The sequence below is a fragment of the Lepus europaeus genome, chromosome 5 (genome assembly GCF_033115175.1).
Source record: "Lepus europaeus isolate LE1 chromosome 5, mLepTim1.pri, whole genome shotgun sequence".
Classification (NCBI taxonomy): domain Eukaryota; kingdom Metazoa; phylum Chordata; class Mammalia; order Lagomorpha; family Leporidae; genus Lepus; species Lepus europaeus.
Window position 1 is genome coordinate 102,137,458 of NC_084831.1, and position 284,851 is coordinate 102,422,308.

At 41.6% G+C, this 284,851-nt stretch overlaps 3 protein-coding genes and 2 pseudogenes across 3 annotated transcripts; all 5 read right to left on the reverse strand.

The window, feature by feature from the left end:
• Nucleotides 1-36,613: 36,613 nt before the first annotated feature.
• LOC133760006 (mitochondrial adenyl nucleotide antiporter SLC25A24) lies at nucleotides 36,614-97,588 on the reverse strand. Its single transcript, XM_062191860.1, has 10 exons — nucleotides 97,387-97,588; nucleotides 84,466-84,592; nucleotides 80,461-80,548; nucleotides 62,471-62,582; nucleotides 60,282-60,440; nucleotides 57,913-58,059; nucleotides 51,398-51,505; nucleotides 44,444-44,611; nucleotides 41,985-42,135; nucleotides 36,614-39,005 (listed from the first exon to the last, which is right to left on the reverse strand). The coding sequence occupies exons 1-10, from the start codon at nucleotides 97,567-97,569 to the stop codon at nucleotides 38,821-38,823; spliced, it is 1,428 nt and encodes a 475-aa protein (XP_062047844.1). The 5' UTR covers nucleotides 97,570-97,588; the 3' UTR covers nucleotides 36,614-38,820.
• LOC133760005 (RNA cytosine C(5)-methyltransferase NSUN2-like) lies at nucleotides 54,040-56,203 on the reverse strand (annotated as a pseudogene).
• Nucleotides 97,589-117,746: 20,158 nt separating the features above from the next.
• On the reverse strand, nucleotides 117,747-187,561 carry LOC133759163 (mitochondrial adenyl nucleotide antiporter SLC25A24-like). The gene is made up of 10 exons (XM_062190115.1): nucleotides 187,379-187,561; nucleotides 172,706-172,832; nucleotides 164,209-164,296; nucleotides 160,023-160,134; nucleotides 146,992-147,150; nucleotides 139,623-139,775; nucleotides 123,776-123,883; nucleotides 122,294-122,461; nucleotides 119,654-119,804; nucleotides 117,747-117,922 (listed from the first exon to the last, which is right to left on the reverse strand). Exons 1-10 carry the CDS (start codon nucleotides 187,559-187,561, stop codon nucleotides 117,747-117,749), a joined length of 1,425 nt encoding a protein of 474 aa, XP_062046099.1.
• On the reverse strand, nucleotides 155,579-156,856 carry LOC133760883 (large ribosomal subunit protein mL65-like; annotated as a pseudogene).
• A 333-nt stretch (nucleotides 187,562-187,894) lies between the features above and the next one.
• Nucleotides 187,895-241,613, reverse strand: LOC133759164 (mitochondrial adenyl nucleotide antiporter SLC25A24-like). The gene is made up of 10 exons (XM_062190116.1): nucleotides 241,434-241,613; nucleotides 238,565-238,691; nucleotides 237,536-237,623; nucleotides 227,930-228,041; nucleotides 226,758-226,913; nucleotides 224,422-224,574; nucleotides 219,786-219,893; nucleotides 216,429-216,596; nucleotides 208,929-209,070; nucleotides 187,895-187,965 (listed from the first exon to the last, which is right to left on the reverse strand). Exons 1-10 carry the CDS (start codon nucleotides 241,611-241,613, stop codon nucleotides 187,895-187,897), a joined length of 1,305 nt encoding a protein of 434 aa, XP_062046100.1.
• Between the last annotated feature and the right edge of the window lie 43,238 nt (nucleotides 241,614-284,851).

Below are 284,851 nucleotides of genomic sequence, written 5' to 3' on the forward strand. Positions count from 1 at the left end.
AACTCATCCTGAAAACCAAACAAAACAACCCAAAAGCACTTGGCAAATACTGACCACCAAAAGAAGAGCCCGCCCCAGTGGAAACCTCGGGAGCCCCACTGAGAACAACTGGTGCAGCTGCGAGAAATGAGAACTCCTCAAAGCCCTCAAGTCCTGCTGCAAAAGCTGCAGTTGTCTTGGCCTTTTCCAATCTCAGAAATGTGCAGTGGTTTCCCAAAAGTGCTTCCTGTTGGCAAACCCATGAGAAGGCAGTTGGCACGGGAGCCCATGAAACAGGGCTGGTCAGGGGAGGGGCAAAGAATAAACAGCTTTATGAGCAAACAGGCAAAGGACCTGCTCAGCCATCCTCTCCTTTCTGCCGTGATCATGGAAGCAGGTGTCGAGGAGTGACCACCAGCAGAGCCTCTGTGCACCTACACCGAATTTGTCTTAAGCTATGGAGATCTTGAAGTCATTTTGTACTACAGGACTGGCCAGGCTTACCTTAACAGGCAAAACAAATGGTACCAGAACCAGATTTCTGTTGTAACAAAAAATTCTCAGTATGTGACATTGTCTTAGCGGTGCTTTGGTCAACAGCAGGGAAACAATAGAGACGAGAAGGAAAATCCAGTTCATACAGTGGAACCCAGTTGGTAGAGCGGTCACTATAGTGACTTGAACTAAAGACCATATACCTAGTGAATTCATAACCCTACGGGAAGGGCTCAGGAAACCGTGTCAGTTATGCTTTGTTATGACTGGCTGCATCCAACATGGAGCCAGAGGGATAACAGGAATTTTAGAGAAGATCGGCCAGGTGCAGAAAGGAGAAAAGCATCAAGAATCCACAAGCTCAGGGACTTAGTGCAGGAGGCAACTGATTTTCAACTCTAAACAATAAAATATAACATGGAGGAAGTTTGGCACAACAAAGCACAATTAAAACTGAGCTCTGGGACGAAACCCCAAAGTTTTTTAGACATCTAAATTCAAAGACTGATATCTTCAAATTGGCTGGGAAGAGAGGGATGAATCAGCTATGTGGTAATCAATAAACCCTTTCATTGGGAAGTGGCTCAGGGAAATGATGCTCTATCTGTGATTTGTTTATAAAAACACACAAATTGTATATGGACATACACACATATGCATATATGGTTTTCAAAAAAGAAAGGTAAACCAAAAGGTTTTAAAAGTAGTTAATTATTGGATGGAGGAGGGGGTGCTACTGGAAGCAAGACTTATCACAATATACCTTATTACATGGTTTGATTTTTGAATCATATCATTGTTTTATGTATTCTTAGACATATAATTAAGTTAAAAAAGCAATTCGTACATGTGGCTATTTGGATAAGACACTGCTTGAGACGCCCAGCTCTCCTATGGGAGTGTCTAGATAAAAGTCCCAGCTCCACTCCAGATTCCAGCTTGCTACTAATGCATGTCCTGGGAGGCAGCAGGTGTTGGCTCAAGTATTGAGTCCCTGCCACCCACAGGAGAGACCCACATTGAGTTCTGAGCTCCTAGCTTTGGCTCAGCCCAACCCTGGCAGTTGTGGGCATTTGGGGAATGAACTAGTAAGTCGGAGATCTCTGTCTGTCTCTTTCTCTTTCTCCTCCTGTCTGTCTTTAAAAATAATTAAACAAAAACTGTATAGAGCAACTCTTAGAAATGGAACATAAACTGGAATGATTAGTTATACAACAGAGAAAAAAACTCAAACTGGTGTTCTGATACAGGATGCTGGTGTTGCATAAGGAAATAATTCAATGGAATTAAGTATCTATTCATCTTTATGAAAAAAAAAAAACCTCTTGTCAAACTAAAAATAGAAAATCTCCAACGTGTTAAAGGGCATTACTGTTCATCACAAAGCATGGGTGTCCACTTACCATTATTCCCATTGAGCATCACACTAGAACTAGAGATTTTAACCTGTACAATAAGATAAGAAAAATATGCAAAAAATACAGGTTTAAAAAGGAGAAATATATTACTATTTGCAAGTTATATGACTGAATATATATAAAGTTTCAAAAGCTATAAATTATTAGGGTTAATAGCAGAATTTAGCAGTTGCTGTTTATAAAATCCATACAAGAATGTCAATTGCATTGCTTTATAGCTTCATAAGATATTATAACTTTTTTTTGAAGATTTTCTTTATTTATTTGAGAGGTAAAGTTACAGACAGTGAGAGGGAGAGACAGAGAGAAAGGTCTTCCTTCCGTTGGTTCACTCTGCAGATGGCTGCAATGGCCAGAGCTGAGCTGATCCGAAGCCAGGAGCCAGGTGCTTCTTCCCAGTCTCCCATGCGGGTGCAGGGGCCCAAGGACTTGGGCCATCTTCTACTGCTATCCCAGGCCATCAGCAGAGAGCTGGATCGGAAGAGGAGAAGCCGGGACTAGAACTGGCGCCCATATGGGATGCTGGCGCCGTAGGCAGAGGATTAACCTACTGTGACACAGTGCCAGCCCCACCACTGTTCCTCTTTCTATCTAGCTCCCTGCTAATGTGGAGCAGAGGATGGCCCAATTGTTTGGACCCCTGCCACGCATGTGGGCCCAGCTGCTTGGACCAGACTCAATCATTGCAGCCATTTGGGAAATAAATCAGCAAGTGGAAGAGATATCTCTTTCTCGTTCCCTCTCCCTCTCCCTATCATTCTGCATTTCAAATAAATAAATCATAAAAATAAATTAAAATTTAAAAGCTTCAGTTACCCAGAGGGACATAACAAAAGATAAAATCTTTTACAGGAAAAAATAAAACTTTATTGCAAGACTTTGTGAAAGACAGAAATAAATGGCAAAACATGCCATTTTCTGGAATAGAAAGATTTAATGTCACAACGAAATCAGTAAAATGGCCTTTAGATTCACATATACTTTTTCTGATTTCCAAAATATTATGCAGCAAAACATACAAAAGGAAAAAGAAGAATAGCTAACACCAATTCCAGAATACCTTTTTTTGGGTGGGGGCTGGGAAGTGAGTCAAATTGGGAGGAGCTTCCCAGAAGGCTTCTGGGATCTAGCAACATTCTGCTTCTTAAGCTGAGATGTGGCTATTGCAGGTATTTGTTTTATTATTTTTCATTAAATTTTACATTTATGTTTAATACACTTTTGACTATACATTTCAAAAATAGAGATCTTCAAAACAAGGATATTCGTAAACTCTTCACTGACCTATGGTTGTCTGGAAAATCCCAGGTGATGTTAGCCCACTGGGCCAGGAAATACTAGCAGGGTAGGCACTAGATCTTCTTCATTCCATTTTCCATTGCCTAGTACAGCACCTATGGTGGAAAAACAGCTCCATAAATATTTCTTAACAAGCGATTAAAGTCTCATTAATTCTCTGTAATGCAGTGCATCCAAGGCAAAGCCAATTATTCTTATCCTTAGAATTATGCTTTTCATGTCCATGTACCTCAAAGCCCTGCTGTGTTCCTATTATTTCCTGCCCGCTGTCTCCTGGATTGCCTTTCTGCTGAACTGCTTGACGCACCTCCTCATGCATGTTTAATGAAGTTGTCAGCAAGACCCTTTTCTTGCCACTCAGCCTGGCTTGTGTTTCACCTAAGGTCTTATTAGCATATCTAATTCCATTTCCAGAAAACACCGTTAATTAAACAGTGGCCCAGCATCACTCTTAGTTTATATTCATACCACCAAGGGAAATCGGGGGCCCAGTTCTCTTGCTGGGGCTAGAGTACATGGCAAGAGCACCCAGGGCCTCCCCGGGGCCCATGAAGAAGAAATTAAGGCAGTAGTCAGGGCACTGGGAAGGTTAGACTCCAACATGAGTGGCAACAGTGAGAGGGGCTCATTCACAAAAGCCCCTAGCTACAAGCTCCTGAGCCTATCCTGAGACTCAAGGCTCAAGGCTCAGGCCACTGGAAAAGCCACATAGCAGATTATTTCTTCCCAGAAGTTATTGCATGTTTTTGAAAAGCCATGGTACCATCCATACTTCCAGGGGCTCCTGCTCGTAAGTGACCAGGAGGTATCTTCTGCTGACCTTGACAGAGCAGCACTGAACAACTGGAGATTGCCATAGGAAATCAAGGGTCTGGGGAAGACAAGGCAAAGCTGGTGCACAGCCAGGGTAGGCCGCTGCCAGGCAGCTCCAGAGCCCAACTGACACCATCAGAGGCTCCTGCTGCCCTCGGCCCCATTTCACCTCCATGGGCCAGCACCACCCTAGCAAGGTGAGTTCCTGCCATGGGCCCTCCTTCCCCAGGGAAAATATGTAAATTTACCTCTAAACGTTGACTATGTGATTCTTGGGTAATTAGATAATATAAGAAATTCAGAATAGGAAAACAAACTACATAGAATTCTAACTCTTGGTTCTCCATTACATCCCAAGGCAAGTTTTGCCAGAATCATAAGGTTGAGGCAACACCTGACTAAAAGCATGCCTTTCCTAACCAGCACCAGCATTTGATGGTCCCAGCGACAAGGAAGTCAGTCCCCTTGCCTAGCAGTCACACGCCTTCTGCACTCAGCCTCAGGACTCTGAAGATGTGCAACACTGAGCATGTCATGCAACTTTTCTCAACCTCACCTTTCTCATTTGTAAAATGGGTACCAAATGGTCCTTCTACAGTCACTGAGGTGGTTAATGATCAGACACATGTAAGAAGTGTTTACAATATGCCTACCCTAAAATATGCCACTTTGGCAAAAGTATTACTTTGAGGTAAAGGCAATTGAGAAGTAGATACAAGAGAAGTCCTTTGTCCTCCTCCCACTTGCTAAAAGCAGGACATAAATTTAGAAAAGTGTCCTTCCCCTACTCCACCACCACACCAGGTTGATGACCAGGGATGGCTTCTGACCCGTATCAGCCGGCAGATGGCATCAGAGGAACCTACCTAACAACACTTAGTCAAGGAGCTGCTCATAAGCAGCTGGAAGAATGATCAGGAACAGTCTTTTTTTTTTTTTTTAAACTTTTATTTAATGAATATAAATTTCCAGTGTACAGCTTATGGATTACAGTGGCTTTCCCCTCCCATAACTTCCCTCCCACCCGCAACCCTCCCCTCTCCCGCTCCCTCTCCCCTTCCATTTGCATCAAGATTCATTTTCAATTCTCTTTATATACAGAAGATCAATTTAGTATAAAGGTTTCAACAGTTTGCACCCACATAGACACACAAAGTGAAACATACTGTTTGAGTACTAGTTATAGCATTAAATCACAATGTACAGCACATTAAGGACAGAGATCCCACATCAGGAGCAAGTGCACAGTGGCTCCTGTTGTTGACCCAACAAATTGACACTCTAGTTTATGGCACCAGTAACCACCCTAGGCTGTGGTCATGAGTTGCCAAGGCTATGGAAGCCTTCCAAGTTTGCCGACTCTGATCATATTTAGACAAGGTCATAAAAGACAGAGTGAGAATAGTAACCAATGATCCTAAGAGTGGCATTAACCAGGTTTGAACAATTATACAGCATTAAGTGGGGAAGAGGACCATCAGTACACACATGTTGGGAGTAGAGCCATTGGTGGTAGAGTAGAGGTTATGATTACAAAGGAATGAGGCCCAAGTACGCTAGACAGGGTCTAGAACGAAGGACAGAGTCATTCTTAGAGGAGCTAGGAAAGGTGCTGTCTAAGCTACAATTAAGTTTTCTGATTGAGAGGCAAATAGAACCTGATAGAAGGGGCTTGATAATAATCTGGTGGGCTTTAGGCCTTGTAAGTTAAGAGGCCCAGACCTATCTATCTCTTCACATGGGGTATATCCTAAGGGAGGTGTGAACCTCCTAGGGGAAGGCACTCTGTTGACTTTCATTACTTGGCTGGCCTGGGAGGAGAGCTGGCCAGGTAAAGGCAGGTGGCAACTCTAACAAGAAATTTACAGTTCTGCCTGCAATGTTGCTGACCCTACTTGACCTCACCCTCAGCTGCAGTGGTCACTTTGGAAGTTGGGCTGAGTGAAGGGCTTTTCAGCTTAGAGCCAATAAGATCTGTGGCTCTGACCTGGGCATCCTTCGACTCCAGGGCAGGTCCATTTCCAGTGATCCAAGTCTTGGCAGAGCTGCCAGGGCTCTTCACAAGCTGACTTCTGCTGAAGCCCAGGCTTACCTCATTGAAAGCCACTGCAGTGGACTGGCCTGTTGGGTCTCCTTGAGGGCAGATCACTGTATAGATCAGCCATTAATAGGCCTGCCACCCATTGCTTCTGATGCCTAGCTTTCTTTTCCTCCTGGTTTGTGTTAAAGCAGACCAGAGGATGCAAGTCAAGGGAGTGCCCGTGTCCCATCTCTAATCTTCGGTGGCCTGAACTACAAGTCTAGAGTCACAGGCATGTTCTGTAGTACTTTTTCTAAGGTAGACAATGCCCATGAGGAAAATTATATTCTCACTTAAAAACTTTCTTTCCCTTTGGTCTGAAAGGGAGGTTTTTTCTACTTACTGTATACTTCGCTGATGGCGAAGTGAATCTAGCTATGAGATTATTATTTAAGTTCTTATTTTGGCTATGCTATTACAGAAAAATGTTAGCCATCTCTTTTATAAGGTCTAAAGATTAAATTGTGCGTCCTACAGATTCCTTCATAATAGATTTAGTTTCCTATCTTGAAGAGAATAGAGAAATGAAAGAACAAGTTGGGCTTAGAATAGAGAAATGAGGGAGCAAGTCCTAGATCGCTTGCTGACAATAGCAATATCACATGAATACTTAGCAAACAGTTTCAACCATTAGATAACAACTTAAGAAAACATTTACCAGAAGGTCCAATGCCTTCTATAAATTTTAAGAATCATGTATTTGAAAATACCTCTTAAATATCTAACATGGTGTAGTTTGTTTAACCAGCAAACTTAAGCACAACCATATAAAATGTTTTTAGTTTCTTTCTACCTACAAGTTTAAAACATATGATACATAGATTCAGGTCACTCAAATTAAAATGTATCTTTGATTGATTTTAGCAGCTTAAATTTATGGACAATCTTATCTATAAGCCATTTAAAATAAGACTCTTAATAAAATTTCCCCATGTGGACATACAATATGTACACACATTTAACATAGCATAATAGACCAATATAGCGTTTTTAATAATAGCTTTTAAAATCTTTAACTCTTTTTGTAGATTGCCAATTGATTTGAATTGCTTTTTTAGTAACCTCAGTTAACCATACTTTCTCTCAGTTGGTACTGTTAATACATTATTGGCTTCATCTGTTTACAGAGCCATCCCAAAGTACTGAATACAATGGAAGTGGCTGGAAAAAGTCCATAGGAACCCATAGGAGGACAGCTACACACAGAACCAACAACGCTTTAGTTTTATGAGCAGCAAATCATATATAACTGTGGATGACAAAAGACTTTAAGTCGCCATGTTTAAAATTATAAACTCATAGACCAAATTTGATCTTGTTACAAGGTGATTATTCAAATCTTTGAAAATAAGCACATATTTACATAACCCATAGATCTTAATAAAAATTCAGCTGTTTTTGAACAATTAGAATTTAACAGACATCAAGAGAACACAATAGATTACTTTAACACATTGCTTTAACAGAGCATTAGAGTTTAATTCTATGTCAAAGATAAATTGAGCTTCCTGTGATCTTTTGCTGTGAGGTTTCCTTCCTTTACCTTCTTTCATATTGGTGACCATGTTTCTGTGTTTCTGTGTGTAACACATCTTTAAGCATCTTTTGCAGGGCAGGATGAGTGGCAACAAATTCTTTCAGTTTCTGTTTGCTATGAAAAGTCTTAATTTCACCTTCATTCACAAATGAGAGCTTTGCAGGATATAGTATTCTGGGCTGGCAGTTGTTCTCTCTTAGTACCTGGGCTATGTCTCGCCATTCCCTTCTAGCTTGTAGGGTTTCTGATGAGAAGTCTGCTGTGAGTCTAATTGGAGATCCTCTAAGAGTAATCTGACGTTTCTCTCTTGCATCTTTTAGGATCTTTTCTTTGTGTTTCACTGTGGTGAGTTTGATTACAACATGTCGTGGTGAGGATCTCTTTTGGTCATGTTTATTAGGGGTTCTATAAGCTTCCTGTACTAAGATGCCTCTGTCCTTCTCCAAACCTGGGAAATTTTCTGCTACTATCTCACTGAAAATGCCTTCTAATCCTTTCTCCCTCTCCATGCCTTCAGGAACTCCTAGAACTCGAATGTTGGGTTTTTTAATAGTATCCTGTAGATTCCCGACAATATTTTTTAGATTTCTGATTTCTTCTTCTTTTCTTTGGTTTGCCTGTTTCCTTTCCTGTTCTCTGTCTTCTAAGTCCGATATTCTCTCTTCTGCTTCGCCCATTCTGTTTTTAAGGCTCTCTAATGTGTTTGTCATTTGATCTATTGAATTCTTCATTTCATTATGAGTTCTCGTCACTATCAGAGTTTCTTGTTCCACTAGTTGTTTCATTTCATTTTGATTCCTCCTTAATATTTAATTTTCACGAGAGAGATTTTCTATCTTGTCCATGAAGGATTTCTGTAGTTCAAGAATTTGTTTTTGAGAAGTTCTTAATGTTCTTAGCAATTTTTTGAGATCCGCTTCTTGCATTTCTTCGATCTCATCATCTTCATAATCTTGAATTGGGGTGTCTTTTTCATTTGGGGGCGTCATAGTGTCTTCCTTGTTCTTGTTAGCTTGGTTTTTGCGTTTGTTGTTTGGCATGTTGGAGATATTTGGTTTCTTCACTGTGGTGTTTTTTCTTGTTACACTATGGCTCCTTATTAAGTGGACTGTCTGCTTTCGGTGGAGCCTTAGAGGCTTGAGATGAGTGTGGACTGAGAGCTGTGTTTGGTTCCTCAGGGCTGAGGGTGTGTCAAAGATGACACTCCCAGGTTAGGCGTGGTTCAAAAGGGAAGTAATTCCGCACAGCTGAACGTAATTGGAGGTAGTAATTAGCAGGCAAATGATATACCCACAGGAGCCAGAGATCGGAAGCTCTTTCCCAAGGACCACACAGGGAATCTCTGCTGCCCTCAGTGTGGGCTCCAATTCTCCTGCAGTCTCCCACTGGGTTGCCAAGTTAGATGCTAATCTCCAGTTATTTCACCCCTCCCCCCAGAGTCAGGTTTTTCTGCTAGGCTCAGGGCTGGTGCAGACCTGAGGTCTCCCTGCTTATGACGTATGTCCAAAATGGCGCCTGCTCTTTGTCTTGCTCGCCTTTGAGAGGTGAGCGGAGAGAGAGAGACTCGTGTCCGTATCGGTCACTTTTTTTTTTCCTCTCTCTCTTCTAGTTAGCCTGGTGAACTTTTCCCCACGGAGTTTCAAGCCTCGTTCCCTCTAGCCTCCTCTTTCCACTTGCCCGCTGGTGTCTCGGGCTATGGAGGTTCGGCTCACCTCGCGTTCCAGCGCTGGTGCGTTGAGTCTGCCGCTGCTGTCCCGAACTTGGGCTCCCACGCTCTCCACGCAGGTCCACTGTGAATCACTAGTTCCGAAAGAGTTTCCTCTGCTGTTTCTTCCCCTACTCTTCCTTGACCCTGCAGTATCTCCACTTATATTAACGTGTGTCTTGACGAACTATCAATGTGCTTCCTTCCTATTCCACCATCTTGCCGCTCTCCAGGAACAATCTTGATCAAGACCATCAAGAACGGTGATCTTCACCTACCCACGAGTTTCCCACACATTTGCCTTTGTGCAATTTCTTTCCAAGAGATTCCAAGTCTTTTTCCTTTGTCTATTGCTTTTCTGAAATTCAATTATTCCTTTGCCAAGATATTATATAAACTCAGGTTCTCATCAACCTTTGGAGTTTCTTATCTCTGGGTTGCTCTCATATGTTAATGTCTGATACACAAGTAAATAAGCTTCTTTTTGTTTTTCTCTTGTTAACTATCTTTTGCTATAGGAGCCCAGCAGAAAACTTAGGAAAGTAGAAGGAAAATTATTTTTCCTCTCCATAGGTTGCGCGGGGTAGGCTGTCCACAAACAGTAGCCACTTGTATGAATGTTATCATCAGTCTCCATCCTCCCTCACACTGCCTCTGGCTCCCCAACACAAACACACCTACCCCCATTTTCCAAGAAGTGCTCCAGGGGACTAAAGCCTTACCTCTGGAATCAGACTGTCCTGTTTCAGCCTTGACTCTGCCTATTAATATGGGCACAGCCTTAAGCAAGCCACTCACCTTCTCTTAACCTGGAATAATAATGGCATCCACTCAGAAGATCCTTATCAAGTCATTTACAGAAAATGGCCAGGGCAGTGCTCAGTACGCACAGTCATAATTATTACTTTCTCAGTTCCTAGTACCTCATCTCCATGATTTTGAAAAAGATGTACCTTTTAAAATTTGCAATTTATATAATTAAATAACATAAATAAAAGAAATAGAGGTGGGCATAGCAGTTAAGACACCACTTGGGACACCCACATGTATGTCAGAGTGCTGGTTAATATCAGAGTGCCTGGTTCAGGTTCTTGCTACTCTGCTTCCAATCCAGTGTCCTGCTAATGCACACTCTGGGAGGCAGCAGGTAATAGCTAAATGACTTGGAACCCTTCCACATTTTGGGAGACCTGGATGAAGTTCTGGGCTCCTAGCTTTGGCTTGGCCCAGGATGGCTGTTGTGAGCATTTGGGGGAATGAACCAGCAGATGGAAGATCTCTCTCCACTTGTCTCCTTGTCTCTCTATCTCTGTCTCTTTGTACCTTCCAAATAAAATGAAAATAAATGAAATTTTAAAATATATCAGACAAAAAGTTACATCTGTACTGAATACAGGAGAAGGAAGGAAGAAGGAAGGAAGGAAGGAAGGAAGGAAGGAAGGGAGGGAGGAAGGAAGAAAGGGAGGAAAGGAGGAAGGAAGAGAGGGAGGGAGGAAGGAAAAGTTAATAGATGTAATCCTAAGTATAGGTTATTAGGAGCCAGCATTGTGGCATAGTAAGTTAAGTCTTCGCCTGTGGTGCCAGCGTCTCATATGGGCACTGGTTTGTGTCCTGGCTGCTCCTCTTGTAATCCATCTCCCTGCTAATGGCCTGGGAAGCAGTGGAGGATGACCCAAGTGCTGGGCCCCCTGCACCCACATGGGGGATCCAGAAGAAGCTCCTGGCTCCTGGCTTTGGATTGGCCCAGCTCCCACCATTGCTGCCATTTGGGGAGTGAACCAGTGAATGGAAGACCTCTCTCACTGTCTCTCTGTCTGTAACTCTGCCTCACAAATAAATAAATCTATTTTTTAAAAAAGAAAAAGAATAGGTTATTAACCAAGATAAATTTCCAATGGGCCTCCAAGTATTGGAAAGACACTTTTGAACTGGGGCACCTCCCTCACTCTGGTGCCTTTCTCCATACTCACAGGCTTTAGGTCACATTTTAATAACTGCTCCTGATTCCTGACACGAGCCTGACACCAGCTTTGAATTCACAGAGGCCAAAAGCAGTGTCTCTGTTCAGATTCTTAAAAGAAAAGAGCAATGTGGAGTTATTAAGCAATTATTTCCTTGATGCCATTCCCTCTGTGATTTTTTTGGCAGTTTTCCCCCCTTCTCTCAATTTGGCAATTTAACATCTCTAATTAAAGATATTTCTGGCTGGCACCGCGGCTCCCTAGGCTAATCCTCCGCCTGCGGCACCGGCACCCCAGGTTCTAGTCCCGGTCGGGGTGCCGGATTCTGTCCCAATTGCCCCTCTTCCAGGCCAGCTCTCTGCTGTGGCCAGGGAGTGCAGTGGAGGATGGCCCAGGTGCTTGGGCCCTGCACTTCATGGGAGACCAGGAGAAGCACCTGGCTCCTGTGTGGTGCGCCGGCCACAGTGGCCATTGGAAGGTGAACCAACGGCAAAGGAAGACCTTTCTCTTTGTATCTCTCTCTCACTGTCCACTCTGCCTGTCAAAAAAAAAAAAAAAAAGATATTTCTGTAATCCAGAATGACTGTGAGTTTAATTTGTAAATCTACCCTGGGGGCATGTAAGGATATTGCTAGGATTCACTATGCCTTGTGGGAAATGGATGTGGAAGGGCGACTTTGATGCGATTTGAGAGCGGGCTGATCAGCAGAGAAACATCGGTGACTCTTTAAAAATATTTATCTATTTATTTAAAATGCAAAGTAATGGGGGGACAGAGATGAGAGTGAGAGAGAGAGATAGAGAAAGAGAGAGAGAGAGAGAGAGTCCAAACACTGGCTTGCTCCCCAAATAGTCACAAAAGCCACATCTGGGCCAGACTGAAGCCAGGAGACAGGAATTCCATTCTGGTGTTCCAAGTGGCGGCAGGGGCCCAAGTACTTAGACTATCATCCAGTGCCTTCCCAGGCACATCAGCAGGAAGCTGGATCAGAAGCAGAGCAGCTAGAACTTCAACTGGCACTCCGATATGAGATGCTGTGGCTTCATTTGCTGTGCCAAAATGCTGGCCACACAACAGTGACTCTTGTAGCACTTTTCCTTCCTAGTAAAATTCTCTAACATTCAGAACAGACTGGGGAAATATCTGTTACTCACACACTACCATGCACACACAGCTTTTTTTTTTTTTTTTGACCAGCGCACCGCACTGATCCGATGGCAGGAGCCAGGTGCTTATCCTGGTCTCCCATGGGGTGCAGGGCCCAAGGACTTGGGCCATCCTCCACTGCACTCCCTGGCCACAGCAGAGAGCTGGCCTGGAAGAGGGGCAACCGGGACAGAATCCGGTGCCCCGACCGGGACTAGAACCCGGTGTGCCGGCGCCGCAAGGCGGAGGATTAGCCTGTTGAGCCACGGCGCCGGCCTACAGCTCTTACCCCACGGTGGTGGATTTGATCACCACAACATAACCAGTATCTGCTCCATACTATCCACCTAGAGTGCAGTTAAAAAGTACCTGCTGAATAAATGAGCAAATGCAGAGAGTCCTATAGAAGGAAGTTCTTTATGTCCCTCTTTCTTGGGGAAATAAATTCCAACATTGGGTTGGGATTTTAGAAGCCAGTATTTCAGAACCACTGAGAAAAATTTAGAAAGCGTCAGACAGTAACTGATATAACTACACTGAAGTCCATGGCTTGAAGAGCAGCAACAATAGACTTTTTACTACTTACCCAATCACAGGCTCAACAGCACCAGCCTTCCTTCCCAGCTGCACAACAGAAAAGTCCCTAATGGTCGAGCTGTTTTGTATAGGCCAGAAAGCAGATCAAATTAAGCCTGTTCTGTGAACAGGTGGCTCAAAAGAGAGTAAAAAGGAGAGCAGACCTAGCTGAGCCATGCATGCTCAACTCCTTCCAAAGCCAGACAAGTTGCCTCCACCCACCTCCATATATGGGGAGTAATGAGCTGATCCATTGGCTAAGAACTAGGCCAGAGTGTCATATAAGTAAAAGTCTTTCCACATGGGAAACATGGGGCCATGACAAAAGCTACTCACATGCCCTTGTGCCAAACTCTGCTCTTAGCCCAATGGGAGAAGACTCATCATTTCCTATTGGAAAGACCTGGGCTTGTTCAGATCAGCAATGAATGAGGGAAAGATGAGCCTCAAAACAGGTGATGATGTTCAGCCTACCCTAAGTGTGACATGGGACGAAAAGAGGGCCCTCCAGACCTGCTCAGCCTGCCCCGGCAGGGAACAGGGAGAGTGAAGGTCTTGGGTTGTGAATGAAGCCAATTGCCCCACAATGCCATCAGAGACAGAAGGGCACCCTGGAGCATGCTTGAGCACAAACGTGCACGTGTGTGCAGGCACACACACACATTCTCTGGAGCAGGGGAGAGACTGGGCACACTGGAATGTCCAATCACAGTGTGAGCTTGTCCAGAAGTAGAACTCATCAAAAAGTCCCTGAGGATGAGAGGAGCAATCATTACAAAGCCTCACCTTCTCATTCTTCCTTCTGACATCAGTCCTCCAACCCAAAGTTCCCAGTGCTCTTGTTCGTCATTTTCTGTGGCTTCCCGGGACTCACCCAAACCTGCCTCCTCTGAATTGACCTCAAAATCACAAAAATAAGTTTCCATTTTCTGCATCATAACTCAGAGTCCCAAAGCTCAGTCTCCTGCAAGGAAGCTTAACTAGATATCAGGAAGAAAACATTTTGTTGAATTAACTTACAAGAATGTTACCCTTTTTCTACCCCAGACATAATTTAACATTTACCAGAGGAGTAGATGGGGCCTTTACCTTAGCCCTCAGGAATAATATGTACTCCCCCTTGAAATGAGTAAGAGAAAGGACCACTTGTGGACCCAGATAACTTCTCTGCAAAACAATTAGACACAGCTTCCTGTGTGCCTGCCTGTCTTAGTCTTTATCTCTGAAGTCCCATTGCACTGCCCTAACCAACCACAGCCATAAACACGCCCCCACCCATGGCATCATCCTGTATTACAACTTGAGGGCAAATACACCTGTCAAACCGAAACTCCTGGATAGGGTGGAATCCTGCCTGAGAACAGGCACTCCAGAAAGTCATCTCTGTTCCATTCTGTTTATTCTTTCTCTTCCTTCTGGTTAATCAGCAACTGGACTCCCCAGTGAGCTCCTTGAGTCCATTCTGCTTCCTTCTGAGCGCAGCACCTGCTTCCTTCCTCTGCTCTCTGAGGTTAAGCCATTGCCTCTAGGCGCACTTGACTCTCGTCCCAGCATCAGTGGACCACACCCACCAAGGGAGAGTGCCACACAGCTGGAGGTAACCCCTGAGTGTCTGTTCCAACACAGTCTAGGCTTCAATAGCTGTCAGACCTTGGATAGAAAGTGCACATTATTTAGAGTTTCTGTTTCCTCACATTTAAAATTAGGGTGATGCCCACTTCTTGTGCATCCAGGTTTAAAAAATGAGAATAGATGAAGTGACCTGGAATGAAACAGAGGGCCAAGAAATCTGAATTCCTTATAGCAGCAAGTATGCTTCCAGGTGTTGCGTCATGATCCTTTCAACATGGGATAAAATGTTCATTAGCCCATTTTACAGATTAGAAAGTGACCCAATCTGTGCCCTCCCTCTGTATCTTTAGCATCTGACCTCACGCATTTCACTACTAGATACTCAATACACATGTGTTGAATAAATGAATAGATGAATTAATTAGCAAGTGCATAAATGTAAAGATCCCTTTAGAAGATTCCACATGGCCCTTCTTGCAAATCAGTTCTGCCTTAAAACAATAAGGTTCTTCTTGCAGACATTGTGGCAATCCTAAGCACTGGCCCCATCAATGGCCCCATTTATTCCTGTCATTATTCCTTCTTCAGATGTTCTTCAGGTTTGTCTCACTGTTATTTTTCTAACTTCTTAAATTGAAAGCTTAGTTTTGTCTTTATCTTTCTAATTTCCTAATAAGTGGGAGAGGAGCTGTTACCTTTTTAGATTCCAATTTTATTGTATTGTGGCTGGTGAATTGAATAGCTTTTAGAATTTACTGAGATTTGGTTTTGTAGCCAGAACAAGGTCAGATTTTTGTGTGCATGTATATTCTCTGCTTGTTCAGTGCAATATCTCCATAGTATCAAGTTACTATGTGTATTTGTCATAGTTACGTATTATCTACCCACCTATCATCTAAAGAAGGAAATGATAAAGACAAAAACCAAATTTAATGGAAAGGAACGCCAGAGTAGAGATATTTAAGAAGGCTGTGAGCAGAGAAACAGAGATCTCTCATTCACTGATCCACTCCTCAAATACCTGCAACAGCCATGGCTGATCCAGGCCAAAACCAAGAGCCTGGAACTCCATCTAGATCTCTTCTGTGGGTACCAGGCACTGAAGTACTGGAGCCATCACCTGCTGCCTTCTAGAATGTACATTCGCAGGAAGCTGGAATCAAGAGCAGAGTCAGAACTCAAAGAAGGAACCCCAATATGGAATGCAGACTTAACAAACATGGGCTTAACTGCTGCACCAAATGCACACCCCAACATTTGTAAGATAAAATTTACCAAAATTAGCCCCAGAAGTGGAAAATGGGATCAATTACAATAGTCAGAAACAAAATAATCAAAACTGTACTTGGAATAAATACACCAATTCTGAATGCTTTCATTCCAACTTAAACCAAACTTCAAGCAACAGATGATCCTATTTTATACAAATTCTTCCAAAACAGGGAAAATGTGAACAAATCTAGCATAACAGTGATAATAAATTTGGACAGGAACAGTTTGAGAAAAATAAATTATAGGCCCACCTCATTTATGAATCTAAATGCAAAAGCCTTCCATAAATATATTAGTAAACTTAATTTCAGTCACATTTTTTCAGTTTTTTAAATTTATATAAGGTAAACAAATTTTATGTACTTCATATATACACAGATACTTCCAACCTTACTATCCCTCCCACCCTCCCTTCTCCTTCCTTTCTTATTCTTCTAACTTTTTTAAAGGATTTATTTATTTTATTCAAAAGGCAGAATGAGAGAGAGAGAGAGAAAGAGAGAAAAGGGAGAGAGAGAGAGAGAGAGAGAGAGAATCATCCATCCACTGGTTCACTCCCCAAATGGCCACAATAGCTGGAGCTGGGCTGATCAGAAGATGGGATACATGAGCTTCTTCCAGGTCTCTCATGTGGGTGCAGGGGCCCACACACTTGGGCCATCTTTCACTTCTTTCCCAGGCACATTAGCAGGGAGCTGGATCGGAAGTTGAGCAGCCAGGACTCGAACCAGTGACTGTATGGGATGCCAGCACTACAGGCTTTATTTGCTATGCCACAGTGCCCATCCTTCTTTTAGTTTTTACAATGACATACTTTCAGTTTATTTTATAACCAAGAGCTTAATAATATTACACCAAAATGAGATATAGTTTATTCCCAAAGTGCCAAGATAATTCAACACTAAAAAATCTTTCAAAGAACTTCAGTACACTGACTAGCTATCAAAATTGTATGGTATTAGCCAGGAATTAACAAATAAATCAACATCACAGAAAAGAAAGTCTTAAAACAGACTCAGGTCTATGTAAGAATTCAACATCTGATGGACACACATCTCAAGTCAATAGGGAATTAATGGAAGCACTCCACACCCACCTCCTGGTTCTTGTTCATAAGCCTCTGTCTAACCAAGGAGGGACACCCTGGGTCAGGGCCAGCTTCATGGACAAGCGACCTGCCCAGTCACTCAGGACCCCAGGCTCCAAGGGGCCCCACCCTTGGTGAATGCTCTGCAGTCCCTGTGGTGAAATACTGAACAAGTTTTTAACTAACGGCTCTACCTTTCCATTTTGCGCTATACCCTACAAATTACACAGCTGGCCCCAGCCTATGCCCAGCCTGCATAAGGACTGGCTGGGCTCATAGGAGCCCCAATCTCCTTGCCAGAGATCTGTTTAGGGTGGGCATTTGTTTTTTTCTAATGAGGCATGAGGAAGAGTGTGATGGAGGCCTCTGGGAAAGATCGTCATCCTGAAAACAAGACACCAGAAAGTGTGTTCCCCTTTATCCTGAGGATGCCAGCACCTCTGGACGTGATTCCTGGGACCAGCCCAGCAAGCTCCCGTCCCAGGGAGAACCAGCCTCAGGAGAAAGCCACTGAGGATGGCAAAATGGAAGATGAAAGGAATCTGATCCCTGATGGTATCGTTGGGCTGAGGGCAGTAACATGCCTGGGGCCTGAGCTTTCCTTCCTGTGAGTTCCTTATGACATGACCTAGTAATTCTTTATTGATTAAGCTCCTCAGCGGGGCCAAGATTAAGGTGCATGAGGCAGAGCTGAGCAAGACAAAGATTCAATCTTGTCTACATTTGAAATTTTTATGTTATTGTTCATCCTGGATTTTTTGCATTAGTTTTCCTTTTTTAAAAGTATTGCATTGAAATATGTGTCTGTGTGGCCAAGTTTTTTGGATCCCTCCCCCTGCTCCATATTTCTTCTAAAAGGAGTCCTTCAGTCACATCACCCTGGTCTTGGCCCTGCAAAATTCAGTTGCAGTTTTTGTTACTTTCAGCCAAAATCTTCCTCAGGATGGGAAAAAAATAAAGAACTGGTGAGTTCAATAAAAGGTTTTAGGAAAATTGATTATCCATATAAGATGAAAGTTAGAATGGGATTCTAACTTTAGAATGGGCCTGAGGAGGAGCCTGTGCGCTAACACATCGCTGCAGGAAGAAGGGAGAGCAAATACAGGAAGGTGAGCTCCACAGCCTGCCGTAGCTTTACACTGTGTTAGCCAGCTTTCTGTTACTATAACAAAATACTTGAGGCAAATAAATTTAGGAAGGCAAATACATCTACTTAGCTCATAGTTTTGGAGTTTCAAGTCCAAGATCAGGTGGCCCCACTGATTTGGCATCTGATGAGGCCAGCACATGGTAATGGCAAAGCAGATGTGGAAGAGGCTACCATGGTGAGCCATGAGCAGAGAGAGACTGGGCCCAATTCAGGCTTCTGTAACTACTCTCTCCTCTCATGAGAGTCCAAAGGGTCACTGGAGAATGATCTAAGTGTACAATCCCAATGCCCTAGCCCCACCTCCGACAGGTTCCACCACCTCCCAATAGCACCTCCCTCATAAACCAAGCCTTTCACACATGGACCTTTGGGGGCCACCCAAACCACACCAACAGAGCTCACTGATCAGTCTCCCAGCACTCTCCAGTCATGCGGCCACATGACACCAGTGTTGTGACAGCACTGGGGGAGGAGACAGCCAGGCTATCTGAGTGCTGGCTTTTCCCTTCCTCTCTCTTCTGTCACTGGCAGAAGTCCACCTGCTAGGCTTTAACGTCCTTGTTCTTCCAGGTCACATCCCCCCTGCCGCTTCAGGCAGCCTGTGGAAAACCAGAGCCCCTACAAGTTCCATCTAGCCAGAGCGTAGGGATGGCCAACTCTTCTTGTCAGTCAGTACTCCATCTGTGACACCAGGTGCTATGAATTCACAAGCATGCGAACAAACCAAGCTATGGCCAGGATCCCTCTGGCCAGGAGCCGAGGCAATGGTGGCGGGTGCAGGGGAGCAGGCAGAACCAGGACGATCGGGGGTGGCGCACACACTGGCTCTGCTACACAGCTTCATCTCCCTTCCATACAAAATAAATTCCAGAGCATTAAAGGCCTAATTTTGTTAAGATTTATTTTATTTCTTTGAGAGAAAAAGAGACAGAAATCTTCCATCCACTGGTTTGCTCTCTCAGGTGACCACAACAGCCAGGGCTGGACCAGGCCAAAGCCAGGAGCCTGGAACTCCATCTGGATCTCTCATGTGGGTGCAGAGGCCCAAGCAACTATACCATCCTTCACTGTTTCCCAGGTACATTAGCAGAGAGCCACATTTGAAGTGGAGCAGCTGCGACTCGAGCCTGCATCATTATAGGATACCAGCATCTCAGGTATCTCAGCAGCTTAACCCACTGTGCCACAACACCAGCCCCAAGACCTAAATTTTTTAGCAATAAATTGTTGAAGTACTAGAATAAAATAAAAGGGATGCCTTTATTACAGTCAGCCCTCCTTATCCTGAGGGTTTGCCTCCATGAGTCCAGTGAGCTGCAGATAAATATTTGGAAAGAAGATTTGCATCTGTCCTGAACAGGTAGAGACTTTTCCCCTTATCATTATTCCCTCGCCAGTACTGTGTACACTATTTACATAGTGCAGAAACTCTCATCCATGCAACAAGCGGAGCAGGACAATGAGATTAGCAATTCCTCCACAGTAGGTTGGAGAGATTGGACTAGGAAGGTCTCAAAGGGAAGGTCAACAGAAGCTCCAGTGAACAGGGCAGCCCATGAAGGCAGGTGCAAAGAAATGAAACAGGGAACCAAGGCTGTACCCTGGAACCCAGCCGTGAAAGCAGGAGTGACAGAGGTAAGATTCCAGAAGCGTCAGAGGCCTAAAACAGAAGGGCTTGCAATGTCACATTCCAGAACTTCAGCCTGGCAGCACCCCATCGAGGTGAAGAGAGTATGCTGGGGAGTGGGCGGGGGGGTGGGGGTGGAGAGGAGCACAGTCAGAGAACAGGGACCCAGAAGAGAGGCCGTTTAGGTGGGAAGACCCAGAGCAATCGAGGATCCACTGGACATAGGGGAAGAAAGAAGAGGAGGTGCGGTCAGGTTCCTGGTGGATGTGACCTCTTTACCTCTGACGGGTAGAGGAGAGAGCCATGCTGTGGATCTGTTCATGAGACCAATGTGCTAGGAAGCCAGCCAATCCCCGAGCTGCCAAGTCTGAGGGGGTGAATGCATGGGTGATAGGGACAGAACCTGTGGGGTGAACCAGGATTAGGAAGAACTTAGAGGTGGGGAGAGGCAATTGCTGGCCTCTGCTCTCCATACAGCCCTGGAAAAGGACTTCCACCTTTTGAGCCAATGACCAATACTTAAATATACCTTAGAATGGCCCAGGCTCCCGACTGCCCACCAGTCGGAGCTCACTGTGGCTTTTACCAGCATTTTTATTTCAGCTTCAGATAGGCCACAAGTGCTACAGAGAGGAAAGATGGAAATGTGTTGTCCTGTATTAGAGACCCTGGCATCTCTGTGCACAATCTCTAATATTTTCAATTAAATCAGGAGGAAATAATTATGCAAGCCATAATTTCACCATCCACAGGGAAATGATTAGTTTATTATCCTTGAGAGGTTTGTACCAGGACATCTAAAAGCTTTAGATAAGGAGCTAATTTAATTTTGGTTCCCCTTCTGCTAAGATTTCATACTCTGGGGTAATATATACAAAATAGGGAAAACATGTGCAGTCTCTAGGTCAAGAATATTAGCATGATTATTAATAACTGGAAATGTGGCTTTCAGATAGTTTTGCTTCCTTCCTAGGTTTCCTGAGTTCTCGCTCATATACTCTGGTTTATTCTTAAAGATAATATAAATAAAGCCAAAGTTCCAAAAAAACCAGAGTACCTAAGTTATACTTGAGGCAAATCATACTATGGGAAGAATCTTATTTTTATTTGTATGCCTTGCCAAACTTACAACACTTCAAATCATAGAATTTTATTGTCCATAGGAGCCATTCCACAGAACTTCACTTGGCTGAGAGGTGAGATGACCAAGGCTCAAAGTGGATCAGTAACTGGGTAACACTCACACAGCTGACTGATAGCAGCACAGGGACCAGAACTGAGGTCTCCCGCTCCTGGACTCAGCATTCACTCACCCAGTATATGCCTGCTTACCGTCATTTAGTCATTCTTTTAAAAATCACATTACAAATTTAAAACTAAAAAGTGTATGTAATTTTTGATTGTATCTTTTATTTATTTATTTTTAATTATTTATTTGGGGGCCGGTGCCGCGGCTCAATAGGCTAATCCTCTGCCTTGCGGTGCCGGCACACCGGGTTCTAGTCCCGGTCGGGGCGCCGGATTCTGTCCCAGTTGTCCCTCTTCCAGGCCAGCTCTCTGCTGTGGCCCGGGAAGGCAGTGGAGGATGGCCCAGGTGCTTGGGCCCTGCACCTGCATGGGAGACCAGGAGAAGCACCTGGCTCCTGCCTTCGGATCAGCACGGTGCGCTGGCTGCAGCACGCCGGCAGCGGCAGCCATTGGAGGGTGAACCAATGGCAAAGGAAGACCTTTCTCTCTGTCTCTCTCATTGTCCACTCTGCCTGTCTAAAAAAAAAATTTATTTGGGGCCTGTGAAGTAGCATAACAGGTTAAGCCACCACCTACAAAACCAGCATCCCATATGGTGCCTGTTCGAGTCCCAGCTGCTCTACTTCCAATCCAGCTCCTGACTAATGCACCTGGGAGAGTGGTAGAAGATGGCCCAAGTCCCTGGGCCCCTGCACCCGCGTGGGAGATCCAGATGAAGTTCTGAAGTTCCTGGTTCCTGGTCCTGGCTTTGAGGCCATTTGGGAAGATCTTTCTCTCTCTCTCTCTCTCTCTCTCTCTAACTTAGTCTTTCAAATAAATAAAATAAATCTTTAAAAAAATATTATTCAAGACACAGAGAGACAGGCAGGCAAGGAGAGTTGCCATTCATTGGTTCATTCTCCAAATGCCTACAAGCTGGAGCCAGAGCAGGAATTCAAACCAGGTCTCCCACATGGGTGGCAGGGACCCAACAGCTTGAGTCATCACCACTGCCTCAGAGTCTGCATTGCCAGGAAGACGGACCCAGGAGCCAGGGCCAGGAACTGAACCCATATGGAGCATGGATGTCTTAACCATTAAGCCAAACACCTACCTCTCTCCCCACCTCTCTCCCCACCTCTCTTATTTATTTACCTACTGCTTTAATCCTCTTTCCTCCACTGTTTTTTCTCAAGTCCATAAATTATCACCTTGTAATAAAAGGCACCCTTTTAGTATATTATTATGTATTATATATTTAGATATATTTTGTATATTTAGATATGTTTCTATTTTATATATTATTTATATATTATATATTAGTATTATATTTATTTTAGAGGAAGAGTTATAAAGGGAGATTGAGAGAGAAAGGGAATATCTCCCGATTCACTCCCCAAATTATCACAACAGCTGAGGTTTGGTCAGGCTGAAGCCAGGAGCCTAGAACTTGACCTAGGTCTCCAACATGGGTGGCAGGGCCCAGGCACTTGGGCCAACCTCCACTGTTTTCCCAGGTATATTAGCAGGGAGCTGGATTGGAAGTGGAGCAGCCAGGACTTGAACCCCTATGGGATTCAGGCAGCAGCTTAACACACTGCACCACACTGAGGGCCCCAAACAGCATTCCCTTCATCATTCCTTCCCCTTAAGCTACCTCTCCTCTTCTTCCCTTCAGTGCCAAACTTTATGGAAGATTCCCCCCCACCCCCTATTTGTTCCTCACCCCACCTGCTGCTGCCACTCCAGTGAACTCTTCTCTTGGAAAGCCACTCCAGGACAAAGCCTGGCAAAGCCCAAGTCCTTTCTGGATGCCTCTGCTTCATGGGTCGGTACTGACCGTGCCTTCCCTCCTGACACCCTTCCAACGCCGGCTCTTACGCGTTTCCTCTCTTCTCAGCCGCCCTGATTGTCACTTGGCTCTCTGGGCAGCAGGATCCTGAGGCACAGGTAAACTAATCTGGCGAGGCGTAGAGGAGCACAGACATCCTCAGAGGTACCCCTGCACCCCACCCCCATCCCCAGAATGCTGCATCCACCACTGGAGTCGCAAATCTTGGCTTTCCTTCCTTCACTTATTCACTCAGCACCAACTGTGTGCTGCAGGATCTGCGAGACGCACTGGGGACACGGATAGGAAGGATAGGGGCATGGCCTCCGCCTTCAGTCTGTCCCCGCCTCCAATCCACTCCCCAAAACCCACCCATGACTTGAAAGGACACAGCTGTTCATGTCCTTCTCACCAGACTCCTCCAAGGGATCTCTTATTGAGCCCAAGTCCTTGGCAAGGCGTCTAAGAGGCACTAATCAACCCTTAGCCAAAGCTCCCGCCGTCCACCCACCGAGTGCTCCAACCACACGCAACGACGTTTGGATTTCCCCCAAAGCTTCTTTTCATGCCTCCCGCCTTTACATCTGCTGTCCTGTCTCTCCAGGACGCCCTTTACTTAACTCCGCGTGGTCCACAGCCTTCAAAAACAGCGAATAGTTCCTCTCCCTTCCGACGCCTTGTCAACACCCCTGCCAGCACTGCCATAACTCATTGAACACTCCCAGAGTTTTCTTCACCTCAGCCTTTCTAGCAGACTGTGAACTCAAAGGGCAAAACAACGAACGGGAACATTTCCAAAAATTCATAGTAAACATGGAATTCAAAGTTTATTTCGGTGCAGAGAAACGTTGACATCCACGCACAGCTTTTTCCTGGCAGGAAGACCCCTCTTACTAATCTGTATGCAAGGAGTCTTCAAAAAGTTCATGGAGAGCATGGATCATGAAAACACTATGCATGGATTTCAAAACTTTTCAGCACCAGAATACATTTGTTTTTTAATTCCACTTTCCCATAAGCTTTCTGAAGTACGCTGACATAGTTAGAAGGCGTGGAAAAGAACATATTGAGTTGATTACTATATTTTCAGCAGTTCTAGGAACACTTGCTTTGTATGCGTCCCCACCAACACGCAGTATTTTCTGGGTTGATTTCATGTTCTTTCCAATTGTCTACATCTCACTGCTTCTCTCTATGCTATTTATGTACTTCAAGTAGAAAAGATAAAACCTGACCTCTTTTCTTATCCCTCCACCTCCTCTTCTTTATTATGCTGAAACCAAAAATATTACACCAAAGACAGCTTCTGGTTCTAGTCCCTCCTGAAGCTAGCAATGAGGCCAGATTCCTTTTCACAGGATTTGATTTATTCCTTCATAATGGAATAAAAATTAACTTGACGGAAACAGTACATATAGCCAGGGGTAATTCAATGACTAATGAATGAGATATTGCAATAACAAAGCAGCTTAATTGGCTACTCTTGATTTGCAGGCACCGGCTCCCGATTACACAAGGTTTCATTTCCTTTCATGCTTCCCAGCCTGGTGATTGTGTAGTGATGACCACAGCACCCTTTTTTAAGAACCAGGCCTTTGGCTCCCCCCATTCCTGCCCTTTGAAGTGAACCACACCCACTCACATTAGACTTCATTGAGATCAAATTAAAAAGTCACCACACAGCAATGTAGGCCACTGCTCTGCCTCCAGGTCGCTCCTGGGCCCTCCTGTCTGCTAGGCCGGCCAGGTCTGTCCCTCAGCTCTCTGGATTCCCCCCCACTCTCCAGGTCAGGGTTTGTCCCGTGGTCCACCTGTTCTCTCAGTCTCATAGACAGGTGCTTCCATTCGGATGTGCTGACCAGCTGAGCTCGGCAGCCCTCCAGCGTGGAACTTCTAGTGCCTTCTTGCTGCTGGCCCAGTGCCCACTGACCAGCAGTGCCCTGCCTGGCGCCACAGAACCAGTGCCAGGAGCACAGCCTCAAAGAGCCGCCACCTGGCGGGGGTGGCCACTGCCTCCTATTCCTGCTGTCATCAGGCGCTTCACCCGCTATACACTCTCCCCTCAGCAGCGGCCCTCAAATCTTCTGTACCCCTGGGCCGCCCTCCCAGTCCCCTTTCCTACTAGGGTCCACATCTCTGAGGACAACCCTAGCCTTCTGCAGGGTGGAGGTGGAGTATGGGTGCTCCCCACCATCCACATGTTCTTGAAGATCTTTCCCCCACATAAGCCCTCTTGTTAGGCCCCTGTTCTGCCAAAAGTCCTGCCGGCTGACGACTATTCCCTGCTGTTGTCAGCGTTTAACCCCCAGTTTCCTGGTCACTCCCTGTCATTCATCAGAGACATTAGGTAGCTGGGTCAGTAGCAGTCGCCATCAGCCCCATTGTTTCTGTAATATTTGCACTCAAAGACTCTGTCTGGCCCAGCACTCTCTCCTTCCAATTTAGCAGCCAATCTCCCACCACTTTTGTTCCTCAAATTCTTGGAGCTCGCCTGTCCACGGAGCCACATATTTTTCCAGGCTTCCATCTCCTCCTTCCCTTTCCTCTACTTTGTAGGTTCAATGCCCTGGCTTCAAAGTCCCTCCCCAGGGTTCTCAGTCCCTTTTCCCCTCAGCACTTTTGGAGAGAGCAAATTTCGTATACACAGTTTTAAGAGCAAGATACTTCCCACCCCATCCTCCCACCCTCCCATCCCCCCACCCCCTCCTTGTTTTCTTATGTTTTAATTGTGATTAATGACATACTTTCAGGTTTCTTTATAATCACACGGCCAGTGACACCCTGGGGAATCAACCTGCTCTCTTGTGCTCACCCTGCAGATGTTCATGCTGCTGGAGAGGATCAAGAGCGGGTGAGCAGGGGTCTCCTTCCTGCCGCTCGGTTCTTTACTTCCTCTCCTTCTCCCAGGGATGTGCAGGGCGTGGAAGGCAAGGACTGAGTCTCAGTCCTCATGCCACCTGGGGTGGCTTCCAACACACCCCCTTCTTCAGGCTTCCCACCGACAGCCCGGCTGCTCCTCCCTGTGGCCCTGACTCTTGCTCCTCGCCCCCTAACGTCTCACTGGAGGACCCAATGTTCTTCGCTCTTCTCCTTAGGTAGACTCGCTCCTTTGGTAGTCGTCTCACACCATGGCTTGAAGGACAGATGCTAAGACCTCAAAAGGCTATAGAAAATAAGATTAAAGCATGTTTGGTTTTGTGCAAAAAAAAAAAAAAAAGAAGCCTGTGCATAGTTTTTTTGTATTATGCATTTTTCATGACCCTGTTTGAGATCGCTGTACGCGTGGACTTTATTGCCTGTGTGTGACCCACACCTGGCCCCTGAAGTCCAAAACTGCCCACCCGACTTTTTCACCTGGTTACTTCGTGAGCATCTGAAAGTCCATGCGTCTAAAACCCAATTCTGTATCTCCCTGCTCTGCCCACGTTGCCATGCAGGCTGCCTTCCCACCTCAGCAGCAGGCAACTGCACGTTCAGTCTTTCTCAGGTCAAAAACTTAGGGTCATCCTGGACCCATAGATGTCATCCCGGACCCCTAGATGTCTTTTAAACAAACCTTTATCTGACTGCTTGATAGCCTGGATCAGCTCTCTCCCTCCTGATCTCCTCTACGTAGCAAGATAACGGAAAATATTATTCTTCATTTATAGTCAATTCATTCATACCATTGATGGCATTATTTGAATGGATGAAGAGTTCGCAGTGATTCTCAGCACATTAGAATCTCTTGGGGGCAAGGTTGGGCATGGGATGGTCTTTTTTATTTTATTTATTTATATTATTTTTTAATTTATTTTTTATTTGAAAGAGTTACAGAGAGACAGAGAGAGAGACATCCAGAGAGAGAGAAAGGTCTTCCATCCGCTGGTTCACTCCCCAAATGGCCACAATGGCTAGCGCTGAGCCAATCCCAAGCCAGGAGCCAGGAGCTTCTTCCAGGTCTCCCACATAGGTGTAAGGATTCAAGGACTTGGGCCATCTTCACTGCTTTCCCAAGCTGTAGCAGAAAGCTGGATCAGAAGTGGAACAGCCAGGACTCAAATTGATGCCCATTTGGGATGCTGGTGCTGCAGGCTGGGGCTTTAATCCACTGCACCACAGCGCCAGCCCTGGGATGGTCTTTAAAAACTATTAGCACCTGGGGTCGGCGCTGTGGTATGGCCTGTTAAGCCGCCGCTTGCAATGCCAGCATCCCATATGAGCACTGGTTGAAGTTCCATCTGCTCCACTTCTGATCTGGCCTGGGAATGCAGTGGAGGATGGCGCAGGTGTTTGGGCCCCTGTACCCGCATAGGAGACCCACAGGAAGCTCCTGGCACCTTCTTTGGACTGGCCCAGTTCTGGCTGTTGCGGCTATTTGGGGAGTAAATCAGCAGATGAAGGGACCTCTCTCTGTGTCTCTCCTCTCAGTCTCTCTGTAATATTCAAAAAATAAGGCCGGCACCGCGGCTCACTAGGCTAATCCTCCGCCTTGCGGCGCTGGCACACCGGGTTCTAGTCCCAGTCGGGGCAATGATCCTGTCCCGGTTGCCCCTCTTCCAGGCCAGCTCTCTGCTGTGGCCAGGGAGTGCAGTGGAGGATGGCCCAAGTCCTTGGGCCCTGCACCCCATGGGAGACCAGGAGAAGCACCTGGCTCCTGCCATCGGATCGGCACGGTGCACCGGCCGCAGCGCGCCAGCCGCGGCGGCCATTGGAGGGTGAACCAATGGCAAAAGGAAGACCTTTCTCTCTGTCTCTCTCTCACTGTCCACTCTGCCTGTCAAAAATAAAAATAAATAAATAAATAAATAAATAAATAAATAGAATACTACTAGCCCCTGTGTCCCACCTCCAATGGGTCTGACTTAATTAGTCTGGGTGTAACTTAAGAGGTTTAAAAGGCAACCCAGCCCCACCCAGATGGTCCAAATGTTTCACAGAAGAAAGGCAGGCAGGAAGCAAGGAGGGGAGGAGGAAGAAAGGTGAACCTTGTGGTGCAGTGGGCTAAGCTACTGCTTGGGAAGCCCACGCCCATATCTGAGAGCCTGGTTCAGGTTGCTCGGGATACAGTTTCTGTTAATGCGCCCTGAAGGGCAGCAGATGATGGCTCAAGTGCGTGGGCTCCTGCTGCCCACACAAGAGACCTGGATGCAGTTCCTGGCTCCTGGCTTTGGCCTAGCCTGGCTGCTGTGGCATCTGTAGAGTGAACCAGGGAATGGAAGAGATCTCTCTCTCTCTCTCTCTCTCTCTCTCTCTCTCTCTGCCTTTCAAGTAGAAAACAAATATTTTTTTATTTAAAAAAAAATTTTTAAAGAACTGCTGAAAGTCATTAATATTCACCAGTGTTTAAATGTCAGGTTTTGGTATGTACTAAAAACAATATCCCGGCCGGTGCTGCGGCTCAATAGGCTAATCCTCCGCCTTGCGGCGCCAGCACACCGGGTTCTTGTCCTGGTCAGGGCACCGGATTCTGTCCCGGTTGCCCCTCTTCCAGGCCAGCCCTCTGCTGTGGCCCGGGAGTGCAGTGGAGGATGGCCCAAGTCCTTGGGCCCTGCACCCCATGGGAGACCAGGAGAAGCACCTGGCTCCTGGCTTCGGATCAGCGCGGTGCGCCGACCGCGGCGGCCATTGGAGGGTGAACCAACGGCAAAGGAAGACCTTTCTCTCTTTCTCTCTCTCTCACTGTCCACTCTGCCTGTCAAAAAAAAAAAAAAAAAAAAAAAACAATATCCCAAATATTAAAACATACAGTAATAACTGAGAATGGGTAGCTATGTAAGTATACTCTTCTTTTTTTTTAATTGAACCTTATCTTTCTGATCTTTTAAAAAAATCTTTAATTTCTCATTTTGATAAAAAAAAATTTATTAGTTTGGTACACTGATCTCTTGGTAAAAAAATCCTCCCATGGCCTGCAAATTGGACAGGAGATCACCAGACCTCAGCTCCGGGTCCTCTCTGAGTTTTGTTTCTAAGCCCAGTAATTTTTTTCTGTGAGTTTTGGAAGAAATGAGCCATAAAGCTCATCTCCATTTTTGGCAGGATTAAAGCAATCCAATGATTTGATAGGATCAGTTCTGCCAACTTGATTTTGTTGCATTTTTCTTCCAAATGTATTCAGACTGTACTGTTTTCACGGGATGACCACATGGCCGTTGTTAATGATAAGTTAACAGAGAAGAAAGAGCTGATGGGGAAATAAACAGTGGTGTCACAAGCACCCTGTGGATGGTGGGTAGGAGAAGGAGCAGAGAGGAGGCCAGGGGCTGGGATGGGGCATGTCTCAGGAAGTCTGGAAAACCACCAAGAGCCGGGGGACCATGGAGGGCAGTCCCCAGCATGCCTGGACATCAGAACCCCACATTTCCCTCCCACATCCTGATTTCTATTTTCCTCTGATCAAAATTTCTATTTCTGCCTGTTCATTGGCACAAAAGGCATTCCAGGTTAAGCCAAAAATACAGGTTGAGCAGCCTGCTTTTCTGATTAAGTTCTTCCTCTCATGCTATTATTCCTTGGATAAAACTGAGCAAGTTTGTGTTCACCTGAAACCCAAATTCTGTTTCTTTAAAACATGTCAACCGAAGCACCATGCAAATCATTGAAAATAACTCTGGAAAAAATAATAAATAAAAACAAAAAAACTCCCTAACAGGAAGGGAATAAACTAGATTCTGTGAGTGTTTTATGACTTTTTTTTTTTCTACTTTACCACTCTTGCACTGCAAGCTTGAATTATGACTGGCCTTCTCAAATGATTTTAAGCAAATGAAAAAACACTCATCATGTTGTGACAACAAATGTCCCAAAATATTTTCTATGGTCACAATTTTCACATCTGAACATTCCCAATGACTCTGAATGTGAACAGTAAGACTTGTTTTTCAATCATTTCTAATTTGACTTGTCAAACATGCAATTTTTCTATTTTCGAATGATGTCTAAAAAAAATCACAACAAGCCCTTCTCTTCAGTGTTTACACATAAAGGACCTTCTGTGTACCTTCTCTCCTGGAATGGCCACAGGCCCACCCCAACTCCTCCAAACAAGGTAATGGTGGTGTGTGCAGGAAACCTAAATCTGGCCTCCCTTGTAGCCTAGTGATTTTCCAGGTCAAAGAAAAGAAGGCACCATCGCTATGCGGCTTCCTGAGCCTCTCCCAAGTAACCCGTGTGTGCCAGGTAGCTGGGAGAAGTCTGCCATCTAGTGGAACATTTAAGCCACTGACAGCAACTTGTAATAGTTTGAGACCTGTAGGTCCTTACTGGCATCATTTCGCAACAAAATGGATGCAACCGGAGACCTTTATGCTTAGTGAAATGAACCAGTTCCCAAAAGACAAATATTGCATGTTCGAATGCTTTCTCTGATATGTGGAAGTTAATATAGAATGCAAAAATCATGTATGAGAATGAAACTGACATCTTATTATGATTTGAGTATTGTTTAGAGCCCTTGTCTATGCTCCTGTGGAATGGTGGTCTTTCTACTTTTTATTTGTTGAACATTATGATTAGTGATACCTTAATCCTGTGATTACAAAGTAAGTTGAAAGCATCTCATTGCAAAAATTAAAGGAAAAGAAAGGAAGGAAGGAAGGAAGAAGGGAGAGGGGATTGAGGAAGGGAGCGGAGGAAGAAAGTATGGTTATCTTCTTAGAATTGTATCTATGAAATATGCAAAATCTGTTCTCCTTATATCAATGAATTTTTAAAGAATGTATGTTATTTCAAAAATTAAAAGAAAAATAAGAAAGGAAGAAGGAGTGAGGGTAAGAGGGACGGAGGGTGGGAAGTACCGTTATGTTCTTAAAACTGTATATATGAAATACAAGTAATCTCTCATCTTTACATAAATAAATCTAAAGAGACCAAGCACTTCAAGACAAGAATCAAACATCACATGGGTCAATTAAAATTTAAAAATAAGTCCTTGTACAAACAGGGTGCTTGTGGTCACGGGCCACAGCTTCCGCTGCAGACACGGTGGACGCATGGGGGAGTATTCCGCAGCAGCCAACAGCAAACACAAGACACACAGTGTTCCTCGCTATAAATGAGAGTTACACAGAGTGGCCTGCACAACGCCCCTTCCTGCAGCAGTGGCAGGTAAAGCGCTAGGGGTCTTATGTAGCCAGTCCCTTCTCATTTCCACAGAGATCAATCAATGTATTTTGGGGCCTCTTTCCTACTTGAAGAAACTTCTGAATGTTCTTGGAAAATAGGACTAAAGGCAAGCTTATTTTGGTGCAAAAATACTTTTAAATCCATGCATAATTTTTTTTATAATATGCATTTCCCACAAACTTTGAAGACCTTTATACAAGACCTTTATACAGCCCTCAGCGCAAGGACTAAAGTCATATTCTAGAAATTTCTGTGTGGAGAACGTTTTCCATCTTTTCAGATCCAGGAAATAACCTCAGTTTATGGTGTTTTTTTGGAAAATGGTTGCAGGAAAAGCTAAAGAATAGGCACCACAGGCCAGACCAGGCCACCCCACCGAGGTGTATTAGTGGTATCTTCTTTTGATTCCATTTGTCACTTCCATCCGATTTGCTTTACAAATTAAAGGATTGTTCAACCCTTGGAACATTCGGATCTGGCTAAAAGGTCCATGAGTCTCACAGGCATGGAAAGCCATACACGGTGGCAAAAAACAATCTAAATGAAAGACCCTGGTAAACAAGACCCCAGCAGAAGGAACAGGCCATCAAGGAGAGAGGCACCTTTCTCTGAAGGGAGGAAGGAACCTCCACTGTGATACAGCCTTGACTAAACAAGTTCAGAGTCGGTGAACTCAAGGGACTTTCATAGCCTAGACAGCTCATAGCAAGAGTCTCGGGTGATTGCTGACGTCATAAATAAGAGTGCCAATTGTTAAATCAACAACGGGAGTCACTGGGTACATGCTCCCCACGTAGGATCTCTGTCCTTAATGTGTTTTACTATGAAACTTAAAAACATTACTAGTCAAACAATACCCTATACCTTGTGCAGTTGTGTGAGTGCAGCCTGTTGAAATCCTTGCTTAGTATACACTAAGTTGATCTTCAGTATATGAAGGTAATTGAAAATGAAACTCGATGAAGGGCAGGATGGGAGAGGGAGTGGGAGAGGGGAGGGCCACGGCCACAACAATACAAAAGTTGCACTTTGTAAATTCACATTTATGAAATAAAAAATAAAAAAAATTTAAAAATCCTTAAAAAAAAAAAAGAATGTTTCTTAGTGCAGATTTTTATGGGCAATCCTCTTAGAGTTCACTGATTATCTTACATAGGCAGATAACTGTGTTTTGTCATATTTGGATATTTTTAGCCATAATTTTCTAAATATTTTGCCTCTCCTTCTCCACTCATAATGGGTATCCCACAATGCATGTGTTAGTACAATTGATGGTGTACTACAAATAGCTTGCCTGTTTATTTTTTCATTTGTTATGTGTTTTACTAAATAACATAAGTAAAACATGTAACATGTTTCACTAGAAAAAAAACAGGCAATCAATTTGTTTTATCTAAAATTTAAAGCCAAAAAGGCCAAAGTTAGGAGTTTAGTTTTTATTCTAAAACTTGGGAACTTCCCCCTAACCTCTTCTTTGGACACACTATAATTCCAGACCTGTATCCACATGTAGACTAATAGGTTTTGTATTTCTTTTAAATATCTGAGTGTGACAAAACTTGTTGTTGATCGGCTTCACTGTTTCATTAATCTCTCTGTGGAAATATTTCTTGTTTAATAAACATGCTACACACACACACACACAAATTAAAGGACTGTCTTCCATGGATGTTGACATGGAATGCGCACGTCTGTGTCTGAAGGCACATTCCCCAGTTCTGCTCCTCCCACTTCCATCTGGTCCTGATCCCCAGAGCTGACCACTGACAGTCATCAGTGGCTTCTTTTGTAGTTTCCTACAGAATCTACCAACGGAATGGCAGAGGCTGCTGTTTGCAGATCTGTCCGAGGTGGGCTGTCTTGGTTTGAGGTTTCCCAGAAGGAGAGCTGGAGGTAAGGATTTAAGGACAGGATGGGGAAGCTGAGAAGGCCGGCAGCAAAGGGCAAATCACCCAACCAGTGACAGCCGTGGGCACCTGGAACCAGGCGCTGGTGTGCAAGTAGAGCAGGTGTATAACAGGGCTCGGACTCACTGGTTTGAGGCTGCTGTCATGTGGGCAGTAAGCAAGCTGCCACCTCCAGAGACACCTCAATGCAAAGAGACACGGATGCTGGCAAGTAGACCCAGGGCCACCGGGGACAGCCACAGTCAAGGCCAGGCGTATGGGCAGGCAAGATAAGCAAGAAGCCTGCATGCCTCCACCTCCTCTTCTCATTCCCCCAACACTACCAGTGTTCATCTTGCCTTTTCTTTTTTTCTTTTTTTTTTTAGAACAAAAAAAAAATACTAAAATGGATAAAGTATTACATTGTACATCAACAGTCAGGACAAGAGCTGATCAAGTCACTGTTTCTCATAGTGTCCACTTCACTTCAACAGGTTTCCCCTTTGGTGCTCAGTTAGTTGTCGCCGATCAAATGATATTTGTCTCTTTGGGACTGGCTTAATTCACTCAGCATGATGTTTTCCAGATTCCTCCATCTTGTTGCAAATGACCGGATTTCATTGTTCTTGACAAACTGGTTAAGCCACTATGGAAATCAGTCTGGAGATTCCTCAGAAACCTGAATATAACCCTACCATACAACCCAGCCATCCCACTCCTTGGAATTTACCCAAAGGAAATTAAATTGGCAAACAAAAAAGCTGTCTGCACCTTAATGTTTATTGCAGCTCAATTCACAATAGCTAAGACCTGGAACCAACCCAAATACCCATCAACAGTAGACTGGATAAAGAAATTATGGGACATGTACTCCATAGACTACTATACAGCAGTCATCTTGCCTTTTCTACACACGCTCACTAACATTTATCTTTCGACTTTTTGATGGCAGTCATAGTAACAAGTATGAGTTGGTAGCTTATAGTTGTTTTTAAAGAAGAGGAAACCAAAGGCCTAAAAAGATTCAGTGGCTTGCCCAGCAAAGCATGGTGCAGCCACTGGGCCAGCGATCAGGCAGGCTGTGTCAAAGGCCCCGTGGGAGGGGCTGGTGTGGACCCCAGGTCACCAGCACAACCTTGAGTGGGGCAGGAGCTTCCAGCTGCATTCAGGTTGATTTAAAGAAAAAGAAGTGATATGTCTTGCACGTTGCTGTTGGTGCACTAAGATTCACGCAGGGACTCCCTTCTGAATGAGGGAGTGACTGAGTGAGGGAGTAACTGACGCACCTCTGCGGGGGACATGGATTTCAGGTGCTGGGACTCAGGCTAAGCCATGCTGAGCTGGTGGCCAAGAATGCATGGTGGAACCTGCATAAAGAGGTGAATTGTGAACTCTTGGAAAACCTGGCTGACCGAGGGGTCAGGGAAGAGCCATGGGCTCCTTCAGAACATTGTGAAAACTGTGAATAGACCAGACCCTCTCTCGGGTGTTATAAAATTCCCGTCTCTTGTTTGTTACCACTGACTTTACAGAAGTGAATCTGCATCAAGACAATATCAACGAACACAAAATAAATCAAGCAAAGCCTCATTTCCAATGCTGTAAAACTTGTATAAATTAAAAGCAAATAAACAAACCGTGGACAGAGACAAAGTGGGCAGAGGAGGCAGTGAGGACCCACAGAGCCCTCTCGGTTTGCTAAGATGAAAGTTCTCTGCAATTCTTAGGAAGATTGCCAGGTGTGAAAGGCTCAAAGCCAACTCTCTTTTGTGAAAAGTCAAGTCCTCCCTGCAGAGGGAGCAGCTCAGGGTGCTGCCTGCACGGGGCCACTGTGCTGCAGCAGCACCGGGGAGGACACCAGTCCACTGTGACAGAAAGGAGTCCCGGAAACTGGCGGCGTCCCAATACTGAAACTCCCACCCCTCGAAGAGAGACCTTGAACCCTGGTTAGGGAACATCTCCAACAAACTCACTATCGTTGAACTAGAAAGTGAAAAAGGGAGAAAAGCACCACAGGCAGGCTCTCTGGGGCTCACTCCGCTCCAGCCAGGCCAGCTTCCTCCTCCTCCATGTTCTGCCACCTGCACCCATGGCACCTGATGCTCTCTGCCCGGATGCTGCTCCCAGACATGGAGAAGGCCCAGTCCCGCACCCTCTTTGAATAGTATCGGCACTTGGCACCATCTGACAAACGACACCTTTGCTTAATGTCATTCCTCAGGAGCTAGGCTCAGACTACAGGCACTGAAATTTTATTTTTAAGATTTTATTTATTTGAAAGATAGTGTTACAGACAGAGAGGGAAAGACAGAGAGAAAGGCCTCCCATCTGCTGGTTCACTCCCCAGATGTCTGCAGCATCCAGAGCTGGGCCAATCCGAAGCCGAGAGCCAGGAGCTTCTTCTGGGTCTCCCACATGGGTCCAGAGGCCCCCACAAATGGGCCATCTTCTGCTTTCCCAGACCATAAGCAGAGTGCAGGATTAGATGAAGAGCAGCTGGACATGAACCTGCACCCATATGTGATGCCAGCGCCACAGACGGAGACTTAGCCTACTACGCCACAGCACCGGCCCCAGGTACTGAGACTTTTGCCCAGAGCTGTGTCCCTAGTTCCTACAATGGTGCTTTAACAAGTACTCCCTGGGGTGGAGTGGCCTTGTGGCCCAGTGGATTAAATGAACACTTGTGCCTGATCCAGCCCCTTACTAATGAGCCTGGGAAAGCAGCATGAGATAGCTTAAGTACTTGGGCCCCTGCCACCCATGTAGGAAATCCAGATGGAGCTCTGGGCTCCTGGCTTCAAGCTGCCATTTGGGGAGTGAACCCCCAGATGAAAACCAAACTCTCTCTCTCTCTCTCTCTCTCTCCATCCTCCCATCCCCCAAGGTGGCACGGGGCTTGAGGCACTTCTGCTGTCATAACAGTGTGGCTGTGGCCAAGCAGGACAACTGGAGGCCACACTGCTTCTGACCCCTCAGCAGCTGGCAGAGCTGGGCAGCCACGGCTGAGTGCTTAGACTCGGCACAGCTTCGGACTCCACGTAAAGATGGACGTTGTTGCATCACTGGGCTCAGAGAGCACAGACCACGCCACTTTCCTCCCTCGCGGGAACCCGGAACAGGAGGGCCAGGAGGGGTTGCTGCACGCTCCCCTCCACCAACACCATTGCTCCTTGGGAGCTCTTCTCAGAAAAAGGAAATCCCCCAAGAACAAGAGTGCTCCAAATTCCTGTCTGGGGACAAGGAGAACGCACCACACTGAAACCTGCGACCTAATGCAGAGCGAGGAGAACACAGCCGTTATTTGCATGAAGCTCATTCTCAAGCAGCAGCCAAGGCAAATGGGCAAGTCCGTGGCATCTTTTTATCAAACAAATGATCCCCGGGAGTGGAGGGGAGTGGCTCATTTTTGCAGTGGGAATGTAGGATTTCTCTATAGTCTCATGATTTGTTTTGGTTTGAAGTCAAATCTTTTCATCTGCGTTGCAACTTTTTAAACTATTTACTGGCAAATGCCAGAATTCCAAGACAACCTGGGAGTCGACAGGGAAACATGCCAAGATGGTGCTGTAGCTTTGGATTTTCCGGGCTCTGTGATCCCCAAGGGCTCACCCCAGCTGGCAAATGTGGAATTCACCTGTCATAAGAAACATCATCTCAGGCCAAAATGCACGATATGAAAAATAACCTCTCCAACTGCTCAGGACAGGTCAAAATACGGGAAAGACACTGTGGAATCTAATATGCAAAGCATTGTTCAAACCAATCACCAGTGATATAAGCTGTATGACAGTTAATTGTTGCTTTATTTCTACATTTTTTTAAAAAAATCAGGAAACAGTCATTTTATAAACAAACTTTCTTTTTTAATGTAAATGGAAATAAAATATGCAGTAACACCAGAAATAAAGTATCTTAAACCCTGGGCTTTTCTCCAAAAGATGAAAGATCTCTTTTTTCAAAAGATACAAGATGCACAGATAAATCACATTCATACCTGAAAAAGTCAGAGAACAATTTAGATTCATAATGAAAGTGAATGTTTTCATATGCTTTACCAGTTTGGAATTACAAAAATGTTAGCAAAATTATTCATTCCCATAATTTTTATGAGTAAAAAATAGAGCAAATCATGTACCTTAATAGTCATTTTATGTCTTACTCAAATGTACAAATAACTCTAAAGATAGTGCCCGTTCTTATTATACATACTATAAAAATACTGAGATATTTACCAGGCATAACTAATATAGATGAAATTATATTTTATGTTTCACAATCACAGTCCATCTTTTCCCTTTGGTTCAGAAAATAAAAGAGGTAGGTTCAAACAAAGTAAATGCCTACTACATCACAAGGTTTTCATTTAAATGTTGGCAGCTTAAAAAAATTATAAGAAATTGAACTCAAATGAGCTTTAGGAACCATATAATACCTTCAACTAATAAATTTTTTCTAGGTTCTAATTGCACAAATCAGAAAAGATACTTGAATACAAAATTGGCTTTGGTAAAATTTAAAAAATGCTATCAATATTATAAACTAAAGTTTCCAAATCATACCACATTCCTCAAACTTGGGGCAAGAGAGAATATGAATGTATATGTTTAAAAATTGGGTCTTTCATTTAAAGTAGGTATCTAATATATAAGATTAACACATACTACTATTAATATATTTTTGCTTCATTAATTATATTAATAGTATTAATTAATACCATTCTTTAGCTTTGTGCTTCAAAATTAAGAATGGCAGGTTCAAAAAAATTCTGCAGTGAGGATAAATTGAGCATGTCATTCACTTTTGATTAATCTACTTCATGTGAGTTGCAGAGAAATTTCACATCACTAAGAGTGGTCCCAGGAAGTCTTCCTGACTAAGGAAAACTTTTCTGATTTGAAAAGTGGGAAACAAAGTATAAGGGTTTGGCTTTTGGTTTTTGTTTATTTGCCACTGTCTTGGTTGATAATGGTGACATGTGACAATCAGTATATAATATAAGGAATCAAATAACAGTGCAAGCAAAATGGAAAGGTGCCTACCGAAATAAATAGTTTATCACTCCTTCTTATAAATTCCACTACCTATGTGCATTCCTGTTCCACTTAAAGGTGAAGATATAAACTCTATTCTTATTGGACTAATTTAAGGCATATTTTAAGTGCAGTGATTTTCTGTTTATGATTTTAAATGGAAATGCTAAGACGTCTATAGATAAATTCAAAATATATCTATCTATATCAAGGTTTCTGATCATTTTGCTTTTAAAAAGACATACAAAGCCGGCGCTGCGGCTCAACAGGCTAATCCTCCGCCTTGCGGTGCCGGCACACTGGGTTCTAGTCCCGGTCGGGGCACCGATCCTGTCCCGGTTGCCCCTCTTCCAGGCCAGCTCTCTGCTGTGGCCAGGGAGTGCAGTGGAGGATGGCCCAAGTCCTTGGGCCCTGCACCCCATGGGAGACCAGGAGAAGCACCTGGCTCCTGCCATCGGATCAGCGCGGTGCGCCAGTCACAGCGCGCCTACCGCGGCGGCCATTGGAGGGTGAACCAATGGCAAAAAGGAAGACCTTTCTCTCTGTCTCTCTCTCTCACTGTCCACTCTGCCTGTCCAAAAAAATAAAATAAAAAAATAAAAAGACATACAAATATAAAAGAACTGGCATATATCTAAATCAATCAAGATAAAGATTAATGATTTATAATTCTACCACAAAAAACAAATTTAGTTCCAGCAAATACATTTTGAGATTGAGGACTAAAGTTAGAGATTTGCAAAAGGAGTAATACTAGAAGATACAGTACAATTTTGTGGCTTTCCAAAACTTATTAAAACTATGACCTTGAATATTTCTGTGTATAGAAAATTGAGCTCAAATGTTTGAAGTGATCGTTGATATGTTCTTCCCTCTGGTGGAAAAAAAAAAAAAAGTAGAGCTTTTTGTTTTGGTTTGGGTTTTTTTTGCCACAGACTTGTTGCAATTTTAGGAGAAACATTCTCTCCAGAGATGGTTGAAGATTTCAATAATTATGCTGCAGCACAAGCCTCAACCTATCACTTCTGGGTTACTCCTAAGGTTTGCTTCATATTTTCATAGACCACGTAGCTGATGCCTACAGCAGGGAGCACCTTCATGAAGTTTGGGGTGATGCCTCTGTAAAGTCCTGGGAGTCCTTCTTTGGAAATTATTCTTCTAAAGAGGCCCACCATGTTCAGCTGTGGGGCTCCTTCCAGCATGGCTAGAAAAGAGAAAATTTACAACAGCCTAATTGAAGCAAGTTTCATTAGAATTACAATAAATAGGACTCAGAATGATATTCTATGTTATATTGAAAGGTTAACATTTATTCTAAGGGTTCTGAGAAAATATCTCTTTATATAATTCTCTTTGTACAGCATCTAATAGTGAGTGCCCTGATGATAATAATGTTGGTAGTAGCAACTATTTATTGAGAAATGACTGCAGGCTAGGTACTGGGTTAATTTCTTCCACATCAATTGTGCAAGGTAACTGTTAAACCCATTTTGTAAATGAGGAATTGGGAGATGTGGAAGGGTGGAGAAGCTTGTCCTGTAACCCCAAGATAGGAAGTGGTAGAGCAAATTTCACACGGTCTACCTCCAACATCCATTCACTCCATCCGCACCACCCGGGCCTCTCTCCTTCCTCCTCTTGAGTCAGGTGCAGAAGAGAGAACAGTAGGCAGAAGATGGGAAACCTTTGGAGAGCTTAGGCAAAGTTTAGAGGACCTGGGCCTTTTAAATAACATTAGCAGGCAAAAAAGGAAGGAGTATAGGTATAAGGAAGGAGTGTAGTATAGTATAACAAAGACAAGGGCAGGACCAGGAGTGTGTGCGCGTTGCAGGATGTGGTTATCACACTGGCAGCTGCAGGTTAGAGGTAGGCAGGTTAGGGATGGGGATGTGGAGACGAAGTGAAAAAGTAAAGGTGGGCCAGAGTATCAAAGGTTTTAAAATTTCCTCAGCGACCTGTTTGGACTTCACTCTGAAAAGACTGAACAATTGCAAAGACATCTGAGCACGTGTAAATGATTAGACCTTGACATTAGAAACGGCAAGTCTAGCCACCATACACAGCTCCAGATTGGAGCTGGCACCGTGGAGGGCTCATTAGGAAGCCTGGGTTTGAATTCTAGCTCCACTGTTCACCAAAAGCATATCTTGTGGAAGTTCCTTAATCTCTCTCTGCCCCAGTTACTTATCTGAAAAGTGGGGATAAGAGTGTCAGTCTCTTAAGATGACTACGATGGCTACAGAGACAACAAACAAGAAACAGGGCCTTTACTCCTCACGAGTTTCTGTGTAGCCACGTGACTGTCTCTCAGCCCCTCCACCGCGCCATGCTTCTTCCTGCCCCGGTGCCTTCACATGAGATTTTTCTCAGGCTAGAAAGCCTCTCCCATCCCACTCCACCTGCTTGTGCTCAGCAGCCCCACCTGCCTTTCCAGTCTCAGCACACACGGCTGCGTTCCTCAGGGCTGGTAGAGGCACAGCAGACTGGGCCACTGTAGGGTCCACGCAGGCATCCCCTATGGGTGCCGGTTCCTGTTCTGGCTGCTCCACTTCCAGTCCAACTCCCTGCTATTGTGCCTGAGAAAGCAGTGGAAGATGGCCTAAGTCCTTAGGCCCCTGTCATCCATGTGGGAGACCTGGAGGAAGTTCTTGGCTCTTGGCTTTGGTCTGGCCCAGCCCAGGCTGTTGTGCTCATCTGGGGAATAAACCAGCTGATGGAAGGCCTCTCTCTTCCTCTCTCTCTTTCAGATAAATAAATAAATAAAAGATTTTTTTAAAAAATGGCTGCATTTGGGGCCAGTGCTGTGGTGCAGTGGGTTAAAGTCCTGGCCTGAAGTGCTGGCATCCCATATGGGCACCAGTATGAGTGAGTCCTGGCTGCTCCACTTCTGATCCAGCTCTCTGCTATGGCCTGGGGAAGCAGTGGAAGATGGCCCAAGTTCTTGGGCCCCTGCACCCACACCCACGTGGGAGACCTGGAGGAAGCTCCTGGCTCCTGGCTTTGGGTCGGCGCAGCTCCAGCCATTGCAGCCATCTGGGGAGTGAACCAGCAGATGGAAGACTTCTTTGTCTCCACCTTTCTCTCTAACTCTGTCTTTCAAATAAACAAATCTTTCTTTAAATGGCTGCATTCTCCAGCTCCCAAGTTAGGTTATAGTCCCTTACTCTGTGCTGCACTAACCAAGGAGAGGTTGGATGGATGTCGTCTCCCCTCTAAAATGGCAGGAACCACATCTGAGTTGCTGGCTGCTCTAACCCCACCACCTGGCAGTGTCTATCTGACAATGGCTCAGGAAGTATGAGTCAACTAATGATGGACAGCTTGCGGGAGGAGTGGTTGGGAGAGGGGTTAGAGACGGAGCTGCAGATACTGAGGGTGTACTATTTAAAGAAACATGGTACATGATACTGTCCAGGCAACAAGAAGGAAAAGCAAGCACAGAATGCATACTTTATGACAGAGTAGGTGGCATACTGGCCGCCAGCAAAGAGTAAGAAGTGAATAACCAGTGATCTGGCAGAAGAACCAGGAGGGGACAGTGTGCTCAAACCCAATGAGAGAGTCACAGTGAGGAGGAATCAGGGTTGAGCAGCTGTAAGGGTCCATGCAGCGCTAATAATAAGCAATTCCATTCACCAGGAATTTAACAAGTGCCAGGTTTTACATATGTTGCTGTTAATTCTTACCACACTGCACAACGCTCATTCCCATTCACAGGTGAGAAAATGAAAACTCGAGAGTTCTGGGGCAGTGTTCTGAACCCAAACTCACCCAAACGCCCAAGCTTCTCCTCTTAAAGCATGCATTCAAAGTACCCAAAGAAATGTCTTATATTGCTTACATGTAAAACATACATCCTGCTTACAGTGCACCTGCACTGTAGCTGTGGCATTACAATTTCATGAGGAGGGAGAGATTAGGAAAAGAATTTCTGTAAAGGTCCCTTAAGGAGGCAATAACAACAACAAAACATGGAGAAATAGAATGGGTAGAGAAATAGAATGGGTGGAGAAATAGAATGAGTGGAGAAATAGAATTGGTAGAGAAATAGAATGGGTAGAGAAATAGAATGGGTGGAGAGATGCCGTCTTAGATGACACTGTGCTGCCTCAGTAGAACATGAAGTTCCAGAGCACATTACTGACACTACCCTTTTACTATATTTCTCTGATCAAAAACTCACCTTGAGCCTGCATGCGTGTTCTCACCAAAGCCAAGGGGTAGCTGGCCAACTGGCCACAGGTGCTGGATAAGGCACCACACCCCAGCAACACCAGGACTCCAGGGTTGGCAGAGTCTTTTGCAAAATTATCTAGCCAGTGGGACTTCAAGAGCTGCCAGAGAAAGAGAAAAAAGAAGAGAATGAATGGCAAAGTGTACGACTGCTTTCACTCGAGGTGAACATTTGCACAGCTATTCTCATCCTTATGAGAGATGGACAGGAGCAGCAGGTGCTGCTGAGAGATACAGGCCACTGGGGGTCAACACAGGTGCCTACAGTGGTTGCTCACTGTCTTCTAAGCAAGCACGAAGGTCAACAGCACACCAATGCCATGGGATCTAAAGCACATTTCTTACACGAGTACTAACAAAATAATATCCTACTACTTCCTGTATCTCCTTTTCCACTTTGCACATTATTTCATTTTGGCCTTAGAAAAACTTGGACACAGATGTATTATCCCTGACTTCATAAATGAAAAAAATGAGTCTCTGTGGAGTTTTCTAACAAGAGTCAGGTGTGCTGACCCATTGGCCAAGCTCTTCCCTATTATCCTAGGACCCTGCAGTTCACTAGAAGGCAGCTGCTGGGAGAAATTACATTATCTATAGCTTAACTTCTTAAACATAAAATATGTTAAGTATAAAAATGCTAATATGTAAAAAAATTATTCCTAGTCCAAATGTTTATATTTTTTAATCCCCTAAGATTGGAGGATCACTTGACAGAAGTCTTGCACGCTATATTCCAAGCACTGAAATAAGCTGCCAACCAAGAATAAAACTGTCAATCAAAAATGAATGAGAAATTCAGACCACCTCAGGAAAACAAAAACCAAGAGAGTTCATCACCACCACAGCTGCCCTACAAGAAACACTAAAGGGAACCCTTCGAGTTGAAAATAAAGGACCACAAACAGCAGCACAAAACCACATGAAAATATAAATACCATGGGGAAGGCAATATATAGAAAACTGAAATCCTACAGCATTGTCATGGAGGTGATAAATAACTTTTGAAATCTAGTATATATTTTAAAAAACAAAATCATAAGAAGTAACTGTGAATGTGTTATGAACAGAAATACAGCAGAGAAAGAAGTAATTTGTATCATCAATAACACAGGAAAGAGGAGGTCAAAGATATAAAGGAGGGGAGTTTTTACATGTGAGTGATGTAATCAGCATTAAACAGGCTTTTATAACTTCAATATGTTTTATATATTTGCAAGAGTAATGACAAAGCTAATGTCTATAGAGTAAACACAAATGAGAAGGCAGTTGAACATGTCACTACAAAAAATTCAACAAGATACAGAAATACAAATATTGCATGACTTCACTTATGAAGCATCTAAAATATACAAATGCATACAAAGTAGCTAGGGGGTTATCAGGGGTTGGGGGAAGTAGGGGTAGGGAGTTACAGCTTAACAGTTAAAAAGGTCCTGTTTTGGAGTGATGAAAATGTTTAAGAAATATTTTGTGCTGAAAGTTATGTAACATTGTGAATGCTATTACTGCATTGAATTGTACATTTAGAAATGATTAAAATGGCAAACTTTATATTTTGCCATAATTTTTAAAATATTGATAATGTCAATATACCAAAACCATTGGACTGTACACTAAGTAGATCAAATGCAAGTGGTAGAGGAGCTGTAGCTCAATAAAGTTTTTTTTTTTTAATTTCAATATAAATAGTAAATTCCTCTAAGAAAGCTCTCCGTACACATCCCAGCAACCCCTCCACCTCAGGATGGGGCCCTGCTAACCTGTGCCCTGGCAGATGCCTTCCACAGCACAACCACCACGCTGGGCCCTAGCTGTGGACTTCTCCATCTCCCACCAGACCTTCAGTTTCTTAAAGGCAGACACTGCATTCTTATTTCAATCCCAAGATTCAGTATCTAACTCAGTGGCTTATACACAGTATGCAATCAATCAATGTTTGTCAGATTCATCAATTATTAAGTGATGGCAATGACAAGGTTGACCCAAGTTTCGTATTGAGCTGTCTACTCAATACAAAGATAGAATTTGAGTTACCCACATGAGTCACTTGCTGGCTTTGCCACTGGCAGATTTTGACAAACCAATGAAAATGTGACATTTTTGCTTATTTTGTCTCCCACCGTAAAGATTCCTAGCACCATCTTCTAAGTTGAACAGCTATACCTGAATTTGAGTCTACTCTCTTCATTAACCAAAATACATCAGAAAGAAACTAACACAAAAGGGACTCCATGCACTTGTCCTCAAGTACTCAAAGCACTTGAAAAGAAAGATCAAAGAATGCATTCTTGAGCCAACTTTGGTCACTTACTGTTTTCTGGTATACATCTGCCTCTTTATAGAGAAATTCTAACAATAAGAGCTATTTAACCCAGATTCAGAACCAAGACGCTGCTGCACACTCACCTCATACACAGCAAGGTCTATGCCTGCATAAGGTATGATGCCTAATAAATTGGGAACATAACCTTTGTAAAAAGCTCCAAAGCCTTCATGTTTCAAAATCTTCTTGGCACAGTCATATATTCCAGAGTATTGTCCAGTTTTGCCTACAGCCAGCCTGGTTTTCAGAACCTGGATATAAAAAAAAAACAGGATAAAATATTATTCTTCATATTCACTCTATTATCATGAAATTCAAAATAAGAAATTTTACAAGGAACAAATACCCACACATATTGTAACCCAAATGGTTATCCAACTGGTTGATAGATTCTCCCTAGCATATTAGCTCTACTGAGGAGGTAAGATAGTAGCCAGGAAGACTTACTTATTGCAAAGAGGATTTGAATGAGGGTAGTGACAGAGGACCAAAACTGACTGTTGGTTGATTTGGTAGCCAGTGATGGAAACACTCCAGTGTTTTGGCTTGGAAATAGGATGGGGGCAGAAGGGGATGGGAAGTAATGCTATTGAGATGAAGGATGTAAGAGGAAGTCAAGTATTGAGTTAGGACACTTTTCTGAGGGGTATATGGAGCAATAGGAGCAATTGCATTGTGATGCTTGCAAAGTTATGTTAACATGCATACCACAAAGCAGTAGAAATTAAAGAGTGTATCTTAGATCTTTTCAGTTATTAAAAATTCTTTGAGAGAGAGACCACGATGGCAGAATAAGGAGGGAGCTACTGCTCTAGTCTAGGGGAATATAGTTTAAAAAATGTGGAGAGAGTACAATCTCAGGGAAGAGCTAGGGAGAAAATGGCAGAGGAAACTCCATGCAAATTAGAGGGACACCATGGACCTACATGGAGGGTGTAGACACACACAACTCAGAACACCAGCAGCCAAGAGGCTCAGCACCAGTTTTGGAGAATGAGGTGAGACCAGACTGCAGCAGCCCAAGCCACTGGAGATAAAGCTGCAGAAAGAGCCTGGCATGGGTCCAGCTTGGAAGCCTATGGGGGGAGAGTATACCTGCCAACATAAGGGGAAAAAAGGGGGGCACTTTTCTTTCTCCCTGACTACCCAGCGCCAGCATCCTATAACTAGTCAAGAGAGGGCAGGTGCCATTTTGGACATATGTAACAGCTGCACCAGCTCATGTCTGTATGCCCAGCAACCAGAAGAGAAGAGACGCCTAACTCTGGCTAGGAGAATTGACAGGAGGCTGGGTGCTCATAACTGTGGACCCCCTGTGTGATGGGACGGTTAAAACACTGTGGCTGCATGGGAAGGTGCACGGTGTGGCTGGGTCTTAGGGTAGTCACTGTGGGCAGCCCCACACACTTGGGGCTCCCTGAATCCCTGGTGAGGGTCACTGCTGTATGATCCATGCTTACACCAAGGACTGCAATGGAGGAGGGGGAGAGGGAGGAGAGGGAGGGAGAGGAGAAGAAATAATTAGAAAACTAAAAAACAGTGTTGGATATTTGTGGAATACTATCAATGGACCCAACAAACGAGGTCTTAGGAGTTCCTGAAGGCATGGAGAGAATGGATTATAAGGCCTTTTTAGTGAAATAATTACAGAAAACTTCCATAATTTGGTAAAAGAAAGGAACATCCAAGTACAGGAAGCACACAGAACTCCTAATAGACATGACCAGAAAAGATCCTTACCATGATACATTGTAGCCAGACTCTCCACAGTAAAACATAAAGAAAAGATTCTAAAATGTGTACTAGAGAAACACCAGATTACTTTCAGAGGCTCTCCAAATAGACTCACAGCTGAATTCTCATCAGAAACCATACAGGCGGCCAGCGCCGTGGCTCACTAGGCTAATCCTCCGCCTTGCGGCGCCGGCACACCGGGTTCTAGTCCTGGTCGGGGCACCGATCCTGTCCCAGTTGCCCCTCTTCCAGGCCAGCTCTCTGCTGTGGCCAGGGAGTGCAGTGGAGGATGGCCCAAGTGCTTGGGCCCTGCACCCCATGGGAGACCAGGAGAAGCACCTAGCTCCTGCCATCGGATCAGCGCGGTGTGCCGGACGCAGCACGCCTACCGCGGCGGCCATTGGAGGGTGAACCAACGGTAAAGGAAGACCTTTCTCTCTGTCTCTCTCTCACTGTCCACTCTGCCTGTCAAAAAGAAAAAAAAAAAAAAAAAAGAAAGAAACCATACAGGCTAGGAGAGAATGGCGATATACATTCCAAATCTTAAGAGAAAAAAAACTATAAACCCAAAAAACCATACCCTGCAAAGCTCTCATTTATGAATGAAGGTGAAATAAAGACCTTCTATAACAGGAATTGAATTTATCACCACTTGTCCAGCCATACAAAAGATGCTTACAGATGTGCTATACACAGAAACACAGAAACATGGTCATCACTATTAAAGGAGGTGAGGGCAGAAAATCTCCTAGTAAAATAACAAAGGAAATCCAAAATAAACAATGGGAATATTTATGGGAAAATGGCAAGGCAAAGTCTTTACTTATCAATAGTCACCTTGCATATAGATGGCTTCAACTCTCCAGTTAAAAGATACAGACTGGTTGAATGGATTAAACACAAAACCCATCTATTTGCTGCCTACAAGAAACACATCTCACCAACAAAGATACACAACAAAGTGAAAGGAAGGAAAAAGATAACCCATGCTGACATAAACCAAAAAAGGTCAGATGTAACAATCCTAATATCAGACAGAAAAAGACTTAAACATAAAAACAGTTAAAAGAGGCCAGCGCCATGGCTTAACAAGCTAATCCTCCGCCTTGCAGTGCCGGCACACTGGGTTCTAGTCCCGGTAGGGGCACCGGATTCTATCCCGGTTGCCCCTCTTCCAGGCCAGCTCTCTGCTATGGCCCGGGAGTGCAGTGGAGGATGGCCCAAGTGCTTGGGCCCTGCACCCACATAGGAGACCAGGAGAAGCACCTGGCTCCTGGCTTCGGATCAGCGAGATGTGCCGGCCGCAGCGGCCATTGGAGGGTGAACCAATGGCAAAAAGGAAGACCTTTCTCTCTGTCTCTCTGTCTCTCTCTCACTATCCACTCTGCCTGTCCCAAAAAAAAAAAAAAAAAAAAACAACTGTTAAAAGAGACAAAGAAGGGCACTATGCAATGATTAAGGGATCAATTCAACAGGAAGATGTGACTATAATAAACATATACGTACTTTTTTTTTTAAAGATTTATTTATTTCTCCCTAGGCTCTAGTCATGGGTCATAGTCAAAGTGGAAGTTCTCTCCTCCCTTCAGAGAAAGGTACCTCCTACCTTGATGGCCCCGTTCTTTCCACTGGGATCACACTCGCTGAGATCCTTCATTTAGGTCTTCTTCTTCTTCTTCGTTTTTTTTTTCCAGAGTGTCTTGGCTTTCCATGCCTAAAATACTCTCATAGGCTCTTCAGCCAGATCCAAATGCCTTAAGGGCTGATTCTGAGGCCAGAGTGCTATTTAGGACATCTGCCATTCTATGAGTCTGCTGTGTCTCCCCCTTCCCATGTTGGATCCTTCTCTCCATTTTTGGTTTTTATTAGTTAGTATTAGAAGACACTAGTCTTATTTGTGTGATCCCTTTGACTCTTAAGTCTATCAGTGTGATCAATTGTGAACTGAAATTGATCACCTGGACTAGTGAGATGGCATTGGTACATGCCACCTTGATGGGATTGTATTGGAATCCCCTGGCACGTTTCTAACTCCACCATTTGGGGCAAGTCCGATTTTGCATGTCCCCAGTTGTACATCTCCTCCCTCTCTTTTTCTCATTCTTATATTTAACCAGGATCACTTTTCAGTTAAGATGACGCCATAAACAAGAGTGTTAAATTGTTAAATCAACATCAAGAGTCACTGTGTACTTATGTCCCATGTGGGATCTGTCCTTAATGGGTTGTCCAATGTGAAGTAATGATATAGCTAGTACTGAAACAGTATTTTTACACTTTGTGTCTACGTGTGGGTGCAAACTGATGAAATGTTTACTTAGTATATACTGAATCGATCTTCTGTATATAAAGATAATTGAAAATGAAAAAAAAACTTGGTGTTAAATTGGAAATTACATAGAAAATTAATCAATTTTTAAAAAAAAAATATCATGTAGGATCTCTGTCCTTAATGTGCTGTACACTGTTATTTAATGCTGTAACTAGTACTCCAACAGTATTTTTTCACTTTGTGTTGCTATGTGAGGGCAAACTGTTGAAATCTTTATATATACTAAACTGATTTTCTGTAAATAAAGAGAATTGAAAATGAATCTTGATGTGAATGGAAGGGGAGAGCGAGCGGGAAAGGGGAGGGTTGCGGGTGGGAGGGAAGTTGTGGGGTGGGGGGAGCCATTGTAATCCATAAGCTGTACTTTGGAAATTTATATTCATTAAATAAAAGATAAAAAAAAAAGATTTATTTATTTCTTTGAAAGAGTTACACAGAGAGAGGAGAGGCAGAGAGAGAGAGAGAGAGAGAGAGAGAGAGAGAGAGAGGGAGGTCTTCCATCCATTGGTTCACTCCCAAGATGGCCGCAACAGCCAGAGCTGTGCTGATCCAAAGCCAGGAGCCAGGAGCTTCTTCCGGGTCTCCCACGCGGGTGCAGGGGCCCAAGCAGTTGGGCCGTCTTCTACTGCTTTCCCAGGCCATAACAGAGAGCTGGATCAGAAGAGGAGCAGCCAGGACTAGAACCAGAGTCCATCCATATGGGATGCTGGCACTTCAGGCCAGGGCATTAACCCGCTGAGCCACAGCGCCAGGCCCTATATACGTACTTAATTACAGGGCACCTGGCTATTTAAAAGCAATGTTAATGTATCTAAAGGGAGATGCAGACTACAATACAATAGTAATGGGGGACTTCACTACCCCACTTTCAGCAAAGGACAGATCAACTAGACAGAAAATCAGCAAGTAAAAAACAGTTAATCGACACTACAGACCAAATGGACTTAATGGATATCTACAGTTTCTCATCCTACAGTTGCAGAATATACATCCTTCTCACCAGTGCATGGAACTTTCTCTAGGATGGACCAAAGGCTAGGCCATAAAGCAGAAAATTCAAAAAAATCAAAATCATACTATGCATAGTCTCAGACCACAATGGAATGAAACTGGAAATCAGTAACTCAAGAATCTCTAGAACATATGCAAACACATGGAGATTGAACAACATGCTCCTGAATGAACAGTAGGTCAGAGAAGAAATCAAAATAGAAATCAACAAACGGTTGAGGAGCAGGTTTTTCTTTTTATAGTATTTGTTGAACTTTTTACTTAGTATAGAGTTAATCTTCTATGTATAAAGTTGATTGAGAATAGGTTTCAGTAAAAAATAAGAATGGGAGTAGGAGACGGAGGAGGAAGAAGGGTGGGAGAGTGGGTGGGAGAGCTGGTATGGTGGGAAGAATCACTATGTTCCTAAAGTTGTATTTATAAAATGCATCAAGTTTGTATACCTTAAATAAAAGGTTTCTGAGGGAAAAAACTTCTTTGATGTATCAATAAAGATATCAAAGTCTACTTTTTTTTGGCTCTAAAGCAGGAATTGGCAAACTTTTCCTTTAAAAGTCAAACAATAAATATTTTAGTTTTTGCAGGCTTAAAAGATGAGGTTTATGTTACATATCCTTTGCTTTTTTATGTTTTGTTTACCTTCCTTTAAAAAATTATTTCCATTTATTTGAAAGGAAGAGATAGAGACAAACAGAGAGAGATATTTCATCTGCTGGTTCACTTCCCAAATGTCCACAGCAGCCAGGGCTGAGCCAGGTCAACCCTGGAGCCTGGAATCCAATCCAGGTCTCCCACATGGTTGGCAGAGACCCTAGCACTTGAGCCATTACTACTACCTCCCAGGGCGCACATTAGCAGGAAGCTGGATCAGAAGCAGAAGTGAAACTGAAAGCCAAGCAGTCCAATATGCCTGTCAAATGCCTGCCCCTACCTACCTTTTTTTTTTTTAAGAATTATTTTATTTATTTGAAAGAGTTACAGAAAGAGGTAGAACCAGAGAGAGAGAGAGGTCTTCCATTCCGTTGGTTCACTCCCCAAATGACTGCAATGGCCACAGCTTAGCTGATCCAAAGCCAGGAGCCAGGAGCTTCTTCCAGGTCTCCCATGTGGGTGCAGGGGCCCAAAGAGTTGGGCCATCTACTGCTGCTTTCCCAGGCCATAGCAGAGAGCTGGATCGGAAGTAGAGCAGCTGGGACTCGAACTGGTGCCCACATGGGATGCCAGCACTGCAGACTGGGGTTTTAACCCACTACGCCACAGCACCAGCTCCACTACTTGCCTTTTAGACACATAATCATTCTTATCTCAAGAGGCTGTGTGCAACAAGGAGGGCCATAGCCGCCAACCCATGCTCCAATGGAAGGAGGTCTAGTTAGGATCACCATCATTCTAACAAAATCCTGAGGATCCCTTATGAAATTCATGGCACAGAAACTCTTCAGAGGGAACAAGAGTCTCAATTCTCATCAACATAGTGGTACTTAGCCTTTCAGATGGCCCCCAATAACCTCTGGATCCTGGTATTCGCTCCCTTGTGTGGTCCCCCCACACTCTGCCAAGGTTGGATTGTGGGACCTTGCTCTCTCATCACTGGCTGTAGGGAGAGCTGGCTCCCATGCTGAGAGGATACTCAGGCAGCCTACAGAAAGGTCCATGTGGTGAGGAACTGATATCACCAGCCAGTAGCCAGTGAGGCCTGTAACACCCACACCTGGGTAAAGCTTGCAAACACACCATGCCCAGATGAGTCATAAGTTGACTGTGGCCCTGGCCAGCACCTTGACTGCAGGCTCTAAAAAGCCCGGAGCCAGAAGCACCAGTGAAGCTGCCCCCAGATTCCTATAGAAACTATGAGAAAGCAAATGCTTATTTCTTGGAACTGCTGATTCTGGTATGAGTTGTTACACAGCCTCAGAGAATGAGCAGACACAAGGCTGGCAGGTGTCACGGGGGTACTCACCTCCATGGGATAAATGAACGTCTGTGCAGTGGCTCCAGCCATCGAACCCGAAATAAATCTCTCAAAGGTTCCTATTTTTTGTCCTTCCTCAGTGAGCAACTTCTTGTACTGCAAGAGTAAAGCATTAAATGCACATTAGTATCTGCTGCAGACTGAGCTGTGCCCCCCAAATTCAGAATGTACTTAGGGGTTTACCCCGACATGATGGTGTCAGGAGGCGGGGGCCTGAGGAAGTGCTCTGGTTTTATGGAGGTCAGAAGGGTGGGGGTCCTCCTGACAGGAGTGCCCCTCTCAGAGGAGACACCCAACAGCTGTCATCTGTCTGTCTCTCTCTCCCCCTTACATTGGCACCGGGAAAACGCCCCGTGTGCACACGTTGAGAGGACAGCCTCCTACAAGCCAGGATGAGGCCTCACTAGGAACCAATGACTGGGCCTTGCTCCCAGGCTTCCCAGCTTCCAGAACTTTGAGAAATAAACGTCTCCTGATTTTTAAGCCACTCAGTCTGTTGTATTTTGTCATGGAAGGCTGAGTTAATTAGGACAATACCAAAAAGCAAATCAGCTCCTAGAGGCTAATTCACTGACAATGCAATGATGTGTCTCAAAATCCACACACTGCATTAATAACGGCAGAAAGGCAAGGCGTGGAGGACAACATGTTCAGTTTACTGCACAGTGGATTCCAAGTTGTATTTCCAAGGATACACACATTCCAAAGACCAGGCACAGCTGCCCCTTTGCTAAGACAGAATAAGGGCATTCTTTCCCAATGCAAAGAAAAATAAAGGGTTAACAAAGCTTTGACAACCTTCAGACACTTCCCCCATAATGTTTTTAAAAATGCACTTATTTTTACTACTGTGAATCAAACCATTAAGCAACAAATATATATCAACCAAATGACTTAGAAAACCAGCTTTTGTAGACCACACATATAATTATCCTAACACATCAACCGCAGCACCTCCCAGACCTACTAGTACTAAAGCAGCCCAACCAAGGGTGGAAATATAACCTACATGTGGCCAAAATATTGGGATGTTGATACCACAAGCTGCAGATTCTGACAAAGCTGGGCTGCAATCCCAGAGCCACATGGCCCTGAGCAAGTGCATGCATATGGCCAAGCATCAGTGTCCTTGACTGTGATCACAGCACAATCTCACGAGGCGGGTGAAAGGAGTATGTGAAATAACGCACCTAACACTGTTAGCACAGGGCTGGGCACAAGGCAAGTAGCATCCAGTAGATGTTACTAATATATATTTTTTTTTAACAGGCAGAGTGGACAGTGAGAGAGACAGACAGACAGACAGACAGGTCTTCCTTTGCCGTTGGTTCACCCTTCAATGGACACCGCGGCCGGTGCATCTCACTGATCCGAAGCCAGGAGCCAGGTGCTTCTCCTGATCTCCCATGGGGTGCAGGGCCCAAGGACTTGGGCCATCCTCCACTGCACTCCCGGGCCATAGCAGAGAGCTGGCCTGGAAGAGGAGCAACCAGGACAGAATCCGGCACCCTGACCGGGACTAGAACCTGGTGTGCCGGCGCCGCTAGGCAGAGGATTAGCCTAGTGAGCCGCGGCGCCAGCCACTAACTTTTTTTTTTTTTAAGCTTGAAAGTCAGAATTACACAGAGAGAGAGAGAGGCAGAGAGAGAGAGAGGTCTTCCATCCGCTGGTTCACTCCAATTGGCCACAACAGCTGGAGCTGCGCTGATCAGGAGCCAGGAGCTTCCTATGGGTCTCCCAGGTGGGTGCAGGGACCCAAGGACATAGGCCATCCTCTACTACTTTCCCAGGCCATAGCAGAGAGCTGGATCAGAAGAGGAGCAGCTGGGTCTAGAACCAGCACCCACATGGGATACTGGCATTTCAGGAGGCGGCTTTACCCACTACGCCATAGTGATGGCCCCACATGTTACTAACATTTTGAAGTTTCTCTGCCCTTTTTGTGTTTCTGTTTTGGGTTTTTCCTCCTAAATTATTTTTTTTCAGTAATAACTCTTTATTTAAACACTCTTAGGATCCCAAACCCCATTTAAAAATAAAAACTGCAAAGCACCCCAAAAACCCCTTCACCCAGCGTCAGCGCTTCCGACACAGCTCCTGCTCTGAGAAGGCACAGTAGTCACTGAGGCCTGCTGGTCCCCCTTCTGCACTGCAGAGCCACAGAGTGTGTGGCTCAGTGCAAGCATGGAAGCTCACATGGGTCCCGAGAACTCACACGGAGCTGAACTATCGACTCACTCTATAAGTAATAACTTAGACTCTGGACCACAAGAGCAGTACGGGGGTAGCAGAAGAGACGGACATCCCTGCACAGGGAAGAGGAGCTGGGAGGTGACAGAAACACTGACATGGAAACAGCAGGCACAGCTTTGCAATAGGAGCCACTTCTAAGATGCTAGAAGACCCCTTTCCTGTGAGCCCGGACGCAGGACGCCTCCTCCTGCTGCACCTGCCAGCCCAGCAGCTTCTGGGTTCACAACCAGGTCCTTTCAGGTTGGAAGTTCTCCCGGAGTTGGGACAGCAGAGGCCAGAGTGGAAGCCAGGTCACATGGGCATCCACCCTGGGTCTCCTCACCAGGGCGGCTCGGGCCCCGCAGGGTCGCAGGCTGCTGGGCCATCAGCCTCTTCCATCCTCTGGTCCTCACCCGCCTCATCCTCCGGCTGCTGGGCGCCGGTTGCACTCTCGTCGTTCTCCCAGCACCTCCAGCCCCATCATCTTGAGATAATGAAGCCGCTCATTCTTGGGCACGAAAGTCAGAATGGAGGTCTCCCCCTGCTATCCGCATAACACAATGGGGCACGCAGGGCCTCTGGCTTCGCAGGGTCAGGCTCGTACTTCAGCACGACGCTTCCCTTGGCTTGATTTTAGGTCTCACTGCTGAGCTTTCTCAAAAATGGATTTTCCTGGGACAACAGTATCTTAACATCTTCCGTGGATACACTAATAATCCTTGAATTAATAAATGGATACAGTGTATATATTCCTTCCTGTGCCAGCCCGAAGGCACAAAGTCTTCAGCACTGTTATTTCGACACCAGACTTTTATCCCTGTGTTAATGACCTTCATGTGCTCACTGTTGTTCAGAAGCACGTTGCGCAGCTCCTTGGAGACCATGTAGAGCTGCCTCTTCTTCCCTTCTGTGGTCCGAGTTAACAAGTTCTTCTTTGGGAATGAAGTATACAGAGCATAAAACTTTTCAACAGGTGGAAATAACGGATCGTCTTCAGGAATTAACACAAAGAGGTTTTCTTTAAACCCAAATAACTTCATTCTTTTGACGGAGGAAGGCCCCACACACCATCCTTCTTATTCCCGCCGACTCATGAGTTCTCAGCTGCCTGGATGGCTTCCGGATCCTCAGCCCCAGAGGCTGACCGACCATCCAGCTCAGGGCTGTCTCCAGGTCTCTCTTCTGCAGGCTCTGCAGGGCTGGACTGTGTGGGGTCTCTGGTCTCTGCAGACCTACTTCGCACCTTTGGCTGACGTTTATTCCATGGCATTGAAGATTTTTTCACTAATACTGCCATGAAGAACCCTCCAGTATTCTGATGATGTGGTAATATTCTAAGGCACTGCTCCAAGTGCATGGCCTGCAAGCTTCTCTGGGCCCTTGGGCGGGAACATGGTGGGGCGGATCTGGGTATGCCTGCTGTGGGGAACGTCATCCCAGTGCGCAAACCACTGTCCATCTCTCGTCATGACCTTCCAATGTGTGAGTCCAGGCATCCACTTCAGTCCTGGCAACTCAGCAGACACATCTGCCAGTTCCAGAGCACTTTCACTTTTTTCCAGCAGCGACGCGAAGATGGCTTCATCCTCGATGGGGTTCAACGAACACGTGGAATACGCCATCCTCCCACCTTCCGCCAGCTGCTCGGCGCCTTGCGTTGCAATCCACAGCTGTAAGCCGTGGAGCTGCAGGCTGTTTAAGGTGGTCCACTTTTTCCAAACGTCAATGTGTTTTCTCATGGTGCCATCTCCGCTGCAGGGGACGTCACAGAGAATACGGTCGTAGAAGAGAATCTCCTTCCTGCTGTCCACGTCCATCTGCAGCCGGGGTATGCTGGACGCATCGTGGTTGACCACCATGATGCAGGGGCTGCTCAGCCTCTTGGTCTGGTGCACGAGCAGATAGCAGCACTTGTTGTCCACATCGTTGGCGATAACAAAGCCCTCTGGAAACGGGGTGTTCACGTCGGCATGGAGCATTTCAATGAGCTGTGTGGTCTTCGAGCCAGGTGCTGCACACATACCTAAGATCGTGTGATGGGGCTGGAAGCTGAGCAGCAGCGGGGGGATCATGCTAACCGCTTCCTGGTGACTGATATTTCCAGATTCCGTTTCGCTAACGAGAAACTGATGAACTCTGTCCAATTGTGGAGACTTTCTCAAGATTTTTCGACTTAAATTTGTATGCCAGGCAAGTTCTTCAGGATACCAGCTCAAGGGCTGCGGAACTTCCACTTTCTGGCCGTCCACCTCCAGCGCCTCCAACTCCTTGAAATACTTGTTCTTCAGGCAGTGCAGGATCTCTTTTCCGTGGCTCTTGTACCCATGATCCTCAGCGTGGCGGGCAGCGGCTCCCTGAGCGCGCCCATGGCTCCCACTAGCCCTCGGGCACGATGCGGAGCTCCTGGTAGTAGAGCTGGAACAGCTTGTTCTCCTTGATGATCTCGGGGTAGCCGCCTTCCCAGCCTGCATCGCAGCACTGCCCGGCGCCCTCGGCGCCATCCGCCCCGGCCTCGGGCCACGACTGCTGCGGGAGCCACCAGCCCCGCGCCCGCTGCCCCATGGCCCACACGGCCGCGCACGTCGCGCGCAGACACCCGCCCGCCACTGCCGCCACCGCCCTAAATTATTTTTTTAATTTTTTGATTAGTATGTATAGGGTACAGAATCAATTGATCAACCCAGACAACTAGGCTTATCTGTTTCCTTGAGTTTTCTTTGTGTTTACAGCCTACCAGCTCCTCTCTTCCAGTTTTGTAAACAGCATATAATGCACTATTGGGAACGACAGTTGCCCCACTGTGCTGTGGAACACTTGGACTTGTTCCTTCTGTCTGTGTTTCGGTACCTGTTATCCAACCTGTCTCCCCTCACCCTTCCCAGCCTCTGGTAATAATTATTTTCATTTTCAAACACACTATTTTTTTTTTAACTTCCACATATGAGAGAGAACATATGGTATTTGTCTTGTCTGGCTTACTTCATATACCATGGTGAATTCAGTCCCATGCATTCCAGTGCAATGTCAGGATTTCATTCTTCCTTCCCATCGAACAATAGTCAAGTGTGTTTATATACCACATTTCCTTTATCCATTCATCCATCAGTGGACACCCAGGTTGATTCCATACCTGGGCTATTGTGAACAGTGCTGCAGTGAACTTGGGAGTGCAGGCATTTCTTTCATATGCTGATTTCATTGCCTCTAAATATATAACCAGAAGTGAGATAACTGGGTCACATAGTCAGTTTTAGTTTTCTAAGGAATTGCCATAATGGCCATACTAATTTGCATTATTGCACTCCCACAAAGAGTACACAAGTGTTCTCTTTTTCTCTACATGCAGCATTTGTGAGTTTTTGTCTTTTCAATAATAGCCATTCTAACTGGAGTGAGATGATACTGCATTGTGGTTTGGATTTGCATCTCCCTGGAAGCTAGTGGTCTTGAGCACTTTTTCATATATTTAGATGCTATCAGCATTGTTATTGTTGTTGTTTTTGTTATCCTATCCTTATACAACTTGGAGAGGAAAGTTCTGCCCAGACACAGGACTATAGGAATCAGCCAGGCAAGCCAGATTCCTTCTTGCAGAAAGGTGAGGTGGGTCTGGAGAGGCAAGGGGCCCCCAACTCGTGACGGAGAAACAGACAGGTTAGCGGGGTGGGGCAGATATGGGCATGGAGAAGAGAAGGTCAGGGAGGCACTGCTTCCCTGAGGATCCCTCCCTTACAGCCGCACACAGCCCCGCAGTGCAGTGCAGTGACCCCCTGCTGGGCAGGCCACCTGCTAGATGGCCCAAGTGCTTGGGCCCTGCACCCTATGGGAGACCAGGATAAATACCTGGCTCCTGCCTTTGGATCAGCTCGGTGTGCCAGCCGCAGCACACCGGCCGTGGCGGCCATTGGAGGGTGAACCAACGGCAAAGGAAGACCTTTCTCTCTGTCTCTCACTGTCCACTCTGTCAAAAATAAAAAAAATAAAATAAATAAAAAACAAAATGAATGCAATAAAATTCCAGCTTTCCTTGAAGAGTTACTTAGAAAGGAACACAAAAGTCTTTCCTTATAAATAATCAAGCCATGAAATGCAGATTCCCAGAATTGTATCACGAGGACTCACTGAGTTTATCTCCTTTGAGAAACTCCTCAGAGAGCACATGTGACAATGCATCACGCATTAAGAATCCCAAATGCACCGTGCACTACTTTTTAGTGAATCAGTCGACTAACTCTTCCTTGTGAACAGATTCCCCAGGGGACATCAATTACCTGCTCATAGGCCCAGAACTTCACCGCTGTCTCAGGAGCAATCTTAAGGACATTTGTCCCATTTCCTCTCCACAGGGAGCGGACACCTCCTTCCTTTATCATCTGTCGAAAGCCGCCAAATATGTTCATTGATTTTGAGCCATGCACCTAAAAACAAGAACAAAATGATATAGAAACACTTGGGACATAGTACTGTCACTGTTCCTAACGTGACCATAAATCAATTTCCAATACTGTTTACGACACCAAGGAAATGTATTTGAAAATGAAATACAGAAGGTTGAGAAACACATAATGATGGGAGAGACTATCACCACCGTTTTAGATGCCTAGCTCTGAATCTAAATCCAGAATAACTACCGTCCTCAGTGTGGAAAAGCAAAGACATGATTAAAACTAAAATTAATATGAACAATGGCATTCATACGAAAATGTGGACTAAAAATTAACTATTAGGCTATGAAATCCCCTTGGAAATGTAAGCAAACATTTTAAGAGAGACTTTAAACAAAAGTATATGGCAGGTGATGTATTTCCGTCCCCACTCTCCCATCCCCCCCACCCGGGTAGTACAGACCTAACTACACAATGAGCCTGAAAATGATTTAGATACTATGTATGTCAGAGTCCAGACACATAGTGCACACAGCCCGAAGCCAGACTCAAACACCGTACCTTCTGTGACTTGTCTAGACAGGATACTAACTGCCCAACCCAGTGAGGACTCAGGAATTACTTAATGTCTGCCACAGAGGTGGTGATCATTCACATCTACTGGCCCTTAGGACTGATAATATATTAAAAACCAATGAAAGAAGACACAAATAATTCAAGAAATCACCCAGCCTTCTGTTTCAGCATGCACAAAATGAATGACTACCATGTAAAAATAAACAAACCAGCAAAACAAGCTGGAAGGCGTTACAGACCGAACCCCCTCACAATCATGCTAAATCCCTTGTGGCCAGCACAGATTGAGCCCCAGCGGGGTCTGCAGTAGTCTGCACACACCACGCCATGGCAATGCCGGGAAGGTTGCAGGGCAGGCAGCAGAAGCCGTGCGCTGGCAGTTCCCCAAACTCAGCCCAGTGCACTTCCCTACTTGGCTGACTCTGATCGGTATCTTTTCCCTGTAATGTACCCTGACCACGAGTATAACAGCTTTCCATGAGTCCAGTGAGTCTTCATGGCGTCTCAAACCTACAGTATTTTTTAAGCAACTGCTACGTTCCAACAGGTGGTTCTGTGTATCTGGCATTTTCACAGACCTGACTCACAAGCACATTGTTTAATTCTCATGAGCATCCTTTTTGGAGATTCTCACTCAGAATGAAGGAGAAGGAAGCCTCCATGGTTCCGTGTGTATGAGAACCACGAGCTTCATCGGCACAGATACTACATTGTTTGGCCAATGTGCTGCAAGGGAAAAGTTACTTCATTCTCTGGGCCTCAGTTTCCCCACTGATAAAATGAAGATACAGTGCCTGCTTTCCTGGGCTCCTGTGAGGACTGAATGGGTTACCGCAATGAGAACCAAATAATTATTTGGTTATTATCCACTTTGGGCAGCTACAGTCAACCTGTAAATCTAGGTCTTTATCTGCTAATCTCAGCTTCAGAATAATTAAAAAATTTAAAAATTGGGATCAGCGTTGTGGCACTGCAGGTTAGGCCGCCACCTACAATGTCAGCATCCCATATGGGCGCTGGTTTGAGCCCCGTATGCTCCGTATGCTCCACTTCCAATCCAGCTCCCTGCTGGATGTGCCTGGGAAAGCAGTGGAAGATGGCCCATGGGCCCCTGCCACCCACGTGGGAGATTCAGATGGAGTTCCAGCTCCTGTCTTCAGCCTGTTCCAGTCCTGGCCATGGCAGCCATTTGGGGAAATGAAGCAGTGGATGGAAGATCCCTCTCTCTGTCTCTCCCTCTCTCTGTGTAACCCTGCTTTTCAAATAAATAAATAAATCTTAAAACAAAATTTTTAATTCAACAAGGGTGTAATTTTTTATTAATCATAAGATCCCAGATTTCAGAAAAATCCCATTTTTGATAACCTAAAAGAGAAATAAAATTGAAATAATTTAAAGAGAACAATACAATAATAACAAGACATTCTTTTATTAAGCATTGAATAGTCACACAATGAAAAGTTTGCTGCACACACACCTCAACAATTTAAGGTCTGGCAGAATACTGCAACACTTCCATGAGTTTAATTTAGAAGTAAGGACAATAAAATAGCCATTTTTTTTCTTTTAAGGTATCAAAGACCATGACTGAGAAATTTTAAAACTTCTTCTGCAAAGCACCCCATTTCTCCCTGCTTCGGAATCCCTGGGACAAGCTCAGACACAGACACGGAGCTCACCTGCATCATGACTTTCAGGCGATCCAGGGGGGCAGTGCTGGTTCGCGACACAGCCCCGGCAATCCCTCCGGCCAGAAGCTGCCTCCACCACTGCCCGGACTTTCTCTCCTCTTCCGTGAATTCATCCGGAATAGTTAAACTATCCCCTATGTCGATTCCCTATTAAAGTGGGGGAAAAAAAAGATGCCGTGCACCTTAAATTAAAAACTGATACCCATAAAAGTTTTTTGTTACAGAGAAGAACACATGTTGCTGTATGGTTGAGATCAACTTTACTCCTTGGGATTTATGCCAACCGCTTCAGCAGGTAGAAGACTCTGAGCCGTCTACTCGATGCTAAACAAAACGTAGTATCGGCTCATGAGAAGAAATTCCACAGCAACTGCACTTTACAAAACTAACAGTAACAACTCCAGCTTCCTTCATAGATGCAGAGTAACTTTCTCCTCTTGGTCAAGGTCAGAATGAGAGGCCAGCATTTCACTAGGCACAGTGAACCCTTTTTTGTTAGCACTTTTCACAATGCCAGAAAGCCACAGTTAACTGGTGAGGACATCTTTAAAGGAATTAGCTTGTCATTTCTTCAAAGATATTAGCTTGTCATTTCTTCAAAGATATTCTCTTTATCTAAAAAGTATATCCACATGATACACACTTTAAATATGTAGATAAAATTAAAAATACTATAAATGTGAATATCCCTAAACTCATTTCCTATGTTGACTCTAAATATTTTCTAATGAATCTGACTTGTCACTTAGAGCATGCAAGAGATTCCACAAAAAATTTAGCTAACAAGAAGATACTGTTGGAGAGGCCGCGCCATGGCTCACGTGGTTAATCTTTCGCCTGCGGCTCCGGCATCCCATATGGGTCCAGCTCTCTGCTGTGGCCTGGGAAGGCAGTGGAGGATGGCCCAAGTGCTTGAGCTTCTGCACCCGCATGGGAGACCAGGAGGAAGCACCTGGCTCCTGGCTTCTGATCGGCGTAGCTCTGACCATAGCGGCCATTTGGGGGATGAACCAACAGAAGGAAGACCTTTCTCTGTCTCTCTCTCTCTCTCACTTTCTAACTCTGTCAAATTAAAAAAAAAAGAGAAAGTACTGTTGGAAAGCATCACTCCACCAATCTATTCTGAACATTACTATGGCTGGAGAGGAACAAAGAGCCTCAATGATAATGGTTTTCTAACATTTTTACCTAAATGATTTTAGCATAAAAAGTTTTATAGGCAAGAGTGTACAGGTAAGGAGTTATGCTCTGGTAGCTCCCCTCTCACCTTTCATTTCGTTATTAATAAAATGGACATGGTAGCCTCAACTGTTATCAACTGCCTCCAAAGATACAATAAAAATCATGTAAATAAAACTTCACATTTTTCCAGGCAACTGGAATACTAATACAAGATAATTTATACTCATGATTGAAAAGGCATTCAAATCAGCGATTATTAATAATCCATGGAAGCTGACGGGCATGGTTACCAGTAGCAATGTGAACCCCTGGTTTCATTTAGTGCACACTAAATTTACAGAAATCCCTGCATGTGTGTAGAAGAGAGGCTCACTAAGAAAATACCACCCCTATGGGGAGTTCCCAGGGCTTTCCCGGGGCAGAGTGCACAGTCACAGTACTTCATTTTCACCAGTGCATTTTGGAAGAGTATTAATGAGACAATCCAACTTGGAAATTCTGTGCAATGCAAACCGGTGTGAAGCGCTGGGCAGCACAATCAAAGAGATTCTGTAAATGATTATTATAAATGCCTCATGCCCGAGATTGCCAGGCAGTCTCACTAAACAAGCCAAGGTTTCAGAAGGGAACTTTGGTCCTAGCATCAACAGCCAAGGAAATAAACCCTCAGCAATCAGGAGACGTGGAGATAATTCAGTCAACACAGGACCAATAAAAGTAAAAGCCAAACGCTAAAATGCCAACAACAGCCAGGCGGCCCATTGATCTGGGAGCTATTTCTTCCAAGTTTTGAGAACAGCTGTGTTTTATGTAGTCTGGGGGTTAAGATACTCTAAATCTACAACCCACAGAATGATCAGAATGCTACAAGGAGCTACTCAGACCTAGGCACCCTGCCCCTCAAGTGTTGGAGGGTTGGGGGGTGAAATCTGTACCCATGGCTTCCAGCTCCAAGTGAGTTCACCTTTCAGGACACAGACATAAAGTGTGCTTACAGTAGAGTGTTTCCAGAAGCGGATGATCTCCTCAATGTCTGTGACAGGATTGAATAAGAAGTAGTCTCTCCATTCATTCCAGTCCACCGTCATTGTCCCATCAGCATCAATGCTGAAAAATTTTAAATACGATTAACGAACAAAACAAAGTTGGTGAATGAAACTATCACTGTTGACCATTGTGTAGAATGGTGGTTACTCTTCCAGCTTAATATCCTTATTAAATATTAAATCCCACTTCTAGGTAAAAGTTGTTGGAAATGGCAGAAGACATTTACTGTCTTGCCAGGTAATTTATCTAGGTAAACATGGATCCAGAGGTTACACAGAGAGAGCTCACCAAAGAGTGCTCTCAACACTGTGGCAAACCCTAATCAATTAGCTATCAAACATAAAAACTGGAAGGTAAAAACTGCGAGGTATGGGGCAGCGCTGTGGTGTAGTGGGCTGAGCCTCCATCTGTGGTGCCAGCTTCACATATGGGTGCCAGTTCTAGTCCTGGTTATTACTCTTCCAATCCAGCTCTCTGCTGGGGCCTGGGAAAGCAGTCGAGGATGGCCCAAGTGCTTGGGCCCCTACACATGTGGAAGACTCAGAAGAAGCTGCTGGCTCCTGGCTTCAGATAAACCCAGTTCCAGCCATTGCAGCCATCTGAGGAGTGAACCAGTGGATGGAAGACCTTTCTCTCTGTCTAATTCTACCTCTCAAATAGACAAAACCGTTAAAACAAATTTAAAAAAAAAAAAAAAACACGAGGTAGTGATGAATGGATTCATGATCCAATTTTTCTTCTACTGGCTAAGAGATTTTTTTAAATGCTCTGTTGTAACACTTGGATATGATTTTTAAATACATTCAAAATATGCTACCAATTTCTTTCTCCAACTTCATCCAAATTAAGAAAATTAGCATAGGTTGCAAAAAGAAAAATATCAAACTCTTGGTGACTAGGCCCTTTGTGTTGAAGAAATCCTGATACAGATGGAGTACCCCTCATCTGAAAATCTGAAACTCAAATTGCTCTAAAATCCAAAACTTTTCAAATGCCAACGTGATGCCTTATGTGGAAAATTCCACAGCTGACTTCACAGGATGGGTCTCAGGCACAGTGCAGGTGCAGAAAAACTGTTGTACAAGGTTACAAGCCAGCTGCATGTACATGTACAAGGTGTATGTGAAACATAAACGTCACGCTTTTCCCAAAATGTCACATTATGTGCAATTGTTCCAAAATCCAAAACACTTTTGGACTCAAGTATTTTGGATAAGGGACATTTTATTTCAATTTTTAAATTAACAAATTGTAGATGTAAGTATTTAATTTTAGGCTTGTTTTATAAGTTTTGTGGCATTAATGCTATTTGTACCTGCTTTATCCCAAGTGCAACTCTGAACTCTGCCAGAATTCTGACTTGCTCACTGCTGTTACCCAGCTCCTAAAGTGGCTGGCACAAAGAAAGTGCTTATTTATTTGTGGAGTTAATGGATTTCTCTGAAAAAAATGTTTTGGTATCTTTTCTAAGTCACATTCTATAATTTGTGTGAAAATTATATATAAAGATGGCAGTGAAATAAAATACAATTCTAAAATATTTCTTATTGCATTTTTCTAGGGCTACTTTTGATTTTAATCTGTATATGTGAAATTAAACTTAGATTGTCACCTGTGCCAGCACACTGGTGTTCATATTCCATTCCTCCCTGAGAGTCCCAGTCACCACTTCTGTTGATAAGTATTCTGGGTTGCAATCATCACAGCTCTGCCTGTATCACTATTCCCCGCTTAAATGAAATTTTTTATCATCTGACCCGACCCCCAACACCCTCCACACAAGCATTCTCCACGAGGCACGGATTTCTGTTGATTCCCTTCAGCAATACAACTATAGTGTCTACAACAGTGCCTGACACAGGGTAAACATTTACTGAATAAATAAACAAATTCTAAATCCTTCAGCTTAAAATCACAAGACACTTACTTAGTCAGGTAGTCACTCTGTGGGTTTAACTACCGTTTCTCTTCAAATGAGGTTGAACTTCTCTTATTTTTCCAATGGGCTATATGTCTTTCTCTTATTTACCCATACTATTGATTCCTTTTTTTTTTTTTTTTTTTTTTTTGATAGGCAGAGTTAGAGAGAGAGAGAGAGAGACAGAGAGAAAGGTCTTCCTTCCCTTGGTTCACACCCCAAATGGCCGCTATGGCCAGCGCGCTGCGCCAATCCAAAGCCAGGAGCCAGGTGCTTCCTCCTGGTCTCCCATGCGGGTGCAGGGCCCAAGGACTTGGGCCATCCTCCACTGCACTCCCGGGCCACAGCAGAGAGCTGGACTGGAAGAGGAGCAACTGGGACAGAACCAGCGCCCCAACCAGGTCTAGAACCCAGGGTGCCAGCGCCGTAGGCGGCGGATTAGCCTAGTAAGCCGTGGTGCAGGGCCCATACTATTAATTCTAATCCCTCGAGTTACGTGTAACTTTGTCCTTGTCTTTCACTTTATTTAAGATGTCCAAGCACAGATTTTCTTAAAAATTTATTTAATTATTTGAAAGTCAGAGTTACAGAGGGAGAAGGAGAGGCAGAGAGAGAGATAAAGGTCTTCCAACTACTGGTTCAGACCCCAGCTGGCTGCAATGGCCGGAGCTGTGCCAATCCAAAGCTAGGAGCCAGGAGCTTCTTCCAGGACTCCCATGTGGGTGCAGGGGCCCAAGGAATTGGATCATCTTCTACTGCTTTCCCAGGCCATGGCAGAGAGCTGGATCAGAAGTGGAGCAGCTGGGACTCAAACTGGTGTCCATATGGGTGAGATGCTGGCACTGCAGGTGGAGGCTTTGGCTGCTACACCACAGTGCCAGCCCCAACATAGATGTTCTTAATTTCAATACAGTTGAATTTGTTAACCTTTTCATTTGTGGTTAACATTTCTTGAGTCTTTTTAAAAATAAGTAAAATTCTTCCCACGCTGAAATAAAAACTTCCCCCTGCCTCAGAGTATTTTAGTTCAGCTTCATAATTAGGTTGATGTCTGGGTACCGTGTGAGCTAGGTATCCAATTCCACTTCTATCTGCATGAGAAACCAGGTGCACCGTATCTCCTCTCCCTGGTTATCTGCAAAGCTACTCCTCCCCTATCACAAATCTAAAATCCCAATGGGTCCATCTCTGGCTCTGTATTATGCGTCACTTGTCTACTTGTCTATTTGTTTAGCAATTCCACAGTCTTAATTACAGTTTTATAACAACTCTTTTTTTTTTTTTTTTGACAGGCAGAGTGGATAGTGAGAGAGAGACAGAAAGAAAGGTCTTCCTTTTGCCGTTGGTTCACCCTCCAATGGCCGCTGCGGCCGGCGCATCACGCTGATCCGAAGCCAGGAGCCAGGCACTTCTTCTGGTCTCCCATGCGGGTGCAGGGCCCAAGCACTTGGGCCATCCTCCACTGCCTTCCCAGGCCATAGCAGAGAGCTGGCCTGGAAGAGGGGCAACTGGGATAGAATCCGACACCCCAACCAGGACTAGAACCCGGTGTGCCGGCGCCGCAAGGCGGAGGATTAGCCTGTTAAGCCACGGTGCCGGCTAGTTTTATAACAACTCTTGGTATCCAACAGGACAGGCTCTCAACTGCTAATGCTTCTTGAAGAATGCCATGGTTATTTTGGGGTCTAACATAGGTATATATTTTGAGACCCAGTTTGACCTAAAAATGAATACATAGGTTTTTTCCAGTAGCAATGAATTTCTACTGTGCATTTGAAGAGAAGGGATATCTCTTCTATACTGAATCTTCTTTACTATCTTTTAATTTAATATTATAAGTTGCTCTGATAAATGTATTGATCATGGCACACTGTTTTTTTACATACACCTGATTCAGTTCACTAATATGTTCCCTAAAGTTTTACACTTAAGTCATAAATTATATTGACCTCTCATTTCCTGCTTTCCTTACTTGTCTATTTTTGGTATTATGTTCTTATTTACCATACACAAAAGATTGGACATCGTACTTCTATTGTGGAAATGTTTGTAGATCTGCCCTTCAACAGTTAGCAAGAACCATCTGGGGCTGAAGTTTCCTTTATAGGAAAAATTTTAATGCCTGATGCAATCTCTTTAATTGTTTGGGTACAGTGGACCATTTCTTCTTTGTTCTGTTTCAATAAGTTACATGTGTTTTTTTAAAAATTCATCTATTGCATATTTTCCATTTTTGATGAAATTATAGTATTTTATCTTGTTAAGATTTCTGATGAATCTATTTGCAATTGAACATAATTTATTCACATCCAATTTATCTTCAGCAATCACTTCAGAAATTGGTTTTTCCAACAACTAGCTTTTGGCTTTGCTTATCTTGTCACTACATATTTGCTGTACAGTTCTATTTTCTTTATTATAAACCTCCTTCCTCTACCTTCTTCAAAATTATTGTGGGGGCTGGCACTGTGGCATAGTGGGTAAAGCTACCACTTGCAGTGCCAGCATCCCATATGGGTGATGGCTCGAGTCCCAGCTGCTCCACTTCCAATCCTGCTCTCTGTTATGGCCTGGGAAAGCAGTAGGAGATGGCCCAAATTCTTGGGCCCCTGCACTCACATGGGAGACCCGGAAGAAGCTCCTGGCTCCTGGCTTTGGATCGGGGCAGCTCTGGCCATTGTGGCCATTTGAGAAATGAACCAGCAGGCGGAAGACCTTTCTTCTCTCTGTCTCTCTCTCTCTCTCTTTTTCTCTCTGCTTCTGCCTCTCTCTAACTCTGCCTTTCAAATAAATAAATAAATCTTTTAAAAAAATATATTCTGGACTCTCTTCCCTAACTTAGCACACTAATTTTCATCTTTAATTATTCTTTAATAAAACCATTGGGACTATAACATTTGCCTAAATATTATCTTAGAAATATACCATTTGTGGGGCCGGCACTGTGACGCGGTGGGTTAAAGCCCTGGCCTGAAGCGCCAGCATTCCATATGGGTGCCAGTTCTAGTCCTGGCTGCTCCTCTTCTGATCCAGCTCTCTGCTATGGCCTGGGATAGCAGTAGAAGATGGCCCAAGTCCTTGGGCCCTTGCACCCACTTCGGAGTCCTGGAAGAAGCTCTTGGCTCCTGGCTTTGGATCGGCATAGCTTCGGCCATTGCAGCCAACTGGGCAGTTAACCAGAGGATGGAAGACCTCTCCCTCTGTCTCTACCTCTCTCTGTAACTCTTTCAAATAAATAAATCTTAAAAAAAAAAAAGAAATATACCACTTGTTTTAAAATTTTCAAGTTTTTAAGTCAAACTACCTGTGAATGTCCATTTATGATTTCCTCTTAGAACCGTAAGTCATTGAGAAGTATCATTTTTGGAAATATTGGCAGTTTGTATAACTCATTTCCATTGTTGACTTCTAATTTAACACATAATGGTCAGAGAAGATAGTCTTTGTGATACCAATTATTTATAATACATTGAGTCTGGTCTTAGGGCCTACTGTGAAATCAATTTTTAAACATGTTCCATCTGTACCTGAGAAAAAAATATATGTACCTTTTCTAATTTTTTGGTATAATATTCTGTTATATGTTCATCAAACTAAGCTTATTTATTTAAATCTTTTTGCCTTCATTAACTTTTCTCTGCTTGACCAACCAAATACAAGAAGAAATGTGTTAATATTTCACTATATCTACATATATATGTATTGATATAGATATATTAATTCATCCCCAGAATTCTATCAGCCAGATCAAAATTTTTCTATATTTATGGTGACAATTATTTTCATTTTCAATTATTTAAAATGTGGTGACATTATTTTCATTAATGCTTTTAGCCTTATATTTTCCTGATATTAATACAGCCACTCCAGCTTTCTTTTGGTTAGTTTTGCTTTCTTTCATCTGACAATCTTGCTCTTCCAATAAAATTTACCTTGATTTTTATTTTATCATGCATTAAAATCCACTGTAGGGGGCAGCACTGTGGCATAGCAAGTAAAGCCATCACCTGGGAAACCCTGTGGGTGCTGGTTTGTGTTCCAGTTGCTCCGCTTCCTATTGAGCTCCCTGCTAACATCCTGGGAAAACCAGAAGATGATCCAAGTGCTTGGGCTCATGTCACTCACATGGGGGACCCAAATGAAGCTTCTGGCTCCTGGCCTTGGCTTGGCCCAGCACTGGCTCTTGGAGCCATCTGGGGAGTGAACCAGCGGATGGAAGATCTCTCTGTTTCTCTCTCTCCTTCTTTCTCCGTAACTCTTCCAAAATAAATCTTTTTTTAAAAAATCTACTGCAATTTAAATGTCATCATGGCTGGCGCTGTGGCTTAACAGGCTAATCCTCCGCCTTGCGGCGCCGGCACACCAGGTTCTAGTCCCAGTTGGGGTGCAGGATTCTATCCCGGTTGCCCCTCTTCCAGGCCAGCTCTCTGCTGTGGCCCAGGAAGGCAGTGGAGGATGGCCCAAGTGCTTGGGCCCTGTACCCAAATGGGAGACCAGGAGAAGCACCTGGCTCCTGGCTTCGGATCAGCATGATGCGCCGGCCACAGCGGCCATTGGAGGGTGAACCAACGACAAAAAGGAAGACCTTTCTCTCTCTCTCTTTCTCTCTCTCTCTCTTTCTCTCACTATCCACTCTGCCTGTCAAAAAAAAAAAAAAAGATTTAAATGGCATCATAAAAAATTTAATATGGCTTTCATCCCTATGGAGAATAATGTTTTCAATTTTTTATATTGTCATAAAAGTTTCAGTATGAAGATAATGTGATTCAGATGTACCCATATCAAACTGAGAAAGTCCTGACTGACCAGAGATGATCCCCTTTTAACTTACTCTTCACCCACTCCCAGACCCCTGGGAAAGAAGATAAAAACTTTATTTAGACTATATTATTTGACAGTAAGGAATGAGAAAAATAGTATTGGGCATTTTTTGGTGGGGTTTGAACTTATTTCTACCATCTCCCCTTCCGCTTCTCCATTCCCCTCTTTCTTTGGTTGTCTGATTTTACACTTTATTTGCTTTTCCACTTCTTACCTCACTACTCTGAAAGTTATACACTCAACTCATACTTTTAGTGGTTTCCCTTGAAATTTCACCATGTACACATAACTAAATCTAAAAGTACTGTTTGACACAACCCTTCTGAGTCAGATAACAATCTTAGACCTAGTATATTGTTGTTCAGTATTATAGGTGTCCATTTCTTAAATCCCACTAACTGACTATGATTACATTCATGGCTGGTTCTAATGGAGCACTCGACCAGCCCAGAGGCCACCAGCAGAGAGACAGCCCATCATGGTCAGGAAAGCACCTCCAGAAACACTGCTCAGGCCATTCTCCAAACCCAATGTGGACACCACCCCTGCCTGTCTGCCCTTTCCTCTACCCAGAATGGCTTTCCACCCAACTTTACACCAGGGTAACCTCTATTTATCCTTCAATATTTTCTGAAGGTCTGCTATTGCAAAGAGAGTACTAAGTATAAAGTAGTGTTCATTTTATTTATTTATTTATTAAAAGTGGGGGCACGGGGGGGGGGGAGATCTTCCATCTACTGTTTCACTCCCACAAGTATCCACAATAGCTGGGGCTGTGCCAGACTGAAGCCAACAATCAAGAACCTAATCTACATGTCCCAAGTTGGTGACAGAGACCCAAGTACTTAAGCCATCACCTGCAACCTCCCAGAGTACACATTAGCCGGAAGTTGTAATCAAAAGTAGAGCTGGAAGTAGAACACAGGCATTCTGATATGGGATGCCCAGAGTCTTAATTGCTGAGCCAAATCAGGTAACGTGTCCTGTACCCTCAAAATTTATGAGGCAGTGTGAAAGACAGATACTACATAATAACAAGCATTAGGTAACATTCATTGAGCATTTTTGTCCTGGGCCTTTCACATCAGCTGGGAAACCTTTTGCTCCTTTTCTAATACCTATATGAGTTTGTAAGATTGAAATTATTTGCTCTTTGGGTACGCAGTCTGCTTCACAAGGAAGCTACCTGGGACTAAGATTCCTGTGTATGAATTTGTTTCATTTATTGTGGTAAGATAATTCTTGAGACACTACTAGTAAGTTGTATTTTTATAGAAACTTGTCAAATTCACTTAATACTTTCAGATTTGTAGATATGGATGCACTCAATCCAACCTTCTAAAGCTAAAGCATCTACAGCAATGTCTCCCTTTTCATTCCTGATATTGTTTATTGTGCCTTTTCTGTATCATTCAAAATCTGCTTCCTTTTTAAAACGTATAGCTGTATCATCAACAGAAGGAGTCACTGTGCACTTCCTCCCCATGTAGGATCTCTGTCCTTAATGTGTTGTACTATGAGAATTAATGGTAAAACAAGTATTCAAACAGCACTTTATACTTTGTGTGTCTGTATGGGTGCAATCTGTTGAAATATTTACTTAATATATACTAAGTTGATCTTCTGCATATAAAGATAATTAAAAATAAATCTTAATGAAGAATGGGATGGGAGAGGGAGTAGGAGATGGGATGGTTTTGGGGTGGGAGAGTGGTTATGGTGGGGAAAACTGCCATAATCCAAAAGTTGTACTTTCAACATTTATATTTATTAAAGTTTTCTAAAAACATGAAAAAATAAAAAAGTATGGCTGTATTGCTTTTCAGCCTTTTGGCTAACAAAAAAAAAATTCATTGAGCATTTTCTAGATATTGTTCCAAGAACTGCAAAGTTAACTGACTTTATCCTTATAATAAGTCTATGTACTTACTACAGTCTGCTTTACAGAAAGGCTACAGACTTTGTCCTAGGCTACAGAGCTAGTAAATAGAGTGGAATGATGTCTATAAACCCATGCATTCTAACTCTAGAAACTATACTTACAACCACTGAGCTACACAAAGCAGTCAGTGGTTACAAACCATAAGTTGCATAGATAAAGAATAACTTGGGCAAAGGTGGGAGAGGAGCTAATTTAGATAGGATGATTCATCTGTCTGAAGTTGTGGAACTCAAAGTTCCTACACGATAAGGGCTCAATCTCTTAGGCAACCAGAAGTGCAAACAGAAGCCCCCAAGTTGGAAAAGACTTCAGTAAATTCAAACAAGTGGAAAAAAAAAATCAGTTGGAGTACAATTAACAGATTTCACACCTGATCAGCTTAACTTCTTCTTTGAAGAGACTGAGAATACCCAGCTGTGAAAAGAGAGGGAGGCAGGAAGAACACAGCACACAGCTGCAGTGGTCACTGATGGGATGGAAGACAATGTGGCTGGGGTAGATACACAAAGCATCAGACCTGGGGTCAACTGAGAATAAAGGCGTTACATTTCTGGCTACTAGTTCACATAGCTTCATTCCTCTAGAAATGTTCGATGGCCTCCAAGGCAGGGCTAAGAAGGGCATCAGCAGCATGTCTCAGGGTTAGGGGGAGAGCAAGGGGGCTGCTGAAAGGAACTGGATCAAGAGGAGACAGAAGGCTGGTGGAAATGCAGAGCAAGCAATCTCTGCACCACAAGCCAAGTGCAAAGGAAATATGTAAAAGCTGGAAGAGGACCAGAAGGGAGCATACAATGGGTGGCTGTTGGGCAAGTTGCCACTTGAGATGGCTGCAGCCCATACCCAAGTGCCGGGGCTTGAGTCCCAGCTTCACTCCTCATTCAAGCTTCCTGCTAATGTACACCCTGGGAGGCAGCAGGTGATGGCTCAAGTGGCCAGGTCCCTGCCGTGCACATAGGAGACCTGGAATGAGTTCCCAGATCCCAGCTTCAGCCTGGATCAGCCCCAGGTATTTTGGGCATTTAAGGAATGAACGAGTGGATGGGAGATCTCTGTCTGTCTGTCTCTGTCTCTCTGCTTTTTAAATAAAAATTAATTAATCAATTAATTAAAAATTATTAAAAAAAGAGAAAGGAACATACAGGCATTTGAGACCCAGAAAGGACAAGACTCAGCTACAGCAGGATCCTGAGAGGGAGTGGGTTGCCAAGGCAGAATGGAGATGAAAGAATTAGGAGCTGGGGCAAGGAGTACAAAGCTAAGGTGAAACATGAGTCACCAGCCAGAACACTAAAGTCTTCAAGGATGGAGGGTGAGGATGCAGGTGCCAAGGTCCTCAATAAACCTGGGGGAAAAAATCTAGAGGTAAGAAAATAAGAAGTGAGATGGAGATAAAAGTCAAAAAGAAGCATGGATTTTCATTCGAGGGCAGAGGATAAATAAGACCTCAGTGGCCCACACATTGTAACCATGGTTCTCGGAGGTTGTATTTCAACTGAGTAACTCCACCCTTCCGTGTGGATGACCTGGCTACACCTGCTTCCATCAGCACCTTTCAGATCTCTGGCACATGGAGGGAGAGTGCAGTGGTGGAAAAGAAACTGGCACGTGGAGCTGCGTGAGTCACACTGATGGCTCAGCTCTTGAGGGAAGGTCCACAGCTTCCACCACTGAAAATCCAGGTCATGGGGCCAGTGCTATGGCCTAGTAGGTTAAGCATCTGGCTTTGGTGCCAACAACCCATATGGACACCGGTTTAAGACCCAGCTGCTCCACTTCTGATCCAGCTCCCTGCTGATGGCCTGGGAAAACAGTAGAAGACAGCCCAAGTCCTTGGGCCCCTGCACCCACATGGGAGACCCAGAAGAAGCTCCTGGCTCCTGGTTTCGTATCGGCCCAGCTCAGGCTCTTGCAGCCATCTGGAGAGTAAACCTGTGGATGGAAAAACTCTGTCTCTATCTGTGGCTCTGCCTCTCAAGTAAACAAATAAATCTTTTTTTAAAAAAAAAAAAAAAAAGGAAAGAAAAAGAAAACCCTGGTTACATTTGGCCTTTTAAACATTTTGCTAGTATTTTCAGCGAAGGAGTATAAACGTTAGTATTAAAAATACCCCAGTGGGGCTGGCACTGTGGTTCAGTAGGTTAAAGCTCTGGCCTGAAGTGCTGGCATCCTATATGGGCACCGGTTCTAGTCCCAGCTGCTCCTCTTCCGATCCAGCTCTCTGCTATGGCCTGGGATGGCAGTAGAGGATGGCCCAAGTCCTTGAGCCCTTATACCCATGTGGGAGACCTGGAAGAAGCTCCTGGCTCCTGACCATTGCAGCCATCTGGGGAGTGAACCAGCGGATGGAAGACCTCTCTCTCTGCCTCTACCTCTCTGTAACTCTGTCTTTCAAATAAATAAAATAAATCTTTAAAAAAAAAAAGCTCAGCATTACCAAAGCATACACCACTCATTAATCATCAGGAAAATACAAACTAAAACCACAGTGAGAGGCCACTTCATACTCTCCCTGTGTTAGTCAGGGTTGCCTAGAGAAACAGAATCAACAGATGATTAAAATCAAAAGCTGTGAGGCCAACGTTGTGGTAAAGCAGGTGAAGCTGCCACTGTGGCACCAGCATCCCCTATCAGGGAGCTGGACTGAGTCCCAGGGGCTGCAGTTCTGACCCAGCTCCCTGCCAATGCTCCTAGTAAATCAGTAGAAGATGGCCCAAGTGTTGGGGTCTCTGCACCCACGTGGGAGACCCAGATGCGGCTCCTGGCTCCTGGCTCTGGCCTGGGCCAGCGCTAGCTGTTGTGCCATTTGGGGAGTGAACCAGCAAGCAGATGGAAAATCAATCTCTCTCTCCCTCTCTCCCTCTCTCCCTCTCTCCCCCTCTCCCTCTCTCCGTCTTTCTCTCTCTTCCTCCCTTCCTCCCTCCCTCAATTCTCTCTGTCACTGTGCTTTTCAAATAATAACATAAATCTTAAAAACAAAAATGAAAAGACACACAGTTAAAGGCAGCACTGTGGATGTGATGTGGAGAAACTGAAACCTTCACACATTGCTCCTGGGATGCTAAACAGTGCAACTGCTTGGGAAACAGCTTGGTAGTTCTTTGAAACGTTAGGCAGATTTAGTACATTGCACTCCAGGCAAATACTTAGGAGAACTGAATACGTGTACTCATACAATACTATGAACGTGACTGCTCAGAGCAGTGTCACAGACAGCCAAGAAAATGAAAACAAGCCAAATGTCCATCTATTAATTAATAAATAACGTATACTATATATACATACAGTGGAATATTAATTGGCCTAAAAAAAGGAGTGAAGTACTTATCTGTGCTACAACACAGATAAACTTTGAAATCATGCTAAGTAAAATAAATAAATACATAACAGACACATAGGAGATGTACAGATACACAAATCCACAGCGACAGAAAGTAGGTCCTGAGTCACTGGGGGCTCGCGGGGATGGGCTACTTTCAGAGGTGAGGAAATACTCTGAGTTAGTGGTGATCGTTGCCTACATCGTTGCCATGAACATACTAAAAACCACTGAACTTTAAGAGTGGACTCTACAGTCTATGAATCAATAAAGCTATCATAAAATAATGACTTATAAAGTTAAGATAGCTACTTTTAAATATCCACCCCTCTGCTTCCTCCTTTGCTATGGACTGACTAGTCTCCCCTCACAAAATTTCTATGTTGAAGCCTTTACCAATGTGACTATATTTGGAGACAGATTCTCTAGGAGGTAATTAAGGTTGAATGAGGTCCTAAGGGAGGGCCCTAATCTGATAGGGCTGCAGCCTTATAAGAGGAAGTGAGAGTGATCCCCTTCCTTTTCTCTCTCTCCTTTCCTCTCCCTGCTCCTGCTCCTGCTCCCTCTCTCACTCCCTTTCCCCCAGACACAGTAACAAGTTGGCATCTGCAAACCACAAAGAGAGCCTTCACCAAAACCCAACCATCCTGGCATTCTGATCTTGGACTTCGCATCTCCAGAACAGTGAGAAAGTTAATTCCTGTCGTTGAAGGCAGCCCGAGCTGACACATTTACCTATTCTGGATCTGGGGCTTAGAATTTACATTACTCCTAAAGCCATCAAATGGAATACAGGAATACTAGTTGTGGCCCAAGAGCCTGAGGAAGAAACCCTACTGTCCTGGCAGAGTGTGATTTTAGAAGCAGAATGCTGTAAGTGCGAGGTCCCAACGTCAAAATTCTATTTTTCTCCTTTTCATATCTCAGTTTTTCATTTCCTCTGCAGACCTTCCTCACCCAGTGCTCACAAAAGTAACTGTGATCAGCTTTGAGACTTCAAGACTTCCTACTGGGCATCTGCTTATAAAAGAAAATGTGAACACACAGAATGGGGGAAAATGCCACTGGTACAGATGTAAAAGGAGATAAATCTGACAACGAAGTCATTTTGCAGAAACATTTTTAGATAATATGGAAACTAAAAACAATCACAAGAATATTACCATAATGCACTCTCCTTTCTTATTTCTGTTATCATTAAAAAAGTGGTCCCAAGAGTTGGACACTACAAAAATAATCATCAGAAATTACTAAAAAGAGCTGCATGCCAACAAACCAGGAAACCTAGAAGAAATGAATAGATTCCCAGACACATACAACCTACCTAAATTGAGCCATGAAGACATAGAAAACCTAAACAGACTCATAACCAAGACAGAAAAGGAATCAGTAATAAAGACCCTCCCAACAAAGAAAAGCCCAGGACCAGATGGTTTCACTGCTGTATTCTACCAGACGTTTAAAGAAGAACTCTACAAAACAATTGAAAGGGATAGAACTCTCCCAAATTCTTTCTATGAAGCCAACATCACCTTAATTCTTAAACCTGAAAAAGATGCAACAGAAAAAGAAAACTATAGACTAATTTCCCTGATGAACATGGACTCTTTCTTTCAAGGCCTCAAAAGGCAGAGGAACAACAGCAGGAGATGTTAAGTCTACAAATTGGCAGTCCTTTTCCCCACCAGGATTCTGAAAGTGACTGGAGAATTCATTCTTTCAGGATAAGAAGTGTCAAGATTCATCATATTATTGACTATTCACATGACTGGATAAGAGACAGGGCTCTCCTTGCTAGCACAGAAATAAATACCAGTATGAACCTGCAGAACCCAGAGAGCCCTCTCTGTACTTCAATATGTAATGACTTAGAACAGCCCTTGTTTCACTATTGAGGAACAGGGTTTTTGTTTTGTTTTGTTTTGTTTTGTTTTGCAAACTGTTGAACTCTTTACTTAGTATAGAGTTGGTCTTCTGTATATAAAGTTAATTGAAAATAGATCTTAGTGGAGAAGGGGTCTGGGGATGGGAGAAGGAGGAAGAGGAGGAGTGATGAGAGCATGGGTGGGAGGGTGGGTATGGTGAGAAGAATCACTATATTCCTAAAGTTGTACTTATGAAATGCATGAGGCTTGTAGTCCTTAAATAAAAGGTTTCTTTGGGAAAAATAAAAAATACTAGCTAATCGAATCCAACAACACATCGGAAAGATCATTCACCAGGACCAAGTGGCATTTATCCCTGGTATGCAGAGATGGTTCAATATTCATAAATCAATCAATGTGATACATTACATTAACAAATTTAAGAACAAAAGCCATATGATTATCTGAATAGATGCAGAGAAAGCATTTTATAAAATACAACACCCTTTCATGAAAACTTTAAGAAAACTGGGTATAGAAGCAACATTCCTCAACACAATCAAGGCAATTTATGACAAACCCATAGTCAATGTCTTATTAAATGGGGGAAAGTTGGAAGCATTCCCACTGAGATCCGGAACCAGACAAGGATGCCCACTTTCACCACTGCTATTCATTTATATTCATGGAAGTTGTATACAGAGCCATTAGGCAAGAAAAAGAAATCAAAAGGATACAAATTGGGAAGGAGGAAATCATACTATCCCTCTTTGCAGATGATATGATTCAATCTAGGGGATCCAAAGAACTCCACTAAGAGACTATTGGAACTCATAAAAGAGTTTGGCAAAGCAGCAGGATATAAAATCAACACACAAAAATCAACAGCCTTTGTATACACAGACAATGCCACAGCTGAGTACAAGCTTCTGAGATCAATCCCATTCATAATAGCTACAAAAAAAAACAATTACCTTGGAATAAATTTAACTAAAGATGTCAAAGATCTCTACACAACAATTATAAAACATTAAAGAAAAAAAATAGAAGATACAAAAAATGGAAAAATATTCCATGTTCATGGGTTGGAAGAATCAATATCATCAAAATGTCCATACTTCCAAAAACAATTTACAGATTCAATGTGACATCAATCAAAATACCAAGGACATTCTTCTAAGATATAGAAAAATGATGCTGAAATTCACATGGAAACACAGGAGACTCTGAATAGCTAACACCATCTTAACAAAAACAAAACTGAGGCATCACAATACCAGATTTTAAGGCATACTACATGGCAGTTATAATCAAAACTGACTAGTACTGGTACAAAAACAGATGTGTAGACCAATGGAACATTATAAAAATGCCAGCAATCAATCTAATCATCTACAACCAACTTGTATTTGATCAAGGAGCTAAAACCAGTCTCTTCAACAAATGGTGCTGGGAAAACTGGATTTCCACATACAGAAGTATGAAGCAAGACCCCTACCTTACAACTTACACAAAAATCCACTCAAAATGCATTAAAGAACTAAATATATGACCAGGTACCATCAAATTATTAGAGAACATTGGGAAAGCCTTGCAAGTTAGCATAGGCAATAATTTCTTTGAAAAGACCCCAGAGGCACAATCAATCAAAGCTAAAATTAACAAATGGGATTACATCAAATTGAGAAGCTTCTGTACTGCAAAAGAAACACTCAGGAAAATGAAGATACAACTGACAAAATGGGAGAAATTATTTGCAAACTATGCAACTGATAAAGGATTAATAATCAGAATATATAAAAAGATCAAGATACTCAACAACAACAAAACAAACAACCCAGTTAAGATGTGGGCAAAGGACTTAAACAGGCATTTCTCAAAAGAGGAAATCCAGGTTGGCGCCACGGCTCGCTGGGCTAATCTTCCACCTTTGGCGCCGACACCCCGGGTTCTAGTCCCAGTTGTTCCTCTTCTGGTCCAGCTCTCTGCTGTGGCCCAGAAGGGCAGTGGAGGATGGCCCAAGTGCTTGGGCCCTGCACCCACATGGGAGACCAGGAGGAGGCACCTGGCTCCTGGCTTTGGATCAGCGCATCATGCCAGCCCTGGCGGCCATTTGGGAGGTGAACCAACGGAAGGAAGACCTTTCTCTCTGTCTCGCTCTCTCTCTCACTGTCTAACTCTGCCTGTCAAAAAAAAAGAAAGAAAGAAAGAAAGAAAGAAGGAAAGAAAGAGAAAGAAAGAGGAAATCCAAGTGGTCAACAGATACATGAAAAAATGCTCAGAATCACTAGCCATCAGGAAAATGCACATCAAAACCACAATGAGGGTTCACCTCACCCTGGGAAGAATGACTTTTACACAGAAGTCAACAAACAACAAATACTGGCAAGGATGTAGGAAAAAGATATCCTAATCCACTGTTGGTGGGAATGTACACTGGTAAAGCCACTATGGAAGACAGTACAGAGATACCTCTGAAAAATGAATATAGACCTACCATATGACCCAGCCATCCCACTCCTGGGAATTTACCCAAGGAAAATGAAATCAGCATATGAAAGAGTTATTTACACGCCCATGTTTATTGCAGCTCAATTCACAATAGCTAAGACATGGAATCAACCCAAACTGAAGTCTAGATAAAGAAATTATGGTATAAATGCACCACAGAATACAACACAGTGGCCAAAAAAATGAAATTCAATCATTTTACAACAAAATGGATGAATCTGGAAACCATTATACTAGTGAAATAAGCCAATCACAAAAGACAAATACCATATGTTCTTCCTGACCCATGTAACTATCAGAACACCTCAAATGCAATCTATAGAAGTGAAAGTGACACTTTGAGAAGCAATGACTTAGACAGCCCTTGTCTTGACTGTTGACGATTAGTTGCTTTTTTTTTCTACTGTTTGCTGAACTCTTTACTTAACATAGAGTTAAACATAAGTGTATAAAGTCAATTGAAAATAGATCTCAGTAAAAAAAAAAAAATAAGAATGGGAACAAGACAGGGAGGAGGAAAAGGAGTGGGAGGGCAGGCACATTGGAAAGAATCACCATGTTCCTAAAGTTGTAATTATGAAATGTATGAAATTTTTAACTGTAAAGCTGTATAGTTTTGCATACATTCCTATGGACTTCTTTCTAAGGGTACAGTTTAAAAACTTGCCATGGGACCCCAAACCCCTTAAGTTGGGTGGTAAAAATACCATCTTAAGTGTTAAGTGATCATATAGATAGGATTAAGTGTCCGGTGATAATAGATAGAATTAAAAAGGAGTGAATGCTCTAACATGGGAAGCAGTCCACACAGCAGACTCAGAATGACAATGGCTTTAAGTAGCACTATGACGAGTCAGCCCTTAAGGCATTCTGGTCAAGAGAGCATTTCAGGCACCGAAAACCAAGACACTGTGGCAAAAAAATGTCCTACAAAAAGGACCTCAGTTGGTGAGACCTCAATGGAAAGAAGTGGTCATCAAAGAAGGCGGTACTTTTTTCTGAAAGGAGGAGAGAACTTCCACTCTGCTTATGGCCTTATCTAAATACTGATGGAGTTTGTGTATTCAAATTACTTCCATAGCCTAGGCAGCTCATGTCAAGAGCCTCAGGTGGTCACTGATCATACATAAGAGTGTTACTTGTTAATTAACAACAGGAGTCACTGTGTACTAACTTCCCATGCAGGACCTCTATCCTCAAAGAGTTGTATTATAATTATGTCTAAGTGCTTGCAAAAGATGTGTCATCCTTGGGTGCTTCTTTAAAGTTAATTAAGTTCCAAAAAAAAAAAAAAAAAAGAGTGAAATTAACTTCAAGATGCAATGACTTTGAACAGTCCTTGTCTCAACTATTAAGGAAGAAAGAGTCCAGTCTGAGCTTACAGTTGCCTTCTGACACTTAAAATATTTGCATGCATAGAAAATGGAAAAAGTGGAGGTGCAGTGTGGATAAGGCATTGTGCAGCATAACGAGGTATTTTAGAACCACACTTGCAAATACTGATCATCAGTAATGCAGACTATTAAGATAAATATCAGAAACAATCATCAGTAAGAAGAGCTTACCTTTGAAGAATCAACTCTGCTTGTTGCTCAGAAATGGTCAGACCTAGTGTCTGGAGAGACTGGACAATTTCTGAAGCTTCAATTTTTCCTGTAAAAAAATGAAAATGGCAAAAATCAAGAGTCAGAATTGACAAGGATCTTACAAATCATAAAGTTTGAATCTCTCATTTAATAGAAAACTTTGAAATGATTAAGGCAAAAATATGCATTTTTATGAGTTATGGATGTGCTTGAATATACATGATGACATCAATATTTAAATAAATGCACTAAGCAAGTATTCACACATTATTTCATTCAGTAGTCATAACAGTGTTGTAGAGAATGATGCTCCTCTGAGGACAATGAGACTGGTAGCTCAAGTGGCCTTACCAAGTAATGAAATGAAGAAATAGCAGGGGTTTGTGAGTTTAGCCTAGCTGTTAAAGACACCTGTGTCCCACATCAGAGAACCTGGGTTTGAGAACTGGCTCTGGCTCAATTCCAACTTCCTGCTAATGCAGACCCTGGGAGTCAGCAGGGATGGCTCCCCGAGTTCCTGCCACCTACATAGGAGACCTGGATTGTGCTCCCAGTCCCCATTGTGCTCATCTGCGGAGTGAACCAGTGGAAGAGAGGTCACTCTCTCGGCCTCTCAAATACTTAAATATATATATATATATATATATATATATATATATATATAAAGTTTAAAACATGTAGAAATGAGATTCAAATGAAGATATTCTAAGATAAATTCAATTACATTAGAATTCATTCATTTAAAAAGTGCCTCTATTTTTGCATTTAATAAATGGCTAGGGGCTGGTGCTGTGACACAGTGGGTTAATGCCCTGGCCTAACACCCTGGCCTGAAGCGCTGGCATCCCATATGGGCACTGGTTCTAGTCCCAGCTGCTCCTCTTCCAATCCAGCTCTCTGCTATGGCCTGGGATTACAATGGAGGATGGCCCAAGTCCTTGGGCCCCTGCACCCACGTGGGAGACCTGGAAGAGGCTCCTGGCTCCTGGCTTCAGATCAGTGCAGCTCTGTCCGCTGTGGCCACTGGGAAGTGAACCAGCAGATGGAAGACCTCTCTGTCTCTGCCTCTCTCTGTAACTGTTTTTCAAATAAATAAAATAAATCTTTAAAAAACAATGGCTATACATTTATAGTACATAAAGTCATATAACCTGATTGAATTAAAGAGAATTAGAAAATGAAGAAATGGAAGCAAGGAGCATGCACTATTCTTTGTAGAATCTGGCAGTAAAAACAGAGAAAGTGGGGCTTGCGCTTAGCAGGTAAAGCTGCCTCCTGCTCTTAAAAAAAAAAAAAAAAAACAGACAGCAAGGACAGAGGAGCAATGAAAGAGAGGAAAACATTGGTTTTAGGGACATTATAACATGTGTTTACAGAAAGAACGAAACAATAAAAAAAGAGAAAATACAAGCAATAATTGTGGCACTATTTTATTTCCTTCAAGTTGGCTCCTTAGGACCTAAGACTAATTCAGATCCATGGAATACAGTGAAACACAACAAGGGGAGGATCTGCTGCCACAGCAGCACCATGGCAAACTCCTCCAGGACAACAGGAAGTCAAAAGTCACCATTAGGGAGATATGAAAGATTTCACCTAGGAGAAGCAGCTTGAAGAATTGGGATTCTGAGAGAACCCTCCTGGGGAGATGAAAAGAACATGAGATTCTGGACATTGCAAGGAGAGTCAGAGGCACCATCTCTGATCAACCAAAGAAATTCCTGAAATACCATTCTGAAGATTCCCCGTGACTGCACTCTTCACAAGATGCAGTCAATTCTTGTTGTCCACTGTATTCCTCTTCTGTATCACCTGAGCACTGAATCAGCAAATACCGAACCACTGTTCCTATGGGAACCATTGCTCCATAGGTTCCCCATGAGCCTCTGACTGTGACGTTTTCATCCATCTTCAAAAGTTTGTCTCTGTATGTTTCTGCCTTAAAATACTTCACTGAATGTACAGTCTTCATTCACGGACATTGAGCTCATGGTGAAATTCAATTCCAGCTTAAGGCATAACATGGCTTTCTTGAGCTTAGGAACACGAAACAATGCTTCAGCCAACACTTGGAAATGTTTTAAAATGTGAAATTACAAAATATACAAAAATGCAAAAAACTTGATACAAAATAGACCACAAAAAGGGCGAGAGCTGGAGCAGGAAGGCAGAGCATCCTCGCCGTGGTCTCCCTCCACTAGGAATGTAGGTATTGAGAAACTGCAACTTTCCACTGCTCTGTGCTCATCCAGCATGACCAGGAAAGCACTGTGAGTAAACACTTTGGAGTAAAATCGTACCAAGTTGCAGAACCCAACAATAATGAGCATCAACAATATATGCTTTGCTTTCAGGAAGTCTGATAAATAAAAATAGGAACCTACATGGAGAAATCAAAATACACACAAGAAAAATTAAAGAGGATGCTGTTTATATTTACTCCAAATGTATCAACATTTCATTTTTAATTGTTTTCACTGATTCGTTTAGAATTTCTGAAAGAGACAACTGATGAGTATATAACTCATGCACCAGGCTGACGTGTGTCGAATTATTAGCGGTTGATCCTGGGATAGCCCCGTATCCAGCTACTGCCAGCTCTGATGGTACACAGTCTTCTCTCAGCTGCACTGGAAAGGGTCCAGGTTGGGAATGAAGATTACAGAGAAGAAGGAAAGGTGATTGGAAGAACTGAATGTTTCCTCACTTGGGGCATATGGTCAAAGGGTTATTAGAGGCAACAAATGTCTAACAAATGTCAGTGCTTCTTGGTTGACAGATTTAGATAATCATCAAAACCATTCAAAGGGTTTAGCTTGTTTGTTTGAAGGAAGTTGCTTTGAATTTAACTGAAGTCAATGTTCAATATAAACCAGGAGCTGGCAAACTTTAAGGCCCATTGACCACTTCACAATACGGACCCATATTTTCCCTCATCCTATTTAATTCGAATAACAAGTTGACCAGTAGACTGACTCTAAACATTTGTAAGTATTAGAGGAATTTGGGGCTGCATTAAAATGTTTGTAAATCCCCCCTTCCTATTAAAGGCTGCCTCTGGTGACAAGGACTCTGTGACTCCACTTTCTCCTACTACCCTTGTTCTTGCTGGGGCTCTACGCTATCAATGTACATAGAGAAGCCATAATCTCAACCAAAGGTACATCCTTAAATGTTTATATGCTAATTTTCCCCTAATTTGCAGGATCAGATGGTGTCTTCTCTAAATTATTTCAAGAAAACTAACAAATGTAAGATAACTGGACAGTCTTTTAAATTTTAGAATATACAATATTCATTCCTATATACAAACAAAAATAAATCTCTATCCAGAGGGTAAGAAAAAACATGTATTTTTAAAGATTTATTTATTTATTTATTTGAAAGGCAGGGTGACAGAGAAGAGGGAGAGAGACAGAGAAAGCAAGAAAAAGCGATCTTCTATCTACTAGTTTACTCCCTATATGGCCACAATGGCCAGGTTTGAACCAGACCAAAGACAGGAGTCAGGATTCTGGTCTCTCACATAGGTGGTGGGGCCCAGGTACTTGGGCCATCTACTGCTGCCTTCCTAGGCACATTAGAAGGGAATTGGAATGGAAGCAGAGCAGCTGGGACTCAAACCAGCACTCTAATATAGGATGCCGGTGTTGCAAGCAATGGCTTGATCCACTGCATCACAATACCAACCCCTATGTTTATGATTTTTAACCCATAGCTTTAAATCAAATCAGTATAATGTTCCATAATTACATTTTTTGACAGGCCACATCCACTTTTTAAAATTCAATGGACAAAGCTTTGTATGAGTTTTCTTCACTGAAAATATGAATTCTACATGAAGATCATGTTATTAAGAAAAATAAGTATTAACACAAGTAATAATTATCATCTGAAAAAAAGAGACTAAATATACATTGTTTTAGACTCCTGGAAGCAAAATATGTCTTCATCACTGGAGATAAATAGACAAGAAAAACGCACCATCATTGTTTTTGTCCAAACTCTTAAATGCCAATTTCATCTTTTTCTCATGGTCTTTAAGGTACTTCATAAATTCTTCAAAATCCAGCTTCCCATCTTTGTTGATATCTCCAGTAGTAAAAATTTTCTACAAAAAAAAGACACTTTAGTGATATTAAGGGCTAAAGTACTAAATTACTTGTATATAAATTTTGAATAAATTGACTATTTCCCTATAAACCTAAAGTACCAATTTTGGCCAGGTGTATGATTATCCATTATAGTTAAGACCTGCCATGAAAAGAACCATATCACTGCAAAAAGATGCCAGATCTTGTCATAAGCTTTCAATTAAAGAATTACACACTGATTTCTATAAAACACGGCATTTTAAGGCTAATGTAATCACACTCTAAATTTCTTGACATGTACTTTATAAACTCCAAGACAAAAGTCAAAACATGACCTAGCATAGGGTTTAAATGTCTAAAATAGTATTTTTCCTTTGATTTCTAAAGTTAAAAATATATTCCTAAAAATGATCCTTACTAAAAGCTGTCATAGTAAACTGTCCATTTCTATTAATAGAAATTGTTGCTTCTGAGAAAGAACAATTTTATGAGATTCACTATTACATATGAGCCCTCTCCCTCCACCACCACCCATCACAACAGTCACCCACCCACAGTTTCTAGCACTCTGATGGTCTCTTCTGGGTAACTAATGTGCTGTTGTGGCACAATGGTAGAATGGCTAAACCTCCAAGCTCTGGACTCAGAGTGAAAGGTCTGAACCTTGTGAGCTACACTAAATCTATATTTCAAGTGAGATTTGTAGTTTTAAATGTAACATTAGAAAAGAGGCTAAAAATCAATGATCAATCACTGATACTTACTTCAATCTGAAGATGTTAGAAACAAAAAGCTGAAGGAAAAACATAAAGAACAAAAGGTAATGAGGAAGAAAACAACACTGAGAGGATAAAGAGTGTCAAAGATGGTCCTTTGAAAACACCAATAAAACTGACAAACTCCTGAACTTGGCAAATAACTAACATCAGAAAATACATGGAAGTCACCACATACTATAGACATTAAAGATCTCATGAATAGCTTTATATCAAAAATATGAAAATCAGATACAATAGAAAAGTGCCTAGAAAAAGAAAACGCATACAAAAATCACATAAAATCATAGAAAATATGAGTATAATAGTCCAATAAATACTAACATAATTTAATTTGTATATTGAAACATTGTCATAAGGAAACTCCAGGCCCCTGTGGTTTTAACCTAATGCCTATCAAACTTTCAAGGAAGAAATAATCCTATTTTCCAGAGTATTGTAAAGGTGGGAAGGATTTCAAACCCCATTTCATGAGGTGGGCGTATCCTTGATTCTAAAATCTAAGAGCAGCATGACAAAAAACAAAGTAAAATGACAGGCAATGTCACTAGTGAAATAGATACAAAATTATGAAATAAAATGATGCTAGTAAAGCAAATGTAACATAAACTAGGTTAACACATTGTGTGTGTGTGTGTAGTGCACACTGATAACAAGATGAATGTATTCCAGTAATATCAGGTTGGGTTAACATTTTTAAAGAAAGAAAAGGAAGGGAAGGAAGGATGAAAGGAAGGGGGGGGGGAGAGAGAGAGAGAGAGAGGAAGGAAGGAAGGAGGGAAGGGAGGGAAGGAAGGGAAGGGAGGGAGGGAGGGAGGGAGGAAGGAAGGAAGGAAGGAAGGAAGGGAGAAAGAGAGAAAGAAATACACATTTAGGTTAAGATGCCCACATCTCATACTTGATGTATCTGGGTTCAGTTCCCAGTTCCAGCTCCTAACCACAGCGTATTGCTAAAGCAGACCCCAGGAAGCTGTGGTGATAGTTCAAGTAACTGCATTCTTGCTACCCAAGATTGCATTTCCCAGCTCCCAGCTTCAGCCCCAGCCCAGCCCTGGCTTTTGCAGGCATGTGGGAAGTGAACCAATGGTTAAGAGTCCCCTTCTTCCCTCTCTCTCTCTCTCTCTCACCTTCCCGTTTTCCCTCCCTCCCTCCCTCCCTCACAAAGAAAGAAAGTAAAATAGGGGCTGCCATTGTGGCCTAACAGGTTAACCCACTGCCTGCAACATCAGCACCCATATGGGATTGAGTCCAGGTTGCTCCACTTCTGATCCAGCTCCCTGCTAATGTGCCAGGGAAAGCAGTAAAAAATGGCCCAAGTGTTTGGGCCCCTGCACCCACATGGGAGACCCAGATGAAGATCCTGGCTTTGGCATGGCCCAGCCCTGGTCATTGTGACCATTTCGGGAGTGAACTAGTGGATGAACAATCTCTATCTCTCCTCTCCCTCTCTCTGTATCTCTGCCTTCAAATATATGAATCTTTTTAAAAAGTAAAATAGAAATTTTGTCACCACATTAACCGAATTAAAAAGTCATATAATCACCTGAATAAGTATTTGATTAATTTAATACCATTTATGATTAAAAACTCATCAAACTTGGAATAGATAGCTGCTTCCCTAGTCTGATTAAGGATATCTAGAAAGAATTCTAGCCTATTCTATGTATGCTAAATCTGAGTAGGATTCTCTTGATTAAAATATACCAAGTGGCAGGCTTTAAGCAAACACATTTGTTATTATGTCACTGAAAAATAATTACTACTAGGGCTGGCGCTGTGGCACAGTAGGTTAATCCTCCACCTGCAGCGCTGGCATCCCATATGGGCACCGGTTCTAGTCCTGGCTGCTCCTCTTTTTATTTATTTATTTATTTTTTTGACAGGCAGAGTTAGACAGTGAGAGAGAGAGACAGAGACAAAGGTCTTCCTTTTCCGTTGGCTCACCCCCCAAATGGCCGCTACAGCTGGCGCGCTGCGCCAATTCGAAGCCAGGAGCCAGGTGCTTCCTCCTGGTTTCCCATGCCGGTGCAGGGCCCAAGTACTTGGGCCTTCCTCCACTGCCTTCCCGGGGCCACAGCAGAGAGATGGCCTGGAAGAGGAGCAACCGGGACAGAATCCAGTGTCCCAACCAGGACTAGAACCCAGGGTGCCGGCACCACAGGCAAAGGATTAGCCTGGTAAGCCACGGTGCTGGCCCTAGCTGCTCCTCTTTCAATCCAGCTCTCTGCTATGGCCTGGGAAAGCAGTAGAAGATGGCCCAAGTGCTTGAGCCGCTGCACCTTCATGGGAGACCTGGAAGAAGCTCCTGGCTCCTGGTTTCAGATCGGCACAGCTCCAGCCATTGTGGCCATTTGGGGAGTGAACCAGTGGATGGAAGACCTTTCTCTCTGTCTCTCCCTCTTACTGCCTATAACTCTGCATCTCAAATAACTAAATAAATAAAATTACTACTATTTAATTCCTTTTAAGCTAAATTGAAAATGATCTTCATCTGGAAATTCTTTCCTGAACACTTAAAGCATATACTGAGGTTTGTATAACCAAAAAGAAAATGTCAGAGGGTTCTGGGGCCCCATTTATGTACAGAATTTTCATCTAAGAAGTTTTTATTTTAGCCAATGGAAATATCAGTGCATAGCTCTCATCTAGGAAATGACAAGTTAAAGGACATCTATAACCCCATCTCTGAACAGCTTGATATTTTTTGTACCCATTTCTCATCTGAATTTTCTTGTAAGCTCCTCTGTGGAAATGAATGAAGACCAACAAAGTGAGAGTCAGCCATCTTCAGTGGTGTTTTGGCAGAGACTCAAAGGCAGGCAGAGCACTTGGAAAGCTCCATTGTGGACAAAGGGAAGGCTCCATGCATGCTGTGATTGGAGGCAGGCTGCTGGCATGGGGAAATTTAACTAGAAGCAGGGCAGATGGGTTAGAGGAACACACTTGGCCTCCTCCGGTGGGTTCTCAATTGTAAGCAGAGACAAAACACAGGGAAGCAGCAGGTGTTTCAGCTTAGCAGTTAAGACAGGAATGCCCCACTTCAGAGTGGGTGGGCTTGATACCCAGCTCCAGTTCCTGATTCCAGCCTCCTGCCAATGGGGACCCTGGGAGACAGCAGTGGTGGCTCAAGTGGTTTGGCACCTGCCACCCTTACGGGAGATCTGGACTTTATTTCTAGCTCCTCAATTCAACCCCTGTCCAACCCTGGCTGTTGTGGGCCCTGGAAGAGTGAAGAAGAGTGAACCAACAGATGAGGGTACTCAACTGCTCACTTTGTGTGTTTGTGTGTGTGTGTGTGTGTGTGTGAGAGAGAGAGAGAGAGAGAGAGAGAGAGAGAGAGAGACAGAAAGACAGAGACAGAGAGACAGAGAGAGAATTAATAAAAATAATTTAAATGTTGTATTAAAGAAAAAGGCCAGCTTTCAGTTTTAATCAAATCCTGGCCATTTAGGGCTGATTGCTGCAGAAGTCATCACTCAGCCTTCTGGGTTGTCGTGAGAGATAGCCATCTACTTCCTGCAAGCCTGCCACAGCAGGCTGGTATCCCAGGCTGATTGTTATGGATAAGGGGCAGCTTTCCTGGGCAGGTTTCTGCAGGCCGCAGGTCAGGGTACTGTTTTTTATTTATTGATCGGCCATTATCTGTTTGTCTGTTCAGCCTCTCACCTTTCACAGCAAAAAGCAAAACAAATCATTCACCAAACCTACTAGCTGTCATAAGGAAAAGCTGCATCTTTTGTACCTTAGCACAACAACATGCAAGTATCATTCCTATATTTTTTAATCAACTGAATTCTCAGTCTATATAATTAATTTCTTACTATGGTAGCTGGAACATGTGGGGAAAGACCGCTCATCAGAACTTCCTAGAAATGTGACTGTCACCTAAGGAAAAGCCACACACTGCTCCTCTGACGTATAACTCTCTGAGGATGCCTCTGCCTTGGGTTTGACATGTGAGCCCTCATCAGTCATCGCTGAGTATACAAAGCCTGTATATGGTTCACACTGTCGCCTACCAAAAACGACATGCAAGAAATGTGTTTCGGGGCCAGCACTGTGGCACAGCAAGTTAAGCCACCGTCTACAGTGTCGGCAGCCCATATGGACGCCGGTCCAAGTCCCAGCTGCTCCACTCCAACTAAATACACCTGGGAAAGCAGCAGAGGATGGCCCAAGTGCTTGGACCCCTGCACCCACATGGGAGACCCAGAAGAAGCTCCTGGCTCCTGGCTTTGGACTGGCCCAGCTCTTGCCATTGTGGCCATTTGGGGAGTGAACCAGTAAGTGGAGGATCTCTCTCTCTCCCTTTCTCTGTATCTGTGTGTGTGTGTGGGTATGTATGTGTGTGTGTCTCCTCTCTCTCTCTCTGTAACTCTGATTTCAAAGAACTAAATAAATCTTTAAGACAAACAAAAAAAGAAATGTTTCAAATGATTGAACTTGTTTATGGAAAAATCCAGAATTCCTTAAGAAAAGCTAGTATATCAGATAAGTAAACAGAAGTCACATTTGGGAATCTAAGTCTGAGAATGGCTTTAACCAACCATGAAGAGCACTTAGCTCTCAAAGGAAAAACACTTCCCTTTTTTAGGAATTAAAAACCCTGTGACCTTACAGAGACTTTGGACTGGACTGGGCCTTAGACTGCATCCAATCCAGGCTTCCGCGGCCACAGAGGAGGAAGCCAGGATGCAGTGGCTGTTATGTGGAATGTGCTCAAAATACAACCGGTCAGTGACCGAGTGGGTGCTTAAAATGAGACTCCCAAGGCTTACACGGCGAACAGGAAAGGATTGATACCCATGCAGGCTACCAACGACAGATGAGCACACCCAAAAAGGTAACCCCAGAAAGAAAACAGTTGTAGCCAACATCTTGAGAGCAATCCAGAGTAGAAAACTATTGTCTCCAGAGAGAAAACTGAGAAAAAAAGCTTGAGAAAGTATTAGCTGTGTTGGGTTCTTCTTAATAAACAATGGCCAAACCCCACCCCCGAAGCCCTCACAGTGGCCCAGGCCAAGCTCGGAGGGCCTCCACATTTGGCTTCACCCCCTCTATTCCCTAGGTTTTTTTCCCGGGGCTCCCAGCCCCCAAGGAGACCCACCTGCTCTTCTTTCAGGGATTGAGTGACCCCTAGATCCTTCAGGCCTTCCTGAAACTCAAGGATGTCCAGGCTCCCATCATTATCATAGTCCAGATACCAAAAGAGATCTCCGTAGAGAGCATCCATCCAGAAGGTCTCCGGAGGCAGGGGTGGTCCACGTTATGGCCCCCGTGAGTCCGTCCGAGGTGCAGGTGGGAGGGACTAAGGCGACCTTTGCCCACCACGGTGCAGTGGATGGAGACCTCAGACAGCAGCCTCCAGGAGACGCAAAGAGAAAGCACCTGTAGCAGTTAACGTGCAGGGAGGAGAGGGCGCATCATAACGGCTCCAGGGCGGAGGCACGCGCGGGTGTGGGCAGGTGCGCCCGTGGGCCAGCGCTGGGGTCACCGTGGGGCTCTGGGGCAAGCCGCCTCTGGTTCCCATCACACTCTGGGACATGGATCAGACGCCCTGGTTCCCACTGCAGGAAAAGCTGAGAGGGGGATGACACACCGTGGCTCCTCAGAAACCTCCGGACAGATGCCATCCATCACAGGGCTGTCTCACAGTAGAAATGAGTTTAAAGAAAAATAGGCTGGGGCATACTGAGACGGACACTGGCGCATCCGATGGTGGAGGTGTGCGGACTTTTTCTTAAAAGCGTATTGGGTGGCGCCTGTCTAGGAATCCTTCCTCTACAGCTGAGGCCCGGAGAACTGCCGGTGCCAGGACTGGAAACCAAAAACATCAGCCCGCGTGGACCTTTCCTGCTGTGACCCCCACACCCTCCTCCTCCCGCTCCAGGTGTTCACTCAGCGGCTACACTCAGCGTTGTTCTAACCTTAGGCTGTTGGCAGCACACTTAGAAGGCTAGTCCCAGAACAGGTACAGTGAAGTTTGCAGGGTCCCACAGAGCAGTCAGGAGGCCCTCAGGAGCTGCGGACCCTGCAGCTTCTAAATACCCATGCTGCAGAAGCAGGGGGCCCGGCTTTCCTAGACCTATTCGTCTATCAGGGGCCCCTCAGGGAAATGTGGAGGTGCATAGAAAAAATGCCCTCTTTTTATAATATTTTCCTAAATGTGGAGTGCTCTCTAAAACGTTAATTATTAAATTTCATGATGAAAATTTCCTTCAGCCACTATGTGCAAGTGCTGGCTGGACGTGCATCAAACAGCACCAGGAACATAAAGAGGCTTACTGTGGCCCTGGCACCCTCCTTCCATAGGTCCCCTCCAGGAGGAAGCTACACCACTGTTGGGCTTAAGATGTAGGCTTTGCAATAAACCTTTTCCCCAGATCTGTTGAGCAGTGGCACACGTCCAAGGCTATCTCGCAGAATGGGCTGTGGCCCAATCAAGAAGGAATTCTCCCACAAAACATTTTCCCCCTGTGCATCACAGAGAAAGCTAGTGGTGCCAGAGACCCAGAAGACAGCCACCCCGGCAGAGAATAAGCATCAGATTAGCAAGCATCTATGGGACCAAGCAGAAAAGAAAGAAGTCAAGGCCAGGTAACAAGGAAACAGACTGACGGCAGTTTACAAAACTGATGGGAGACAGCAAAACCACAGAGCTGACAGTCTCATGGAGCGAAAGGCGAGTATTTTTGTCAAGTGGCTCTTGCTACTTTGCAGATTATCCTGTCCGTTATTTGTAATTTAACAATTGAGGTTTCCAGGCATTAAATAACTTACCCCAAGGACACAAGTTTACCATGGGGTAAAATTTTTTTTCTTAAAATTTCTTTTATTTATTTGAAAGGCAGAGTGACCCTTAGCATGACACCAAGGAGGAAAAGGTATTTTTCCACTGCAAAAGAATTCTTCCATTTCCTTCTTTCTTTTAGGAACTGTATTTCCACACCAGAATTTAGAATATAAATCAGGAGCAAACACACAAGATACAAATGTCATGTATTTTATATTTTAGAACATTTGACATAAATGTAGTTGGAATTGCCATTTTTCTTACACCATGATCTCCCTGCCGTAATACCCTACAATGCACACCTGTTACTTCCATACCATGTTTCCTTAGTGTTGTGCCAGAAATGGAAAAGTTTCTAATGACTGAAAAGAAATTCCATCCCATTCCAACATTTGCTAAGCTGCTATTTTTGTGTGTGACTTTATTCCATCTGTGGTTGTCAATACAAAACCTAGCCAGAGAACCAAGAGATTTCCGAGTCTAAGAGTTACAAGGGCTCTTCAGTCAGGTGACCCAGTCCAACCACTCCCCTGACACTGCCACCTGATCTGTACTGAACACATGGGACACAGGATCCTCAGAGTTCATGATCATATGCTCATATGATCATATGTTCATATGCTGACCTGGGACAGCATATTCTTTTAGGGTTTATGTTTAATGAACTTTCACACCCAGTCATACATGAACTTGTTGAAAAAACTCTATCCAGGAGGCAAGGATGATATTTGCATTTTATCATGTCTTCTTTTGTTACTTATTTTCATTTTATTTGAAAGGCAGAGAGAGAGAGAGAGAGAGAGAGAGAGAGAGAGAATCTTCTATCTACCAGTTCACCAAATGCCTGCAACATCCAGGGCTGGCCAGGCCAGCCTGAAACTCCATTTGGCTCTCTCATATGGGTGGCAGGGTCCCAAATACTTTGAGCCATTATCTGCTGCCTCCCAGGGTACGCATTAGCAGGAAGCAAGACTAGACACAAAAGAGGCAGAACTCAAACCAGGTACTCCAATATGGGATGCAGGCATACTAAGCCCAGCACCAAACACCTGCTCCAATATTTGCATTTTTGAAATAAGAAAAATAAAGGCCAAGTGAAGCTCCAACTTGAAAGCTGCATGGTCATGTCACACCAAGTACAGAACTCCTGGAGCACACCACTTCCTGTCTTGCTCTTGCTCACACTGTCTGAATCCTTTTGGGCTGCTATACCAAAATACCACCGCCCGGCTTACCCAACAGTTCTGGAGGCTGGAGGTCCTAGATGAAGGTGCCTCTGGTGAGGGTACACTCACTGGGTAATAAGCTGTAGACATCTCACTGTGTCTTCACATAGAAGGAGACAAGTAAGTTCTCCTGGGTCCATTTTGTGAGGGCACGAATTCATGAAGGCACAAATTCCCTCATGACCTGATTACCTACCAAAGGCCCCACCTCCTAATACCATGACCTCAGGGGTGAGCATCTCAAAATCTGACCAATCTGGGGAGGAAAAGACCCCCAAATATGCAGCCCCTAACAGTGATCTTGTCAGCTTCGTGGGTCCCAAGCCTTCATCATTCTAAGTCTCCCTGAAGATGGTATGCCTGTGAAAATATGGCAAACAGCTTCATTTTTAAATTGCCTAGAATTCCCCAGCCTACTGACTACATTTGTTAAATCAGCAGCAATGAACTTGGGTCCAGGAACACCCTCATATTCTCCAAAACTAGTCCTCCCTCTCCTCCACAGGTTAATGAGAGGAGCTGCTAAGATAACACCAGGCTAGGGAAGGAAGAGAAAATCTCTGCAAAACCCTGTTGGTTGCAATCGCATACTTTTCATTTTCCTGTCTCATTTCTAAATCCTGATTTCTGAGGCCGGGAGCTATAGTATTCCAATCGCCAAGACAACAGTTTGTCCCACTGATCTCCCGCAGGAAGAGAGGCCAAGAAGCCTGAAGGAGTTGTTTCCCAACCTATGCAAAGGAGAAGGTCTTTAATCTGAGGAGTGATGGGGTAGCCAGGGTGCTGTATGGTTCAATGAGCCTTACAGAAAACCTGCTAGGAAAGCAGAGTTGACTGACAGCCTACCCCTGCCACACCTTTAGACCTTTGACCCACCACAGAACTCATGATAGATTCACACCTGCCCTGGGCTCCTCCAACCAGCGATGAGGCACACCCAGAGTATGTGCCCTAGGCAGCCAACATAGAGATCCCCCCCCCCATAACATCTCCTCAGTTCCTCCCCATTAGCCTACTGGAGATTTTTTTTAAAGATTTATTTATTTATTTGAAAGTCAGAATTATACAGAGAGAGAAGGAGAGAAAAAGAGAGAGAGAGTCAGTCTTCCATCCACTGGTTCATGCCACAAGTGGAAGTGGCTACAATGGCCGGAGCTGCACCAATCTGAAGCTGGAGCCAGGAACTGCCTCCGGGTGTCCCACGTGGGTGCAGGGGCCCAAGGACCTAGGCCATCTTTTACTGCTTTCCCAGGCCCTAGCAGAGAGCTGGATCGGAAGTGGAGCAGCCAGGACTCAAACCGGCGCTCATACGGCATATCGGCACCGCAGGCGTTGCCACAGCACCGGCCCCTAGAGATTTTCTAAGGACAATGCTATGGTCTAGAGTCTTCCTCCACTAGTCTTTCCCTCTTGAACTCTTTTCACAAGGGTTAAACTTGCACTGTGGTCTGAAGCCTGCCTGGGCTTACTGCTGTTCCCTCCACCTTAGGCTCCACAGGCACGGCCCCAAGTGCATTTTCGGCACACGTGATCCCCGCTAATATATCCTGGGAAGCAGCAGATGGTGGTTCAAGTGCTTAGGCCCCTGCCACTCACATGGGAGAGACCCAGGTGGAGTCCTGGGCTCTTGGCTTCAGCCTGGACCAGCCCTAGCCAGTGCAACCATCTGGGAGAGTGAATCACTGAATGGAAGATATCTTTCTCTGTCTTTCCGACCCTTCTCTCTCTTCTCTCCTTCTCCCTCTCCCTCACCCTCTCTCTCTGCCTTTCAAATAAACAAATCTTAAAATTAAGTTTGGTGCTTTTTTCTTTAGCTATTTTTAAATGGCCCTCTACCTTGTTAGGGCATTTCAAACAATGGCTTAAATCTTTGCAGATGAGTAAAACATGGGCCTCATCCTCCAGGGGCTTACTCTTAGCAGAGGAGGAAATATTCAAATTAAAATAACACTGTGTGAAAAATGTAACAGTAGCAACACTTGATAATCTTCTTTGGAGGGCAATCCAGAAAGATGTATCAGAGAGATGATATTTAGTCAAAATAAAAATAACTCCCTTCTCGAATCATAAAAACAACATATACCCCTTTTTTCTCAATTGTAATATAAAAATTGTAAAGAAAAAATAGAGAAATAATCTAACTCCTATCATCCAGAGATAGTCATTATTAACCTTATTATCCTTTTATTAAAGAGTATACCAATCAAAAAGAATGCTAGAAATGGATAATAAGGTCTGGCATGAGCACTAGGAGCAATAATACATACAGTATCAAACACGCTTTAGGTGAGGTGGGCATTTGGCTCAGCTGTTATCACTTAATGTTTGAATGCCTGGCTCAAGTCTGGGCTACTCTGCTTCAGACCCAGCTGCCTGCTAATGAGCACCCTGATGGCAGCAGATGATGGTTCAAGCACTTGGCTCCCTGCCAACCACATGGGCGCTACAAACTGAATTCTGGGATCCTGGCTTCAGCCTGGCCCAGCTCCACCTGTTGCAGACATTTGAGAAGTGAACTAATAAATGGAAAATCTTTCTCTCTGTTTCTCTCTGCCTTTCAAATAAAATCAAAATAATTTTTAAATTAAAATATATTCTATGTATATATACAAAATATATACATACCTATATTAAAGTGATAAATATATGCCAGGCTGCTCTACGTATCTGCATACACAGTTTTACACAATTTATTTTATAATTTGTTTTTAAATAAATTTTGGAAAATTAAAAACTTATTCCTGCTTTTGAGTTCTCTTTCATAATCAATGTTGCATACAGACTTGTCCATTTTATTAGTATTTTCAAAGAACATACAGTTGGAAATGTAAGAGCACACTCTTAAATAATTCACAAGTCAAAGACGGAATCACATTGGAAATTCAAGAATACTAGAAAGTAAACAATACCACAAACACAAACTTGAAGCATGCAACTAAAGACACTAAAGAGATATTGAAGCTTAAGATGAATGAGTCATGAAGTTTAACTCAGAAAACTAGAAAAAGAATAACTAAGCCCAAAAAAGGAACGACAGAAATTTGTGACAAATAGTATCAGCAAAAGCTGGTTTCTTTCAGCATGAACAGGACAGGCCTTCGCCAGACGGAAGAGGAGGGGAAGGATGGACGCCAGGCATGAATTGGAGAACCTAGCCACAGATCAGCAAAAAGCTTTACAAAATCATGACTATTTCAAGACTCTGGGACAAGATGAGCAATTTCAAAAAAAATGTGACTGACAGTCTGACTCAGGAAGAACCAGAGAAGACTGAAGACGCCCACAGGACTAAAGACACTGCAAGGGTAGTTTCCGACAGCACGGCCCACAGCCGCTGGCCCTCGCTGGAACAGAGTCCCTTCCCGCTGCGGACAAGCAATGCCTGCGGCCGCTGGCGCTCCAGCGGGGTCGGCCACGTTCCAAAGGCTCCATCCTTACCCCGCTACGGGGGCTCCTCAGGGGCGCAGTTAGGATGACTCACAGAGGAGGTCGCTCAGCCACGGGTCACGCCTGGGGATCAGCCGTGGCACTTGGGCATTCCCTAACGCACGCCTTCAACCCAGGAATGTCGCCCGTCCTCCTCCACAGGAAGCTGGGGAAGCCGACGGCGGGTTTGCCGACAGGTCTGAAACAGTAACCTCTCGGCGGAGCAACGGAGCAGCGGGGAAGAGATACAAAGTGAGGGCCTTGTTCAAGACCCTGCGTCCCCCCCAAATCCAGAGCTCAGAAGTCAGCCGAAAGGCACAAAAGGCAGGTGGACAAGCCGGGGTGCACTCGGGACCAGTGCTGGGGTCGGGTTTACAAACTTCACAGGGCTCGTGGGCGGAGTGTTCCCAGCACGCTCGCAACTGGAAAAACACCAGCAGCTTCCCGGACCCCAGGTAAGCGCGCGAGCTCCCGGGGCCCCGGGGTCGGCACCGATCTGCGCGCTCGGAAGCCGCAGTTCCGCCTCCCCGGAGCCGCCGCCCTCCTCCGCGCTCGCTGCCCCGGCTGGCGCGGCCCCCAGCGGCACCCACCTCCTCGGCGTCCCGGCCCAGGGGGATGCCTAAGCTCTGGAGCCCCTCTTGCAGCTCGCGAATGTCCACCACGCCGTCCCCGTTGCGGTCCAGCGCCTGGAACAGGGTCTCGTAGCGCGTCGGCGGCTCTGCGCCTTGGCAGGCCGCGGTGGGCAGCACGAAGCCCCGCAGCCAGCGCAGCATGGTCGCGGCGGGTGAGGAGCGGCCCAGCGAGGAAGGCAGCGGCGGCCCGGGGCTGAGGGGCGCGCCCAGGACCCGCGCCAGGCCTGGCTGGGAGGAGCCCGCGGCTGCCTGCCGGGGCGTTCGGGGCGTCGCCAGGGGCGCGGCTTGGGCTCCCGAGGCGCGGCGGCGCCCGGCCGGCTCTGCGCGCGGGGAGTGGCCGCCCGGCTGCGGCTCCGGGAGGGGCTCGCCTGGCCGGGCTGGGCCTGCCTGGAGCCGGAGCCGGCGGGAACTGCGAGCGAGTGCCGCGGGGCGGCTCCCGGGCGGAGCGGCGCGGCCCAGGCCCTGGTGCGCCACGGGGCTGCGTAGGAGGAAGCCCCCAGGAAGGCGCGGGCCCCGGCGTCTCGGTGCTGATGGCTTCGCCGACGAAGCATGGGTGTGCGGTCCGGCTGACTCCGATGAAAGCCCCCCTCCAGCCTGCAGCCTGGCCGGCTGCCCAGCTTTGTCCTGTACAGATCTCTAAACTCGGGTGACTGCGGACACTACGCGCTTGTGGGCCTGTTCGGCACCCCCAGATATGAGGGGGCTTGGGGGGCTGCACACCTGAGGTGGGACTGACACTCGAAGAAGCCAAGGAGTGCCATACGAATGCATCTGTTAGGACAAGGTAAAAATGGAACGGGGGTCTTCAGCGGCGTAGCCAGTTGGATGTGCCCATGCTCACATACTTGGGGTATCTGCCCGCAGCGCTCCCACGGAACCCTCCTGTCCCCAGCCAGAAGCTGCTCCCACGTTGGGGTTGAAGGCAGCAGCGAGTGAGGCAGCACTTATCACAGCACAGGCGGGACCCTGCACTTCCACAGGGCGTACCGGGGTCCCTATCCTTCCCCTGCGGAAACCTGAAGACGCCACGCGGCCTCGAAGGACGACCGCACGGATCGCCGCCACTGTGGCGGTACCTTGTAGGTGAAAGTGATAACCCGCCCAGACGTCCTTCAAAGTGATAATTCTCGGTTTGGCCAGTGAGGTTGTACTCGGGTGGCCTGCACCTTTGCACTCGCACCTCAGAGCCTCCCCCCATCTTCTGAACCACTCAGAAAAGACGCCCTGGCCCCAGCAAAAGCCAGGAAGCCTGATCTACCGCCCTTTTTTTTTTTTTTCCAGTTTAAGCATGTACGAATGTGGAGGTTGTATCTTGAAGACCGTCAGTTTAATAAATCGTCCTGAGACCAGTCTATCTGGTCTGTGTAACTACCAGCTTCCGCTTATGTTCAGAATTATTTCCTTCCTTTGGAACAGCCTTCAAACCTCACTGCACTTCCTATCTGTCCTTTGAAACCTCTTTTACTGTACGTGGATCCCCTGTACTTGAGGCGTGGCTGCTTTGTGCGGTTTTTTCTCTCTTCCTCCTCCTTTCCTCCCCCTTCCTTCTTCTTTTCTCTTCCTCCTTCTCCTCCTTTCTTATTCTCCTTCCCCTCCTCTTCCTACTGCTCCTCCTTCTCCTCTACCTACTTCATAACAATTAGAATTACCTATCAACATTTTTACCCAAAGACCTTTGTCTTCACACAAAAACTTTTACATGGTGTTTGTAGCAGTTTTATTTATACTTCCCAAACCCAGAAACAACCACAAACTTCTTTGGTGGGTGCACTGGAAAACAACCTGGGTTGCAGTCACATGATGAAAAAGTATCCACACAGTAGACATGCAACAGTGCAGGATATGTCATTCTAGAAAGGCAAAACTATAGGGACAGAGTAGTTTGGAGTCATGGGAACTTGACTACAAAGGACTGTAAGGGAGGTTGATGGAGCTGCACTACAGCATCATGAAGGTGGTGTTATACAAGTGCAGCTGTTCAAGGGGACTGCAAAAAGAAATGGACTTTAAAAATAAGCTTACTATGCTGCAAAATAAATGAAATCCACAGGGTTGCCATTGTGGTGTAGTGGATAAAGCTGCTGCCTGCAGTGCTGGCATCCCATATGGGCACCAGTTTGTATCCCGGCTGTTCCACTTCCCATCCAGCTCCCTGCTAATCGCCTGGGAAAAGCAGCAGAAGATGGCCCAAGTCTTTGGGCCCCAGCACCCACATGAGAGACCTGGAAGAAGTTCCTGGCTCCTGGCTTCAGTCTGGCCCAGTCACGGCCATTGTGGCCATCTGGGGAGTGAACCAGTAGATGGAAGATCTCTCTGGTTCTCCCAGTCTTTCTCTGTAACTCTGACTTATAAATAAATCTTAAAAAGAAAATTGAAATTCATGTGTATGAAACAGCTTCAAAAAATTCATGGAAATGCATATGATAAAAAAATGCATGGGTGGATTTCACATTTTTCATGCCGTAATAAATTTCTCCTTCATTTCTATTTTCCATAGGCTTTTTGAAGAATCTGAGTTTGTCAAAAACTTACAGAACTATACACTGACAAGGGTTAATTTGACTCTTAAATATATCAATAAGTCTGGCTGCAAAAGCTGACTCAAACCTGAGTGAAATGGGGTAAGGATTCTTTGCTGAAAAGATCACTGTGGGAGCAGGTGTTTGGCCTGGAGGTCCTGACTCTGATAAAGACTCTCACATCCTACATCAGGGTGCCTGAGTTTGCTACCAACCCCCAGCTGCTGAAGCCACCTTCCTGCTGTGCAGACCCCTCTGGATGCAATGATGGATCAACTAGTTGAGTTGCTGCCACCCATATGGGAGACCTGGATTAAGTGCCTGCTCCTGTCTTTGGCCTCCGCCCTACCCTGGCCATTGCAGGCATTTTTGGGGAATGAGGAGTTGAAGGGAGATCTCTCATTCCCTAATTATTTTTTTTAATTTAAGACCCCTGAAAATCAAATAAAATACTCTATGAAGAGTATTTGTGGGCCACAGACCAGTAGGTTCAACATCACTGGGAGCTAGTCAGAAAGATAGAACTCGGGTCCACCAGAGACCTACTAAATAAGAATTACACTTCAACAAGAGCCTTGTTGGGTGAGTATTTCATGCATTAAAGCTTGAGAAACACTGCTAATGTAAAGCAGCACCACTCAGTGTGGTTTGTACACTGGTGCTGCTCAGCAAGTTGTCTGCAACCAGATAAGTCAGAGAAGATTTAGATTTAGAAATTTATAGCATTTTGATAAAGTCATTTTATGTTTGCTGAGTCTAATCAAGAATACTTGGGGTTTATCTTTCTTTCTTTTTTTTTTTTTTTTTTTTTGAAAGATAGGAGAGAGAGTGTGTGTGAGTTCTCATCTGCTGGTTCATTCATTCCTTTAAATGTGTTCAACAGCCAGGCCCCAGCCAGGATGAAGCCGGGAACTGGGAACTCAATCTATGTCTCCCTTGTGAGTGGTAGCGACTCAACTACTTAAACTATCACCTGCTGCCTCCCAGGATGCATTTGAGCAAAACACTGAAATCAGAAGTGAAGATAAGGGCCTGCGCCGTGGCTTAACAGGCTAATCCTCTGCCTTGTGGCGCCGGCACACTGGGTTCTAGTCCCAGTCCGGGCGCCGGATTCTGTCCTGGTTGCCCCTCTTCCAAGGCCAGCTCTCTGCTATGGCCCGGGAAGGCAGTGGAGGATGGCCCAAGTCCTTGGGCCCTGCACCCGCATGGGAGACCAGGAGAAGCACCTGGCTCCTGGCTTCGGATCAGCACGATGCGCCGGCCGCAGTGGCCATTGGAGGGTGAACCAACGGCAAAAAGGAAGACCTTTCTCTCTGTTTCTCTCTCTCACTATCCACTCTGCCTGTCAAAAAAAAAAAAAAAAATGAAGACAAGATTTGAACCCCGGCACTCTGATATGGGATGCAAGCGTCCCAACCAGCATCATAACCACTAGGTTAAGTGCCTGCACAGGGCTTCCCTTTTTTATCTCAATTTTCTGGTAATTCATTTTTTTCTATATTTTACAAAAATATATCTGTGATGGGTCAAGAAATGACAAAGAGATAAAAGGTGTAATTTACACTAGCAATTTCCCACATAAGAAAACTGTATATAAACATTTAAAAATCTGCAAGAGAAGGAATCCTTCTTATAACAAGTAATTCTCAAAAAATCAGTGATTCCAACAGAGACCAGGAATGGAAACCATGAAAAACTAACACGTCTTTAACATAATTCATATATGCAGTCAGAACAAACATCTAGGATTCAGCCCAGTTCAGTTTTTCCCAACTTCCAACTTTCTCATGTGTTCTTATTTCCCACTTGAATAACCTTCACACTTTATCAGTCTCATAGATTCTGATCCATGACGACTTCTTTCAACAACTACTTTGGATCCCTCCCTCCCTCCCTCCCTTCCTCCTTCCCTCCCTTCCTTCCTTCCTTCCTTCCTCCCTTCCTTCCTTCCTTCCTTCCTTCCTTCCTTCCTTCCTTCCTTCCTTCCTTCTTTCTTTCCTTCCTTCTTTCTTTCCTTCCTTCACCACCAGTTAAAAGACTTTATGCAGGCTTGGCTGAGCAAAACTATCCAGCCTCAGCTATTGTGGGCATTTGGGGAGTGAGTGAATCATCACATGGGAGGTCATTCTCTGTCTCTGTCTTTCTGCCTTTCTAAATAGATGTTTAAAGTGTAGACACACACACACACACACACACAGAGAGAGAGAAAGAGAAACAATGAGAGGCCTCTTGCTGTCAAAAAAGTGAGTTACAAATATGCAAAAGTTTAAGCTAGAATGACCCCTGAGGTATTGTATTGGAATTAGTGATACTGTCATCGGTTCATAGTTTTATGGTTATATTTTTGGGTTGTGGAAATACAAAGTGTGTACCCACATATGTTTCCAAGCTCTGTCCACTGACAGGATTTAGAATCAGTAATACCAGCAGTAAGCACATCCAGATTTTTCTTTCTAAATAACATTCTCAAGGCAGGTGTTTGTCACAACAGTTAAAATGCTGCTTGGGACGCCACATCCCATATTGAAGTGCCTGGGTTTGAGTCCCAGCTCTGCTTCCCAGTCCCAGCTCCAGCTTTCTGCTATTGTGCACCCTGGAGGCTGGAGATGGGGGTTCACATACTTAGGCCCCTGCCACCCATACAGGAGACCCAGAATGAGTTCCAGGCTCCTGGCTTCAGCCTGGCCCAGCACCAGCTGTTGGGGCATTTGGGGAGTGAACCAACAGATGGAAGATCTCTCTCTCTCTCTCACTCTCTGTCTCTCTCTCTTTCTGTTTCTATTTTTGACTTTCATATAAATAAGTACAGTTTTTAAAGTGTTATTTCAATAGTTATATAAAATACCAGCCCCCAAGGGGAACCAGGGCAAGAATAGCAAAGGTTAAAAGATGAGCAGAGCCTATCTTCTTTCACTGGAGAGTAAGTACTCAAAGTATAGAGAGGGTCAAAAGGACACAGAGTCAGCTTGAAGGCATTGACACTGGCCAAATCCAAGAAAATGTGGATATCACAGTATGTGGTGTTAGCATTTTATCTCTCATTAAATGAAACAGGAACCCATCAGTCCACATGAATATACATACAAATGGAATAAGAGAATCTTCTGTGCAGTAGACTGTCAACTAGTAAAATTGACGGAATTAGAATATTACCATTTGATGATCAATATGGCAGCAGTAATTTATTCAAGCAAGAACTATCAACAAAAGCTAACACCAGTGGCTGGCAGTTGGATCACAAACATGACATTTACCACACTTCAAACTGCCTCCCCACAAAATACCACACATTATGAATGAAAAAGGAATAGTTTGCTGTGGAGAAACCTAGCACATATCACCTTCCTCAGATCTCAAAGTACAAGTCATAAGCAATGGGACAAATGCAGATCAGGTGCCACCTGGTGGGATGAGGGAGAACAAAGGGTCATCTCCACGATTGGCCCAACAAAAACCACAGCCTGAATCTAATCGAGAGGATGCGCTACAGAATAATCAGTCAGTAACCTTCAAATATGGAAAAACAGTGAAGGTCAGGGAATGACGAAGGAACTGTTCTGGATTGAAGGAAACTAAACAAATTATGAGTAAGCACAATGTGATCTCAAAGGATGATATTGGGTCAGTTGATGAAATGTGAAGGAATCTCTTGATGAGAGTATTTGGGCATATTTAATAAACTGTGTCTGCAACTTCTTTGTAAATTAATTTTTTAAGTGGACAAAATTTTAACACCTTTAAAAAGCCCTTCCTAATATTCTTAGCTTGACATTACTCAAATTTGCCTGGGATGCATTTTCCCTTGCAGTATCAGCCTGAATAAAACTGGCTCTGTGTGAGCAAAACAAAAACTTTATTGTATATCAGTAGTATCAGTAGTGTGAAATAGTAAAGGAGACCAAGGTGACGCTACACAGAGGAACACCAGCCGTGTTGCCAAGGGTCATGGCCGGGAATGGAGTCACAGCAGGTCACTGGACTCCCTGCCTCTCTCCACTCCTCCGACATTGCTTGTATCAGGGAAGGGAAGCTGGGCTTAGGAAGCTGACATGCAGGCTGTGAAGGTGAGTGGGAACCATGGTTGATCCATACCCACAGAGGACGCCAAGGAAAAGGGAGACTGCGTTCTGGGGGCAAGGCATGCAATCAGCTCTAACCTGAGAGCACCGTTGGGTAAGGTTAAGTTGCCACCAGTTTCAAAAACATCTCTGCACGCTACCTCTCTTCTACTTGCTTTGATGCCAAATTTATAGAAGAAAGGGTGAATTAAAGATACACCAAATTACCCTAATACCCACTTTTCTTCCTATTTGTGTAGAAAAACTGTCAAACAGGCACTGATGGATGAGGTACAGTGTATCCAATACACTCTGAGTGTAATTGGTGGAGTTTCTTACATACTTACAGAGTATTTCAAAAAGTTCCTGGGAGGGGCCTGCACTGTGGCATAGTGGGCTAACCCTCTTCCTGCAGTGTTGGCATACCATATGGAGGCCGATACTAGCACCAGCTGCTCCTCTTCTGATCCAGCTCTCTGTTGGGGCCTGGGAAAGCAGAAGATGGCCCAACATTTGGGCCTCTGCACCCACATGGGAGGCCTAGAGGAAGCTCCTGGCTCCTAGCTTTGGATCAGCCCAGCTCTAGCCCTTGTGGCCATTTGGGGAGTTAATCAGTGGATGGAAGACCTTTCTCTCTGTCTCTCTCTCTGTCTCTGCCTGTAACTCTACCTTTCAAATAAATAAATATTTTTAAAAATTTGTGGGAAAATGGAATTAAAAGACAGGCTTATTTTGGTTCAAAATATTTTTGAAATATATGGATAATCCTTTCATAGTATACATTTTTGTGAACTTCTTATAGACCCCTAGTATTCATGGATTTCAAAATTTTTTGCACCAACCTAAATTTATTTTATTTTCCAGGAACTTTTGGAAGCACCCTCCTAGTCTCTGAAAATGTTCCTAACCATTTCAAATTCTCTCCACTTTGATTTCAAGATATATGCTGTGAGAAGATTTGGTTGGTGATATTTGTTAGGTGATACTATCATGGGCACAACTTCACTTATATGAAAATGGCATCTTCAACTCTGCAAAGGGACCTTGTACTTAAACCTGGATTTTTGATTCTTACTCAGAGACATCATCAGTTTTCTTTGACATCCAGGTCTTGTAAATGTTTACCTACTTCCCAGCAGAAAAGCAGATTCAAAGAAGAGGTGGCTGAAAGGCAGCTGGGGCACGGTCAGGAATACCTGAGCCAGGTATGGTGACAGAAGTGACCGCTGGGTGGAGGAGAAACTGAGATCTGAGCTAGAATTTAATCACATCACAGGCAACAATAACTGTCAAAGCAAACTAGCAAAGAGAAAGTGTGTCTCTTCAAAAAGGTTAATTATTATCAGTGTTCTTCGTTTGAGAAGTCAAATTGATAACACACTGATCATTAATTTATGTAGGATAATTCAAAGAGAAGAGAAATAGTTACTTTGGTCCTTTTATATAAACTACTCCTATTCATATTACAAATATAAAGTAGAACTAGAAGAGATCCAAATGTTGAAGAGTTAGGTACCATATAATCTTCTTCATCGTCATCATCATCATCAAAGTCTAAGAAGAAAAGGACTATAATTAAGATGAAATAGAGGAGCTAATCACAAGAGATTGGGCAAGAATCTCTTGTGCACCATGTGAATTGGCATATCCTCCCGTACACTGTATTCACTCCACTCTGACATGTGTATCCGGTGCCTGCCATGTGTCGTGTACAACTCTCCCTCCACAGCAGACAACAGTGACGGCAGCCACCAAGCCTCCATCCTCATGGAGAATATGGTCTAGTCCAGGGAGACAGAAAGTAACTGAGTCATACCTGAATTGTTCTACAGCTAAATCTGAGTCACGTAAATAACAGTGAAACCAAGAATCTATAAAACTATTTTTTTTTTTTGACAGGCAGAGTGGACAGTGAGAGAGAGACAGAGAGAGAGGTCTTCCTTTTGCCGTTGGTTCACCCTCCAATTTTTTTAAAAAAAAAAAGTACTCCCCTAACATTCATTTTAACAGTTGCGCTGTGCAGAGAGAAATCTCAAACAGTATTTCTTAAAGTATCACTTGGTTTTTTAAAGTATCACTTGCTTTTAGGACTTTTTTGTTTGCTTGTTTCACACATTTTTGCTACATATTTTCAGAAACTGAGTGTCCTTTAAGGGTAACTTTGTAATATCTTCAAACAAATCATCACTTACATTCTTGTGATCATGTGGATGTATTTGGATATTTGTCACAAGTTTAAAACTGAGAGAAATTGACTTGGTACTTCTGAAGGAAAGGCAGCCTTTAAGAGAAAATGACCGCAATGAATTGTTGCTAATAGCTCAATAGAGGGCGCCATAACTAAAAGATGCAGAATTGTAAAAGTTGAGAGGGCAGCGCCAGCAAGAAGGGATAAGAGGAAAGAAAGTAAATACACCTTAATTTTTTTTACATCGTTAATATGGTTACATATCCTTAAAATATAAAAGATGTGGCCGGCGCCACGGCTCACTAGGCTAATCCTCCGCCTTGCGGCGCCGGCACACCAGGTTCTAGTCCCGGTCGGGGCACCGATCCTGTCCCGGTTGCCCCTCTTCCAGGCCAGCTCTCTGCTGTGGCCAGGGAGTGCAGTGGAGGATGGCCCAAGTGCTTGGGCCCTGCACCCCATGGGAGACCAGGAGAAGCACCTGGCTCCTGCCATCGGATCAGCGTGGTACGCCGGCTACAGCGCGCTACCGCGGCGGCTATTGGAGGGTGAACCAACGGCAAAAGGAAGACCTTTCTCTCTGTCTCTCTCTCACTGTCCACTCTGCCTGTCCAAAGAATATATATATATATATAAAAGATGTGCTTTAAAACCTGGATGTAACACTTTTTTTCTGTTTTGAAAAAATTTTCTGTCCATATTCATTCTCTGTGTAGACCAGTATAACTGAAATAAATCAATAGGAGAAAGATAATATATTTATCATTTAAATTATTTTATGTACGTAAAAAACTATCACATTAATATCCTCCCATCAATAATATCAAAGGTTCATACTGAGTCAGAACTTTTTATAATTCCTGTGAATGATTTCTCAGTGACTCAGTCATCATGTTAAGCCCTGAAGTAACTTTATGCTTTAAAAAAGGGAAGGCAGGGGGGACAAGGGCAAGGCCAGCACTGGCACTGTGGCACAGTGGGCTAAGCGTCTGCCTGCAATGCCAGCATCCCATATGGGCACCAGTTCAAGTCCCAACTGCTCCTCTTCTAATCCAGCTCTCTGCTATGACCTGGGAAAGCAGTAGAAGATGGCCCAAGTGCTTGGACTCCTGCATCCACTTGGGAGACCTGGAAGAAGCTCCTAGCTTCTGGCTTCTGGCTTCTGGCTTCTGGTTTCTGGCTTCGGATCAGGCCAACTCTGGCCATTGTGGCCATCTGGGAAGTGAACCAGTAGATGGAAGACCTGTCTCTCTCTCTCTGTAACTCTATCTCTCAAGTAAATAAAATCTTAGAAAGGGGGGGAGAAGCTGATATGAGATGGTTTATTTTGTTTTTTTTTTTAAGTTGTGGTAAAGTATATAGCATTTACTATCCACACATTTTTCAGTGTACAATTCAATAGCATTAAGTAATTTCACATTATTATGCCGTCAATCTCCAGAGTGCCTCATCTTGCAAAACTGAAACTGTGAACCCATTACACACTAACTCCACCTTCTTCCCCTTCTCAACCCTGGTAATGAACCACTGTTCTACCTCTTCCCCTATAAATTTGATGACTGCAAGTACCTCATATAAATGAATCATACCACGTTTATGCTTTTATGATTGGCTTATTTCACTTGATCTACATTTTCAACCATATTGTAAAATGTGTCAGAATTTCATTCCTTTTTAAGGATGAGTAACATTTTACAGAATGAATACTCACATGCCAGCTTTTTTATGCACTCATCCATAGATGGACACCTGGACTATTCCCACCTTCTATCAACAGTAAATAATGCAGATGTAAATATGGGTGAACAAATAATTCCCTGAGACTCTGCTTTGAATTTTTTTTTTTTTGGATATATACCTGGAAGTAGAATTGCTGGATCATATGGTAATTCTATTTTTAATGTTTCGAGGAACTACCATGTTGTTTTCTGTAGCAGGTGCACCATTTTACATTTCCACTGAGGGTGCGCAAGGTTGCAACAGTTGCAAAGCTGCAACTTCTCCAGGTCCTCACTAACACTTGATAGTCTGTCTCCTTGACAGGAGATATTTTGGTGGCTGTGAAGTGGCAGCTCATTAAGGTTTTACTTTGCATTTTCTTAATGATTAATGATGTTAGGCCTCTTTCATGTGCTTATTGGACATTTGTATATCTATTCAAGTCATTTGCCCATTCTTAATCATTGTTTGTTATTGCTACATATTCTGGATGTTAACTCCTTCTCAGATATTTGATCTGCCAGGGTTTTCACCCTTGCCACAGATTGCCTTTCACTCTGTTGTGTCCTTTAGGGCACAGAAGCATTTTTTAAATGTAATACAATGTATCTATTTTTTTCTTTTGTTTCCTAAAGTTAGTTTTGTAACACTTGAAACTTTCTGTTGTCAAAAAGTACCATATCTGAAAGTTGCTGCATACTGGTTCTTCTTCACTGTTCTTGTTAGTCACCCCTTCTAATGTCTAAACAGTTTCAAATGTCTTCATTATACCTGTATGTGTATGGCAAATTTGTAGTTGCTCTTAATTTTTATATTATACTTTATGTTTTCAAATAGACTTCATAAGTAACCTTAATGGGATATAAAGAGCTAGTGTTTAAGAACCCAAGTGCCAGAAATGAGTTAACTTATGCAAACAGGGAAGGACTGCAGCTGGGACTTAGGTAACACAGAACCCTGAACTCCGAAAGTCCCCAAAAGCTGTATCTCTGGCTCTGATCCCATGTGGGCTCCTCCTTCCAGATTCTTACATATGCAGATCCATTTCTTCTCAAAACAGCTCTCTGATTTACTTTTCAGAATCTCAGGCACTGGAGAAAGCCAAGCCTATCTTGATACACTCTATCAAATCCTTTTAAGGAACTATTTGACTTAGGTTATGTGCTCACCGCTGGAGCAACGGATGGACGGTGTATGTTAGCCTGGGGTTAGGCCACAGCATTGCAGTTTCCACTGGAACCCAAAATAAGAAGTGGAGGAAAGGACATTTTCCAAAAGAGGAAATAGAGCTGTACGGATAGGTTTTCCTTATTAAATATAATTGACTTAGGTTTCAATGTATCAGATATATTTAATCCAATTAATCAAATGCTCAAAGTCAGTTCCACATGAAAAAATTCAGAAAAGAAGAAAGCATCTCTGAAATTATTTAAAATGGTGAAATGAAATCCAATTAAAAACTAAACTCTTAAGCAACTTTGGAGGATCAGAGATTTTATTATAAAGTACAAGAATAAGAGACTATTAAAGAGAAATTTGGATTAAGATACCAACGCAACGGATAACTATTCCAAAATATGATGCAAGACCATAATGCAGAATTTTCAAAAGATGTGACAGAAAGTTAATTTTGTGATTCTTGAAACCATCACCCACCCAACCCCTCCACCCCCCCACCCCCCGCAGGTTGGAAGGGATCAGATTAGATGAGAACTTTGAGAGACAGCAGCTGCTGTACTGAGTGCCCCCTTCACTCACCACACCTCAGTCCCAGGACAAGGGATGCCGGCCCCCACCTCCAGCCTAGGGTGAGAAACCTTGATGAGACCACCTGAAAAAACTGAAGTGAAGCCTCCTGGGTTTTGAGGACACGTCGTTCAGGGAAGCGACTGCATGGGGCAAGTTACTCTCCCAAAATAACAAAGACTACAAAGTCCTTCTCCCATAGCAGGTGTGTTCCAGGTAACAGAGAGCAGTGTGGGGTTGTCTTAGATCTTTTCAAAAAGGGCTGAATTCTCTCATGAGTAGTTTTTGGTAGATTCCTCGTAATTTTCTACATGGATTACGATAGTCCTTTGAATACAATCGCATGGACTCTAAGAGAGAACGTCTTACCAGGTTTTTGGAGGTGTTCCTGGACAGTGACTTACCTGTTTGTTCCAGCCTCTTCAGTCTCCCTGAACTCTGATCTGTGTTTCCTGAGCTCAGTGAGAGAGCCATACTCAGCTAGGGTCCCCCTTCACCACAATTTTCTTTCATTCTATGAGTTGTCATTTCATTTTCGTGGTAGTGTCTTTGAAGCACAACATTTTGAAAATTTTTAATAATATCCAATTTACTTTCTTTTGCTACTTTTGCTTTTATGTCACATTTAAGAAATCTGTTCCTAATCCAACTTCTCAAATATCTATGACTGGGGCCAGTGCTGTGGCACAGTGGGTTAAAGCCCCAGCATGCAGTGCCAGCATCTCATATGGGCACCGCAGTTGCTCCTCTCCCTATCCAGCTCTCTGCTATGGCCTAGGAAAGCAGTAGAAGATGGCCCAACTCCTTGGGCCCCTGCACCCACCTGGAAGACCTGAAAGAAGCTCCTGGCTTCGGATCAGCTCAGCTCTGGCTGTTGTGGTCATTTGAGGAGTGAACCAGTGGAATGGAAGACCTCTCTCTCTCTCTCTCTGTCTCTCTGTCTCTCTCTGGCTCTATCTCTCTGTAACTCTTTCAAATAAATAAAATAATTCTTAAAAAAAAAAAAACCTATGACTATGTGTTTTGTTTTGCTCTGGAAATTTTAGTTTTATCCCTTATGGTGTATCCATTTTTTTTTTAATTTTATTTTTGACAGGCAGAGTGGACAGTGAGAGAGAGAGAGAGACAGAGAGAAAGGTCTTCCTTTGCCGTTGGTTCACCCTCCAATGGCCGCCGCCGTAGCACGCTGCGGCCGGCGCACCGTGCCGATCCGATGGCAGGAGCCACGTGCTTCTCCTGGTCTCCCATGGGGTGCAGAGCCCAAACCTGGGCCATCCTCCACTGCACTCCCTGGCCACAGCAGAGAGCTGGCCTGGAAGAGGGGCAACCAGGACAGGATCGGTGCCCCGACCGGGACTAGAACCCAGTGTGCCGGCGCCGCAAGGTGGAGGATTAGCCTGTTGAGCCACGGCGCCGGCCGTTGTATCCATTTTGAGTTAATTTTGGTGTAAGGTGTGAGGTAGGGTCAAGTTAAATCTTTTGCATGTAGAAATCCAGTTGTCTCAGCATCATTTGTTTAAAAAAACCATTCCTTCTCCATTTATACTGGCACTCTTGTAAAAAATTGATTGTAATAGTTTATTTTTGAGCTGTCAATTCCATTCTATTCATCTATATATCTATTCCTATGCTAGTATTACACTGTCTTAATTACTATAGCTTTGTAGTGTCTTTGAAGTTTGGAAGTGTCAGTACTCCAATTCTGTTCTGCTGTTTTGAGATTATTTTGTGACCTTTGAGTTTCCAGAAGTGATATGACTACAAAAGGCAGCTATTTTTTTTTTTTTTTTTTTGACAGGCAGAGTGGATAGAGAGAGAGAGAAACAGAGAGAAAGGTCTTCCTTTGACGTCGGTTCACCCTCCAATGGCCGCTGCGGCCGGCGCATCTCGCTGATCCGAAGCCAGGAGCCAGGTGCTTCTCCTGGTCTCCCATATGGGTGCAGGGCCCAAGGACTTGGGCCATCCTCCACTGCCTTCCCGGGCCATAGCAGAGAGCTGGCCTGGAAGAGGGGCAACCGGGATAGAATCCGGCGTCCCAACCGGGACTAGAACCTGGTGTGCCGGCGCCGCAAGGCGGAGGATTAGAAAAGGCAGCTATTTTAAGTTGATCCCCTAAGTATTAAGCTTACAAAGCTACCCTTGCTTCCCCCTCATGAACTCCATTGGAACTTACAATATTTTTGAAAGATTTATTTATTTATATGAAAGAGTTACAGAGAGCGAGAGATCTTCTATCTGCTAGCTCACTCCCCAAATGGCCACAGGAGCTGGGACAGGCTAAAGCCAGGAGCCAGGAGCTTCTTCTGGGCCTCCCACATGGGCACAAGGTCCCAAGCATTTAGCCCATCTGCTGCTGTTTTCCCTGGCACATTAGCAGGGAGCTGGATGTGAAACGGAGCAACCAGGTCTGAAATTGGCATCCATACGGGATACCAGCATTACAGAGGGCGGCTTAACCTACTAAGCCACAACTCTGGCCCTTTGAACTTCTAATTCTAATCCAGAAATGTCCATCTTATTCAACTATGATGAACAAAAATCAATATGTTCAGCATGTAGTCTAAGTTATTATTTAAGACAAAACAACAGTAATAATCTTGTAAATGAAAACCCACACACACAAATGCCTGCTACAAGTAGATGAAAATTGTAAGCTAATATTTCTACCATTTGTATGTGTGTGTGTATATATATATATAGATATGTAATGAAGCTATAACAACTATGAAGGACTATCAAAAAACCAGATAGAAAAATTTGGGAAAGAAATGGCCAAACAGCAGGAAGTTGTGATTAGGGCAACTGAAGATATGAAGTGGGGACTAAAATAACTCATGAAAGTAACAGAAGAAAAAAACTAATTTGGAATTTTACTTTGAAGGCTGCTCTAAAATTTTCCTCTGTATCTTTGGTTTTGGTGACTTGCCGTTCTGTGTTCAAATATGTTTTGTTTTTACCTCAGTTTGTTGAGTATTTCCAATCTGTACATTTGTCTTTCACAAAATTAGGGACCTTTTTTGGCTATTATGTCTTCAAATATTTTTTATATATCATCCTCTCTCCTTTTTATCTGGGCTATAATAAATTTATTTTGACTTACCAATATTGTGTCACAGATCACTGAAATTCACTTTTCCCTAAATTTTTCTGCCTGTTCTTCAAATTAGATATGCTTTTTTAATTCAGGGAGAGATTTATATAGAGAGACATCCCATCCACTGGTTCACTTCCCAAAGGTTTTCAATGGGAGTGTGAGGGTGGGGAGAGGGCACTGAAGCTGAGAGCCAGAAATTCAGTCCAGGTCTCCCAATTGGATGGTAGGAACCCAACTACTTGAACCATTACCACTACCTTGCATGGTCCATATTAGTAGGAAGCTGGAATAAGGAGCTGGAGCCAGAAATTGAACCTAGGCTCTCCGTAATCACCAGGCCAAACCTCCACCCCTAGATAGTTTCTATTGCTCTACTTATTGCTTTTTCTTCTGCTCTCTCTCTCTCTCTCTCTCTCTCTTTTCTTTTTACTCTTACCTGCATTCGATTAAATTATTTTCAGATGTTTTTCAATTCTAAAATTTCTACTAGTTTATTTTATAGTTTTCACTCATCTGCCAAGTTTCCCAACCTTTTGATCCTGTCCATTTTTTTCCTTAATCTTTTAATCTATTTATAGTAATTGTTTTAAGCCTTTTTCTGCTGATTCCAACACTTAGATTATCTAATAGTCTGTTTACATACAGGCTTTATCTCCTGACTATAGGTGATGTTTCTGTTTTCTTTATCTGTAATAATACTGGACTTCATTGACCATATATCATAGACTATGGGTTTTGTTTTGTTCACTAAAGAATGTTGGGTTTTGTTGTTATGTATTAAAGTTACTGTCAGATCACTTTGATTGCATGAAGTTCTAGGCTTTTTTAGGGCAGGTTTATTTCAGCTCTTTGTCCTAAGGAGTATCATTTGATATTGGACTTAGTTCTAAGGCATGCTCCTTCGAGGGTTTTAATACAAAGTACAAGGAATTTACTTAAGTCCTACTGACTTGGCAGGATTTAAACTTCAAACTGTCTTCCCAGAACCAGTCAAGTGCTGAAATTCTTACCTGACACATGCTATTTTATACTTCACTCCTTGAAGCATTATCCCTCTCATATGCAGTTTAGGAGACAAGCAAGGATTTAAGAGTAATTTGCATGCATATTTTGGATCTCCTCACTCTCTGGCTATCTCTTTATTAGATTTTTCCTAATTTACAACTGGTGGGTTAGCTCCAAAGGCCAACATCTGTTTATTCAGCCCTGCCTGTATTTGAGTGTTCTATCCCATTTGTGAGCCAGAAACTGGGAAGAATCCTCAGGAATAATTAAATGTGGTACTCACCTGATTTACTTCTCTTCTTTTAATGGTCACATCCTTCCAAGTTTCTATTTTTGATTATGCTGTAGTCTTGTCAAATAGTTCTTTTTCATATTTTATTCAGAGTTTACAATTGTTCTTTGTTGGAGGGTTTGCCAGTATGTTATTCTGCCACTACCAGAAACACAACTCTCCAGATTCTGTATATATTTTAGAAGTTAAAATGATGGGGCTTCTCTGATGGACTGAATATGGGGTATGAGAGAAACAGAACTCCAGTATGAATCCACAGGTAGTGGTGTTGCTTGGTTGGTTGGTTATGGTTTTTCTTGTTCTGTTTTTGTCATGAATTACTCAAAGCAATGAGTTTTAATGAAGTGATTTAGGCTGATGACTAAAGATTCAAAAACAAAAGCTTTTATGAAAAAGTGGAAATATATTTTGGGAGGGGGGAATAGCAATAACACTTAATCCACCTCTAGATCCATTGACATATGATGTGTAGTTCTGTTTCCTGCTACCATCTAGTCCCTTGATCATATACAACCTGGTACTAACCACAACCACAAGCAATTCCCTGGTTCAGTCAAGACCACTCCTTAAGCATATGACCTACCCTGTGCTATCCTGAATTTGCCTGTCATATATTCTCAACCATTTCCACTGCTCAAGGAGTTTAAGGGTGTTTTAAATATCTGTATTAGCCAGTGTGGACTATCATATCAAACAGCAAAAATGGGTAACTTAGATGGAAATTTAATTTTTCACAGTTCTGGATGCTGGTAAGTTCAAATTAAGATGCCAGCCTCTCAGTTCCTGGTGAGAGTTTTCTTCCTGATTAAAGATAGCCACCATCTGTCTTCACATGGCAAAGAGAGAAAGATTTACCTACTAAGGGTTAGGCCTTCAAAATACGAATTGATGGGGTTGGGAAGACAGACAAAATTCAATTCATAGCATTACCCATGTTTGTAGTGTCAATAACCTTCAAAACCAAGATGAGTATAAACAAAAATTTGTCTTGGATGGACTGCACAAAATGATAAGCTGTCTAACCTCATTCTATTGAAGCATAGCATTGTTCTAAGATGATGCTCAGGCCTTAAATAAGATATAGATTCACAGTATTACTGTGGAAAGAGTATTTGCTATGTATCAATACAACTAAATTTATTACCAACTGTATAATATTGGATAAATTACCTATCTGAGTCTGTCTTAATTATAAAATAGTAGTGACCTATTTTATAGAACTTCTGAGAGAATTAAATGAGACAAAGTAAGTTAAAAAAAAGCTAGTAAAACTGTTACCTTTTGGTTAACAAAGAAATGAAAATTACAATGAAATAGGTTCATTCTATGTGGAGTCAACAGTTAGTTATTATTGGTGAGCTCAGATAAATAATAATATTTATCTCCTTCAGTCTTTGAGACCCTTTAGACTTTCTGTCTGAATTGACTATTGTCCACCTAACATCAGAAGAAACAGAAGAGGACACAGTGCCAGTACTTTGGTCATAACTATTGTTTGGTTCTAATTTCTAGGAGGTGAAAAACAGAAATGTGGTTCTTGAAAAACTTGCCCACAGAGTAGCCATTATGAAGCTGAGACGGAAAATTACTTTCAATTCTAGTACAGTTCTACCCTGTGTGTCCCAGCTCCTTCCTTGCCTGCCAGGGGAGACGATCTTTATATATTACATAACTAATTTGGATTGTGTGATGGTTTTTGAATAAGATTTGGCTCCTGAACTCATGCAGATGTTTAAACACTAAAGACATAAGTTAATGGTATAGGAGCATGGAAACTGAATCCATTATGGTGTTTTGGAGGTTGTCCTAGTGGGAAGTCCTTGGATCATTAGAGGTGTGCCCTCAGAGGGTAGTTCTCATGAGAGTGTTGGTTATAAACCTGAGTTGGGCCCTGCCTCTCTCTCTGCTTCCTGACTTGCCATGTGATTCTTCCTCCATATGCACTTGGTGCTCTCTTTTTGAAAGATTTTATTTATTTGAGAGGTGGAGTTAGAGACAGAGAGGAAAAGACAAAGAGTAAGGTCTTCCATCTGCTGGTTCACTCCCCCAAGTGGCCACAACCGCCAGAGCTGGGCCAGTCTGAAGCCAGGAACCAGGAGATTTTTCTGGGTCTCCCACATGGGTACAGGGGCCCAAAGACTTGGGTCATCTTCCACTGCTTTCCCAGGCCATAGCAGAGAGCTGGATCAGAAGAGGAGCAGCTGGGACAAGACTGGTACCCATATGGGTTGCCAGTGCCTCAGGCAGAGGCTTACCTCACAGCACCAGCCCCATTGGCGCTCACTCTTGCCATGCAATGCTCAGTGCCACCTCAGAACCCTGCCAAGCAAGAAGGCAATCACCAGATGCCAAACCAATAGGTATACCCAGTCTTTGGAGGATTAACCTCCAAAACTGTGAGCCTCACGTGAGATTTGCCTTTCTCTGGTCTGGTGGTCTATGGCATAAATATAACTCCAACTCCACAATTTTCTCCATTCTCCTACTTAGATCTCAGCTCTCTCTGTACACAAGTTTCCTGGTCTTCCCATAGGCTGAGTAAAACACCCCTCAAAAAACTTTCCTGTCTTTGTTTTAATTCTACATGAATCTTCTCGTTACTTACTTGGTTTCCCATGTCCCTTGTGCCCTGGAGAAGGCATGAAATTATCCTGGTTACTGGCAAATATTAAGCTTCACTATAAATTAAAAACTTTGCATTGTGAGCTATATGTCATTTAAATCTAGCACCAAGAAACTAATCATTTTGCGGAAATCAGTATAAATTTTTGATCATCAAAGCTAAGTATCAGACCCTGAACTTTAGTTAGCTCAGCGAAGCAGACCTCCATTTGAGATCTATCAGTGGCTAACCAGCCCATTTTCACTGCCTCACCCTACTTTAATTCCAAGAGAATATGATTTATTCTTTTATAACAATGAGCAGATATTCATATATCAAAGGGTTGACTTAACCAGCTATTAATTTCAAATAAGAATTGCTTCAACAATTATAAAATAATGGATTTAATTTTTAAAATTCTTCCTCTCAATTGTTTTTTACCTTAAGATAAAATTTATCTAATGCTGATTTGTTATCAATGCCAATTTCCTTATACAAGGTAAAAATTTCAATAAATGAAATTAGTTAGCAGTGTTTGTATATTCAAATAAATGTGTCTGGAGAAATAAGAAATATATTAGCAGTGTTCCATTCACAATATCACAGAAGGAATTATGAAACCAACTTTCCATTTTTCTTGATGAAGAGAAACAGAGACTCCACTTATTTACTAGACATCAATTTTAAATGCACTGATTTTTCTTTTGATGTATAAAACATTTGAAAACTCAGCCTTGTAAAAATGTTTTTAAATACAAAAAGGCTAATATAAACTCCTGTACCTGACCAAATGTTTTAGAATGTTACTCTATGGAATTTTCAAGTCCAGTCAAAAAGAAATTTCAAGCTAGAATTCAAGGGAATTTACATTTCCAAGTGGTAAATGTAAATCAAATTCCATGGATATCAAGGTTTTTAAATCATTAAATAACTTTACCAACATCATTATTTAATTTATATATTTTATAATTGGTAAAGAGAAAATATTTTAACAATAATTTGATACATTTTCTTTTAGGATAAGATCTCTTTATAATTCAGGAATTACCCTACAATTTGATGATTATGTCAATGACAACAATTTGGTATTTTGCATTTCTATTTTAATCCAAAATATGGTTTCACTTTTTCATAAGCCACACAGCCGATGATTACTGCAGGAAGCAACTTTATGATGTTAGGGGTGATGCCCCTAAAAAATCCCTTTTTTCCTTCTTTTTTATATATTTCTCGAATGAGTTGAATCATTGGTGTTGTTTCCTTTTCTGCCAGGGCTGTAAATTAAGAAAACCAGTGTAATTCAATATTTAATCATTAGATGTTAATATAGTCCAGTGATAAATAAGAATTTATGAAGATTGAAATTACTTCAAAGTATACACTCTCCTATCTATAGGATACTCCTGTGCTGTCCAATATGGTAGCACTAGACAATCATGACAATTTAAATTAATTAAACTCAAATAAAACCAATAATTCAGTCCCTAGGTTGCACTAGCAAAATTTCTAGTGCCTGATAGCCATGTGTAACTGTGGCATCCGCACTGGACAGCACAGATATAGAATGTTTCCATTATAGCAGAAAGTTCTAGTGTACAATGCTTGAAAACCTTTCAAGAAGGACCTCAGAGGAGCATCTGGAATGGGGTATGGCACAGATAGTTGGACAGAGGGAGGATGGGTGTGGGATGGGTAGATTTTCCAACTGGATGAGAAGGAAAATTAAATCCAAAAGTCTGACTAAACAGAGAATGTGAAAGAATAACCATTACCATATGACCCCTTAATAGGTTATCAAGAAGGTTAATAGGAGGGTTATGAAGGTTTTTCTTCTTGAAGAGGACAAAGGTATTTTCTTAAAATATAAATTCCTGGGGTTGGCACTGTGGTGTAATGGGTAAAGCTGCTGCCCGCAGTGTCAGCATCCCATCTGGGTGCCGACTGGAGTCCCAGCTGCTCCACTTCTTATCCAGCTCTCTGCTATGGCCTGGGAAAGCAGCAGAATGGCCCAAGTCCTTGGGCCCCTGCACCCACATGGGAGACCCGGAAGAAGCTCCTAGCTCCTGGCTTCAGATCGACACAGCTCCAGCCATTGTGGTCATCTGGGGAGTAAAACCAGCAGATGGAAGACTCTCTGTCTCTCTCTCTCTCTCTCTGCCTCTGCCTCTCTGTAACTCTACTTTTCAAATGCACAGATAAATCTTTTTTTTTTAATCTAAATTCCTAATATTTCACTCTGAAGGGAGCAAAACAGACACCCTCCCTAAGTATATTGGAATAAAAAACGATTGAGTTCAATTCCACAAATTTATTAAGTTCCTGATACAAAATACCGCATGATGGAAGAGCTAGGGGGGAGTTATATGTTCAAATGGGGTAAGTATTAATCAATATGAAGAAGGCAAAACCTCCTCTATTGATCTGCACAGCACTTCCTAATTGTAAACGTCTTTTTTTTTTTTTTTTTTGACTGACAGAGTGGACAGTGAGAAAGGTCTTTCTTTTCTGTTGGTTCACCCCACAATGGCCACTGCAGCAGGTGCACTGTGCCAGGAGTCTCTCCCGACCTCCCATGAGGGTGCAGGCCCAAGCACTTGGGCCATCCTCCACTGCACTCCTGGGCCACAGCAGAGAGCTGGACTGGAAAAGGAGTAACCGGCACAGAATCTGGCACCCCGAGCGGGACTAGAACCCCAGGGTGCCGGTGCCGCAGGCGGAGGATTAGCCTATTGAGCCGCGGCGCCGGCCAACTGCAAACTTCTTAAAGAGATCACCACTAACTGAAAGAAATCGGGAGAGTTCTACACAAAACTTTGGTGAAGACATAAAATGTAAATTCACAAGAGGCTCCATCCAATAATACAATAAATTCAAGATTCATGCTTTAAATCAGAGCTTTTGCTTCACCATTTCTACAGTTTTTGTTTTTGAAATCTTTAATGTATACTCACTTAAAAACTACTTTTTAACTTAGTTATCATTACTTCATTAAAACAACAACTCACCTTCAGCCTGCATGCGAGTTCTAATGAGGTTCAGAGGGAAGCTGGCTAATTGGCCACAAGTGTGAGATAATGTACTGCAGCCCAGCAAAATCATTAGCCCAGGATCTACGGAGTTTTCTGCATAGTGGTCTAGCCAATAATTCTTCAAAAGCTAGCAGAGAAGACAATAGTAAATATTCTTTAACTGCCATACAATTCTAAATGAGAGAGCTCTTCAGTACAGAAGGTCTATGCCTGCCTTTGTTTAAGGGATTGGTATACAGATGTTTTCAAATAAATGTATTTATTCAACCTCAGTTCAAGTTCTATGTTTGTGTCTTTCTGTATGCTTTGTTAACTTTGCTTATCTGTTTTTGTTTGTGACGATATTCAAACACATGAGCAAAACCCTGGAGAGTTTCACATAGATTAATAGAATGTTGGGGCCGGCGCTGTGGTGGAGCTGGCATTCCATATGGGCACGGTTCGAGTCTCAGCTGCCCCACTTCCAATCCAGCTCTCTGCTATGGCCTGGGAAAGCAATAGAAGATGGCCCAAGTCCTTGGGCCCTTGCACCCATGTGGGAGACCTGGAAGAAGCTCCTGGCTTTGGATTGGCTCAGCTCCGGCTGTTGCAGCCATTTTGGGAGTGAACCAACAGATGGAAGAGCTCTCTCTCTCTCTCTCTCTCTCTCTGCCTCTGCCTCTCTGTAACTCTGCCTTTTAAATAAATAAAAAAAAATATTTAAAAAAATAGAATGTTGTAGATAGGAAGACTACACAATCTACTCTAGGTGAAGAAAACCACATTTTCTTTTTATAAAAGAAAGATTAATCTTTCCAAATTTGCCTTTCCTTAAACAGAAGTGGCTAGAAGAAATTATTTAGAAATAGTGGCTTTACCAAGACACTCTGTCAAAAAAAAAAAAAATGACCTAAATGAAAGATCTCCGCGAGTGAGATCCCAGTGGAAAGAACAGGTCATCAAAGAAGGAGGTACCTTTCTCTGAAGGGAGGAGAGAACTTCCACTTTGACTACGACCTTGTCTAAATATGATCAGAGTCGGTGAACTCAAAAGGCTTCCATAGCCTTGGCAACTCATGACAAGAGCCTAGGGTGATTACTGATGCCATAAACAAGAGTGTCAATTTGTTAAGTCAACAACAGAAGTCACTGTGCACTTACTCCTCATGTAGGATCTCTGTCCTTAATGTGCTGTACATTGTGATTTAATGCTATAGCTAGTACTCAAATAGTATTTTTCACTTTGTGTTTCTATGTGGGTGCAAACTGTTGAAATCTTTACTTAATATATACTAAACTGATCTTCTGTATATAAAGAGAATTGAAAATGAATCTTGATGTGAATGGAAGGGGAGAGGGAGCGGGGAAGGGGAGAGGGAGCGGGAAAGGGGAGGGTTGCGGGTGGGAGGGAAGTTATGGGGGGGATGGAGAAAGCCATTGTAATCCATAAGCTGTATTTTGGAAATTTATATGCATTAAATAAAAGTTAAAAAAAAAGTGGCTTTAAAACTTCACTTAGTGCTTTCAGAACTCTTCATTTATTAAAGGATACAACTTTACCATTATGTATTGGTACAATTATTAAAATGCATAATTTGTGCTTCTGAAAAAATGAACTTCTTACTCCTGCACTACTACAGTCATCTAATGATAAAGACAGAAATGTGCCAGAGCACTCTGGTGTGAAAGCAGAAAATACTGAACTGTAGAAATTAAAAAACAGAGAGAGCCCAGCATAAATAGCAGCAAAAATTTATTTTAATAGGATCACATAAGTACGAATAGGAAAAGAAATACATGCTATAAAATGCTATAAAATTATATAAACACCTACAGAAATATAATTATACTTTTTACAGTGCTAAGTACAATTAGCCAACTTTTGCATGACGGTGGCACTACTCGCCAAAAATACTGCTGGGTTTATGCTTTTAGAGAGCTGTCCTTCCCAGATTAAGAATGATTTAAGTTTCTCTAATCACGTACTCTCAATGGTTCTTATGACCAAATGGGAACTATCACAATGGTTTCCCTGAAAAATAAATGATCATAAAAGTGAAATGATGGGCTGAAAAGGGGGAGGGGTGCCCTGGAATCTCCTTGGTCAGTTCCACCCTGTCATGGTGTCTGTCCTATCTCCCTGCTGCCCCTCCTCCCCAAACCCAATTACTCCCCTCCTCAGCTCTCACTTTCACAACAAGTGTAATAATACTTCAGTTTTCTGAATCCTACCCATACATCAGAGTCATCTAGGCAGTTTAAAAATCTGAGTCCTAGGGCTGTCTTTGAGGTATTTAAATCAGAATATCTCAAGATGTAGCCCACAAAACTTATTTTTTTTAAGGAACACAAGTAGGTAATTCTGCTATGCATCCAGAGGTGAGAACCACTATTTAACCAAAATTTAGGTCTGTAGTTATTATTATCAAAAACTAATTCACAATAAAAACAAGTAATTATTAGAGTACTAGATATCTAGTACATATATATGTATCTAATGATAAGTACAAACCAATTCAATTCTCTGTCACAAGCTACCTTATAAAAAGTAATTTATGACCATATTTTTAAAATAAAACTTGTTGGACAACATCTTCTAATCTAACATATAATGTCATATTATGATAATAAACTCACCTCATAAACAGCAAGATCTAAGCCTGCATATGGTACGATGCCCAGCATGTTAGGGAGATAACCCTTGAAAAATGTTCTGACACCTCCTTGTTTCAGAAGCTTCTTGCCACAATCAGTGATCCCTGAATACTCTCCTGTTGTAGCTACTGCCAACCTGGTCTTCAGTACCTAAATGTGAAAGAATATAATAAAGATATATTGATCAGGTCCACCCAACCCATCTAGCAATCCTGTCAGCTATAATATTCATATTTCCAAATTATTATATAAATAAAAAAGAAAGCAATCATAAACATAAATTAGTTTTTTAATAATGATTTTTTAAACATTTCTTTCTTTCTTTATTTGAAAGAGTTACAGAGAGAGAGGGAGAGACAGAGATCTCCTATCTTCTGACTCATTCCCCAAGTGGCTACAACAACTAGGGCTCATCCAGGCCAAAGCCGGGAGCTTCGTATCTCTCTCTCTCTCTTTCTCCCTCTCTAATTCCCTCACTCCCTCTCTACTTTTCAAATGTAATGTAAAACATTTTAAAATCTTTTTGAACAAAGAAACATAACTCAGATGAACATCTTTTGAATGCTCAGTCACAGAACCCAGATAAATTTTCACCTTCTCCCGTTGGCTATTCCCTGCTTTCAGTTTTTCAAGTCGTAATTCCTTAAGACAGCTCTAACAGGAGTCAATCTCCCTTAGTCTTAACAAGTCAAGCAATTGTTATCACTTCCCTGCATTATGGAAATATTTTCCTATTTCTTCAGTCTTTCCTACCCTAAAAAAAATTATCAAGATTTCAGCCTCCAAAGTCTTATTATTTAAGGAATTAAAACTAAATTTCTTAAAGTGCATTCAAGAACCTTTCTGATCTGACCCTAACACTTCATTTGTGTTACTGTCCAATCCCAATAGAAATGTCTACTTTTTGAAATCTCCATTCTTTTGTTCAAGCTGTTATTTCCACCTAAAATTCCCTTCCTTATAATCTCTGACTGACCAAATTCTAAACCAAGCTTTCATATTCTATTCATGATTCTCATGAACTCCCTAGGTAGAAATAATTTCTCCCCTTTAAATTCCCATAGCAATTTATATTGATATCTCTTCTAGAATTCGTATTTCCTATTTTACATCATTACTGTTGTACATGCTTTATTCATCCTGCCATACTCTAAGCCACATGACAAAAATCCTTCTCTGACTGTTCTCAGGATCCTGCAAAGTACCTAGAAAAAAATGCCTGCAACTTATAGAGTAAGTAATATAAATCTGCCTGGTTAATGAGTAAGTATTTCTATCAACAAATCGAATAACCTTTTTGGTCTATCTATAATGCTGTGGAGACCAACTGACATGACATAAAATTTAAATTCTGTAGTTATAAAGCTATTAATTTTACAAAATATCGATCTGGAATTCATTTATAAGAAGTTTCAATTTTCATTAAAAGCATGACTTTAGTTAAAAGTTTATAATAATACATACCTCCATGGGATAAATACAGGTCTGGGCAGTTGCTCCAGCCAATGAACCAGATATAAATCTTTGAAGAATTCCTATACGAGTATCATCAAAACTAAGCCATTTCTTATACTGTATGAATAAAAGTGTTGAAATGTATATTACTAAAGTGGAATATATAGTTTCTAATTTTATAACATTAACTAAGATAAAATTATATTAAAAAATTATACCAGATACCCAATATTAACACAACCTGGTAGAATGTCTGATTTTTATTTTTATGAAATTAATTGTCCAGTAAGTAAAACCCCTCTATTAAGTCTTCTTTTGCCTTTTCTCTGTATAACAAGTCAACAGTAATGTTAAATCACTTAAGCATATTTTTGAATGTTTTATTTCATAATAGAAATGAAAATGACACAAAGGGGACAAGGATTATCATTTTTTAGCACTATATCTTATACATGGAAGGCACTTAGTGTTGTCTGGTTATTGGATAATCAGGAATAGTAACCTAATGTTGGAGGCTCTATTTGTTACAAGGAACAATACATCCCGGTTAGCTCAAGTTTAAGGTAGGTTATTATAAGAACCTATGTTGAAAAGGGGAAGATGGAACTCTAAGCCTAATAGTCATGCTTCAGAAGGATCTAAAGGGGCCTAATGGGTAAAGCCACCGCCTGCAGTGCCAGTATCCCGTATGGGCACTGGTTCAGGTTCCAGCTGCTCCATTTCCGATCTAGCTCTCTGTTGTAGCCTGGGAAAGCAGTAGAAGATGGCCCAAATCCTTGGGCCCCTGCACTCACATGGGAGACCCAGAAGAAGCTCCTGGCTCCTGGCTTCGGATGGGCACAACTCCAGCCATTGTGGCCAGTGGGGGAGTGAACCAGCGGATGAAGGACCTCTTTCTCTCTGTCTCTCCTTCTCTCTCTATGTAACTCTGACTTTCAAATAAATAAAATAAATCTTTTTTTAAAAAGGACCTAAAGTAAGGAGTTTCATGGAGATTTAAACTGGAAAATCATTTAGTATCCAAGACAGCTCTAGAAAGCATGCGCTCTGGCTACTTTCGAAGCAGGATGATTTTGTTTGCCTTTTCTGGTGACTGATGATCAATGTGATTCAGCTGCTCTCTATGATCTAACTTTCTGGTTCTCAAATCAGTAACTCCCCATCAGAAAGTATGATTGCTCCAGTTAATTCAGAGGGACTGCTATCTGTTCCCAGTAACCATTATGTTCTTTTAGGAACAGGGTTCACTCAACTACAGACTACCATTCTCCCTTTCTCCCTTGTAGTTAGGTTATATGGCTAAGTAATTAATTTTGGTCAATGAGATATGAGTGAAAGTTGAGTGTACACACCTTTTGCAACATCACCTTGAAGATGCTTGTCATGTACTCCTCCTCTTTATTCTGCCTGGGAAAAGGCAAAGATCCTTTGAAGCCATGTGCTGATGATGATAGTTACATAAGCCCTGCATCACTTACTTCTATCTTATTTAAGCCACTATGTTTTGGAATCCCTTTGTAACAACTGCTTAGAATGGATCCTAACAAGCACAGGAATCAGTTTCCGGATAGAAGGTGCTGCCACAATGAAAACCTAAAATATGTGGTACTGGCTTGTTGAGGCACAGGTATTACAGGTTAAGAAGGTGATTATTATTTTATTTATTATTTTTGTTATATTTGAAAGATAGAGAAAGAGAATAATATTCCATCTAGTTGACCCTCCAAATGCCTGAATCAGTTGGGGCTGAGTCAGTCCAAGCCAGGAGCTAGGAACTCAATCCAGGTCCCCGACATGGGTAGCAGGGACCCAGGTACTTGAGCTATCACCTGCTGCCTCCCAGGGTGTATAGTAGCAGGAAGCTAGAAGTAAGAGGAATGGAGCCAGGACTTGAAAAAGACACTATGGTATGGGATGTGGGCATCCAAGCAACATCATAATTGCTGCACCAAATACCCACTCTCATGACCTTTTTAGTGCTTTATAGGAATGCTTTGAGAGAACTGCCTCCTGTTATTACTTGGAAGATAGATCACATGCTTTTCTGAGTATAAAGTTTCAGAAAAACTAGTTGGGCAGCCACAGAGTGTTGGTTAGTGTCTCCCGCTCTCTGCTGAGTTTAGCAAAATCTATGAGACATGAGCTAAAGTATCTCTCTATTTTTCTGCCTCAGGACATTCTCTGAAGCCAGTTTGCAAGTAGAGAGGGAAAGTAAGAGAGCTCATCCCATAGAATTCTCTGTCTAGCCTGAGAGTTAAGAAATGTGGACTTCAGGTTTGATAGAGTTACTTGCTTCTCTACACTATTAACATTGCCTATTAAGGGTGTTGTTGTTCAATTTCAATTTGTTTTTTCAGTTGTTATCAAAGTTGCCTGCTACAAAAATGGGGGAGACAGGCAAGCAGGAAGCAGGTGTGAAGAAAGACCAGGCAAAGAACATTGAAATAGAATAGAACATTGAAATAGAATAAAACATTGGAAAAGATCTTTGAATATGAATATTCTCGTGTGGTGTTAACTGGAAGAAGACAATAAGTGAAAGACTTTTTTTGCAAGAATTGTAGTGCTAGAAAAAACATAAGTGTAGCTTACAAAATCTTGGTGTTTCATTGGTATACAATACAACTCTCAGGCCCCCAAACCTACGCAGGATGAAAGCTGGCCAGGGTAGACACTTCTGGAGCCACATCACATCTAGACCATTCACATTACCAGAGCCTCACCTAAAGCAAAAGCTTCTATCTCTTGACTTTCTGCAGCAATGCCTTCTCCAAAGCTGTAGGAAATCATCCAGCTCAGGCGTCTGGAGCAGGTAAATTACCCAGCAGCAACTCCAATGTGAGACAGGAGCTGGTAGATAAATGCCTCAATTTCCTTCCTTCAGATAGACAATTTGGGGAGGCATTTCGTATACTTCATAGAGATTGCAGCAGGATGAAGCTTCTGCTGGCTGCAGCCAAAACCTAATTTATGCAGCCTTATATCAAGTTTTCTTCTCCCTCTTCATTGTCACTACTTCCTTACTCCTGCTTCTTCCAAAATAAACAAACTGCAGCCATGGGGCCATCATCATAGCACAGCAGATGCCAGCACCCCATATCGGAGTGCCAATTTGAGTCCCAGATACACTGCTTCTGTTCCAGATCTCTGCTAATATGCCTGGGAAGCAGCAAATGATGGATCAAATACTTGAGTGCCTATTGCCCACGTGGTAGACCTGGATGGACTTGTTGGCTTCTGGCTTTGTTCTGGGCAAGCCCTAACTATTGCAGCCATTCCGGGAGTGAACCAGTAAATAGAAGATCTCTCTTTCTCTCTCTTTCCTTCTCTCCCTCCCTCTCAAATAAATAAATAAACCTTTTTAAAAACTACCTGCATCTAGACTGCTTTGAAAAGGCTCCAAACTAGGATAACTGGTGTCACTTCAAAAGTGATCCAAGAAAGCCAGTCTGCTGTTGTTATTAGAACCAAATCAATGAACAGTCAAGTGTAACAAAGACCCAATGCATAGCAGGAAATAGGAGGTGAGCCTATAGCACATTGTAGAATTACAATTACTAAGATTCTTAGTCCTGGTGGCTTGGGATGAACTACTGGTACAAAGGAAAGTATTACAGGAAAATTCACAAATACATGGATGTTAAACATCATACTCTTTTTTTAAATTTTTGACAGGCAGAGTTAGAGAGAGAGAGACAGAGAGAAAGGTCTTCCTTTTTTACATTGGTTCACCCCCCAAATGGCCGCTATGGCTGGCACACTGCGCCGATCCTAAGCCAGGAGCCAGGTGCTTCCTCCTGGTCTCCCACGTGGGTGCAGGTCCCAAGTACTTGGGCCATCCTCCACTGCCTTCCCAGCCACAGCAGAGAGCTGGACTGGAAGAGTAGCAACCGGGACAGAATCCAGCACCCCAACCGGGACTAGAACCCGGTATGCCGGTACCACAGGCAGAGGATTAGCCAAGTGAGCCGAGGTGCTGGCCCAACATCATACTCTTTAACAACCAATGGGGTGGGGCCAGCACTGTGGCACAGCAGGTAAAGCCGCCACCAGCCGTGCCAGCATCCTATGTGGGCGCCAGCTCAAGTGCTGGCTGCTCCACTTCAATCCAGCTCTCTGCTATGGCCTGGGAAAGCAGTAGAAGATGACCCGAGTGCTTGGGCCCCTGCACCCACATGGGAGACCCAGAGGAAGCTTTGGATTGGCTCAGCTCTGGCCACTGCAGCCATTTGGGGAGTGAACTAGTGGATGGAAGACCTCTCTCTCTCTTTCTCTCTCTCTCTCTCTCTCCACCTCCTGCCTCTCTCTCTCTCTCTCTCTGTAGTTCTGTTTTTCAAATAAATAAATAAACCTTTTTTAAAAAGTAATAAAAATCGGGCCGGCGCCGTGGCTCAACAGGCTAATCCTCCGCCTTGCAGCGCCGGCACACTGGGTTCTAGTCCCGGTCGGGGCGCCGGATTCTATCCCGGTTGCCCCTCTTCCAGGCCAGCTCTCTGCTATGGCCTGGGAAGGCAGTGGAGGATGGCCCAAGTCCTTGGGCCCTGCACCCCATGGGAGACCAGGAGAAGCACCTGGCTCCTGGCTTCGGATCAGCGAGATGCGCCGGCCGCAGCGGCCATTGGAGGGTGAACCAACGGCAAAAGGAAGACCTTTCTCTCTGTCTCTCTCTCTCACTGTCCACTCTGCCTGTCCAAAAAAAAAAAGTAATAAAAACCCCCAGAACCAGTGGGGGGGAAAAATGGGTCAAAGAGAAAGTCAAAATGGACTTTTAAAGAATCCTGACACAAATGAGAAAGAAAACAAGACATATAAAACCTTATAGGCATCAAAGGCAGTACTAAGAGGGAAGTTTATGGAAATAAATGACTAGATTAACAAAGAAGATAGATAGCAAATAAACAATCTAACTTTACACTGAAGAAACTAGAACGGCAAGCAAAAAAGAAGTCTAAAGTTAACATAAACAAGAAAATAATAAAGACTAAAACAAAAATAAGTCAAATAGACAATGGAAAAACAATAGACAAAATCAATATAAATAAGTCTTTTTTGATAGTGAAATTTACAAAGCTTTAGGTAAACTAAGGAATAAAAGACAAGACTCAGATGACTACAATTAGAAATGAAAGGGGGGGCATTATAATTGATGTCACAGAAATAAGGACTGTAAGAGACTACTATGAAAAATTATATACCAACAAATTGGATAACATGGAACAGACAAACAAATCAAAAGAAAAAAATACAACCTACTAAAGCTGAACAAGAAGATACAGAAAGCCTGTTTAAACAGACCAATAACAAATAAGGAGATTAGATCAGTAACCAAAAACCTCCCATATGGCTTCACAGATGAATTCTACCAAATATTTGAAGAAGTAATACCATCAAAATCTCAGTGTCATTATTTGTACAGAAACAGAAAACAAAATCCTAAAATTTATATGAACAAAAGACCCTGAACAACATGTCAGTGTTGAACAAAAACAACAAAGCTGGAAGCATCAGACCTCCTAATTTCAAAACACATAATAAAACCCAACAGCCCAGAGAATATGGAACTGGAATAAAGACAGATAGCTACACCAAAGGAATAAAATAGGGAGCCTAGAAATAAACCCATATATATAATCAACTGATCTTTGACAAGGGTTGTATAAGTTCCTGATCTATATTTTCTCTTATTTAGTAGGTTGCCTTTTCCTTCTACATATTGTTTGTGTTGTTAGCAGAAGCTCCTTGTTTTATTGTATTCCAACTGTGTATCTTTTCCTTTGTTGTCTGTGCTTTTTGGTGTCACAGGCAAAAGGATAGGTTCTTCAATAAATGGCATTGGGGAAACTGAATATCCACATACAGAAGAATGATATTGGACCCTTATCTCACAGAATAAACAAAAAATCAACTCAAAATGGATTAAAGACAAACATAAGATCTAAAACCATAAAACAACTAGAAGAATATGGAGAAAATACTTCTTGACATTCATTGTGGTCATAAATCTTAGCTGAGTGCAACTATAGGCTGAACCTGTGAGTCTTCCTAATGAATCCCTGAACCTAAGGGTAATTTTATGGACCCTGAAACAGTCTGAAATTTCAGTTACTTTATTTACACCTTTTCAGCTATGACAAATGACTTTCATATTTGCCTCATATTTGCATGGCTACATTTTTTATATAATTCTATGCATGCTAGGTATAAGGCCTTCCTTTCTCTCCTAGCTACAAGGAAGTGTATTATCATATAAATAGGTTGCAGTCTATTCATTTAAAAAATAATAGTATACACTCATAAATGCTTATGTTAGCTAATATTCTAAACACTTTATATACATGTTAATTCATTGAATTCCCCAAACAATCTTAATCATTATTCCCTCTATTTTGAGTTAAGGAGCATTTAAGAAAATCTTAGCACAGATTACCCCATTTTATATAGCCAGCAAGTGGTAGAGCTAGGACTGGAATCTGCCTCTTTAGTCGAAGACTTTAGCTACTGCTAGATGTAACCTCCCTTTGAAGAAAATCATTCATAAAATTTGGTATTTAATTATTATTAATAATAATATACAATTAACTCCAGTCAACCTTTGTAAGTCAAACTAAAACATCGTAACACTGATTGAGAACTTCTACTGTCATTTAGCATCAAGCACCGTCCTTAAGGTTGGATAAACTTATAAGTAAAAGAGGTTTATTTGACTCATAGTTCTGGAGGATCAAAGGCATGGCACCAGCATCAGTTTGGCTCTGATCCAGCAGTTCCACTACTGGTTATATATCTAAAAGACAGGAACATGTATCAAAGAGACACCCATACCACCATATTTATAGCAGCACTATTCACAATAGCCAAACTATAGAATCAATCAAGGTGTCCATTATCAGACGAATGGATAAAGAAAATATAGCATATATATACAATGGAATGTTATTCAGCTATTAAAAAAGAATGAAATTCTACCATTTGTAGCAAAAAGTATGCAACTGGAGGACATCTTGTGGAGTGAAATAAGGACCTAGAAAGATAAATATTATATGTTCTCCCTTACATATGGGAGTTAAAAAATTTTTTTAAATAAAAAAACAAAGAAATGCCTATATCAGTATTGCTGCAACTATAGTTTTATCAAATTTTGTTTTATACCTTTGTCAAACTAACAGTTAAGAATGTTATACTACTATAGTTTTAATTATCTGTGATTATTTTGTAATTTACTGTCTATGGGTGAAACAGTCAATTTTCCATTTGATTATTGCTTATAGCCCTTGACTATATTTCTTCTAGAGTTTTTTTGCTTTTTACTTGACTATAATGAAAATTAAAAATATGCTATCTCAAATGTGAATGAGAGAAGGGGAAAGTGATAAATATTTGAATATATGAAACTATCACACCTAAAAATCTAATGAAAGCAAGATTTTATGGAACTACATGCTATCTGACATCAATTTACATTCACAACTACAAAATCAGCTGGGTCTCTGCACCCAGCAATCTTATTTTCTCAGTCCATTTGCTTTCCCACTTTCCTAGAAAATTATATCATATACCCTTTTCCCTCAAACTTCCAACATGTCCTTGCTTCCAATTTCACTGAAGAAACTGAACCACGAGAAACAAGGTTTCCACAACCCTGCCAGCATCTGTGCCCATTTCATAGTACTTCTATGACTGCAGATAAAGTTCCTTACCCAGGTGAGCTTCTCCCATGACATCAGTGTCTATATTCTCTCCCCACTGAAAGATTTCCAGGAAGTTCTCTTAGCAGTACTCCTCTCTCTTTCCTGTACTGTCAGTCATCCCCTCTCTCCTGGATCATTTCTATAAGCATACAAACATTGTTTCTTCCATTTCTGCAAAAACATTCTCTTGATCTAAACCCCATCTAGTTGCCACTCTATTTCCCCTTTCCTCGTCACAGTAAAACTCCTTGAGAAAGTTGTCACATAGGCTCCAATACAATTATAACAGGGACTTCAACACTCCACTATCATCAATGAACAGATCAACAAGACAAAACAACCAACAAAGAAACAATGGGACTAATCTACACTATGGGCCAAAGGTATTTAATTAATATCTACAGAACATTTCACCCCACAGCCGCAGAATACACATTCTTTTCATTACTGCATGGAACGTTCTCTAGGATAGACCATATGCTAGGCCATTAAGCAAGTCTCAACAAATTCAATAAACCTGAAATCATACCATGTATCTTCTGACCACAATGGAATGAAGCTGAAAATTAACAATAAATTCTAGAAAATATACAAACACATGGAGACTGAACAACATGCTGCTGAATGAACCTTGGGTCACAGAAGATATCAAAGAGGAAACTAAAAAATTCCTAGAAATGAATGAAAATGACATCACAACATATAAAAACTTATGGGATATATCAAAAGCAGTGTTAAAAGGGAACTTTACAGCAATTAGTGCCTATATTAAGAAACTTTAAGGGCATCAAATAAATTATGTAACAACACATCTCAAGGACCTAGGAAAACAAGAACAAACCAAACCTCAAATTAGTAGGAGGAAAAAAAATAATTAAAATTAGAGAAGAGATAACCAAAAGTGAAACAACAAAATGATACAAAAGAGCAGTGAAATTAAGAGCTGGTTTTCAGAAAAAAATTTTAAAGGCTGATACAACATTGGCCCAAATAACAAAAAAAGTTGGGGAGGACTCAAATTAATAAAATCAGAGATGATAGGTCTGGCTGAAGAGCCCATGAGAGTATTTTAGGCATGGAAAGCCAAGACACTCTGGCAAAAAAAAAAAAAAATCTAAATGAAAGATCTCTGCGAGTGAGATCCCAGTAGAAAGAATGGGCCATCAAAGAAGGAGGTACCTTTCTTTGAAGGGAGGAGAGAACTTCCACTTTGACTATGACCTTGTCGGAATAAGATCGAAGTTGGCGAACTCAAAAGGCTTCCATAGCCTTGGCAACTCATGACTAGAGCCTAGGGAGATTACTGAAGCCATAAACAAGAGTGTCAAATTATTAAGTCAACAACAGGAGTCACTGTGTACTTACTCCTCATATGGGATCTCTGTCCTTAATGTGTTGTTCAATGTGAATTAATGCTATAACTAGTACTGAAACAGTATTTTCACTTTATGTTCTGTGTGGGTGCACACTGACAAAATCTTTACTTAATATATACTAAATCGATCTTCTGTATATAAAGATAATTGAAAATGAAGAAAAAAATCAGAGATGATAAAGGAAATGTAACAACAGACACCACAGAAATAAAAAGAATCATCAGAAATTACTACAAAGAGTTGTATGACAACAAATTGGAAAATGTAGAAGAAATGAATAGATTTCTGTTCACATACAATCTATTAAAATTGAGTCATGAAGACACAGAAAACCTAAATAGACAATAACCAAGATGAGGAGTAAATCAGTAATAAAGACTCTTAAAAAAATAAAATAAAATAAATAAAGACTCTTTCAACAAAGAAAAGCTTGGGCCAGGTGGCTTCACTGTTGAATTCTACCAATCTTTTAAAGAAGAACCAATTCCAATTCTTCTCAACTATTTAAAACAATTGAAAGTTAAGGAATCCTCCCAAACTCCTTCTATAAGTCCATTATCACCTTAATTCCAAAACCAAAAAGGATACAACAAAGAAAGAGAACTATAGACCAATATCCTGAATGAAAAAGATACAAAATTCCTAAACAAAGTACTACCAAATAGAATCTAACAACACATCAGAAAGATCATTCAGTATATAATGATTAAGTGATCAGTTCAACAGAAAGATGTGACTACTATAAATGTATATGCTCCTAATTACAGGGCACTTGGCTATTTAAAAGAAATGTTAGTGAATCTAAAGGAAGACATAGACTTCAATACAATAGTAATGGGGAAACCAATATCCTACTTTCAACAATGGGCAGATCAACCAGACAGAAAATCAGCAAGGCAACAATAGAGTTAATCAACACTGTAGCCCAAATGGATCTAACAGATACCTACAAAACTGTCCATCCTACAGCTGCAGAACACACATTCTTCTTATCAGTGCATGGAACTTTCTCTAGGATAGACCACATGATAGGCCATAAAGCAAGTCTCAGCAATTTTTTTTTAAAATGACATAATACTGTGCATCTTATTTGAGTACAATAGAATGAAGCTAGAATTCAATAACTCAGGAAGCTCTAAACATATGAAAACACATGGCGATTGAACAACATACTCCTGAATGAAAATGGGTCACTGAAGAAATCAAAAGAAAAATAAAAAAAATTTCTGGAAATGAGTGAAGATGACAATACAACATATCAAAACTTATAGGATACAACAAAAAGAGTGTTAAGAGGAAAGTGTATAGCAATTGGTGCCTACATCAAGAAATTGGAAGGAACCAAATAAATGAGCTATCAATGCATCACAAGGATCTAGAAAAACAACAGCAAACCAAACACAAAACTAGTAGAATAAAAGAAATAATTAAAATTAGAAAAGAAATCAACAAGATTGAATCTAAAAAACAATATAAAGATCAGGAAAATGAACTTTTTTTTTTTTTTGACAGGCAGAGTGGATAGTGAGAGAGAGAGACAGAGAGAAAGGTCTTCCTTTGCCGTTGGTTCACCCTCCAATGGCCGCTGTGGGCAGCGCATCCTGCTGATCTGAAGCCAGGAGCCAGGCGCTTCTCCTGGTCTCCCATGTGGGTGCAGGGCCCAAGGACTTGGGCCATCCTCCACTGCCTTCCCGGGCCATAGCAGAGAGCTGGCCTGGAAGAGGGGCAACCGGGATAGAATCCAGCGCCCCAAGCGGGACTAGAACCCAGTGTGCCGGCGCCGCAAGGTGGAGGATTAGCCTGTTAAGCCATGGCGCCGGCCATGAGCTGGTTTTTTTGAAAAAATAAAAAAATTGACACACCATTGGCCCAACTATCCAAAAAGAGAGGGAAAAGACCCAAATTAATCAAATTAGAGATGAAAAAGGAACTGTAAAACAGACACCACAGAAATAAAAAGAATCATTCAAAATGACTACAAACAACTATATGCCAACAAACTGGGAAACCTAGAAGAAATGGATAGATTCCTGGACACATACAACCTACCTAAATTGAGCCATAAAAACATAGAAAACCTAAACAGATCCATCACCATGATAGAAATTGAATCAGTAATAAAGACCCTGAACCAGATGGCTTCACTGTTGAATTTTACCAGACATTTAAAGAACTAACTCCAATTTTTCTCAAGCTCTTCAAAACAATTGAAAGAGAGGGAATCCTTCCAAACTCCTCTGTGAAGCCAGCATCACCTTAATTCCTAAGCCTGAAAAATATACAACAAAGAAAGAGAACTATAGACCAATTTCCCTGATGAACATAAACACAAAAATACTCAACAAAATACTAGCCATTCAAATCCAACAATACATCAGAAAGGTCATTCACCTGAGCAAAGTGGGATTTATCACTTCTATGCAGGGATGGTTTAACATTTGCAAATCAATCAATGTGGTATATCACGTTAACAAACTGAAGAATAAAAACTATATGATTATCTCAATAGATGCAGAGAAAGCATTTGATAAAATACAACATCCTTTCATGATGAAAACTTTAAGCAAGTTGGGTATAGAAGGAACATTCCTCAACACAATTAAGGCAACATATGACACACTCACTGTTGGCATTATATTGAATGGGGAAAAGTTGGAAGCATTTCCATAAGATGTGGAACCACACAATGATGCCCACTTTCACCACTGATATTCAATATAGTTCATGAAGTTTTAGTCAGAGCCAATAGGCAAGAAAAAGGAATCAAATGGATAAAAATTGGAAAGGAGAAAGTCAAATTATCCCTGTTTGCAGATTACATAATCCTGTATATAGGGGAACCAAAAGACTCCACAAAGGGACTACTGGAACTCATAAGAGAGTTTGGTAAAGTTGTAGGATATAAAAAGATATCAAAATGTTGATACTACCCAAAGTAATGTATAGATTCAATGTGATCCCAATCAAAATATCAAGGACATTCTCCAAAGATCTAGAAAAAAAAATGATGCTAACATTCATATGCAACACAAGAGACTCCTAGTAGCTAAAACAATCTTAAACAACAAAACAAAGCCTGAAGCATCACAACACCAGATTTCAAGAGATACTACAGGGCAGTTATTATGATCAAAACAGCCTGACACAGGCAAAAAAATAGAAATGTAGATCTACTTGATCATAATGATAGGATTAAGTGTCAAAGGGATCACATAAACAAGACTAGTATCTGCTAATAATAACTGATAGAATTAAAAAGGAGAAAATGATCCAACATGGGAAGCAGGATACACAGCAGACTCATAGAACGGCGATGCCCTAAACAGCACTCTGGCCTCAGAATCAGCCCTTAATGGCATTCAGATCTAGCTAAAAAGCCCATGAGAGTTTCTCATGCATGGAAAGCCAAGACATTGTGGCAAAAAAAAAAAATGACCTAAGTGAAAGATCTCTGTGAGATCCCAGTGCAAAGAATGGGCCATCAAAGAAGTAGGTACCTTTCTCTGAAGGGAGGAGAGAACTTCCGCTTTGACTATGGCCTTGAGTTTGTGAACTCAAGAGGCTTCCATAGCCTTGGAAACTCATGACAAGAGCCTCGGGTGATTACTGACGCCATAAAAGAGTGTCAATTGTTAAATCAACAGGAGTCACTGTGCACTTACTCCCTATGTAGGATGTCTGTCCTTAATGTGTTGTACTATGCGAATTAATGGTAAAACTAGTACTCAAACAGTACTTTATACTTTGTATATCTGGTGGGTGCAAACTGTTGAAATCTTTACTTAGTATGCACTAAGTTGATCTTCTGTATATAAAGATAACTGAAAATGAATCTTGATGAAGAATGGGATGGGAGAGGGAGTAGGGGATGGGATGGTTGCGGTTGGGAGGGAGGTTATGGGGGAAAAGCTGCTATATTCTAAAAGTTGTACTTTTGAAATTTATATTTATTAAAAGTTAAAAAAGTAAAAAATAGAAATGTAGACCAGAATAAAAGCCCCAGAAATTAATCCATGCATCCATAACTGACTGATCTTTGACAAACAAGCTAAAATAAATCCCTTGAGAAAGGACAGTCACTTCAACAAATGTTGTTGGGAAAACTGGATCTATGCATTCAGAAGTATGAAACAAGGCTCCTGACTTAAATCTTATACAAAAATCAACTCAAAATGGATCATGGATCTATACGAATGACCTGATACCATCAAATTACTAGAGAAAAACATTGGGAAAACTCTGTAAGATTTTGGCATAGGCAAAGGCTTCTTGGGAAAGACCCTGGAAGGACAGTCAGTAAAAGCAACAATAGATAAACAGAGTTACATCAAACTCTGAAGCTTCTGCACTACAAAGGAAACACTCAACAACGTGAAGAGATTACCAACAGAATTGGAGAAAATATCTACAAACTATGCAATTTATAGAGGATTAATATCCAGGATCTATAAAGAACTCAAGAAACTCAGCAACAACAAAACAAGCAATTTAGTTAAGAAATGGGCAAAGGACACAAACAGGCATTGTTCAAAGAACACAAACAGATAGAACAACAGAAACATGAAAAACATGCTCGGTGTCAGCAATCTTCAGGGAAATGCAAATAAAAACCATAATAAGGTTTCCCCTCACCCCACTTAGAATGACTATCATCCAAAAATCAAAAAATAATAAATGTTGGCAAGGATGAGGGAGAAAAAGGTATTCTAATCACTGTTGGTGGGAATGTATACCAGTATCACATTATGGAAGACAGTATGGATATTCCTGAGAAATCTGAAAATAGATCTACTATATGACCTGGTCATCTCACTCCTGGGAATTTACCCAAATTAAATGAAAGCAGTATATGTTTATTGTAGCTCAATTCACAACAACTAAGACATAAAATCAACCCAGATATCCATCAACTGACGACTGGATAAAGAAAATGCAGTACACACACACACACACACATACACTATGGAATACTACTCAGCCATAAAAAAAAATCTTTTGCAACAAAATAGATGCAATTGGAAACCATTATGCTCAGTGAAATAAGCCAGTCTCAAACAGACAAATACGTTTTCTCTGATATGTGGTAGCCAATATAACATACAAAATATACATAGGAATGAAGTGGACATCTTGTGATTTGATTGGTGGTTGTAGTCCTTGTTTATACTCCTTCAAACAGTGGTCTTCCTACTTTTACTTGTTGAATATTATGGTTAGTAGTGCATCAAGTCTGTGATTACATAGTAAATTGAAATTATTTTTTTAAAAGATAAAGAAAAAAGAAAAGAAGGATGGAAGGGGATTGAGGGAGGGAGAAAAGGAAGGCAGGAAGTATGATAATCCTCTTAGAAGTCTACATGGGAAATACATGAAATCTGTTCTCTTTATATTAATACAATTTTGTCAATTTTATCTCCATTTCTATCTTCTATTTCCCTCATAGCTGTTGTGATCTGATATGCCATATATATTTCTTTGTAGATTCCAACCTGTAGTCCAATTTAAATTCCACAGAAGCAAGTGGAGTTTCTCTTTGGTTGGTCACTTGGTTCTGTTTTCTGTTTTGTTTTATCTGCTGTGACATGTCCATCATCTAGAAAGGGTCTAAAACATATGAGACACTCAAGAAACATTTATTGTTGAAAGAAATATTTGTTGAATGAGTAAGTGCATCTTTATTTAAGTAAGATATATGTTTTTTCTTTTTTTAAAAAAAGATTTATTTATCTGAAAGGCAGAGTTATAAGGAGAGAGAGGGAGACAAAGAAAGAGAGGTCTTCACTAGTTCATTTTGCAAATGGCTACAAAGGCCAGTGCTGGGCCAGGCTGAATCCAGGAACCAGGAGCTTCTTTTGGGCACTCCAATGTGTGTGGCAGAGGCCCAGAACTTGAGCCATCGTCTGCTGCTTTCCCAGGTGCATTAGCAGGGATCAGAATTGGAGCACCAGGGGCTCAAACTGGCACCCACATGGGATATAAATGCTGTAGGCTGCAACTTAACCTGCTATGCCACAGAGCTAGCCCCAAGTGATAGGTTTTTAATATGTGCATTACTACCCAATCCAATGTACTATTTATCTGTTTGCTTTTCAACTGCTTAAGAAAGGATACTATCAATCTTTTGTATTTTGCTAAAACTTTGAGGTTCTATAACATTCTGAACAAGGTCCAAAAAAGCACTCTGTTGCTACAAAAAGTATAAATAATAGAGAATTAATATTTTCAGAATTAAGATTTGCAGTGAGGCTGGAAAATATAGAAACACAAAGCATCAAAATAAACTCATATATTAATGCTATTTTTCTATTATCTTTTAGAAGTGCCCTCATAGTTGAAAATATATATCCCATCCTAAAATGAATTATTTTAGCAAAAGTAAAATCCTAAAGATTAACAAATTTTAAAATTCAGTATATATTTCATCTGTTAATCATTCGACTAAATTTAGAGGTTGACCCTCTAATCATTAACTAATATACTGAAATCTCCATAAAACATTCATATTATTCAAAGGAAAAATAATTATGAAAATTTGGTGAGGGGTTGAAATGAAAATTACTAATAGGCATCATACATAATAATCCACAGAACTTCTCCTGTAAACAACAGCAGTATGAAAATGCAAAGATAATAAGAATAAGCAAAGTCATTAATATTTGCATTGATAACTATTGCTTGTACAGTCTAGTTTTCATCAAAGAAATATTTAGATTTTTATTAAAAATGTTCATTTTTAATAGAAATTTAAAATCTTGATCTTCATTTCAAATTCCACAGTCAATAACAGTTTACCTGCTCATAGGCCCCAATCTTGATTGATGTCTCTGGTGCAATTTTAAAAACATTTACACCATTTCCTCGCCAAAGAGAAAGAACACCTCCCTCTTTCACCATCTGCTCAAATCCAGTAATCAATTTCATTCTCCTTGTCTTTAAACTTTGAACCTGGAAACCAATAGCAGATTGAATGATTTATCAATTTATTTTCAAGGCAATATGGCATTGGTATTGCTACTGCTAATGAAACAATTATACTCATATGTATAAATTCATGATTTTCAACATAATCTTCATTTTCCTTCAGAAACATATAAAATTAATACATTAATTTTGCTCTTGTCTCCAAATACATACTTAAAAGTTACAATAGTCCTCTGTTATTTGCACCTTTGCTTTCTGCAGGCTTGCTTTCTACAGTTTCTAGCCTAAAAATATTAAATAGAAAATTTCAGAAATAGGCAATTCATAAGTTTTAAATTGCACAGCATTCTGAGTAGTGAGATAAAATCTCAACCATCCCCCTCCATCTTGCCCTGGATGTGAATAAACTCTGGCCAACATATTCACACCGCTACTTGTCCCTTGGTCACTTAGCAGTAGTTATCAGACCAACCATCATGGCATTGCAGGACATGTGTTCAAATAAGCCTTATTTTGGGAGGAGTGAACTTCCACTTTGACTATGGCCTTGTCTAAATAAGATCGGAGCTGGTAAACTCAAAAGGCTTCCATAGCCTTGGCAACTCATGACAAGAGCCTCGAGTGATTACTGACGCCATAAACAAAAGTGTCAATTGTTAAAATCAACAGGAGTCACTGTGCACTTACTCCCCATGTAGAATCTCTGTCCTTAATGTGTTGTACTATGTGAATTAACAGTATAACTAGAACTCAAACAGTACTTTATACTTTGTATATCTGTGTGGGTGCAAACTGTTGAAATCTTTACTTAGTATATACTATATTGATCTTCTGTATATAAAGATAATTGAAAATGAATCTTGATGTGAATGGGATGTGATGGGATGGTTGTACGTAGGAGGGAGGTTATGAGGGGAAAAAGCCACAGTAATCCAAAAGCTGTAATTTGGAAATTTATATTTATTAAATAAAAGTTTAAAAAAATAAAAAATACCAAATCATTTAAAAAAAGCCTTATTTTACAAAATAATGGCTCCAAAACTCAAGCAGAGTGATGCTGCAAATCAGAATATGACAAACAGAAATTGTAAAGTGCTTCTTTACATGAAAAGGTAAAAGTCACATAACTTATATTACAGGATATTGTTATAATTGTTCACTTTTATTATTAGCTATTGCTGATAATTTCCTACTGTGCCTAATTTTTACAATAAAGTTTATCGTAGGCACATATGTATATAAAGGAAGAAACACAATATGTTTAGGATTCAGTACTATCTCTGGTTTCAAGCATCTACTGAGGGTCTTCCACAGATATGGGGGGACCACTGTAATCTAAACCATTGAAGAATAAAATAAGGAAGAAAAAATATCTTAATTATCAGAGAATTTCAGCATAAAGAATTTGTGTTGTTGCTAACAAAATATGACATGATTATTAAAAAGTGCATTGAAATATGCACTAAAAAAAGATGGGATGAAAATACATCAAATTTTCAACCGTGGATTCTCCTAGGTTTTGTCATCCAAAATTGATACATTGAATTCCTAAACCTCATTGTTCAGAATACAACCTTCTTTGGAGAAAGGATCTTAATAGAGGCCAACAAGTTCAAGTGAGGTCTTTAGGGTGGGCCCTGATCTGACAGGCATCCTCATAAAAATGAAGAAATTTGGACACAAGGACATGACATACACAAAGGGAAGACAACGTGAAGAGACATATAGAGGAAACTGCCATGTCAGGGAGAGAGACTGGAAATGGATTATCCCACACTGCCCTCAGAAGGAACTAATTCAGCAACACCTTCATTTCAGACTTGTAGCCTTCAGAACTGCGACACAGTAGATTTCTGTTATTTAATCCAGTTTTGGTTTTGTTATAGCAAACTAGTACACAAAGGTTCCACAAACAACTAATGTCATCCTGTAAGCTATCTACGTTCTCTCATTTTCTTAACATATTATTTTTGATAAGGAAAATGTTGTTTTTCAGAAAGTAAAAAATCAAACCATTAATAAAGTATTCCCTGTCAGTAATATAAAAAGATGATAATGAGAGAGCAATGCAAAATAGGCATTCTCATCTCCTTTAGGTAGAACAAATCTAGAAAATAACTTACCAATACATATGAAAGTGCTACAAAAATTCTGTGGAGGGACCAGGACTGTGGTGTGTAGCAGGTTTAGCTGCCATCTGCAATGCTAGCATCCCATATAAGCACTGGTTCAAGTCCCAGTTGCTCCACTTCTGATCCAGTTCCCTGCTAATGTGCCTGGGAAGGAAGTGGAATATGGTCAAGTACTGGGGTCCCTGCTGCCCATGTGGGAGACAGGGATGGAGTTCCAGGCAACTGGCTTCAGTCTGGCTCAGCCCTGGCCTTTGCAGCCATTTGGGGAGGGGCCAGTAAATGGAAGATCTCTCTCTGTCTCTGCCCCTCTCTCTATAACGCTGCTTTTCAAATAAATGAAAAACCGCGGCTCAATAGGCTAATCCTCCGCCTTGCGGCGCTGGCACACCGGGTTCTAGTCCCGGTCGGGGCACCGATCCTGTCCCGGTTGCCCCTCTTCCAGGCCAGCTCTCTGCTGTGGCCAGGGAGTGCAGTGGAGGATGGCCCAAGTTCTTGGGCCCTGCACCCCATGGGAGACCAGGAGAAACACCTGGCTCCTGCCATCGGATCAGCGCGGTGCGCCGGCCGCAGCGCGCCTACCGCGGCAGCCATTGGAGAGTGAACCAACGGCAAAAAGGAAGACCTTTCTCTCTGTCTCTCTCTCTACTGTCCACTCTGCCTGTCAAAAAAAAAAAAAAAAAAGTTTGTGGGAAAATGAAATAGATAAGTTTAATAGTGCATAAAATTTTGAAACTCATGCATAGGTTTTTCATAATGCACATTTTCCATAAACTTTAAAGACTCCTCATATGGATGGATTTCAAATTTTAAAACTTATTTATCTGAAAGGCAGAGTTAGAGAGGGAGCGATAGCTCTCTCCCAACTGCTGCTTAACTCTCGAAATGGCTGCAACAGCCAGGACTGGGCCAGGCCAAAGCCAGAAGCATAGAATTCCATTCGGTTCTTCCACATGGGTGGTAGAGGTCCAATCACACAGGTCATCTTCACTGCCTTCCCATGTGCATTGGCAGGGAGTCGGATTGAAGTGGAGCAGCCCAGACTCAAACTTGTGCTCATATGGGACATTGGAATCCTCATAGGCTAGGTGGTGGTTTAACCTGCTGCTCAAAAACGCTGACCCTCAAAAAATTTTTGTAGCAAGTTAAACTTATTTTAAACTCTAGTTTCCATGATATTTTGAAAATGCCCTTCTCTTCACATGTGAAAGCAGAAATGTCCATATCATTACTTTAAAATATTTGTATCATTATTTAAAAATGTTCATACCACTAGGCAAATTTCTAGGAATTTTTCTCTACAAGTACAAAAAGAGTCATAAAGAGAGATTTCATCATAAAATTATGAATAATTATTTTTAAAAGAAGAGTATTAAAAACCACCTACATATCTAGCAATAAGAAAAATTGAGAAAACAAATAAATACTGCATCGTCATTAAAAACTCTAGTTGAAGAACATGAAGTAACTATAAAAATATGTTCAGGTTATATTGTCAATCATAAAAATAACAAAAAGTAATTGCTACTCTGTAAAAAATGCCTTTACAAAAGTCTAAAATATAATTCACTGAAGTGTTAATAATGATGATTTTGGGTGATGAGAGGATAGACAATGTTTTGGCTTTCTTTTGCTGTGAGGTTTCCTTCCTTTACCTTCTTTCATATTAATGACCGTGTTTCTGTGTTTCTGTGTGTAACACATCTGTAAGCATCTTTTGCAGGGCTGGACGAGTGGCGACAAATTCTTTCAGTTTCTGTTTGCTATGAAAGGTCTTAATTTCACCTTCATTCACAAATGAGAGCTTTGCAGGATATAATATTCTGGGCTGGCAGTTTTTCTCTCTTAGTACCTGGGCTATGTCTCGGCATTCCCTTCTAGCTTGTAGGGTTTCTGATGAGAAGTCTGCTGTGAGTCTAATTGGAGATCCTCTGAGAGTAATCTGACATTTCTCTCTTGCACATTTTAGAATCTTTTCTTTATGTTTCACTGTGGTGAGTTTGATTACAACGTGTCATGGTGAGGATCTCTTTTGGTCATGTTTACTAGGGGTTCTATGAGCTTATTCATCTTATTTCTACCAAAACCACAGCACACTCAATTTTTGAACATTCACTAGGTGCCAGAATTATGCTAAGCACTTTATAACATTAAATTTAATTCTTTTTTTTATTTGACAGGTAGAGTTATAGACAGTGAGAGAGAGACAGAGAGAAAGGTCTCCCTTCCATTGGTTCACTCCCCAAATGGCTACTACTGCCGGCACTGAGCCTATCCGAAGCCAGGAGCCAGGTGCTTCTTCCTGGTCTCCCATGTGGGTGCAGGAGCCCAAAACCTGGGCCATCCTCCACCGCCCTCCCGGGCCACAGCAGAGAGCTGGACTGGAAGAGGAGCAAGAATGGACTAGAACCTGGCACCCATATGGGATGCTGGCGCCGCAGGTGGAGGATTAACCAAGTGAGCCACAGCACCGGCCTAAATTTAATTCTTAAAATAACCCTGTATGATGATCCCCTGGGAAAATGGACCTAACTGGGAGTGACCCATGGACATAAAGTAGCAAAGCCTAAATTCAAACCCAGGGCTCTCTGACTCTTCATTTGCATTAAATAACCTCTGGTCTTACAACACACATGCACTTCACAATACTCCTCTCAGTTGTGTGACACTCAACAGTAATACCTCCATTAATAAAGAGGATAAGATCTAATTAACCTACTCAGTGTAAAATATATGTATAACTGAAAGGAATGAGATCCAATAGCAGCCGGCGCCGCGGCTCAACAGGCTAATCCTCCGCCTTGCGGCGCCGGCACACCAGGTTCTAGTCCCAGTCGGGGCGCTGGGTTCTATCCCGGTTACCCCTCTTCCAGGCCAGCTCTCTGCTATGGCCCGGGAAGGCAGTGGCGGATGGCCCAAGTCCTTGGGCCCTGCACCCGCACGGGAGACCAGGAGAAGCACCTGGCTCCTGGCTTCGGATCAGCGAGATGCGCCGGCCACAGCGGCCATTGGAGGGTGAACCAATGGAAAAAGGAAGACCTTTCTCTCTGTCTCTCTCTCTCTCACTGTCCACTCTGCCTGTCAAAAAAAAAAAAGAGAGAGAGAGAGAGATCCAATAGCATTAAAGGACAGAGACTCCCTCCTTTCTTTCCTTCCTCTTGCCTCTCATTACATATTATTCTCTCCCCATTTCTCACTTATCTTTCTTCTATCACCTTCCTTTTTTTCCTATTTCTTCTCTAGTTCCTTTCCTTTTCTCTCTCCCACCTCTTCCTCTTCCTATCCAGTCCCTGATTCCTTTCTCTTTTCACTCTTTCCATGTTCTGCTATTTACTCCATTCATTTTCACTCTCCTAATCCACTGACCCATTTTCATCCCCTTAGAGAGCCCCTGCCTATCCCTACAATATCCACATATGCCTTTCTATCTTGTGCAAAGCAAGTACGCATAAGGGATAATTGATGTTGTCAATATCACCTTCACCATCATCACACATATAGATTGCTTATGTCTATAAGATCCTAGTGTATAACACATATGCTTTGCATCTTTGCATTTCTAGCAGCTAGCAAATGATGAGCACACAACAAATACATCTTCTTTATTTTTCCTCTTGATTCCCTCCCCATCCTTCTTTCCTTCCTTCTTTCCTTTCTCCATCTCTGTGTAGCCCTGTACTATATTCATGTTTTTCCCTTTACAACTTATTTTTATTTTTTTTACAGATACAGTTATTGAGGAAGCTGAATTTTTCTGTTTCTACCCACAACAGAAGATTTTCCACTCCTGATGTTTCCTAACAACTGGTTGAATTTACACACCTGACTGAATGGAACATAGGCCACACACAAAATCAAACATGCAGAAGGATGATGGGTGTTTTATGTCATTTAAAGTGTATTCCCTACACAAAGCCTTAACTAAGACATCACTAAATATTTATGTGAGAAATAATAAGTCAAGAAGAAATAGCATTTACTTTCTCTGAACATTCCTATAGTGTTATGTGTACATGTGTTATGTGCTGGGTACACAGCACTTATATCACATTTTATTACATACATAATTTTATATTTTCCTGATTATACTCTAAATTCTCTAAAGGCAAAAATTACATCTAACGTAACTGCTGTAGCCTCTAATTCCTATTAAAGTATCTAATATATAATAAGCTTTAATTAAATAAGCATTACAAGTTTTACACAATTCATTCATATTTTATAATAATAACTTCATAATCCATGACCAAAATGTCACCAATATTACCCCAAAAAAGACAATCAAACACTCAGATATGCAAGTTTAATTACAAATTTAAACTAACTAGATTGTGGATTACTGATTTTTATATCTTTGTAAAGAAAGTATTCAGTGGGGCTGGCGCTGTGGCGCAGCCAGTTAATGCCTTGGCCTGAAGCGCTGGCATCCCATATGGGTGCTGGTTCTAGTCCCAGCTGCTCCACTTCTTATCTAGCTCTCTGCTATAGCCTAGGAAACAGTGGAGGATGGCCCAACTCCCTGGGCCCCTGAACCCATGTGGGAGACCCGGAAGAAGCCCCTGGCTCCTGGCTTTGGATTGGCGCAGTTCCAGCCATTGCAGCCATCTAGGGAGTGGACCATTGGACAGAAGACCTCTCACTCTCTCTGTTTCTGCCTCTCCTCTCTGTGTAACTCTGACTTTCAAATAAATAAATAAATCTTAAAAAAGTATTAAATTTTAATTATGGATTTTATTAAGCCATACACTATTTAAAACTACTACTGACAATCTATTACTGACATAAAGGTAACTGGAAAATATATTATATACTATATACTATAATTTATTATACATGATGTCTTAATACTTCACCATGGATTTATTTCTGAAAAACCATTACTAACAGGGTGGTTTTATATTCCAAAGAAAAATTAATTTGAATTACATAGCAGCATCTTTAAGAAAATTAAGGAATCATTTAAATATTGAAAACAAAAAAATTTACAATTTTTAAAAAATATAAAACTGTAATGAAAAGTCATATGAAATGTGCCAAAATGTTTAAGATAGTATTCAAGGGCTTTTCCAGTTACTTCAACTCTTACAGGCTGGGTGAGATGCGCCAACTACCTGCATCATGACTTTCAAGCGGTCAAAAGGTGCTGTGCATGTCCTTGCGACAGCACTAGCTATTCCTGCTGCTACCAAACGCTTCCACCAATCTCCAGACTGCTTTTCTTGTTCAGTAAATTCATCTGGAATGGCTATACTCTCTCCGATGTCAACTGCCTAATAAATGAAAGGAAAAAAAAAGAGAGAGAAATAGAGAAAAGAACAAGACAATAAAGTGCAAACACTTGATAAACTAAAAGGATAACTTTTTATAAAGACTAAATATAATTTTATGAAAACAAAAAAGTTACAGAAGATTAACAATTTCTTGATACCTGTACTAGGCCAAATGGTTTATAATAACACCTGCCATATAAATTTCTGTTAAATTAGAATTAGTGATAAAATTCTCAAACTACCTAGATAATCACTTTCATGAAAAATGTAAATCCCAAGAGCAGGAATCACATCCTAGTCATTCACCACAGTGTCTACCACACACTAGGTAAGAAGTACACATTTTCAAATTTTCCCTGCTTCATTTAAACTTCTTGAAATTCATTGTACACTTAGTCTGAGTCAGAATTTTGGAGTTTGTTTTAGAAAATCTGTGCTCTACTGAGTTCCACATTTTACTTTATTTTCAGTAATCACACATGCTCTTGCTAAGTCTATCCATTTGCCTAAATGTGAAAGTAGTGTAGTTCACAGGAAAGAGTGTCAGGCAACTCAGAGAATCTCGGTTCCATCACCTGTTCACCATCATGGGCAAATCACTTCTCTGCTTCTTAGTTTTCTTGACATCATTTACTTATTCTACTAATTTCTTATTTTCCAAGCACATTCTCACCTCAGAGCCTTTAGACTTTACTTTCTCTTTACCTAAAACATTTTTCCTTGGGTCTTTCCATCACTTCCTTTCTTATAATTAGCACAATCTTAAATGAGTTAGTTTCTGTTTTTTGCTTTATTGCTCTACTAGAAAGTCAACCCAACAAGAGCAGCAACTTGGTCTCTTTTGTGTAGTTGTAAACCTAGATGATGGTAATTTAAAGAGCTTGCTTAAAAATTAAAGATAAAAATAAAAAATGTAAACTTAATTTCTCAACATAAGTTCCATAAAGTAAAAACACTTTGATATGCAATATTACAAGCCATTTATTTCATCCACACAAACTAAGGTTCCTGGAAATTTAACCATGTTAATATAATATATTTTACATTACTCCCTGAAGAAAACTGGGTGCCTTCTCAAGATTTTTTGGAATTATGAAACAAAAAAAGTCAGAAGGAGACAAATATGTACTATAAGTTGGGTGCCCTGTGATTTTCCAGAAAAAAAACATGCAAAATTGCCCTTTTTGATGAGAGGATTGAGCAAGTGCATGGTTGTAGTAGAGAGGACTCTGGTGGAATTTTCCAAGGCATCTTCTTGCTATAGCTTTGGCTAACTTTCTCAAAACCATCTCCTAATAAGCAGATGTTATCATTCTTTGGCCCTCCTGAAGGTTAACAAACAAAATGCCTTGAGCATCCTAAAAACCTGTTGTGTTGACATTTGATCTTACCAGTCCACTTCAGCTCTATCTGGACTACTCCCACCTCTTTGTCTGCAGGACCATACTGGGAAAGCCATGTTTCCCTTCCTGTTAAACTTTTCCAAGAAATGCTTCACCACCTTGATCCAATTCATTAAATTTCCATCAAAACTTCTGCTTTTGTCTTCAGTGATTCCAGTCACAACAGTTTCAGCATTAATTGAGCAGCAAGTTTACTCTGCTTTTAATTTTTCAATCAGAATTTGTAAGCTAAACCCATTGAGATGTCTAGGGAATGGCTAATGTGTCAGCAGTTAACTGGAAGTCCTCTCAAATTAGGTAATGAACAAGATTAATTTTTCTTTGCAAATTGCTGTGAATGTTCTACTGCTGCAGGCTTTATTTTACAACATCATCCAGCATGATGTTGGAAAAATTAGTTATCAATTTGTAAACTACTGATTTCTGTGAGGCACTGATCCCATAAACTTTCATAAGCCGTCCATGTTGAGTCAATTTTTGTGTAAGGTGAAAGGTAGGGGTCTTTCTTCATGGTTCTACATGTGGAAATCCAATTTTCCCAGCACCATTTATTGAATAGACTGTCCTTACTCCAGGGATTGGTTTTGGATCCTTGATCAAATAGAAGTTGGCTGTAGATGTTTGGATTGATTTCTGGTGTTTCTATTCTGTTCCATTGGTCTATCCATCTGTTTCTGTACCAGCACCATGCTGTTTTGATAACAACTGCCCTGTAGTATGTCCTGAAATCTGGTATTGTGATGCCTCCGGCTTTGTTTTTGTTGTACAAGATTGCTTTAGCTATTCGAGGTCTCCTGTGTCTCCATATGAATTTCAGCATCATTTTTTCCAGATCTGAGAAGAAGGACTTCGGTATCTTGATTGGTAATGCATTGAATGTATAAATTGCTTTTGGGAGAATGGACATTTTGATGATATTGATTCTTCCAATCCATGAGCATGGAAGATTTTTCCATTTTTTGGTATCCTCTTCTATTTCTTTCTTTAAGGTTTTGTAGTTTTCATCATAGAGATCTTTAACGTCCTTGGTTAAGTTTATTCCAAGGTATTTGATTGTTTTTGTAGCTATTGTGAATGGGATTGATCTTAGAAGTTCTTCCTCAGCTGTGGCATTGCCTGTGTATACAAAGGCTGTTGATTTTTGTGCATTGATTTTATATCCTGCTACTTTGCCAAATTCTTCGATGAGTTCCAGTAGTCTCTTAGTAGAGTTCTTTGGGTCCCCTAAATAAAGAATCATATCATCTGCAAAAAGGGATAGTTTGAGTTCTTCCTTCCCAATTTGTACCCCTTTAATTTCTTTTTCTTGCCTAATAGCTCTGGCTAAAACTTCCAGAACTATATTGAATAGCAGTGGTGAGAGTGGGCATCCCTGTCTGGTACCAGATCTCAGTGGAAATGCTTCCAACTTTTCCCCATTCAATAGGATGTTGGCCGTGGGTTTTTCATAAATTGCTTTGATTGTATTGAGGAATGTTCCTTCCATACCCAGTTTGCTTAGAGTTTTCATCATGAAAGGGTGTTGTATTTTATCAAATGCTTCCTCTGCGTCTATTGAGAGAATCATATGGTTTTTCTTCTGCAGTGTGTTAATGTGGTGTATCACATTGATTGTTTTGCGAACATTGAACCATCCCTGCATACCAGGGATAAATCCCACTTGGTCTGGGTGGATGATCTTTCTGATGTATTGTTGCATTCTATTGGCCAGAATTTTATTGGGGATTTTTGCATCTATGTTCATCAGGGATATTGGTCTGTAATTCTCTTTCAATGCTGCATCTTTTTCTGGCTTAGGAATTAAGGTGATGCTGGCTTCATAGAAAGAATATGGGAGGATTCCCTCTTTTTCGATTGTTCTAAATAGTTTGAGAAGAATTGGAGTTAGTTCTTCTTTAAATGTCTTGTAGAATTCAGCCGTGAATCCATCTGGTCCTGGGCTTTTCTTTGTTGGGAGGGCCTTTATTACAATTTCAATTTCTGTCTCAGTTATGAGTCTGTTTAGGTTTTCTATGTCTTCCTGGTTCAATTTAGGTAGGTTGTATGTGTCCAGGAATCTATCCATTTCTTATAAGTTTCCCTGTTTGCTGGCATACAAGTCCTTGTAGTAACTTCTGATGATTCTTTTTATTTCTGTGGTGTCTGTTGTTACGTTTCCTTTTTCATCTCTGATTTTATTGATTTGGATCTTTGCTCTTCTTTTTTTAGTTAGTTGGGCCAATGGGGTGTCAATTTTGTTTATTTTTTCCAAAAACCAGCTCCTTGTTTGGCTGATTTTTTGTAATTTTTTTTTGATTCAACCCTGTTGATTTCTTCTCTGATTTTAATTATTTCTCTTCTCCTACTAGATATGGGTCTGGTTTGCTGCAGATTTTCTAGATCCTTGAGATGAATTGAAAGCTCATCTATTTGGTGCCATTCTGATTTCTTGATGTAGGCACCTATTGATATAAACTTTCCTCTTAACACTGCTTTTTCTGTGTTCCATAAGTTTTGGTATGTTGTGCTGTGTTCTCCCTGATCAGCGACAACTAACGGAGCACCAAAGGGGAAACCTGTTGAAGTGAATTGGACACTATGAGAAACAGTGACTTGATCAGCCCTTGTCCTGACTGTTGATGTACAATGCAATACTTTATCCCTTTTAGTATTTTTTTTTGTTGTACTTAATGCTATTGGTTGAACTCTGTAATTAACACACAGTTATTCTTAGGTGTTTAAATTATAACTGAAAAGTGATCCTTGTGAAATATAAGAGTGAGAAAAAGAGAGGGAGGAGACGTACAATTTGGGACATGCTCAATCGGACTTGCCCCAAATGGTGGAGTTAGAAACGTGCCAGGGGTTCCAATACAATCCCATCAAGGTGGCATGTACCAATGCCATCTCACTAGTCCAAGTGATCAGTTTCAGTTCACAATTGATCATACTCATAGGTCTAAGAGTCAAAGGGATCACACAAACAAGACTAGTGTCTGCTAATACTAACTGATAGAATCCAAAAGGGAGAGAATGATCCAACATGGGAAGTGGGAGACACAGCAGACTCATAGAATGGCAGATGTCCTAAATAGCACTCTGGCCTCAGAATCAGCCCTTAAGGCATTTGGATCTGGCTGAAGAGCCCATGAGAGTATTTTAGGCAAGCCAAGATACTCTGGGAAAAAAAACAAAAACCTAAATGAAAGATCTCTGCAAGTGAGATCCCAGTGGAAAGAACGGGCCATCAAAGAAGGAGGTACCTTTCTCTGAAGGGAGGAGAGAACTTCCACTTTGACTATGACCCTGTCAGAAGAAGATCAAAGTCGGCGAACCCTAAAGGCTTCCATAGCCTTGGCAACTCATGACAAGAGCCTAGGGAGATTACTGATGCCATAAACAAGAGTGTCAATTTGTTAAGTCAACATCAGGAGTCACTGTGTACTTACTTCTCATGTGGGATCTGTCCTTAATGTGCTGTACATTGTGATTCAATGCTGTAACTATTATTCTAACAGTATTTTTCACTTTGTGTTGCTATGTGGGGGCAAACTGTTGAAATCTTTACTTAATATATACTAAACTGATCTTCTGTATATAAAGAGAATTGAAAATGAATCTTGATGTGAATGGAAGGGGAGAGGGAGTGGGAAAGGGGAGGGTTGTGGGTGGGAGGGAAGTCATGGGGGGGGGGGAATGCCATTGTAATCCATAAGCTGTACTTTGGAAATTTATATTCATTAAATAAAAGTTTTTTAAAAAATAATAAAATAAAGTATATGTCCAAAAAAAAAATAAGCCATCAATGATTTCACCACACTTTCTCCACCATAAAGCTGAGGCTTGTTCTTGTTCCAATTTTAAGAGAATTCATGTTTCTCTAATAAGGACTCTTTGAAACTTATGTCTTAGCCTTCTTAGTGCCTCAAACGAGGTCCTGTTCAGACATTTTTATAACCAGTTAATGAATTTATTTCAATGAAACAAATTTAATTCAGTTTTTTCAAAATGATAATTTTCCGGGGCTGGCTCTGTGGCGCAGTGGGTAATGCAATGCCGGCATCCCATATGGGTGCCATTTCTTGTACTTGCTTAGTGCTTACTCTATTTTTTTAAATTTTTTTAAACTTTTATTTGGTAAATATAAATTTCCAAAGTACAGTTTATGGATTACAATGGCTTCCCCCCCCCATAACTTCTCTCCCACTCCCTCCCCCATTCTATTCACATCAAGATTCATTTTCAATTATCTTTATATACAGAAGATCGATTTAGTATGTATTAAGTAAAGATTTCATCAGTTTGCACCCACACAGAACATAAAGTGTAAAATACTGTTTCAGTACTAGTTATAGCATTAATTCACATTGAACAACACATTAAGGACAGAGATCCTACATGAGGAGTAAGTGCACAGTGACTCCTGTTGTTGACTTAATAAATTGACACTCTTGTTTATGGCATCAGTAATCTCCCTAGGCTCTAGTCATGAGTTGCCAAGGCTATGGAAGCCTTTTGTGTTCTCCGACTTTGATCTTATTTAGACAAAGTCATAGTCAAAGTGGAAGTTCTCTTCTGCCTTCAGAGAAAGGTACCTCCTTCTTTGATGGCCCGTTCTTTCCACTGGGATCTCACTTGCAGAGATCTTTCATTTAGGTTTTTGTTTTTTTGTTTTGGTTTGGTTTGGTTGTGTGTGTGTGTGTGTGTGTGTGTTGTTTTTTTGTGTTTTTTTGTTTGTTTGTTTGTTTTGCCAGAGTGTCTTGGCTTTCCATGCCTAAAATACTCTCATGGGCTCTTCAGCCAGATCCAAATGCCTTAAGGGCTGATTCTGAGGCCAGAGTGCTATTTAGGACATCTGCCATTCTATGAGTCTGCTGTGTCTCCCACTTCCCATGTTGGATTATTCTTTCCCTTTTTTATTCTATCAGTTAGTATTAGCAGACACTAGTCTTGTTTGTGTGATCCCTTTGACTCTTAGACCTATGAGTATGATCAATTGTGAACTGAAACTGATCACTTGGACTAGTGAGATGGCATTGGTACATGCCACCTTGATGGGATTGTATTGGAACCCCTGGCACGTTTCTAACTCCACCATTTGGGGCAAGTCTGATTGAGCATGTCCCAAATTGTACATCTCCTCCCTCTCTTATTCCCACTCTTATATTTCACAAGGATCACTTTCCAGTTAAATTTAAACACCTAAGAATAACTGTGTGTTAATTACAGAGTTCAACCAATAGCATTAAGTACAACAAAAAAAATACTAAAAGGGATAAAGTATTGCATTGTACATCAACAGTCAGGACAAGGGCTGATCAAGTCACTGTTTCTCATAGTGTCCATTTAACTTCAACAGGTTTCCTTTTTGGTGCTCAGTTAGTTGTCACCGATCAGGGAGAACATGAGATACTTGTCCCTTTGAAGATAATCATGATTTTTTATCTTCAATTTTTAATGTGATGTATCACATTTATTGGTTTGCAAATGTTGAACCATCCCTGCATACCAGAGATAAATGCCATTTGCTCTGAGTGAATGATCTTTCTGATATCTTGTTGGATTCAGTTGGCTAGTATTATTACTGATTCAATTTCTGTCTTCGTTATGGGTCTGTTTAGATTTTCTATGCTTCATGGCTCAATTTAGATAGGTAGTATATGTCCAGGAATCTATCCATTTCTTCTAGGTTTACTGATTTGTTGGCATACAGAACAAATTCCTGATGATTCTTTTAATTTCTGTTTTGTCTGTTGTTACATTTCCTTTTTCATCTCTAATTTTATTGATTTAGGTATTTTGCTTCCTTTTTTTGGTTAGTTGGACCAATGGTGTGTCAATTTTGTATATTTTTTCAAAAAGCCAGCTCATCATTTCACTGATATTCTGTACTATTTATTGATTTCAATTTTATTTCTTCTCTATTTTTTTATGGTGTTTATGGAGTTTTTATTGGCTTGGAAGAATGCTTGTGCTGTAATGTGAGTGGGGAAGGGGGAATATGACAACTCGTGTGACAGTAATATGAGCTCAGGTCTATAAACAGTAGGCTGTAGCAAGTGCATGGAAGAATACCAGAATGTGAGCACTGATCATTTCTCCTACTAATTTTGGGTTTTGTTTGCTGTTGTTTTTCTATGTCTTTGAGATGCATTGATCACTCATTTATTTGGTGCCTTTCCAATTTCTTAATGTAGGTACCAATTGCTATAAACTTTCCCCTTACACTGCTTTTGCTGTATTCCATAAGTTTGATATGTTGTATTGCTGTCTTCATTTGTTTCAAATTTTTTTTTATTTTTCTTTTTATTTCTTCTATGATCCACTGTTCATTCAGGAGCATGTTGTTAAGTTTCCATGTGTTTGCATACGATCTTGAGATTCTTGACTTGTTGATTTCCAGCTTCATTCCATTGTGGTCTGAGAAGATATATGGTATGATTTCAATTTTTTTGAATTTGCTGAGATTTGCATTATGGCCTAGCATGTGGTCAACCCTAGAGAAAGTTCCATGCACTGGTGAGAAGAATGTATATTCTGCAGCTGTAGGCTAGAATGTTGTAGATATCTGTTATGTCCATTTGGTCTATAATGTTGCTTAACTCTGTTATTTCCTTGCTGTTTTTCTGTCTCATTAATCTGTCCATTGCTGAAAATGTGGTGTTGAAGTCTTCCATTACTAGTGTATTAGAGTCTATATCTCCCTTTAGATCCATTAACATTTCTTTTAAATAGTGAGGTGCCCTGTAATAAGGTACATATATGTTTATTATAGTCATATCTCCCTGTTGAATTGATTCTTTAATCATTACATAGTTCCCTTCTTTGTCTCTTTTAACAGTTTGTGTTAAAAAAAAAAAGTTTGTGTTAAAGTCTATTCTGTTCTTAATAAGTTTATCTTAGGATGGCTACACCAGTTCTTTTTTTGATTTCTGTTAGCATAGAATATCCTTTTCCATCTTTACTTTTTTTTATCATTAAAATTCCTTTTATTGTTCCTCTAGTGGAATTAAATATTTCCAAAGTCCAAAGTCAAGTGTTTTTTCTTAGTTTTCCAACCACTATGATTTGTCTTCTGTTGGTTTATTAAGTAGAAAGTGAACTATCTGAAGGAGAACATCATCATTAAAACCTTTCACATCTTTGTCCTCGATTATTTCATAAAGAGGCTTACTTTGTGTCCCCCAACATATATTTTTACGAGGGTTATTTTGATCAGCTTGTGCAGTCAGTGCCAAAGTATTTAACTGGTAGCAGAAAAAGGAAAAGTATTTGCCATCTGTGATCACCCCCTGGGAGACAAAAGGTCGAGTACCACCTACTTCACTCCAGAATCCTTGTTACATAGCTTGTGCTCCAGTCCAAGCAAAAAGGCTTGCTATAGCATTAGCTCTAAAAACAACTTCTATCTGATCAGCACGGTTCAGTTTCAAAAGCCTTTCCCTGTTCAACTTATTAGGTAACAGATGAAACTGTGTGTGGCCATAACAGCATGGATCTGCTGTTTTTGAGCCAATAAATATGCTGTTTTCATATTGCCGTTTGAATAAGGGAAGTTTGTCAGGTTTACATTTTATAACTGGGATTTCTACAGGAATAGAATAATCCAATGGCACAAACTCTGGGAGCTGCTTAGATATTCGAATCTGGTTGTGTGGTTTATCATTTATTTGGTATCGCAATGCATCAACTCTACCTTTTCGATGCCCTTTGGAAATAATTTCTTCATCACGCAACCAGTAAAAGTTAACTGGGCGTTTACAATCGAGGGTGGCGGAGGCCAGCGTTGGGTTGTGCGGGCTGAGCAGGCCCATGAGAGCGGCCACCAGCTGGTCCAGGAAGGGCGAGGCAACCGCCTCGCGCATCTGGGAGAGTGGGGCGCGCCGCCGGCGCCACAGATAGAAGTGCTCCTGCAGGAGGCAGTCGCAGGCCACTGCGCGCAAGGCCGCTACGTCCAGCGCCGGCGCGGGCTCCGCGGGCAGCGGCTGCAGCCCCGACAGGAACATGGTCTTGGTGAAGCCCTGGTACCAGCGGTCAGCGTTCAGGGCGAAGGTCTGCGGGTAAACCACGTACTTTATGAACTGCATCTTGGTGAGGATTCGCAGCTTCTCGTCCACCGACTCGGCTGCGTGGGCTTTTGCATGCCAGCGCACCACCCGCCTTGCTGTTGGCTGTGAGGGAGGCCAAGATCCCAAGATCAGCAGGTACCACGCCGCGACATCCAGGCCGCTCGTTTCCAGAGCCGTGGCGGCGGCCTGGGCAGCGGTGTGTAGTGGCCAAGCCCGACCGTGGGACAGAAGCCTCCAGCACCTGGCCGCCACCATCTTCGCCCACAGACCCTCCATCCTTTACTTTTAATCTATGTGTATCTTTGTTGGTGAGATGTGTTTCTTGTAGGCAGCAAATAGATGGGTTTGGTTTCTTAATCCATTCATCCAGACTATATCTTTAAACAGGAGAGTTGAAGCCACTTACACTCAAGGTGACTTGATAAGAAATTACTTGGTCCTGTCATTTTTCCATAAATATTCCAATTATTTACTTTAGATTTCACTTGTTATTTTACTGGGAGATTTTCTGCCTTCACCTTCTTTCATAGTGATGACCAAGTTTCTGTGTTTCTGTGTATAGCACATCCTTAAGCATCTTTTGTAAGGCTGGACAGGTGTTACCAAATTCTTTCAATTTCTATTTTTTATGGAAGTCTTTATTTCACCTTCAATCATCAATGACAGCTTGGCAGAGTACAGTATTCTGGGTTTACAGGCTTTTTTTCTCTTAAGCCTTGGACTATATTGCCATTCTCTTCTAGCCTATAGGATTTCTGATGAGAAGTTAGCTATGATTCTAATTGGAGATTCTCTGAAAATAATCTGGCATTTCTCTCATGCACACATTAGAATCTTTTCTTTATGTTTAATGTGGTGAGTTTGACTACAATGTGTTGTGGTGAAGATTTTTTCTGGTTATGTCTGTTAGGAGTTCTACATGTTTCCTGTACTTGGACTTCACTTTCTTTCTTCAAACTAGGGAAGTTTTCTGTAATCATTTCACTAAAAAAAAGGTCTTCTAATCCATTCTCTCTTCCCATGCCTTCTGTCTCAGAAAACTCCTAAGATCCATATGTCAGGTTGTTTGGTAGTATCCCCCAAATCTCCAAAACTGTTTTTTAGTTTTCTAATTCCTTCTCCTTCTCTCTCTTTCTCCTCTCTTTTGTCTCCAAGTTCAGATAGGTATTCTTTCTTCTGATTCACTGAGTCTGTTGTTAAGGCTTTTGTTATTCATTATTTAAATTATTCAATTCTTCATTTCCAATATTTCATTTTGATTTCTCTTTAAAAATCTCAATTTCACAGGAAAAATTTTCATTCATGTCATGTATGGATTTATTTAATTCATGGGTTTGCTTCTGATTACTTCTTTTTTTATTTATTTTATTTGAAATCAGAGTTACACAGAGAGAGAAGATGTAGAGACAGAGAGAGAGAGAGAGAGAGAGAGAGAGGTCTTCCATCCACTGGTTCACTCCCCAGTTGGCTGCAATGGCCAGAGCTGTGCCAATCTGAAGCCAGGAGCCAGGAGCTTCTTCCAGGTCTCCCTCGTGGGCGCAGGGGCCCAAGGACTTGAGCTACTTTCCACTACCTTCCCAGGCCACAGTAGAGAGCTGGATCAGAAGTGGAGCAGCTGGGACTCGAACCAGCACTCATATGGGATGACAGCACTGCAGGCAGCAGCTTTACCCTCTACACCACAGCATTGGCCCCTGATTACTTCTAATTAATCCTATGATCAATTTTTTAAATCCCATTTCTGGTATTTCTTCAATCTCTTCATCTTCACATTCTAGTACTGAAGTGTTGTTTTGTCCCTTTGGGGACATCATGTTGTCTTCCTTATTCTTGTTTCTTGAATCGCTGCATTTATTTTTAGGCATTTGTGGAGATACTTGTTTTTTGTTTTTTGTTTTTTTCCCTTTGATGGCTTTTATCTTTGGATTATGCCTCTGTGTCTCAGTAGAGTGTCCCCCCTCTCAGTGAATATTCAAAGGCATGTCTGGGTGTGGTCAGGGAGTTCTGTTCAGTGTTCCAGAGTGAGGGGAGTGTCCAAGGTGACAACCAAGTTGGGGATGGTAAATCTTTTATTTAATCAGAGGGGAAGTTTGTTCAGCTCTGCTGGCATAGTCTCACACTCACCTCCTCTACTCAAAGGAAACCAATGCCTGGAAACTAACCCCATTGGATACAACATTCATCCTTACTGCCACACGAACCACATAAAGGATATGTGCAGTCCTCAGTGTGAGCACAGATCCCATAGCAATAATCCTCACCAAGAAATCAGGGAGCCCCAAGCATGTGGAGCTGCCCACGTTACTGCCCAAAGACCCAGCCACATCCTGCACCCTCTATTGCAGCTACAAAGTTTTCACAGTCATAGCACAGCTCCCACAGTCATGAGCACCCAGCCTCCTGTCAGTTCTCCTAGTCAGACTCAGGTATCTCCTTTCAGCTGGTTGCTGGGCATGCAGACACCAGCTGGTACAGCTGTTATGTATGTCCAAAATGGTGCTCAACCTCTCTCAGCTAGTTGTAGGATGCTTATATAAAAATCAAAAGGCTTATATAAAATGGGCAGGTAGATTATATAACTGGATCCTTTGTGATGGTATATTGCAAGCCCCAGCCTCTACCTGTCAGAAAACAGGAAGAAAGACCAAGGTCTTTCAAAGACTTCATGATAGCAAAAGGCAGACAGTATGCTGTTACAAACTGCTTGGATCCAATATGGTGTTCAGATTAATCACTACCTGACCTCCAGCCTCATGATACCCTCATTGTAATGCATTAGCATCATAGAAATCATCGCCTTTCACTATATGACATCCTATAAAAGTGGCCATATAAGGAAAGAAAATAAGTAGATCCCTAGTTCCTAGACGTTGCCACCTCTTTCCCAAAAATAACATAAATATTCCAACATCCCCTTAACATACATTTCCTGGACTCCATAAATGTAGAACCCCTACAGCCCACAGGTGCTTCTCTGTTCATGGAGTATACTGGTCTTTACTGCTTTCTTTAATAAAATGCTCTTGCTTTCACTTTTCTGGCTCACAATAGATTTCTGTCTTCTGTTGAAGTCAAGAACAAGGCAAAAGCCATGGTGACCCATCCATAGTCCCCAGCTGTCCAGTATTACTTTTTTGAGTCTAAAATTTTGAAATCCTAATATTTGATTTATATTTTCTATCCAGAAGATCCAATTAGGAACATCATATCTGTGTAAATAGAAAAACCTGAGGATACTTCAACAAGTGCATGGAAAAGTGGTATTAAAAAAATAAGTGTGCAAAATTTCTTTTAAATTTGCATAATATTTTCATAATATGTATTCTCATATTTAAGTATTTTGAAGTCCTCTCATACAATCAATTGTAATAGCTGTGATGCTTAAAGCAAATTAAATTAGTAAAATACAAAGTAATCTTACTGTAGAACGCTTCCAGAAACGAATAATTTCATTGATATTTGATGCGGGATGAAGTAAAAAGTAGTCCCTCCATTCATCCCAGTCTATTGTCATTGTCCCATCAGCGTCAATGCTGAAATTAAAAAAAAAAGTGCCTATAACATTTGTCTAATAAAGTTAGTGCCATTATAAAAATCAAATACTTCTTAAATATTTATTGTTGGAGCATTTCTTTGTATTTCATAATTTTCATACTGGATTTTTAAAAAATGCTTTTTAAAGAACAGTTTCAATTTTCAGAAAAACTGAGAGCATAGTACATGTAATTGCTTTAAATCCTCAAATCCTATTTCCCCTATTAGTAACACCTTACATTATTATGTGACATTTGTTACACTTAACCAATATCAATATACTATTATTAACTAAAGTGCATATTTTATTAACATTTCCTTAGTTTTCAGTTAATGTTCTTCTTCGTTTCAGGGTCTCCTCTAAGAGATTACATTCTATTTAGTAATAATGTCTCTTAAGGCTCCCCAGAACTATGCCAGTTTTTCAGTCTTCCCTTGTTTTGATAACCTCTACAGTTTAAGGTACTGAACAAGTATTTTGTAGAAATCCCCTTTACTAGAATTTATCACATATTGCCTGTTTAATTATTTGTATGAGGGCTTTTACAATGTTCTTGGAAAATGAAATTAAAAGATAAGTTTATTTTAGTGCAAAGAAACTTCAAAATCCATGCACAAATTTATTTATCTCACATCTTCCTGTAATCTCTTGAAGAGAAAGACAATTTCTAAGTCACCTATGTATCTTTAGCACTGAGATTTTTGACAAATGAATGAGTAATAAAGTGAATGAAATTGATTGAAGACCAACCTTACACCTTTTGGTTCTTCTAATATTTTTGTCTCTGATCCTTTTTCCCTATTTATAGTTTTTAAAATCAATTTTAAAATGACCTTGTATGAATTTAAAGAGATGACTCATTCATGCAAAATTCATGATTTACTTAAAGACTCTCAAATTTTAAACTGATAAGAACAGATAAGACTCTCAAATTTTAAAAAATCAAACACTGTTTCTTCATGTCTGAATAAAAGGTAAAACTAACTAAAATGCCTTTTCAATAGAAATTATAAAAAATTAATTCCAATCTGTCAACATAAAGATTAATTCAATTCTAGTTCCAACAAACACAAAATAGTAGATATAAAACTTGTATTCCCACTGGAAATAATTATGAAACTAGACATAATATCTGTCTTTAGGCACTGGTCTACTAACAAGAATAGGTTGTGGTACTTGAGGGAAGACAAACAAATGAGTTGGGTCCGTCCGATTCACTCTGGCTTCTGGCTGCGGATACCTTCCAACTGTAGCTTGGTGAGTAGAAGCCTTAGAAGAGATGAGATGGATAGAATAAACAGAGATTGGAGCTCAATATTGCTAACGGACAGGAATTTGCAAGGCAAATTTTTGGAGGGCACTCAAGAAACTATGTAGGTATCCCTTGGATCTTTGGCTGAGCACCAAACTACACGCAACTCCACCAACCTGACAAAAATAGCTAATGAATACTAAATTCTGTAGATGATAGCAATGTTGGAGTTCAAAAAGGAAACAAATGAGGGTAAGAATGAAGAAAGAAATGTTACATAAAGGGGGCAATGAAAAACACAACCACTGACTTCTCATTAAAAAAAAAAAATGCAGGCTAGTGGACACCTTAGTAACAACTTCAAAATGATGAGGGAAAGAACTGTCAACCTATGATCCTACAGACAAGAAAAATAACCTTCAAGAATGTCAGATAAACAAAAATATTACTATAAAATTCACCAGCATGCAATGCCCACTTCAATCTGCTTTCTCCTAAGACACTATATTGTGATCACCTGGTACTATCTCTCCTACTAGCCTGAACTCCGGATGCAAAAACTGTGGTTAGTTCACAACTGTATCCTGTTCACCTGGAGTTATGACTCTAGGTTTGAGGACTCTAAAGTCACACATGCCATCACATTTGTCATTATAACTCAACAATATTCTATTCTATGCAGAGAATTATCAAAGTATTAGACATTTGGTGACATTTGGGATGAAACCACACTAGTATAATTTAAGGGATGCAGTGAAAGACTGGGTTTGGGAACTCATACACAAAAGGATTCTAAAATGAATCAAAATGTGTACTTCACACTGATCGCTTCTCAAACCCAGGCAAGTGTGAGAATGAACACACTACCACCAAGCCTCTCTGGGCTGTGAAAGCAGACCTCACAAGGAGCAGTTTGTATTTCACAGGGAGAAAGATCATGGCATATTAAGGGATGAGAGGGTCCAAAAAGCATTAGGTTCCCTTTCATCTCTCTGCCTTCTACTACCTCCTTCCTTCTGACCTTTTAAAATAACTTCTTATGGGAATTTAATTGTGGCATCATCAGTTAAACCACTATTTGCAATTCCAGCAATCCACATCGGAGGGCTGTTTCAAATCCTGACTGCTCCTTCTGATTCAGCTCTCTGCTAATATGCCTGGGAAGGCAGCAGAAGATAGCCCAAGAACTTGGGCCCTTGCCACTCATGTGAGAAACCAGGATCAAGTGCCTGTCACAGCCCCAGCCCCTGGCCATTTGGGGTGTGGATCAATGAATGGAAGATCTCTCCCTCTCTCTCTGTCACTTGGCCTTTCAAATAAATAAAATGAATCTTTTTTAAAAATAAAAAAACTCCTTAAGATAAGTTGTATCTGTCCTTTATACAAAAACACAGTGGTTGCAACCTTAGAATCTTTTCTTCAAAAGCTTAAGACATCAAACAAATGAAAGTTTAATATATCAAACAAATGATTATAGAACTGTTTGGTTCAAGCAATAGGGGGAAGCTAGGAGTGTGCTCTAAAATGTCTCCCCAACATTCCTCACACACACACACACAGGACCCCATTAAGGACAGTCTGAGAAACCATTACACTGGGAGTATGTGTAATTTCAGTTCATTTCTGTTGCTAAAAATGGTCACTCACCTAATGGAATTACTTTGGAAGTTGTTTTTGTTTTAAAATATTCCACAAAAGTTCAATACATTTTGATTAATATGTAATAACTGTACATATTTATGTAGTATTTCAATACTCCTATACAGTGTATACTGGCCAGATCATAATAATGAGCATTTCATCTCTTTATCCCTGTCATTTCTTATATTTGAATCTTTGAGCTCCTCTCTTTTAGTTCTTCATAAAATATAATATGGCTGCTGCAAACTACAGTCAGCCTACTGTACTGTGGAACACTGGACTGTAGTCCTTCTCTCTGCTTTGGTACCTACTAACCAACCTTATTTCATCTCCCTCCAAAGCTCCAGTGATCACTATTCTATATTCAACTTTTTTTTAGCTTTCACATAGAAAAAAGAACATGCAGAATGTGTCTTTCTGTGCCTCACTTATTTCACTTAAAATAATGTCCTCCAGTTCTATCCATTTTGTTCCAAATGCCAGGATTTCTTTTATTTTTTCCCCATTTAAAAGTTTTTTTTTTAATTTTATTTAAGGTATACAAACTTCACGCATTTCATAAGTACAAATTTAGGAACATAGTGGTTCTTCCCACCCTACCCTCCCTCCTACCCAATATTCCATGGTGCATTTATACCACTTTTTATTCATCCATTCACTCATGAATGGTGTCTAGGTTGATTCCATATCTTAGATACTGTAAATAGTGCTGCAATGTCCATGGGAATGTAGGTATCTCCTTGATATGCTGATTTCCTTTCCTCTGGACATATCCCAGAAGTGGGATAGCTGGGCCATATGGTAGATCTATTTTTAATTTTCTAAGGAACCTTCATACAATTCTTCAAAATGGTTGTACTAATTTGCATTTCCACGAACAGTGTATCACAGTTTCCTTTTCTCTACATCTTCTCCAGCACTTGTTATTGTCTGTCTTTTTATTAATAGTCATTCTAACTAGGGTTAGATTATATTTTATTGTGGTTTCTACTTGTTCGTGGATTTTAAGTTGCTTTTAAAGAAACAGATTCAAAATGAGGATAGAATTAAGCAAATTCTACAAGCAGATTTGTTCACAAAGTTATATAATAAGGGAGGAAATGCCACATTTATAGTAATTAATTCCCAATATAGAGTATAAAATACAAATAAAAACTTAAAATAAGGATAAGGGCTGACCTTTTCAGAATCTTGTTTGCCTGAGCTTCAGAAATATCTATACCCAATGATTTCACAGCAGCAATTACCTCTGAAGCTTCTATCATTCCTTTAAAAATGAGAAAATATCAAGTTAAAGTATCTGAAAAGAAAACAAGGCAAAATATATTTAGAATGCAGTAGATCATTAAAAGTCCATTATAATCTCATGTTTACAACCCAAAGCCTGAAAAGCTATAAAAAGTGAACTTTTTGGTGACGAAACTTGCCTTAAACTGACATGAGGTTGGGGTGGGCATGTGGCACAGCAGTTAAGCAGATGGTTAGGATATTCCCATCACACATTGGAGTTCCTGGGTTCATGCTTCATAATATGCTCAGCTTTCCTTTGTGGAGTAAAATCAATTTATATCTTCAGTACCCATTTTTTCTGCACTCCTATGTGGTGCTCACTTCTCTGTGGGGGCAGCCTTTTAATTACAAAGAACCAGTACAATAACAAGCCCTTAAAAATGCAATAGCTTCAAGTCATTACTATTTCTCTTAGGCCTAAACTGTATAAGTTGTTGCCAGAGAAAATAGCTGAGGAGATCGGTGGTAGTACATTTTAATTTGCTGCTAATTTTGTATAGAGGTACAAATGTCTGAAGTCCCAGTTCCACTCCACTCCCAATTCCAGCTTCTTGCTAAGATGCATCCTGGGAGGCAGGAGGTGATAGCTCAAGTACTGGGGTCCCTGCCACCTATTTGAGAAACCTAGGCTGACTTTAGGGCTCCTGGTTTCAGACTGGCCCAGCCCTGGCTGTTGCGGACATTTGGAAAGTGAGGCCGGCGCCGTGGCTCAATAGGCTAATCCTCCACCTGCGGCGCCAGCACACGGGGTTCTAGTCCCAGTCCGGGCGCCGGATTCTGTCCCGGTTGCCCCTCTTCCAGGCAAGCTCTCTGCTGTGGCCCGGGAGTGCAGTGGAGGATGGCCCAAGTCCTTGGGCCCTGCACCCGCATAGGAGACCAGGAGAAGCATCTGGCTCCTGGCTTCGAACCAGTGCGGTGCGCTGGCCGCAGCGCGCCAGCTGCGGCAGCCATTGGAGGATGAACCAATGGCAAAGGAAGACCTTTCTCTCTGTCTCTCTCTCACTGTCCGCTCTGCCTGTCAAAAAAATTAATTAATTAATTAATTAAAAAATGAAAGTGAATTAGCAGATGGGAGATTGCTTGCTCGCGCTCTCTCTCTCCTTTTCAAATAACTTACAAATAAATTTTAAAAAATGTTTAAAGGTAAAATGGTTAATATTAATCAATTATTTTATCTAATTTAGTGTGCATATTCATGTTTCTCTGCAGAAATTTTCATGTTTATAATTGCACAGTGGTGCCCAAACCCCACTTATATCATATATGCATTGTTACTTTTCAAAAATCCAATTTCTAAATCATGTTATACATTTGACCTAAGAGTTTCCAATAAGAAGTTACAGATCTAGTTACAGAAGAGATGATTCGATGGCCATCAACTCCCCTTAGGATTAAGGGGATGCAGTCTCTGAGGGGGGAATGAATTAGGCAGGTGTACTTTAGTAGGGCGGACCCACAAGGTGAGCCCTGGAAAATCCAGATGCTGAATGGTTTACTGATGACAGCAGCTATATGAAGGAAGGAGTTAGAAAGGGAGACGATAGAAGCCCAAGCACTACCACACAATACTTTAGCCCAAAAGGCAGAGCTTATTGCATTGACTAGGGCTTTACAACTTGGAAATGGCCAGCGAGTTTATATATATATATATATATATATATATATATATATATATACACACACACACACACACACACATACAGATTCCAGATATGCTTTCCTTGTGTTACATGCACATGCAGCAATCTGGAAAGAGGGGCTTACTGATTGCAAAGAATTCCCCTGTTAAATATGGAAGATAGATTCTGGCTCTACTTCAGGCAGTACTGGAGTCTTTAATGGCTGTCATCCACTGCAAGGGACATCAGAAGGGAGATAATAATCTTAATCAGGGAAATGCGTTAGCAGATAGAGCAACTATACAGGACAGTTTGGAAATGGCCCTTATACCTCAATCTGTGGAAGTGGTTAAGGAACCTCACTATATGGAGCCTGAGAATGAATGGGCCCAACAGCGAGGCTATACTAGAAACACAAATGGATGGTGGATGCTAAATCATAAAATTATTCTACCAATGGCCACTCAATGGAAAATTATAAAGGAAATACACAACTCTACCCACTTGGGCAGAGATGCCTTAGTACAATTGGTCTCCCGAGCTTTTGGAGGAAATGGACCAAATATGGTCATAAAGGAAATGACTCACTCTTGGCCACTATGTTTACAGAATAACCCTCACCATGTAAGGCCACATCCCCTGTTGACTCCTGTGCAGAGGAGGGGAACATAAACAGCTTAAGATTGGCAGGTTGATTTTACCAATATGCCCCAACAAGCAATTATAGGTACCTTCTAGTCTTTATTGTTACTTTTACAGGATGGATAGAGGCCTTTTTGACCCAAACGGAAAAAGCACACGAGGTACTTAAAGCCTTGTTCTAAGACATCGTGCCACGCATTGGACTCCCATGGTCACTCCAGAGTGACAATGGACCTTCATTTATATCTAAAATAACCCAGCAGAACCCAGCAGCTTCTGAGAATAATGATGACCATGCAGGAGACAGTGAGGATGTCAGTGACTGAGAGAGATCCAGCTCATGAAGTGAACTCATTAGATGAGATAGGCAGAGACTCCCAGACCGAGAACAGTCAGGGTCTGCGCCCCTAATCAGCAGGAAGTAGCTACAGAAGATGGAGACTCGACGCCCATCAACATCCCCTTAAGATTAAGGTCTGGAGTCTCTGAGAGGGGAATGAAGTAGGCAGACATACAGGTTAAAATTGATCAGATTTGTGAACTGAAAGACCACACCTTTGCCACGCCCCTGTGTGCCTCATTCCCCTACCTGGCCACACCTGGGTGCCCACCAGGCAATCAGGTTAATTAACCACTCTCCTTTGGAGTGGCTTAAAAGCCGGGACACGGTGTAACCCAGCCTGCTCTTTTTCCCTAGCCTCTTGCTAGGAAGGGGCTTGCTGTAGCCCCACGCCTCCAGGGCACAAGGCTATTGGGCCATGTGCTCTAGGATTCCTGGCCTAGATGCTCTTCCACGTGGCTGGTTCCTGGTGCTTGGTATGAACCCCTAATTATCTCTCACTCTCCTATGCATCTTTCTCACTAAATAAAAGCTTAAAATGTAAAAAAAAAAAAAAAGTTACAGATCTATAATAGATTATTGATTATACGCAAAAAGCTGAAAAAGCTAATTCTGAAGATCTGATTCATGGACATGAAAATAAGGCCATTCAATGTTGTATAAGGTAAGATTCAAAGAGATTAACATACTTAAAAAGCAGCACCAAATTCTTTTTAACATAAACATATCCTATGTTAAGTAACTCAAGTCAACAAATACATTCATACAAACCTATTCTGCAACAAATGGGGAACTATAAACCAGAGACCACCAAAGAAATGAATACATTTCAATAAAAGGTACGGTGTAGCAAAGTACACTAATGTATTTAACAAGTATTTACTGAATATTTACATATGGTATTAGAAATTAGGATAATAGTTTACTTTGGCAGGGACTGTGATTGGGAGGGGTCACAAAAGTGATGCTTCTGAGATGTTAGTAGTGTTCTGCTTCTTGATTTGCATGTGGCTTTCATGTATGATGACCATGTAAAAATTCCTAATGTTTATATTCCTATAATTTATATACTTCACTGATTATGTTCTGTAAGAATGTAATCTTCCTAAAAAATAGTCAGGATCAAACCTGAAATGCCATTTAATCAGAGCTCTCACTTTGGTAATTCCCAAACTATGCCTTTGTTCAAGCTATTGCTTGTAGGCATGGAAAGCCAAGACACTCTGAAAAAAAAAAAAAAAAAAGAAGAAGACCTAAATGAAAGATCTCTGCGAGTGAGATCCCAGTGGAAAGAACGGGGCTATCAAAGAAGGAGGTACCTTTCTCTGAAGGGAGGAGAGAACTTCCACTTTGACTATGACCCTATCATAATAAGATTGAAGTCGGCAAACCCTAAAGGCTTCCACAGTCTTGGCAACTCATGACTAGAGCCTAGGGAGATTACTGATGCCATAAACAAGAGTGTGGCCGGCGCCGTGGCTTAACAGGCTAATCCTCCGCCTTGCGGCGCCGGCACACTGGGTTCTAGTCCGGTCGGGGCACCGATCCTGTCCCAGTTGCCCCTCTTCCAGGCCAGCTCTCTGCTGTGGCCAGGGAGTGCAGTGGAGGATGGCCCAAGTGCTTGGGCCCTGCACCCCATGGGAGACCAGGATAGGCACCTGGCTCCTGTCATCGGAACAGCGCAGTGCGCTGGCTGCAGCGCGCCTACCGCGGCGGCCATTGGAGGGTGAACCAACGGCAAAAAGGAAGACCTTTCTCTCTGTCTCTCTCTCTCTCACTGTCCACTCTGCCTGTCAAAAATTTAAAAAATAAATAAATAAATAAATAAATAAAAAATTAAAAAAGAGTGTCAAATTGTTAAGTCAACAACAGGAGTCACTGTGTACTTACATCTCATGTGGGATCTGTCCTTAATGTGTTGTCTAATGTGAAGTGATGCTATAACTAGTACTAAAACAGTATTTTTACACTTTGCGTTTCTGTGTGGGTGCAAACTGATGAAATCTTTACTTAGTATATACAGAATCAATCTTCTGTATATAAAGATAATTGAAAATGAAAAAAAAAAAAAACTGGTGTTAAATTGGAAATTTCAGGCCGGCGCCGTGGCTTAACAGGCTAAGCCTCCGCCTTACGGCGCTGGCACACTGGGTTCTAGTCCTGGTTGGGGCACCGGATTCTATCCCGGTTGCCCCTCTTCCAGGCCAGCTCTCTGCCATGGCCCAGGAAGGCAGTGGAGGATGGCCCAAGTCCCTGGGCCCTACACCCGCATGGGAGACCAGGAGAAGCACCTGGCTCCTGGCTTCAGATCAGCGAGATGCGCCGGCCGCAGCAGCCATTGGAGGGTGAACCAACAGCAAAAAGGAAGACCTTTCTCTCTGTCTCTCTCTCTCTCTCTCACTATCCACTCTGCCTGTCAAAAAAAAATTTGGAAATTTCATAGAAAATTAATTTTTAAAAAATATCATGTAGGATCTCTGTCTTTAATGTGCTGTACACTGTTATTTAATGCTATAACTAGTACTCCAACAGTATTTTTTCACTTTGTGTTGCTATGTGGGGGCAAACTGTTGAAATCTTTACTTAATATATACCAAACTGATCTTCTGTATATAAAGAGAATTGAAAATGAATCTTGATGTGAATGGAAGGGGAGAGGGAGCAGGAAAGGGGAGGGTTGCGGGTGGGAGGGAAGTTGGGGGTGGGGGGAAGCCATTGTAATCCATAAGCTGTACTTTGGAAATTTGTATTCATTAAATAAAAGTTAAAAAAAAAAGAATTGAGTCATGTCTACTAGTAATGTTCATGAATGTGTGATGAACTGGAAGAGTATCAAGAGGAACAATGATGTTGAAAAGTCTGCTGCAGTAAGCCAGATCCAGTAATAGGACTATAGAAGAAATGTTGGCTCTAGAGTCAATGAAACACTTGATACCAGAAATTACCTTATCCCAGCCACCCCAGAGGCACTTGTACATGTGTACACTTGACTACACATACATATGAATTCAAGAAGCTGTACTTTGAGGTCCCAAATATTCTAGTATCAGACATAAACATAGATATTACACTAATTACACATAAACATAGAGAGAGGAGTATATTAGTTTCCTTAGGTTGCTGTAATATTGTCACAAACTGAATGGCTTAGAACACAGAAGTTGTTTCTCAGTTCTACAAGACAGAAGTCCAAAATAAAAGTATCAATCAGGTTCATGCTCCCTCTCAAGATGTGAGGGAAAGATCTGTTCCATCCCTCTCTTTTAGTTTATGGTACTTTCAAGTGTCCCCTGGTATTTAAATATGTTGCTCCAGTCCTGACCCCAAAATCACGTAGCAGTCTTCACATTATATTCTTTCATGTGTCCTTGTCCCTGAGTCTCAAATTCCTCTTTGAAAGGACACAGTTCTAATGGAATTGGACCCACTCTAAAGGCCTCCTTTTTTTCTTTTTAAATTTTAAGGTATATAAACTTCATGCATTTCATATATACAAATTTAAGAACATAGTCTCTGTGAAGGTTCTATCTCCAAATAAGGTCACATTCTGAAATACTGGAAAGTAGGACTTCAACATACCTTTTCAGGGAGACACAATTCAGTCCATCCTGGATGAGGTATTGTCTTCCTTATACTCAAAAACCATCCTAGCCAAAGTAAATCTCCTGCTCTATGCACAAAGGTGGTGACTGAGGCATCAGATGTAACAGCAACACAAAATCAGGCAGTGTAAGCAAAATAGCACCTGAGCTCTGCAGATGGTGGACAGTGGTCCTGGTGGCAACAGTAGAGATTCACCTCTATCTACAAGTACTGCTCAGGTGCTCAAAACAACAAGACGAGTGAGAACAGGGATAGTAACTCTCTGAGAATGGTATTGTTGCATGACTTTGGTGACTAAGCTATGGTGTTCCAGCTTGACTTGTCAAGGCAGAAATTAACAGATCTGTAGTGCTATATTACTATGTTACTTTGGAATGTCCTCCTTGTGGTAGAAATTATTGGCCTCAGAGTGTTCTCTACTACTAAGATCTATAAGCACTGATTTTCAGTTTCACCAGGGGCAATGTATTCTTATATTCTTACCAATGATATTCTTTTTTTATATATTCTTACCAATGATATTCTAATTTCACTGGCTATCTGACAAAATGATTTCAGCTTCATAAATGATAATTATGGAGTAACAATGCAGAGAAAAATTCCAAAGCAGCACTAGAGTACAACTATCAGTCCTAAATCAACAGCAAATGATGAACTGGTCTATAATAAGCAGATGTTTAGCACTGTTTCAGAAGCTTCCGGGTACTACTGAATTAGGAGAGTCCAGATAGGCCTAAACAGTCAGCTGAAAAGTACATGGAAGCCTGGAACACTGAGATATGGTTTTTAAGGGAAATGTGACCATGTTTGTAATCACTGTCCACTAAAGCTTGAGATACACAGGTTACACTCTGTTTCATTCAAGAATCCATCAGTAGAATCCTTAAACAAATGGATCTTTATGTATACTTAGAATTTGTCAATCAACATTAGATTTCATACAACTAAACTACTAACATATATATTTCTTAAATAGGGTATAACTGGATTCTTTTTTTTTTTTTTTTGACAGGCAGAGTGGACAGTGAAAGAGAGACAGAGAGAAAGATCTTCCTTTTCCATTGGTTCATCCCGCAGTGGGCGCAGCGGCCAGTGCACTGTGGCCGGTGCACCACGCTGATCCTAAGCCAGGAGCCAGGTGCTTCTCCTGGTCTCCCAAGCGGGTGCAGGGCCCAAGGACTTGGGCCATCCTCTACTGCCTTCCCGGGCCATAGCAGAGAGCTGGACAGGAAGAGGAGTGACCAGGACAGAATCTGGTGCCCCAACCGGGACTAGAACCCGGTATGCTGGCGCCGCAGGTGGAGGATTAGCCTATTGAGCCATGGCACCGGCGGTATAACTGGATTCTAATATCCCATAGATGTTTAGCTTCATACGGATGCAGAAGTGGTATTGTATGTTTAGTCACTCTGATTTAAAGATCTATACCAAAACATAAAACACAACACAGCATATCTTTTCTCTGCAAATTAGTATGCATATTGATCATAGCACTATTTATAAGAGTAAAAGATTAGAAATATCCTAAATGCCTAACAATATGGTAATGATTAGGTAACTCATATTACAATTGGGATATTTCACAGCCATTAAAATTATGCTTGTGAAGAATATTAAATTAAATGAGCATGCTTACAATAAAAATTAGAAAAAACAGAACACAAAATTATATATAAAGTATGATTGCAATTTCATTGAAAGAAGGAAGGAGAGATATAAAGAAAGTCTATGAAAATATAAAACCTATCAAAATGTTAACATTTATCTCTACTTACCAGCTTTACTTCCTTTCTGAAAGTTTTTGTTTTACATAATTTTCTTACAACCAATATATTTTCATACTCACCAAGAAAATAAGAGATACCATTTAAAAACTACCATAATAGTTTCAGCTCATATATTGCAGATAAAGTGGAAATCCCTACTCACTAAGTAAAGAAGCTTTCAGTTCAGATGACACAGCCTTCTACAACAATTGTTTTACCAAGATCCATACAGGAATCATAATTCTAATAAACAGAATTTATGTATTATTCTTAGAAATACAAAAGTTTCAGCTAGATAACTATCAGAAATAATTGAATCTTTGATAAAAGAAATAAATTAAAGGCCAGTAAAAGTACCGTTTACTACTGACAGCTATTTTCATGTTGAGCTAACTGTGGATGAACTATACACACACCATCACTATTTCTGTCCAGACTATTAAATGCAAGCTTCATTTTTTTCTCATGGTCTTGAAGATATCGCACAAATTCTTCAAAGTCCAATCCTGAATCAGCATTTTTATCCCCAGCCTGAAGAATTTCCTATAAGGAAGAAGAAACTCATTGCAGAGATATATCTTGAATAAATTCACTAGATCAAGCTAACATTCACACATTTCACTCTAATTATGATTGTCATATGCATCAGTTATCCTAGTTTTCAGTCATAGCCACAAGGCTAAGTATATTAAGTGATTTTTTAAATTGTGCAGTAGTAAAGTCAATAACCATTTTTTTCCAAATAATTATGAACCTTATTACTAAGTATGTATCCGAGGTCAACAATAAATATTAAGATCCTCTGGCTGGCGCCGTGGCTTAACAGGCTAATCCTCCGCCTTACAGCGCCGGCACACTGGGTTCTAGTCCCGGTTGGGGCGCCGGATTCTATCCCGGTTGCCCCTCTTCCAGGCCAGCTCTCTGCCATGGCCCAGGAAGGCAGTGGAGGATGGCCCAAGTCCTTGGGCCCTGCACCCGCATGGAAGACCAGGAGAAGCACCTGGCTCCTGGCTTCGGATCAGCGCGATGCGCCGGCCGCAGTGGCCATTGGAGGGTGAACCAATGGCAAAAAGGAAGACCTTTCTCTTTGTCTCTCTCTCTCACTATCCACTCTGCCTGTCAAAAAAAAAAAAAAAAAAAAAGATCCTCAAGGAAATAAAGACATTAATATACACAATCTTTGCCATTAGGGACAAAAATCTGTTAATTAAATGCAATAAAATATGTGAACTACTAGGTTGTTCCTAGTTTAATGATTTGATATATAGCCTAGTAAATTGAAAATATGTGCTCAAGTCTCATTGGGCCCTTATGTTTTCTTTTAAATAGAAAATTAATAATCTTAAAAATGCATATCTTGCCGGCGCCGTGGCTCAACAGGCTAATCCTCCGCCTTGCGGCGCCGGCACACCGGGTTCTAGTCCCGGTCGGGGCACCGATCCTGTCCCGGTTGCCCCTCTTCCAGGCCAGCTCTCTGCTGTGGCCAGGGAGTGCAGTGGAGGATGGCCCAAGTGTTTGGGTCCTGCACCCCAGGGGAGACCAGAATAAGCACCTGGCTCCTGCCATCGGAACAGCGCGGTGCGCCGGCCGCAGCGCGCTACCGCGGCGGCCATTGGAGGGTGAACCAACGGCAAAAGGAAGACCTTTCTCTCTGTCTCTCTCTCACTGTCCACTCTGCCTGTCAAAAAAAAAATAAAAAAAAAAATAAAAATGCATATCTTATATGTTTCTAGCATATTTGTCTCCTACACATCAATGTCTTGGTCATCTTGGTATCATCGATGCCTAACATAAAGTATGGCATACACAATCACTTAATAAATATTTGTTGTGGCCGGCGCTGTGGCTCAACAGGCAATTCTCCGCCTTGCGGCGCCTGCACACCGGGTTCTAGTCCCGGTCCGGGCGCCGGATTCTGTCCCAGTTGTCCTTCTTCCAGGCCAGCTCTCTGCTATGGCCCGGGAGTGCAGTGGAGGATGGCCCAAGTGCTTGGGCCCTGCACCCCATGGGAGACCAGGATAAGCACCTGGCTCCTGCCTTCGGATCAGCGTGGTGCGCCGGCCGCAGTGCGCTGGCCGCAGCGGCCATTGGAGGGTGAACCAACGGCAAAGGGGACCTTTCTCTCTGTCTCTCTCTCTCTCTCTCTCTCTCACTGTCCACTCTGCCTGTCAAAAATAAAAATTAAAAAAAAAATTGTTGAATCAAAAAATAAATACTCTAATAATTTGATGGTACCAGGTTATAGATTTATATCCCTGTTTTAGTTTGAGTTGATTTTTGTATAAGGTGTAAGGTAGGAATCTTGTCTCATACTTTGGCATCTGTAGATCCAATTTTCCCATCAACATTTGTTGAAAAGACTATCCTTTCTCCAGGGATTGATTTTAGCTCATTTGTCAAGGATCTGTTGGTTGTATATAAGTGGATTGATTTCCAGAGTTTCTATTCTGTTCCATTGGTCTACATGTCTATTTTTGCACCAGTTTCAAGCTGTTTTCATTATAACTGCCCTGTAATATGTCTTCAAATCTGATATTGTGATGTCTCTGGCTTTTTGTTGCATAAGATTGCTTTACTTATTTGGGGTTTCTTGTGTTTCCATATGAATTTTAGCATTGTTTTTTCTAGATCTGAGAAGAATGTCATTGGTATTTTGATTAGGATAGCACTGAATCTGTAAATTGCTTTCAGTAGTATAGTTATTTTGATTATATTAATTCTTCCAATCCATGAACATGGAAGATTTTTCCATTTTTTGTCTTCTTGTATTTCTTCATTTGATGTTTGGTATTTTCATCATAGAGATCTTTCACTTCCTTCATTAAATGTATCCCAAGGTATTTAATATTTTTGTAGCTACTGTGAATGGGACTATTTGTGTATACAAAGGCTATTGATTTTTGTGTGTTGATTTTATGTCCTGCAACTTTTTTTTAAAAAAAAAGATTTATTTATTTATTTGCAAGTCAGAGTTGGGGGAGGGGGGTCTTCCATCCGATAGTTCACTCCCCAATTGGCCGCAATGACCAGAGCTGTGCCGATCCGAAGCCAGGAGCCAGAAGCTTCTTCCAGGTCTCCCACGTGGGTGCAGGGGCCCAAGGACTCGCACCATCTTCTACTGTTTCCCAAGCCATAGCAGAGAGCTGGATTGGAAGTGGAGCAACCAGGTCTCAAACCAGCGCCAATATGGGATGCTGGTGCTTCAGGCCAAGGCATTAACCCACTGCGCCACAGCACCAGCCTCATGTCCTGCAATTTTAACAAACTCTGCTATGAGTTCCAACAGTCTCTTAGTAGAGTCTTTTGGCTCGCCTAAAAAAGGATCATGTCATCTGAAAACGGGTATAATTTGACTTCTTCCTTTCCAATTTGTATCCCTTTGATTTATTTTTCTTGCCTAAGGGCTCTGGCTAAAACTTCCAGAACTATATTGAATAGCAACGGTGGAAGTGGGCATTCTTGTGTGGTTCTAGATTTTAGTGGAAACACTTTCAACTTTTCCCCCTTCAATAGGAGTCTGACTGCAGATCTCCCATATATTGCTGTGATTGCATTGAGAAATGTTTCTTGTATACTCAATTTGCTAAAAGTTTTTTTTATCATGATAGGATGTTGTATTTTATCAAATGCTTTCTCTGCATCTATTGAGATCATCATATTGTTTTTATTCTTCAATTTGTTAATATATCACATTGATTGATTTGCATATGTTGAACCATCCCTGCATACCAGGGGTAAATTCCACTTGATCCGGATGAATGATCTTTCTGATGTGTTGTTGGACTCAATTAGCAGTATTTTTGTTGAGGATTTTTATAACTATGTTCATGAAGGATATTTGTCTGCAGCTCTCTTTCTACATTGTATATTTTTCTGGTTTTGGAATTAAGGCAATGCCGTCCTCACAGGAGTTTAATGAGAATGCTCTCCCATTTGTTTTAAGTGGTTTGAGAATTGAAATTAGTTCTTTAAGTTTGGTAGCATTCGCATGGATGTCATTCAGTCCTCGACTTTTCTTTTTTGGGAGGGTCTTTATTATTTTTTTGAAAATTAATCATATTTTATTGCATAGGGGAAAATATATTCTCATGGTAAGATAATATAATTAATATTATTTACACACATTTAACTGTGGTTAAATATCATATAAATACAGATGATTATATAGATTTTCCTCATATATTTCTTTGGGAATACACATGGTATAGTCACTTTATAAAAGTTTATGAAAACTTTTATTTAATAAATGTAAATTTCAAAGTACAACTTTTGGAATTTAGCAGCTTTTCCCCCCATAATCACCCTCCCACCCACAAATTATCCCATCTCCTACTCCCTCTCGCATCCCATTCTTAATATTCATTTTTAATTATCTTTATATAGAGAAGATCAACTTAGTATATACTAAGTAAAGATTTCAACAGATTGCACCCACACAGACACACAAAGTATAAAGTACTGTTTGAATATTAGTTTTACCATTAATTTGCATAGTACAACACATTAAGGACAGAGGTCCTACATGGGGAGAAAGTGCACAGTGACTCCTGTTGTTGATTTTACAATTGACACTCCTATTTATGGCGTCAGTAATCACCCAAGGCTCTTGTCATGAGCTGCCAAGGCTATGGAAGCCTCTTGAGTTCACAAACTCCCACCTTATTTAGACAATGCCACAGTCAAAGTGGAAGTTCTCTTCTCCCTTCAGAGAAAGGCACCTCTTTCTTTGATGGGATCTCACTCACAGAGGTCTTTCATTTAGGTCATTTTTTGCCGCAGTGTTTTGGCTTGCCATGCATGAGAAACTCTCATGGGCTTTTTAGCCAGATTTGAATGCCTTAGGGCTGATTCTGAGGCCAGAGTGCTGTTTAGGGCATTTGCCATTCTTTGAGTCTACTGTGTATCCTGATTCCCATGTTGGGTCGTTCTCTCCTTTTTAATTCTATCAATTATTATTAGTGGACATTGGTCTTATTTATGTGATCCTTTTGACACTTAATTCTATCTTTATGATCAATTATGAACTAAAATGATCACTTTAACTAGTAAGATGGCATTGGTACATGCCAGCTTAATGGGATTTGGAGTCCCCTCAGCGTTTGTTTTTTTTTTCCCCCAGTTCAGAAGCTCAACATAGTCACTAGGTCTTAGTCTCCTGTTATTGCTCCCCACCAGAGTCAGGTTTCTCTGCTCAGCTGATTGCCAGGCACAGACACAAGCTGGTGCAGCTGTTACATATGTCCAATATGGCACCTGCTCTATCAGCTCGTACGCCTTTGTAAAGTGAGTGAAGAGAGAGAATCATGTCCATACCATTCCTTTTATTTTTTCTCTCCTCTAGTTAGGCTGATGTATTTTCCCCCACAGGGCTTCAAACCTTGTTCCCTCTAGGCTCTTACTGACGCTTTTCTGCCAGCTTCTCAGGCTACTGTGGTCTCGTCTCACCTCACTTTCCTGTGCTGGTGTGGAGGCTCTCGGCAGCTGGAGTCCTGAGCTGTAGGCACCCACACCCTCCACATAGGTCCACCATGTCCCTCTAATTAAGGAAGAGTTTCCTCTGCAGTTTTTTCCCTAACTCTTCCCTGAGACTACACTATTTCCACTTTTATTAAACTATCTTCTCCTGGACAAGATCAGTAAGCTTCCTCCCTATTCCACCATCTTCAGGAGGGTCTTTATTATTAATTCAATCTCTGCCTTGGTTATTGGTCTATTTAAGTTTTCTATGTCTTCATGACTCCATATTGGGAGATTTGTGTGTCTCCAGAAATCTATCCATTTCTTCTAGATTTTCAAATTTGTTGGCATACAGCTGTTTATAGTAATTCCTGATGATTCTTTTTATTTCTGTGATATCCATTCTACATAACCTTTTTCAACTCTGATTTTATTGATTTGGTTCTTATCACTCTCTTTTATTTTTGGTTATGAATTTTGTTTACTTTTTCAAAAACCTATCTCTTCATTTCACCGATCTCTTGCATCATTTTTTTGTTTGTTTCACATTTATTTATTTCTTCTCTAAATATAATTATTTTCTTCCTCTTACTAATTTTGGGCTTGGTTTATTCTTATTTTCTAGGTTTTTGAGATGAATTGCTCATCATTTATTTGATACTTTCCTAATTTTTTCATATAGACACTAATTACTATAAACTTTCATCTTAACACTGCTTTTTCTGTATCCCATAAGCTTTTATATGTTTTTTATCATACTCATCCATTTCAAGAAATTTTTTATTTTTTTAAAATTTCTTCTATGATCCACTCTCATTCAGGAGCATGTTAAGTTTCCATGTGTTTTGCATATTTTCTAGTGTTTCTTAAGTTGTTAATTTCCATCTTCATTCCATTGTGGTCAGAAAAGATACATGGTATGATTTAAATTTTCCTGAATTTGCTAAGACTTGCTTTATTGCCTAGCATATGGTCTATCCTAGAGAAAGTTTCATGCACTGATGAAAAGAATGCATATTCTGCAACTGTGGGGTGAAATGATATCTGTAAATATCATTAGGTCCATTTGGTGCAGAGTGCAGATTAGCTCTGTTGTTTTCTTTGTTGATTTTCTGCCTAGTTGAGCTGTTACACCATCTTACTAGAGGAAAACATCAAGGAAACTCTGCAAGACATTAGTATAGGCAAAGATTTCTTGGAAAAGACCTCAGAAACACAGGCAATAAAAACAAAAAATAGATAAATGTGATTACAAGTGCTAAGTTTCTGCACTGCAAAGGAAACACTCAACAAAGTGAAACCAAAGGAAACACTCAACAACTGACAGAATGGGAGAAAATATATTCAAACTATGCAACTTATAAACTATTAATACCCAGGATCTATAAAGAGCAAGCATGCAGCCAAAGCAATAAGCCAAGTGATACCCTGCATTCCAGCTAAACCATGAACTACTTACCAATAAAACCTAATTCAAAAAGAATAAGGGGTGATTATACCTGATGAGCAAATGTCAATGTAGGAACACAGGAAATATGAAGAAGGTAGCATGATGCCTCCAAAAGAACACAATAATCCTCTAGAATTAGATCCTGAATGGAAGGAAATCTATGAAATGACAGATATAGAATTCAGAATAATGACTGTAAGGAAACGCAATCAGATGCAAGAGAATACATATTGAAGATAAGGAAATCATTGAGTGACACAAATGAAAATATTACTAAGGAGATAAACTTATTAAGAAGAACCAAATAGAAACTTATTAGATGCAATCTTCAATCAGTGACATAAAAATTGGTTTAGAGCCTTTTTAAAAGATTATTTATTTGAAAGGCAGAGAGAGAGAGAGAGAGGGAGAGAAAATGAATCTTCCATTCACTGTTTCACTCCACGCAAATTAGAGGGATACTGTGGATGCACATGGAGGGTGTGGATGTGCATAACTCAGAACCCCAGGAGCCAAGAGCTCAGCACTTGGCTTGCAGTTTTGGAGAGTGAGGTAGGACTAGACTACAGCAGCCCAAGCCACTGTTGATAAAGCTGCAGGAAGAGCCTGGCGTGAGTACAGCTTGGGTGCCCCATGGGGGAGAGTGTATGTGCCAACTCAGAGGGAAAAAAGTGGGAGGCACATTTCTCTCTCCCCAACAACCTGGCACCAGCGTCTTGTAATTAGCTGAAAGGGCAGGTGCCATTTTGGACATATGTAATAGTTGCACCACTCATGTGCGTGCACCCATCAACCAGCCAAGTGGAGATGCCTAAGTTTGGCTAGGACAATTGATAGGAGGCTGTAAGATCCTTGTGTGCTTGGACTGTGAAAACATGGTGGCTGCATGGTAGAGTGCAGGATGTGGCTGGGTCTTCGGGTAGTCACTGTGAGAGGCTCCACACATTCAGGGCTCCCTGATACCCTGGTGATTGTCATTGCTCCTGAATCCATGCTCACACTAAGGACTACATGGATCCTTTGTGTGGTTCTTATGGCAGTACAAATGAATATTATGCCCGCTGGGGCTAGGGACCAGGCACTGGTCTCCTTGGAGAGGAGGAGGAGAGTGTGAGACTATGCCAACAGAGCAAATTAAACCTCTCTGATTTAAAAAAAAAAGAAAGATAGAGAGAGAAGACACAGAAATAACAAGAATCATCATAAATTACCACAAAGAGCTGTATACCAACAAATCAGGAAATCTAGAAGAATGGATAGACTCCTGGACACATACAATCTACCTAATTTGAGCCAAGAAGACATAGAAAACCTGACCAATAATCAAGATAGAAATTGAACCACTAATAAAGAATCTCCCAAAAAACAAAAGCCCAGGACCAGATGGCTTCACTGTTGAATTTCAACAATCTTTTAAAGCATTAATTCCAATTCTTCTCAAATCATTCAAAAAAGGAGGAAGGGAAAAAATCCTCCCAAACTCCTTCTATGAAGCCAGCATCACCTCAATACCTAAACCTGAAAAAGATACAACAGACAAAGAGAACAACAGACCAATTTCCCTGATGAACATAAATGCAAAAATTCTCAACAAAATACAGCCAAGTGAATCCAACAACATACCAGAAAAATCATTTACCTGAACCAAGTAGGATTTATCCTTAGTGTGTAGGGATGGTTCAACATTCACAAATTAATCAATTTGATACATCACATTAACACTCTGAAGAATAAAAACAATGTAGTCATCTCAATAGATGCAGAGAAAGCATTTGATAAAATACAACATCTTTTCATAATGAAAACTTTAAGCAAATTGGTTTAGAAGGAACATTCCTCAACACAATCAAGGCAATTTATGACAAATTCATGGCCAGCATCCTACTGAATGGGAAAAAGCTGGAAGCAATCCCCCTAAGATCCAGATGCCCACCCTCACCATTGCTATTCAATATAGTTCTAGAAGATTTAGCCAGAGCCATTAGTCAAGAAAAAAAGTCAAAGGAATACAATTGGAAAAGAAGATTTGCAGATTTCATGATTCTACATATAGAGGATCCAAAAGACTGCACTGAGAGAATATTGGAACTCATACCAGAGTTTGGTAAAGTGCCAGGATATAAAATCAACACAGAAAAATCAATAGCCTAGGTATACACAGACAATGTCATGGCTGAGAAAGATCGGTCCCATTCATAATAGCTCCAAAAAGAATTAAGTAACTTGGAATAAATTTAACCAAGCATCTCAAAGATCTTTACAATGACAACTACAAAACACTAAAGAAAGAAATAGAAGTGGACATTTAAAAATGGAAAAATCTTCCATGTTCATGGATTGATAGAATCAACATCATCAAAATGTCCAAAGTACCAAAAGCAATTTATAGGTTCAGTGCAGTCTCAATCAAAACATCAAGGACATTCTTCAAAGATCTTGAAAAAATGTTGCTAAAAACATATGGAAACACAAGAGACCCATAATAGTTAAAGCAATCTTATACAAGAAAAACAAAGACGTGGGCAACACAATACCTGATTTCAAGTCATACTACAGGGCAGTTATAATCAAAACAGCCTGGTGCTGGCACAAAAACAGTTATGTAGACCAATGGAACAGAATAGAAGTGCCTGACATCAACAGATGCATCTACAACCAACTTATCTTTGACAAAGGAGCTAAAATCAATCCCTGGAACAAGGACACTCTGTTAAACAAATGGTGCTGGGGAAACTGGATCTCTACATGTAGAAGTACCTTACATTACACAAAAACCCACTCAGAATGGATCCAAGACCTAAATCTATGATCTAATACCATCAAATTATTAGAAAACATTGGGGAAACTCTGCAAGACATTAGATAGGCAAAGAGTTCTTAGAAAAGACCCCAGAGGCACAAGGAATCAAAGACAAAATTGACAAATGGGATGACATCAAGTTGAGATGCTTCTGCACTGCAAAAGAAACACTCAGGAAAGTCAAGAGGCAACTGATAGACTGGGAGAAATTAATTGCAAATTATGCAACTGATAAAATATTAATATCCAGGAGTGCTTCATTCAAAAGTTCTAGATCCTCTGCTCCCAATTCAGGTTCCTGCTAATTCACAATCTGAGAGGAAGAGGTAGTAGGTTCCTGCCACACACATGGGAGACCAGGGTTGAGTCTGGGCTCCTGTCTTTCACCTGGCTCAGTCTTAGCAGTTGTGGGCACTTGGGGAGTGAACCAGCATATGGTAGATTGCTCTCTGCTCTCGCTCACTCTCTCGCTCTCTCTCTCTGTCTTTAAAATTAAAAGAAATTAAATTTAAAATTGGAGTGCATTAATTATGATGTTGAATGGCAGGGTGGCTATAGAATGTCCATAAAAGAAAAGGAGAACAGAATTTAAATGTTTCAGTATTAAAAATAAACTATGGATGGGCATTTGGTCTAGAAGTTGCTTTGGAATTCCAAATTAGAATGCCTGGGTTTGAATTCCAGCTCTGCTCCCAATTCTACATTCCTGCTAGCATGTCCCCTGGGAAGCAGCAGGTGATGATTCAGGCAGCTGAGTCCCTGCCACATGTGGCAGACTCGTATTGAGTTGCTGGCTTCTGGCTTGGTCTGGTCCAACTGTTGTGAGCATTTGGGAAGTGAACCATTGCATATGAATCGATCTTTCTACCTCTATCACCCTCTCAAATAAATAAATAAATATATGATAAAAATTATTTTTAATATATCAACATTTTATAAAAGAAGACAGTAATTTAGGAAATGAAGGACAAAATGACTGAGGAATAGTTACAATTAGTAACTACAATTAGTTTTTATTAGTAACAATCTTAAATGTAAAGGAATTTAACTTTCCAATCAAGAGTGATTATTAGAATGAATTAAAAAAGTATGATCCAACTATATGCTATCTAAAAGAAATGCACTATATATCCAAAGATACATGTAGGTTGGATATAACAGCATGAAAAAGATAGTCCATGTAAATAGTAATCACAAAAGAGCAAGGTAAATATACTATTATCAAACAAAAAGGACTGTAAACCAAAAAGATTTACAAAAGATAAATCATATATATTATTATTGTCATCATCATCATTATTATTATATACTAATTGGTTAAATACATCAAGATGATACAATTATAAATATTTATATGTCTTGTAACAGGTCAGTAAAATAAAGCAAAACTTTACAGAATTGAAAGGAAAAATATAATTACACAATAATAATTGGAGATCATAATACCCTACTTTAATAATGTCTCAAACAACAAATAAGTAAGGAAGTAGAGAAATTGAAAAAACACAATAAACTAACTAGCTCTAATAGGGATATAGAGAATATGCTATATAACAGCAGTAAAATGCACATTCTTCTCAAAGGCATGTAAAATATTGTCCAGGAGAAATCATATACTAGGTCACAAAAAAAGTCTTAACAAGTCTAAGAAGAAATTTGAAATCATACCAAATATTTCATCTGACCACAATGGAAAGATGCAAAAAATCAACAGAAGAAGAAAAACTCACAAATAAGTGAATATTAACACATTATTGGATAACTAAGAGGATAAAAGAAAAAAATCACAAGGAAAATTAGAAAAATCTTTTAAGTTAAAACAAAAATACAATACAACATATAAAAATTTATAGGATATGGCAAAATGGTACTAACAGGAATGTTTACAGAGATAAATGCCTACACAAAAGAAGAAAGATCTCAAATTAACAATCTTTTTTTTTTTTTTTTTTGACAGGCAGAGTGGACAGTGAGAGAGAGACAGAGAGAAAGGTCTTCCTTTTGCCGTCGGTTCACCCTCCAATGGCCGCCGCGGTAGCGCGCTGCGGCCGGCGCACCGCGCTGAGACAAAGCCAGGAGCCAGGTGCTTCTCCTGGTCTCCCATGGGGTGCAGGGCCCAAGCACTTGGGCCATCCTCCACTGCACTCCCTGGCCACAGCAGAGAGCTGGCCTGGAAGAGGGGCAACCGGGACAGGATCGGTGCCCCGACCAGGACTAGAACCTGGTGTGCCGGTGCCGCAAGGCGGAGGATTAGCCTAGTGAGCCACGGCGCCGGCTCAAATTAACAATCTAACTTTACAACTTAAGAAAATAGAAAAAGACAAAAAAAAAAACCCTATGAACTGCATTAAATCTTTTCTCTTTATAGTAATTTAAAAACACACACAAAAAGTGAACTTCACATATTTAAAGTGTAAAAAGAGGAGGAAAGAAAAAGACTAGTCCTGGTCGGGGTGCCGGATTCTGTCCCGGTTGCTCCTCTTCCAGTCCAGCTCTCTGCAGTGGCCCGGGAAGGCAGTGGAGGATGGCCCAAGTCCTTGGGCCCCTGCACCCATATGGGAGACCAGGAGGAAGCACCTGGCTCCTGGCTTTGGATTGGCGCAGTGCACCGGCCATAGCGGCCATCTGGGGGGTGAACCAACGGAAAAGGAAGACCTTTCTCTCTGTCTCTCTCTCACTGTCTAATTCTGCCTGTCAAAAAAAAAAAAAAAAAAGGAAGGAAGGAAGGAAGGAATAAAGAAAGAGAAAGAAAAGAAAAGAAAAAGAACAACAAGCTATACCCAAGGCTGGTAGAAGGAGGGACATAGAGATTAGAGCAGAGACAAATGGAATAAAGAAAAGAAATATAACAGAAAATCCAAAATACTAAAAGTTGGTTTCTCAAAAAAATCAACAAAATTGACATTCTTTCACTAGATGGACTAATGAAGAAATCAAGAAAGTTCAATTATATAAATCAGAAATTAAAGTAGGGACACCTTATGGGTTGAGTAGGATTTGTCGCTCCTGAACTCACACAGCTGTGTTTAAACTCTGATGTTTTAATGTTCATGTTGATGGAGTAAAGAGTAAGGGTTGACTTGATCTAATTGTGGTGGCTAGGAAGTGGGGTCAATGGGAGGTCTCTGGGTCACTGGGGATGTGCCCCCAGAGGATGGTTCTCAAGAGATGTTTTATTCTTTCAGTTCAAGTCAGCCTTGGTTCTCCCTCCCCCTTCCTGGCTTACCAGGATCATTGTGCCTCTGCATTTGCCATCAGCAGCTGACATCAGACACCAGAATATGTAATCTCAACTGTAAACTGAAACAAACCTTTTCTTTTCCAAAGAAGTGCTTCTCAGTTATTAAAGTAATGAAAAGTGGACTAAGAGAGGACATTACTATCACTTCTACAGAAATAAAAGGAGATTGATAAAACAGCACTATAAAAAATTATACACAAATTGAATAACCTAAAAGAAAGTGATAAACTAGATACATAAGACCTACTGAGACTAAACCATGAATAGAATGTCTACATATATCTAATGAGAAGATTGAATCAGTAGCTAAAAAAGCTCCCAATTAAGAAAAGCACAGAACCTGATAGCTTCACTGGTGAATTCTACCAAACATTTACAGAACTAATCTCAATCCTGCTCAAATCTTTCCAAAATATTTAAAGGGCAGCACTCTAACTCATTCTGTTAGCCCAACATTACCTCAACACAAAAGACACTACAAGAAAAGAAAATTACAGACTAATATCCCTTATGAACACTGATGCAAAAATCCTCAACAAAAGAGCCAGCACTGGGCATAGCGGGTAAAGCCGCCGCCTGTAGCTCGAGCACCCCATAGAGGCACTGGTTCAAGTCCCAGCTGCTTCTCTTCTAATCCCGTTCTCTGCTGTTGCCTGGAAAAGTAGTAGATGATGGCACCTGTGAGGGAGACCCAGAAGAAGCTCCTGGATCCTGGCTTCGGATTGGCACAGCTCTGGCTGTTGTGGCCATCTGGGGATGGGAGATCTCTCTCTCTCTCTCTCTCCCTCTCTCTGTCTCTGTCTCTCTCTCTCTGTCTCTGTGTCTGCCTCTCTGTAACTCTGCTTTTCAAATAAAATAATTAAACCTTTTTTTAAAAAATCCTCAACAAAATAACAGCAACCTAAATTCAGCGGCAGATTGAAAGGGTTATACATCATAAATAAGTGAGCATTATTCCTGGAATACATGTATGGTTCAACATAAAAAACTGATCCATGTGGCATACAACATTAGCAGAATGAAGGGAAGAAACATACAATCATTTCAATTGATGCTGAAAAAGCATTTGACAAAATGATTTTAAAAAAAGTCACTGAATCAATTAGGAAAATAAAGAAACCATCTCAACATAATGAAAGTCACATATGAAAAACCTACAGTGAACAATCAGATATAATGGTGAAAGACTAAAAGACCTACTTTCAATGCTTCTATTCAATATAATACTAAAAGCTCTAACTAGAGCAATTATAAAAAGTATGTGTAATGAAATAAGCCAGTCCCAAAAAGGCAAATATCATGTCTTCTCTGTTATGTGCTAGTTAATATAGAATACAAAAAAAATTATATATGAATGAAACTGACATCTTATAATTTGATTATTGTTTTTAGCCCTTGTCTATACTCTTGTGGAACAGTAGTCTTTCTACTTTTTACTTATTGAATATTATTTATAGTGGTGCATTAAGTCTGTGATAATAAATTAAATTGAAATTATGTTATTGCAAAAATCAAAAAGCTGCAACCAGTGGATATAAACTCTGAAGACTGCTCAGCATTGTTAGAGGGAAAATAAATTTCCTTCTCTTCATATTCTGAAATTCAATTTACAAACTTTTAAAATAGTCAAGACCAGGCTAGAATAAGAAGACAGCCCTAGCTGAAGTGTAAACCAGAGCCTCATGTCTGACTCCCCCAGAGCCTCGGTGTGGGTGTCAGAGAGGGAGCAGCCCTGGGGCACCCATCTGTGCCGGTCAATGGGAGGAGCGCCTGAGAAATTGATGACCCTGCTCTGATGAATTCACAACGGCCAACATGTCCCCCAAGTTCTGTGAGGGGTCAATCTGGACCCGTCTCCAGAAGCCACTCCGCAGGTGCCGAGAAACTGTGGGGAAGGCTGGGTGGCGGAGCGTGAGGAGGCTGAGGAGAACCCTACCCTTCCTCCCCTGAGGAGAACCCCACCCTTCCTCCTCTGAGGAGAACCCACCCTTCCTCCCCTGAGGAGAACCCACCCTTCCTCCTCTGAGGAGAACCCCACCCTTCCTCCCCTGAGGAGAACCCCACCCTTCCTCCCCGCCTTGGAAAGGAACCGCAGCCGCGGGTCTGGCTTCCCTCGGTGCCCAGCTCCCCGGGTGGCTCACCATCTCCGAGTTCTGCCCAAACGAGGAGCTCCAGTTTTTCAGCCCTTCCTTGAGCTCCAAGATGTCCACCACGCCGTCCCCGTTGTGGTCCAGGTCTTCGAAGAGGATGCCATAGCGTAAGTAATCGTCATTATTCTGGCAGGCCGCCGCGGGCAGCACACAGCCCCACAGCCAGCGCAGCATGGCTGGTCCAGTGCCGACCACGGCGGCCTCGCCTGGGCGCCCCGGCCCCCGGCACAGCGCCGCCTGCCGCCGCTTCCACGACGTCCGGGCTGGTGAGGTGCGCGCCTGCCGCAACTGCCTGGCGGGGGCGCCCGCGCTCAGCTCCGCGGCGGGTGACCACTCCTGCGCTGCGGGCTCTCGGGCGCCACCTAAAGGACCGCTAGTGGAACCTCGGGTGCACCGCCTCGTGGGGCCTCTGGCAGAGGCGCTGCACCCTGGTGGCTGGTTCCTAGCAACTTCCGGTGGGGGCTGACGCCGAAGCCCAGGGAAGGCCGGGCAACCAGAGCACGTTCCTCAGGTGGTGTCGAAAGAGCACTCGATGGTCTCGAATCTCTTGGCACAAACTCCGTGCTGAGCCTCGGGGGCTGCGGCAGACGGTGGTGTCTGGAGAAGTTAGTTGCTGGGCCTGCTCCTGGACCTCAGCATGCCTCGTGCCACCATCCCAGGGAAGGCCCGTGCATTTGGGCCGGGGAAGGGAGGAGTCCCCGCCCTTGTTCTTGTCCTGTGCCAGTGTTGTTTCCAAGATCCCAATGCTCCTTCCCCACTTCCCCTAGCAGGTAAGGCCGCTGTAGTCGCAGTTCAGCTGCCACCACCTGCCTCACTGAACTTCCTTGTCACAAGACCCCAGGACACCTTACAATCTTTAAGGTTATGCAATCCAGGTCCTGTTTAGACACTGTTGACCACTGCCTTCCATGAGGAAACACCTTTTCCTTTGTCTTCCGGGTCACCTCACATTTCTGCCACCCCCTGGCCTCTCGAAGCTCCTTCTCCAGCTCCTTTGTGGGCCTGAAATCTAAAGTTGAGGCCTTGAGGAGTTGCAGTAGATGGCCTTGAGGGTCTGTGGTACTAAGCTAGTTACATAATTTGTTGCTAGTCTGAAGCCTTGTGTCCTGAGTCACTGGTCACATCCTTTGAAAACTTGTGGCATGTTTGACAGGCCCAGACCAGCTCAAGTGATTGGGTCCCTGCTACCAATGTGTCAGACTTGAATTGAGTCCTGGGCTGGGCCTCAGCCATTGCAAGCCTTTGGGCACTGAAGCAGTGAACCAGCAGATGGGAGTGCTCTGTCTACCTCTCTGCCTCTAAAAAAAAAAAAAATTGGAAATCCTGAATTAATCCAAAAGAGTGCAAAAATAAAAGCAAAAGCAAAACAGAAAAAAAATAGTTGGAACAGACAAAACCAGATGTTAGACTTACAGCTAACCATGGAAGTAATTTCATTAAAAATGGCATTCTAAATACCACAATTAAAAGGCAGTGCAAGCAAAACCCAACTACAATAGTCCCCCCTATGTGCAGTTTCACCTTTTACAGTTTCAATTAGCCCACACAATCATATTCCAAAAATGTCTGAGGATATATAACCCAGCACTTCCACCCTTAGTTTTTTACCCTAGAGACATGGAAGTGTGTGTCAAAAAGACTTAAACAACAATGTTCATAGCAGCTTTATTTATAATAACCAAAAACTGGAAGCAACTCAAATGCTCTTAACATATAAGTGGGTACACAAGTTCTGGCATATCCACTCAATGAAATACTACTTTGAAATACAAGTAATGAAATATTGTTTCACATAACAACATGGATAAATCTCAAAAATATTAGGGGAACAGAAGTCAAAATGTAACAGTGGTTACACTGATGTTTACATTTGTCAAAACTCATGAATTTAACTCAATTAAAATGAGTGCATTTTATTACATGGAAATTATGCCTCAACCAAGTTGAATTTGAACAGTTAAGTAATAGCTATTACTAACTAAAAGTTTAAAAATTTTCCATAAACACACACTATTCTGTACAATTCAGTACTTAAAGATAAGCAACAATAGTGGAATGTCATCAAAGTGCTCACCAGGAAAAAAACTCATTAAATTTTTCATATTATGGTTATGTTTCTGTCTCATTCAGTTTCCCCAGAACTTAGTGGTGTTCTGGACACTTACCGGACATCAGTTAATATGTAATTGTTAAATCTATGGACAGGGGCCGGCGCCGTGGCTCACTTGGTTGATCCTCCGCCTGTGGCACCAGCATCCCATATGGGCGCCGGGTTCTAGTCCCAGCTGCTCCTCTTCTGGTCCAGCTCTCTGCTGTGGCCCCGGGAGGGCAGTGGAGGATGGCCCAAGTGCTTTGGCCCCTGCACCTGCATGGGAGACTGGGAGGAAGCGCCTGGCTCCTGGCTTCAGATCGGAGCAGCTCTGGCTGTGGTGGCCATTTGGGGAGTGAACCAACGGAAGGAAGACCTTTCTCTCTGTCTCTCCCTCTCACTGTCTATAACTCTACCTGTCAAAAAAAAAATCTATGGACAAAGTTAGACTCTCCAGAGAAATTTTTTTTTCCATTTCATTTGAGAAGCAGAGAGAGAAAGACTTACAGAGTTTTTACCCAGTGATTTCATTCCCCAAATGTCTGTGACAGCCAGGGTTGGGCCAGGTAAAGTTGGGAGCAGGGGTAGCAGGGACCCAAGTATATAAGCCATCTTCTGCTGTCTCCTAGGTTGCACATTAGCAGGAGTCTGTATTGGAGAGAGGCACTGCACTAAGAGGTACAGGCATCCCAAGCAGTGACTTAACTCACCCCTGAGCCACATGCCTACCTCTCCAATGGGATGCTAATTTCACTGACCTTTTTCTATGATTTTGGGTGTGTTTGGTAAAGGCAGAGAACTTAAAATCTACAATTGTTATTTTTGTTTTCACATATCTCATTCTTAACCTCACTGAATTATAAGACTACACAGGATGAGAGCGCTATAGAGTGTTGTTTCAGAGGCACACGAGCTTGAATCCCAGCCCTAATGCTCATGTACACCTGAGCAAACTACAGTTGGCCCTCTGCATTCAGATTCACTTAACTGCACATCAAAAACAGTCAGAAAAATATTTCCATCTGTATTGCATATGTATGTATCTTCTTGTTATTCCCTATACAGTGTAACTGCTATTTGCATATTAGTCATTGTAAACAATCTGGAGATGAATTAAAGGATATGAGAGGATGTGCACACATTATATGCAAATACTATGCCATTTTATAGAAGGGATTTGAATCTTCATGAATTTAGGTACCTGTAGAAGCTTCTGAAACCAATCCCTACAGATACTAAGGGATTATTGTGCTTAATTTTTCTAAGATTTCGTTTTCACACTTGAACATAGGGGTAATAATATCACCTACTTTATAGGATCATTAGAAAAGTAAATAAAATAAGGATGTAAAGTGCATAAAATATACAATGTAAAGAGCTTATTACTGGCCAATGGTAAAAAGTTTGCTATTATTGCTATTTCCTTTATTAGAAATCATATCCTTAGAGTAAGCAATATGGAAATTTTCTTAGTAGACTATTTTGATACAATAGTATCAATTGTTTAAAAATAACTCCAGGTGCAATGGCAGATACAGTAGATTGGCACTTCTGATCCTCACTCTTCTATTTGGAGATCATGTTCAAAAGTACATTTCTAAACTCCTTTGAAGCTAAGGTTCTGTGTGAAAATTAGATTCCTCCAATTAGATACATTACATAAAATGTGGTGAGAGGGAAAAGTAGTGTAACAGCTTCCACTGGCTGTATCAGCCAGCACACAAGGTCATGAAGATGAGTTTATACCAGCTTTAGTGCCTGGACTCAATATTCCAATGTTTACTCACCAATATCGTGGATATTTTAAAGCAGATTTGACAATAGTGGTGGCAACTAAAGTCACTAAAGTTTTCATTGCAGCCATGTTCATTAGTCTAGTGTTCTAGTTCATTAGTCTAGTCTATTTTTTTTTTTTTTCTGAAAAGGACCAGACAGAAAATATTTTAGCCCTGGATTGTCCCATCTAGTCTCTGTTTATCCCTCTTTGTTTTTCTGTCTTCACTGTATCACCATAAAAGGAATATTTAAAACAACAAATCCTCAAAAGATACAATTAAGAAAGTTAATATTCAAGCCATAGACTGAAAAATCCACAATGTATAATGTTTTAAGAATTATTTATTTGAAAAGCAAAGTTACAGAAAACAGAGAGAAAGAGAATCTTCCATTAGCTAGTGTACTCCCTAAATGGCTGCAATGGCCAAGGGTGGGCCAGGCTGAAGCTAGGAGCCAGGAGCTTCACTCGGGTCTCCCACATGGAGGGAAGGGGCCCAAGTATCTAGTCCATCCTCTGCTGCTTTCCCAGGGGCATTACAACAGAGCTGGATCAAAAGTGGAGCAGCCAGGACACAGACCAGTGCCCATAGGGGATACCATCACCATAGGCAGCATAGTCCACTACACCCCAGTGTAAAAATTTTAAGAACGCATAGAAATCACTAGGAAATAGGGGTGGGAGGGTGGGTATGGGGAGAAGAACCACTATATCCCTAAAGCTGTACCTATGAAATTTGTAGTAATTAAATAAAAAGTTTCTTAAAAAATCACTAAGAAAAAGGCAAACGACCCCATTAAAAGTTAGAAAAGACCAGGAGTGGACATTTGGCACAGCAGCTAAGATGCCACTTGGAACACCCATGTACCATAACAGATTGGTTCAAGTCCTGGCTCTTCCCCTTCCAATCCAGCTTCCTGCTAATGCACCTTGGAGGCAGCTGATGATGGCTCAAGCATTTGGGTCCCCTGCCACCCATATGGTAGACCCAGATGGAGATCCAGCCAAGATCCCTTTGCTTCAGCCTGGCCTAACCCTGGCTGTTGCCTGCATTTAGTGAGTGAACCAGCAAACAAAAGAACTCTCACTATCTCTCCATGTGTGTCTGTCTCTCTGCCTTTCGAATAACATGAAAGCAAATTTTTTAAAGTAACTTTAAAAAGGTATCAAAAAACTTGGAACAGGTACTTCACTATAAATAATATCCAATAACTTTTAGTTTTTAATTTTTTAAAAAAGATTTATTTATTTTGAAAGTCAGAGTTACATAGAGAGAGGGAGAGACTAAGAGAAAGATCTTCTGCTGGTTCACTCCCCAGATGGCCACAGTGGCCAGCGCTGAGACAGGCTGAAATCAGGAGCCAGGAGCTTCACACAGGTCTCCCTTGTGGGTGTCAGGAGCCCAAACATTTGGGTCATCTTCCACTGCTTTTCCTAGGTCTTTAGTAGGGAACTGAATTGAAACTGGAGCAGCTGGGACACAAACCCATACTCTTGTGGATGCCATGTCAAAAGTGGTGGTTTTACCTGCTATACCATAATGCCAGCCTCTCCAGTGACTTCTTAACATATTTAAAATGTGTTTTATAAGACAGCTGGGTCCCAGAGATTGTTGCTATGCTCTAGCCCCAGGAATTCTGCAAGTCTGATAAGTTTTAAATAGTAATTTATCACTAATAATAATAGTTAAATTAACTTCTGTGTTTTCTGAAACGTAAAACTGCTTGTTCAGACTCTCTTGTTTATTTAATAATTCAGAAGGGACCTTTGAACTTTTCTCTACCATCTGTTCCTAAAGGTAAGGTGACCTCTAACACAGTTGAATTCTATTAATATAATTTGAGAATATTTTTCTACCTCATTTGAATTCGCATAGCTGCCTATCTTGTAGAAGGATGGATAAATATATTTACATTTATGATGGAATGCCAAATAAGAATAAGAAGAAATGAAATGAAATTACATGTATCAGCATAGATCAACAATATTAAGTGAAAAAATCGATTTGTAGAAAACATATATAATAATTATAATTTATAATTATGGATACATTCATATGTAGAAAAATTGACATGTGCATAGGAATAAAACACACTGACTTCAGGATGATTACTTTAGAAAAGAGGTAGGAAGCAGAATGACAGAAAAGTAGTATAGTGAGTACATGAGAGCCTGATTTATTATTTTCTTAATCAAATGCTACATAGTTAATTTTTAAGCATAAAGATAAAACCAATTTACATTTTTAGTCAGACTAGCAAAAGCTGATCATTTACTCATTCAATAAATGAGAGAGATCAATTCAACAATAAATTCTTCCAATCTCAAATGTCTGTTTTGATGATGTTAGTTTCATATATACTCCACAACTTAGAAGGTTTGAATTTATTTAACCAAGTCAGAGAACATAAGCCATAATTTTACTTAACAAAAACCTAGTCCCAAAAGTTAAGGAAACTCATAGGAAAAAATCAAGACAGATACGTGAGGGAATCTGTAGCTGTGGTAGTCTTAAATGTCAGATTTGGGAGTATTTTTAATTTATCTCATCAGCAACAAGACAGAAGACTTTGTCTTCTAAATACTGAATGGGGGTGGCATATGCATTTTATAACATCTCATTGTGGCACTCAAATATTTAACTATAGTCAACAACATTTCACATTTCTCTCTATCCCTTCCTTTAACTTTGAAGCTTGGAAAAATAGTGATTTTATATGTGTGTGTGTTTCTTTGTATATTAATAATATCTGTAAATTTATACACATACATATATCTAACATGTTAGTATGCACATATATATGTAAACAAGGTGATTTCAAAAAGTTCATGCAAAAGTGGAACTAAAAGATAAGTTCATGGACAGGCATTGAGTGCATTAGTTAAGACACTGTTCAGGATGCCTGTAACCCACATCCTAGTGCCTAGGTTCAAGTGCCAGCTCCACTTCTGATTCCAGCTTTTAGCTAAAATGCGTGCTGGGAGCCATCAGGTGATAGCCCATGTACTTGGGCCACCCACATAAGGGACCCAGAGTGAGTTCCTGGCTCCTAGCTTCAGCCTGGCCAATGCTTGGCTGTTGCAGACATTTGGAGAGTGAACCAAAAGATGGAAGACCTCTCACGCTCTCGCTCTCTCTCTCTCTCTCTCTCTCTGCCTCTGCCTTTCAAATAAATAAATCTTAAAATTGAAAAAAGAAAATCACACTTTATCCAACTGGAACTAAAGCAGACATAGCCTACCAAACACCCAAAGACACATCTTCACAGAAAAGCCTTCAAACCATGAAAGTCTGCCTTTAACAGCAATAGACAACTTCTATCAGATGCATAAATATCAATGTGTGGACACATTAACTATGAACAAGCAATGCAATATAGTACCCCAAAAGGAACATAATAATGCTTTGGTATCAAATTTAGTTATCAAAATCCAAAGAAAGGGAAACTGATAACGAATCTAAAAAAATAATTATAAGAATACTCAAAGAAATACAAGAGAATACAGATAGACAAGTAAATGAAATTGGGAAATATGCATGACATCAAAGAGAAATTCATTCCAAGACTTACAGATCATAAAAAAGAATCAGTATATTCCAAGATGGCAGAATAGGGAGCGAGCTTACTGCTCTAGTCTAGGAGAAAAGTTAAAAAAAAAAAAAAAGTGGAGAGAATGTGATCTCGGGGAAGAGTTAGAGAGAAAACTGCAGAGGAAACTCCACACAGATTAGAGGGACACTGTGGATCTACATGGAAGGTGTAGATGTGCACATCTCAGGACTCCAGCAGCCACGAGCCTCAGCACCAGCTTTGAAGAGTGAGGTAGTATCAGACAGCAGCAGACTGAGCCACTGGCAACAAAGCTACGGGAAAAACCTGGCATGAGTCTGGCTTGGAGCCCTGTGGGAGACAGTGTACCTGCTGAACTAGAGGGGAAAATAAAAGGGGGGTGAGGCATGTATCTCTCTCTCTAACTACCCAGCTCTGGCATCTGGTACAAGCTGAGAGAGGGCAGGGGCCATTTTGGACATACATAACAGCTGCATCAGCTTGAGTAAGCGTGCCCAGCAACCAGCTAAGAAGAGACACCTGAGTCTGGCTGGGAGAACTGAAAGGGGGCTGGGCGCTTGAGACTGTGGGAGCCTTTTGTGCTGGAACTGTGAAAACACTGTCACCACGTGGGAGGGTGCAGGGTGTGAATAGTCACTGTGGGTAGCTCCACACACTGAGGGCTCCCTGAATGCCTGCTGAGTCATCGCTGTGGGATCCATGCTCATACTGAGGACTGCACAGATCCTTTGTGTGGGTCTTGTGGCAGTGCAGATGAATAGTGCACACAGTGGAGTGAGCACCTGGGCATTGGTCTCCTTGGAAGAGAGGAGGTGAGCATGTCACTACGCCAATAGAGCTGATCAAACCCTCCCCTCTGGTTAGAAAAAAAAAAAAGATTTACTACACCCAGCTTGTGTGTCACCTTGGACACTCCCCTCACCCAGGAGAACTGAACAGAGCTACCAGGCTACACCCAGCACATGGCTCTGTATATTCACTGAAAAAGGAGATACCACTAAGCCACAGAGGTATGTTCAAAAAATAAGAGCCATCACAGGGGGAAAAAAAAAACTCCACAAATGCCTAAAAATAAATGTAGAAATTCGAGAAACAAGAGTTACAAAAACAACATGATGCCCCCAAAGGAACACAAAAACAATTCAGTACTAGAATGTGATGATGAAATTATTGAAGAAATGCTGGAAACGGAATTCAAAAAATTGATCATGGGATAACTTATAAGTAACCAGAAGCAACTCCACGAATTAAAGAAATCCATACATGACATGAATGAAAATTTTTCCCATGAAATTGAGATTTTAAAGAGAAAGCAAGGGGCCAGCACCATGGCGCATTAGGTTAATCCTCTGCCTGCAGTGCCAGCATCCCATATGGGCACCAGTTCTAGTCCTGGCTGCTCCTCTTCCAGTCCAGCTCTCTGCTGTGGCCTTGGAAAGCAGTGGAGGATGGCCCAGGTGCTTGGGCCCCTGCACCCACATAGGAGACCAGGAGGAGGCACCTGGCTCCTGGCTTCGGATCGGCACATAATGATGTCCATTATGGCCATTTGGGAAGTGAACTGGCAGAGGGAGGACCTTACTCTCTGTCTCTCTCTCTGTCTGTAATTCTACCTGTCAAATAAATTTTAAAAAAGAAAGATAAATCAAAATGAAATATTAGAAATGAAGAATTCAGTAGATCAAATAAAAAATGCAGTGGTAAGCCTGAACAACAGACTCCATGAGGCAGAAGAAAGAATACATGAAATCTCTGGAAAATTTTATAGTCAGACCAAAAAAAAAAAAATTAGAAAACTAAAAAACAGTGTTGGAAATTTATGGGATACTATCAAATGACCCCAACAAAGAGGGTCTTAAGAGTTCCTGAAGGCGTGGAAAGAGAGAATGGATTATAAGGCCTTTTTAGAGGTACATTTCTCTGAAGGGAGAACTTCCACTTTGACTATGACCTTGTCTGAATAAGATCGAAGTTGGCGAACTCAAAAGGCTTCCATAGCCTTGGAAACTCATGACTAGAGCCTAGGGAGATTTCTGATGCCATAAACAAGAGTGTCAAATTGTTAAGTCAACAACAGGAGTCACTGTGTACTTACTCCTTATGTGGGATCTCTGTCCTTAATGTGTTGTTCAATGTGAATTAATGCTATAACTAGTACTGAAACAGTATTTTACACTTTATGTTCTGTGTGGGTGCAAACTGATGAAATCTTTATTTAGTATATACTAAGTTGATCTTCTGTATATAAAGATAATTGAAAAAGAATCTTGATGTGAATGGAATGGGAGAGGGAGCGGGAGATGGGAGGGGTGGGAGTGGAAGGGAAGTTATGGGGAGGAGGGGAAGCCATTGTAATCCATAAGCTGTACTTTGGAAATTTATGTTTACTAAATAAGAGTTAAAAAATAAATTAAAATAAAATGGGAAAAAATAAGGCCTTTTTAGTGAAATAATTATGAAAACATCACTATATTTGGAAAAAGAATGGGACATCTAAGTACAGGAAGCACATAGAATTATTAATAGACATGAGCAGAAAAGATCCCCACCACACACATTGTAATCAAACCGTCCACAGCAAAACATAAAGAAAAGATTCTAAAATGTGTATGAGACAAACACCAGATTACTTTCAGAGGATCTCCAATTAGACTTACAGCAGACTTCTCATCAGAAAACTACCAGCTAGGAGAAAATGGAAAGATATATTCCCAGAGAAAAAAACTGTCAACCCAGAAAACTGTACCCTGCAAAGCTCTTATTTATAAATAAAGGTGAAATAAAGCCACTATGGAAGACAATATGGAGATACCTCAGAAATCTGAATATAGAACTACCATGTGACCCAGCCATCCCACTCCTGGGAATTTACCCAAGGGAAATTAAATCAGTATATGAAAGAGTTACCTCTACCCCCATGTTTATTGCAACTCAATTCACAATAGCTAAAATATGGAATCAACCCAAATGTCCATTACCTGAATACTGGATAAAGAAATTATGGGATATGTACACCATGGAATACTACACAGTAGCAAAAAAAAATGAAATTCTGTCATTTGCAAAAGGAATGCAACTGGAAAACATTATACTTAGTGAAATAAGCCAGTCCCAAAAGGACAAATATCATATATCCTCCCTGATCTGCGATAACTAATAGAGCACCTAAAAGGTAATCTATAGAAATGAAATTGGGGCCAGCATTGTGGCGTAGTGGGTAAAGCCACCACCTACAGTGCCAGCATCCCATTTGGGTGCTGGTTCAAGTCCTGGCTGCTCCACTTCCCATACAGCTCTCTAGTATCAATGACTTTGAATAGCCCTTGTCCAGACTGTTGAGCAACATTCTTTTTTTCATACTATTTGTTACTCTTTACTTAGCAAAGAGTTAATTGTATGTGTATAAAATTAATTGAAAATAGATCTTAGTAAAAAATAAAAATGGCAATAGGGAACAGAGGAGGAAGTGGGGGGGTACAGTGGGAAGAATCACTATGTTCCTAAAGTTGTATTTATGAAATGCATGAAGTTTATATTCCTTAAATAAAAAGTTTCTGGGGCAAAAAAATAGAACAGATATTGCCAGAGCTCCCCCCTCAAAAGAAAAGAAAATGGAAACTCTAGCTGCCTGTTTTGATTGGTTTATTTTATGTATATATCTTCAAATATTACACTGTAACCCCAAAAACATACAATTACTATAGATAATCAAAAAAATTTTAAAGATTTTATTATTTAATTGAAAGAGTTACAGAGAAGGAGAGCCAGATGCAGACAGAAAGAGCAAGAGAGAGAAAGGGAGATCTGCATCTGCTGGTTCACTCCGCAAATGGCCACAATGGACAAGGCTGGGCCAGGCCAAAGACAGGAGCCAGGAGTTTCATCTGAGTCTCCCACATGGGTACAAGGGTCCAAACACTTGGACCATCTTCTGTTGCTTTCCCTGGCACATTAGCAGGGATGTGGATCAGAAGTGGAGCAACTGGGATTTGAATGGGCAACCATGTAGGATGCTGACACTACAGGTGAAGGCTTAATCTTCTGTGCCACAGCGCCAGCCCCAGTCAAAAAATTTTGAAATCAGAACACTTCCCAAAACCCAAGAATATGGAAAACACATCACAATATTTCCGACCTATGCCATATTTGCTACTCATATATTGTATTCTTAAAATGAAGAAAAAATAAGTGGCAAAAATACTTTACTATTCATCCTTCATATAAGCTTAGTATTACAAAAGCTAGTTCAAATCAGTGTTTCTTTATTAAAATCTAACAACTTAAAAGCAAAATAAAGTAAAGAATAAATATGAGGAACTAGTTAATTAGTTTTCCTGCCTTAAAAAAACACACACAGATTTAAAGTACAAGAGTTCTTAAATTTTTCTAAAACGTATCACTTGGTGGCTTTCTTGTAATGTTTTTAATATTCAAAAGGAGAATAACATGAGCAAGTCCGTATCTACAAATAAGCATTCTAGGTAAAGGAGCACTAGATCACTATTACTCCATTCACAACATTCGTAGGAGACCGAAGTGTTCTGACGCCATGAAATTCTGTTTAGGAGCTTCCATATTTTGTTTAGCTTAGACAAAGGAAAAAAAGAGGCTCAAACTCCAATGTTTTGCTATTAATTATAATTTTAAATGTGTTAATTTTCTTGTAATGCTTTCAAATAGATTTAAATTATGCACTTAAAGCTTTGAAATGGTAGCTTTTTTTTTTTTTTTTTTTTTTTTTTTTAGTTTTTGACAGGCAGAGTGGACAGTGAGAGAGAGAGACAGAGAGAAAGGTTTTCCTTTTTACCGTTGCTTCACCCTCCAATGGCCGCTGCGGTAGGCGCGCTGCGGCCAGCACACTGCGCTGATCCGATGGCAGGAGCCAGGTGCTTCTCCTGGTCTCCCATGGGGTGCAGGGCCCAAGGACTTGGGCCATCCTCCACTGCACTCCCTGGCCACAGTAGCTTTTTAAAATAGACAGTTCTGGGGCTGGCACTGTGGCGCAGTAGGTTAATCCTCCACCTGCGGTGCTGGCATCCCATGTGGGCGCCAGTTCTAGTCCCAGCTGCCCCTCTTCTGATCCAGCTCTCTACTATGGCTTGGGATAGCAGTGGAAGATGGCCCAAGTGAATGGGCCCCTGCACCCGCATGGGAGACCGGGAGGAAGCTCCTGGCTCTTGATCAGTGCAGCTCGGGCTGTTGTGGCCATCTGGGGAGTGAACCAACGGAAGGAAGACCTTTCTCTCTGCCTCTCCCTCTCACTGTCTGTAACTCTACCTGTCAAATAAATAAATAAAATCTTAAAGTAGAAAGTTCTGAAAAGTTTCAAAATCATTCAACTGTGTAACATAAAATTATATTAGGTCATATAATTAGATTATATTCAGTAATAGAAACTTAAATACATAGTTCTGTGCTAATTAAAATTTAAAGAAACTTGAATAGATATTATGAATATTTATAATTTTGATGCATACATAATCTATAACTGTTGCTTACATAAAATTAAAATTCAATATTTAAGTCTAACTTGTTTATCTTTTTATAAAATGGATATAACATCTTTTCATAAATACTCTTGGAATTTAAGGAAAAAGATTAATTTATGATTATAAGCAAATAGAAAACAATTTAAGATTTCATTTCTAAAATATTCCAAGGAATGGTTTTATTGACTCATAAACCACACAGTTTATACATACTGAAGGAAGCAATTTTAAGAAATTTGGAGTCATGCCTCTGAAAAATCCTGTCACTCCACTCCTTTTATAAATTTCAGAAAAGCAGCTGATCATATTTAGCTTGGGGACTCCTAGTACAGGTAGAGAATGAAAGGAAAGGAAATAAACAATTAATTTACATTTTAGCTTTCTTTTTCATTTCTTTAAAATGTATTTGATTTTTTAAATGACACATTAGAATTATATGTATGTGGTACCATGTAATGTTGCTATACATATATATACAACATAATGTTCTAGGTAAATATGATATTTTAGCTTTCTTTCAAGCACTGACTAACATGCTATAATAGATAATGAAATATTATTAATTAAATTCTCTTAGAAGCAGCCCCAACAGAATTTATCTGGTCCAACATAGCATATAATTAGTGATTGTGATAGAAGTAACACTACTACTTCATTGTTTTTCCTTTTAGGAACAAAATCTGCCCACTAGTTGTAAGATTTACTTATAATTATTGTAGACCTTAACATTAAAAAAAATTCCCTAGACACATGGAGGTACCTTTATTCAACATTTCATGTCTTAGGAATATTCCATCTCAAAAACAAATCAAATATGTTTCTCATTTAATATTTCTTTTCTCGGGAAATGGCTCCATGATTTATCTAACTTTTGAAACTGAAAACCTAGAATGCATTCATGACATTCCCCTTTCATCATGCAGTTTTACCCTCTAAATATCCCTCAGGGGTAGGTGTTTGATGCAGTGGTTAAGATACCACTTGCATCCCACAGTGGAGTGCCTGGATTCAACTCCCAGCGCTGTCTGATTCCAACTTCCTGCTAATACATACCATGGAAGGCATGATGTGATGGCTCAAGTACTTTGGTCCCTGCCACCCATTTGAATGACCTGAGTTGAGTTCTTGGCTCCTGTCTTCAGTCTGTCATAGCCCTGACTGTTGAGGGCATTCGGGAAGTGAACCATGGATGGAAGATCCAACTCTCTTCATTCATTTTCTCTCTCCCTCTCCCCCTCCCCTTCCCACTCTCCCTCCCCTCCTCCTCCCCCTCTCTCCCTCTCTCTCTCCCTCTCTCTCCACCTTTCAAATAAATGAAAATGCATACATAAATATCTCTCAAATCCACTTATCTCCACATCCACCCAACCCTCCAATCTCCAAACTACCACCATATCTTGCCTGGACTATTGTAACAGCTTTTCTCCTACACTTACAAATTTATTTTTGTTTTTATTTGAGAGGCAGAGAGATAGAGACAGAGTAGGGAAGAAAAAGCTCCCATCCACTGGTTTACTTCCCAAATGCCTGCAGTGACTGGGGCTGGGCCAGGCTGAAGCCAGGAACTCAATCCAGGTCTTCCACATTTGGCCAGGAACCCAACCTCTTGGGTCATCACTGCTATCCTCCAGAGTCCAAATTAGGAGGAAACTGGAGTCAATAGCCACAGCCAGGAGTCCAATCCTGCCTCTTTAAAAATTTAATTCTACATCAGCCTTCAGTTCTCACTTCAAACAGTACTTCCCCAAGAGTCTTTCTATACTGCCTCAGATATCTCTCTTGGCACTCTGAGAACCTTACTTCTTTGTGGCTCTTACCACATTTTGCAACTCTGTATTTCTGTAAATATTTAATTAATATCTATCTTTCCTACTAGACTATCAATCCCATAAGAGCAGAGACCAATGTCTTATTTTTGCTCACTCAAAAGCTTTGTATCACCAATGGCACAGTACCTGACAACATTCTATCTAATCCTCGTTATTACATTCCCAAAACTGATGTAGTTAAATTGAGTAAAAACAAGTAGAGAATTGAAAAGTATACCTTTCACTGTTTGTTTTAGTCTAAACATTTCCTGTCTCCTCCCACCCCCTTACAAATTCTTCTAAAGTCTAAAGAAAGTAACTTGACAATTTAAAAAAATATGTACTTGCCATGGAATTCCTTGAAGAATGTTTCATTACTTTATGTAACTTTTAATCAGACATGAACATTCCCTCCCTTCAGTCTGTATGACTTTGTAAAGCAATATGAAGCAAGCTTACTTTTTTCTGATGTTGAATCTATTTTTCCCACTGATTTTTCACCAATTTATTATGAAAATTGTAAACTCCAGGAAGAATAGCCCATTGATTATTTGTATACTCACCACCTAGATTTCACATTTGGTATTTTCCATAGTTATTGTCTTTCTCTCTCCTAACGTGTGTGTGTGTGTGTGTATAAGATCAATTTCACATATGTATGAGCAATTTGACAACAAGCTACATACATCATGACACTTAACATTAAATACACCAAAAAGAGGACATTAACCTACATAATCACAACATAATTACATCTTAGAAAATTAATTCTTTATACCATCAAGTATCAGTTGTTATTCAAATTTTCCCAGATGTTCCAAATAAAACAAACATCACTATAAACAGATTTGTTTTCAAATTAAGATCCAAACAAAATTCTTCATTGCATTTGGTTGTTATTTTTCTCTGTTCTTTTAATTAAGACTAGCACCACGGGGATGGTGCTGTGGTACAACAGGTTAAGCCTCTGCCTGAACACCAGTATCTCCTATCTGAGTGCCAGTTTAAGTCCTGGCTTCTCCAACTCAGACCAGCTCCTTGCTAATGTACCTGAGAAAGCAGAAGATTATGGTTCAAATACTTGGACTCCCTGCCACCCATGTTGGAGACCTGGATGAGGTTCCAGGGTCCTGACTTTGGCTTGGCCCAGCCCTGGCTGTTGTGGTCATTTGGGGAGTGAACCAGCAGATAAAAGATTTCTCTCTGTGGATTTCTCCCTCTCACTTTGTAACTCTGCCTTTCAAGTAAATCTTAAAAAGGGGGGAAAAAAAGACTAGTACTAGTCCCTTACTACCAACATCTTTTTTTTCCCATGAAAATGATTTTTTAAGAGTCTTGGCCAACTTTCTTATACTATATTTCACATTCTGGATTTGTCTGATTGTTTCTTAATGGTATCATTTAACTTGTTCCTACATCCTTTTTTCCTATAGGTATAAAGGTATGATGCCAGTAAAATATTCTTGGCAATACTTCCATAGGAGATGCTATGTACTTCATATTATACTACATCAGGAGGCACATGATGTTAGGGTTTTTTTTCTGTTATCAATGTTAAGTTTAATAACTTAGCATGATAATCACCCATTGTTTCTACTATAAAAATATGTTTTCCTCTTTGCAATTAGCAGGAAATCTTATGGATGACACTTTGGCACTCAACTCTGTTTAATTAAATGTCTTTTTTTTTTAAGATTTTATGTATTTGTTTGAAAGGCAGAGTTACAGAGAGGCAGAGGCAGAGAGAAACAGAAGTCTTCCATTCTCTGGTTCACTCCCCAAATAACCACAACAGCCAGAACTGGGCTAATCTGAAGCCAGGAGCCAGGAGCTTCCTCCAGGTCTCCCACCTAAGTGCAGGGGCTCAAGGACTTGGACCACCTTCCACTGCTTTCCCAGGTGCATTAGCCAGGAGCTGGATCAGAAGTGAAGTAGTCATGGCTGGCGCCATGGCTTAACAGGCTAATCCTAAGCCATGCGGCGCTGGCACACCAGGTTCTAGTCCCAGTTGGGGCGCTGGATTCTATCCCAGTTGCCCCTCTTCCAGGCCAGCTCTCTGCTATGGCCTGGGAAGGCAGTGGAGGATGGCCCAAGTCCTTGGGCCCTGCACCCGCATGGGAGACCAGGAGAAGCACCTGGCTCCTGGCTTTGTCTCAGCGAGATGCGCTGGCCACAGCGGCCATTGGAGGGTGAACCAACGGCAAAAAGGAAGACCTTTCTCTCTGTCTCTCTCTCTCTCACTATCCACTCTTCCTGTCAAAAAAAAAAAAAAGAAGTGAAGTAGTCAGGTTTCAAACCAGCACCCATATACAAACAGGTGACAGGTTAGATTTGACCCACATGCCATAAGTTTGCAACCCTTGTTCTCAGCTTCCAACTCAGAAAATCAGATAGAAAAAAATAATAATAATAATGAAGAACATAAATCAATGAAGTAGAAAACAAATGTATAATTACAATAGAGAAAAATCAACAAACAACAAATAAACTAACCAAACTAAGAGGAACAAATCATTAATATCAGAAATGAAAAAGGAAACATCATTATAAAATCTACAATCATTAAATGTACAATAAAAGAAAATTATGAATGACTGTATTCTGATAAACTTACACATTTTAGTTGAAATGAGCAAATTCTTTGAAAAACACACTATCTCAGAATTTCCCAAAGAAGTAGAAAGCCTACACAGTCTTAAAAGACTTGAAGTCTGTTCTGCTTTTACAAACTCAAATCTTTAATTTAAAGCCTTTCATCAAAAACATCCAAGCGCAAATTGTTTTACTGGTGAATTCTTCCCAATATTTAAGAAAAAAATACCAATTGTACACAAATTCTTCCAAAGAGTAGAAAAAGTGGAAATATTTCCTAACTCATTTTATGGAATTGATATAACCTTAATACCAAAAAACTGGCATCACTATAAGAAAAGAAAACTACAACCCAAATTTCTCATGAATATAAATGCAAAATTCCTAACAAAATATTATCCGTCAAGTCCAACAATATATAAAATTATAATGAAACATGACTTAATGGAATTTTTTTCCAGAATTAAAAGGTAGTTTTAACACTTACAAATCAATACAGTCACAGAGAAAATTATAGTATTATTATAATAGATATAAGGAAAGTATTTGATAAAATTCAATATGTAATCATGATTGTTCCCATGGACTAGGACTACAAGAGGCCATCTTTACTTGATGAGGTGTATATTCCAAAAGCCCACTGCAGGGGCCGGCGCTGTGGCACAGCAGGTTAACGCCCTGGCCTGAAGCGCCAGCATCCCATATGGGCACCAGTTCTAGTCCTGGCTGCTCCTCTTCCCATCCAGGTCTCTGCTGTGGCCTGGGAAAGCAGTGGAAGATGGCCCAAATGCTTGGGCCCCTGCACCCGTGTGGGAGACCTGGAAGAGACCATTTGGGGAGTGAACTCTCTCTCTCTTTCTCTCTCTCTCTCTGCCTTTCTTCTCTCTGTGTAACTCTGACTTTCAAATAAATAATAAAATAAATCTTTAAAAAAGAAGTCTACTGCAAACATCTTACTCCATGGTGAATTATTAAACAATTTTCCTGTGAATATGAAGGAGATAAATATATCCCTTTGCCCATTATCATTACAACATTGCACTGGAGGTCCTAGCCAGTGCCATGAGGTGAGAAAAAGAAGTAGGAAGTTTAAAGCCTGGAAAGGAAGAAAGCAAACTGTCATTCTTCACAGAAGGTAAGATTGTATATGTAAAAATTTAAAAAGGCAGATAAACTATTATAATTAATATACACTTTTAGCAAAGTGTGAAGATCAGTGTTCTAGACTCAAATACATTTCTAAAAGCTGGGGGGAAAAGCACCTAGAAAATGAATTTTGGGTAAATCCATTTATTATAACAACAAAAAAAATTAATCACCAAAAAAAACACCTAACAAAAAATTACTCCATCTCTACACTGAAAACTATAAACCATTATTAGAAGACATTAAATAAGATGTAAGAAAATGGTAGGATATATCATATTCATAGATTTTTTTAGAATATAAATTATTCCCAATTTTATCTATAGATTCAAAACAATTTCAAAACCTCAAAAGAATATTTTTTGTGTGCATTGACAAGATGATCTTAAAACCTGCACAGGCAAAAAAATTTACATAAGGGCCAGCATTGTGGCACAGCAGATTAATCTGGAATCCCACATGAGTGCTGGCCAGTTAGTTGGTCCTGGCTGCTCTACTTCCAATCCAACCAACTGTTAATGCACTGGGAAGGCAGCAGAAGATGGTCCAAGTACTTGAGCTCCTACCACCCACATGGGAGACCAAGATGGAATTCCAAGCTTCTGGCTTTGGGCTGAGCCAGCCCGGCTGTTGCGGCCATTTGGGGAGTGAACCAGCAGATGGTTCTCTCTTTCAAATAAGTAAATAAATCCTTTCTTAAATTTGCATAAAGTCAAAGAAATACGAATTGTAAAAATAATCCTTTAGAACATTGGAGGCCTTATAATACCTGATATAAAGATGTCTTATAAAAAACTATAGTACTTAAGACAATTGAATGCTGAGAGGATCAACAAATAGTTAAAGAACACAGTAGAGAAGTCAGAAACAGGCCAACATATGTGAAATAATCTGATTTACCAAAAAAGTCAATGGTAAGAGAATCATGTTGGATCAATTCATAACTACATGGGAAAAATAATTGAAAATGGATCCTCATAAAAAATAAGAATGGGAATAGGAAAGGGAGGAGGAAGAAGGGTGGGAGTGCAGGCAGGAGTGAGAAAAAGGTGGGATGAATCACTATGTTCCTAAATTTATACATATGAAATGCATGAAGTTTGTATACCTTAAAATAAGGGTTTCTAGGTAAAAAAAAAAAATGCTTACAAATCAGAAAGAAAAAAAAAAAGATAAACAGTCTAGTTTTTTTAATGAGCAAAACATCTGGTCAGGCCCTTTACAGGAAAGGACATCCAAATCTTAAAAAGCACATAAAGAAGTGTTCAACAATATTATTCAGCAAAAAATGTATATTAAAGCCATGATGAGATGTTATTATAAAATCATGAGAAAGCCTAAATTAAAAGATATACAGTAAGGAGGCTGGCAAAGATGTAGAGCAGCTGGAACTCTTACACATTGCAATTACAGTGTAAATCAGTATTAGCACTTGGGAAAATGAATTTGGCAATATCTACTAAATCTTAATATATGTTGACTATATGATTCAACAGTTCTTCTCCTGGTATATTCACCTGAGATATATGATGCTTATGTTTTCCAAAAGACAAGTACATGAATGTTCATAGCAGTTTTATTCATAATAGCCCCAAACTGGAAACATACCAGATATCCATCAACAGTACATTGGATAATTAAAGTGAGGTACCCATATAAGAGACTACTATATGGCAAAGACTACACGCAAAAACACACATGGCTTTTCAAGAATCTACATAGCTTACAAGAACAGGTAAACTTGTTTACTGATGGTGATAAAAGAATAATAATTACATTGGGTCGAGCGTGTTCATTGCCTGGGACCACTCTGGAATGATGGAAATGTACTATGGTAGTTAGTTACATAGGTGTTTACATTTGTAAAAATTCCTGCAATCAAAGGCCATAAATTTTTATAAATTTTAAAAGATTTCTTTGCTTGAAAGGCATAATGACAGAAAGAGAGGCGAGACAGAGAGAGATCTTCACTCTTCAAATGGCTGCAACAGTCACAGTGGGGTCAGAATGAAGCCAAGAAACAGGAACTTCATTCAGATCTCCCATGTAGATAGCAGGGACCCATGTATTTGGGCCGTCACCTGCTATCTCCCAGGCACATTGGCAGGAAGCTGGATCAGAAGCATGGAGACTAGAACTAGGCGCTCCAATATGGGATGCAGGCATCCCAAGCTGCAGCTTAACCCAATGTGCCACAATGCCCCCCCACCACCACCAACTGAAGTGAAAGACAGAATATACTTTTTTGGACTTCAATAACATTTTTTGCTAATTATCAGCAAATATTTTATTGAATTCTTTCTAAGCAAAATAGACTCATTGCATCTCATGTTGTAAAAAAGTTTTAAAGTCATTTTGAGGATATTGAAATTTTGACTCCCTTATAATCACAATCTTATGAACTGTGGGTTAAGAATAAACTGTATGTGGTTGGCATTATGGTGCAGTGGATTAAGCTGCCTCTTGCAACAACAGCATCCTGTATCAGAGTGCTAGTACGAGTCCTGCTAACTCTGCTTCCGATCCGGCTCCCTGTTATCATGCCTAAAAGGGCAGCAGAGGATACCCCAGGTGCTTGGGCCCCTGTCACCCATGAGTGAGACCAGGATGGAGTTCCAGGCTGTTGGCTTCCACTTGACCCAGCCCCAGTTCTTGCAGTCATTTGGACAGTGAACCAGCAGATAGATCTCTCTTCTCCTCCCTTGCCCTTCTTCCCTCCCTCCCTCTCTCCTTCTCTCTCTCTCAATCTCGCATTTCTTTCAAATAAAATGAAAAACTTTAAAAAAGGATAGGACTTCTGCAGTGTAGCCACACATAACCACTGAAAGCGCTGTATTGCATCTTTATGTTGTTCTAAAATTCAAATTTGATTTCTGAAACTCAATTTGAAATAAATAGCACCATTACCACTCATATGAGAAGAATTTCCTAGTTTTGTCTTCTCAAGAGAGCTAGCACTGAGTGATGAAAATGAGAAGGATTCTAAGACTGTCTTTAGAGCAGAAAATGGAAACAAAATCCCTAGGCCATGTAGGGTTTTTTACACTGTCATCCTTCTCACAAAAACTCACCTTGAACCTGCATGTTAGTTCTCACTAGGAAGAGGGGGTAGCTGACAATCTGACCACAGAAGTTAGACAAGGCACTACATCCCAGCAAAGTCACCAACTCAGGGTCTTCCACTTGAGTATTTAGCCAACGAGTCCTCAAAAGCTGACAGAGAACAAAGTAATAACACACTTTAACAACTACAAGATAAACCAAAATAATAAAAAATTAATATCTCTCTCGCCCTAGGCATAAATTCTTATCTTCTGTGTCACATTATAGCAGAAAGTATCAAATACAGAATGCCGCAATCTGGTCCAAAGTAGCGAGAGCCTTAGGATACACAAGGGTGTGCAAAAGTATGTGACAAACGTAGGTTATGAAAAAACTATGCCTGGATTTCCATTCTTTGCACCAAAACAAACTTATCTTTTAATTCTATTCTCCACAAGCTTTTAAAAATCTTTTATGCATTTATAAACCACCCATTTTTAGTCTAATTTAAGGCAATTAGTAAAACCTCCACTATTTCAAGGACTCAAATGGCCTAAATCTTACCTCTTTTCCTGAATACCAGCCTAGCAATTAGAATTATCCAGAGGTGTTCTCTGTGTACAAAGAACCATAAGTAAGACAACCTTAGTGATGGAAACTGACGACCTGCCCTGGTTCACCAAAGTTCTGATTGTCTACATTTAGGGAAGCTTAACTTGTCAGACTGCATTTCCCCTAAGAGCAATATTTTGTTTCAGGATCCCTTTACACTCATAAAAATTATTTAGGACACCCAAAGTTTTGTTCAGATGGGTTGTATCTATCAATGTTAAATATCATATTAGATATTGAAACAGAAAAAATACTATACACAAGAATGCATTATCAGCCATTAGAACAATGATGTGCCCCTGGGAAAACCCCATGCTTAAAAGAAAATGAGATTGACAAAGGTAAATAACATCTTAGAATTAAAAAAATACTTTAGACTTCATAGACCCTCAGAAGCGGTCACAAGGACTTCCTCCCTCCCACTCCCAAGTCTGCAGGCAATGATTTAGCTGCATGGTTAAATTGGTTTTTAAATACCAAAATAGTTGTTTTTTTTTTTTTAACTTTTATTTAATGAATATAAATTTCCAGTATACAGCTTATGGATTACAATGGCTTCCCCTTCCCATAATTTCCCTCCCACCCGCAACCCTCCCCTCTCCCGCTCCCTCTCCCTTTCCATTCACATCAAGATTCATTTTCAATTCTATTTATATACAGAAGATCAATTTAGTATAAATACTTCAACAGTTTGCACCCACATAGAAACACAAAGTGAAACATACTGTTTGAGTACTAGTTATAGCATTAAATCAAAATGTACAGTACATTAAGGACAGAGATCCCACATCAGGAGCAAGCGCACAGTGGCTCCTGTTGTTGACCCAACAAATTGACACTCTAGTTTATGGCGCCAGTAACCACCCTAGGCTGTCGTCATGAGTTGCCAAGGCTATGGAAGCCTTCCAAGTTCCCCGACTCTGATCATATTTAGACAAGGTCATAAAAGACAGGTTGAGGATAGTAACCAATGATCCTAAGAGTGGCCTTAACCAGGTCTGAACAATTATACAGCATTAAGTGGGGAAGAGGACCATCAGTACACACAGGTTGGGAGTAGAGCCATTGGTGGTAGAGTAGAGGTTATGATTACAAAGGAATGAGGCCCAAGTGCACTAGACAGGGTCTAGAACAAAGGACAGAGTCATTATTAGAGGAGCTAAGAAAGGTGCTGTCTAAGCTACAATTAAGTTTTCTGATTGAGAGGCAAATAGAACCTGATAGAAGGGGCTTGATAATAATCTGGTGGGCTTTAGGCCTTGTAAATTCAGAGGCCCAGACCTATCTATCTCTTCACATGGGGTATATCCTAAGGGAGGTGTGAACCTCCTAGGGGAAGGCACTCTGTTGACTTTCATTACTTGGCTGGGCTGGGAGGAGAGCTGGCCAGGTAAAGGCAGGTGGCATCTCTAACAAGAAATTTACAGTTCTGCCTGCAATGTTGCTGACCCTACTTGGCTGTCCCCTCAACTGCAGTGGTCACTTTGGAAGTTGGGCTGAGTGAAGGGCTTTTCAGCTTGGAGCCAATAGGATCTGTGGCTCTGACCTGGGCATCCTTCGACTCCAGGGCAGGTCCATTTCCAGTGATCCAACTCTTGGCAGAGCTGCCAGGGCTCTTCACAAGCTGACTTCTGCTGAAGCCCAGGCTTACCACATTGAAAGGGTAGGCATTTGGCACAGTGGTTAAGATGCCATGTGGGACACTTGCTTCTGTATCAGAGAACCTGAGTTCTGATTCCAGCTTCCTGTTAATACACACCATGAGAGGCAGCAAGTTATGACTCAAGTACTTGTGTCCCTGTCACCCATGTAGGAGACCCAGATTGAGTTCTGGGCTCCTGGCTTCAGCCTGGCCCAGTAGCAGTTTTTGCAGGTATTTGGGGAATAAATCAGCAGATGGAAGATCTTTGTCTCTTTCTCTGCCTCTATGCCTTTCAAATAAAGTGGAAAATGGTAAATTTAAAAACTTTAAATAATAAAAATGTTCGATAAAGCCACTGACTACTTGTTATGAGTCAAACTGTGTCCTCCCAAGGGTTGGTGCTGTGGCACAGAGGGTAAAGCTACTGCCTGTGATGCCAGCACGGCACCAGTTCCTGTCCTAGCTGCTCCACTTCTGATCCAGATCCCTGCTAATGTGCCTGGGAAAGCAGCAGAAGATGGCCCAAGTGCTTGGGCCCCTGTATCCACGTAGGAGACCCAGAAGAAGCTTTGGCCTGGCCAGCTATTACAGCCATTTGGAGAGTGAACCAGTGGATGGAAGACTGACTCTCTCTCTTCCCCAATTCTGCCTTTCAAGCCTTTGAAATAAATAAGAAATAAATCTTTTAAAAGAAATTGTATCCTCCCCAAACTCTTATGTTGAATTCCTAACCAGCCTCCTCTCAGAATGTAACTATATTTAGAAACTGTATTTTAAGATAAAATGAGGTGTTTAAGATGTGATCTAATGCAATGCGACTGGTGTCTTTATGAGAAGAGGAAATTAGATGAAGACACACATGTACACAGAGAAAAGACCATGTGAGGACAGAGTGAGAGGGTGGCCATCTGCTAGCCAAGGAGAGATATCTCAAAATCAAACATGCCAACCTCGTAATCTTAGAATTCTACCATCCAGGCCGGCGCCGCGGCTCAATAGGCTAATCCTCCACCTGTGGCACCGGTACCCTGGGTTCTAGTCCTGGTCGGGGCGCCGAATTCTGTCCCAGTTGCCCCTCTTCCAGGCCAGCTCTCTGCTGTTGCCCGCGAATGCAGTGGAGGATGGCCCAAGTGCTTGGGCCCTGCACCCGCATGGGAGACCAGGAAAAGCACCTGGCTCCTGGCTTCGGATCAGCGCAGTATGCTAGCCGCAGCGCCATTAGAGGGTGACCCAACGGTAAAGGAAGACCTTTCTCCCTGTCTCTTTCTCTCTCTCACTGTCCACTCTGCCTGTCAAAAAAAAAAAAAAAAAAAAAAAAGAATTCTACCATCCAGAACTGTGAGAAAAGAAGTTCCTGCTGTTTAAGCTGACCAGGCTGTGGTATTTTGTTAAGGCAGACCTTGCAAACTAATACACTGCTTTTAAAGATTTCCTCATTTAATGTCTCCCAAACTTGGCTAATTGTCAGACTCACTTAGGACTTTTATTTAAGTCTTCAACAGCAGATCAAAGATTAGAAATCAGACTACAGTAGGTTAAGGAAAGAATAAACAGAGTAAATAAAGTATAGATGATACTCACATCCTTTGGAGGGAAGTAAACAAATGAAAAATTGATGGTAGACACTTGATGGAGTAACAGAGAAAAAACTTGTGTATTGCCATGTTTAATTTTGCAAAAGAGACCTGAAGGTGATCACCATCTGAGAAAAGGGGATATTGATGGAGCAAAGATGTGGATCAAGAGTCAGTAAAATAGTCAACCTCAGCAGGAAAGAGAGATAGTATCTCTGAGGAGAAATTGATGATGATGATGATGGTGATGATATTTCACATATACATAGCACTTTTCACATGCAAGGGCATATCTAATCATTTCACATAAATTAATACTCATAAAACCTCAAGAAATAGGTCCTATTATTCCCTTACAATCTCCTGTTTACTTTTTTCTGTTTTCATTGTGTTGGCATGATTAGAATCACTCGACTTAAAACTAGCTCTGCTTACTCCATACTCAGTCCCTTGTAGCTAAACATGGCTGAAAAACTAAACAAACTAAAATGATTTGTCTCATTTGAAATTTGTAATCATCAAAGCTTGAGTGAATCCTTAAGTTTTCCCTAGAATGACAGCATACTTCCCTTATTCTGCAAACATATTGAAGTATTATTTCATATTTTTCCACTGTTTTAAAACTTCTAAAATCAGTTGATCCTAAAGTCCATATGGAAATGTAAGAAACACAAAAGAGCTGAAAAATGAAAAATCATTCTTCAGGTTTCACAGGACCCAGTTTCAAAACTTAGTACAAACCTACAGTAATCAAGAAGAGTGAAGTATTGGCATAAGAATTGGTATGTAGATGAGTGGAATAGGATTGAGAAACCAGAAATAAACTCTTACAGTTATGGTCAACTGATTTTTGACAAGGTTATCAAGACAATCAATGAAGTAAGTATGGTAGGGTGGAAGGTATTCAGGACTACCAAAGACAGAGGGCGTTAGATAAGGATGGCCATGTTCAACAGTCCATCAAAATCAGCGACAGGGAATCCCTAAAGTGAAACTGTATACCAATAACATGGAAATAGGTTATAATTATTTTTGTATTATATTTCACTTTCATTCTTCTCTTTTTTTTTGTTTCTTTGTTTGATTTTTGAGAATCAAATGACTATAATTGATTTAGAGATCACCAGAATTACCAAAAATCATTCACAAGGAAACCCAGAACAAAAACACCTTGAGGGTTGATAACCAGAATCTACAAAGAAATCAAGAAAATCCACAACAACAGAACAAACAACCCACTGAAGAGATGGGCCAAGGACCTCAATAGACATTTTTCAAAAGATGAAATCCAAATGGCCAACAGACACATGAAAAAATGTTCAAGATCACTAGCAATCAGAGAAATGCAAATCAAAACCACAATGAGGTTTCACCTCACCCCAGTGAGAATGGCTCACATCCAGAAATCTACCAACAATAGATGCTGGAGAGGATGTGGGGAAAAAGGGACACTAACCCACTGTTGGTGGGAATGCAAACTGGTTAGGCCACTATGGAAGTCAGTCTGGAGATTCCTCAGAAACCTGAACATAACCCTACCATACAACCCAGCCATCCCACTCCTTGGAATTTACCCAAAGGAAATTAATTTGGCTAATAAAAAAGCCATCTGCACATTAATGTTTATTGCAGCCCAATTCACAATAACTAAGACCTGGAACCAACCCAAATGCCCATCAACAGTAGACTGGATAAAGAAATTATGGGACATGTACTCCATAGAATACTATACAGCAGTAAGGAACAATGAAACTCAGTCATTTGCAATAAGATGGAGGGATCTGGAAAGCATCATGCTGAGTGAATTAAGCCAGTCCCAAAGAGACAAATATCATTTGTTTTCCCTGATTGGCGACAACTGAGCACCAAAGGGGAAACCTGTTGAAGTGAAATGGACACTATAAGAAACAATGACCTGATCAGCTTTTGTCCTGACTCTAGATGTACAATGTAATACTTTATCCTTTTTAGTATTTGTTGTTGTTGTTGTTGTTCTAGTACTAGTGGTTGAACTCTGTAATTAACACACAATTATTCTTAGGTCTTTAAATTTTAACTGAAAAGTGATCCCTGTTAAATCTAAGAGTGGAAAAAGAGAGGGAGGAGATGCACAATTTGGGACATGCACAATCAGTCTTGCCCCAAATGATGGAGTTAGAAATGTGCCAGGGGATTCCAATACAATCCCATCAAGGTGGCATGTACCAATGCCATCTCACTAGTCCAAGTGATCAATTTCAGTTCACATTCGATGGCTTGGATAGGTCTAAGAAACAAAGAGTCACACAAACAAGACTACTGTCTGCTAACACTAACTGATAGAATCAAAAAGGGAGAGAAAGATCCAGCATGGGAAGTGGGATACACAGCAGACTCATAGAATGGCAGATGTCCTAAACAACACTCTGGCCTCAGAATCAGCCCTTAAGGCATTCGGATCTGGCTGAAGAGCCCATGAGAGTATTGTAGGCATGGAAAGCCAAGATACCATGGAAAAGAAAAAAAGAAGAAGACCTAAATGAAAGATTTCTGTTAGTGAGATCCCAGTGGAAAGAACGGGGCCATCAAAGAAGGAGGTACCTTTCTCTGAAGGGAGGAGAAAACTTCCACTTTGACTGTAACCCTATCTAAATAAGATCAAAGTCAGCGAACCCTAAAGGCTTCCATAGCCCTGGCAACTCATGACTAGAGCCTAGGGAGATTACTGACGCCATGAACAGGAGTATCAAATTGTTAAGTCAGCAACAGGAGTCACTGTGTACTTACATCCCATGTGGGATCTGTCCTTAATGTGTTGTCTAATGTGCAGTGATGCTATAACTAGTACTGAAACAGTATTTTTACACTTCGTGTTTCTGCGTGGATACAAACTGATGAGATCTTTACTAATTATATACTGAATCGATCTTCTGTATATAAAGATAATTGGAAATGGAAAAAAAAAACCTGGTGTTAAATTGGAAATGGCATAGAAAATTAATTAATTTTTAAAAAAATATTATGTAGGACCTCTGCCTTTAATGAGCTGTACACTGTTATTTAATGCTATAACTAGTACTCCAACAGTATTTTTTTTTCACTTTGTGTTGCTATATGGGGGTAAACTGTTGAAATCGTTACCTAATTTATACTAAACTGATCTTTTGTATATAAAGAGAATTGAAAATGAATCATGATGTGATTGGAAGGGGAGAGGGAGCAGGAAAGGGGAGGGTTGTGGGTGGGAGGGAAGTTTTAGGAGGGGGAAGCCATTGTAACCCCTAAGCTGTACTTTGGAAATTTATATTCATTAAATAAAAGTTTAATAAAAAAAAAACACCTTGAACCAAATCAGACTTTAGACATTAGGAAAATTTTTGGAAAGCCAGGCAATGTCATTCTGTCTTCTTGGTGGTCGAGATGATAAGTTAAAAAGCAGACCTGTGAGTGTCTGGTACAGGTGCACCAGCTATACTGAAAGTCAGCAACACATGAGTCAAAAAGGGAGAGTGACTTGGGTGCAGGGAGAGAAGGGAGGCTGAGGTCAGTGCTTTTAGGAAACCAGCACATATTCCTGAGGATGGGCAGCTAGTGAAATTGACTGTGAATAACATGCTTACTACTAACCGCCTTAGATGTATGATCTGATAAACATTTAAAGATTGTATTGTATTTTCAGGTCTAATAAATCTAGTGTAAGCCTGTCGTGAAAACAAACTTACCTCATTAGCAGTAATATCTACACCTGCATACGGTATGACAGCCAAAAGACTAGGAATGAGGCCTCTGTAGAAGCCTCGAAATTTTTCAAGCTTCCAAATCTTCCTGGCACAATCCAGCATCCCATAGTACTGTCCAGTTTTGCTTATGGCCAAATTAGTTTTTAAAACCTGAATGTGAAAAGAAGTAATGTTGTGAGATTATTGACAGTTATCTAACTCAGCAGTTTGGACTAAGCTAAATTTGAATTATGGGCTGCAGAGTTCATTCATTATTAAAGATTTTTTTAAAAAACAGCATAATCTTAGGTCAAACTGTATTTTCAATGACATATACATATATTTTTACACTGTTTCCTTGGATATTTTAGTTTTCCAAAGGAATATTTTACAAATATAGTGGTTAAATGCTTTTGTCAAACTTCTGAATTTAACTATATTGGAAGATAGTGTCTGAATTCAGTCTTTCTTTTTTTGGTCCAAATTACACATGAGTATAGCCACAGCTGTTGTGCCATGGTTCAGATAAAGAACCGAAAAGAAAAGCTCTTATAAAACCCAGTTTCCTAATAACTCTAATATTGGGATTTCAGTCACATTTACATATATACTCATATACATATACACACAAACTTTGTGAATGGCTACAGAGTTTTATAAAATATTTACCATATAAGTCAATGAATATTTTAGTCAATATTTCTAAAACCTGACTTTTTCATCTTCCTTCTCAATCTGCTATACTTGCAGTTAACTGAGACAGCTCCATCCTTTCGTTGCTCAAGACTAAAAATTTAAATCATCCTTATCTCTTCTTTCTTACACCCTACATCTAATTCCTCAGGAAATTCTCTTGGTCCTGTCTTCTGGAATCTCATCAACCATACTGTTATCATGTGGAGTAAAGCAGCAGCCTTTTCCCTGAACAAGTTCCATCGCTTCTTAACCTTATCACCTAGTCTATTCACAATCCAGCAACCAGGGCAATCTTCTTGTAGTCAGATCTACTCCAAACCTTACAGTGGCTCCTCATAACACCAGGGTAATAAGCAAAGCTTACTCTGATCTCTCTGATCTGCCCTCCTCCATCCTCTCTAACCTCACGCTCTACAACTCCATATACACTTTTGCTCCACACACCAGCTTCTGAGCTAGCCAGACACATTCCCATGTCGGGCCTCGGTATCATGTCCTGTGCCTGCAGTGCTCACCCCCAGGCATCCTCCTGGTTATTCCCTTATTTCTTTTCACATCCTTGCCTCTCAATGAATTTAACCTCTCTAAAACTGCCACTCCCATACCCCAGGCACCTCTACTTCCCCAAACACTGTTCTATCATTTTCTTTTTCCATAGCACATATCAGCTTAGAAAGTACTTTTTATTTTCTAAAATACTGTATGATTTACTTACTCCTAGTGTACATTGTTTATTTTCTGTATCCTTTGCTTGAATATAAGAAATTAGTTTTGGGGGCCGGCGCTGTGTGCAGTGGGTTAACGCCCTGGCCTGAAGCGCCGGCATCCCATATGGGTACAGGTTTGAGACATGGCTGCTCCACTTCCCATCCAGTTCTCTGCTATGGCCTGGGAAAGCAGAAAATGGCCCAAGTCCTTGGGCCCCTGTACCCGTGTGGGAGACCCGGAAGAAACTCCTGGCTCCTGGCTTCAGATTGGCACAGCTCCGGCCATTGCAGCCAATTGGGGAGTGAACCATCTGATAGAAGACCTCTCTCTTTCTCTCTCTCTGCCTCTCCTCTCTCTGTGTAATTCTGACTTTCAAATAAATAAGTCTTTAAAAAAAAAAGAAATTAGTTTTGTATGGGTGGCAGGGACCCAAACACTCAGACCATCACCTGCTGCTTCCCAGGCACATTAGCAGGAAGCTGGATGGGAAATGGAGGAGCTGGGACTCAAACTGGCACTCTGATGTAGGATATTGCTATCCCAAAAGCCATGCCTGTCCCCTTCAGAGGAAGTTAAGAGTATATTGAAATGAGGCTTAAAAAGAAACTAGGTTTATAAATTTAATACATTTTCATAATTAAACAAATTCAATATATCATCTAAAGAGCAACACTGAAACAGTTACGGAATAAGTTCATGACCTGCATATCAAGTCAATTAATTCTTCCAAGAACATAAATCAGAAAGGGAAAGTGTAAAATAGAGACTTAAGAGCTTTTCGATATCATCAGTAATTCCGATATTCATGAAATAAGAGTTACAGAATGACTATAAAATATCAAAGAAGAAAAACATAATTCAAAATTTATTAGCAAAAAACTTCCCCAGATTCAGCCGGCGCCGCGGCTCACTAGGCTAATTCTCCGCGTTGCGGCGCCGGCACACCGGGTTCTAGTCCCGGTCGGGGCACCGATCCTGTCCCGGTTGCCCCTCTTCCAGGCCAGCTCTCTGCTGTGGCCAGGGAGTGCAGTGGAGGATGGCTCAAGTGCTTGGGCCCTGCACCCCATGGGAGACCAGGAGAAGCACCTGGCTCCTGCCATCGGATCAGCGCGGTGCGCCGGCCGCAGCGCGCCTACCACGGCGGCCATTGGAGAGTGAACCAAAGGCCAAGGAAGACCTTTCTCTCTGTCTCTCTCTCACTATCCATTCTGCCTGTCAAAAAAAAAAAAAGAAAAAGAAAAAAAACTTCCCCAGATTCAAAAAATGCAAGTATTTTCATTGAAAATGCCCAAAATTAACAAAGTAAGTTGAATAAAAAAAGGTCTAAATCTAAATATTTCATGATGAAATTTCATATAAATGAAGATTAAAAGATAGTCTTTAGAGTTACAGATTACTAGAATTAAGGAGAATAATGCAAAATGGCTAGAAACATGTTAAACATAAAATCCAGCAATAAACATTAGGAAAAATATATTGGAATATATTAATAACAATATTAAATATCACAAAGTATCTAGTAATCTAAAAGTCTCAAAATACATGAGAAAATATAAAACCTCTATCAAAGAATAAAAGATCAAGCGGGAGAGCAAGAGACTTCATTCCTGGATGAGAAGATTCAATATTGTAATTATCATTTCTTTCCAAAATGTATTCAGTACAATCAGAATCAAAATCTTAACTGGACTTTTTTTGTTAAAGAAATTTGGCAAACCAATTCTGACAATCATATGGAAGGAAAATATCACACCCTCAAAAAAAAAAGAAAATACAAAACAGGAGCAGAAGTGCCAACTTATGGCTCTGGTGATACTGCCCTAGCAATAGATTTTCCCTACTCAGTATGATTTCCACCACTGATAAGAGCATTGTAGCTCATCTGAAAAAAAAAAACTTAGCCATAATTTTCATTTTAAAATGCAGTTAAATCACATTTTCTTCAACAGTGCTTACCTCCATCGGGTATATAAATGAGAGAGAAGTAGCACCAGCCAAACAACCAGACACAAGCTTCTGGAGAGTTCCTAATTTGGCTCCTTCTTCACTAAGAAACAATTTATACTGTGCAAACAAGAGAGCAAAGGTGTATCAGTACTCAGAAGTCTCAGAGGGCATACAACTTATTCAATACCAATGAATACTTGGGCATTTAATTATAGTTAAAAACCACAATGCAGGGGAGGGCAATGTGGTGCAGCAGGTTAAGCTGCCACTTGGGAAATCAACATCCCATGCCAAAGTGCCTGGGATGGAGTCTTGCCTCTGCTTCCAATCCAGCTTCCAGTGAATGTGTATCCTGGGGAGATGGCAGGCGATAGTCCCAGTACTCAGGGCCCTGTCACCCACGAGGGAAACCTGGATGGAGTTCCTGGCTCCTGGCTTCAGCTTGGCATAACCTTGACTGTTGCATGCATTTGGGAATAAATCAATAGATGGAAGATCTCTTCTTTTTTCTTCTCTTTTCCCCTCTTCTCCTCTCTTTTTTCTTCTCCCCTCCTGTCCTCTCATAGCTCTCTCTCTCTCTTGTTCTCTCTCTCTTTCTCTCTCCCTCCCTCCCTCTCTCCTTTTCAAACAAATAAATAGTATACTGTATATAATCAAGTACCTAAATACAGTCATACACATCAGATATAAGGTACCAGCCTTAACAGTAGAGACATCTGTACCTCTTTGCCTAAAATAAGATCCAGTATATAGCAGGCATCCGATAAGTGTCCATTATTATTATGAACTAATATGAGAATGGAAACCATTTAGGTGGAAACAACTGAGACTCATATAAATTCTGATGGCAATTGTGTCCAATTTTAATGAGGCAACATGACATGACAAATAAACCCAGGTTTCAGTCTTGGCATGGGCACTTTCTGAGTGATCCAGAACAAGCTACTTAATGACTCCTGCCATGTCATACATGCCAGGGTGCCGTTCACAGAACACTTTTTTAATAAATGGCATCTGTTCCTTAGAAAGGTCCCAAAATCATCTCTGTAATTCACTTTCATTATCTGGAAATCAAAGGCAAGTACCTTGTCTATTTTGGGTGCTAGAATACCAGCAGTTCCTACTTTGCAGAATTGTTATGAAGAGTAAATGCAACAGATGTGTAAGATGCTTACCACCTGGAAACTGAAGAATTGGTCATTATCAGTGCATATTTAACTGCAATACATTTTCCTTACAGGATGGGTTTTCAGTAGAATGTTTCCTTGGCTCTGTGGTCTTTATTTTAGTTTCTTGCTCAATGTCAGTACGTCTTATCACTCTGCCATGGTGGTCAGTTCAAGGATGAATATACTCATTATGACATAATCTGAGCCACTGAGACTCAAGGAAATGTTTTAGAAAGACTTCTCAATAGATGCTTCCTTGCTCTTCTGAGGGAACTTCTAAGACAATAAGCCCTCTCCTGCTACACACAAAATAGCACAAAATACTAGAAGCTTCCTGAGGTCACTTTTCAGCCACAAGGAGGGCAAGGTTTAGAATACTGAGACAGCCCACTCAACAGGTGCCAGAGAGAGCAACAGGGAGGGCAGAGGTACATTAGCGGTCTTTGGTGACATTGTTGAATTGTTAAATGAAGCCTTATCAGAAGTCCACTCATTTTTGAGCTCTCCTGTTAGTTGGCATTGTGTTGTTGCAGATTAAGCCACTGTCTGTGATGCCATCATCCATAAAGGCACCGGTTTGGAGCCCAGCTGCTCCTCTTCTGACCCAGCTCCCTGCTAACAGTGTGTCTTGGAAAGCAGCAGAAGACATCCCAAGTTCTTGTGTTTTGCACCTATATGGGAGACCTAGATGGAGTGCCAGGCTCCTGGTTTCAGCTTGGCCCAGCCCCAGCAATTGTAGCCATTTGGGGAGTGAACCAGTGGACAGAAGATTCTGTGTGTGTGTGTGTGTGTGTATAATTCTACCTTTCAAATAAATAAATAAATGTAAATTCCATTTATAATGTAAGCCATTTTCTGTATTTTACCTAAAGATTCCTAATTAATATAAGCACCCCAAGCTCCACAAGCACCAAACTGAACACATGTCTCCCCCCAACAAAAGAATCTTGTGATCTTGGGCTGGCATTGTGGCAGAGCAGAAAAAATCACTACCTGCAATGATGGCATCCCATGTGGGCATCAGTTCATGTCCCGGCTGCTCCACTTCTGATTCAGCTCCCTGCTAATAGCCTGGGAAAAGCAATAAAAGATAATCCAAATATTTGGGCCCCTGCAACCCAAGTGGGAGACCTGGATGAAGCTCCTGGCTCCTGGGTTCTGCCTGGCATGGCCCTGACCATTGCAGGGAGTGAATCAGAGGACGGATTATCTCTATCTCTCCCTCTCTCTGTGTAAATAAATAAGTAAATGTTTTTTAACTCCTGTGATCTTTCTGAGGGAAAGATGTCATTGATGGAACTGTATGCTGTGCATGCTGCCCTGAGGGTCTGGTACATGTGCTATGGCAGTCCTGCCCAGGTCCTCCCTGATTACAACAAATGGCTACAGTTGAACAAACTGGAAATTTCAGTATATTCTTTTTTTAAAAAGGATTTATTTATTTATTTATTTATTTGAAGCACAGATCTACAGAGAAGCAGAGGCAGAGGCAGAGAGAGAGAAAGAGAGGTCTGCCATCCACTGGTTCACTCCCCAGATGGCCACAATGGCCAGAACTGAGCCAATCCGAAGCCAGGAGCCAGGAGCTTCCTTCAGGTCTTCCCATACAAGTGCAGGGGCCCAAGGACTTGGGCCATCTTCTGCTTTCCCAGGGCACAGCAGAGAGCTGGAATGGAAGTGGAGCAGCCATATGGGATACTAGCACTGCAGGTGGTGGCTTTATCCACTACGCCACAGCGCTGGCCCTCCAGTATATTCTTGACATCTTTTCTCTTGTATTCCACATAAATTACGTAAAATCTAACTATTCTACTCCCTATGTACCTGTGACACTGTCCCCTTGTCCAGCCCCACTGACCCTATTCTTGACTCCCACATGGGCTACTGCACACTGGCCTGACTCATCTCCCTGCACAGACTTTTGTCCCTTCCTCATTTTGCCCCCATACCTCCTCAGCCTCATCTTCATCCACTCTCTGAACTTTGGTGAAACTGAGCTTCTTACAGTACCTTGAACATGCCTTACTCTTTTACAGTCAGGGCTTTGGGCATGTCGCTCCTCTGCTTGGAGCATTCTTTTCTCTCTGTTTTGACTAGAAATTTTCCACTTACCCTCTGGGTTTCAGGTTAAACATTAGCCCCTCAAGGAGGCCTTCTCTATCACTTCAACCAGGTTTGGGTTCCTCCGTATCATTTTCCCAAAGTATCCCGTGGTATGCTATATTAACACTTGTCACCACTGTTTACTGAGTGTTTACTAGGTGGCCAGGCCATTTTCCAGATAGATATTACTTTCCACACTTTTTAAAATGTATCTGAGGAGTGTGTGTGTGTGTGTGTTTGTGTGTGTGTGTGTGTGAGAGAGAGAGAGAGAGAGAGCGAGCACATGCAGATTTGCTGATTCACTCCTCAAATGCCTGCAACAGTGTGTGTGTGGAAAGTGTGGGGATGGGTGGGAAGGAGAGATGGCATGCCAAAGCCAGGAGCCAGGAACTCCATCCAGGTCTCCCATGTGAGTAGCCGGAACTCAATTACTTGGGACATTACCACGGCCCAGGGTGTGCATCATCAGGAAACTGGAGTCAGAAGCTGGAGCCAAGAATTCAACCCAGACACTCAAATGTGGTATGTGGGCATTTTAACTGCTAGGTTAAATGCCCACCCCTATCTTCCACATTTTATGGATGGGACAACTGAAGGTCACAGAACTTGTCAGAGAGAGAACTTGTTCAGAGAACAAGTTCAATGAACTTGTCCAAGTCCACACAGCTAGAACATGTCAGAATTGAATGTCAAATACAAATCTGTAATCTCTAAAGCTCTCCTCTGCCCACTTCTTCATTTCAGCTTCCTTGATTCCACCAATTCCTGTTAGAATTGAGTGAATTTAGTATACTAGTGTGACGTTTCCCTGTACGTGAGCAAATCCCTAAAATCTCTGTTATTGAGGAAACAGTAAAACCAAAAAAGAAGGAATGCTTGGCATGGGCATTTGGCCTAACAGTTAAAAATGCCCACATTCCACGTCCCAGGATCTGGGTTCCATACCAGCTCTGCTCATGACTCCAGCTTCCTGCTATGTGGACCCTGGGAGGCAGCGCGATGGCTCAAGTGATGGGGTTCCTGCCATCCATTAGGAGATTAGGACTGAGTTCCTATTCCCAGGTTCAGCCCCTGATGGGGTCCATTGCAGGCATTTGAGAAATGAATCAATGGAAGATCTCTCTCTCTCTTTCTCTCAAAACATATTTTTAACAGAACTTTTTTAAAAAACAGTACTGAGAGAAAATAAGTTTATAACTACATAGCAAGGATAATATGAATATAACAATATAACATTGTCATGATATTTCAATATAGACCTTAATAACTCTTTCCATTTGCACTATAATCCTCTGAAGTGGTTTTTTTTTTTTTTAAGTAAAAGGTAATGACTTTTCCTTGTTACTGACTGTTGCAGGCATACACAGCTTTACCTGTTCATATGACCAGACCTTAAGAGCTGTTTCAGGAGCAATCTTGAGGACATTCACACCATTTCCTCTCCACAGGGAAATGACTCCACCCTCTTTCACCATCTCCATTAAACGACTCACCATCCTCACATTCTTTGTTTCTAAACTCTGAGCCTTTAAAAGGAAAGGAAGAACTTTGAAACTCTCAATATTATTCGAACTTTGAAAATCTCAGGCAGGAAAGAGTTAAAGGTCCAAAACTATGGCAAGTGGCTCTGCTTTGTTTTGCTCCATACAGGGCTCAGGGAGGTACAGGGCAGAGATGAACACGCCATAGACAGGAACATGCCATGGACACGGTTTCTTTCCTACTCTCCAAGGTCATTGCAAATAGTCCTCCTTCAGTGAAAAGAGTGAACCAGTATACATTTCAAGAGAACAATCTGGGATGCAACATTTCTGGAAACTTAAAGCTACTGAAACTCAGAGAATTGATTGCCAATAGTGGCTGCCAGGCCTTTAATCAGTATGATCAGTATGGTCTCTGTGAGCAGTGAAAAGCTCCTTGGGAGGGCATCAGAGAATGTGCCCTGTATGTTGAGTATGGCAAAAGAAAAATTAAGCCCAGGGGTGGCATTGTGGCACCCCACTTAAACCTGGCTTGGAATGCCCACATCCCATATTGGAGTGCCTTGTTCAAGTACCAGCTACTTCACACTTCCTATCAAGCTTCCTGCTAAAGTGAGCAGGAGTCAGCAGACAATGCCCCAACTACTTGGTTTCCTTCCCACTCTGTCTTTGGCCTGGCCTAGCCATGGCTGTTGCAGCCATTTGGGGAGTGAATCAGCAGATGGAAAATCTCTCTCTCGGTCTCAGTCTCTCGGTCTCTCGGTCTCTCAGTCTCTCTCTCTCTCTATCTCTATCTCTCTTTCTGTCTTTCAAATAAAATACAAATATTAATCCCAGGGGCCCCATTGTGGCATAGCTGGTAAAGCCACCACCTGCAACACCGGCATCCCACATGGGTGGGAATTCCTGTCCTGGCTGCTCCACTTCTAATCCAGCTCCCTGCTAATGGCCTGGGAAAAGCAGGGGAGAATGGCCCAAGTGTTTGGGCCCCTATTACTCATGTGGGATATCTGAATGAAGCTCCTGGCTCCTGGCTTCAACATGGCTCAGCCCTAGCCATTGCGGCCATCTGGGGAATAAATCAGCAGTCTCTCCCTCTCTCTCTATAACTCTGAGTTTCAAATACATGAATAAATAAATAAATATTTAAATAGAGATATGTATGGAAGTGTATATATATGTATATATGTATACACACATATATATACATATGTATGTATAAATGTATGTATGTATACATATACATATATATGTATATATATGTCTCTGTGTGTGTGTGTGTATATATATATATAGATAGATATATATTTAGACCCAAAACAACATGATCCAGGCTGTGAGTGAAGACAATAACAACAACAAAAATACAGTCCATTAACAGAAGATACAAAAGTGGCTTAAAAATAAAGAAAATTCAATGAGGCACAGGGCTGAGAACAAGTGGATTCTATGAAAAAATATTCACAACAGATAGAAGGCATTTTGTTCTTTTCCCCTGCTTTGACCTCAGAATACCAGCAGCCAGGTATGTTTGCTTGCTTTGTAGGTTTCTATAAAACTACAGGAAAAAAAGTTCCTTGATGGCTCAAAAAGGTAAAAAGAGATAAGAACTGAATGTTGTCCTATGCCCCTAATTTCTGTCCTGCATAGAACAATGAGACAGGTAGAGACTCTGTTCCCCTTATTACAGTCACACAGTCGGACCATCTGGGACATGGTCACCAGGCTCAGGCAGCCTCTCCATGGCCTGCCCTATCTTCAAAGGGACCACAAAACCTTTCAGACAATTGAAGACTTTCCACCTACAGAACTTTGCATTTCATAAAGAATAAAGAGTGCAACTTTTGACCAGTCTATGTATCCTGGTGTTACAATTTCCATGTCATGAAGGGAATCAGAGGATGGTCTGGATTCATCACCATCCCCTCCAAAAATAAGGAACTTCCCTAATTTGGCCCTCCCTAAAATGCTAGTGCTAGATTCTTAGACTATTTTCATTATTTATTTAGAAATCTATCACTAAACTCCAAAATGCATATAGATGAGAACAGGGTATTATTTGATTTTTATACCATCAGGTGGTCGGCAGCTTTGAGTTTAGAAAATTATTAGTAGTTTGCACATGAGACTACCAAAGAAGAACATTAGCACCTCTGAAATCCTTAGTTTGAAAAGCATCAAGTATTACTCAATTACACAAAAGCATACCCATGAACTATGCCACATACCTGCATTAAGGTTTTCAGACGATCTAAAGGTGCTGTGCATGTTCGCGCACAAGCCCCAGCTATGCCCCCAGCCCACAGATACTTCCATAACAGACCAGATTTTCTTTCTTCATCAATGAAATGATGGAAAGTCCATCTATCTCCCATATCAATTCCCTATTAAAATAAAATAATAATTAGATGTTCACAATGAAAATTTTATCTCCTTATTTAACATGCTTATCTCAGATAATCTGTACATTACCCAGTTAGAACTCTGTACCATTTTTAATTAAAAATTATTTGTCCTGCTCGCAAGCACTTGTTCGGTAGCTCACATGGATTGTCTCATAGATCCTCACATGCAACAAGTAATATTATATCATCAGGATCACTAGAAGAATGAGGTTTAGAAAGGTTTAGCAAGGTCCTCAGTGTCACGGGGATAATAAGCAGCAGCACTGAGAAACTTAACCAGGCAATACGGTTTACAGCTCATGATCTTAGGTGTTATACTTAACCTCTCTCTGCCTTGGCTTTCTCTTTCATAACATAGAAAGAATAATCCCTACTTCAGAGAGTTATAGAAGGATATACATAAATACATCATGAGACACTGAAGAACAGTGTAGATTATAACTTGAATTGCCAGGCAAACATTTTAAGAAACTTTGAGAATTTTAAGAAATTAGGAAGCATATATCACCAAGTATTGTTGGGGACAAGAACAACGCAGACTGTGTTATATCTATAAAGATGAAGTTTGCCACTCTTTCAAGAGACTTCTGATTTTTGACTTGTTCATTCATCTAACAAATATTTCCTGGGAAAGTATTGCAAGGCACAGCAAGCAGCAATTCACAGTTCCTACTTACAGGGAGGTAAATAGTCAACTCCAATACAGAATGATGGTGCTGAATAGCAGTCATTGACTCTTAAGTATGTAGTTATTCTCAATAAATGGGTGTCTTTTGTAAAGTGAACCTTTGGTTGAAGTAGGTATTATGTGCCAGTTCTTACTTGGTATCATACAAATTTCTGAGGAAATAATGTTGCATAGTGTCACTCTTTCAATCAGCAATACCTCATTAGCTGATTTTCTGGCCTCCTACTTTTCTAACAGTCGATAATTCACTACACATTTATAACCATGACTCATAGCATAAAACGGCAAAAAAAAAAAAATCACTTACAGTAAAACGGTTCCAGTGACGGGCAATTTCTTCAACATTTTTTTCAGGTTTAAATAAAAAATATTTCCTCCATTCATTCCAGTCCACTGTCAGTGACCCATCAATGTCCATGCTGTATGATTTTTAAAAGAATATGATTAATTATAATCAATAAACTTCAGAGAAATCATCACACGACATCTTCTATTCTTAATGTCAGAAATTTGTGGGTATAGTTGAACTCTTCTCATTGTTATTTTTCTGATACAGAATCCACCTAACATCTGTTTCTATGGGAATAAGTCCTTCAATACAGAGCTATTAAAGTGTAAAGTGAAGTTATAAGTACAATGGCCTTATAAATTATAAAGAATTACAGAACTGGAAGCCAGTATTACTGCATGACAATATTCTTGTATTTCTTCTTAAACATTTCTCTTTTCTGTCATATAACATCATCTTTTAACATCTTTTAACTTTTCAAGTATATATTCAGTAGCGAACAATTACCCCTGGATATGGATATCCAAAGGCAATTTCCATTTCTGATGAAGGGAACATTCATAAAGATCAAATATCAAAATATCAAAAGAAGACTAAATTTCCATGAAAAAAACATAATTTCCATTAATATAAAAAGTTCAAACCAATTAAGAACTCTCATCAAAGAATTTCTCAAATCCCCAAATAAAATTAAGAATTTGACAAAATATAGTGAGATACAATGTTTTATATTTTGCTTCCAAAATTTTAGATTCTCATCTCAGTCAATTCTTTTCTCATTTTCTTTGGCAACTACTGCTAAGTATTGCACCAAATCATCCTGACTCTCACTCTCAGGCCATGCCATTCCCTATTTCGCCCCAAAATATGAGTGTTCAAGCAGTCAAATCTTTTTAAAAAATGTATTTCCGGCCGGCGCCATGGCTCAATAGGCTAATCCTCTGCCTAGCAGCGCCGGCACACCAGGTTCTAGTCCCGGTTGGGGCGACGGATTCTGTCCTGGTTGCTCCTCTTCCAGGCCAGCTCTCTGCTGTGGCCCGGGAGTGCAGTGGAGGATGGCCCAAGTGCTTGGGCCCTGCATCCCATGGGAGACCAGGATAAGCACCTGGCTCCTGGCTTCAGATCAGTGCAGTGCGCCGGCCACAGCGCGCCAGCCACGGCGGCCATTGGAGGGTGAACCAACGGCAAAGGAAGACCTTTCTCTCTGTCTCTTTCTTTCTCACTGTCCACTCTGCCTGTCAAAAAAAAATGTATTTCCAACAACACAAAACAAGAGTATTTATCGTAATCTGCTGAGATTTATCTCAGGGAATGCAGGGTTGGTTCAACATACAAAAATCAATAAATGAAATATATATCACGCCAACAGAATTAAGGACAAAAATCATGTGATCATCTCAATAGACACAGAAAAAGCATTCAATAAAATTAAATATCTATATGTGATTTAAAAAACAAACACCAAAAAATTAGGTATAGAAAGAATATGCCTCTATGAGTCTGCTGTGTATCCCGCTTCCCATGTTGGACCATTCTCTCCCTTTTTAATTCTATCAGTTAGTATTAGCAGACACTAGTCTTGTTTATGTGATCCCTTTGACTCTTAGACATATCATTATGATCAATTGTGAACACTGAAATTAATCACTTTGACTAGTGAGATGGCATTGGTACATGCCATCTTGATGGGATTGAATTGGAATCCCCTGGCACATTTCTAACTCTACCATTTGGAGCAAGTCAGCTTGAGCATGTCCCAAATTGTACATCTCCTCCCTCTCTTATTCCCACTCTTATATTTAACAGAGATCACTTTCCAGTTAAATTTAAACATCTAAGAATAATTGTGTATTAATTATAGAGTTCAACCAATAGTATTAAGTAGAACAAAAAAAAATTAAAAGGGATAAAGTATTAAGTTGTACATCAACAGTCAGAACAAGGGCCAATCAAGATGTCCTAAACAGCACTCTGGCCTCAGAATCAGCCCTTAAGGCACTCGGATCTGGCTGAAGAGCCCATGAGAGTATTTTAGGCATGGAAAGCCAAGACACTCTGCCAAAAAAAAAAAAAAAAAAAAAAACCTAAATGAAAGATCTCTGCAAGTGAGATCCCAGTGGAAAGAACGGGACATCAAAGAAGGAGGTACCTTTCTCTGAAGGGAGGAGAGAACTTCCACTTTGACTATGACCTTGCCTGAATAAGATCGAAGTCAGCGAACTCAAAAGGCTTCCATAGTCTTGGAACTCATGACAAGAGCCTAGGGAGATTACTGACGCTATAAATAAGAGTGTCAATTTGTTAAGTCAACAACAGGAGTCACTGTGCACTTACTCCTCATGTAGGATCTCTGTCCTTAATGTGTTGTTCAATGTGAATTAATGCTATAACTAGTATTGAAACAGTATTTTACACTTTATGTTCTGTGTGGGTACAAACTGTTGAAATCTTTATTTAATATATACTAGATTGATCTTCTGTATATAAAGATAATTGAAAAAGAATCTTGATGTGAATGGAATGGAGAGGGAGTGGGAGTTGGGAGGGTTGTAGGTGGGAGGGAAGTTATGGGGGGGGGGGAAGCCATTGTAATCCATAAGCTGTACTTTGGAAATTTATATTTGCTAAATAAAAGTTAAAAAAAAGAAAAAATATGCCTCAACATAATAAAGGCTACATACAAAAAATCTATAGCTAATATCATATTGAATAGTTAAAACCTATAACAGCATTTCCTCTAAGATCTGGAAGCAGTCCACTTTCACTGCTCTTATTCAATATAATACTAGAAGTTTTAGATAGAGTAATTAGGAAAGAGATACAAATAAAAGTGTACAAAGAGGAAAGGGAGAAGTCAAATTATTCTTGCTTGTAGATGACATGATTCTAGAGAGACAGAAATCTAAAGACAATTGATAAGTACATTCATTAAAGTTGTAGGATATAAAAATAACTATAGAGAAATCAGAATTTTTATATACCAATAATAAACTCACTGAGAAAGAAATTATAAGATTGATCACATTCACAGTAGTTACAAAAAAAAAAACACCCTGGAATAAATTTAACCAAGAATATGGAAGACCACAGTAAAAATTACAAAAGACTCATAAAAGAAATTGAGAAAGACACCAAAAAATAGAAAGACCTCCCATCTCCATAGATTGTAAGAATTAATATTACTAAAATATCAGTTACTCAAATTAATTTACAGATTCAGTACAATCTCCATCAAAATACTGATGATATTCTTCACAGAATTAGGAAAAAATCCTTAAAATTCACAGGAAAGTACAAAAGACCCTCAACAGTCAAAGCAAACTTGGACAAAAAGAACAAGCCAGGAAGCATTATAATACCAAATTTCAAGACATGCTACAGTGCTATTATAACAAACACAGCATGTTACTGCACAAAAACACATAGACCAAAGGAACAATATACAGACCCCAGAAATCAATCCACATATCTACAGCCAACTGATCTTTGATGAAGGTACCAAAAACATACACTGGAAAAAAGACAGTCTCTTCAATAAATGGTGCTGTGAAAACTGGATATGCAGAAGATTGAACTCTCCTACCCCTATCTTTCACCCTATATAAAAAAAGGGATCAAAGATCTAAATGTAAGACTTGAGACTATGAAACTATTAGAAGAAACCATAGAGAAAACATTTCAAGGTATTGGTATAGCCAAGACTTTTTAAAAGAGTTTTCAAAAGCATGCACATCAAAAGCAAAAGTCAAATGGGATTATATCAAACTAAGAAGCTTCTGTATAGGAAAGAAAACAATCAACAGAGGGAAGAGACAACCAACAATATGGGAAAAAAATATCTGCGAACTATTCATGCAAAAAGGATTAATATCTAGAATATTATTAAGGAATTAATAAACTAAAAAAATTAAATGATCCAATTGATAAATGGGCAAAGGATCTGAATAGATACTTCTCAAAAGGAGAAACACAAATGGCTGATGAATATGTGAAAAAAAATGTTCAGTCTTACTAGTCATCAGGGAAATCCAAATCAAAACCATAATCAGATATCATCTTACTCTACTTAGACTGGCTAACATCAAAAATACACACACACACACACACACATACATACATAAAATAACAAACACTGGCCAGGATGTGGAGAGAAGGAAGCATTTATACACTGTTGGTGAGAATGCAAATTAGTATAGCATTTATGATCAGTATGAATACTCCTCAAAAAACTACAAACAGATCAATCATATGATCCAGCTATCACTCTTCTGGTTATATATCCTAAGGAACTGAAATCAGCATTATCAAGGAAATACCCTGTCATTGCAGCATTATTCATATTAGCCAAGATACAGAATCAACCTAGATGTCCATTACTTGATAAATGGATAAAGAAGTGTGGTTGGATTCCAAGATGGCTGAATAGGGAAAAGACATGTGATTTTGATCAGGGGAAGATAAGAGAAGAAACGTGGAGGAAATGAGTGCCCAAGGGAGAGTGGGAGAGAAGTTTGCAGTGGAAATTCTATAGAAAGAAGAGAGACTCCATTGACAGTGTGATCAGTTCAAACACACAGCAGCAAGCAGGGACACCACCCATGACTCCTACTGCCAGGGCTGGAGGATATGCCAGTTTCTGAGAGCAAGGTGACAGCAGACTGCTCCAGGCCCTGTCATGGTGATATTGCCAGAGGGAGAACCTTGTGAACCACACTGACTTTGAGTCTGGCCTGGAGCCTTAGTGGGGCTCCAAGAAAGAAAAGCAAATTTCTTTCTCCCCATCCCCTCACAAGGGTGCCCAGTGACTAGCAGGGAGAAAGCATCATCTTACCAGTAGAGTCTGGGCCAAACTCACATGCATGACTAGAAGACTTTATCAGATAAATCCACATTCCCCTATGACTTCGAGTCTGGCTAGGAGGGTTGGCAGGGGGCTGGACGCCCACTTAGCACTGTGAGGTGCTCCCAGCCCCCCAGCCTCTCACAAGTTCTAGGGCTCAAACTGCCAAGGTGGAGTACCCACAGGCAGCTGACTCTAGGAATGCCTCTGCTCTCTCCATGCACAGGGCAGGCATGTGGGGCTGAGAGTAGATCCCCTGCTCCCTGTAACTGTGCAAGCCTTGTGCGCTATGACTGTGGAAATACTGTAACTGCATGGTTTTCTTAGAAAAGATCCCAGAAACATAGACAATACAAGCAAAAATAGACAAATGGGATTACATCAAGCTAAAAAGGTTCTGCACTGCAAAGGAAACACTGGACAAAGTGAAGAGGCAACTGACAGAGTGGAAGAAAATATTTGCAAACTATACAACTGATAAAAGATTAATACCCAGAATCTATAAAGAGCTCAAAAAGCTCAACAACAACAAACAACCCACTGAATGTAGATAGTTATTCACCTAATTTATTGTTTTTCTCCTTTTGGATTGTGGGCACCATGAGAGTAAGGATTTTTACCTATTCCCTTCACTAATGCAAACCTAGCATGTAGATGCATGCTAGGCATATAGTAAACACCAGTGAAGATTAGTTAGCAACTGGGTAAGCTTCTCTCTGCCACTTTCATCCTCACCATCTGTACTCTAAACTCAGAGGCTGAAATGTTAACTTTTATCTGATGACTCTCCCTCTTGAGCTGTAGATGCCATCACCGTGGACTCTATCAGTTCTCTTCTCTCTACAACATATCCACACACCTTTACTAATAGCTAATTATTCTCAACTCTTTCCCATCTTTAAAACTTAAAAACACTAAAATTTGATGTTTTATTTGTGCCTTCCTTCTTATCTAAATTTCCCAAATCAATAAGCCAGTTACAGTCCCCACATGCTCACATCCTACGCAGTTAACAGCTCTGTGCAATCTGACTTGACTCTTCACCATACTTCTGAAACTGCTTTTACTAGGATCACCAAAATCTCCCATATTCCAGAGCCAATGAATATTTTTCAATACTTTCACTGGTCTTTTTGGTTAAAAGAAAAAAATCTAAATAAATGAAGATATAAAATGTTCACAGAAGAGAAGATCTAACATTTATACCAATTCTCCTAATTAACCTATAAATTCAATAATTGTAATTTAAATTCTATAAAGGGTGTGTTTGGGGATGTATGTACGTGTGGGCATGTGTGTGAAAATGAAGAAACACAGGGCTGGCATTGTGGCACATCAGGTTAAGCCTCGGCCTGTGACAACAGCATCCCATATCAGAGTGCTATTTCAAGTCCCAGCTGTCCCACCATAATCCCTGCTAATGTGCCTGGGAAAGCAGCAGAATACCTGGGTCCATGTCATCCATGTGGGAGATCTGGATGGAGTTCTAACTCCTAGCTTCAGCTCAGTCCTGGCCATTACAGCCATTTGGGGGAGTTAAACCAGTGAATGGAAGATCTCTCTCTCTCTCTCTCTCTCTCTCTCTCTCTCTGACACTCTGCTTTTCCAAAAATAAGTATTTTTTAATATTATATTAAAAAGGAAGTAATATAAATATTTTTAAAAGAAAATGAAGAGGGGCCGGTGCTGTGGCACAGCAAGTTAAAGCCCTGGCCTGAAGTGCCAGCATCCCATATGGGCGCCGGTTCTAGTCCTGGCTGCTCCTCTTCTGATCCAGCTCTCTGCTATGGCCTGGGAAGGCAGTACAAGATGGCCCAAGTCCTTGGGCCCCTGCACCCACGTGGGAGACCCAGAAGAAACTCCTGGCTTCGAATTGGTGCAGCTCTGGCCACTGCGGCGATCTGGGGAGTGAACCAGTGGATGGAAGACCTCTCTCTGTCTCTACCTCTCTCTATAACTCTGACTTTCAAATAAATAAAATAAATCTTTAAAAAAAATAAAATGAAGAAACAGAAGATATTAAGATATATTATAAAGTGACATGTATTTTCATGTATAATAGACAACAACCAGTGTAACAGAAAAAAAAAACAGAAATACATGCATACACAGATGGAAATTTAATATTTGACATAAGTAAGCACTTGAAATCCGTGGGAGAAGGATAGGCTAGTCAATCAATTGTGATAGAACGACAAATTATATAGAAAAAATGAACTTGGATCCCCATTCCACACCATACACAAATATCAATTACAAGTGAAAATTTTTTAGAAATGTGAAATACAAGAAGGTTTAAACTGTATCTTTACTAGGTATATTCCAAGGTAAGGAAGTATTTTCATGCTATCAAAAGCACAACCATAAAATAAAAAATATACAAACATAACTACATCAAAATCAAAATTTTCTGCACAAGGAAAATCTTTTTAAAAACTTTTAAATAAGCAACAAGCTGGGAAAAGACATTTGCAATGTATATCACCATAGAGTTAATATTCAGATTTTTTTAAAAAGCCATTAAGAAAAAGACAATGAGATGGGTATTTGACCTACCCATCAAGATAAGTGCATTCCTTATCAGAGTACCTGGGTTCAATACCCAGCTCTAGCTTCTGATTCCATCTCCCTACTCATGCAGACCCTGGGAGACAGAAGTAGCAGCTCAGGTAATTGGGTTCTTGCCAACCCTGTGGGAGACCTGAATTTCTTCCAAGCTTGAGGATTTCAGCCCAGCCCAGCCCCAGTTGTTACAGGCATCTGGGAAGTGAGCCAGTAGATGGGTGCTCTCTTCTGCCTGTCTTGCTCTCTCTGTGTCTCTCTGTCTCTCAAACAAAAATTTAAAAAAGAAGACAACCAATCTAGTTGATAAATATGCAAAAGGTATGAACAGCTAATTCACAAAAAAAGAAATATCCAAATGGCCACTGAATACATGCAGAAATATTCAGTCTTGCTAGTAATGATAAACATAGTTAATTACATTAAAATAAATTAAAGATTTATGACCTTATATTTGGAAAATATTAAAATATTGGAAAATCACTGTATCAAGTGTTGGGTTGGGAATACATTTCTGGTAGGAATCTAAACAAGTACAACAACTTTGATGAGCAATTTGGAATATCTCATTAAAGTTAAATGTGTTCATGCCCCATATCCAAGCAACTCCATTACAAGTAACGTAGGAGACACAGGAGAAGTACACAAGAATATTCATTACAATACTGTTTTCTATTAGCAACAAAACAAAAATTTTTTAAAACCCTAAACAACAACCATCAGGAAAATTGATAAGTGAATCACATTAAATTTATAAAATTCAGTGACTAAAATGATTGAAGTAGAGCATTGACATCAACAGCAACAAACTTCCCAAATGGGAGGATTAGAAAATAGTGATCAAAAAATATGTATGCATTATATCACAACTTAAAGTCTTAAAACATGAGAAAGAGTATCACATATTTTAAGAATACAAACATAATAACACATATACACATATAAAAATCTGTATGGGCATAAGAAGTTCAGGGTAGTGGTTACTTCTCAAAGGAAGGAAATGGGTTTAGAGACAAACACAGTGAAAACATTAACTGTAATGTTTTATTTATTTTTAAAAATCTAAATAAAATATGGTAAAATGTTAAATACAACAAATCCAACAATGAATATGATTGTTTGTTATATTATCCCCTTTATGGTCTGTATATGCTCCTATATGAAGTTATTCTTAACAAGTTAGCCTCATCCCAGAAACGCTTTCTGTTAGAAAATCTATTCTTCTAATTAATTATGTAAACAGATCAAATAGCAGAAGTGCAGTACAGTTCAATAGAGCTCAGCATTCTCTCCTGGTCACACTTTGTTGTTCTATATATTCCTTTTTTATTTTAAAGATCTATTTATTTATTTGAAAGTCAGAGTTACACAGAGAGAAGAGTGGCAGAGAGAGAGAGAGGTCTTCCATCCAATGGTTCACTCCCCAATTGGCCTCAGTGGCCGGAGCTGTGCTGATCCGAAGCCAGGAGTCAGGAGCCTCCTCTGGGTCTCCCATGCAGGTGCAGGGGCCCAAGGACTTGGGCCATCTTCTACTGCTTTCCCAGGCGATAGCAGAGAGCTGGATCAGAAGTGGAGCAGCCAGGTTTCGAACCTGTGCCTATATGGGATGCCGGCGCTTCAGGCCAGGGTGTTAACCCACTGAGCCACAGCGCCAGCCCCTCTATATATTCCTATCATAATCCTTGCCACATTGCAACTGCCTTCTCACTGTGTAAACACACATATACTCTCTCTCTCTCTCTCTCTCTCTCTCTCTCTCTGTCTCAATAAGGGTAGGGACCAGGACTGTTCCCTTGCACCCTCACTGGCTAGCACATGCCTAGCTACAAGGGTTAATCAATATCTGATTGATATACACTTGATTGGTTTGTTGATTGACTAATACAATAGTATATAATCTTACACAAAGCAATAAATACATGCACTAAAATGTTATCAATGGGTTAACTTTGGGAAATGTATTATGGTGAGCCTGGGCAAGCTATATTTAACTCTACTATTTGAAATGAGGAAAACAATAGATTTTTGGTTCTAAAGTCTTTTGAGGATTAAATGAGCTAACATATGTAAACTTCTGAGAAGAGTGTTTGTGGACAAATGTTCAATAATTATAAGCTATTAGTCACACTTTTCTAAAATTCCCAGCTATCACTTTTATTATTAAAAAGGATTTAAAGTAAATAAAAAGAATTTTGGATGTAAACACATATATGAGAACTAACCTTTCAACAATCTTCTGTGCCTCTTTTACAGAAATATTTACACCTATAACCTTGAGAGCATCAACAATTTCTGAAGTATCAATCACTCCTTCAAAGGAATAAAGAAAATAAGAATCAGCTGGAAAGTTTGAAAACACACAGAATCAAATAAGATTCAGCACATTATGACAGCACATTCCACAAGTCATAAGTATCCCAATTATTTCTCCTATTTGCCAAAATATCACAAAGAGCTAGAAGAATCCACATGCTGTTTCTCATATCAATAATAATACCATCCTTGAACATGGTTTCAATTGTTCTGTCCCCTTTCCTTTCCTTTTTGTTATATCCCATGCCTAATTATCTCTCAGATGGCTTCCAAGTCATTTATTGCCATCACCACAGTCCCATTTTAGCCCAGATGCCAATCCCTGCTCCATGTAAATCTGATAGTATTACTCCTATTGAAAAATCATCAGTAGCTTCCCACCCTATTCCCCTCTAGGATCCAGTATAGAATCTTGCCTGTGCCTGCCTCTCCAGCCCCATCTGCTAGCCCTCTCCTTGCTCTGGGCTTTCGCCTTAACCTGTCTTCCTCTGGGTTCTCAGATATGACTTGCTCTCCTGGGTGGCCACAGCCCCTCAAAGTGCCACCTCCTCATCCCGGAACACTCTTCCCCACTCTTTACTTAGCTCTCATTCATCTCATATGCTACAGCTTGGTCACCAATGTCCAGATGTAGACTGTGCTCATGCAAAAACTTTATCAAAACGTTCCAACTATCCCTCAGACTCTCAGCTGAAAAGCATGTTGTTCAAAAGGTACAGCCTTTTTTGCTGGTGGCTTTTATTTTTGAAGGATACTTGATAAATAAATACCAACATTTAAAATTATCCCTTAGAAGAAATAACAGCAAAACCAATTAAGACAGGATTAAATAAGTGAGGTTTCTATCACCTTTCAAAGCCAAGTATCTAAAAATAAACCTTTACCAAAACATAGTTTATTCTTGGATATACAAGTTCGCCAACTGCATAGAAACACACCATCCTCATTGGTGTCCAAACTGGTAAAAGCCATCTTCATTTTTTGTTCACGATCTCTAAGATACTGCACAAATGCACAAAAGTTCAGCAGTTTATGTGTGTCAATATTAACGGAATTTAAAATTACCTATAAGATAGAAAAAAGTGATATTAGAGACATAGGTCCAGGCAAAGTAAATTACAAATTGCAGCATTTAAACAGTTCTACATTCATTTCATGTAAATTGACTATTGTGAGATAAATTATTGGTATCTTAGTTTTACAGTACTTTCTAACACTACATAGAATTTGTGAGTATTAGAACTTTAAATTACAACAGAGATTGATAGTCTGCTCTTCCACACAAGAATTATACATTTATTTCTTCATTCACACAGTAGTGTGTAAGGTAATACTCTAACTGAGCCATTGTCCCTGCCCTCAAGCTTATAGGCTCACAAGGAAAACAGAGAAGAAAACACATATGTAAGCAAGTAAGTGCAATAATGTGCCAAAGCCACTATGATAAAAAAGCATTTGAGGGAATAAAACTGTGAGTGGCAAGTTCTGAAAGAGGGAAAGGGATGAAGGAAATCTTCATAGAACAGGTGGCTCAAGTTGAATATTAAAAAATGAATAGTTCAAGGTGTCATGCCTAATGGTTAAGATGCCAGTTAAGAGGCCTGCATCCCACATCGTAGCGCCTGGGAGTTTTGATTTCTGGCTTCTTGACTCCAGCTTCCATCCGTGTAGACACTGAGAGGCAGCAGTGATGGCTCAAGTAATTGGGTGCCTGCACCCATGTGGGAGACCTGAATTGCATCCTAGGCTCCCTGCTTCAACCCTGGCCCAGTCCTATTTGTTGCAGGCATTTGGGGAGTTCATGAACCAGCAGATGGGATCCATCTGACATATACTGGCATAAGGGACCAGGTAATTGTCCTTGCATTGTAGCATGTTTAGCAGCTGTTACTCACGAAAGGCCAGATTCTCACATACACAAACACACCATCAAGACCATCAAAAATGTCAAAAACACTGTCCCTAAGGGAAAAATCAACGCTGGTTGAGAACCACTGGGATGGATGTACAGAAGATGTAGCTGACTCTGGGCATCTGAAGAACCAGAGGACGTAGCATGTTACTAGAAGAGAAAAGAAGTTAAGATTGTAGGGCTACAGCACCAATTGCTCTCTAATTCAGTGTAATGCAAAGGGAATGCAGCAAAAACCCTTAGACATACAAATGGTATTCCAGTGAAAACGATGCACACTGTAGATAATAAAGACTGCCATCAGTGCTTTGGGAGGCCTTAGGGAATATATCAGCAATTTCCCCAATAAAATGTTATATAGCATGATCCACAGAATGTAGTAATCCACCAACTTTTCTGGTTACTTTGCTAAATGTAGGTTTTTCTAGACTCAGATATTTGCCTTCACATCCATTATTTAATCCAAGCCTGCCAGAAAAAAAAAAAACTCACTAAAATTACTTATTTTCACATTCTGAATTGAATTCGGTCTCTTCACAAGCAAAAGATTTCAGGGCCAGCATTCTGGCACAGGGGGTTAAGTTGCCACTTGTCAGGCCAGCATCCCATATTGGCACACGGGTTCAAGTCCTGGCTGCTCTGCCCCTGCTCAGGCTTCCTGCTAATGTGCCTGGGAAAACATCAGAAGAAAGCAGGAGTGTGTGGTCCCCTGGCACATGTGTGAAAGGCCAGGATGGAGCTCCTGGCTCCTGGCTTTGGCCAGGCCCAGATCTAGCTGCAGCAAGCATTTGAGGAGTGAACCTATGGATGTCTCTCCCTCTCTCTCTGTCACTCTGCCTTTTAAGTAAATAAACAAGCAAATAAATTTATAAGATTTACTTATTTATTTGAAAGTCAGAATTACAAAGAGAGAGATCTTCCATCTGTTGGTTCACTCCCCAGATGGCTGCAACGGCCAGGGCTGGGCCAGGCAGAAACCAGGAGCCAGGAACTTCTTCCAGGTCTCCCACATGAGTTAGCAGGAGCCTAAGCAATCAGGCCATCTTTAGCTGCTATTCCCAGGCCATTAGCAGGGAGTTGGGTCGGAAGCGGGGCAGTCCAGTCTCGAACTGACACCTATACTGTATGCCAGCATTGCAGGCTTTGCCCACAATGTCACAACTCGGGGCCCCAAATAAATATTTTTTAAAAGAAAATATTTCTACTGAAACTTACTATCCCATTTTACAGGTCCCTCCCTCTATCCCCTTTTCAAACACATACACTCACATCTCACTCTCATGCTGCTGCTGGGCCTTAGGTCTCTTAGCTTCTCTGCTTTTTTTCTCTCTCTAGTGGGTCAAGGAGGTAAAATGTAAAGCTGTAGAAATGAGAGTCTTTTGAAAATATAACAGTAATTATATGGTCATTTGTCAGGCTTAATGACAATTCTATACCATAGTGTATCATATAACGTTATAGGTTAAAGTGAACATACGGGATTGTAATTCATGTGTTAGGATCAGAGCATGGCCCTCTCCTGGCATCCATCCAAGGTCAAGTGCCCACGGGAAAACCCCGGAAGGGCATACTGCACCGCGAGGGTAGAGCCTGTCCAAGCTGGTAGGTCACATTTCCCAAGGGCACAGCCCTGGAGAGAGCTCCAGACGGGTCCTCACTGGCCACCAAGCAGCGCCCTCAGAGGCTGTCGACAAGAGGTTTACGGATCTGTGTTACGGTTGCAATAACATAACCATGGCAGATTCCCAAGGCTGGGGTCCCTCTTAAGCAAGATGGCCCAGTTGTCCCATGTGTTACACCAGGGCAGCGCTATAAAAGGAAGCCACCATGGGGAAAGCACTCGAAAGTGCAGCCCTTTGGGACTCCTGTCCCATCCTGCCTGGCCCGCAGTTCACCTGCTCTTCCTGGCCCAGAGAGACGCCCATGGCTTCCAGTCCCTCCTGCAGTTCCATGATGTCCACCAACCCGTCGCCGTGGCGGTCCAGCTTCTGGAAGAGATCTTCAAACAAGCGGTCGGACTGGTATTCCTGAGCGGCCACGGTGGGCCTGAAGAAGCTCCAGGTCTGGCGCAGCATGGTCCCTGAGCGCCTGGAGCCTGAAGAAGCCACGGAACCCCAGGCGCAGGCAGAGCAGCAGCCACGGAGAACGCGCATAGCAAAGGCCAAGCTCGGCGCTTAGCAACCGCAGAGCTCAGTGCGTGGCAACCGCCCGGCCCAAGCACACAGCTGGGCGCCGCAGGTCGGAGCCGCCTCTGGGAAGCGTCCGCCTGGGTGTCCCTCAACCCCATCGGCCATCTTGCCCTATCTGCCTGGCGGGGAACCGCCTTTTTTTTTTTTTTTTTTTTTTTTTTTTGTTAGTATTCGGCTAAAGATTCCCCAACAGTACAGTCAGTCTTAATTCGAAGTCCCATGGTGACGAATTTTGACACTTTTTTTCAGTTGCACTTGATAAGGATTAAGCCTCCCGATGGTCTTCCTGGGCCAGTTCTATGTCCCTTCGTGAGACAAGGCCAAGGTCTCCTCGCCTTTTCTCATGGAGTTGTGGAAATCCAAACCCCTTAGGAACCAAGGGGGGAAAATATTAGGGCTTCATTTTATGTTTATAAAATACAAGAAATAAGCTTGTTGATGCTTAACATGAACTGACAATTGCATGGATATGTCATACTCGTATGTAAATAAGTGTACACAAACGGAAGGCAGATGAACAAAGGAACAGAGCCCATTGCTCTTGCGGAATGGAAGTGATCAGCTGGCCAGCAGGCTAGACGGAAGATTTAGTGGGAAATGTGGGAGTCTGTCAGCAGCGACAGCAGCTAACAAGAACCACAAGAAGCACCGCCCAAGACGAAGGCCAGTCACCAGGGCTCAGCTGACACCAACCAGCAGGCTCTAAGGATCTGAGCCAGGCCAATGTGCCCCTTTGGCCCAGAGCCTCAGAGGTCACAGGTAAATCATATCCCTCCACCATCCTGATGCTCCCTTAGGGAGCGAATTAGTGGGCAAACAGTTTTTATCGCAGAGGAAGTAAACACTTTTTAAAGGACTAATTCAGTTAGCTGTCTAAGCTGTAAGACAGATATATGGTTAACTTTTATTTTTGCCATTATCCAACAGGCAGGGCACAGGAGAAAGACCAGTTTAGGCAAATGAAGTACATTTTGTGTACATGTCTGAACTTGAATATACACTGGAAATTTAGGAGCCTCTGTCCTGTTAGTATTATTTTAGACGTTTTAAATCCTCTCCCTGTGAAGGATATTGCTAAATACTTCCTTGTAATCTTGAGGAAAAAGGGATGGCAACGTGGGGATGCATGTTGTTCTGCAGCAGGTTAAGCTGCCACTTGGAACATCCATGTGCCATACTGGATTGCGGATCCCTGTTTTGGCACCTCTGCTTCCCACTTCCTGCTAATGCACCTGGGAGGCAGCAGATGATGGTCCAAGTATTAGGGTCCCTGCCACCCACATAGCAGACCCAGATGGAGTTCCTGACTTCTGGCTTTGGCTTAACCCAGTCTTGGCTGTTTCAGTATTTTGGTAAGTGAGCCAACAGATGGAAGTTCTATCTATAACTCTTCCTCTCCTTCTGTCACTCTACCTTTCAAATAAATAAATCTTTCAAAACAAAAAAAGGATGGTGGAACAGGACATAAAGAGTCCTCATTCTTGAGAACATCACTGAGCCAAGAACCAATTCTGGATTCAACTTCCACTGGCCTTCTTTGGACAGGAGACAAATTCAGCCTCTGCTATTTAAGATATTTTTATTGAATATTCTCTCACAGTTGAAAGTATCATAATTAATAGACCATAACGTGTTGCTGTGGATTCGTTCCTGAGAGGAGGAGCATGGTGGGGGCAAGAGGCAAGAAGTCACCACACAGACCCCGGGAGCTGGGTGAAAGCGCGCCAGAGGGGAGCAGCCCGCAGACTCATTTACTTCAGTTGGTACAACAGCTTATATAGCCAAGGCAGCCAATCCAGTCAAGGGGCGGTCTATGCCCTAACCAGTCACAGCCTGTTGCCAGGCAGGCTCTGTTTGCCATGTGGGTTTCAAAGCCATCTAATCACAGCCTGTTCAGGCAGGCTCCGTTGCCAGGTGGGTTTCAAAGCCATTCCTGAGTAACTGACGCTCCCTTGCCAGTGGCCATCTTGGCATGGCCTTCTCATTCCACCACAATAACGCATGGGATAATTATAAATTGTTTTTAAAATTTATTTTTATTTATTTGAAAATCCGAGTGACACAGAGAGAGCAAAGGTAGAGAGAGAGAGAGAGAGAGAGAGAGAGAGAGAAACAGAGAGGTCTTCCATCCAATGGTTCACTCCCCAATTGGTCGCAACAGCCGGAGCTATGCCAATCCGAAGCCAGGAGCCAGGAGCTTCTTCTGAGTCTCACACATGGGTACAGGGGCCCAAGGACTTGGACCATCTTCTACTGCTATCCCAGGCCATAGCAGAGAGCTGGATCGAAAGTGGAGCAGCCAGGACTCGAACCAGCACCCATATGGGATGCCGGCGCTTCAGGCCAGGGTGTTAACCCACTGTGTCACAGGGCTGGCCCCAATAATTACAAATTGAGATGAGTATAATCTCCCTACATTTCACTGTCCAATTGTCAGTATACTATGAAAACATAGCAGGGAACCTAATATATTGGTAATGAGGAAAGGCCTATCTGAAGTTTAGGTGATAATTAAGCTAAGATCTAAAAGATAGGCTAGCATTGGCCAAAGAGCAGGAAAAATGGTACTGCAGGGACTTTTTAAAATACTTTTTTTAAAATTATTTGAGAGGCAAAGACATAGATGGAGACAGAGAGATCTCCCATCTACTGGTTTATTCTTCAAATGATCACAGCAGCTTGGGCTGAGCCAGGCTGAAGCCAGGAGCTGGGAACTCAATCCAGTTCTGCCACATGGGTAGCAGAAACCCAACTGCTGGAGCCATCACCTCTGCCTCTCAGGATCCACATTAGCACAAATCTGGAATCAGGAGCAGGACAGGACTCAAATCCAGGTGCTCCCATGTGGAATATATGTATCTTATGGCCAGCAGGCCATAAACCTGCCTCGCCTTGTACTTTTCTTTTTAAGATTTTATTATTTTTTGACAGGCAAAAAAACAGAGAGAGGGAAGGACAGAGAGAAAGGTCTTCCAGCTGCTTAGTTCACTCCCCAAATGGCCGCAACAGCCGGAGCTGGGCCGATCTGAAGCCAGGAGCCAGGAGCTTCTCCAGGGTCTTCCACGTAGGTTCAGGGGCCCAAGCACTTGGGCCATTTTCAACTGATTTACCAGATCATAAGCAGGAACAGAAGAGGAACATCTGGAACACGATCCAAACTGGCACCCATGTGGGATGCCAGTGCCACAGGCAGAGGCTTAGCCTACTATGCCACAGCGGCAGCCCCTCTCCTTGTACTTTTAATATGCCTGAGAAGAAAAAGAAATTGGAAAATCAAGAACTAAAGGACACTAAAGTGACCAGAGAATAATGAACAACAGAAAGAGTGGTACAAGCTGAGATTAGACATGCAGACAAGGATCAAATCATGCATAGCACCATAGGCCATATGAAAGATCCTAGATTTTATTTCAAGAGCAATATAAAGTATATCAGTCAGGACAAACAAAGTTATGCTGCAATAACAAACAACCACCAAATCTCAGTGGCCTATGGGGCAAATATTTCATTCAGACCTGTGTCCATCATAGGTCAGTAGTCTACTCTGCACCTGGCATTTCTTTTCTTTACTCTAGAGCCAATGCAGCCACTATCTGGAACACTGCTGGTGGCCATGGCAGAAGAAGGGTGAGCATGGAGAAGCATGCTGTGCTCTGAAAGCTTCTGCCTGTGGGTGCATACACGATTTCTGTGTACATTTCCTTACCCAAAGCAAGTGACATGCCCTCCTGACCACATGTCCTCCTGCAAGCAAGGACCCTGAGCACTGCTGAATGATATGGCTGCTATGCCAGGAACCATTTAAGAATTCGGGGCAGCAGAACAACAAGATTTAATTCACAATGCGAGAAATCCCTCTAGCTACTGTGTAGAGACCAGAAGAAAAGGCAAGAACTGGTGTGAGGAGACCAGTTAGATTCATGAAGTGATCAGCCTGAACTAGAGTGGTGGTAGTGGAGAGACAGAACCAGACAGATCATGTGTCTTAAAGGTAGAAATCAAAGAACTTTGTGGGGGCCGGCACTGTGGCTTAGCGGATAAAGCTGCCATTTGCAGTGCTAGCATCCCACATGGGTGCCAGTTTGAGTCCTGGGTGCTCCATTTCCGATCCAGCTCTCTGCTATGGCCTGGGAAAGCAGTAGAAGATGGCCCAAGTCCTTGGGCCCCTGCACCTGTGTGGGAGACCCAGAAGAAGCGCCAGGCTTCTGGCTTCAGATTGGCCCAGTTCCAGCTATTGTGGCCATTTGGGGAGTGAACCATTGGATGAAAGACCTCTCTGTTTCTCTCTATCTATCTCTCTCTCTCTCTCTCTCTGTAACTCTGTCCTTCAAATAAATAAAATTAATCTTAAAAAAAAAAAAAAAACTTAGTGAAAGATTGGATGAAAGGAGAGAATGGAACCAAAAATAACTTAGAGGTTTCGGATATGAATGAGACACCACTGTAGATGGAGTTGCCAGTCTGGGATGGAGGGGACTGACTGGGGGTAGGATCAGGGGTTCAGTTTTAGACATGCTAAGTTTGAGATGCCTGTGAGTCAGGCAAGTAGTCAATCTGCATGCACAGCTCAGGAAAGAGGTCTGAGCTGGAAATAGATGTGCAAGTCATTGGTATACACATAGCTCTTAAAGTTCCAGGAGAGAAAAAGTCCACTTTGAGCAGAGAGAGAAGAGGCCTCTAGAAGAAGCTCTGAAGTGCTCTGAAAGGCAGATGTCACATTGAGGCAAACAGTGAACATGGTGCAGTGGGCAAAAGCCCAGCCGCAAACTCAGGCTTCCTGGACTAAACAGCCTTGGAAAACCCACATGAATTCTCTAGCTTCACTTTTCTCAGGAGTGCCAGTTTTTTCTGAACTGTGTGTTATGAGGATTAAGTAGGAAAAAATACTCACACAGGGCCTGGCATATAAAAATAATTTCATATATCAAAGTTACTGTTATTTTTACTCAAGGAGACCAAGAAAGAGCTGCCAAATAAATAGGAAAAAACTGGAAAGTGTATTATTAAAGAAATCATGAGAAGGCAGTTTTTAGAGTGTAGGAATTTCTAATGTGCCAAATGATACTAAAAGCTTGAGTACAAGAAAAAGCTGAATAGTGTCTTTTGGATTATCAGCATTTTTGATGAATTGAGGAGTGAGGAACATTAAAGACTGAACAGGTTCTCACCTCAAACGCACATAAAAATAAATTCCAAGTGAAGACCTACATGTAAAATGTGAAATCCTAAAATGTCATGAAACAAAACCTAATACATTTGTAAACTCAGTGTAGAAAAGGAGTTCCAAACTAAGACATTAAACAAAAAAAATAAACATCAAAAGGCCTAGCCCATAAAATACAAATTTGTTAAAATCAAAAACGTGCAAAGTACATCATTAAAAAGGTGAAAAAGAAAATACACAGATAGAAAAGACAATTCTTACAACCAACAAAAGCTAGTATTCAGAAAGTATAAGGAATCTGAAAAATAAGAAAAGAGATAAATGAGCTCCTTGATCCTCCTTTCTATCTTCACTCCCACTTAGATCCTATGATCCATCACCTTAACCAAAACCTTAGATGCTCTTTTCTCCCTGTGCCCACTTTCATGTCTCTTACTCATTAGGCAAAATCATAACCTGTTTTCAGGTTCAATTTTCCATATTCTCCGCAACTTCAACCCAAAGGCTAATTACAGCTCTAGCCATCCTTCCTCTAATGCAACGGAAAAACAGGTGCAAATTCTGTTGACTATCTGTAGATATGATGGAAAAAAGTTATCCCATTCAATGACTTTATTTCTTCAGTGAAGAATGAAGCACTGTGGTGAAGGAATAAGGATGTAAGGATGTGAGGCAGGGACCGGCATTGTGATGTAGTGGGTAGGGCCGCCGCCTGCAGTGCCATAATCCCATGGGGGCACAGGTTCAAATCCCACTGCTCAATTTCCAATCCAGCCCCTTGCTGATGTGCCTAGGAAAGCAGTGGAATATGATCTAACCCAAGTACTTGGGCCCCTGCACCCACCTGAGGAGACCTGAATAAAGCTCCTGGCTCCTGCTATGCTATTGAGGCCATCTAGGGAGTGAACCAGCAAATGGAAGATTTCACTCTGTCTCTCCCTCTCTCTTGGTAACTCTGCCTTTCAAATGAATAAATGATTCTTTAAAAAAAAATTGAGGCAGAGTCATAAAGACAGACTGTGAAGGCCAGAAGTCTAAAGAGATTAGATGAAGGAAAGCATCATTATTGTGGAGAATAGAAAGGCTGCAACAGAAGAGAAACTGGGTAAGATTTTGGGCTCTGAGAGTATCAATCTGTGTTGTGATTTTATAGGATGTTAGTTTGTGAAATTTACAGTACATCGTGTAGCTAAGAATTGGGCACACAGGGGTGGATGTCTAGCACAGTGGTTAAGATGCCGCTTGAGGAGATTGTGTTGTAGCACAACAGATTAAGCCGGCATATGAGCACCAGTTCTAGTCCCAGCTGCTCCACTTCCAAACAGGCTCCCTACTAATGCTCCTGGGAAAGCAGTGAAAGATAGTCCCAACCCCTTCAAATAAAATTTAAAAATTAATGAATTTTTTAAAAAGTCTTACATAGGCCGGCACCGTGGCTTAACAGGCTAATCCTCCGCCTTGCGGCGCCGGCACACCAGGTTCTAGTCCCGGTTAGGGCGCTGGATTCTATCCCGGTTGCCCCTCTTCCAGGCCAGCTCTCTGCTATGGCCCGGGAAGGCAGTGGAGGATGGCCCAAGTGCTTGGGCCCTGCACCCACATGGGAGACCAGGAGAAGCACCTGGCTCCTGGCTTCGGATCAGCACGATGCGCCGGCCGCAGTGGCCATTGGAGGGTGAACCAACGGCAAAAAGGAAGACCTTTCTGTCTCTCTCTCTCACTATCCACTCTGCCTGTCAAAAAACAAAACAAAACAAAAAAACAAAAAAAAGTCTTACATAGCTGTAATGCACCATTACATCAGCAGCTTCTATCAGATTTACCAATATATCAAGCTTTATCCTGCTATAGCAAGCAGTTATTCTAGTCTACTGCCCCCAGAGACTCTAAACCTATTTACTCCACTTAGTGCATGCAGGTTATGGGTGATGGTGCAGCGAGACAGAAGGAGCCAGGATCCTGATGACTATGGAAACTTGATGTCAGTCCTTCCTTGATTGTACAGGTTTATGTGTAACAGAAACAAACTCGAAAATAAATTCAGACCTTAAGCCACTGCTTTTTCAGTTTCTGCCATCCCATAATTGAACCTGGTTCTAACCAATAAAAATTCCCAGTTAATAATGTATAACTATTGAGAATAATGGATAACCATAAAAATACCCATGGTAAACTATAATCAAAATGACTAGGAATATAGTGCTTGAAATTTCTAATTATATTGAAGTTAGAATATTTTTTGAAGTTAGGATTTTAGAGCCCAGTGTTGTATCAGTAAAGCCGCCACCCACAATGCCAGAATCCCACATGGGTGCTGGTTTGTGACCCAGCTGCTCTATTTCTAATCCAACTCCCCGCTGATGGCTGGGAAAAGCAGCAGGAGATGGCTCAAGTGCTTGGGACCCTGCTAGCCACTTGGGAGACCTGGAAGAAGCTCCTGGCTTCTGGTTTCCATTTGCTGGTTCAGGGAGTGAACCAGCAGGTGAAAGATCTATCTCTCTGTTTCCCTCTCTGTCTGTAACTCAGATAGATAGATAGATAGATAGATAGATATGTTGAAAAAATAAAGTTGGGATTCTATATATGAAATTAAAATGTTAGAAATGCTTACTTTACTATAACTCCATGCAGTAATAATTGTGAAATATAGAACTTTATAAAAATAACAAATGAAGAAATAAACAATTGCAAACAGTGCCTCAACATGACATTCATCCAACCTGTATTAAGATCACGCACTTGACTAAGCAGTATGCAGGCCGCTAGGGATGTGAAGAGAAAGTAGAGTCTCTAATTTCCATTTAGGAGCTCATAGAGACATAAACAGATAACCCCCTATATGTTTATTTTTTATATAATTTTTAAATTAACAAACAGATTTTATAAATTTCGCAAATAGGCCCCAAAAAAAAGCCTCTTTTAGCCTTTAGAGAAGACACTTCAGTGGAGAAAAAGGCTAAATGCAATTTGACTACTGATCAGTAGAGGGCGAAAGAATATCAGAACGACTGCTTAAGAACAGTTCTGTGGACCCTGATGTTAACATTTTTCTATAAATGTAATTCATTCAGCAAATGTATTTCCACAGATGCACTGACATATTTAGCTATGAATATACAAAGTGCATAAATCCATTCTGAATAACATATACTCATGGTTTGGAAGATATAAGGTGAAAAAATAATTTGCATAAATTCCTGTTTTACTCATTCTTTGTTACATTTTTTTTTCTTTGTATGACAGTATCCTGAAATCTCATTAATCAAGAAAATACATTTCGTAGGGGCAGATACTTGGTGCATCAATTAAGCCACCATTTGTTATGGTCCAATCTCATATCAGAGTGCCTGGGTTCCAGTCCTGTCTCCACTTCTAATCCCAGCTTCCTACTAATGCACACCCTGGGAGGCAGTGGTGATAGTTCAAGTAGCTAGTACCCTTGCAGGAGACCAGGATTAAGTTTCTGGCTCCTGGCTTCAGCCTGGACCAACCCTAGATGCTTAAGGCATTTGAAGAGTGAGCCAGCAGATGATAATTCATTCATTTTCATTCTCATTCTCTCTCTCTCTCTCTCTCTGACATAATTAATTTAAATTTAAAAAATTTGCATTAGCAGTAAGCTGAATTGGAAGTCATTTTCCCAGGCCTGAATTAGAAGCAGTGCAGCAGAGACTCAAACCAGGCACTCCTAAATGGGATGCAGGGGTCCCAAGCTGGGCCAGATGCTCACTCCCATATTCATGTTTTTCTATCTTGCTGCGTTGTACAGGGGTTTGAGAAGTATTACAATAAAACACAGTTTGTATGCAATTTACACAATATAAAATGGATGCTATTCATGGTCAGGAAATAAAGTAGACTTTTTATTAACCCTACAGAATTAGAGATTCAGTAATAAAGGAAGATAGAGTAAAATCCTTACTGTTAGTGAAGTCTGAAAAGTTCTATCACATAAAATTTATGGCCACAATATTGCAGGGCTAAAACAAACCTTTTCAATTAGTGGTACAGCTAATGTGTATTTTAATTTATTTGTCTTCATTTATGATCTTTATGAAAAATAAGCCAATTATTACTTACACTGAATTGAAAAAGCCCTGAATAATCACAAAGTAATCATTTTCTGACTCTTCACCCTGCAGAAGATAACGCCTCTACCTAGTCCCCATTTGAGAATTGCAACAAGATGAAGGAGGGGAGCCATTGCCAAATTCACTGTCTGAGACATTGTCACAGATAGCCAAGATGAAAGAATGCTAAAATACAGATAATAAAAGGAAACACCATCAGTTGCGCAAGTCTCATTATCAGAAAGGGTATACATTGTCTCCTTGGGCAAAACTAAGTTTTTTGTAGCATTGAGTTGATTGAACTATATCTTGCTGAATGATGAAAGGAGAAGACAAAGTCCTTTTAAAATTCCTAAAATAATTGCAATAGTAGGCCTTATAAGGATACATCTCATCAATTGCTTTGTTAAAGTGAAGGCCATATTGCTAAAATACAACTCAGCGAAAGTAGCTATAGGAAGGGCTAAGATGACATAAACCAGTTTATGATTGCTCCAGTTTTTTTCCCAATAATAGAACTTAAATTAGCTGGAAGAGTAAATAAAACAAATATCTTTAAACATACTTTCCCAAATATCACCCCCCTGCATAGCCTTTTGGCAGGTCTGGGACAATATACTCTACCAGCCTATGCTCACTGATGACAACCCAGGAAGCTAATATTCTGAATTGCTAGATCTTTGCCTGCTTTGAAAACAAGTGAACAGTGGCAGGTGTTTGGGCTAGAAGTTAAACTGGAACTTAGGAAGCCCATATTCATGTCAGAGTGCCTGGGTTCAGTCCACACCCCTGGCTCCTGATTCTAGCTTCCTGCTAATGCACACCTTGAGAGGAGCAGTGGAAATGGCTCAAGTGGTCAAGCTCCTGCCACCCATATGAGAGTCCTGGATTGAGTTCCTGGCTCCTTATTTGTCCTGGCCCAACTTCAACTGTTGCAAGCATTTAGGGAGCGAATCGGTGTACAGACAGAAAAGTGACATTTTTAAGATAATTTGACTAAATAGAACTCTGGATTAACATCTGAATGGCTCCTGCAAGGAAACTTGGGCTTTTCCTCAAGAAACAGTTCTTGAGGAAAAGAACTTGGCTTCAACTCCAGTAAAGTGACCTAGCATAAAGCTTTTTCTTCCCTTCCCTACCTTCTGAGATCTAGTAATAACACAGGAATACACTCAGAATGGTAAAGAGAATAGGAGAATTGTCAGAGGATGAGATTTTAAGTCAAATATTGAAGCTGGGAAGAGACGAGAAGAGTGTTGTTAGGTAACAGAGAATCTGTGATGAGCACTGTGGCCCAGCAAGTTAAGCCACCACTTGCCACGCCCACGTGCCATATCAGAGCTCCAGTTCCAGTCCTGGGTACTCCACTTCTAATCCAGCTTCCTGCTAATGCACCACGGAAGGCAATGGATAAGGCTCAAGCTCTTGGATCTCTGCCACCAAAGTAGGAAACCTGGACTGAGTTCCAGGCTCCTGGCTTTGGCCTGACCCAGCTCTCAGGGAGAGGGAGAGGGAGAGGGAGAGGGAGAGGGAGAGGGAGAGGGAGAGGGAGAGGGGAATGAAACAGCAGATGAAAGATATTTCTCTCTCTCTCTCTCTTTGTCTCTCTCTCTCTCGCTCTCTCTCTCTCTCTCCTTCTCTGTCACTCCACTCTGCCTTTCAAGTAGGTAAGAATAAATTTAAAAATAAACCTGTGTGGGGAAAAAAAGAAAGATGTGGTGCCCTAACACATGGAGGAAAGGATTTCCATATAGGAGAGAGTCAGTCTCCATGGATAAAACCCCGAGAAGCTGCAGGCTGACCTGGCAGCTTCCTCACAGGCCAGGGGGCAGAGAAGGATTCAGTGAATCCTTCCATGATCACACCAGATACCTACCTGAACTCCCCTCCTTCTCCCATTCCTAATTCATGCAATGCCAGGTAGCCTTTGAATGCTGCATCCAAAAAAGGCAGGGGTGAGGGGAGCTGCTTCTCTGAGAAAATTTAATAAACTGAATGAGGAAAACTAGGAATGCCAAAGAAAAATGTCAATGCCCCAAGGAAAGCTGTCTCCATTCTTGCCTTTTGGAGCCCCAAATCTGCCCCCTCCCAAAAAACTAATAGGTTCCAGCATTCTAACCCTAAGATGAAAGCAGCCACTGAATAAGTCTATTGATGAAAGCAGGGGATGGCTGTCCACCAAGAATCTGTGTTCCTCATTCCGTAGCGCCAGACTTCTTCTGGGAAGTGACTGAGAGGTCGGAGACTTCATTGGGCTGCCTCTCTGGCATTCAACTGTAGTCAGCTGACTATGTGGAATGTGAGAAGAATGTGCCTCACTTCCCGGCCAGTGCTTTTAAGAAAGCAGATGTGCCTTTTCACTTTCTCATTCACCCTTCTCCCAGCTGGAAGCAGAGGGAAGCAAGGTGGAAGGAGATACCAGGGGGGCCAGTGGAAGGAGCCTGGATCCCTGAATCATCACTTGCAGGAAAGCTACCTCCCAGTCAGGAATATTCACAATGGACTGTGACACAGGCAAGGGAGACCATTTATGGATAAATGTTTAGAGGTTCATTTGGGTAGCTTGCATGGACAACATCAACTAGTCCTCCCATGTACACAAAACTCCCACTACTGGCAGATAGCTCATGGAAAAACAGATCCATATAAACAACAATAAGAAACTCCTAGGAGATACCTACAGCAGTCCTTTCTTAAATGTCATGGACAAACAAAGATTACAAGAAGGAAAACAGTGTAGAAGAGAAAGACCAAGATAAACAGTACTGATCCTGAGAAAAGAACAGAGTATACTACACAATAGAAATAAGGCTTTTAAATTTTTTGATTAGTGTTCTCAGAGAAATTTAAAAAGATGCTGCTTCCATAGAACACTACTCTTCACTCTGACCTCCTGCCACACACACCAAAGTGAAGATCGAAGAGAAGAAAGTTTTTGGAAATTAAACAACTGATTCCTGAAATTTCAAAGATCTGTAGAAGGTTTGAAAGACAGAGCCTATGACCTCTCCTAAAATGTAAAGAAAAAGATGAAAAAAGAGAAAACATTAGAGAAAGAATAAAACAATAGAGTAAATCCCGAAGATCCAATATCCACAAAGTAGAAGTTCCAAAACAAAAGTATGGGTAGATAAAATAGTTTAAATATATATATATATGAACACAGATATAGATAGGTAAATAGATATACAGACAGAAAAATACACAGAACCTCCAGAGTTAAAGAAATAACTATTTCCAGTAAAAGGAATAAATGAGTACCAAGAAAAATGAATGAGAAAAGATCATTTTAGAATATCAAATATTAAGAGAAGATTTTTAATTAAGTCTTTTACTGTAATGAGAACATATAACATGAGATCTACTTTATTAATGAAAATTTTAAGTTTACAGTATGATATTACTAATAGTCTGGAGCCAGCAGTCTTGTGCCACAGGCTAAGCTACCACCTGTAACGCCGGCATCCCATATGAGCACCATTTTGAATCCCATCTCTCCATTTCCAATCCAGCTCCCTGCTAATGCAGCATAAGACAGCCCACATAATTGACACCCACATGGGAGACCCAGATGGAGCTCCTGGTTCCTGGTTTAAGTGTGGCACAACTTTGGCCATTGGGGCCATTTGGGGAGTGAATCAGTAGATAGAAGATTTCTCGCCGGCGCCGCGGCTCACTAGGCTAATCCTCCGCCTTGTGGCGCCGGCACACCGGGTTCTAGTCCCGGTCGGGGCACCGATCCTGTCCCGGTTGCCCCTCTTCCAGGCCAGCTCTCTGCTGTGGCCAGGGAGTGCAGTGGAGGATGGCCCAAGTGCTTGGGCCCTGCACCCCATGGGAGACCAGGAGAAGCACCTGGCTCCTGCCATCAGATCGGCGCGGGGCGCCGGCAGCAGCGCGCCAGCCGCGGCGGCCATTGGAGGGTGAACCAACGGCAAAAGGAAGACCTTTCTCTCTGTCTCTCTCTCTCACTATCCACTCTGCCTGTCAAAAAAAAAAAAAAAAAAAGAAGATTTCTCTCTCTCTCTCTCTCTCTCTCTCTCTCCCCCCTCCCCCCATCACTCTGCCTTTCAAATAAATAAATATTTAAATATATAGAGAGAGGCCTGCCCTGTGGCTCAATAGGCTAATCCTCTGCCTGCGGCGCCGGTACCCCAGGTTCTAGTCCCGGTCAGGGCGCCAGATTCTGTCCCAGTTGCCCCTCTTCCAGGCCAGCTCTCTGCTGTGGCCCAGGAAGGCAGTGGAGGATGACCCAAGTCCTTGGGCCCTGCACCCGCATGGGAGACCAGGATAAGCACCTGGCTCCTGGCTTCGGATCAGCGCGGTGCACCGGCCGCAGCGGCCATTGTAGGGTGAACCAACAGAAAAGAAGACCTTTCTCTCTGTCTCTCTCTCTCACTGTCCACTCTGCCTGTCAAAAAAATAAATAAATAAATACAGAGAGAGAGCTGAATAACATTACAGTTTTTTGTATAGAACACCTTCATTTGATCCATTCATCCATCAGTTGACATTTAGGTTGTCGCCACATCTAGGCTACTGTGAATAGTACAACAATGAATGTGGGAAAAGAAGTTTTTTAAAAGCCTCTAGAAAGAAAGAGAAAAAGGTCACTTACTAGGAAGCAATAATATAATAAACTATCACTGAGCTCCTTCTTAGTAATACTTTGTGCTAGAAGAGAATGGGAAAATGTTGTCATAGTTCCAAAGGGGAAAAAATGTTTAATATAGAATTTTGTGCTATGTGAAACCATAAATCAATGTGAAGGCACAGTAACAACATTTTCAGATTTGCAAGTACTCTGAAATTTCATCTCCCAAATGCTTTTTCTGGATGAAGATACTTTTGGATTTATTCTAGGGAAGTGAACCAACAAAGAGAAAGATATGAAAAGATATGAGAAAGACTAGAACTAACTCAGGACTTTAATGAAAAAGAATTCCAAAGTGATGGCTGTGCTTGGTGTTTATAAAGCAATCTAAATCAGAATAGGAGATCAGTGGCCCCCAAGTACAATGTCTTCAAGAAGAAAAATGAGACATAGTTCACACAAAGGTAGAATGACAATTGATATAGTGAAGAAAACATGTGTTTCTTCTCTCAACAAGATATAAGAGAGACAACTGGAAATACCAGGAATAACAACAAGAATTGTGTAACAGAGTCATGATATAAATATGAAGCCAGTGCAAATGTGGTATAATTGTAGCAGTTTCTGAAATGATAAAAAAAAAAAAAAAAAAGACTGTTTAATTTGAACACTAAACCATTCTTCTTTAAGGAATTCAGAAGTCTTGACTTTGGACCTATAAAAAAGGAAATGTAAAGTTTTACACATGATTTGTTTTTTTGTTTTTGTTTTTGAGAAGCAGAGAGACAGAGACAGACTAACAGCGAGAGCTCCCATCCAGTAGTTTCATCCCCAAATGCCCATAAGGGAGCCAGGAGCTGGGAACACAATAGAGATCTCCCACAGGAGTGGCAGGAACCAAATTACTTGAGTCATGGCTGCTGCCTGCCACAGTCTGCATTGTCCAGAAGCTGGAGTCAGGAGCCAGAGCAGATCAAATCTAGGCACTCCAGTGTGGGATGTGGGTGTCCTAACTGCTGGCGAAAAGCCTCTGTAATAAAACCCTGTGTTTATTATAGAGAGTAAATAGATGTGAACTGAGTGAGCAGATATGAAAGTTAACTGTCTTTTAAATTGAGAAATCAAGAAACGTCAGCAAAAGCATACAGTTGAAAGTCTGAAAGTCATTACTGGAATATTGAAAAGGAGAAATCATTAAAAAATGGATGCTACTTCCATGCATGGACAGGCATGTTCCACATAACAGTATTTCGGTCAACAATAGCCTGCATTTACGATTGTTCCATATGATTATATCACCTAGTGACATCACAGTCTACCTTCGTTTGTATAAGAATGCTGTATGATTTTGCATAATAACAAAATTGGCTAACAACACACTCAAAATGTATCCCCGTTACTAAGTGACTCATGCCTGCTATAAGTTTGTTTTAAGCAGTGACACACAATCTTGAACTATACACATCAGATTACTTGCAGCTGTAACTTCTCAGGAGGTAGTTTATAGAAATAAAGTGGTAAAAATTAATAACTACGATTTTTTATCTTTTTTACCAAAAAAGGGAGGGGATTGCCTCTGGGAAGATGGGAAGACAGCTGTTGTTTTCTTCAGTACTAATCCGTTTTTATCATGTCCAAGTGTTACTTTGATGTAAATTAAAGAAGAAAATAAGTTTAGAAGAAGAAAAAGAATAAACAATTCTAAGTTCACTCTGTCCCCTAAACAAACATCCAGCAGATTCCCCAAAGTACCATCCATAGTGATAAAGATCACATTGACCTTGGAAATTTCCAAAGCATGTGTTACTAGTTGATCACCATGGCCTCAACAAATAAAATGAGGTGAAACGATACTAAACATTCGGTTTATGCACTTTAACTTCCTGATATATACCTGTATAGATTTCAAAATATTCCTCTATCATCCAAAATAGTCACTATTTAAAAGCCAAGACTTCCTCTCTCAGCCACCTGTCAGCTGCTAGGGAATGAGTCCAGTATTTTAGCATTCGATCTTATTTTCTCCCTTCTGGATCATCATGTAGGTTGGCTTTGCCTCTTTATGAGTTTGCCAAAAGCAAGAGTAACATGCCAAATCAAACACCTACCACCAAGCAGCAGGAGCTTTATTACTTTTACCTAAAAGAATGTTTGCTACATCAGGAGTATTGCAGTAATTAGGACAACATGAGCCCCAAGCCCTGAGTGATGGCATGAAAGGCAGACATCAAGGTCTCAGGAAACACCTGCTTCTCTCCAGCCTCCCAGAGCCTGGAAGGACCCAATCTCTCCCTGTGGTTTGTTGTCAATAGAGAGCTGGGAGGAGAGTTCTGATGGTGAAAGGATGTGCATTTCTACACAGAGCTCTTTGAGTCACTTTTCCATCTCCTACAAAACTCATATACTGGGACTAGAAATGGCCCTCAGCTGTGTACTCAGAGCCAGCCTTAGCATTTGATACAAATGCTCTTCCAATCCCTAACATGCAGAGGGGTGTAATAAAGACAGCTTCTGTCAAGACCTCAGGCAAAAGACAACTCTGATTCTCAACACTGATTTTATCCCAGGAGGGCAGGGAAGAAAACTGGGAGTCCCTTACCAAGAACAAAGGGTTCTTGTATCTCCCCAGCAAATCTTGTGGGAGTGGATTCAGGCTGTTACCCTGGTAACATGATCCACTTAGGACAACAGAGGTAAAGTAACAAGGCACTCCAGCTGTTTTAGATGGTAGATACCAAGCACTTTGTGCATCTATATGTGAGCTTTTTGAGGGAGAAGAGGGGGAATCCCAACGATATTTCAGACCCCATGCAGTAAATTTATTATGTAGTTTATTAAACACACAGCAATTAAATTTTGAAGGGCATCTATCAAAGATGACAATGTTTGTTTTAGCATTGTTAACATTATCCCATCTTTTTGTGACAATGTTTACTATACCAGGATTGATTGCCCCTTGAGGTTATTCTTGGTTCTTGAAAGGAAAACCATATTGTCCCATTACCTATCTTCACTTCCTCCAATTCTCTAAAATAGTGAGGCAAAGGGTCAGAAAGGTGACTTTGTTTTAGAGCACATTAAATTAAAAAAAAAAAAAAGCTATTTCTGGAATGCCCAAATCTTTCAGTGCTATTAAAATTCAGAGTCCCCCCTTCCCAGAAACCTTTTCTTTAAGGAACGCAAATCATGCATTTCATAAATACAACTTTAGGAATATAGTGATTTTTTTTTAACGCATCAGTAACCAAGAATCTCTAGTAAGTTTCCGAACAGTCCCTGTTCTCAACCACAACAATCTCAATTCTGTGCAGATGTCCAAGCCAGAAATCGTGTCCTCTCCTTCTTTACCTCATTCTTTATATCCAGCCAGTTGTCCCTGGCAAAGCCATGCTGACTGTAATTCTAAAGTATATCCTAAACGTCTTAACATTCTCTGGTTAGATGGTCCAAGTCAGCACCAACTCACCTTTGTGCTGCTACAGAGTGATTTGTTTTAAAAATATAAATGGAAACAAGCCGGCGCCACGGCTCAATAGGCTAATCCTCTGCCTAGCGGCGCCGGCACACCGGGTTCTAGTCCCCGTCAGGGCACCGGATTCTGTCCCGGTTGCCCCTCTTTCAGGCCAGCTCTCTGCTATGGCCAGGGAGTGCAGTGGAGGATGGCCCAAGTGCTTGGGCCCTGCACCCCATGGGAGACCAGGAGAAGCACCTGGCTCCTGCCATCGGATCGGCGCGGTGCGCCGGCCGCAGCACGCCAGCCGCGGCGGCCATTGGAGGGTGAACCAACGGCAAAGGAAGACCTTTCTCTCTGTCTCTCCCTCTCACTGTCCACTCTGCCTGTCAAAAATAAAAAAATAAATAAATAAAAATTTAAAAAATATATATATATAAATGGAAACAAACACTTCACAAGCTTATTATGGTCACATACCTCACTGAGTACTTTATATGCATCAGTTCATAGATTCCTGTCAACAGCTCCATAAGGCATTCTAGGACATTACCACTTTAAGAAGACACTGAAGAAGAGAGAAATCAAGAGACTTACCCAAATTCACACAGCTGGGAAATGGGGGAGCTAGCAATCTCCCCTTAACTGATAATCCAGCTTTTAATCCAGCTTCCACACAACAGCCAATGTGATTATTTAAAACAAGTAATGTTTAAACCAGAAACTTCCTTTTTTGTTGTTTTACCTTAATTGCTAAATTTTCTAAAATTTTTATTAACAATAATTGTACATGTTTATAGGCTACATTGTGACATTTCGATACATGTATACAATGTATATTAGTAATCATCATTTTCCCTTTGACATTACTTTGTGATCAGAACTTCTGATCAGACTTCTTTCTTCTATTTTTTCATATAAAATATACTGCATTGCTGTAAAGTTTAGTCTCCCTGCTGTGCTTTGTAACACTAGGAACTTATTTCTTTGATCTATTCTGATTTGGTACCCATTATCCAAACTCTCTATCCTTCTCTGCCCAACCCAGCTTTTAATAATCACCATTCTGTGCTCAGACTGAGTTTTGTTTTAGCTTTCACATGTAAGGGAGAAATGCACTATTTGTCTTTCTGTGTCTGGCTTGTTTCACTTGACATGTCCTCCAGTTCTGTCCACTTTGCTGCAAATGACAGGTTGTCATCTTTTTATGGCTGAATAATATTCCATTGTATACATATACCACATTTTCTTTATCCTTTTATAGTATGATGGACACATGGATTGATTACACATCTTGGCTATGTGAGCAGTGCTGCAATAAACACAATGAAACCAGAAACTCTCCAAGTGAAAGCAGAAAACAACTTTGTTCTTTCCTTTTTTAAAAAAATATTATTTTTTGAGAGGTAGAGTCACAGAAGAGAGTAGAGTGAAGTAGCGATGGAGGGTCTCTCTCTGTCCCTGCCTTTCAACTAAAGATTTATATATTTATTCATTCATTCATTCATTCATTTATTTGAAGGGCTGAGTTACCAAGAGAGAGGAAGGAAGAGAGAGAGAGATCATCCATCCTCTGGTTCACACCCCAAATGGCCACAATGTATGGAGCTGGGCTGATCCAAAGACCAAAGCCAAGAGCTTCCTCCAGGTATCCCACATCTGTGCAGGGCCCAAGGACCTGAGCCATCTTCCAGTGTTTTCCCAGACACACCAGCAGGGAGCTGGACCAGAAGTGGAGCAGCCAGGACTTGAACCAGTGCCCATATTGGTTGCTGGCACTGCAGGTGGTGACCTTACCTGCCATGTCACAGAGCCAGCCCCTCAGATGAATTTTTAAACTTCTTTTGGGCAGGCTGGCTCTGTGGTATAGTAGGCTAAGCCTCTGCCTTCAGTGCCGGCATCCCATAGGGGCACCTGTTTGTATCCCGGCTGCTTCTCTTCCAATTCAGCTCTCTGCTTGTGGCCTGGGAAAGTAATGGAGGATGTCCCAAGTGCTTGGGCCCCTGCACCCATGTGGGAGACTCCAAAGAAGTTCCTGGCTGCTAGCTTCGGATCAGCCCTGCTCTGGTCATTGTGGACATTTAAGGAGTGAACCAGCAGATGGAAGACCTTTCTCTCTCTCTCCCTCTCTCTGTAACTCCATCTCTCAAATAAATAAATCTAGAAAAACAAAAAATGAAATCAACATATGAAAGAGTGATTTGTACTCCCATGTTTATTGAAGCTCAATTCACAATAGCTAAGATACAGAATCAACCCAGATGTCCATCAAGTGAAGACTGGATAAAGAAATTATGGCATATTTATACTATGAAATACTACACAGCAGTAAAAAAATAAAATCCTGTCATTTGCAACAAAATGGATGCAACTGGAAATCATTATACTTAGTGTAATAAAGCAGTCCCAAAATGACAAGTACCATACATTCTCCCAGATCTGTGGTGACTAATAGAGTACCTAAAAGGTAATCTGTAGAAGTGAAATTGACACTTTGAGATGCCATGATTTTGAACAGTCCTTGACTCAACTGTTGAGGAACAGTAGTTTGCTTTTTTTTTTTTTTTTTAATCTTCACACTATTTGTTGAACTCTTTACTTTGTGTATGGTTAATCTGATGAGTATAAAGTTAACTGAAAATAGATCTTTGTAAAAAAAAATAAGAATGGGAATAGCAGAGGGAAGAAGAGGAAGGTTGGGTGTGCAGATAGGAGGGAGAAAAGGGTGGGAAGAACCACTATATTCCTAAATTTGTATATATGGAACACATAAAGATTGTATGCCTTAAATAAAATTTAAAAAAGAAGTAAAGTGGGGACTTGAACCCAAACACTCTGATTTGGGATTCAGGTATTCCAAGCAGTATCTTGTCTTAACCACTGTGCCGAACACCAACCCCCTTCTTTTCATTCTTGATCAAACCAGCTCCTCAGAACCGTTTCTTTGCTAGCACCTAGGGCAAGTCCCTCTACATTTTTAGTAATCTCAGTTCACGAAAAGTCTCTTTTAGCCACAAAGTAGTCTCACTTCAATAATAAAATGCCCAGTCCAGCATGTTGGTCAAAATTCTGAACTTCATCACAGTACCTCTTCACCACGTACTCACCCAACCTGTTTGAGCTGGTGGCCTCTTCATTCTTTCAGCTGACCTTTGGCCAACCAGGGGTGGAGGGGCCAAGGAAGGAAGAGAGATAAGGGAGAGGAAAGCTGGTGTTTGACAAGTACAGATGTAATCCACATTGATAGGCCGTGGCTGGGGCACGTATTTAAAGTTAGCTGGCTCTCGGGGTTGTTTTTATGAGCACCGTCCACATTCCTCCCTGGGTTCCTCTGACGACAGCTCCACAGTGTAGGCAAAGCCTCAGCCTCGGTGGATACTTGCATATCCCCCCACCTCCCAGCCCTGCCTTCAGCTTCTGGATCTGAGGGCACCGGTCCCACCAATTTCTGCTGAGGATGTGCAGCACAGGCAGCCAGGCTCTCAAGCGTGATTCTTTCCAAAATGCCCTCAGGTAGACATGCCTGCCCAGGATTCCTTATCTGCCAGCTGCCAGTGGAGGGATTACGGTTACTTTCAAACTGTGTTTCCCTGTTCTGATAAATGATTTTCCAAGGTTTCTTCATGGAATCCAGAAGACACAAATCAAATTCACCATATGGTCTCCATTAAGCCTCCCTCAACAGACCTGAGGTAAGAGAAATACACGTGTTTCACCGGTCTCCCGGAGTTTTAAGGAAGACTCACAAAGCATTGAGGACTCTTTCCAGGGGATTCTTCCAATCTCAACAGCTCTTCATCATCTTCAATTTTAGCACATATAGTATATAGCCTTAAGACAGATAAGACAGGACCGGCGCCGTGGCTTAACAGGCTAATCCTCCGCCTTGCGGTGTCAGCACACCGGGTTCTAGTCCCGGTTGGGGCGCCGGAATCTATCCCGGTTGCCCCTCTTCCAGGCCAGCTCTCTGCTATGGCCCGGGAAGGCAGTGGAGGATGGCCCAAGTCCTTGGGCCCTGCACCCGCATGGGAGACCAGGAGAGGCACCTGGCTCCTGGCTTCGGATCAGCGCGATGCGCCGGCCGCAGCGGCCATTGGAGGGTGAACCAACGGCAAAAAGGAAGACCTTTCTCTCTGTCTCTCTCTCTCACTATCCACTCTGCCTGTCAAAAAAAAAAAAAAAAAAGACAGGAAAGTCCACAGAACTGGTTTTAGTACCTCTTTTGTAATTCTGCCATAGGTGATCTGACTCAAACAGGTCACTTTGGAATTTGAGAGTAATTGGACCCTCAGCTGAAAGTGAGTCAGAACATCTTAACCTTCTAGTCTGCACTGTATGTCTTGCCATTCCTATTAGGTCTAAATGCTGTTTCAAATGTTCTATGGAGTGCTGTGTGATGTGGCACTAGCCTACTTGTCCAGGCTTCTCTTATGCCACTTTTCAGCCACATTGGTCCTCTTGCAGATCCCTGGATTCCCTAAGCTCTTTCCTACCTCAGAACCTTTATATGTGCCTAGAACATCCTTTCTCTCACCATTCTTTGCCTTCTCATTTGTGAGGTCTCCATTTAAATATTACCTGAAATAACTCCTTACCTCCACCCCATTATTTTCACTCTTACAGACTATTATATTTTATAGCCTTTAATACCACTTACAACTGTATAATTGTGTGCTTACTGGCTTATGGCCACATGGCCAAAGACTGGTTCACCATTTAACAAATCATTCACATTTTCCTCATGGGCACACAGCCTCCCTTGTAGTTAGATATAGCTGTGTGACTTTTCTAGCCCACAGAAGGTAGGCAGAAAAAAGACCACTTCCAGCCCTGGTGTGTAAAATACTGCCACATGGGATCCTCTGTTCTCTTTTTCCATTCAACTTCATAGAGCAGATTCCAAGAGCCCAAAGGAACATAGAATCATGGAAAGAAAGTGATCTAAGTTAATGCTTAGAGAAGATATGAAAGTTATGACATAAGCAATAGCCTCCTTGGACTATTGCCTAAGAAAAAACAAACTTTTACTGGGTTAAGCCATCAAAATTTCTCTTATAGAACTATTCCAGTTAGCATATTTAAGAAATAGTGATAGAATGCTGTGCAGGGTTGTGACACAGCAGGTGGAGCTACCACTTAGGATACCCACATCCCAGATTGGAGTGCCTAAGTTTGACTCCCACCTTCACTCTGGTCCCACTGCCTGCTAATGTGCAGCCTAGAAGGCAGCAGGTGATAGCTAAGTGTTTAGGCCTCTGCCCATCATGCAGAAAACCAGATGAAGTTCCAGTCTCCTGGCTTTGAATTGGCCCAGTCCTGGCTGTTTCAGGCATCTGGGGAATGAACCAGCAGATGGATGATCTCCCTCTCCCTCTCTACCACTGTGCCTTTCAAATAAATAAACTTAAAAAGAACAGTAGAATTAGATTGCCACTATTTTAAGCCCTAATACAGCACTCATTCCTGCCTCAGAGCCTTTGTACTTGCTATGCCATTGTTTGGAACGCTCTTCTCCCACATCTACTCATGGCTTTGTCCTTCATAGCCTTCACAAGGCTTCCTAACACTGCATGTTCCTATTTTGATAGGTGCTACCTGTCAAAAGTAGCACCTTGGGGCCAGCGCTGTGGCATAGCGGGTAAAGCTGCCGCCTGCAGTGCCAGCATCCTATATGGGTGCCAGTTCGAGACCCAGCTGCTCCACTTATGATCCAGCTCTCTGCTGTGGCCTGGGAAAGCAGTAGAAGATGGCTTAAGGCCTTGGGCCCCTGCACCCACGTGGGAAGCCCAGGAGGAAGCTCCTGACTCCTTGCTTCGGATCAGCACAGCTCCAGCCATTGTGGCCAACTGGAGTGAACTAGCAGATGGGAGACCTTTCTCTCTCTCTCTCTCTCTCTCTCTCTCTCTCTGATGTGCTCGCGCGCGCTCTCTCTGTCTCTCACTCTCTCTCTGCCTCTCTTTCTCTCTGTGTGTAACTCTGATTTTCAAATAAATAAATATTTTTTAAAAAGTAATACCTTGCCTCTTCCCATGGCCCCCACCCACTTGAGATATCACTCTCACTCTATTTTACTTTTCATTGTTGCACTTAATCACTACTTGATATTACATATTTGTTTGTTTAAAGCCTGTCTGAAGGCCAGTGTTGCGACTCTGGGCTAAGCTGCAGTTAACAATGCTCATTCAAGTCCCCGCTGCTCCAGTTTTGATCCAGTTCCCTGCTAATGTGCCAGGGAAGGTAGCAGAAGATGCCACTCACGTGGGAGACCAGGACTCCCGGCTTCTGGCTTCAGCCTGTCCCAGTCTTAACTGTTGGAACCATTTGGGTGGTGAACCATGAATGAAATCAATTATCTCTGTTTTCTCTTCCTCTCTCTCTTTTGCTCTGCCTTGCAATTAAATGATTATTAAAATAATAATAAATAACACCAATAGAGTCTTTCTCACCTACCAGAATAAGCTCCATGAGTACAGGAATTTTGTTTGCCTTGTTCATTGCTATTTGTTCAGTGCATAGAAGAGTGACTTCCAATGAATGAGAACTCAATATATATTTGTTAAACAAATGAATTAATAAATTCTAAATAAGTGAACATAAAGCCTCCCAAGTTTCACTCAGTTACAGTTGTGAACCTCATTTAGGAAACTCTTAGGTACAGGGATTCTGTCACTTACTGATTGGATAATCTTGGAAAAATTGTTTCATCTCCTCAGTTCTTCATCTGTAAAATGGAAGAATAATGTCATCTATTCATAGAGTATGAGGTTTATGTGACTACATCAAGAGCTTAGGCTAGAGCAATACCTAGTACAGTTCTCCATAAATGTGGGCTGATATTATTGCTATTACGAATATTACAGATATCTAGATATTCAGTTTAAATTGGGGAGATAGAAGAAGGAACCATGTTTCGCATTATAAAGAACTTTTAAAATCATAACCAGGATCAGGTATTTAGTCTACTAATTAAGATACTCACATTGCATGGCAGAGTACTAGGTTTGATTCCTGCTTCTGGCTCCTGCTCCAACTTCCTGCTAATGTAGACCCTGGAAGGCAACAGTGATGGCTCAAGCGGTTGGGTTCCTGCCATCCACCTGGGAGATCTGGATTGAGTTCCTGCCTCCTGAGTTTAGCCCTGGCCAGGGAGCCAGCCGGACATTACAGGCATTTGGTAAGTGAACCAGCAGAAGGGAGTGCTCTTTCTCGCTCTCCCTTTCTCTCTCTCTTCCTCTCTCTCTCTTTCTTTCACACACACACACACACACACACCAAAATAAAAAATAAATCATTAGCACGAAACATGTATTAGGATTTATACATTTCAAGTGCAGGCCTTAACTGCATGAAAGGTAACATGTAGCAGAGCAACTTAGAACGAATGTCTTAGAAGCCTCTGCCAACTAGAATCATGTAGCCATTCAGATTTCAAACTCCCAAAATCAGTTTATACATAGTTTTTCCAGAACACATTGACGTATAAATCAAAGCACATCTGTATTCTTCAATGCCAAATGCCACCTATCAGCAAACACAGGCAGAGCCCCTTGCCATTGCCCCACCCCATTTATGCCACATAATCACCACAGCTTCTCACTAACAGCTTCAATCTTGGAGGCTACAACAGCATCTTGCTGTACCCAGGATCATCACATTAGTGGATAGCCAATCTACTTGGCCCCCAAAAAAGGATTCCACAAATGGAGGTGCTTGGTTAAGATAACTGTCAAGGAATCAATTCTGTACTACAAATAAAGCCAAAATGTAAAGGAAAACATTGAATAATTTTGATAAAGCCTACTTTTAAATCAGTTGTTTATGCATTTACTTCAGCTTCTTTTCTGACTTGTCACTGGGGAAAATTTTTGCTTTTGTTATTTATCATCGACAGTGTTGTTCTGGGCTTTCTGCTTCAAATTAAAACCATCAGGGTGAGGTTCTGCCACGATCTCTGGCCAAACTGACTTGCCAAGCATGTAGCAGCATTCCTTTTCCCCCAGCGACCTCCCAGCCTTTCTTAGTATTTTGAAGCATACTAAAGAAAGGAAATGATGCTGGGTGTCTCCACATACCTTAGACATGGCCCTACTTTCCCACAATGACACAAGATATCTTTTGATAAATGTCACTCTTAAGATTTAAAGAATTAAAAGTTAATATGGTTGATTATGACTTTATTACACTTCATGTTCCTGTCACAATCTTTTCAGGTTGAAAGTGAAAGCTATAGGCATAAGGTACTGCTTAAGACAGTTTGTGTAGTAAACGGACTCATTTGCACTAACAGCTCTTCCATCCAGCTATTTAGAAAATATTCAAGTAAGACAATTGCTAAATTCTCTTAAATTTTTTTATCTTAACCAATTCTGCCGAAATCTGAATGTTCCTTCTTAGAAAGATTGAATAAATAGATTATGCTTTCCAATTGAGAAATTACATTCCATTTCCTGGTGGTAACTGTCAATAGGATATTTATTTTAAAATATTTTAACCACATCAGATTTATCTAAAAAGCTACTCAATTTAAGAGTTCAAAGAGTATGTAAGCTTAAATCAAGTCCATCTACAGATGGGTACTTTTTGTTTTGTTAAAGATAAATATCTTTCTTGCTATTTTAAGAATCTCCTTGGCTAAAGATTTTGAATGCACTAAGAAAATCCATATACCTCAGACACTTGGCTAACCAAGAAGGTCAGGGTAAGGTTACAAGAGGTCTTTCTCCAACTCATCAGCCTGAGAACATACATATACTTAAGTAATAAAGGAAACAATGTTGAATATAAGTAATCTGTACATTCACTACCATCACAGTGCAAAGATTCAAGATATCCCCCAGTGCACTTCACACTGTCATCACTGGCTTCAGTTAAAGGGATGTATATGTGTGGGGTGGGGGTGCAGGGAGATGAGTTCCCCAGAATGTCATGTAAATATGTCTTCCTTACAAGAACATATTTTCTAAGTCTGTCTAAATTTGTTTCCCCTTATGCATCCCCTGAATTTGTTTGAGGTACTATCAACCTTCTCGGCCACAGAAATTTATGAAACAGAAGTCATTTTTTACTTCTTCTCATTATTCCATCACTGTATATGCTAGGTTGCCTGGTCTTATTGATTCTAGTTTTAATAGTAACCTCTCTAACTCCTTGCTAGAGCCTCAGAACCTATTGCCTGCTCTGCTGTGATAGCTAGCCTTCCAACTGGAGAGCAGTTAGCTTTTAGCTTCTCCTTATCCCATCATATCCTAAATATTTCTGCCAGATTAATTTTCCTAATGAACAACTCAAATTTTTTATTTCCTTGCTCAAATGCCTTGTAATCTACAAAATAAAGTCTAGATTCTCTGGGCCAGCATTTAAAACCAGGATGTGGCCACAATCTGTGCTTCCCACCTGATTCTCCTCTACTTTCTCACAGCTATTCTTTCCTTTGTTTTAACTTGGATTCTCCTCCCCCTAAATTCATGCTTTCCTGCCTCAGCAATGGCCTTTCCTTCCTTCTCTGCCTTTGTAGGTCTTACACTTCCTTTAAGGCTCAAGGTCTAGCTCAATGCCACATCCTCCACAAAGCCTTCTCATAACGTCTCATCTGGAAGCAATTGCTTCCTCCTCTGAAGTACTCTGAAAGCCATTATGTAAATGCCTCTTTCTCAACTTTCTTCTATTTCTTATTTTCCCTACTACCATTTCCTAAGATCCAACTCTTATTTGCTTTTGAATCCTCCAATTGAATAGCACAGTAATATTTGCATAGTGGTTGACTAAATAAATAACAGTTGAAGAAATAAATATGTGTATACACAATATACAAGAGGCAACATTGAGCCAGTTTTATATAATAAAAGACCTGCTCTAACCTATAATGAAATACTAGACATGATACTGTAGCTAGACAGCAGAAAAAAAGAACACTGAGGGGCTGGCACTGTGGCGCAGTGGGTTAACGCCCTGGCCTGAAGCACTGGCATCCCATATGGGCACTGGTTCGAGTCCTGGCTGCTCCACTTCTGATCCAGCTCTCTGCTATGGCATGGGAAAGCAGTAGAAGATGGCTTAATTCCTTGGGCTCCTGTACCCAAGTGGGAGACCCGCAAGAAGCTCCTGGCTCCTGGTTTCAGATCCGCACAACTGGCCACAGTTGTGGCCAACTGGGGAGTGAACGTTGCGGCCAACTGGGGAATGAACCATCGGATGGAAGACTTCTCTCTCTCTCTGCCTCTCCTTCTCTCTCTGTGTAACTCTGACTTTAAAATAAATAAATTTTTTTTTAAAAAAAGAACATTGAAAAGAAATGTATGTATATACATCTAGGTAACAACACGAAAGAATCTTTTCTATAACGTATCTCCTCAAAGTATTTGCTCCTTTTTAAAGGTTAAACTTGAATGTGTGTATTTGTTTTCTTTTGATAGGTTTTCTCTTAATAAAGTTCTGATGGTAATTTCAAGAACCTGCTTTTATCTGAAAAGCAGGACTGTACCCTATGTGTAAGACTAGGTTCTAAATATGCATTATAAATAGAAATATTTTACCAAAATTACAATTGCACATTCAGTTGTAAGTTGTGTTGCATTAAAAAGAGTACAAACAAAACTATAAAGAAATGTTTGTCCACAATCAAGCTTAAACTGTTTCTTTGGAAACTTCTCATCTCAGTGGATGTGAGCTTTCATCAAAAATATCCAGAGATCTATTTACATCCCATTTTAGTGTGGTTCTAAATTAGGCTGTTTTCAAGCTGGTTCCAATTTATTCTAACCAATATATTCTATTGCACAGTTTTGAATGGGCAAACATAGCTAATCCTTTCATTTCTGCTTTATTATTATTATTTTTTTTTGACAGGCAGAGTGGACAGTGAGAGAGACAGGGAGAAAGGTTTTCCTTTTTCCATTGGTTCACCCCCCAATAGCCGCTGCGGCCTGCGCACCACGCTGATCCGAAGCCAGGAGGCAGGTGCTTATCCTGGTCTCCCATGAGGGTGCAGGGCCCAAGCACTCGGGCCATCCTCCACTGTACTCCCGGGCCACAGCAGAGAGCTGGACAGGAAGAGGAGCGACTGGGACAGAATCCGATGCCCCAACCGGGACTAGAACCCGGGGTGCTGGTGCCGCAGGCAGAGGATTAGCCTATTGAGCTGCGGCGCCAGCCTCTGCTTTACTTTAAAAAAAAAAAAAAAAAAATTAGTTAGCTAATTTGAAAGAGTTACAGAGGGAGGAGGAGACAGAAAGAGACAGAAATGTTCCACCCACTGGTTCACTCCCCAGATGGCTGCAACAACCAGTGCTGGGCCAGGCTAAAACCAGGAGCCAGAAACTTCTTCTGGGTCTCCCACAGGAGTGGCAAGAGCCCAAGCACTTGGGCCATCCTTTACTGCTTTTCCCCAAGTCATTAACAGGGAGCTGGATAAGAAGTGGAGCAGCAGGGACACAAACCAATGCCCCTATGCGGTGATAACATCACAGGCGGTGGATTTAACAGTTGTGCCACAGTGCCAGGCCGTCTACTATCTTTATTACTAAAACTAGATAATGGTGCCAATTTGGCTCTAGCTAGTTGAAATCACATTTAAATTATTATCAGTCCTAAATATGGCCAAAGTGAATCCAGCAACTTGCAATTCATTTCCTGAAAAATATCAAGTTACTTTGTTTCACTATTAACTTTTGAGATCCAGTGAAGACATCATCAGATTCATTTTTTATGTGTGCCTAGCAAAGTGCTGGTACATACAGAAACACTCACTAAATACTTAATGATCAGTCAATCAATCCACCAAATACCAATGCTGCTAGTACATGTTACCTATCTGGATGATCATGCTGTATTAAGAGATAAGCCAATGAAGAACTGAACAAAGAATGCATGTTCAGTAAATACTTTTGAGTTTAATTCATTTAATTTTAGAGCCTGAGAGGACATTAGAAGTGATATGCCTTCTGGTCGTTTCCCTCTTGTCTAAGAGTACATAGTGCTTTTGAATATGCTTATTGAAACACATGTATTAACAAGTACCTGATTATGTTTTCTTCATCTTAATTCACAGAGGGCAAAGACACTGTAATGATTGGGCTTTCTCCATCCAGCTTGATGATTTGCAGATTGTAGACACTGAAATGCTTGCTGCATGAGTGACCAAGTGAGTCTAGACTTCTGCTGTCCAGTATTGTCATCCATTCACATATGGTTATTCATATTATTTAGAATTGAGCAAAATGTAAAAGTCAGTGCTTGGTCATACCAGCCCCTTTCCAAGTGTCCCATCTCCGCACGTGGCTAGTGACTGCCATACTGGATAGAGCAGAGAACATTTCCATGGTTGCAGAAAGTTCTGCTCAGTGCTGTCTCCTTCATTTTGCAGAACAGTACTGCTCAGGGCTGGTTTAGACTCTTTTCTTCATTTTGGGGAAGTAGGCATTTGTTCAGAATCAAACTATCAAAAGCAGAACTGGGATTAAAATGGGAACTCCTAAATTGTATCCCTTGTGAAGTCATAGAATAGCTGTCACGGAGGGGAGGGAGGTAGCAGGAGCGAGTTTCATGGGTTCTTTTCCTCAGCTTAGTATAGAAATAAAAAGCCAGGAAACAGTTTGCAAAGAGGCAGAAGCTTTTATTTGACAGAAAAGAAATTTATTTAATTGGCAAGTGACAGAAAAAGCGTCTGGTCTGAGAGGAGACCAGACAGAGTGCCCGAGGGGGACACTGGCTTTGAGGAGGTGTCCTTTGTTTTTAAGGCATTGCTGTCTGTTCATTGGGTCATCCTACTGGGGATGCCCATTGGAGGAGGGGGTTTCATATACGCATGTTGCTTGGCTTGGGGCTCATGGAGATAGCAGGGGTCTCCAAGAGACTGTCCATCTCCTTAGGGGTTCAGCCCCCTCCCCTGCCAGCTCTGGGTAAAAGATTGCTACCACCCTGAAGGTGTGATTTAAAGCTGCAAGGTCACACATGCAGCACAAGAAGCTATTAGTGGGGGAGACGCCAGTAGGTCTGGAGATAGGCTTTCCAGCCACAGCTGACAACTTGCTTGTAAAGGACATTCTACCTATGTCTGAAGGGGCCCACAGACTCCCAGCCCCACTGGACAGCCTCAATAGTCCTGAATCATTTCAGAATTCCAGCTGTATATAACTTTAACTTAGAACTTCCATGCTATCATGAGAGACATAGTCTTTGTCTTGTTATTTTATATTTGTATTTTATCATTATTTTATATTTGCATTTTAATTGATCAGTTTGCATGTTTTACTAAAAATTCATAATAAATTTTCCTTAATTTTTGAAAGGTTTATTTATTTATTTGAAATCAGAATTACAGAGAGTGAGAGAGAAAGAGAGAAAGACAAAGAGAGGGAGAGAGAGAGAGATCTTGCAACTGCTGGTTCATTTCCCAAATGGCCACAAGGAGCCAGGAGCTTCATCCATGTCTCCCATGTGGGTGCAGGTGCCCAAACACTTGAGCCATCCTCTACTGCTCTTCCAGGTACATTGGTAGAGAGCTAGACTGGAAGTCAAGCAGCTAGGACTCGAACCAGCGCCCATGTGGGATACTGGCACTGCAGACACTGTCTTAACCTGCTACACTACAGCACCAACCCCATAACAAATATTTTTTAAATGTACCTTAAAGTTCTATACTTCTGGTGTAAATAGGGAAAATAATTTTTAAAATACTTTTCAGGTGTCTAGGTAAGCAAAATATCATATATTCTTATTTCGTGTCAATTTAATTAGGAAATGCATAGAATACATTTGGTTTAATGGGTGTTTGTGCTCATGTTTCTTTGAAGCATTCCTCTTTTGTTCATTAATTTGCAAAAATTACTTGGATCTAAATCAACAAAAAGATTCATTCAGATTTGGAATTCAAGGTTGGTTTTATTTAAATTCTTAAAAGATTTTCTCAGGTTTTTAAGAGAGCATCAGTATTTTCTAAAATGCTCTTAGAGAAAGAGCCTCATTTCCTACAACTTTGATAATGTAATCATTTATGAGATTAGTATTTAGGAGCAAGAGTTTGGTGCAGCTTTAAGACACTACTTGGGATATCTGCATCCCATATCAGAGTGCTTGGGTTCAAGTCTCTGCTCTGCTTCCAATCTGGCTTCCTGATTAAGGTGATGGTTCAAGTATTTAGGTCCCTACCACCCATGTATGAGACATAGATGGCATTCTGGGCTTCTGGCTTCAGCCTGGCCCGCCCTAGATGTTGCAGGTATTTGGAAAATGAACCAGCAGGTGGAAGTGCTGTCTGTCTGTCTGTCTCTCTCTCTTTCACTCTGTCCTTCAAATAAATAAAAGTAAATAAATAAAACTTTGGGAAAAAAAGAAATCAGTATTTAGTGTTCTCTGGAGAGAGAAATCCAGTTCTGCCTGATGAGACAAGTATCCTCATAGAGGTAAGGAAGTGATCATTCCCTTAGCTACCTTAACCTTGATCTCTGGAGGAGGCAAGAAAAGCTGCTTTAGAGATAAGGATTCCCCACTTGCTGTCAGCCTGGAACAGTTAGTTAGGACTATCACAATTGCTCAGCTAAAGAACACTTTATGATCCACTCTGGTTATGCTCTGACTGAAAGGAAGTTGATGAGTAAACATCACGGTTTATGATAGAAAAGTATACAATCTAGTGTTGATTTTAAGAAATAAAATGTGGGGCTGGCGCTGTGGCACAGTGGGTAAATGCCTGACCTGAAGCGCCGGCATCCCATATGGCCGCTGGTTCGAGATCTGGCTGCTCCACTTCCTGTCCAGCTCTCTGCTGTGGCCTGGGAAAGCAGTAGAAGATGGCCCAAGTCCTTGGGCCCCTGCACCCACATGGGAGACCCGGAAGAAGCTCCTGGCTCCTGGCTCCTGGCTCCTGGCTTCAGATCGCGAAGCTCCGGCCGTTGCGGCCAACTGGGGAGTAAACCAGCAGATGCAAGACCTCTCCCTCTCTGCCTCTCTGCCTCTCCTTTCTCTGTGTAACTCTAACTTTCAAATAAATAAATAAATCTCTAAAAAAAAAAAAAGGCAATTTGCCATCTTGCCATAGAAATTTGAAAATAGGTTAAAAAATTATTAATGAAAGAGATCAAGTTCTAGAATCAAATGAGATAACTTAATAATCTGGTTCTTTCCTTGAGACCCTTTATTCTCCCTTCAAGCAGGCTAGTATCCAAGACAATTAAATATCAATACTTAGGTATCAATAACATCCCTATGTACTGCACAGGACCAAAGAAAGCAGGTGTGGAGGCCAGCACTGTGGCTTAGTGGGTAAAGCTGCTGCCCGCAATGACGGCATCTCATATGCGCACGAATTCGCATCCCATCTGTTTCACTTCTGATCCAGCTCTCTGCTGTAGCAGTAAAAGATGGCACTAGTCCTTGGGCCCCTGTGCCTACATGGATGACCCAGAGGAAGCTCCTGGCTTCTGGCTTCAGATTGGCACAGATCCAGCCATTGTGGCCATCTGGTGAATGAACCAGCAGATGGAAAACTTCTCTCTTCTCTCTCTCTGCCTCTACTTTTCTGTAACTCTGCCTTTTGAATAAATAAATAAATAAATCTTAAAAAAAAAAAAGCAGGTGTGTGTGTCTTTACTGTTATATTTCCTCTCATACAAGATAAAACAAAGCTTTTGCTTGCCTGGGAATATAATTATCACAAACTCCTACATCATTCTCTTGTAATCAATCCTCAATAACTCTAGTCTAATTTATTTTTAGGCAGTGGAAAACTAAGGTAAGTGTTTGATTTAATTTTGTTGAAATATATGCTTTTTTCTTTTCTTTTTTTCTTAAAGATTTTTTTTTTTTTAATTTATTTGAAAGGCAGAGTGGCAGAGAGAAAGACAGAGGTCTTCCATCTGCTGGTTCACTCCCCAAATGGCTGCAATGGCTGATGCTGGGTTGATCCAACACCAGGAGCCAGGAGCTTTTTCCGGGTTTCCCACACGGTTGCAGGGGCCCAAGGATTTGGGCCATCTTCCACTGCTTTCCCAGACCACAGCAGACAACTGGATCAGAAGTGGAGCAGACAGTTCTCAAACCAGCACCTGTAAGGGATGCCGGCATTGCAGGTGGGTGGCTTAACCTACTACACCACAGTGCCAGGCCCAAAATATATGCTTTTTCAAACAACCCAGTATAGCAATTTCCCAAAAATCAGTGCTACATAGAGAAAAAATGTCATGGAGTTGATTTTTATTTAAACTATTATAATATGTGCTAAATGTATATTGAACATAAAATCATATACAAATTTCATATATCTATAAAACAATAGAAATGTATAAATTAAATGAAACATAATGTCTCAAACAATGTTATACATTAACTGCAATAGCTGAATGTTCACTCACTCAGCCAGTGTTTATTTGGGATTTACTCTAGTCCAGGTATACTCTTTATAATTCTAACTGTTATAACAAACATACCCCAGATTTCAGTGGCATAAAAATCAATATCAAGGTGGGTATTTAGACTAGTGGTTAAGATAGTTGCATCCTGGAGTAGGTGGGATGGCGCTGTGACATATCCAGTAAAGCAGCTGCCTAATGGGATTCAGTGGAATCCCAGTTGCTATTCTGCTTCCAACCCAGCTCCCTGCTAAATGGCCTGGGAAAAGTAGCAGAGGATGGCCCAAGTGCTTGGGCCCCTACCACCCACATGGGAGACTTGGAAGAAATACCTGGCTCCTGGCTTTACCCTGACCCTGCCCCTGGCATTGTGGCCAACTGGGCAGTGAACTAGCAGCTGGAAGATCTCTCTGTGTCTCTGTCTCTCCCCTCTTTGTGTAACTCTGACTTTCAAATAAATAAGTCTTTATAAAAAAAAAAAAAGGATACTTGCATCCCACATCAAGGTACCTGGATTTAATTCCTGCCTCGGGCTTCTGACTCCAGGTTTCTGCTAATGCGGATCCTGGGTGGCAGTAGTAATGGCTCAATAACTGGGTTTCTGCCACCCATGTAGGAGACCTGGATTGAGCTCCTGGCTCCTGGCTCCTGGCTCCTGGCTTCAGCCTCAGCCGTGGTAGGCATTTGAAAAGTAAACCAGCAGATAAGACTGATCTCTCTGTCTCTGCCTGTCAAATAAATAAATATTTTAAAATTAATATCTCAGTAAACTAAGCCAGTCACAAAGGGACAAATACTGTGTGGTTGCATTCAAATGAAGCATCTACAATAGTCAGACTTCACTGATACACTAAATAGAGTGGTGTTTGCCAGGAATGGGGTTAGGGGTAGATAGGGAGTTACTGTTTAATGATATAGAGTCTCAGTTTTGCAAGAGGAAGAGAGTTGTAGAAAAGGATAATGGTGATGGTTGCACAATAATGTGAATGTATAGTGCCTCTGAGCTGTACACTTAAAAATGGTTCAAATGGTGAGTCCATGTTATATGTATTTTAACAGAATTTTAAACAATACTTAAAATATTGCGGCCTGTGCCGCAGCTCAATAGGCTAATCCTCTGCCTGCAGCGCTGGCACCCTGGGTTCTAGTCCCAGTCGGGGCACCAGATTCTGTCCCAGTTGCTCTTCTTCCAGTTCAGCTCTCTGCTGTGGCCCGGGAGTGCAGTGGAGGATGGCCCAAGTCCTTGGGTCCTGCACCCGCATGGGAGATCAGGATAAGCACCTGGCTCCTGGCTTCGGATCAGCGCGGTGCACCGGCCGCAGTGGCTATTGAGGGGTGAGCCAAAGGAAAAGGAAGACCTTTCCCTCTGTCTCTCTCTCTGTCTACTCTACCTGTCAAAAAAAAAATATATTGGGGCCTGCACTATGGTGTAGCAAGTAAAGCCTGCTTCTGCAGTGCCAGGATCCCATATAGGTGCTGGTTCAAGACCCAGCTGTTCCACTTCTGATCCAGCTCTCCTCTATGGCCTAGGAAAGCAGTAGAAGATGGCACAAGTCCTTGAGCCCCTGCACCCACATGGGAGACCCAGAAGAAGCCCCTGACTCCTGGCTTTGGATTGGCTCAGCTCCAGCCATTTGGAGAGTGAAACAGTGGGTGGAAGATCTTTCTCTCTCTCTCTGCCTCTCTGTAATTTTGCCTTTCAGATAAATAAATAAATATTTTAAAAAACAATTCAAATATCACACACAGAAAATTAGATGTTGATTTCTTACTATCCTCATGGATCAATATCCTTGCAGTGGCTTTGGGAGAGTGAGGAGCTTTGCCGTGAGCTATCAATCAGGGACCCAAGTTAACAAGAGACTTTCCTATCTTCAAGATCTGTCTCCCAAGGTCCTCCTTGGCACCAACATCTAGCCATGAGATAGGAGAAGAGTGAAAGGGTCACAGACAGAAGGTTTTTGTGGGCCAGGCCTGCAAGTGCAAACATTCCATTGGCTGGAACTCAGTCTTGCAACATCTAATTGCAAAGGAGACTGAAATTGTTTAGTGGGGTAGAAGAGAGAACAGGTTTGGTGATAATCTAATACTTCACACCACAGTCCATCCATTTGGTCACCAAATAGCCATTTCATCTTCTGCCAAGCAAATAATAAACTCTATCTTTAAGTGAGATAACCTAAAATTGCCCCAGCCACTGGATCAAGTCAAAGCAAAGGCTCTCCAGATAACAAACAGGATTCTCCATCATGTCTGAACCTAACTCCACATCATCCTGTGACCCAGAGATTCTCAGTCTTGCCCCCCAGGTGATATTGGGCAACAGTTGGAGACATTTTTTATTGACACAACTAGAAGTAAGAAGGATGCTACTGGCAACAAATGGATAAAGCCCAGGGAGGCTGCTAACACTGTACAATACCCGGGACAGCCTCACAGCAAAGAATTATCCTAATATGTCAATAGCACCAAGCATGAGAAACTCCACTGTGACCCATGAATTAATAAAACACTTCCCCAATCTCTTACCTAATGATGAGCAAGTGGATTGCATTACATATTTCCAGGTGGAAGAGGGAAGACGTTGGCTTAGAAAGGTGAAACTCCACAAGCAGGCACTGTGATGGCCTCAAACTGGCAGTGGGGGCAGTTAGATCCCATTTCCACTCTCTGTATGAGACCCCACCTTGTCCATCATCCTCTGTGTTCACTGGCTCTGCCCTTTGGAAGCTTTTCACCCAAGCCCACATTTGACCTGGGTGTTGGGGAGCATGACTTCCTTGGGATGAAAAGTACAGCTTTCAATACAGGCTCATGATTTCTCTTTAGCAAATACAATCCCTCAAGAACTGAAAAGACTTCTCATCAATTTGCTTCAAAAAAAAAAAAATGCTTCCCATCATTGCATATGCCAGTAACACTAAAGTTTCCTAGAGACAGTTCTCAGTACTGATTTATGTCTTTGCTTCTTCACTCCCTGGCCTCTTTCTCTCAATTTAAAGTGGCTGCTCTGAGACCATCAGACTTAAATATGAAGGCCACACCCTAAATCTAGTCTTTGTTGCATGAGTGACTCTTAATGGGTCCTTGTTGCTCAAAAGCTTTTTCAGTCATATTCCCTATTCTTTGAAGTACAGAGCAGTTTCTCCAACCCCCTGAGGCTCCCAATTTCTGTATATTCCTATTTCATTCATGCTTTAAAACCTACTAATTATTGCATGAGTTCATCTCATGTTTCTAATGTCTTGCTAAATGAGGGCAATAAACTTAATCTGCTAACATTCTGCTTTTCACCCTCTCCTAGAGCTATGGGCTTGGTAGATACCTTGTTTTCCTTCCAAATTATTTCAAGCATTCGTCTTGTGCTATGGTTGGAATACAGTTTGTCTCCTCTGAAATTTATGTTGAAATTTAATCCCTGTTATGAGACATTAAGAGGTGGGACCCAGTGGGATATTACGAAGTAATTAGGGTTCTGCTGTCATGAGTGGATAATCCATTCATTCGATTAATGGATTAATGGGCTAGTGGGCTTTTTAGAGAGTGAATCTGCTGTAAGAGCTTCTTTGGCTAGGTCTCTAGGGCATTCCCTCTTTTCCTGCACCACCTGGGGACTCTGCCAGCCATAGCCAGATACCAGAACCATGAGCCAAAATAAACCTTTTTTCTTTATAACTCAGCCATTGTGTGACACGGTGTTGGAAGTCATAGAAAGTGGACTGGAAAATGGTTTCTGTTTTCCAGACTCCATTAATAGTTTCCTTGTTGCCCATGGCCAGCCTGACTAGTTTTAGACTTTTACAATAGGACACTGCTCCTTTAACAGTTTTTATATTAGAGCAAAAATACCTCCAAAAGTCACAATGAAAGATTGTTTCCTGCTCATATAACAGCACCATGTTAGGTGTTCCTGGTTAGGGGCGGAAGGGTGAGAGGGCAGCCCTTCGCCATACAGTCACCTGGGGACCCAGGCTCACAGGGCTCCTCAATATGTCACTTACAAAATGTCCCTTGACATCAAAATCCAGTCAGCAGGTGTTAGAAAAGGGCGGAAGCACATGTGGGAGGTTTGTATGGGCCAAGCCTGGCCTTGGCACCATTACTTCTATGCACATTGAACTGGCCCATGGATTTGAGGAAAACTGGAGTGTGCATCCAGGAAGTGTCCCTGAAGGGAAGGCACACACTTTCCTTCCTTGCTTCTCCTTGCTGGCTGTGACTGAGAAAGAGCGGCTGTAGCTCGGGTAGCCATCTTGCACACCAAGCGAAAAACACTCATTAAGGATGAGGAAGCAATCCAGGCCAGCTCTCTGCTATGGCCCAGGAAGGCAGTGGAGGATGGCCCAACTGCTTGGGCCCTGCACCCGCAAGGGAGACCAGGAGAAGCACCTGGCTCCTGGCTTCGGATCAGCACGATGCGCCAGCCGCAGCGGCCATTGGAGAGTGAACCAACGGCAAAAAGGAAGACCTTTCTGTCTGTCTCTCTCTCACTATCCACTCTGCCTGTCCAAAAAAAAAAAAAAGGATGAGGATCATGGAGCTTCTATACCAACTCCAGACTCTTTGCCTCCTGATTTTAACTTAAAAAGAAATGAGCTTGTCATATTTAAGTCATTGTTCAGAATTTTCAGAAGCTAATCTTATATAATTATTTTCTCTTTATTTGGTATGGCTACTATTTCTTCTGCCCACCCACCAGTCCTTCCTATTGGTGACCTCTACTACTTTGTTCATGTACTGGAAGGTCCTATAACAGATAATCTGTGGCTCAAGTGGTCTTAGCACATGTCTAGCAGCCCCAATGTTTCCCTGAGAGGTAAAATACTCAGAACTGGACCATAAATTCAGACCATCTCAAGAAACATTTATTGGGGATCAGCGTCAAAACATAGCAGGTTTAACCAGCTCTCTGTGAGGCCGGCATCCCTTATGGGCACCGGTTCATGTCCCACTGTTCCACTTGTAATCCAGCTCCCTGCTAATGGCCTGGGAAAGCAGTGGAAGATGGCCCATGTGTTTGGGCCTTTGGACCTACGTGGGAGACCCAGAAGAAGCTCCTGGCTCCTGGCTTCAGATCGGCGCAGCTCCGGCCATTGTGGCCACCTGGGGAGTGAACCAATGGAAGAAAAACCTTTCTCTCTCTCCCTCTCACTGTCTGTAACTCTACCTTTCAAATAAATAAATAAAATATTTTTAAAAAATAACAATTATGTGACATTCAGGTTCCTCTCACAGCTTTCATGGATGTGAGCCAGTGGTGATGGGGCAGCAGTAGCCAGTCCTATTGTCAGCGTCCCATTCCAGGTATGTTGTGTTTTAATCAAAATAAACTACCTTTATAAAAAAAAAAAAAAAAGAAACTACCTTTATGCCACAATAACAAGCAGTCCCCAGCAGTACCTTATGCAACTAAGTTTCCTTCTCACAGGCAAAATGCTTACTGCAGGAGTAGGCAGTGGCTCTCCACAGGCTAACTCAGAGACGTGGGCAGCTTCAGTCTTGTAGCCACTACATCTTAACCGGGTCTCTTCCATGATTATTGTGACAGGAAGAACTGCTCAAGGGCTTCTCCCTGCCTCAACCTGGAAGAGCCCATTATTTCTTCTCACATTTTATTGGCTAGACCTAATCACATGGTCCCACCGAACAGCAAGCAGATTGGGAAATGAAAACTCGCGTATGCGCAGGAAGTAAAGGAAGCCCAGCTACTAGTTAACACAGGTGATATATTTTACCTCAGGTGATGTGACTTTGAATTCAAGAGTCTGCTGACTTCTGCTCCGGCTCATCCAAGGATTTCAGAAGCAATGAAATACTTGCATGAAATCTCTTAGTTTTTTGAAATACCGAGAGTGGCTTCCGATTCCTAGTGAACCAAGGCAGATGTGGGCTGTCCCCTAACCTCTGTCCATTCCGCCCACACTCTTTGGGCCCTACCTGGTGGCCCGGGAGGCTGTTCTTCATGAACCCCATCTTTCAGGGTTTGTCCTCTGGCTCCAGATCACAGGAGGCACCAGCAGGAGATCAGAAAGCAAGACATGAGAAAGATCCAGATATGTAGCCTCCTCTCCTTTCAACCCCCCCGCTGGATCCTAGGCCCCTTGCCCTGTTCTCAATGCTGCAGCGAGTCGTTAAACTTTGTTCATTCAAACACTTAATTTTGACACTTGTTTCCTGCCTTGACCCTGACGCATACCAGGTGTTTAATAATCAAACCCTGGCTCTAAAAGAGTAACAGACTGTCTCCTCTCTTCCAGTTAACTACCGCTGGAGAGCTTTATAAAATGCAAAGCTGAATATATCAGTCTGCATTAAAACTTCAATGGCTCTCTAGTCTATCCTTGTCACCACACCCCACTCTGAACTGCAGCCAGCCAGAACTAATTTCAGTTCCCTCTGCAACACAGGCGCTCTTCCTCTGAGCCTCTGCACATGCTCTGTGTTCTTCCTGGAAACTGCTCCCCACCCCCACTCTCATCCATCAGGCCTCAGCTCAAGTATCACTTACCCTAGAAAGCCTTCCATAATCCTGCTTATCCTGGTAGGATGTTATAATGTTCTCCCACAGCAGTCTCTATTCACCACCGTAGACAAATCACACTCCATGTTACACTGGACTGGAACTGCCTGCTTCTCTGTGTTTTTCCAACAGACTGCAAGATCTAGGACAAGGACTAATTCTCGGGCTGTTCCTGAATGTTACTGAAAACGCTTCACCCCACCTCCTCCAGTCACTGTCCTTTCTAGCCTCTGACAACAATCAGAAGAAAAGAAGTCACTCACCCCTCACTCACATTCACTTCCTGTATCATTTTCATCTTACTTTGCCACCTTCTTTTACCGAGCTGACTCTTGCCAAAACTAACAGTGACTCCTAGATCTTCAGTTCAGTAGTTGTTCAGCCCAAATCCTTTAGGATTGCTCTGCAGCACTTTCTTGTAACTCACTCATCTGCCCTCCTTGGGGGTCTCTCTCTCTCTCTCTCTCTCTCTTTTTTTTTTTTTAACGAATGAGGTAATTCATTAACCCAGCATCATTTGTTCTAATGTTTCTTTCTTGTTGGCAGCTGCCACCTGTCCGGCGATTGTGTCCAGATCTCTTTGTTCCTGAGGTGTCAGTTTGCGGCCCCCCGTCCTGGTCCTTTTCCACCATCCTCAGCCCCTCCAGGGCCTGCAGGACGCGGCGGGCCACACTCGTGGAGCCGCGGCTGAAGTGGCTGGCACGACACCGTTCCTCTGCCGGCCCCGCAGATCTTGGTCATGCAGCCAACGCCAGCACCGCCCCGCAGGTGTAGGTGCCACACTGCGGAAGCCGCTCGCGGGTAGAACCAGTTCTCACCGTAGAGGGCAAGCTCCTTGTGCTTGGCCAGCTTGACGGTGTCCACCCACTTGGGGACTTTCAGCTTCCCGGACTTTTTGAGGAAGGCTGCCAGAGCTCTGACGAACTCCTGCTGGTTTACGTCCAGGCATCCTGGGGCTCCGCGCCGCCAGCCAGGGGAAAGGGAGCGACGGGGTTTCCCAGGCGCACAAGCAGGGCATAGGATCTTGCGAGAGTTCCGAGTGCATTAATTGAAGATTGCATAACTCCCTTTGATTACAAGCCCTGTGTGTCTATGTATGTCTCTAGTCCCCAACATGGTGCCTAGCACACAGTAGGTCATAATAACTGGACGTTAGACGACTAAAACTCTCTCTTGACTTCCAGGCCATCTCTTTCTCTGACTCCTCTTCAGATGTCTTCTCAATCTCTTCTTCCTCAGTCTACCTATTACATATATTCTTCAGAGGAACTCATTCTCATCCATCTTTTGAGCTTCTGCCTAATAGCCAATGCATATGTTCAGTCTTAACCTTTCACATGAGATACGGCTGCCCCTCTCTCCCAGAAAGCAGTTCAGATAAAGACCCATTTCTCTCTTCCTTTCCCAATCTGCCCTCCTCTTCCAGCTCAGTGAACGGGATTAACTAACGTCCATGCAGTTATCCAAGCTATAAACCAAAGTCCCCGCCTCTTCCCACTGTCCCTTTACCTCCAAATTTTTGTTTGTTTTTTAAAGATTTATTTATTTATTTGAAAGAGTTACAGAGAGGCAGTGGGGGGGGGGGGGGGTGGTCTTCCATCGGGTGGTTCACTCCCCAAATGGCTGCAATGCCAGGAGCAAGGAGCTTCTTCAGGGCCTCCCATGTAGGTGTCAGGGCACCCTCTTCCACTGCTTTCCAGGTCATAGCAGAGAGCTGAATGGGAAATGGAGCACCCGAGACTCAAATTGGCACCCATATGGGATGCCAGCACTACAGGCGGCGGCTTTACCTGCTACGCCACAGCGCTGACCCCCTCCAAACTTCTAAACCTTGACTCTGGATCTTCACGAGATGGGGGAGCTAGGCGGGGAGTTGGGTGGCAATAAATCAAGCTGGTATGTTTTTTCATAATTTCTGTGTACTCTACATTGTAACTCCACCCTTGACCTGTCAATCCAGAAAGCCCGATTTCCAATGATGCAGCTGTATCTCATCTGGGACCAGATGCCACGTGGAAGTTAAGCTCCACTTGGAAGCCCAGGAAACGCCCAGAAAGCCCTACACACACTTCACTCCACACAATTTGTATATTCAGTTGGGGCTCCACCCCCTATCTCCTAAAAGAGACTGAATGTGGGAGTAGTCTTTCTTTTGTTTCTGAGCCATGTGAATGGGTCTTTCTCTGGCCTCCTCTCCCTGTCTCCTCATAGGCAACCCTCTGGCCCGCTCATGACAGGCATCTCTCCACCAGGGGTGGCCCACGCTCATTAGTGAATGTATGTTCACTCCATCTCTCTCTTTCAAATAAATCCTGCTCTCACTTGTGCACTGTATGTATGCCTCGCTTTGAAGTCTTACCTCTGTGGGGGGCAAAAACTTGGAATACTGATACTGTAAAATCCTTTAGGGAAGTCTTTGCTTTTTTGATCGTTGGGTGTAGCTAGTGACCAACATTTTAGACAATTAAAATATTTTTATATGAATGAATGAGTGAGAGAATCTTTTCAGTCACACTTTCAGAGATTACCACCAGCCAACCTTTGCGTTAAAAGGACAAGAAGAATTCAGTTTAAAAACCAACACATTATGTAACCAACTAAACCACATGATTGCAATAATAGATACTGTACAGGCTCACAGAAGACAGATAATTGCTCTTCTAGGGAGAGGTGGTTTTTGTTGTTGTTGTTTTTAAGCCTGCCCTGCAGAACTTGATTTCAGACACTCCAGTTCTCAGCATAGCCAGATAAATTCTTAAAAAGAGGATATTATTTGAATTCCTTTTGTACTTTTGTCTCAGGAGACAGGATAAAATAAGAGCAGACGCCTGTAGCAGCATAGTTCCTGGGACGTGGCAAGACCTCAACACATTTTAATCCCATTCCTTTTCCCGGCCTCATCTGCATCGAAGGCTGGTGAATTTAGCGTACCTGAGGGAAATTTTAGTTTTAGCATTTCCATTGTACTAAAACAATGTTGTGGAGCCT

Coding starts and splice junctions, on each gene's coding strand:
- LOC133759163 (XM_062190115.1), bottom strand. CDS start 187,561: ATGCTGCGCTGGCTGTGGGGCTGTGTGCTGCCCGCGGCGGCCTGCCAG. Junction 164,297..172,705: donor TCTGGACAGAAATAGTGATG/GTGTGTGTATAG, acceptor TCATTTTTAAAG/GAATGATAGAAGCTTCAGAG. Junction 139,776..146,991: donor GCTTGAAAGTCATGATGCAG/GTAGTTGGCGCA, acceptor ATTGGTTTCCAG/GTTCAAAGTTTAAAGACAAG.
- LOC133759164 (XM_062190116.1), bottom strand. CDS start 241,613: ATGCTGCGCCAGACCTGGAGCTTCTTCAGGCCCACCGTGGCCGCTCAG. Junction 226,914..227,929: donor GTCACTGGAACCGTTTTACT/GTAAGTGATTTT, acceptor TTATTTTAATAG/GGAATTGATATGGGAGATAG. Junction 216,597..219,785: donor CATTTATATACCCGATGGAG/GTAAGCACTGTT, acceptor TTTCACATTCAG/GTTTTAAAAACTAATTTGGC.
- LOC133760006 (XM_062191860.1), bottom strand. CDS start 97,569: ATGCTGCGCTGGCTGCGGGGCTTCGTGCTGCCCACCGCGGCCTGCCAA. Junction 62,583..80,460: donor GCAGAGTTGATTCTTCAAAG/GTAAGCTCTTCT, acceptor AAAATTTTTCAG/CATTGATGCTGATGGGACAA. Junction 58,060..60,281: donor GCCTGAAAGTCATGATGCAG/GTGAGCTCCGTG, acceptor TCTTGTTTTTAG/GTGCATGGCTCAAAATCAAT.